The sequence below is a fragment of the Pangasianodon hypophthalmus genome, chromosome 27, assembly GCF_027358585.1.
Source record: "Pangasianodon hypophthalmus isolate fPanHyp1 chromosome 27, fPanHyp1.pri, whole genome shotgun sequence".
NCBI classification, from domain to species: domain Eukaryota; kingdom Metazoa; phylum Chordata; class Actinopteri; order Siluriformes; family Pangasiidae; genus Pangasianodon; species Pangasianodon hypophthalmus.
Window position 1 is genome coordinate 7,010,198 of NC_069736.1, and position 288,358 is coordinate 7,298,555.

General features: G+C 38.7%; 6 protein-coding genes across 14 annotated transcripts in view; 4 read left to right on the top strand and 2 right to left on the bottom strand.

Moving 5' to 3' along the window:
- Window positions 1–8,767: 8,767 nt before the first annotated feature.
- Window positions 8,768–13,601, bottom strand: supt4h1 (SPT4 homolog, DSIF elongation factor subunit). Its single transcript, XM_026922273.3, has 5 exons — window positions 13,410–13,601; window positions 10,702–10,808; window positions 10,540–10,595; window positions 10,402–10,455; window positions 8,768–9,242 (listed from the first exon to the last, which is right to left on the bottom strand). The coding sequence occupies exons 1-5, from the start codon at window positions 13,476–13,478 to the stop codon at window positions 9,175–9,177; spliced, it is 354 nt and encodes a 117-aa protein (XP_026778074.1). The 5' UTR covers window positions 13,479–13,601; the 3' UTR covers window positions 8,768–9,174.
- Window positions 13,602–20,896: 7,295 nt separating this feature from the next.
- LOC113531592 (E3 ubiquitin-protein ligase RNF43) lies at window positions 20,897–117,187 on the top strand. 3 transcript variants are annotated; one of them, XR_004577432.2, is made up of 10 exons: window positions 20,898–22,321; window positions 80,627–80,749; window positions 109,238–109,312; window positions 109,412–109,543; window positions 109,657–109,758; window positions 111,088–111,261; window positions 111,527–111,629; window positions 112,109–113,575; window positions 114,193–114,790; window positions 115,170–117,187. XR_004577432.2 is itself a non-coding variant. In XM_026922414.3 (9 exons), the coding sequence occupies exons 1-9, from the start codon at window positions 22,106–22,108 to the stop codon at window positions 114,216–114,218; spliced, it is 2,415 nt and encodes an 804-aa protein (XP_026778215.1). In that variant the 5' UTR covers window positions 20,897–22,105; the 3' UTR covers window positions 114,219–117,187. The 3 variants fall into 3 exon arrangements, 2 of the variants coding, with proteins under 2 accessions (XP_026778215.1, XP_026778214.1); XM_026922414.3 differs by having other exon boundaries at window positions 20,897–22,321; window positions 112,112–113,575; window positions 114,193–117,187; XM_026922413.3 differs by having other exon boundaries at window positions 114,193–117,187.
- A 2,019-nt stretch (window positions 117,188–119,206) lies between these two features.
- Window positions 119,207–129,755, bottom strand: hpda (4-hydroxyphenylpyruvate dioxygenase a). The gene is made up of 14 exons (XM_026921506.3): window positions 129,564–129,755; window positions 129,291–129,317; window positions 129,058–129,120; window positions 126,243–126,347; window positions 125,971–126,013; window positions 125,755–125,837; window positions 124,815–124,904; window positions 124,633–124,739; window positions 124,384–124,461; window positions 123,890–124,052; window positions 123,070–123,141; window positions 122,646–122,768; window positions 121,890–122,006; window positions 119,207–119,942 (listed from the first exon to the last, which is right to left on the bottom strand). The coding sequence occupies exons 1-14, from the start codon at window positions 129,564–129,566 to the stop codon at window positions 119,829–119,831; spliced, it is 1,188 nt and encodes a 395-aa protein (XP_026777307.3). The 5' UTR covers window positions 129,567–129,755; the 3' UTR covers window positions 119,207–119,828.
- An 11,104-nt stretch (window positions 129,756–140,859) lies between these two features.
- Window positions 140,860–210,768, top strand: mtmr4 (myotubularin related protein 4). 6 transcript variants are annotated; one of them, XM_053230482.1, is made up of 20 exons: window positions 140,860–140,989; window positions 152,765–152,850; window positions 179,167–179,256; window positions 188,194–188,310; window positions 191,781–191,810; window positions 193,327–193,409; window positions 195,090–195,256; window positions 195,769–195,865; window positions 197,728–197,841; window positions 198,115–198,299; window positions 199,918–200,046; window positions 200,885–200,996; window positions 202,492–202,687; window positions 203,814–203,999; window positions 204,512–204,682; window positions 205,052–205,206; window positions 205,618–206,728; window positions 206,829–206,939; window positions 207,683–207,771; window positions 208,542–210,768. In XM_053230482.1, exons 2-20 carry the CDS (start codon window positions 152,848–152,850, stop codon window positions 208,717–208,719), a joined length of 3,324 nt encoding a protein of 1,107 aa, XP_053086457.1. In that variant the 5' UTR covers window positions 140,860–140,989; window positions 152,765–152,847; the 3' UTR covers window positions 208,720–210,768. The 6 variants fall into 6 exon arrangements, with proteins under 6 accessions (XP_053086457.1, XP_053086459.1, XP_053086458.1 ...); XM_053230484.1 differs by lacking the exon at window positions 140,860–140,989 and adding an exon at window positions 141,014–141,126; XM_053230483.1 differs by lacking the exon at window positions 140,860–140,989 and adding an exon at window positions 148,504–148,658.
- A 13,377-nt stretch (window positions 210,769–224,145) lies between these two features.
- Window positions 224,146–240,747, top strand: ca4a (carbonic anhydrase IV a). 2 transcript variants are annotated; one of them, XM_026921688.3, is made up of 8 exons: window positions 224,148–224,475; window positions 232,605–232,652; window positions 232,803–232,967; window positions 235,575–235,720; window positions 236,436–236,528; window positions 237,012–237,078; window positions 237,966–238,129; window positions 238,241–240,747. In XM_026921688.3, exons 1-8 carry the CDS (start codon window positions 224,412–224,414, stop codon window positions 238,418–238,420), a joined length of 927 nt encoding a protein of 308 aa, XP_026777489.2. In that variant the 5' UTR covers window positions 224,148–224,411; the 3' UTR covers window positions 238,421–240,747. The 2 variants fall into 2 exon arrangements, with proteins under 2 accessions (XP_034156463.2, XP_026777489.2); XM_034300572.2 differs by lacking the exon at window positions 232,605–232,652 and having other exon boundaries at window positions 224,146–224,475.
- A 44,669-nt stretch (window positions 240,748–285,416) lies between these two features.
- gusb (glucuronidase, beta) overlaps window positions 285,417–288,358 on the top strand; it is a 12,540-nt gene continuing 9,598 nt past the window's right edge. The window contains exons 1-3 of the mRNA XM_034300571.2: window positions 285,417–285,726; window positions 286,921–287,106; window positions 287,637–287,818. Coding sequence (XP_034156462.1) covers window positions 285,529–285,726; window positions 286,921–287,106; window positions 287,637–287,818 — 566 coding nt within the window. The 5' untranslated portion in view covers window positions 285,417–285,528. The remainder of the gene's footprint in view (window positions 285,727–286,920; window positions 287,107–287,636; window positions 287,819–288,358) is intronic.

Sequence of the window (288,358 nt, forward strand, 5' to 3'; positions counted from 1 at the left end):
CTAGCCATGGAGCTGAAATGACTTGTATGCTAACTTGTTTAAATGAATCATTTTTCCAGTAAACTGATGTTGACTAAACTGATGACTCAGGACATAAACATGTAACATAGCTGAAATATTACACTCTTAGTAAAAGAGGTTCCTCGAAGGTCAGTGTTTTAACGGTTGCTTTCTACTTTAGATCGATAGATGAATTGGTAGAGTAAATTGGCAAAATTTGTAAAAATTTTTTGGTTTCAGTTAAATAACTCAATGATGATTTTTACAGACTTTATACTTCCTACATAACATCATGCACATGTTTGTTTCTTTTATCATGTGCCAGTTTCCCCATATCATCAGCAAATACCGTATATTATCACTGAAACCAAAAGGAGTCCTGTGTTACCGTTGTGCGTCAAAGTGTCATGATTATAACATTACGTGAATCACATTACCTTTAAAGACAGCTTGGAAAATATTGAGTAATTACAGTAGATCATTGGATATCCATTACGCACACACAGAGCAATCACACTTTTAAACATGCATCGTAATTGATTGATAATGCAGAGCTTGTAAAGACATTATCCTTTTTATGTTTGTTTGTTTTCTTGTTTTCCATTTCATTTTTGTTATATCATAGTATCGTGATGACTATGGAATGGTATGTGGTTACTATGGTTTAACTATAATTCTATGATTTTAAAAAGAATAATGTCTGTATGCACTCATTTGCAATTCATTAACAGTCTGAGAGCCTCTGAAGCAGAATTCTGTATAATTATTAATTAATAATAATATGTAATAATTAGGTTTCATCCATGATTTCTCACAATTTTACAAACAGATTATGTGTATAATATTAAAAACATAGACCAATCAGCCATAACATTAAAACCACCTGCTTAATATTGTGTAGGTCCCCCTTGTGCCACCAAAACAGCTCTGACCCATTACAGCATGGACTCCACAAGACCTCTGAAGGTGTGCTGTGGTATCTGGCACCAAGCTGTTAGCGGCAGATCCTTTAAGTCATGTAAGTTGTGAGGTGGGGCCTCCATGGATCAGACTTGTTTGTCCGGCACATTACACAGATGCTCAGTCGGATTAAGATCTGGGGAATGTGGAGGCCAATTCAACACCTTGTACTTTTTGTCATGGTCCTCAAACATTCCTGAACAATTTTTGCAGTGTGGCAGGGCGCATTATCCTGCTGAAAGAGGCCACTGCCATTTGGTGAATACCACTGCCATGAAGACATGTACTTGGTCTGCAACAATGTTTAGGTAGGTAGTACCTGTCAAATTAACATCCACATGAATACCAGGACCCAAGATTTCCCAATGTTGCCCAGAGCATCACACTGCCTCCACCGGCTTGCCTACGTCCCATAGTGCATCCCGGTGCCATCTCTTCACCAGGTAAGGTATTGTAGGCACTTTCGGCAGTGGACAGGGGGTCAGCATGGACACTCTGACCGGTCTGCAAATACACAGCCCCATATGCAGCAAGCTGTGATGCACTGACACCTTTCTGTCATAGGCAGCATTAACTTTTCTTTTAGCAATTTGTACTATAGAAGATCTTCTGTGGAATCGGACGAGACGGGCTAACCTTCACTCCCCACGTGCATCAATGAGCCTTGGGCGCCCATGACCCTATAGCAGGTTTGCCAGTTGTCCTTCCTTAGACCAATTTTGGTAGGTACTAACCACTGCATACCAGGAACACCACACAAGACCTGCTGTTTTGGAGATGCTCTGGTCCAGTCGTCTAGCTGTCACAATTTGGCCCTTGTCAAAGTCGCTCAAATCCTTATGCTTGCCATTGTTTCCTGCTTCCAACACATCAACTTCAACAACTTACTGTTCACTTGCTGCCTGATATATCCCACCCCTTGACAGGTGCCATTGTAACGAGATAATCAATGTTATTCATGTCACCTGTCAGTGGTTTTAATGTTGTGGATGATTAGTGTACTTCTGAATTCATTTTTTACCTATATGCCACAAAATGGGTTTTTCATAATTATCTCCATCATGAGTGGACAAATTTTTTTTTCAAACACGGAGAAGGGACACACTGGCCACACTGGCAGTCACTGTTGGATGATCCCTGAAGAAATATCAGCAGAATAAGGCACATCAAATTACAAGGATATACAAGGATATTACAGGATGCTTTAAAACACAAACTCTTTCAAATATCCAGAGTAAATAAATGAGTAATAGGTAAAGAAACATTAGCAGTGTGAAGGTGAGGAGTTTCAAGAAGGTGTTGTCTGTAACAGCAGTAAAACAACAGTGTTTGCTAAAACAGTGTATGAAAATAACTCATTGAATAACTATATACAGTGCAGATGAATGTAAAAGTGTAACAGCTTACACAGCACAGGATGGATGAAGGATCATAAAGTCTGATGGCAGCCATTATGAAGGACCATCTGTACGCTCTTTGCATGCACCCTTGATGAATCTATCTGGAGCTAAAAGTCTTGGAGAGATTTATCCTTGATAGGTGCAGCCACCAACATTTCTACCTGATTGCTGTGGTCTCTTTCAGGAAATGGCCACATGGCTCACTGAATGGTTTGATGAGGATGAAAATGATACAAATCATATCTTATATATGATCTTCATAGTCACCAGATCTCAACCGAGTTGAACACCAGTGGAGATTCTGGAGCGATGTGTTAGACCACCACCATCATCAGAACACCGACAGAAAGAATATCTTTTAGAAGAATGGTACACCAATGAAAGCCCCTTTTTGCTTTCAGAAGAACAGCGATGTGTTTCTTGACCTTTATCCCTTCATCTGTAGTGTACTGTTGTCTCCTACAAGTAAATTATGTTGAAGCAACCAGTGCACTCCTAGAAACAGGATCCTCAAGAAGTCTTTGGGTCACTGGGGGTTCTAGTACGGAGGTCTACTACTTGGAACCCTCTCTCCAAGGGAAATGGTACCCTGCTGTGGACGGGTGTCTCATTAATGTCAGGGGGGATGAAGAAATATACGAAATATTATTACCATGTGATCTGTACATTTTGAGTGGATGCCAGACAGTATTTGGAGTGGTGGTGCTATTTGTCATTTAATTATTTAAACCACTATCTACCATCATCCTATCTATATTAATAGCATTAATAAAATATATTTGACAGTTCCAGTGAAAATGACCAAAATAGCATGCAAATAATATGGGGAAGCTGACATTTTATCTTATAAAACCAGATCTATCCTTCTTTTTCTTCTGCAGTAAAACCTCCAGCACTTCGCCTGTTATCACTTTGATATCCCTGAGCTCAGAGAGCGATGTTAATGCTTTAACATCGTTTTATTTTTTTGCCATGGTGCTGTGCAGTTTATGCTTAATTCTTTCAAGTCTTGAAAAACGTGGATATGGGAAATGATGCAAGAAGTTTGAAACTGTTCCAGTAGACAGGTCACCAAGTTTGTTTTATTACTTTTAATGCAGCTAGCTTGCTAGTACAGAAATAGGCAAAATACATGATCCTGATCGGGTAATCCTGTTTCAGGCCATAGCAATTATGGGAAACTAAGCTATGTGTTTGTAATGAAGGCATGGTTGACCTTTTATGATAATCCTTACAGCGCAATTACTGCAGCAACAATTTTTATTTGACGTACACTTTATGGCCAAAGGTAACACTTGTGCTTATTGAACAACCCATTCCAGATTTAGTCCCCCTTTGCTGTTATAATTACCTTCCTTGAAGATTTTGGAGTGTGGTTGTGGGGATCTAATGCCATCTAATGTTGTGGGGAGTACATTAGTGAGGTCAGGCACAGATGCTGGGCAAGAAGATCTGGTGTGCGATATGCATTCCATCGCAAAGGTGTTCAGTGGGGTTGAGGTCCGGGCTCTGTGCAGGATACTCTGTGCAGTTCTTCCACACCACCTATGTCAAACTATGTCTTCATGGACTTTGCATTGTGTACAGTGGAACTGTCATGCTGGAACAGGTTTGGGCCTCTTAGTTCCAGTGAAAAGAAATTGTAATCTTAAACAATTACGTGCTTCCAACTTTGCGGCAAAAGTTTAGGGAAGAACCACATGTGTGTGGTTGATTAGGTATCCACATACTTTTGGCCATATAGTTATTATAATCACGAGCAGTTAAAATATTAAAAGTATGGGCAAGGGGGTGGGTTTAGGGGGCTATGGGGGTGGTGGTTCAAAGCTGAAATCCACCATTTTATCTATACCTCCACTATTGAGGACCCTTAAGGACTTATGAACCAAAAGCCTTTGCTAGACGGAGCCTTGTTTTTAATAGTGTGATGATCTATTGTAACCTCATTGGTTAGAACCTTAAACGTTTGACACTGTGCCATCTTCAATAAATAATACAGCTGATAATCTCACTATTTTGCTATTGCACAACCTGACACATGGTGTTGGACCAAAAAAGACCAGCCAAGAAGTTTTACTTTAAAGCCTTTCAAAAGAAAACAGAAATCTATAAGGGATTCCCCCAAGGGACAAAATGAGGAAACTTTTGCACACAAAGGTATCAAACTGCACATTTTCTTGTCTCTGTTGTCATACCGTTTTTCAGTATGTTCTTCAGTAACTCCAGAATGTATCTTTTATGTGGGAAGGTGCATGTGGTAGCTTCTAGAGTAAAGTTTTATAGGTACCAGTGGTCCTTAAGGTGAAATGATGTACCGTAAATTATTTGTAAAGATAAAAGGTACATATTAAAGGTACAGTCAAGTTTGGTAACGTTATTTCTGAGAGTGTATGGTGGTAGATCTAATCTTCTGCTTCAGAATATTGTATCAAATCACAGTTAGTTTGTTGCATATTCAGATCACATCTTGTGGTAAAAAAAACAAAATCACTAAAAGCACAAAACCCACAAGAAAATGGAAAATCACAGAAACTTGAGTAATATCTCAACAGTAAAATCGTGATAGGTGATGGCTTAGGAAAGTCTGCTTCATTGCCAGGCTAGCTTAGTGTTCGGAGAAATAAAACCATGATGGTTAAGACAGAAACAGGAAGTAGACACCTGATCTGAGCTACAGTCAGGCGCACAGGCTTCGCTCATTTGGTTATCACTGATGCTTAACACATAGCACTGTTTTTTTTCTGTTTTTTCCTTTTTTTTTTTTTTTTTTTTTTTTTTTTTTTTACAGAAATGTCCTCAGTTGGCTTGTAATGCTTCAGATCATCCAAATTCACCAACAGCAGGTGGGCTGATGGCTGTGTAACAACCAGAGATTACTGGCTTGGAGTGAAGCAAGAGTTAGTCAGATAAAGAGTGAGTTAATGCAACAAAAAGTGCAAAAATACTTTTCCTCACAATTCAACCGGGCGTGTGAAATACAGGCGGCCTTTCAGAGTTCATGAGTGACTCCATAGAGGTGTGTGAGCTTCAGCGTGGGTTGCTGTATGTTTTGCAGGTCTGGGTGCAAAACAGACACACTTTGAAGTGCATGACTAGCTTTTGAGCGCCAAGAATCTATTATGTATTTGTGGTTAAGTGCAGCAAAGCCTAAGGCAAACAAACTCACGACCCCACTTTCCCGCCAGATTACCTTGTAGCCCACAAGCACAGCCATGCACAAATGCCTTCTTTTCTTTTTTTCTTCTTTTTAGCCTTCACACAAAAGCTAATATTGTTAAAAAAAAAAAAAAAAGAAAAAAAGATATACACATCATTTTCTAAAGACACAATAACTCATGGGAATTAACAAAATGAGAAGTTGAAAAATCTAAAGCCAAAAATCTAATTTCTGCTAAATTCAGCACTCGTTTCTTTTCTGTTGGGATTACTAATTATGGATATGAAAGTTTCATCATTTATTGAATTAAAAGATCAGTTGGATGTTGCAAGATAGATGACTCTGAGTTGCTTAATGTCTTTAATAAGGCAAGGCTAAGCATAAAAAATATTTTTCTGAATATGACACTAAGGTGAGTTCCTTAGATGGAACAGCAAAACACATTTTATGAAGATGATATCAAAGATCTTTGCATAATCAAAGATGATAGTGTGTCAACTATATAATGCAGAGCCACAACATTAAGAGCACTTAATAGACTCTAAAATGATCTGGGAGCCAGTGATTTGGTGGGACAGTGAGGACTGAATGACCTGAATGTATAGTCAGTTGCAATAATCAATATAAGATGAAATGAACTCATTAATAATTTCCTCTAAATCAATTAAAGAGAGTAAAGGTTTGAGTGAAGAATTTGCTCAACCCAGGACTTGCGTTTCAAGTGCAAGACCAGCGTTTCTCTATCCTGGACTTTAAACTGAGAATCTTCATCAACGGTTTTATATAATTTCCATAAACAAACCAGAACTGTCTACAAAACTGTGCCTCAGTGTTAGAGTAGTGTGATCGTGTAGGAAGGAAATGGAACTTTTTTTTTTTTTAAATCAGCCACTGACGTTTCTTTAGAGGACTGTTGGCCTTTTGCACTTATGCCATCCCTGAAAATAGCAACTTCTCTCTTCAGTCATCAATCCTTCTCTTATGAAGGAGGTCCAACTGAGAACTCGAGGCAGGATCATACCAAAAGCTTTGGAATCTTTATGCAAAAGAATGATTACTCATTTAATTGTTCTTATGAGTCAATGTGAAAGTGTTTTGCTGTCATGTGAGGGGGATTGTGGTGGTTTCCCTTGAAACGTGATGGGCGTATATGTGAGGAGAGGTAAAAAAAAAAAAAAAAGCAACCCCCTCTAAAACGAACACCATGCTCTTTTTTTAAAAAAGTTTAAACATAGTGGTTTTGGGTATGAAACTTACTCCTGCACATTTTCTCCTTCCGCCTTTTTTTGTGAATTTGCTTTGTTTTTTTTTTTATAAAATCACAGATGAATGGGTAAAGTGGGTTACGATTGTGAAATAGAGCTGTGTGCCATCATGAGACTGACTGTCTTTTGGATATTGCAGGGTGATGATTGTATGACACAAACTTTTTTTTTTTAACATTTAATGGACCCTAGAGAAACAAGGGCAGTCTTAACCTACATAAATTCCAAATTCTTCTTCCTTTTATTTATTTATTTATTTTAACTCATGGAAGAAGATGAAGGTGTTATAGGTAGCACTGCTGCCCCACAATTCCAGGGTCCCTGGTTCGAGTCGGAGCTCAGGTTACTGTCCTCCAGGTTCCCTGGTTTCCTCCCACCTCCCAAAAACATGCCAGTAGGTGAACTGGCTATGCTAGATGTGATGAGTGTATGAGTGTGTGTATCTCTGAGAAAGGCTGACGTCCCATCCAGGGTGTATTCCCGCCTCATGCCCAGGATAGGCTCTGGATCCAGCACAACCCTGAGCAGGATAAAGTGGTTACTGAAAATGAATAAATGAATGAATGAAAAACCTACCCAAAAAAGGCCATGTACACACTGACACACTTTTGCAAGTTTGTCCTTTTGGACTGGGACAGGCTGCTGCAGCACACGAGAACTAGAACTTGTTTCAACCCTTATATTTCAGTTGTGGCTCTCAGTCCTTTGTACAACTTGCACTTGTATTGATGTCTCCTTTTGGTCTTGTAACCTTTGTAAGCCTGTACAAAGCCTACCTGGTCACTTTAGATTAAAGCATTAAAGCATTGTTTTGCCACATAAAGTATGTGGCAAAACAATAAATGTAAATGTATCTTTACTGTTAGTTAGATGCAATGTTCCATATTTGAAAATACTCCATTTTACATCTAATTGAGTGCAATAGAGCTACAGCTCCCCCTCCTGGTAATCATTAGTCTTAAAAATCACTTAAGCCTATGTGATTTCAGACATCTTTTTACTTCTCACACTGTTACAAGTTGATCCCAATAAAATCTTGGCCAAATTCTCTGAAAGACTGTGCAGCAAGATGTTCTCCATGTCATATTAAATGATAAAGATCCTCTAGTGATAGACCTCCAATTAAAGAAAATGACTACAGTCATCAATTAGCGTGATCTGGACTTGTACAAGTAGGCTGGTAACGTTATATTAATTAATGTGAGCAAGTCAGTGTCTTAAATGGACACGTGGTCAAACATAAATATTTCATTTTGCTTGTCAAATTTCACATAATCCTGTACCTTCTGTTGGTAGCTTAGACCAGTGGTTCTTAAAGTGGAGTCTGGGGACCCCCAGGGGTCTATGATGCATGAAGTAGTAATTATATTATTATAATATTATATTTATTATTGAGATTTTAAAGGTATTACCCTGTTTGACTAGTAACTGGAATTTAATGGGTTTCCCATAAAACAGTTCAGGAATAAAATATAACAAAAATATTATTTTACACCTTTAAATAATGAACAAATAAATAATGTTGGATTATGTTACTTAAAATTCATGTGTACAGAGGGGTTCCATGGAATCCATTGAATATTTTGCATTTGAAGGGGCGGTCGGTTAAAAGTTAAAGAATGTTGTAGAAGTGGTCACACTGAGATCAGGATTTTCTGATACTGCCAGAACTTTGCTGTCGGTTGTCTTTGGTCGCAGTGTCACCACCGATCTCAACTCACGACTGAAGAATTATTTGACTACGACAGCAAAAATTGGGCTGAAAATTGTACCACGTAAACCAGGTTTTAGGCTCTGTTGCTATATTGTTGAGGCTGTAACAAGCCTTCTATAGAAAACCACTATTCAGTGAACATGGAATTCTGTTTTGTAGATAAACTGTCAGATAGAGGTATTCTCTTTTCCATCCACAAACCAAGGAGGATGCAAACTTTTGCACTGAACTATATGTCAGTTTGCAGAACAGACTCATTAATCCAGCAGCATTTTTGTAAAAAGGTTTTATTCAAATGTAATTAGTCAGCATTGTAGAACCAATAAAGTCACTGCTGTGGTGCTCTTGCAATCAAACAAGATAAATATAATGAGAAAATATGACTTCTGAAAGATATTAAAAGAAACACAAGATTCCAGACGTAAATGAAGCAAAAGAATATTACAGCGCTATCCATAAAAGTTCACAAAGTTCACCAGTCCAGTCCTCAAGGGCTTTTAGCTATTTATTCTTACATCAGAGGTGAGATATTACAGGCTGTAGAGTACTGCATGGCTGGGAAGCTGGAATACAATCAAATTAACCGGCTTCTTCAGACAGGTGACAATATCAACAGTGTAGCTTTTAGCTGAGGAACTTTTCTGGGATGCGATGCAAAAGCTGTGCCGTGTCTCACGTTTACGTCTTCACTGCCGTGTCTCTGGACCTGTAGATGACTCCTCTGCTCTTTAGTTCTCGCACCACTCCTAATAAACACATTATAAAAAGCGACACATTATAAAAAGTTTAACATTAAAAGCCCCAAGACATTATAAATTAGTATTAATTAGAGCCCTGATCATTTTAATTACTACTTGATTTACTAGCATTTTCAATAAGTTTGTGTCTAGTACAGAATATATGCCTTTTTTTCTTACACTTTAGTTCTACAAAGTCCACTGAATGCTCTGTGTAAACCAAGCACTTCAAACCCTGTGATATTCTAACAGGAAGTCTATTCTTCTTACAAATATTTTGTACTTGTTTCTAACCTACTGAAAATGAAGTCCACTGGAATGAATGCATCACTGCTAGTGTCTTTATACTATCCTGAATGTCATTTTAAGCTACTAAAAACATGTTGATTAATATGCTTAGTTTCATATATTTTTATGTTTCACCCATACTTCAGTGGATAATCGCACCGGGATACTGTAGACTTGCACCTAAGAACTGCTGCTGTAATCAGAAATACTGCCCTGTGCTCATCCCAGGACTCTGATTAACAATCTGCTCAGACCGAAGATCCTTTCAACACACTTCGTTCTTTTTATCTTTACAATATACAGCTGTAGAAGTGTAATGATTTATAATCCCATTATCTGGCATCACCCATTAGAAGATCGGTTCCCTTTTGGCAGGGAGTTGTCCCTGAAACTGTCAGCCCTGGCTTCCTCATTAGAGATCTAAATCAGATTAGTGAGATGCTTTGTGACAAATTATACTATTAATAGCACTACTCAAATAAAATTGAACTGAATATGCAACCTGGATATGACTTCATTTCCCCTTACCGGCTCGCATTTGTCAGAAGACATTTGTAGTTTTTTTTTTTTTTGCATCATTATCATATTCTTATCTATTGATCTAACTTATATATTAATCTAATAGTTTTAAAGAACTGGCGGGCATTTGTATGACATCTCCAGCCTGCTTTATAGTATTAGTTTATAGTATTAGTTTACTTTTTAGACTGTTAATTTTAAACAGGGCAATATTGAAAGCATCCAGTCAGGATTTTGGCTCTCGTCTGCCCCCTAGTGGACACTGGAGTGATATGTGTGTGTGAACAATGCTGCTTGTATATACTGTAAATAGTTACATATCAAGAATCACACCGGCCTTAAGAATAAATCCTTAACCAACCTGGAGGTAATCTTCCAGTTACAGTTACAGCATAGACGCCTGCCTTGAAATTTCCTGTGAAAGAAAATAACAGATTTATAAATGCAGTAATCATTATATACACAGAAGAGATGGGTATAGGGAATGTATGAATGTTACCTATTCTTTGCCACTTAGCCACCCAGCTGTCTTCAGGACTCATCATTGCAATGACACTGTAAGGAAAATACATCACATAGTAAGCAGCCTTATTTTATTTTATTTTATTTTTTTAAAAAAGGCTTTATTAGAAAAAAAAGAATCAAAAGAAATGCAGCATACCCATCAAAGGAGGAGCTCGTGCATTCATAAACCATCTCCCGGTTCCCCTTCATTTGCAGGTAGGACTCACAGTTATCACAGCCATCATACTCGAACTGGTCAATAGTCTGTAGAAGCAAAGAGAGAAAGTGTAACCATATCATGCTTCACTCCTATGCCCTTTAACTCAGAACTAATAGACTTTAAACTTACACATGCATTCTAAATACAAGAGTTTACCTCAAAGAGTTCATTATTTGAAAAATAACCTATAAATGTGTTATTCTGTATTCACCTGTGTTGCAAATTTGCTTCAGTCTGTACTTGTTTGTTAACTTTTTTTTCATTGCTAAATTAAAAGTACAAAATTTCATGTAATTTTTTACCCCAATGTTGCAAAAAAAAAAAAAAAAAAAGAAATGGTTCCTGGAACACAAAATCTGTGTTTTGTAAAATCTCTGGATTTTAAGACCTGTGGGTTGAAATGTTGAGCAAGGAGGAGTGGACCAGAGCCCTCTGCAAGTGTCGCCTACCTTTTTAGACATTACAAAAGATATTCAGTGCTGTTATTTTCTCCAGGGGAGGCGCCAAGTAACATTGATTGTTGGTATTGTGAAACCATCTTTAGGCAAAGGAAAACTTTATATTTAAAAAGCAACTCGAGTGCCTTTTCCCTGGTCATGCCCCTGTGTTCAAACCCAATCTTCGTCACCACCCTGAATTAATCATCGATGGTGCCACTGGTCCCCCACAGAGAGGAACTCTTATCTTATTAATTTGCCAGTAGAAGCTACATAGAGATGTGTATTCTATAGATAAAATGAGTGAGTCTGGCAAATTCGAAGACTGATGATGCCACAGCAGTGCACAAAACTTGAGAGCCATGCTCTCTGTGTGAGGAATGGCATTACTCTCTCCCCCGTCAGTCACAATGACAGCAGCCAATCGTAGGCATCTGTGAGCTCATGTATGTGGAAGAGGTCAGATAGACCTCTTTCCTCTGTGTATGTCTTACACTGCCATGTGACGCAGCATGAGCAGCAGTTGGAAAAGATGTGATTGGCTGGCATCATGTGTCTCACATGTTAGCCTTCATCCTCCTCAATGAAGCTTTTTAGCCAGTGAAGCTTTAATAAATACATCTTTTAAACCACACGGACAGCAGCTTCACGCACACTGTATGTAAAGGTAAAGCATGTTTATAATTATCTGACAGTCCAATAGCAACAATTTGCATAATATATTTACTCCATCATCATTAGAAAGTATAGAAATAAATGAATGAAGTCATGGCTAGTGTCATGGCTAGTGTGGAGAATTTTTATTGTTCATTTGGTTCATTTTTATTGTTTGGCTCTTGACTTGGGTTGTTGTTAACCGTGTTGAGTTTTACTTGTGCCGAAACATACTACAGGGTGTCTCAGACGTCCAGCATCATAGGCTTAATGTACATTTTGCAGACAATGAAGTATCTGACTCAGAAAGAACAAATCCAAATTCTCCTCATAGGTATTTGTGTATTGAGAAAACTGATGGAAATGCTGAGCAAGTTCTGTAAATAAGACCTTTCTGTTTTTTCTCCCATATGATGATGGAGACCCTGTACTTCTGCTATCTGCACACTGCATTCAGGAAAATAAAACGAGCTTATAGAAAAGTATAAAAGTGTGTAGGATTGATGAGCAGGTTTGTGTCAGGTACACAAGCACAAGGTAGACGACAGTGTGGGAATGAAATAAGTCACACCTCCCGGTACTAACTGACGTCACTGCGGCAGTCGCGTCGTCTAACCAACGCGTCGTCTATAGTTCTTCTATAGTTTTGATAAAAGTTTAAAGAATAAGTATTTTTTGATAAATTTGCTTATTTTTCTAGTTAAGTCTATATATTTGTTTACTTGTATTATTGTTTATTATTCTAGCTAGGTTATATATATATAAAGAGTAAAAAGGGGCTTTATAGACAGAAATTTACACTTGTGTGTGTGTGTAATATATATATATATATATATATATATATATATATATATATATATATATATATATATATATATATATATATTACACACACATGTGTGTAAATTTCTGTCTATAAAGCCCCTTTTTACATCTTTTTTTTGCAAAGACTTAAAATATTATCTGGATACACTTTGTGTCTCCAGCAACTCCTAAGCTTTAAAATCCATCTCATTGTGTAATATACATAATGTTTTTTCATTCTTATAAATTATATTCGAATGATTGTGTACTGTGTATACCCCTGGACTGTTTCTAATAAAATTATTTTAAAAAATTATAATAAAAAAACACCTTTTTTATAAAATATGTAATATAGTGAGTAGAAAACATCAAAATAAAAAATAACACAGCTCAAGATTAGAGACTGTGTGTGTGTGTGTGTGTGTGTGTTTTCATGAAACTCCCTGACGTTCCCATTAACCACACATTTTTCATTTTTTGCTCTTTTCCATGGCGGGTGCCATTAATTTTGGAGTCGCTTGTAAACGTTTACCTGTAATAGCACAATAGCTACCTGGTTAGCTAACTTAATGACAGAAAATGTTGGTATTCTTGGAAAGCTAGTTAACAGACGTCAATATAAATGAATACGATGTTTTAATATATCAAAATAACGCGTTATGCAAAACATATAGCTTTTTAAACCCACATTTCCCACTTAGCCGTTAAGCTAACTGGCTGTAAATAATGCACTAGCTCCAAAAAGCCTACCTTGACCAGAGAACATAGCAGACAAGCCCGCAGATGACGCAGATCCTTTGGTACAGTCTCCAAGGACATTGTGTAACCTAAATTAATACACTTTATTCCACAAAATGTTTTTTTTTTTTAATTTGATAAACTCAATAGAGTAGCTCAATAGTCTACTTGGCGTTTCCGGCGACTGTAATGACGTAATAAACTTGCGTCGGCGGTCTTTAGCCAGTGGTTTTCGGCGGGTTGCAGACCAGCTTAAGGTGCATTACCGCCACCTACTGACCTGGAGTGGAGAATTGAAAAATTAAATTTACCGTATAATATAGAAATGATACCATATTATACAACCTTGAAGATCTTTAAAAATGGAAAAATACCCTTATGGACTATACATATTCCAACAGTATGTGCAAGTAGAGCCTTTAATGTTGCAGTGTGTCTTCATGTCTTTGTCTGGATGTGCTTCACAGTGTAATACAATATGTTCTACTGTCTCCCTACTTTTTAATCCTTTTTAATTATCACTGAGTGATTCAACACTGTATGTCTTATTCTTAGCAGTTTAACTATTATTTCCTGTTTTCTACTCTTCCCCCAACTCTCACATTTTTACTGTATTGTATATGTGTCATCCCTTCATACAAGTGTATACAAGTGTTGTGTACAAGTGTTCATTCTTCCATAACTCTTGCCATAATCATTGTATATAATGTTTAACCATTTTATTGTTCTTGCCTCTGCCTTGCTCATGGGTATTGCAAATCAATCTCTGCTCCTTGAAGACTTTCTTTTGCTACCTTATGCACGGTTCTCTTCCACACCCACTTTAACCAACAAAAATGACACACATCAAAACAGAACCTGATATATTTCCAGGAATATATTTTACCTGTAGTTAGACTGTCCTGACTGTGTCAGGCATGCCTTCTCAGCCCACTACAGAGCAAGTAATATGGAAGTTATTTCTGCTGTAATCATTGATATCTGATAATCATTTTCGGGTGAAGAATTAGAAGCTGGATTTGTAGAAATTGACAATATTGTTGTCTTTTCTGAGATTTTATGGAGATCTCTTTTCATATATTGTAAAAGGAATGGCAGGAAATGGGAGAAACTCTGGTGGTATTATTGTCATAGGTCAATCAGAATAAGTTCATACATTCACACTAAATAGTACGCCAAAACAGTATAGGCTGTCCACATTAACCTACAGTGGAACTGCATTATACTAGCTCTAAAATATTAAAGAAAAGAAATAGTCTGACAAATGGCTTAGGAAAGTGTCATATAAATGCTACTCCACAGAGTAAACAATAATGAGCTATTAAGTTTGGATATATTTGGATATATGGGGGAAAATTGGTAGTATGTAGCCTAATGTTAAAATGTTTCATTTATAATTGTTCATTTGATTTATCCAGCAAACCAGGCCATGCTAAGATTTAAGGTTAATGATGATGCAAGATTTTGTACATTTAGATGTTAGATCATTTCATATTTCAGACATAACGTTTAACATGATTTAAAGAATATCTAAATCAAACAATGCCAAGGAGATTTTGCCTGGCTGGAGTAGAGCAGTTAATGTTGAAAATCCTCAACATTAGACTGCTGATCTTCATCTTTCACTTACTCACACATTTACCACTTAAATATTCCTCATGGACATAGACATTCCTCATGGAAAGCCTTGTTTTAATGTGTTATGTAAAATGTCTGTTTAATATGACTACTACTGGGAATATACACATCGACATGACTTTGGCCCCACAGCATTGGCTTACTGCAATGGGTGCCAGTCCGTCTCACACACATTCACACCTGGGTGCTACTGTAGCTAATACAGTAGTATGGTGCATTATTTTGATGTATACTTTGGTTGCATGCAATTTGGGATGTAGCCCAATCCATTGCTGTTGGCGTTTCACCTCGTGTTTCACATTTTGTCCCAATTACATATTTTTAGGAAATAAAAATTCTGATAACCATTAATTAGTCAATATAACTCTATTATATATTACACACAAATTGTGCTTGCCGGCTTTAAACATCTATCTAACAGCTAATACTTTTATTTGAACATGTCCCATTTCATCATCTCAAACATTTTAGCATAAAAATAGGTGTAGTGTCAGCACAAAGAGTGTAACTTCAACAATATTACAGTCCATTTTCAGAGCATGATTTTGCTTTATGTCTTTAGCTCTATAAGCAGGCACCATAACCAGCAAATCCCTCGCTTTTTAACTAAATATGAGTGATTAGTGCCCTCTTTTTTGTTTGAAATCACATTCATATATGTTTTTTCTTATAGAAAATTTAAAGTGATATTTGTGGTGCTTTACACACATGATTTCTGTTGATACGGATAATTTAATGGAACCTTAACCAACCAGTATATCGGTCAGGCCTTACATTGCATGTGAGCTCTTTCAATATCCATTTAAAGCTTGATATTTCAACATGCCGTTTAGTACAGGCTCTAGGAGCTGTACTGTAATATTGTTCCAGAATAATGTATTAGTGAGAGGTTGTTAACATGTTACCAAATACTGAGTTGTTTGTTAACTTTCATTGTTTTGTGTGTGTTTGTGTGTGTGTGTGTGTGTGTGTGCGTGTTTTGGCAGTGTGTCAGTGCTGTAGCCCAGGCTCCTTGGATTCAAACATGCCATGCTCCCAACGACCAGCTGCCTTCTACGCTCACTGTGTCTATTACCCGTCTATTATTTTAGCCTGTGTAGCTACATTAAGATTTAATGATACACGTCGTGGTGTAATGGGATTGCTGGGATATCAGCAAAAAATAATATCACCTTCATGCATATTGTAACACAGAATTTTACCACTTATTATAATCCAGTACTAATCAGTCCTGAGTCTCAGTCCTGCACTGGTCAGAATCCAAACCGGCGAGTAGGTGATGCTCCAGATCACAGGGAGAGTGACGTGAACCTGAACACTGTATTCAGAGTGGCAGATGAAATGCAGGTCAGATTAGATAGAAAGTGGCAGGTCAGATTAGATGGTCCCCCATCAAGGACACCCTAATAATTTTCTCTGTATAATGTATGCTGTAGTTATATGTACTATAAGGTAGAAAAAGTCTGAATCCAAGTTTACTTACTTGACCCTTATTGTTCAAGAATATGTTGTTTAAAATGAAAAAAAAAATTATTTAGCTGTGTGAGAAATTCTCATATCTGTGCTTCATTCTAAAATTGACACTTAAAACAAAATTGTGATGCCATATTTCATCCAAATGCTAACACGTATGCGCATAACACACACACTCTTAAGTGTCCTTGTCTTTTAATACCCAACAGTAGTGATTCACCTTTGCATAGTTTAGACAGTTTTGATTTTGACTTCCAGTGAAGCTGAATTACAAAACTACAAGGTAATGAAAAACACCGAAATCCTACCGTAACCAGTGTAAATCAGTGTGTGTAGCCACTCAGCTGGTAAAGTGTCGTTAAGCTATACTATTCATTAAGTGACCTCTAAGCTTAATCCTGTTCTTTGCACCTGCTTTAACATGAACTGAGCATGACTGAACACAGCTGAAACTTTGTCGCTTTTTTAGTAACTGGTTTCCTCTTTCAACAAGCAATCAGTCGTGTATAGACTATACACAGCCTATATATCTCACAATAAATAGTTTATTTAATTTTTTAAATCTAGTCTAAGTAGGACAAGTGGTGATGATCAAGAAGAGAACTTCTCTGTAACTAGACAGCCACAGTTAAAGTGGATAGTGTGACCATAGTGTGATACCAAGGAACAAAACAAACAGAGCTGTTTGTGTGGTGATGGGTTTGATTTTATGTTGTGTACTGCTAAGCATTAGTGTGTGTGTGTGTATGTGTGTGTGTGTGTGTTCTCCTTATTTAGGCTGCTGCTTCCTTCAGTCTGCCTGCCACTGAAAAGTCACCTGGGAAGACACTTTGAGTAAACACCTCATTTTTATTCTGAGTGCAATGATTGGAAATGTTGACCGAGTGCCTTTATTCCATTTCCTGACAACGAGTCACTCAGAAGGTAACTTGAGTAGATGATTATCAGTTTCTATTCAAAAAAAAAAAAAAAATCCAGTTAGATTCCTTTCGGAATTAGTCTAGTTTATTACGCAGGGTTTGACATGCAGATAACACCGCTTTTAATTATCAAAGTCAACTTTAGTATTTCCTGAATAATTTCTTTAATAAAAAGATGCCTGTGCACATACTATGAATTGACCTGAATGATAATTTATCAAACAGCTCTTTTATATTGCATCAGAGTTTTATTTTTACCCCAAGGACAATCTTTTATTTTAAATACCATGCAATATTTGTATGAATTTAACATTTGTACCTAAGTCTTTTATTTAAGATAACTTGAAAAAAACATTTTTTGTATTTATAATACTTTTTTAGATTTAAATATAATTTTAGTGGTAGTTTGATTCGGTAACTTGAACAAGTATTAAATAAGTATTTTAATGCAAACTTGCCTTAATAACAAATTCTAACCATATTTTAAAGGTGTGTGTATTAACAGTACACAGGCATGTGAGCACTGAGGCACTTGTGGCATGAAACGTATTCAAGTGATTTATTCAGTGAAGTAATTTCCTTCTTGTAGTTTCTATCCATTCATGTGGTGAGGTATTGGAAATAAGCTATGAGCAACGTTCTAACTTCCAGCAATAAATCTGAACCAAATGAATGCGGTACATTATTGAATATGAGGTTTAAATCACAGAGACTGGTCAGACCTTACAAAGTGCTTTGAACTGACACCATCTGAGATACAGTAGGACATACGAGGTGTAAATAATCATACAGCAGGCCATGCTGTCAACATGGTGAAATGCTGTCGTGCACATTGGTGATGATATTTCAGATATATTTGGATATATTACTGAGTTATAGATGTATTCAACTGTCCAGCTTAGTAAGTAGCGTGCACAAAGATCGGATTTGTACTAGTATTGGGGTGTGATGTAAGGTAGAATGCTGTTTTAGTTGAGAAGGTTAACAGCAAATCAGAAGAAGTATACTCGCTTATTGCTGATAATACACTTATTGCCAAAGCAATTACAGGTTTCTTAGGAATCAAACATGACAAGGCATGCTGTTATAGGAAAATAATTAACAGCAGGGTGGTGTGATGCAGCCTGATGTGAAGCGGAGTTACTGTTACCACCACGTACTTGATTATTTTCCAATATCAGCACATCCTGAGGTGTTTTATTCTTCTTATCCCGAAGCCATTTGCTTTGCTACTACTATTTTTATTATTAATGAACAAAATGTCTTAATTTATATCATTTTGTAGCTACGATTAATGTTGTAGCTATAAATAATAATGTTAATTTTTTTAACCTTGCTTTAAGTTAGCATACCAAAACAAAAAAATCCATGTTTCTTGCCATGCTAGTGAGAAACCAGAAACACAAAATCCTCGGGCCTGAAGACTTTCCCATGGCGGAAAACATACTGACCCTTACAATGCACTGACACTGTTATAGGAAATTAATCAACACCTTCTGACCAATCAGATTTAATTAATATGAATTCATATGGAAATAATATGAAATATATATTACTTAGTAATAATAATAACCCAATAACAACCAAATTCTTAATATATAAATATATTTGGAAAGTTATTAATATATAAATATCAAATCTCCCAGTCATACTTAGCACAGATTATTCTGTTCTGGTCTATAAGAAACAAAAGGAATAATCTGGAACAGCCACTGACGACACACTCTGACAACATTTTCACATTTTATTTTCCTCCAAAGAAGTGGTTTAGATTTACATTTATATACTTGGCAGACACTTTTGTACAAAGTGACCTAGAAATGGAGTGTAATACAATCCAAACACAGAGCTGTTAAAGAAGCCTGTAATGATAAAAAGTGCCAAAAGACAAAGGCCGTGTTCAGATTACAAGCTTTATTGCTCAGTTTAGCAATTTTTTCTGTCTTGGTGGTTCATATTTATGTTTGTAAGGACTCTTTGACATGTACACTTTTCACTCTGAACCGAGTGAACCAAACATGGTGTACTGCATTTCACTCTGATTCGGACAAAGATAACTACTACATAACTACTATTAGGAGTAAAAAGTGTGAATAGACCTTAGTGCACTTGCATTTTAAAAGAAATGACATTACATGCATGATCCACATATCGAACTTAGCAAACAAATTTCAATAATCGAATAAGTTGAAGGCAAAAAAATAAAAATTATGAAAAATAAATAAAATGCCAGAAGCAGCCATATCTGTGCCCAGAGAAGTGTGAGTGTGAGAGAGGATCCAGAAGTGATTTATATACATTATGTCCAATAAAGTGTGATAGAAAAAAGAAAACAAATCAAAAGTGGCTCAAATCTGATTTGAAAAGTCACAATTAGATTCAAATCTGTAATGTGAACGCATTAAGTGAGCTCTTGGTAAGAACGTACAATTAAACTATATTTCTGAAATATTTACTAAGTATCAAATGAAATGTGGACTGACGTGATCATTTCGAATTCAGGACACACAAACACAATTCAGAAGATGGAAACATTTGTTATGCTCTTATCTGATAATGTATTTGAGTAGGCACAGCATTAACACTGGAGGGAACCTTCCCTTAGTTTCTTCCCTGGCCACCAAATTACATCCAAAGGTAACAATTCATCATGTAAGGACTAAAACATACTGGGGCATACTGGGGCATGCTGGGGCATGCTGTTAGGGGCAGTCGTGGCCTAATGGATAGAGAGTCGGACTTGCAACCCAGAGGTGAACCTGGGTTCGAGTCTCAGGCTAGCAGGGATTGTAGGTGGGGGGAGTGAATAACCAGTGCTCTCTCCCACCCTCAATACCACGACTGAGGTGAAACCCTTGAGCAAGGCACCGAACCCCCAAACTGCTCCCCGGGCGCTGTAGCAAAAAAGGTTGCCCACTGCTCCGGGTGTGTGTTCACTACTGTGTGTGTGTGTGTGCACTTGAATGGGTTAAATGCAGAGCACAAATTCCGAGTATGGGTCACCGTACTTGGCCACAAGTCACTTCACTTCACTTCACTTATTGGAAAATAATCAAAGGTGGGACAGTGTGAGATGTTCCCTGACCCGAAGTGGCCCATGAAGTCAATTATTTTCCAATAACAGTGTTTTGTTCCTCTTATTCAACCACAACAATCTTACATCATTTACAATTTATATCTATTAATAAACGTCATCTTTTTTTTTATCCATTTATAGTTACACTTAATGTTTCTGGAATATACACATATATACTGTATATATGTAATATGATCCAGGGCGGTATTCTTTGATTCTTAGCTGTTTGCATTTTTAGATTTGATATTATTCCATTATTCGCAGATATTATTCCCAGTGAATGTGTCAGATGCTGTCTGTGTCTCAGTGTGTCCGCTAAAGGGCGCCGTGCGTCGCCGGAGTGCTGTGGAGTAGGGCTTCTGCTCCACCCTCTCTCTCTCTCCCTCTGTCACACACACACACACACACACACACAGTCAGTGAGCAACAGGTAGACTTGCTCCATGAGCTCCCCACACACACACTTTGTAAACTTCTTTTCACGCACCCCGCAGCCGTGTCCGCACGCCTTCCACGCGCTTTACCACTGAACAGCTTTCCGACCGCGTGTTTACAGAGACTTTCCTCTGCGACACACGGCTTGGAGAAGGAGCTCGGATTTGTGATCAGAACTTCCAACTGGTGGATTTTTGTTTTTTTTGTTTGGTTTTTTCTGGAGGGGGTGTTAACTGTGAACAGGTTTAATATGACGGCCGGAGGAACGTGCGCAGGACCGACTGGTAGGAATCGCACCTGATTACACACAGCGATTCATTCACCTTTTTTTTTTTTTTTTTTAACATCACAACCAGGACTAAACCTTCTCTTCATCAGCGCGAGATCTGCTCCACAGTGTCCACACGAGTGCTCTGCTTCTGCGCTGAGGAACCGGCGGTGTAACGGCGCGCGTGAAGCCCGAGGGGAAGTCACGCGTTCAGGTTCACGTTCTGCGTGTGTTTGCGTGACGCAGCGTGGAGATTTGTCGGCTTCGGATAACCAAGTTATAATCAGGCCACCTGTTGAATTCTAAGGGAATGCATAACCGCTGAAATGTAACACCATCCAATGGAGATCTATGAGTGCATGATTAGGAAGGAGAGATCCAAACCTTTCTGGCTGCCTGAGATCTGGTGCCTGCTTTCCCTGAACTGAGAAGAAGCTTGAAGGCAATTCGGATGACTGGAAAAGCTGCACACGTTCGATGCACACGTTACGAGTCCTGCTTCCAGTCAGTGCCTTCATGCTGTCTTACTCTTACTCTGCAGCTGACACAGGATAGCCAACACTAATTAATTGCCATTTAATTAGCATTCATGTTCCAACATAAAGTGATGTCACATGTTACGCATTTTATTTTCCACCTTAACAATGATCACTGCTTTTCCTGAGCTCTTGCGAGAGCTGTCATTACTTAAGGATTTGCCTTTTCCACGCACATGTCTCCGGTCCGAAGCAGACTTCTAGTGCTGATTGAAATCCTTCAGAAGTTCAAGGAAATAGAGTTGCATCTCAAGTTCGGCCGTGTCGACGCACCCAGACGGACCCTGGAAATTTTCTCAGTGTGCCAGTGGTTCTGAACAGTGCATTATGCGTGCCTGGGCCCCGAAGCTGCAGCTGGGTCAATGAGGCTCGCCGCACAGCGCCTGGCCGGGCTCTGGCCGTGGCTGTTCACGGCCGCCCTGCAGGTGGCGCTGGGCCATGCGGGCCTGGAGGTGGCAGCGACCCGCGCCCTCATCAAGGTCACGCTGCTCAACCCCAAAGCCACGGTCAGGCCCATCACCCTGGAAGGGGTGTTTGCTGGAAGCAGCAGCGGATTCGCTGAGGGTAAACTCATGCAGGTAGGTGGAGAAGAGATGAAGATGTCCGAATTTTTTGTTTCACACTTTGCTGCAAACTTAAGTCATTGTCATGCATCATATTGCTTCTGGAACTCTCCCTCAAACTCGGTGCGTGTGATGTATTAAAAAAGGGCCTCATGCTGATGTTGCAGCTCTGATAGAGAGCAATAAGATCAGCCAATCGCAGGCATCAGCCTGCCTGACATGTTGTGCTGCAGCATCACTCAGAGTGATCTTGTTTGGACAAGATTGCTGTCTAAGCCACGTTCGGTGCTCCATGTGTTGGCAGAAAAATCACGAGCAGGTGAACAATCATACCCCACATGCCATTCAGTCTTGGGTGAGCTCTCTTAATTATGACTGTCAATTTCCTCGTTAACCATGAGCATGATAGAGATGTTGAATCCATCATGCCAAAGAGCTGATGACATATGTATTGCAACAGGATCCGCTTTTTTTTTTTTATCTTATAAGAGATCTTCTGGCTGTCTTGTTGACAAGAGCTCTGGTGTGAAGGCTGACTGTGTCTTCATGTATGTGTGCCAGCTGCTCCATCCAGGTTTTGGTGGAGGTGAGAGATTTGTAGGCTTTTAAATGCTTGGGCCTGTGCTCTTAGGCTACGCTTTCCCACCACTTCTCAGTGTGTAAACAAATGTTTGAGCTATGAAAATAGGAATTTTGAAATGCCGATGCAGTAACTAATCATTTCTCCCATCCTTTAGGAAATTGCATTCAATCTGTGAATAGAGTGAATAACTTTTGTGAGGTAGCAGGCTGGTGTCTTTTTGCTTACTAGGCACAGCAACAACTTAGCAAACCAGACACCGGGGTTGTAACTGACAGGGAATCTTTTACCTGTGACAAACCTGCTGCAAGTTATTGAACAAAAAAATTTGGCTTGTGTACAAATGGGAATATATGTAAGGATAACCCAGTTATAAGTAAGATACTCTCTCACTACACAAAGAGTGTGTTGTACTGCGTGAGATTCTCTTTGTTGCTGCGCCGGCCTGTCGCAACAGGTCCGTGTTGCAGGGGCGCTCCGGCTTTATGTTGCTTTCCTCGAGGGGATGGAGGCAGGGAGAAGAAAGGAATACATCATCCCTACTCTTCCACATGGCCTCCACAGCCCTGCAACTTTACTACAACGAATGTGATACAGTTGTCATGTTGTGGTGTTATTTTGTCTTCAAATCTAGCAAGGTGTAAATCTGTAGCTGACTTATTTCAACTTATATATCACATATCATCATATTTCATGATATCAAGAAGGAAAGGCCAAGAAAGACAAATCACTTTTTCCGAGCATCGGGGTCTTTGTCTGTCTTTCTCTCTCGCACACTCTTTTTATCTCTGTTTTTCTTGCTCACTTGTTCAAAGTTTTTTAGGCGTGTCTGCTGCCTTACTGTCCTCGGGCTACTCTGAATTCTACATGCTCATCCGTAGCAGAAGATGACAGCCAGTTTTCATAACCACCAGTAATTACACATCTAAGTCCGGCTTTGATCTCCTTAAGCGCGATTCCATCACGATCACCCCTTAAGATGTTATTCTAGGCTTTAGTTCGTCTCTTAGGGACACAGATTCCCCTCCGTTTAGCCAGTGGATAATAGTGTGAATGAGGGAGGGGAAAAAAAAGATTGGACACGATGATAATGGAAGCGTTTCATTTAGTTGGGGGTGGTGCAGCTCTGGACAGCTTCTGGTCTTGAATGGAATTAGATCATGTATGTATTGTATACTTTGCTTTGTGAAAGCGGGATATTAACAGTCGGGAGTTGTTTTTTTATTGTTGTGAAGATTGAAAAACATGCTCGGGTTACAAGTAAGACATGAAGCTACTGTCAGCTTATTCCTCCAGGACGTTTCTCCATTCTGTTCATTTTAAAGTTTGGCTTTCCACACATAAATTCAGGCTAGTCTTTCATTAGTAACTGTGCTGTACTTGCAGAACATCCTTTAGTCTAATGGTCCTCAAAGTGGGGGCCCGGGACCCCCAGAGGTCTGTGAAGCATAGCCAGTGGGTCCATGAATTTTTCTTTTTCTCTTTTTTCTCTCTCTCTCTCTTTTTTTTTTTTTTTTTTTTTTTTACTCTGGTGGAAATCACAAGCCACTGTTTATCACCCTGTTTTAATACACATTTTCAATTTGTGTGAAATGAGTCTGAGTGAAATGATCAGCAAGTCAAAAATATGTCTAAATAGTGCAATAAAAATTGTACACTTGGCTAAGAAAGAAAAGAAGATGCTGATTAAAACAGATTTGTCAAACTAATGATAACATAGCAAGACACTGTATGACGTTATGCGTCTGGCTGGTCCCCTTTTAATTATGTCGTCCTGTTGTGCACTTTTCAGAACCTTTTCAGGGCGTACAAAGATTTGCATATTGTCGTGCCAACTTTTCAGAAATTTGCTCATCATTTGGATCAAAACATGCAAAAAAAACTTCTTAGTACTCTTGGACTAGGCTTAATTGCAAATCGTGTCAAAGTTAACCCACCAGCGATAACACACATTGTAATTTTATAGCAATTATTTTGTGCTCATAGCAAAATTTTCTAGAAAGTGTTGATTCCAAACTCAGTCTCACAAGTAAAGAAGAGATCTTTTTTAATCGGTTTTAAGGAATGGTATATATAGAGAGAGTTTTAAACAATAGAAACAGGGAAGATCAGGTGGGTGGGATATTATTTAAACAGTTACAGTGTGAGATTTCTGTGCCTGTTATGGAATTTGTTCAAGGGTAAAAGGACCATTTTTTGATCTCTGAATCATTTTATATCACAGTAAGTATATTCCAATGAATTCTTTGATGATCCATCCTTTTACAATTTTGGCTATTGAGAGCATCACAAGGGCAAAACTACAAAGAACCTACCACAACAACAACCACCAGATAAAAAAAGTGGTTAAAACCTAGACTTTCAAACATCCATGATATAGATGTACTGGCAATATGAGCCTGAGTATTGTAGAGTCAACAATAACTTCTTTATGCCATAACTCATGCTCCAGTCATTCCTTCCATGCACTACGTTAAGGTCATTTTCGAGATATCAGCCACTCTGCCAAGTGCTTTGCTGAGGGATTATGGCTCTCGCCGTGCCCCCTCTCCTCGTCCAATATCAGTATCTCGGGCTCTTTGGTCCTGCGCCCATACCTTTGAAAAGGCCAGATGCCTTGGCAGGCTCCACATCCGTCCCACTATAGTGAAGCAGGACCATCGCAGTGCATTCTGGGATGGCTTTGAACTTGAGGGGAAAGGCAGCTGTTGCTTAAGCATGGGCAATGGAAGGGGGGTTGATAAGAGGGCAAATTTGAGGTTTTGGTCACCGCACCTTTTGAAGTTAATCCCACTCTTGGCCCAATTAAAAGAAGCCAAGTCATTCAAAAAAGGCTCACTTTCTCATCTGAGTTTCTTTTGGATTATTTTTTAACCCTCCTTTTACTGTTGGGGATCTTTTTTGTAAAAGACAGAGGTCACGCAGTCTTTTGTAATGGGGATAATTAGGTCTGCTCATGTGGACTAGGACCAGTTCTTCTTCAGCAATAGTGATGGTTAGATTTGTTAAAAGCCGGAGAACTATTCTCAGATACTTTAATTTGCACTGTAAATCTTGGCGACTTAGCCAACCCTTTCAACACTGTGGCTGCCCAAAGTTTAGTTTGATTGTCTGATTATAGTTTCCATTTCTCTCTCTCTCTCTCTGTCTCTGGAGGAGGACATACCACTGTCTCTCCACTCGGGGGAGGTTGAGATATTGGATGCGTCAGGGCAAAGGCGAGATGAAAGCATCTCAAGTTAAAAACCGTGAGTCTGGATGATTAAAAAGGAGAGCTGTGTTTACTCGACACTTCCGATAGTGCTCCCCTCCCTTGATTCAGATGAGCTTCCTGTCTGTATTTCCCCCCTTGGAAACTGATAACAAGCATAACAGCCTCTCTGCCCCTCCCTGTCGCTCAGGGCCTGCTGAGGTTTTATGTTGAATGCTTTTCTGTTATCAAACACACCAGCATAAGCAGTAATCTTAAATTAAAAAGTCTCAAGACCTTGGAAGTCTTATTTGTCTCACATCTGGTGCTTGGACCTCTCATAGTGATGCATTTGGATCTTTGTACAACTGAAGCATGGACTGGCCCAAATTTCTATAAGACACTAGAGTTAGCAGGTAAAAATTACCCTCCATAAGTTACCCCACTAACCCCATATAAATTTTTTCAAAACATGTCCCAGACTGCAGGATGTCAAACAGTCGCTCTCTGAAATCGCTCATTGGCAGTACCCATAAGTCCAAGAGAGCTGTTTATCAAGCTTCCAACCAGTCAAATACCTTAAACGGACGTGTCGCATACTGCAGATTCCTGCATCTGTCCTGCTTCCGTCCTGTGTGCTCGTCTTGGGGTTTTGAGTATGGTTACACACACCGAGGGACCCTCGGCATCACAGGAATGAGTATGCGAAAGCTATCTGAGTTTGAGTGACGGAAAAGGGGTCTTATGTGTTGCAGTATGGACAGGGGAAACATGGCAAAGCTTTTAAGGTAGCCTCTTGTCTCTTGTTTAGTCATTAGAGAGACAGAGAGATACCTCGCCTGTCAGTGGAGATGTTACGCAACACGTTCTGCTGCAGATTTTAAGAAAACGGCCTCCAAGAAGGCTTCCATCAACTGTTTCACTCAGTGATATAAACAGCAAACATGCTCACATTGTGAGTCTGTACTCTTGAAAAGCAGATATACAAAATACTGGACCTACGTCCAGACTCATAAATAGCAAGCACTTCATGCACATCTTCATACAAGCCAAAGATCTCTCTCTCTCACACACACACACACACATTTGTTGATGTCAGGTTCCTTCCTGTCAGACCTGTAGTCCCTAGTGAAGGCTGTTAGTACTTTGGTATGGGAAAAGCATTATTGCTGGCCTTCTCCTTGAACCATACTTGTTTGTGTGTGCTTGAATGTGTGTGTATTTGAGCTGGAAGATATGAGAAGATAGCAATATCGTTTGCAATATCAATATCATTTTATAATTTGTGAGATATTACAGGTGTAGTGATAAGTTTTTCTAACTTTAACAAAATAAATAAATAAATAACAGTTCCCAACTCTGATTGGTGTCTGATTTTATGTTAAAATTTTGTATTGAATCTTTTGTATTAAAAATTTATATTGAAAATCTTTGTAATTTAAAAATTTTCTCCTTTTCAGATTAAAGTAATTAATTTGGGTAGATAGTAAATAAAAGTATCATCTAACTCTTGGCCCAATTAAAAGTTTTTCATATTTAAAAATCATGATTAGGGGTGTTACATTTTAAAATGTTAAAATACACACAAGCCAGTGGTGAAAATTATTTTATGGAATTTTGTGCAGAAGTCTCTTTGTATATGTAACAAAAATTAAAAGGAAACAAAAGATGAAATTGTTCTTGTTTTTGTATTCTTGAGAACAATGTTTCAGTAAAAATTTCTTTTACTGTCAGGATTTATCACATTGTTGTTAAGCTGAAAGAGAGAGTGATTGTGAGGAAGGACGGTGCTTTGAGCACGACAGTTCGCAGTGCTGCTTAGCCACGAACAGATGTTGTTTCGGTTAATTCTGGTCAGCAATACCATGTTCTTCTGTGCATTTAATAGCCACAGTGTATGGTAAAGTTAGGAACATACTAGGAGAGGCAGCAAGAGTAGCAATATAACTAGATGGTAATAGAGAGAAATGCATTTTAATCAATATTCTGAAAAAGTCAACAGTGATCCAATCATACACCATAACTAACCGTGACACCGTAACAACCCTAATCATGATAGGTATTATGTGTTGTATAGTGATAAGGATATTTCTGTTATATCTCCCACCCAACATGTCATTTAGTCTGTTTGGTTAGAGCAAATATTCCCGCCCAAACCACCCAACAACAGTTTTCCCCTGATTTCCATTTCTCATTAATTTTTGTCAGACTGCTTGTTTTTAAAAATGGCTGCACTGCAAATTATAGTGCCACGTATTTCAATTTCGATATGCCTTCCAATTTATTAAAAACCCTTTCCTGAAGCCTTTGGTTTAGGATGTTATGCTATGGTTAAAGATTGGCCTTCATTATTTCTGACCAAAATGATTACGTATGTAGGATCATGTGAATGCCGTGGTTAATCAAAACAGCCACAGAAGCTCATCTGGGATGTCTGAGATTGTTTCAGTACGCTATAAATCATATGACCTGTATAATTTGTCAGATCTGATTTTGTTAAACGTTTCACACTGCAGCTTTGTTTAATATCAAACAGCAAAGGCTAATACTGAAATAATGGTTAACGTACAATACATTGTACAGAACAGAGGGGCAGATCCACACCTGTTTCCATAGGGATGATGGGAAGCAGACCATCTGTTACCTGCCTATCAGTGTCACCCTGCCCAGGTGGAGCAAGCACAGACCTCAAAACAAACAAGCACTAAATGCTAACCTGGCTTCCCACAACAAGCACTGACTAGTCATTAGCATGGGCTTGGCATTGAAGCTAGTAATAATCAGAGCTCGCCTGTGGGTCAGTGGGACGTTTTATTTTGAGAACGAGTCCCACTAGTGTAATTTTATCCAGAAAACTGTCCAGACACAAACGCACCAACAGAATCAGTGCATATGTTTTGTTTTATTATTTTGGAAGCCAGCTTAGCAACAGGTTAGCATGGTGTTTATGCCTAAATATCATACTAGCAACTCTGATACATATGCTGCGTTCATGACTTGGAACTAGCATTTTGTTTGGCTTCTGTGTGGATTTTAAAAGCTCTGTAATATTGTCCAAGAAGAGTTGTTCGGATAGTGCTTCATTTGTTTTACATGTGAACGTAGGCTATGGTTACTGAAAAAACACGAAAGTGTGAAGTTTGAACAAAATTCTTGTGCAAAATGAATCAACCTTTCAACTATCCATTTATATTTAGCATAGCATACATAAAGGCTTAAAAGATGCTCGTGTTTCTTGTTCCTATATTTTGCTATTATTGCTGCCTTGTTGAAACTTTGGAGCGATTGAGACATACAAAGGATCTATGAAGGATTTTAGAGAGCTGTTGGACTTTTCTGGCTTCTGAAAGTCTGAAACTTCGCAGTTCCCACTTTGTCATCAATGCAGCACAAGAATCGGTAGCTAATCTTTGCTAATGTTAGCTAAATCTCATTAAGCTGCTGTACTCTGTAACATGATCAAGAAGCAGTAATGTTGACCATTGCATTTAGAAGGTCGTATTATGGAAGAAAACAGATTCAAACAATAAAACATTAGCAAGCTATTAAGCACCAAGAAAGGTAGCTTAGCCAATGGACTAGGATACTGTTGCATTGATATTAGGAATAAAACACTCCAGGTCATGCGGTCATAGGAAAATAATCAGTGATGGGGTGGTGTGCTGCCTTCACCACCCTGAAGTTGATTATTTTTCTGTACATCATGTCTCAGCATGTTTTATCCCTCTGATACCATCGCTGTTTCCCAATGGGGCTTTTTTCCCCATTAATTAAAGAAAAATACATCACACTTTTCATCAGTATTTAGTTACATTTAATGTTGTAGAACATCTGCAAAACAACTTAGTTCCTATTAGCACTTACAATATAGCAGATATAAACTGTCGTTCCTTCACCAGCCTCTCTTTTTTTCTCTGTCTTGAAGTTTAAAAAAATGCAGGAAAATTATTTACTGTTACAAAGTGCTGATACTGGAGACTCCTTCCATAGATTTTACATCAAAGTCTTCATACAGAAAACTTCACTAAATTAATGATTGTATGTTTTTATTATATATTTGTTAAATAACAACACATCTTTAAAATTTGTTTATTATTAATCCATTGTATTATCATTATTAGTCCACTATATATAATTCCTGTGCATTTGCTGTTACTATAGAAATGATAACATATTAGAATAAGTGAATTAATGTAAACCTGTGATCTGAATTACAGCCAGCACTTTTGTCAGAGCTGCTGCTAAATATACTACTTCATATTTCTTTAGACCTAAATGACATCATGTAGCTAGATCATCACACCCTGGTCTCAGTGTGGTTATTTTCAGCACCACATAATATACCAAAACCAAATTTCATATTCCTCCCTTAATAAACACCACAGTTTATTTGTGAAGACCTATTACCATGTGATTAATAGTTTTGCTCTTCTTTTTTTTTTTGAGGTAACATGCTCATTATTCAAATAAATTTCTCATACTTGTGTGTTTATAGGATTCTGAATGCTTGTACTGTTAGATGTTCGATATGAATAATCACAGTTAACTCCACTTAAAAGCTGTCTGGCATTATAGGGGAATTACATGTTCCTGCCTGAAGCGAGGAAGTGGAGGGCAGAGGCGTCAAAGTGTTTGGCTCCACATAAAACGTAAAGTGGAACACTAAGATGCATGACACAACAAGAAAGCAAAATAAGAACAGAATATTTATAGGACACTGTATGAGTAATGTTCATGGTTAAAGAAGGATTTTGTCAAAGTCTTGGCTGCTGAAGTAACTATGAACTCAGTGACACCAGTTTAGGTGTGAAATGAAAAATAATGTATCAAAAGTAAAAGTGACAAAGTATAAACTAATCTTGAAAATATAATATATATAAAAAAATGTAATAAAAAACTGGAAAACATTGAAAAAACCCAGAGGTAGAAATGCCAGCATTGCCAGCATGATCTAAGAATTCAAGCTCTGATAGTACCTCAACCTCATCTACATCACTCGAGTAGATAACTGGTCTCATCTTGACATGTGTACGGGACTGTTTCTAATCGCCCACGCTATTGTTATTATTTGTTTGTACCTGTCCATTGAATTTTCTAACAAATTTTGTTAGTTCTATTTCCCAAAATATAAACCAACTAGTAGCCTAACTTGAACCACAGCATTTCAAAGAACATGGTCTTTATGTGAGCTTCGTATCCAACTGCTTGGTTTTGCCTACATGAAAGTTAAAAACCTCCCTTGTTCTTTTGTTTCATCGTGAGGGATTCCAGTCCTGATGCACACGTCTAATCTCAACCAAACTCCATTTTATGCTTTATTAACAGAAAAGAGAACAGAAAAAAACAGAATTTTTTAAAAATCCAAATAATGTATTCGTATTTGGTTACATCCTTAAAACTGAAAAGTGAAAGGTGGGTAAGTGCTATGGTTACCACTACCAATTTTTTTTTTTTTTTAAAGATCTTTGAATCGTACGCAGGATAGCTATAGAGCTCTAGGGTCCAGGTGTAATGTATTTGAGTGGTATACAGTATAAATGAGACACCAATACAAATTCCAACAGGTTTTTTTTCCAGAATCTATTCACTCAAACATGTTGGAGCAAATGGTTATCAAAAAGTGAAAAAGCCTCAGTTCACATCAGCTATGATTACGTCACTTTGAACATGTAGTTCTGAACACCAGGGTGGATCCATCAATCATAAATCACACATCCCCTTCAGACACCACACAGTAAAACAGGGCGGCAGTAGGTCTCAGATCCATATGATAACCAAAATAAAGATGAGGCACTAGGTAAAAGGTGATTCCTTGTTGATGTGGTGGTTTGGTGTGATTTATATGGGTCCTTTATTAGGATATCAAGAACATTAGATATTTGTTTGGATTTTTTTTTCGATTTTCTTCCCAATTTTTGGTCTCCTGCCAGTTGCCACGCACCATCCAGCTCTCCACCAGCTACCAACAGGGGAGGGTGAAGGCTGACATGTGCTTCCTCCAACATACATGAACTGCATCTGCTGCTTATGCTGCGTCACAGGGCTGTGCAGCACACTCAGTGGAAAGTGCTATCTGCCCTCTTCCGCATATACGAGCTCACAGACATCTGTGATTGGCTAGTGGCGGATAATTTTGCTCCCTTGGCTCCCGGCACAGATGGCTGTGGCATTGTCAGGATTCAAACTCGTGATCTCCTGATGATAGGGTAAATGATTGGACTCCATTAATGCAATATTATTATTAATGACCAATATATATATTTTTTTTCAAAATTCAAAATATTTGGTTTTAACACTATATTACCCACCTGTAATGTGTCCATTTTTTTGGGCAGTCACTCTGTTTCTGTGTAATTTTAACCAGTGAAATATCATGACATCAGAGTGGGCTGTGAAACCACAGCTCTGAAACACTTGCATTTCTGCTAAACTGCTTGGCTGGCACGCACGGATGTCTTCTGTCTTGTGATTCTACCATCTCATGACTTCTTCTGTCACATGATTCACTGAATGAATCCCTGACGTTAGCAATTTTATGGTAATGTAAATATCTCCATGTAGTCACTTTTCTGGCAAGCCATCAGACTTTACAGTATATGCAGCTGTTTTTAAGGCTGTAATGAGCATGGGAAAAACCTTACATGTTATGTATAAAACTATATGCCTAAATGGACAAATCGTAGAGCTGTGCATGCAACATACAAAGTCCACTTCTCTTCCTCATACATATGCATTTGAAGGAGAATCTCGGTGAGACGTCAGCATGGAAACGGAAAGTGTAGCTGATTACGTATTCCTTTTGATGTCCTACAATTTGGGCCAAACATGTACATTACATTAATGTCAACATGTACATTAATGTCATGCACGTTCCTCAGAGCTTTATAGGGAGTGTTGCCAAGTATATCCTTTTCCCACAGAATTCACGGAACCATATATATCGTAATGCTCCTTGTCAATTGGTATTCTTTTATCATATAGATCTGACGACTCCAGCAACATACATCAGAAACATGCGTCCATATTCTCTCATCTAACAAACAACACATGGAACACATTAAACAACACATGGCTAATTTTCCAGATGTTGTATTAACCGCAAGTAGCCACAATACACTTAATACACACTTTAACTGTATACTTTTAGGCTATACGAAGTAGTTATCTTAATCTGTACATAGTCTTTTTTTTTTTCATTAAAACAAATTAGTAATCAAATAGCATATTATCCATATTAATGTCCTCCCGATGATTTACTTGTTCTGATAAGAGAATCTTTATTTAATAAGAACTTCATTTATTAACACATTATCTTCATTACTGAACTTGCATTTCCTCTTGTTGACAGATGTGTAATTGAAAATTTCCAACACTTCACGGCAGCTATTAAACTGTAATTTGTGCTTCATGTTCATTTCAGATGCAGTGCAAGCTCATTTTGTATCTGGTATCTTTGTAGCTGTGTATCTGGCCATGTAAATTCATAATAGACAAGTGCTATTATTATTATTATTATTATTATTATTATTATTATTATTATTATTTCTTTTATTTATTTATCTGTTTGTTTATTTTTTTATTTATTTATTATGATTTATTATTTTTTCACATAAAGTCTCGGAGTGATCAAAGAACATTTTCTTTTAATTTCACTGTAATTACTAAATAATTCATAGTAGTTCTGCATAACAACCTCAAACGAACATATAAATTTAAAACAGACGGTTAAAAGTCAAACGAAAAATTGGTTTCTAAAGGTAGGATGAATAAAGTGTATGAAATGCAACACTTCCATCCAGCACATATATAAGCCACATCATTTCTACTGGGAAAAATAATATAATAATATGTGTGTAATAAAAGGATTTATACAGCAATGCTGTTGAGTCTTCAGAACAGAGGATTATTTTTCAGTAAATATTTTATTCTTTACATATTGTATAAATGATTATTGGCACAGTCTGTCTAATCTGCAGTGGAGTAGTGTTTACAGATTGTGTTTCCGCTGCAGTACTTTCAGTCTGGTGTATGGATGTGGGAATTATGGTTAGCATGACTGTAAGTTTATTTGTTTAATCTAATTGTGTGTGTCTTTGGAAGGAGGACTGCATTTATGGCTAGTTTCCTGAGTTGTAAGCTCACATAAATTGATCCTGCCATCCCAAATCCTTCATGTCAATGAGTAGCATTGAGTTGCGCAAAGTCCCGTCATAACCTCATTTCAACCTCGGTTTAACACAGGTCAGCTGAGGAACACCACGTTTACCCGGATTTTTCTTTTTGTGTGTAGGTATGTGCATGTGTGAGTACACGCACGCTCCCTTGTTTATGCGTGAGGGCGTGTGAGTGAGGTTGGACGTCGCTGTGATCATTACTAAACTCCATTAAGCGAGATCAAAGCGGCTCAGATGTTCCGTAACAAAAGCCATATTGTAAACTGAGACAGCCAGGGCGACAGAACATGCTTTATGTCTCTGCAGTCACATGGTTTCTCCCTCACACTCTCACACACACACACCCACACACACACATAGCAGGGCCAACAGTGCACACACACTGTCCTGCTCCTGACCTGTCTGCTTCAGCGTTCCTTTCCCTCCGTCTCAGCCTCTCTTCATGCCAGGCTCTTTCTTTGCAAGTTCAGAGATATCAGACGCCTGTGAAAAAGAGAGGATAAAAAAGGCAGCGTTTGTCCAAACAGTTTTCTTTGCTGCAGATTAGTAACCATGGCAGTTCCTTTGCTTACATTTAAACAAACGGCTTTGCTTTCAACCACACAGTTTTCGTGAGCCTCATGGCAAACTCCAAACTTTTTTTTTTTTTTTTTTTTTTTGCAAGCTGAAATAGGCTTTCTCTGGTTTTCTTCTCTACGCCGTGTTAGAGCTCACCATTCCACATTTCACCTGGAGAACCTTTCTCAGACACTTCCTCTGCTGTTCCATGTGGCAAGGACAGTCTTTTTCGTCAAGGCTGCGAAAATATGTGCAGATTATATTTGTTTCCCGTTACCGACTTTGCAAGTTCAGTGACTAAGTGGCGTGTTATTTTACTCAATGGGTTGAGAGAACTTCCAAACTTTCTTTCAGACAAGTTAACACATTTAAGTAGTTTCCTTAGTTTGCCTTCCTGTTTAAGCCTGGGGCAGTGGGATTTTTAGATTTAGTTGATTTTATCCCTGATTTGCAAAAATGGAAGTGGATTTCCACATTGAAATCGTATTGTCAGTAGGTAAATAAGTCAGTCGTAGTCTCTTTGTGGTCTTTTAAATTTGTATGCTTTAATTTTTAAGGCTGAAAACAAGTGGTAGTGTGAGATACAGGCATTAACCTACAACGGCACTACTAGGAAACAAGATCATTCCTGTACAAGATTGTGGAGTGGACTGCAGATATAGAGGATGAGCTTGTACATTTTTGCTTCTTCTGCTTCTTGTCAGTGCATAAAAATAAAATAAAATGAAATAAAATTAAGTTCTGCAAGACACAATATATCCAGCTCCATAATTTCTTGTATCATGTGATAAAGATTGAGGATTGTGCTTGTTCCTTACAGATTTAGGATTTTGATGGGGTGTGTAATCATGTAATATGCACAAAAAATAAAGTGAATGAAAAAAAAAGTGGTTTTAGGAGTGAGAACTAAATCTAATGTACTAAGTAGGGATGTGCTGCTAATTGATTATACACTGTTCCTAAATAATTGGAATTTGCATAACATGCGTTATGTGTAAGGAATAAAACACTATGGGGCATGCTGTAATAGGAAAATTATCCACGACAGGATGGCATGATGTGATCTGATGTAAAGCAGAGTTTCCATTACCGCCCCCGAGTTGACTATTTCCTATAACATGCTATATGTCCCTAAGTGTTTTATTCCTCTTCTTCCACGGCAGTTTGCCAATGATTACAATTATTTATCTATTTATTTATTTACTATTTAGTTTATAGTTACGTTTAATGTTGTGGAACGTCTACAAAACAAGTTCAGTCCTGTTAAAACTTATGTTGTAATGGATATAAACAGTCGTTCCCTCACCAGCCTTTCTTTTCTTCTCTCTCTTGAAGATAATAAAACCAAAACTTGGTAAGATTGTCGTTTTACCAAGAAGCTGTAACGTGCAGATGCCTCAGTCCTGAAGACTTTCCTGTAGAGGAAAACGTACTGACAGTTACAAAGCACTGAGACTGGAGACTCCTTTTATCAATGTTAAATAAAATCTCCTTACAGAAAGCTTCACCAGATCAATGATTATACCTTTTTCTTTGTTAAATAACACAGTTAAGCATTAGCTCCAGATAATCTAAGCATTAGTCTGGGGCGTCTGCCAAACAAGTCCCTGTGAATTAGTTGATACTACAGAAACAATAACGTATTTTAAAGAGCACATTAATATAAACCTGCGATTTAAATTACAGCCTGTGCTATTGTCAGAGCTGGTGATATAGAAAACTAATCAAAACCTTCTGACCAATCAGAATTGAGAATTCAACAGCGCTGTTGTATAAAATGTTATGATTGATACTTATAAAAACCTTCACTACTCCTTCACTACTCCTTCCTTCTACTCAAATGGACGCTACATAGGTAAGCAGAAATTTTGGACAGGGTTTGTCTTCCTGAGATAAAACTGTCAGAGGTGGTGTAAGGAACGTTGAAGGCAACGTTCACAGGATAGGATTCTGTTCACAGGATAGGATTAAATTCACAGGAATTCTGTTCACAGGATAGGATTAAAACATGGCAGACAGAACTGTCACTGTAACTAAGGGATATGTATCATCATCATTCCGAATAACAGAAAACCAAGTAATAATAAAAGTACGAACTACAATCTCTGTGGCATATTTGTAAGAATATAGTTTTTTTGCTATTTATTCATTCATTCATTCATTCTGTCTCGAAAGCCATTTTCATCTTAGGACTTTTGTGCGTATTTTTTATTTATGATAAGAAAATGTAATAGCACTATATTACTAACATGCCTATTACTGTAATTATGCATTTCTGGTTTTCTCCATATATACAGTATAATGGGTGGAGGGGGGAGGAAAAGTTAAAGGTTTATAGTCTTACTCTTGAACTTTGCTGTCACATTTAAGACCTTCACTCAGTCTTTCTAAGTCTTTTCTTCACTCAACTCCAGAGAGAGAGAGAGAGAGAGAGAGAGAGAGTGCTGAGCTACTGCTGCATTAACTCACCAACCTTTTCATTCAGCCTTGAGCAGAGGACAGATATCTCTCTTACACACACACACACACACACACACATACACACACAACCCAAAGTGCTTTTTATTGGGCAGCATTAGGGGCGGGTTTGTAATGGCTGCATGTTCCCAAACAGAGTCAATGAAGTTAGTGTAAACTTATTACTGCAACGAGTAGAGTGTCTGAAAGAATCTCGAGTGACCAACAGAGAAAAAAAAAAAAACACATCTTTTGCTAAGGAATATGTTGCGTGAAAATGGTGCATTATTAAAAGAGTTCAGTATTTTAAGCCTAATTTTAACTCACACATCTATAACTTTGTTAGATTTTCCTGTACTAAGAAAACAATAGTAACCGATTTGCTTCAAATTCACTTATAATGGAAGTCTGTTAAATTCCTACAACTGTTACACTCTAGCATTGTCTTAGGCTTAGACAGATATTTGGAGTTTTAGACAACTTTCCAATACTTGAGCAATTAATAGTTCCAGTTACTTAGGTTTATTTAGTTTGTAACATGCAAATTCATCCCATTTCTGAAAGAATGCATTATACAGATTTAGATCTTAATTAGCAAATACTTCTTACTGAACAATATGACAAAAATACATGTTTCAGATAAACTCTTGACGGAATTATAAAGCTGCCCTTTAGACTTGAATTAGTGCGTTTCTAGTACACTGTTGTCTGTTCTTTTCTCAGTCCAGAGAAATGTGTCGAAATTCTTGTCTGTGGTAATCACACGTATACAATGGACTACGCAGAGCGTCGCCAAAGCCGTATGTGTGTGTCCTGCGCTGTAGGTGCAGGTGCACGGCTGCTATTATGAGCTCTGGAGCTCAAATCACTATCGTCCCCCATCGCTTACATAATCTATGCCCCTTATTTACATTTTTCATAATACTGCTTCTTCCTGTATCTCTCTCTCTCTCTCTGTCTCTCTCTCTCTCTCTCTCTCTCTCTCTGTGCATTCCAAAGTCCACTGCACAACACCTGACCCAACACGAATCACCATGCCCTTTGTGTCAGTCTGAATGTGTGTGTGTATGTGTGCATGTGCATGTATGTGTAGTCTCTAGAATCAGATAATGAATGCAAACACACTTCCTAATCCTTCTTACATGTCTGTAAATATTCTTCAAAACATTTGCTCCTTTTGGGTGTCTTGTTCTAGTTTGACACGTTAAGGCCCAAGTGGGCTTCATTCACCACTGTACTTTGAAACCACACGCATGTGTATACACACACGGTCCGAACAGAGAGCAGAGGGCTTAGGTATGATAAGCATGGCTATTTTAAGCCTTTGTTCTCTCTAGCCCCCTGTTCTTCTGCCCAAATCATTGACAATCCTCCCACCCTGGAGTTTGCCACGTCCTTTCCTGTCCGAGTTGTGTGAGGTCGGCTTCCCTTCAGATAATCGCATAATTCAGATGTCTGGAACTGCACACAGCAACAGGAGCTTCTCTGAGGCCAGAGTGCCTACTCACACACGCACACACACACACACACACATACTGCATATACAGTATATTAGTATTTAAGGTTACTTTTCTCAATATTAAAATCATAATCACTATTATTCAGAGAAATCCAGAAATCATTATAATGCACTTTATCATTTTATAATTTTAAATGATATTTTAAAAGACATTTTTTTCTCTTAAGCAGTTTTATTCCTACAAATGCTTTTAAATGCTGAATAAACTGCAAAACTAGACTCTACATAAATAAAGACTTTCACAACCACAGTATGCAACATATGAATGGGGAGCTTGTGAATTAATACTTCAGAGTCAATAAACACAGATATTAACCAATTAGTTCATGTTATCTAAGCTCTTCAGTTTTACAATTGATTATGTAAGGAATAAAACATAACAGGGTGTTGCAGGAAATTAATGATATGATGTTGTGATATGGCCCAAATATTGCTTTTATTATTTTTTTTCTACCAAAAAAAATCAAGCACCAAAGTGTTTTGTTCTTCTTGTACCGTAGCAATTTTCCAACAATTTTTATTTTATTAATAAATGACACATACTTGTTATCTGCTTGTAGTTATGTTTTTTGTTGTGGAACATCCAGGAAGCAAGTTAGATACATTATAACAGCTTCTAAACAGTCGTTCCCTGTCCAGCTGCTCTGTTTTTCTCACTTGAAGTTAATTTTAAATAAAAAAATACGAAAAATTACAAATTGTCATGTTACATCTTTCCCTCTGACACTGGAGACTCCTTCCAAAATGTGAAATACACTAAAACCTCATGACTGTTACACACTTTTTTGTGTACATTTTTACTATAGAAGTGTAATAAAACAAGTTTTGTAATATTAACCTGTGATTTGCCTTTCAGCCAGAACTACTGTCAGAGCTGCCACTGTAGAAAATTAATCAACACCTTCTGACCAATCGGATTTGAGAATTCAACAGCACTGGGAAATAATAAAAATCATTTTAGAATTACAACCTCATCGGGAAATTACATGGTGTAGCTTGCTCCTTGCATTTGATCTATCCATGCTGGGTGTCTGTGTCAGTTCCTGTTTGAATTTATTTTTGTAACGCATAGAAAGAAAGAATAGAATAATGATTATGATTAAACCAAAAGTAGCTTATAGTTATGCCAAATTAATCAGTAATATCTGGCATTGACTGTAGACATTATTCAACTCACTTCCAGAAAAGAATTTCTTTTTAAATTTATATATTTATAAAGAACATCTATAGGCCTACAGTGTGACAGAATGGTAAAATCATCCGCCACCACCCTGAGATGCCGGGAGTGAGAGCGAGGAAGGTGGAGGAAGGAAAAGGCGGTGATAGTAATGATGCTAATGAAGCTCAGATCCTTTGAGTGCTGACTTTTAATCTATTAATGCAGAGGCTCAATTAGCGTTGCGCATTCCTTCTGCTCGACACACACTCGCAGATGTGCATGTGTGTTCAGACATGCTTGGAATGTTCCCTCTGAGCGAGTTTCTTAATGTGGATGTCTGTGTGTGTGTATGTGTGTGTGTGTTCGCATAGTTCTGACAGTGCCGGCTCTTTTGTAATGCCATGAGTTATTGTAGTCCTCATACCACACACCACTGCTTGAAAGATGAGTCACACAGAGTCTTAATGAATATGAGAGCTTAACCTTCGACCCTGTTTGCATGGTGTATCGCTGGTATGCCCCGGTGTGTACATCTAGGGTGAGTAATATTCATACTCATCTAATTCACAAGTCAATTATGCAATATAGAGCAGTTAAAAGTGCAAATTGATGTTTTTATTCTCTCTTAAAAAAATACTGCTTCTCCAGATGCGATGTGTTTCATCACGTGTGGTCAAGGATTAAAAGATGGAGGTTTGGATGGAGGGATGATTTAAAAAAAAGGGGGGACTGATGCATGTAAGGATGCATCGTAAAAACGTGTGGTGTGTAAAACGTAGTACCATGTTCCCGCTTTGTGCTGTTTCTCTCTGTGTATTTGCAGACTCTGTTAACTATTACCGAGAGATGTGTACTTTGGCTACAGCCCAAAACTGTTACACATAGGCGGGCCAATATCAAAAGAGAACTTGCACTTCTGGCTGGAGTCCCTCCAAAAACATTCTGCCGCTGCACCTCGAGCATGATATCCCTCCCGTCTTGCTTTTTGACTCACGTACTCATAGTTTGTCACTTGTTGATTGTGTCTTTATGTGGTGTTGAGAGCACACACACACGCGCACACACAAACACACATGCACTCCCACACACTCCCTCCTAGCTTACCTGGGTTAAGCCTGAAAGGCTGATTGATCAAAGGCAGCGGGAGCTGCCATCGCTGTTGACTTGGCCTGATAGTTTTGCCGTTACCCGGCCAAAACGGTTATTCATTAATTTCTCCCTTTCCCTCCTTTTATCTCCTGGCCTGCTCTGGCCGCCGTGTGTTTGCTCTCGCTGTGTGTTTGCTGTGCGGTGCCGCTGGGTCTGAATAGAGCGCTGCCTGCTCTGGCACATTCAGAATAAGAGGCTTGATCAGCACTTTTGCAAAGTTTTCTAGTGGAATTAACATAATTTAACACAATATTGATAAGTTACCATCATATCACCCATCTCTAGCCTGATATTCTCTAAGAAGCTCCAAAATCTTTCCATTTAGTTATTTGGCATCAAGAACTCTATGAGGCTCAGTGATTACTACCAATAATAAAGCCTGGCCTATTGACTATGAATTGTCAGGAATAGACACTCAAGTATTACTCAAGTATTTGTTGAGTTGATGTAAAGGAAAGGAGTAAAATAGGTCCGAGGTCATGTATACAAAGTCATGTGCATGTGCAATCTTTGGATGTCACGCTATTTATCAATACCCATAAAGTAAGGGAGGGTTTTATAATCAGTATGGATTAACTTATAACTGGAGACAGCTGTGGATCCATTTACTCATTCAGTGGAAGCTGGCACTGCCAATGAATGAGTAAACAGATGAGCGGGAGACCAAATTTTGGCAACAGAGATCAGGACTAGTGTATTGATCTGAACTGTCCACTGAACTGATTTAGCCATCCATTGATCCATTGTACTTTTTTGAAATATTATGTATTTATCTTTTTTGCGGTTTTGACTTTGACCATATGGCAAAGGCAAAAGTGTTTTCAAAAAATTTTTTTTGTGTCACCAAATTACTAATTTGCCAATTCCCACCCACTAGCTACATGATAAGGCCAAAAGATTGTGGACACCCGACCATCACACCCATAGGTAGTTCCCCAGAGCTTCTCCAAACTGTTGTCACAAAGTTGGAAGCACACAATTGTATATGTCTTTGTATGCTGTAGCATTACAGTTTCCCTTCACTGGAACTAAGAGGCCCAAACCTGTTCCTACATGACAATGCCCCTGTACACAAGGTGAGCTTCATGAAGACATGGTTTAACAAAGTTGGTGTGGAAGAACTCGAGTGACCTGCACAGAGCCCTGACCTCAAACCCACTGAACACTTTTGCGATGAACTGGAACACTGACTGTGCACCAGGGTTCCTCACCCACCATCAGTGCCTGATCTCACTAATGCTCTTGTAGATGAATGAGCACAAATCCCCACAGCCATGCTTCAAAATCTAGTAGAAAGCCTTCCCAGCAGTGTGGAGGATATTATAACAGCAAAGGGGAACTGGAAATGGAATAGGATGTTCAAAAAGCACATACTGCATGCATTTGATGGGCAGGTGTCCACAAATCTTTGGCCGTATAGTGTAACTCTCACCTATCACACAGCAACTACCAACTGGGATTTTTTTATTTTTAGGGTTCATTCAGAAATCATAGCCAGTATAAATGCAGACTATGAGGCCTAAACCTTTTCTGTAGTCCAATAACATTGTTATCTCCTCTCTATTTATGTAGTTATCGATATTTCAGTCAGACAAATTTGCTCACTCTCTTAGCGTGCATGTTTTTTACCCTCCATAATGCACATATCACATGTCAATTCCTTTTACTATTATAAAGACGTCTCAAGGGGGAAAAACCTTTCCTGGAACCTTCATACTGGCTCCACCAAAAAAAAAAAAAAAAAAAAACCAAGCACCTATTTAATATCAAAGCCTGACTGGCCAGACACCACGGCTTATCTTCTCTTCATCTGTATTAATTTCCTGTTGCTGTTTTATTGCCACCTTTTATGCAAAAGAAATTGTCCTGAAAAAAAACAAAAAACAAAAGAAAACATACAATAGTAAGGTTTGTGTGTCTTATCAGTGATCTGAATAAACAGTTCAGTAATAAGTGAATTAACCTTGTAGCCTTGTTGATTGGCAAAAAGTCATAGATGGAGAGCCTAGCTGTTGGTTGAAGCTATCCTTGGCACTGATACAAGATCCGATTTCTTCTTTAGTCAGCCTAGTTAGAAAAAAGATGAAATCCTGCAAAATGAGAAACTAAGGAGTAACTGTTGTTGCCTATTATGGCTTTGTTCACATTACAAGCTTCATTCCGATTTTTTTTTTTTTTTTTTTTTTACCTTGTGTCTGTCTGCCTTGGCGGTTCCTATTCATATCTGTAAATGACCCTTAATGTGAACGCGCCAATCCTAAAGCAATAAGTGAATGGACTAGTAGCCCAGGCCTGCACCGCAAATTGCCCTTGAGGTCAGCAACTTGTCGGCTGCGCAAGATCAGGTTGAGAAGGCAAAAGAAAATGGCACAGAGTATTTCTATGGGAGAGTGTTTCTTTGGCATTGTGGGTGACCTTTTGTGACAGTTGATTCGGAAACTACTCAGTTGATGTCCCTAAATATTAAGTAAATCACCAATTTCCCATCCTTCCACTGAATGGAGTCAATGCTTTTGCTGTCCTCTATTGGTGTCAATAGTCGACAGTGCATTTGGAAAAAAGCCATATGAATTTTGATCTGACCATAGTCATCCCTACTGTATGGCCATTTATCAGGTATGTATTCCATCTTGGACCACATATGAATGTGGCTCAGGTCTGACTTGAAAAAGATCAGGATGAAGACTTTTGTGTCCACATAGTCCTGAGAAAATCAGATCTGAGTAATTTCAGCCTGGTAATGTGAATGCAAACTAAGTCTATTAAGGTTAAACATGCACTGGTTACCCCATGATCGCTATATGAATTGATAGTCCGAAGCACTGAGCACACAGTATCATGACTCTGCTGTGGTCCCTGCTTCATCTATAAAAAGCTGCGGGGTTCTTACATCGCCCTTAGTCTGATTTTCCACCAAAGATACCAAAAGTGGTTTTTGGAGACCTCATTCACCCTTAGAAGCTGAGGCCTCAAAACACAGACTGCAGGAATCTGAAGCCAGCTTTAGTAGGCTTGCGAAAAGAAGGTGAGCAGCGCCTTTGTTTTGCCACCATAATAATTTCCTTTCGGGGCGCGTCCTATGGCTTTCAGGGCAGGGAAAATGGAGCCCTGCCAATGGCTTCTTATTACACCAAGCATCTGATAGAGGCCGAGCAAGAGAAAGGGACAGAATTCTCCACCTGCAACATGATAGGAGGCTCTTCAAAGGTGAGGCAGCCATTCTGTCGAGCATGGGTGCCTAAAATGGACCCCTGCCATGTGTGGAGAACGAAGATGATCAGGTCTTCTGTGGCTGCACACGAGTGAAATAGCAATATGGTCGTGGATGGTGGGGGTTAAAGGTTAACATGGCTTTGCTTACTCATCCTCTTCAACCTTTCAGGAAGCCTTGTGGAGTCAATTGTAAAGCAGTTCACACAAGCGCTGTGTTGTGTGAACATACCATACCATAGGTTCCCCTCCTTCAGTGAAAGTTAGTGAGCAGTTAGTGGCCCCAGGTTCCGAATTCAGCTCCTGGCCTCAATGGGAGACACCTTTACGAATTTAACAAAGGTTTAATAATGCTGTTCTTAGGGGAAGGAGAGATGGTGCTGGTTGAAGCTTAGAAAAAATCAGCAAAGGGAGTGAGGAGAGGCTAGGCATGCCCATTTGGCACAGCTAAAATTACATTGGCTCCCTCCCGAATACCACTGTAGATGCGAAGGAAAGATCCTTGGTTTCCACTTGTGGTTGATCCCATGGTATATAGTTTTGCATGTTTGTGTGTGTGTGTCTATGCATGAGTGAAATAGTGAGAACATTTGAGTCTTTCATTATACAAGACTGGATTATTGTCATTCCAACAATCAAGCCTTTTTGAAAATGATCTGTCATGCACTTCTGAGACACCTGCAAAGAGGACACCATATACTACTCTAAATAAAACTTTCAAAATAGTGCTCATGGCATGGACTACAACTCTGCTGTTCTTGTGCCTATCATATCCTCTCTCTTTTTGTTGTTGTCATTTGAAACATTAAGTGAAGCCTGTCCTTGCTATGACAGGCCCTGTACTCCAAAAGGAGGTCAGACATGTTTTTCAGTGACACCTTGTTCACTTTTCATTGGGTTTTATTCATTTACCACTGCGTTTTATTACCGCCCCTGCCCTCCGATTAGCTGGAAGAATTGGATTTGGTCCAGACTCACCATGTTTTTCATCTTGCTCTGTTTCATGTGCATCTAGCGTGCATAGGGATGAGGACATCGCCCAATAGACACTGCTCTAATTTCCATAGACGGCCCACACACTGGCTTTATCAGCTCATATGTCCATGGGCAAGTGTCATATAGGAAACGTTTGAACAGCTTTGTTCATTGTTGAGCCCTGATCTTGGCGGCTGATCGAATGGAAGTGGAAGGAGTGTGAGTTTTGTGTTTGAGATGGTTATTTTAAGAACAAAAAACCTCTCCTCTGCCTCCTTGGAAATATATGCACTTTAACCTGGAAATGATCAACTCGAGCTGTCTTATTTGACGTATTTCAATTGTCTGTGCTGGAGGTCACTTTTAGTGCAGTTTTTGTAACACTTGGTTGAATCGGGAAAAAATAATAAACCAACAGGTTTTGCTTATGCATGAATAAATAAATTAGGAAATAAAAATGAATCAATATATCCTGCTTTAGGCTTCACAGGCACATTATACAATTAGGTACTCATTTGTTTTGGGCTTTCACTAACAGCTGCTTCTATGCTGTTCTGAAGTAGGTTTTGGACGGTACGCAAATGCAGTTGCGATCAGATTACGGACACATATTCCGTTGTGTTTACAGTATAAAGCAATAATGAACGTCAAGGTTGAGTTGAGGTCGGCCTGCTGTTTGATGTCTACGTTTGTAGCCGACAGGTATGTAAAGTGATTTCCTCCCTCCCTCTGTGTGTGTGTGTTTCCTTTTGTGTACAAACGCAGTCACTGTAACCTGATCGCTGAGCGCTTTAGATCTCATCTTGCTTTTACTCACTTACTGTATTTTTGTGTCTCTTATCTGATATGGCTATGGCAGTGCACCATAAACACCCAAACTTTTTATACTGATCTTTCTTTCTTCCTTTCTTTGCGCTCTTTAATGGACATTTTATTGATTTGAGGTGCTATTTTTGAGCAGAGTAGGCATGGTGGCTTGGTGGTTGGCACGTTTGCCTCACATCTCCATGGTTGGGGGTTCAAATCCTGCCTCTGCCCTGTGTGTGCAGAGTGTGCATGCTCTCCCCATGCTTCAGGGTTTCCTCTGGGTAATCTGGTTTCCTCCCTAGTCCAAAGACACTTATTGTAGGCTGATTGGCATTTCTAAAATTGTCTGTAGTGTGTGAATGTGTGTGTGATTGTGCCCTGTGATGGGTTGACACCCCCTTCAGGGTGCCTTGTGCCCCGAGTTCCCTGTTTCCTTCCCTACCTCCTCCTCCATGTTTCTCTGTTATATTATGGTGTAATCCAGGACATTTATTCTATAAGAACCAAAAGAACAGGCTACCAGCTAAACTCCTCCTCCTCCACTTTATAAAGCTGATCATCAAGCTGATTATCATTCATTCCTTGAATTACTCATTCATAATGATTCACTTACTGATTCATCTTCAGTAAGTCAAGTCAAGTCAAGCTTTATTTCTATAGCACATTTAAAAGACAGCAAGCGTCAACCAAGGTGCTGCACAGTAAAGATAAATCAGTATAAGATTAAGACAGAATAAAATTTAAAAAAAAAAACACAATTAGGAAATCAAATTAAATAAAAAGACAATAGAGAGACAGCAAAAATAAAGACTATAATAACAAGACAAAAACAAACAGATAGCCGGATGACGGAGCCCTTACAATGACTCAGATGCCTTGGAGAATATTTGTATAATCCAATTTTGTATATGTTTTCAAATTGGATTTTAAAATGTCTGATGTGGGGGACGACTTTATAAACAATGGTAAAATATTCCACAATCTTGGAGCAGCAACAGAAAAGTCCCAGTCACCTTTGAACTTCCTGTGTGAGCATGGAATGGTTAAAAGCTACTGATTAGAAGATCTTAAGGTTCTGGCGGTAGAAAGGGGTAAAGAAAATCAGAGATGTAGCTTGTTGCAGTACTATCTACAACTCTAAAAACAAACAATAAAACCTTAAATTCAATTTCTGTATTAACTGGTAGCCAATGGAGGGAGTCCAGGATGGGGGAGATGCTTTCCCTAAGCACTTTATATTGGTATATAGGAATACACCCTGAATCAGATGCCAGTCCATTGCAGGGCACCAGGCACACAGATTCATTCACACATTCACACCTAGGGGTTATTAAGAGTCACCAAACCACCTACAGGCATGTTTTTGGGAGGTTGGAAGAAACTGGAGAACGTGAAGGAAACCCACATGGGCAGGGGGAGAACAGACATCGATACCAGTGGCTATCCAATTGCAAAGTGTAGATCCTGCGAAAGGAGTAGTGCACTTCTCAGTGCTCAGTGCTCGCGGAACTGAAACGTTCTCACATGCTTGCTTTACTGCTCCACACTTGTGAATTTCTTTGCGTGTGCGCATTTCACTGCACCTTAGGCTCATTTCGATTGACCACACTCGATCATACTGCTTGGTGCACTCAGGTCAGCCACTTTTGCTTTCTCTCTATTAAAGATACTGTTTAAATGCCATAAAGATGTTTTATCAGGTTACTTGTATTGTAGGAAGATGCTAGAGTATTGTAAGATTTTGTAGAGTTTACAGTCTGCTTTGCTTTGATCATTAATCGTGTAAATATGGCCACATTGCTGTCATTCCGTGTCATCGGTTTATTAGCGTGGCAGTGTGCACTAGGCTTATGACACATAGTATCACATGTTTTAGGAGTGAATGTGCACGCTATCAGACCTACATCCAATATCAGTACTGGTATCAACGTACAGTATCTCAAATTTTAATTTGTTTAAAGATTTAGCATTCAAATTCTATAATGTCTTCCTATTCACTGTGCTGTATATGCTCACTAGAAAAGTGATTAACACAGTGCCATCATAGCACTTGCATAGTGCGCAATATGCCCAATAGAACACCACTTGAGGTTTAGCCGTAGAAAAAGAGTGATTCTAATAAATGCCTCCTGGGCATCTTATCTACTTACAGGTACTAGTACTCTCAGGACTTAAACTAGACAACTGCGTAGTTTTAGGGGATGCGTAGTTTTTAAAAATATGTAAAATAAATAAATAAATAAATAAATAAAGTATTGAATATATTAGTGACAAGTCTCACAAGTCTCATTCATCTAAAAAGTTTAGGAACTGCATGATTTGATAGACTTCAACAATAAAGACTTTTTTGCCTTCGAATACATATGGAAAATTTCTTTCTCAGCTCTCACAGATGGACTTTGGCTCCACATAGTTGGCCCTTTCCTGGAGCCACACCAGTGGGAAGTTTTGTTTTTGTGTTCAGCCAGACACAACGTATACACACTCACACACACACACACACACACACACTTATACACATTGTTTATCTCTCTCTTTTGGACTGAACATTTTTGACTTAACTGCTAGCATTCACAGCATGTCAGTGAAAGGCCACCTGTTCCTCACGTACACACACTCATGCACACACACACACACACACACACACACACATGTGCACACAGTCCATTAAGTTTCAAAATCCTCTAACCCCCCTCCTCCCCATTGGACTTGCCGCCAAAACCAGCAATAACTGCCCCTCTTCTTCTTCTGTACCCAGTCCAGAGCCCCCATCCCGCCCTGGTCCTCTCACAAGCTTAAGCCTTCTAGAGCATGCGTGTGTGTGTGTGTTTGAGAAAGTGTGTGAGAGTGTGTGTCCGGTCTTGGGTTACAATGCTGCTGCCCTAGTATATCCAGGCACATTTAAAAGGATGTGGTATGTGCTAGCACTTGGATCTCTTGCCAGCATGGCTCCATTCATTCTTTGAGCACCAACGCGCTCATGTAAACCTTAACCGTACCACCCAGAAAGAGGCAGAAGGACCAGAGCATAACATTAAAGCATGCCCCGGTATTTCTGTCTTTTTTTAACATAATTTATAGTTTGTGTAGACCATCCATACTGTATGTTTATGTCCCGACTGAAAGGCGGCGTAGAAAGAACGACGGTGAGCTTCTCTTTCATTCCGAGTTCACTCGAGCCGGCCGTTCTAACTTTGCCCATAACAGTCTGAAGGATTTATTGATATCTGCATGGAAAGGTAGTTATTTGGAGAGAAAAATACTTTTAAAATGTGTGTTGTGGTATGACAAGTGTTTCCAATGGATTTTGCATATGTATATGTATCGTATTGCATGTTTTTAAAACCAAAATAGCCATTTTACATATGAACTAAACACCAGGATTGGTTTGGAAAAACACCGGAGAACCTAGGACAGCCTTCAATAAGTCATGTTCTCATTTCTTTATGTCAGTCTTTATTACTATATACCATAGGCCCCCAAAGTTCCCGTTACTGTGTCTGAGTAGAAGACCTGATCTAGAATAGGTCAAAATTTGGCTCAATGTGAGGGGTCTAGAACTGATCTATAACTGATAGACAATTAAAGGCATAGATAGCCATTTTGACAGAAATTGGCTGAAGCTAGCTGTTTTGAAACCAAAGCAAAGAAATATAGCTCCTCCGTTTTATCGCTGTAGTAAAGACCACCACTGTCAAGTCCAAGACCAGGACTAGCCAAGATCTAGTCATGACGGAGTCTTAAGGTGGTCGAGGCCAAGTCAAGTCCAAATGAAAACAAAACCCAGGCAAGGTCAAATAATTTTTGAGATTCCCCAGAGGCTCAAACTGAAGAAGGTCCTAAATTTAACCTGTGCAAGAGAAGGAGCTTTCTGAATTTATTAGCTTGACTGACATTCAAGCAGTGATGCATTCTTGTCCTAATTTTTTGGAGGTAGATGACAGGAATGCGGCTAGAAATCATGGACGACCTAAAAGGTTATTGCTCTGCAACCCACACTACCTTTTCATATTGTATTTTGGAAAGATGAAATATTTTCAGACACAGCGGGTAGTGTTGCTGCCTCATAGCTTCATCCCTGGATTCCTGGTTTGATCCTGAGCTTGGGTCTCTCATGTAATGACTTTTGTGGCTTCTTCCTATGTCTGTGTAGGGTTCCACCAGTTTCTCTGGTTTCCTAAACACATGCTGCTAGGTGGATTGTTGACTTTAAGTTGCTCCTGGGAGTGGCATCCCATACTGGGTGTATTCTCGCCTTGTGCCCAGTGTAACTTAGATAGACACTGGATTCACCCCAACCCTGACCAGGATAAACTGGTTACTGGATATGAATGAATGAATATACTCAGGCATCCTACTGGAATGTTTGTGGGCCCCATTCCAGCTGTCTGTACCCTAGACATGTCACCACATTTCAGCTCACTAGCGATGGCCCTGGTTGGTGGTCTCTATCATTTACAGACTATGGGGCACCACAGAGAGCAGTGTTTCAATGTTACATTGAAGCTGCAATAAATATTAGAAAGTGTACTGACTTAAAAATTACTTACCCGCTTTTAACTTCCATGCACATCTTCAGTGGCCGCCATACCTTCTCTTGTCACATGATAGTCCTTGTTCTCCATCTTCATGAAGACAAGAAGTGCAGCCAGCTTTTCCTGTTATTTTCCTGTTCCGGTATTTGATTAGCTGCAATCAATGTCCAGTTGTGATAAGAAATGGAAGGGAAAGGCCTGAGCACTTGACATCTGTGGTATGCAGCTTTAGTGCTGCTTTTAACTTATGCTGTTTTCAAGCCTCAATGGCCCTCGTACGTCATTACGGGCCTCACGCTTGCTAAGAGCTAGCTCCAAATCTCGTTCCCAGGCGTTTATTACTAATTCACCAAAGGCATGCGCTCATTGTGTTGATGGCTACGTTTATAGGTTCAACTCTCCACCATAATTAACTGATTATGCATGTAGTGTGCCAAAATATATTACTCTGTCATCGCTAGTTTGACGTGTTGTTTTTTTTTTTCACTTGGTCCTTTTGACTCCTACTGTCCACGCAAAGAATGTGAAGGAAAAAAAAAACAAAGAAAGGGGAAAGTCACAGAGTGTGTGACTAATGGATTCTAACAGATAATGAGAAAGTATGATCATAACTGTAACCACCATGCAATAAATGTGTGGGTCTGCCAGCGTTTTTGAGCTTGTGTGTGAAAGTGCAGGGCCAAAGCATCTCTCAGCAGCCAGCTCCAAACCGGTTTCTTTCGTTCATTCTTTTTTCTTGTTTCCCACCGGCTGTGTTTCTGCCGCACTTTGAGAGAGAGAGAGAGAGAGAGAGAAAGAGAGACAGCAGGGGGGGTCGGGGTGCGCTTTGATAAGAGAGATCCACTGTTTGGAGTCCACGCCGTCTGTTAGCAGCTGTGCAGAAAGCTATCCGACATATTTGGCAAAATTCCCCCCACTCACAGTACAGCTTCAAACCACGGAGGGAGGGGGAGAGTGAGGGTGCTGGGGAAAAACAGATGAGTTGTAGGGGGATGATTGAATGCATTTAAAGGCTCGAAGGGCAAAATGTGGTTTCTTGTAATGATTTGTAAACAAGCTACTGTTTTCCACTAAAACCCACAAAATGAAGTACTAATCAAAGATCAGATCATGAACTGGTACTACTGATGGAAATTTGGCTAACAGTTAAATTAGACCTGTGTAGATATCGATGCACAGACTCATGTTCCATCTGTATTGTGTAATTGTGTCCTAAAGATCATGCATCTTTACTGAAAAGCTGAAACGCACACAAAAAACACACACTCGGCCCTGGCCCACCCAGCAGCTGGATAGTTATAATTTAAAATTGGTGGGTTTTTTCCACAACTCATGGATATCAGAATTGGGTCATTGTTATCATGATTACGAAAAGATTGCACAGGAATTGCTCACTTTTACTATTCACTACTTCGGAAGGCAAATTTTTCTGATAACCCTGAGTTAACAAATTGTGGCGCAATGTTGACATTTCTCAATATAGTGGAATACATGGAAGTCCAGTTAGCAGTCAATGCTAAGTGTAAATATACACGATTTCTTTAGTCATTTACCAACACATTTGTGATATGTGTATTGATATGTGCGATGGTTCTATCTTGTTTCTACTGTCACTATACCTCGACCTTGTTTATTTAAAAGACTTCTAGCTAACTTGAGGTTAAATTGATCTCAGTCATTAGCTGTCCTATGTTCACTGTCAGTATTTCCCAGCTGCCTAACAAACATGTTCTCAATGCTTTAACTACATGAATGGTATCAGTTTTTCTATTCTGTATGTCAAAAGCACAAATTCATAAGCTTTCCATAAGATTCACCTCAGTGCTTTTGAATTCTCAAATCAGAAGGTGTTGATTAATTTTCTATAACGGCAGCTCTGATAGTAGTTGTAACTGTAATATAAACGACAGGTTTATGTTAGTGCCTGCTTTCTTATACCTTATCATTTGTATAGTAACAGCTGATTCACAGGGACTCGTGGGAGGATGCTTTACATAAACTGTATAAAAAGCAAATAAATAAACAGATAATATGTGCTGTTGTCTAACAACAATATAATTGTACATATAATTGTTTATATGATGAAGCTTTATGTTAGGAGACATTTATGTAACATTTACGGAAGGAGTCTCCAGTGTCAGTGCTTTGTCTTCAAGACAGAAGAGTTTGCACCTTGTGGTTTCTCGGTAACCTGACAAGCTACAAAGTTTTATTAACTTCAAAAGAGTGAAAACACAAGGCTGGTAAGAGAACATCTATTTCACTGCTGTTCCATAACATTACACGTAACTCTAAATGGTTAAAAAAAAAAACAAGGTGTTGTTCATTAATAAATTAAACATTGTAATCCTTGACAAATTGCTGTAGTATAAGAGGAATAACAAGTCTGGCCTTACTGATTCTCCTTGCTAGGAGAATCATCCACGTAGTATCACACCACCCCTGCATCATAATAGCTATGAATGATGCCTATTAGGTGCCATTTTCAAGATAGTATTCACGCTTTGGGTTCTGATTTAGGATTCACACGCTATAACCATCACATAACCTTCAACATAACAGGAGAAAACACAGGAGAAACAAAGGAATCTCTTTACGCACATCCAAAAAAATCTACAAGTGTGATAATCCTGATTCGCAATAGCATTTATTCACTGTTAGCCAAGTTTTTTTTTTAAAAAAGCAAACCAAAAATGCTTACAGTTTATCAGAAATGCCGCACTTCTTCAAGAGCTCTTTCACGCAACGTCCCTAACAAGGGCCTAAGTGCCACCACTGCAGAACACACCCCGATCCGATTTCACTAATGAAGCCTGTTGCTTAGAAACTCCCCCTAAAAAGAACCATATTACGTGATGTAAATCTTGTGTTGTACATAGTTTCATAATCTCTAAAGCTATTGTCTCTCGACAGAGTCATTTGAGCAGCGGCGCCTTTAAAAAACTAGCCAGACACAGCAGAACTGTTCTCAAATCGCCATGAACGACCATCTCTGATAGCACCCTTTTGCTTGGCAGTCCCAGGCGAAGGCGTTTGTTGAACTTGTGCAGTAGAATGGAAAGAGCTGAATGGAGGTAGATTACATATTCATACGCAGGCATTGAGAGGAAACTGTGCCTGCCAGCCGCTGCCGGCAACACGCCGAAGTGACAAAGGCTTCGTTCACAGGTGCAAGGATGCCTTTTTTCCCCCTCTTTATCTTCTCCCCGTTTCATCTGTTTTTTTTTTTTAAATCGACGCTTCCATCTCACGGTGTCTTTTAACATGGTCGCGCTTTCTCTCTGTTACTTTTGTGGCCCGTCTCCTATCTCTCCCATCTTGGCGCGTTTCTGCATGTACAACCCTTTGTGTCTTATCAGCAATCCACATCTCTTATCATCTCTTTTTTTATGTAGGGGCCTTTTCTCTCTTTTCTTTTTCCTTCTCTCTCTCTCTCTGTCTCTCTCTCTCTCTTTCTGTCTCTCGGGAAACTTTTATTCTTTCCCGAGATCACACAATAAAGCTGCCATCAAGGCTGTGGCCCAAAAGCGAGTGAAATCTCCTTACAGCTCAGGAATGTTAACTTCCTGACCCTGAGGTGTTTGCTGACAGTACTGGGGTTATAAAAAAAAAAAAAGGAGGCGCGGCTTATTTCTCAGCCAGGCTTCCAATAAAGACCTAATATGTAACCAACCTTTGTTCTTAATGGATGGGAAGAATTGGAATGACTGAGACATTGAGAGGTCTAAGTGATCTGTAGTTGTTGATGTTGTTGTTGTTACAACTAGATTTCTAGAACTTACACAACATGTCTAACACAATATTCAACACATTTATTCAAAAGGTTTTAGAAATGAAGCAGTACAAGCGTACCTGAAGGTTAAGTAGCTTCGGAAGTCCCAGCAGCGGCTTTTCAGTGTGGTGACCGAGATTGCACCCGTCTTTACAAAAGTATCCTTGAAGACCCAATCCAAGTTCCACTACAGTGCTTGCTACAGTATTACCTCGTTATCAAGGTTGAGTAATGAGTTACCTCATTATGTAGGTAATGTTTAGCTTCTGCAGTGACGGCCTCTCAGTGTAACAGCAGCTTAAATATCTTATTTTCCTTTAATACCTAAGTGAGTGTTCAGATAGATTGATAATCTGTTGTATAGATTGCCCAAGTGTGCAGCGCAATCATGCTGCCTTCAAAGACAAGGCAAAAAAAAAGAAGCTAATAATTGTTGCCATTTTGTATGTCTGTGTTTAGAAAAAGATTACTTTTTTTTTTGAATGAGGGAAGAGCGAATCTTGGTCATGACCAAAATTATTCAGTGAATCAAAGGACATGGATAAGGTTCAAGGTAAAAATGTTTTTGTTTTACAAATGTTTTAAAAAAAACACTAAGAGATAAAACACATAATGTAAAAAAAAAAAAAAAAGATTAGTTGAGGGGAGTCATTTGGTCATGAGCAAAAGCATTTACTGATTCAAGGGGCATGGACCAGGTTCGAACATAGCGTAAACCTATGTCAAGTCTATTTTCTAATCATGAAGTTGCTTATGGATATGCATGGAAAAGTAGTGCTCTGGTTTACACAATTGAATTTATTTGCTATTTACAAATGCGAAGCCCATCAGCAACAACTGAAAAAAACATGGCATGGCAGTGATTGACACTGAATCGTTCACTTTATTGACTCGTTTAAAAAGACAGATTCATTTGTATTTCAAATATTTCTAGCTAGCTATTTATAGCTACATATTACTATAGCTAAATAGCTATTACCTATTACTATTTTATCTCGAATCGTTAACAAACACCATTAACACACCCTAATTAATTGCTTAGCTAATTTCAGCTAAGAGTTGCACAGTTTTAAATACTTTTTCTACTTGTTTCAATCTGGAACATAAGTAAAATGGCTGTATGGCACCATGTGACCTTTGTGTAAGCAACCTAGTGATATCCTCTATTCCAGTGAACAGTATCCATGACAACAGGGGAAAGGGGGATTGGTGGGGGGTTGAGTTCTTACCACTGTCACCACATTAGAAGTCCTGGGATTAACCTTCTGGTCACAAGCACACAAACTTAACTGCTAAACTATCACTGCACTTTCCATGTCATCAAAGAAATTCCCACTTTGAGGGTGTGGCAACTGAATGTCAGTGTTTTTTTAATTGGGTTGTTGTTTATGACTGGTTTAAAAGGACCCGCTGACAGGTTGTGAATCCCAAAAGGAAGAAGTGTGTGTAAAGTGGTGAGATAACGCAGTTTAGAGAGGGGGATTCTTGTTGGACTTGATCAAAGTGAGGTTAGAATATGCTGTCATTTATATTGGTGTTTTATGGACCTCTTTGAGCAGATAACACTCATGATTTAGCATTTTAAGCCCATCATTTACAGCACTATTGTGCCACACACACACACGCACACACACACACACACAAACACACAGTGATTTACTGCAGGTGTGTGAGCAGCATGCAGACTAACAGCTCTCACTTTTTTCCCTGAGAGGAGAAACTGCCCGAGTCGTTTGTACTTTGATGTTTATATCGGGGGTCATATGATTATATGGTGGTGCAGCGGGCAGCGTTACCACCTCACAGCTCGAGGGTTCCCCATTGGATCCTGAGTTTGAGTTACTCTTTGTATGGAGTTTTTGGACATGTTCTGCATGAGTTAATATGGGTTTCCTCTAGGTTCTCCAGTTTTCACCCACTTCCCAAAAACATGTAGGTTAATTGGCTGCTCTGAATCAGTCCTAGGTATGAATGAGTGTGTGAATGAACGTGTGGAGGGTGCCCTGCAGTGAATTGGCGTCCCATTCGTGGTGTATTCCCGCCTCACTCCCAGGAATAGGCTCTGGATCCACTGCAACCCTAACGAGGCGAAAGTGGTTGCTGAAGATAAATAAATTTTAAAAATGTTAATAGGATGTTAATTGAAATATACATTCTACACAGTTTAACCCTATAATGTCCCAGGGCCCTTTGACTCCTCATCCAGACTTTTGTATGTGCAGTCCTTTCCTGTGAGGTTCACTTGTTTTCACCATGTTAGCCTCAAGACCGACAACTGAGGTGTTTAAGGGGAATGGGATACTATGTGACCCCATAAAAAAAAGTTGCAGGAGAGGGCAAGTGGTCATATATAAAGCTCATTGGACAAAGAAAGGTCAAGCTGATTAACATGGGAGAGTATTGGGCTTCATTCATTCATTCATTCATTCCTTCATTCATTCATTCATTCATTCATATACAGTAACTGCTTTATCCTTTAAGTTTCAAATTCTCACACCATGTCACACGTACTCATAATTGTAAAATGCTAATATGACGTAAATTGTGAAAAAATAATCTAATTTCAAATGAACTGAAATGAATAAATAGAAAAGAAGAAGAAAAAGCAAGAAAGCAAAAAGAAAAGATGATTCGTTTTTCTTATAATACCTCAAAGCTGTAGTTTGACCTGTTCTGTTTAATGGCACCTCCGGAGGTGTAGTGCCTGAGGAAGCTGAGAGCGAGTGTGTGGCTCACACCTGCCTGATGAAAGTCAGAGATCTGAGCGTCTTCTCCGTGGCTGTAGGCCTCTCAGCTCTACTTGTGTGTGTCTGTGCCTCTTGCCTCAGGTAGCAGTTTTATAGGTAGGTGTGTGAATATCCTCTCCTTGTAGTTGTCTTTCTCTCTCTTTCTCTTTCTCTCTCTCTGCCTGCAGCAAGCCCATAGCGTGCACTCCCGAGTCTGTAATTAAAGGCTCGGAGGAGGCAGAGCTCAGTTTTATTAAGACTGCCATTCTCATAGATCCTTCCCTCCCCTACACTGACCTCACTATTCCAGCACATGATGTGAACATTACACTGTGATCAACTCATGGCAATGTTAAAGGAATACTTCGGAAATGTTTCAGTCTATTGACTATCCACAGCATCTGTAGCGTATGTGTGATTACCCCAAACACGTTTCCCTGTACTGAGAAAAGAATAGAAAATCTGGTTACTTTAAACTCACTTATAATAGAGAAATATATGCAACTATACAACACAAATTCATTACAGTCTAACACTCCAACACAAGGTTTTAGGATGACACAAAGCTGCTCTTGGAATTTTAATCAACTTGAAAAAGTTTTCTGTTCTCTGAAAAAAATGAATCACACAGATTTATAAAAATCATATCAAAACATTTATTGACAGAGTTCAACATCTGCCTCTAGACTTCCATTATAAGTACACTTTTAAATAATTTGGTTTTCTGTTCTTTTTTAGTGCAGGGACTCGTGTTGAAATTTTGATTCATGACAATCGCACGTATTCTGCAGACGCAAAGATAGAAATTATTTTGAGTTTTCTTTTAATTATTCTTGGCAAAAAATATAAAAAGGCTTGTTAACAGGATCATGCAGAGTCTTCAGTCAGTTTGAAAGGCAATGAAGAAATACTGTGTGTAATGTTTACTCTGAATTTATTTAAGCTATTCTGTTCTAAAAAATATTAATCATACATGATGGGAGGTGATAAAATGTTTAAGAGACTTTACTATCTATATCAATATAGCATAAAGTTAACAATATGACTAATTCACAATTATGAGTCATATTGATTGAGTGTTATTGGAGTCTGGACATGCATTTTTCGAGTCTTTAATTTGTAATTTGTATGCACGTGTGTTTGTGTATTCACGTTTTGCATGTGTGAGCTAGCACATGCGCTATGCTGCACTGTAGATTTTGAGGAAGAAGGGTTTGGCGTGTGTGTTACGATTGGCTGAGAAGGAGATGGATCTTACAGATGATGCTGCAGGAGCCATGTCTGCTCTGAGGCAGCTGGGATTGCTATCTTCTTTGATATTGCATTTTGTGTGTGTGTGTATGTGTGTGTGTGTGTGTGTGTGTGTGTGGAGACCAATCTGGTCCACTTCCACTTCCTCCTCAAATGATGGGGCTTGCATGCCACTTGCCTTTCTAATCCCAGAGAGATGCATAGTGTATTCCACACAATTCCACCTGAACTATGCGAACTATCTGTTTTTCATACACACACTCTCTCCCTTTCTGTTGATGGGTTATTATTATTATCAAGCAACAGGTGTTTTATCTTTAAATGATTTTTTAAATGAATTTAAACATGAATGATTGTCTTTATAGCCATCTTTCTAAAAAAAAAAGTCTTCATATACTGTATTTATCAGATTAATGTGTTTTTACTTTGTTTTTATAGACATATAATACACAATATACTGTATAGTATAATTGCAAATACTGTCAAAACTGTAATGGATTTGGTTACTTGCTTCATTTCAAGCCTCTGTTCATATTTCTCCAGGTCTCCCATTAGCTCCACCAGTTAGTCAATTAGTTAGACACAGATACAAAGAAAGTTAGCATCTAAAACTATTTTGTACAGCTAAGCATACCTCTTGAATAAGTTTATAAGAGGTTGAGCCATAGATTATATAGATGTTCCTTTCATAGGTTACTTAATTTTGATTGGTTGTAAAAAGTATTAATCACCAACAGAAGGCGTTGTATGATTTCAAACTCTTTTTTTTGGCCTTTTGTTCTTTTTGGTTATTTTTTTCCCTTATCTAGTCTGTCTTTTATCCTGCTCCCCTTTCCACACCCTCCCTTTTCGTCTCCTAGTCATTATTTTTTCCTCCTACCTCTCCCTTGTTAGGTGAGACTTGCCAAGTCGCCCTCCACTGGCCATCTCCTTCTTGCACCACACTCAGTAGTCCCTTACATTAGTGTAGCACACAAATAAATGGAGTAGAATTTATTCATTCAAGGAAATTTTTTTGATGTTGTAGGGTCTCACAGAGAGACAAACTGAAGGATCATTTACTGTTCTTTTACTGTTGGTTCAGTACAAACACATATTCAACTCAACATTTTCAGACATGACTACAAAATGGTGGACTCACAAAACATAAGGATGAAGTTTGGAAAGAGACGAGTCACTGGTTCGGATCAAGACTGCACACGCACTGGAGTTAATGGCTCCAGTCAGGTGTGTCACAAAGCCTCAAGAACCCCTCAGGACTGAGAGAGAGAGAGAAAGAGAGAGAGACATGGAGGAGATGGTGAGACAGGGAGCAGAGAATGAATAGATGAATGAGCGATTGCAGTCTCTCCTGAGGGTCTTAAATGAGTCAGTGTCAGGCTGAGTCAGAGATTCTGCTGAAAGCTGAATGGATCAGTTAATCTGGGCTGTGGGAGAATTGAACCACATTAAAGCTGGCTGTAATCTGGGTCCTGAATAATACACTCACACAGGCACCAACGCACCAACCCCTCAATGCTCTCATGATGTGTAATTCTTGGAGTGGAAAGAGAACATCACCATTTTGTTTCTTCCTTGCTCTCTTTTCACTCTCTGTCTTTGGTATTGGACTTTATAGATTATGGTGACACCCAAAAAAGATGCAATTGCACGTACGTAAATGTTTTTTTTTTTTTTTTTTTTGGAAATATTACTGCTGTATGTTTTTGGAACCTTTGTTGGCACGCATAGTTTTTAAACTGTCATAGTACCAAAAACCACACATGCAAACAAGCATATGCACCAGTCATCCTCATTGCAATGCATCTGGAAGTCATGGAAACAAAAAACCCCAGTGTTGATGGAGCATACTAGGTGTTTTTCAAGAAAACTCACTGTGTGTGTCTCTGCTTGCATGGAAAAGACTGAGCGAAAGAAAAACTTCACTATGTGTAAAGCTGTGTTCTCTGCACAGGCTTCGTGTAAAAGGCTGATGCGTGTCTACTAAACCAAAAATGGAGCCTTCGCCACTCGATGGCCGTGGTCAAGTCCGAGCCATATCTTAAAGCTGTAAGTACGGCTAGGCTTGACCCACAACCTTCAAAAATGAACTTACTTTGCCTGGTCAAACAGCTAAGCCACTTTGCTGATTTTGAAAGCTGACACTTGAACAAACAATAATGAACTCACTTATTATTTACTTACTTATTACTGTATTATCTTATGTATCAGCCCTGACTTAGCACCTTTGTATCTTTATGCTGTTTTAGAATAACCAGATACAAATCACTTCTGTCAGTTCCTCTCAAAAAGAGTGGCAAACGATGTCCATGTAAATGTAAATATAGTGGTGGCAGAACTTCACTTGATCTCTAATCAAGAACAGTTCCTGTGGCAATTCGTTAGTGATTAACCGATAACAAATCTGTTATTTCCTCTGCAGTGATTACTGTTCGAGCTGTTTACCTGCAGCAGTGTGGATGAATTATGGCATAGCGGTAAGAACACAAGCTTTGTAGCTAAAGGAAAGGTTGTAAGGTCTGCTCCTATGGGGAAATGTGGGTTTAACCCTAGCGAGGCACTTAACCCTCAGCTGACCTCACCAATAAATCTCCTCTCTTCTCACAGAACTGCTGACCCCCGCTGTGCACTTCCTAGAACCAGGGGTTGCCAGATTGGTGTTGTCAAATTGAATAATGATGAGTTTATGTACAGTTGGGTCCAAAAGTCTGAGAGCACTAGTGAAATTGCTTCTGTTTTGCGTTCTTTTCCTATTTAATACAACAATTTTCATTACAATTCGATATTATTGACAACAACTTGAGTGAAAAGTAGAATCTATGAAATATTTACATGAATTTCAGAGTTTTTTAGTATTTGCTGTGTCCCCTTTTTGCTTTAATTAAAGTGTGCACTCAAGCTGGCATGGACTCCACAAGTTTGTGCAAAACCTCATGATTCATTTTAGATCAAATCCATCAGAGTGTCTTCTGAACACACGCTTCAATAGAAGAGATTAGGCATGACGAAAATCTGACCTTTTGTACAAAGCAGTTGACATGCTCAATATAACAAATTTGCTTACATTCAAACAGGGACCTAGAAATAGTACAGAATCTCGAATATTAAATATTCAAGATATTGAACATGTTATCTTTGTTTTAAATATTTAAAAATGCTAAAACCTTTGTTTATTTCCAATTGTAAATGAAAAAAAAATTATAGATTTTTAATGTGGTCTCAGACTTTTGGACCCCACTGTATATAGCAAAACACATGATAGGTAGAACAAGTACAGAAGTAAAATTAACCAATAGAAGCATTTAAGATAAATTAAACGTGTAGGTATAAATATATATACAAACATTCCCAAATGGTTCTGTTAGTAAGAGCTAAAGTCCTGTAGTGAGGTTAAATTTAAACCTGGCCTTGTGCAATGTTATTATTATTCCCAGCAGACATCCTTGAGTTGAACCAAACTGCAGAGAATTTTTTTTAATGGGTTATTTTTATATTTAATATATCAATATATTCATGTCACAATAACTCATCCATTCTTTCAGCTTACAGTAACCGCATTGTCCTGGTCAGGGTTGTAGTGTATCACGCTGACCTATCACAGTTCACAATGTTACAGTATTATATTCATATATTATATTACACCAGTATACTGTATTTAAAAAATACTGTGTATATTCATACAGTGAGCACTTATAGTAGTGTTCACTTAGAGTAGTGAGAGATAAGGAGGAGTGTCAGTCAGACTGAAGATTGAAGGTCTTGTATTTGAAACTGTATTTAACTTCAGCGATACAATGCATAAAAATAAGGCTTAGACATTTTGTGAGCTAGAGTTCAGTAAAGATTATGACCATTTATGACTATGAATTCAAAACTCTCTTAGAAATCCTGGAAGTTAGCTTGTTTTAGCTACATGGCGAATGTCTGAAGTTACCCTTTTATGTATATGAATTTAAACTCGTGTTAGCTCATGTTAGCAATAAAATCTATGAAAATACATGTGCATCTATGAATGTCCCTAACTTTCCTCTGTTTATCTAACCTTTCTCAAACACACCTTCTGTGGTCTGTAATTATAACGCACAGTCCTTTTCTCTCAGGTTAGCTTGTGCTAGCTAGCTAGCTAGTGTTAGCAGTGAACATTTATGAATATGACTTGAAGATTCACTCATAAATCCTGTCAGATTTGCTTGTGTTAGCTATCTATCTATTTTTAGCAGTGATGATTATGAACATTTATGAATATGACTTGAACAATGCCCTATAAATCCTGTCAGATTAGCTTGTGTTATCTATGGCTAGTTTTAGCAGTGAAGGTTGTATGAATATAGCTAGAAATTTCTCTCAGAAGTTCTGTCAGATTAACCTATATAAGCTATCTGGCTAGTGTTAGAAGTGAATTATGAACAGTTATGAGTGTGACTTTCTATCAGGTTAGTTTTTATTAGCTATCTGGGTAGTGTTAGCAGTGAATATTATGAATGTGTAAGAATATGACTTTAAAATTATGTTGGAAGTCTGGTCAGTTTAGCTTGTTTGGCTGTCTGGCTAGTGTTAAAAGTTAAGAATATGAATATTCAAGAAAAAAATTCTCAGAAATTCTGTCAGATTAGCTTGTGCTGGCTATTAAAGGCTAGCTCATGTTAGCAACCTATCTTGTGTTAGCAAAAATCTGTAAAAATACACTTATATATCAATGCCACTGACTTTCCTCTTTCTATTTGATATACATAAGTTAAAGACATGCATTCTGTGGTCTGTGAATATATGTGACAGTCCTGGTATAGCTTTCTGAATTAAATGCAGGAGTAGGGTCGATATTTTGAGGTCTATGATCAGTACTTGTCATGTTAAATGTCACCGTAATATAACTGATAAGCAATATATTCCTATAGTCCATGGGGAATTTGCAGTTCATGCATTTAGGAATTAGTTAGGAATTACTTCTTGAGTGTCTATTTTTTGACCTGACCTTAATACAGACGTTCACACAGACCTGACAAGGCATGTATTTAAGCAACGTGACTCATGTGCTTTAACAGTAATCTGCTGAATATCCCTCTTGCTCAAATGAAACAAAAAGCAAAGCAAATACAGCCATAATTCACAGAACTTGTCTCTGTCACTCATTATGGCAGGCTTCCCTAACTTTGCCTTTGGAATACTCAATTGAAATATCCCTTCTTCTCCTCCAACCCTCCCTTCTTTTGTTCGTTGGCTTCGTTAATCAGTTGAGCCATGCACTTGGGGATTTTGGAGCTTTTTTTTTTTTTTTTGGTTCCGCCCTTTTTCTATTCGACCATGGGAGATGGGTTTGTTGCATTTGTTTACTTTTATAGGCTTTGTAAACAGTCGTGTCAAAAGCCGTTTTGTTTTTGGCTCACAGTGTGATGTGACAGTTTACCTGGCAGCTAAAGCACCTCAAAGATTTTACATTTATGAACTGCAGGATTTAGGAATGGAATTGTAAGCAAGAATGTTTTCATGATTTGGTGTTTAAAAGTGTATTGTTTTTCCTGGGACCAAAACCAACAGCTATTCTCACCTAGTATAAGCTCTTCAGACGTGTTTCCATGAGGTTTCCAGGCATGCATCTTTAGTTTCGCAGTGACCGAGTATCCACTCGACAAGTGTGCTAATAGGAAGTCACACTTTCCTTTCTTTTTTAGTTTAAGCTTCCTCTTTTATTCTTCCTGAACAATTTCCATGGAAGAGTACATCCCATTGATATGGTTCCACCTTCAACCTTCCAGAATGTGCATGATGCTGTTAACACTGATATATTTCTTTGTTTTTTAAGCTATATGAGTATATGATGATGCTATATGAGTATGCAAATTTTACTCCTTAGATGGCTCTATAGCCCAAACTGTATGCCTTTTCTAAAACATTCATCAGTTCATCAGTTAGAGCCAATGGTTAAAAATGTTTAAAACATATTTACAATATCTTCAGTGAAGTAAAAATACAAATAAAAACCTTCGTATTTACATTCAATTTTTAATATAACAATATTTATCCCAGAAGTCACAGTTGTGGCTGTACACGTTTCCATCTCCTTTGAAAATGATATAAATGTGGCAGCACAATCTTTTTAAAATATCAAAAGTAGACCCTTTAAAGACTATACGTGCCAAATATGATTGTCGTATCTTTATTATAACATGTGTTATTTGCTTGCTTTCATACTGTTTTTTTTTACATGTAACCAACTACACCACCCACATAAAATGTTCATATGAATTGAAAACAACCTATAATTACATTTATAGCTGGTCTTTCACTAAAAAACATAACAGCTCTTTTAAAGCTTGACAAAGTCAAAAGTAAATTTCAACCACAATTGTGGCTCTCTCATAAGAGTGAGAAAGAGAGAGAGTGTGTGTGTGTGCATGCATGTGTGCAATAAAGCTGAATGGGATTTTGCAGCCCACCCACATGGCGGTACTGGTGTGAGAGAAAAAAAGAGCGAAGAGAAACAAAAGACTGCAGCATTTTCTCCAAAACCCTTTCTAGCACTTTCATTCCTGTGGGTATTAACCATGGTAGGCCATGATGCCAAATGATGATGGGAGAGATTTTACATTCTCTTTTTCGTTCTCACCTCTCACTGTTTTTTCTTCTCTTCCTAAATCGTTCCCCCCCCACTCTCTCCTTCTTTCTCTCACTTCAGTACGCAGGTGTGCATGAATTGGGGATAGGTTCTGTCCTGGCATGCCTACAAAAAATCTGTCATTAAAAATGAAGGTGAATTTTTCTAGCACATCCCTTTTGTCTTAGCAAGGTATTTTTATTCCATCCATTTTCCTCCTCCGTTTACATTTATGGCATTCGGCAGACGCACTTATCCAGAGCGACTTACATTTATCTCATTTATACAACTGAGCAGTTGAGGGTTAAGGGCCTTGCTCAAGGGACCAGCAGTGGCAGCTTGGTGGTGCCAGGGATTGAACTTATGACCTTCCGATCAGTAGTCCTACGTCTTAACCACTGGGCTACCACTGCCCTGGAATGAACCAGAACCTTCGAGGTCCAGAATAGAGTTAAAACAAATCAATCAGTTGTTCTGCCATTGAGGTGTCTATCATGCATACAGACTCTCAGCCATCCCGGCTCCCTACTTGAGGCCTGAGGGCTCGGGGCATTAGGTGATACTGTGGTAGTAACTGTCGCCTCTAGATGAACACACTCCTCACCCTTCATTTGTCTGATTCCTGAATGGTGCACCCTGAGACAGGGTCAAGGGTCAAGCACCGTTTTGGCAAAATGCCCTTTGCATGTTGCCCCAGGCTGACACTTCTTCCTCCTGTCTGTCTTTCTGTCATTCTCTACTTTTCTCTCAGCACTATTTGCTGTCATAAAGTGACTGATTAGTACAGCAAAATTTTCGCTGTAGGCCAGGACTTCTTCTGAACTTGTGACCCAGCATTACCTGTATTCACGGACAGCTGGATCATATCTGCCAGATAATGACTATAATTAATAATGCAATGTTTATTTTCTGTCTGAGTCATTCGGATACCAGGTGTGTGTATTGGCTTTATGTGTGTGTTGTTGCTCTTTATTTGGCTCTAGAAAGACGTAAGAAAGCAGCAGCCTAGTTCCAGTTTACAGCAAAAAATGATTGTATGAAAAAAGCATTACACACGATAATTAAAATTTTCCACTCAAACAATAGTAGGAACTATTAATTTCTGTTTGAACAAAAAATCATTCTCATTAGAACAATTTTTTGTATAATAATATTTTGTGTGTGTTTGAGCTTAAAATATCACATACTGCATGTTATTCTTTTTTATTCATTTTCTCTCAGTCAAATGAAGTGTGACAATTATTCTGGAGGCCACTATATAGGACATGGATGGAAGACAGATGAATGTAAATACTTTGGTTGTACAGGTTTTTTATCAACCTCTCTCTGAGAGATATTACTTACATCCCTGCCTTGACTAACACTGGTACCTTTGATCCACTTTTAACCACAGAATGGAAGAAGAAACAACATCAAGGGTCTGGAACAGGAGCTATGATTATGCAGAATTCCTTAAACTCCTACCAGCAGCTCAGTGTGGTTGCCCAACTGACGTTTCCATGGGCACCAAGTGTCAGAAGTACCGCTCCTGCTGTGTTGTGGTCTATTCTTACATGGTTGCCCTGAGAACAAGTACAGACAGCTTGTGTAGAATCCTGAAATGAGCTACTTTCTATAGATTTGGCCTTGATAGTCCATCAGTATTATTGAACAGAGCACCAAACTAGCATCATCCCTCCCTTTCAGGGCAGGCCAGATAATATTCTCAGTATAAGTCTGTTTGCATTACGATGAGCTTATTTTTGACAGATAATTGGCTCTTAGCTGTTTTTGTGGTGTTGAATTTAGCGATCAGCCAATTCTCTTGCACTGTTCCAAAGAGGAATGGCATTGAAGCCAGATGTCACTGCAGTCAAGCTGCTAGACAGAGAATTCCAGGAACTGCTGATCTCCAAACAACCTTGCATATCTGCGCAAGTAATCTGCACAAAAATGGAGACCTCTCGACCTTCCAATGGCTTGCGATCATTGAATCAAATAACCTGGAACAATTTCCCAACAGCTCATGGGAAGGCCATTTGAGAGCACATATTGACTTCCTAACAATTTCTGATGAGATGGACACATTGTTTGTTGATTCTGTAGATTCTGAAAAAAAAAAGTTTCCTGAACCCACCTTGGTGTTCAGACAGCTCTGATCTTTGAGCCACCAATTGATGGTGTACGGTAGAGAGGAGGCCTTTGAAGAAGAGGAGATTGAAATAAATTTGCCTGCAGGAAATATGTTAAGGAGCCCCATGAAACTCTCACTGGACTTTTTTCGCTTTCTCTTTCTCTCTCTCTCTCTCTCTTCTCCATATGTCATGAAGGAGGAGAATGATTTCCAATCCGTTCCGGGAGCAACGTGCCAATAAAACGGTGCTCAAAACACGAGGCCTGTGTCTGCTTCTGCTACTGTGCCAGGAATCTCATCTCCGGAAAAACACATGTCTCAGCCCAGCGACGGAGCGCCGAGGTTTATACCGAGTCTTTTATCAGCGGGGACGCCAGGCCATTTTGGGGGGTTCCACGTTCTGGCATTGTCCACAAGATAAACCAGTCTGTCCCTGGAGGATTTAGGCTGGGATCCAGCTTCTGTTTATATATAAAGCGCGCCACAATTATATATAAAGCGAGCCGGAATGCTGAAGAGCAGACCTGTTTGTTGCTTCTGCTGTTGCTTGTGGCCCAAACGCCCAAGGAGAAAACAGGAGGGAGGGGTGAAAAAAAGCAAGAGATTCGGGAGAAAAGTGGCACAGAAAGGCAGCCCTTGTGGTAGAAGCAGGGAGGCTTGTGTGTGTGTGTGTGTGTGTGTGTGTGTGTGTGTGTGTAGTGTAGGCCTTGAGGATGACTCAAGACGTTTTGTGCTCTTCTGTAATTATGTCAAAAATATACTTTAAAGAGGAGCAATGGGGGAAACGAGCGGCGTGCACTTGCACGCAGGGTTTTTAGGGGTTTTTTTTCGGGACGATGGCTTTCCCGTTTGCTCTGATGGGGTTTAAGAAATGAGGCCAAAGAAGCCAGCAGGACAAACGGAGATTGAGAGCATTCTCTTTACTCTTTTCTTCTTTCATTTGCTTGTACTCCTAACCCCCCAACCCCTCCACCCTGGCTGGCGCCTAAGCCTCTGATTCAACAGAGGTGGCACCAGGCCGTGAAAATAGAAGCCCTCTTGTAATTGGTGTGCGTCCAGTATTTCTGCAGCTGTCCTCATCTGTGTCCATGTAGGACCATTACCTGAACAGAGCATGTGCACGTGAGATATCTTATATCTTACAACATATAGTCCGCAGTACGTATAGTTGTCTATGTGTATTACCTGTCTAGAGGCAGTCATATAGAAGTGTACAGAGACTAGGATTTAAATGGCTTTGGTAATTGCATGTAATGAGTGTTTTAGTCTCAGTTTAGCAGGTGGAGCTGACTCAGTCCCTTAATCTTAAGACCAATTAAGCAGTCTGTCAGACAGGTCTGAGTTGAGACACTTCCTGATGGCCTCGGTGAGCTTTGTGTGGACAGGTGTGGACGCGGAGACATATTGATTGGGGTGGGAAGAGGGCAAATACACAGTCAGCAGATATCACCTACCTGCCTCAAAGGATACAGCAAAGCGCTAAAACAGTGGTGGACTAATCATAAATTCATTAGCCAGCCCACCAGGGAAGGGAACGGTCCAAGGTGCTTGCCCTGTCCCATGTTATGGCCCAGTTACATAGGCTAAAATGTGGCAGCTAACATAAATTAATTCAAAAGTATAACAGTTATATGCAATCTGCCTCCAAGAAATATATGAACCAATCAGAGAGTGTTAAATTTTAAACAGACATATCAAAGCAAAAGATGATTTCTGCAAAAGTCAATAGGGAGGAGAGGTTTTTCCTTCTCTAGTTGTTGGATGAGTAAAGTAAAAACGCAGGTGACTGTTATATCAACAGCCTATTGAACCTTCTTTTCCACCAGGCAGCTATGAATGTAAAATTGATAGCCTGCATAATTAATATCTGCTTGTTCCAGACACCTGGGGTAGTGATTTGTCCACCCCTGTAACACTCTGCACTTATAGAGCTCTAGGCAGCCAGCCAGCTTGTATTAAGGTTATTGACTTACATTACCATTACTAAAAGTGTCAAAAGCTGTAAAAAATCAGTAACTTTGCTTGTGTTGTCAAAATGAAAGAAACTGGTTGGTCAGAAGAGACATGACTAGCTGAATGAAATGCACTTGTCATCCATATCACCTTGTCTAGCTAGCATAAATTTTTCAGACAAATTAATGTTGCAAGCTATTTTAAGTAACAGAATCTTAGAGCAAATGGTATACTAGGTGCAACACATTTTCTTTTTGGTATAAGAAAATCAATAAGACTCTGCTATAAGACTCAATCAATTACATCAGAAAAGAGCTAACATGCAGAAACATTAGCCTGCAGGTAGCTAGCCAATAAATATAACTCTATACATGTTTACATCATTTAAATAAAAAAAAAAAAAGCTAAACGTATCAGCATATCCTGAGCATGAAGTCACAAACTATATAGACGACGTGTGAAAATAAGGTGAATAGAAGCCCTGTTACTCTACAGTGTTTGCCTGTACTGTGTTACAGAATCTAATGTTGTTGTGTGTTGACATTGAAGTGATATCCACCAGTGTACAGAGGGATGTCTCATATCAGGTAGAAAAAGACGGAGAGAGAGAGAGAGAGAGAGAGAGAGAGTTTGATTGCATTTGTCTAGTCACTGTAAACTCCTGCCCTCACTAAACACAGATTCTAACTGTGCATGAAAAACAAGTACAAGTGTATTCATTCGTGTGTGCGTGCATGCGTGCGTGTCTGTATGTGTGTGTGGGGGTGTGTGTGTGTGTGTGTGTATAACTCAGATACTCTTATGCAATCTTTCTAAAGCCCCAGCTGTGTGACACTAATACAGAGTGGATTCTTTTCTCTCGTTATCATTTCTGAAGATCAATGTGGCAAAATGAACAGATTAAGAAACAAGGAAACGGGGGAGAGATAGATGGAGAGGAAGAGAGAGAGAGAGAGAGAGAGAGAGAGAGAAAGGGAATGAGCGAAAGATATAGAGGCGGATCAGTAACTTCAAAGCAGAGCGGCAGCATTCTGCAGGCTGGCGATGTTTATACTGCTGAGAGGAGTCAACATTCCTGCCTCTCGTTTTTCCATGGCATTCCAGGAGGATCTCTCTCTCTCTCTCTCTCTCTCTCTCTTTCTCTCTCTCTCTCTGGCTGTATGCCATGGACCCTGCAACTGCTACCCTTCCATTCCATCCTCCCCTCCTCTCCTCTCTTCATTTAACACACTCTCTCTCTCTCTCTTTCTCTCTCTCTCCCTTCCTCCCTTGTGACCAACAGGGTTAAAGGACTTTTGGATCACTCTGGGTGATAACCCTGTATACTCCAAACCCCACTGCAGCAAGGGTTAGCATAGGGTTACAAGGGCAATCCAGTTCATAATTTCATTGGAATTCATCAGCTTCTTTCTTGGATTCATTCAATTAACCTGAGACGCTGAACTGTCCTTTCCCTAATTTGATTTATAAAGGGAAGTAGCATGAACAATTGATGGTATTATAGCTGTACAACCCAATATTATGTTTTACAGTTGATCATGAGATCTACTTTGCATTTCTAAAGAGGGCTAAAGTACATGTCATAGAACAGTACATGTAATAAATGAGCTTGGTTAGCCTCTGAATTTTTTGGCTGGTAGGTTTCTGATCCCTGGGTCTGTGTGGGTTTCTTCTGGGTTCTCTGGTTTCCTCTTACCTCCCAAAAACATTGGATGGGCTAACATAAATTGTCCCTAGGTGTGAATGAGTGTGTCAGTGTGTGTGTGTGTGTGTGTGTGTGTGTGTGTGTGTGTACATGATGCCCTGCGATGAACTGGTGGCAGCGTTCCCAAGATAAGCTCTGGAGCCACAGCGACCCTGATCAGGATAAAGCGGTTACCGAAAGTGAGTGAGAGAGTGAGGTTTCTGGAACTAAGACCTGGTAAAGTCAGGTGATTGGAGGCAGTGAAATTTTAAATTTATATAACATTTTTAAATTTATATTAAATTAAGAATTGGCAATTGCAAGGAACTACATGGAGCTTCCTTTCAGCATCTTCTAACTGAAAATAAAGAGCTAAAAGCAATAAAACATTTACCTTTATTTTTCATAAAACATTTATCTTTGTTTATTGTAAAACATTTATCGATGATGTCTATGATGATATCTTTGTGCTGAAGGATTCTACTTTGGAAGATCAAATTTGTTCTCAATCAGAAGTAAAACTTATTAAAAAAAAACCTTTCATGTTGTTTCATGTAAAGTCTTAATGGAATAATAGGGATTATTTTTTTCTGATGTCATTATTGATACTGGTAAAGCATAAGAGTGTAACTATTTGTGGTATACCATCATACCGCTATATGAACACACCCTTAAATGGAAGCACCCAAGAACTCCACAGCCTCCATAACCCTCTTAAAGAGTATCTGGTGCCACATGGAGCTTTTACTAGACTCACTTGTACTCTGTTTGTTTATTGGCTTCTGATGCCGTGGCCTTTCATTGACGTCTGCGATCTTATGGAAGGAACTTTTTTAAGCGCTGCGGCCTCCGCTGGTAATCCGATGCGACTGGCTGTATTTTGTTTGGCCTCGTGTGTATGTTTACAATCCCAAAAATAAGAAGTTTAGAAAGATAATGCTGTTGGTAAATGCGCTAAGATGTAAGGTTTGTTTTTGCAACTCCGCTTGTGGGAAGTTTAGGTTTTAATTGGCTGCTTGTTTAGCTTTCCCTGTAATTGATTGGTGCGTAGGGATCATGTGGTGTGTGTTGTCATGGCACCGGTTTGTATGAACCGGTAATGTTTACGCTCGGAAAAGAAACAACAATAAAACGTCCTTCCTTGATGTGGCCTTTTAGATGTGTATGTTTATATGCGTGTGTCCGCATGTGTCCTCTCCCTTGATTAGTTTTAGCAACAGGACACAGAGAAATAACAACAGGAAGTGAGAGAAATAAAGGACAGAACATTCCTTCATTCACAAAAAAAAGGTTGTTGATATAGTTCTGGCGTTGCACGTCTGTTTCCCACTGCAAAACGCTACCTTGTTTAATTTTTCCGAAGCTATCGTCATGGAGAATTCCATCACAACTAACCTGCTAAAGCTGCATTATGCATTAGATCACATGAAGAAGTATCATCAGTGTACAGATTGTTACAACTGCGTAAATCAGTCCTGATTGCTGCAGTTACATCTGTAGCTGAACTTCATACATCATACCAGGCCACAGCTGTCAGCGTTGATTTTTGTGATATTCATTTGGAATTGCAAGCTCAGGAAGATAGTGGGATCTCCCTAACATGAAAGCTGATCGTTTTCCTTAGTGCCCATTTTCCAAACATTAGCGTTAGCGCTCAGCGTTCACTCGCTGGATGGTGTTCTCAAATAACCCCATTTGCAGCTGAAACAACATAGTTTTCATCAATGAAGTTCCCCCAGAGGCTTGACACTATGCAAAACTCATTATTCTAGCCCCTGATGGAATGTCAACATGAGCCTGAATTGGAATAAGCGTGTGTGTGTGTGTGAGTGAGTTAGTGCTGGTGGACCGGGTGTCTCTTTCATAGAAGAAATGAAAAACGCGTGATGTGGGGGGAGCGGGTGCATCGCAATGTGGGTACGGGTCAGTGTGGCGCCAACACGGGGGTGTAGGGGCTGGTGTGTATGTGTGATTGTGTGTGTGTGTGTGTGTGTGTGTGTGTCTGGGTGGCGAGAGAAAGACAGAGATTGCTCCTCTGCAATCTCGAGTGGCAACGCTCCAGTCATCCTACGAGTAGTGAAAGGCAAGGCAATGAGGCGCACATGCAGACTGGAAAACAACAGTGAGACTTACAGCAAGGCGACTGGTGCTCAGCTTCAGCCTGATCCATCCACAAAGCCTAGAAGATAGACAGGAGTTTCCCCTAAACACACACACCCACACACACATTGCTAATGAGAGCAATGAAACCTCTTAAGAGAGGTGATGAGTGATGGGTGTGGTTCACAATGGTTGTTATAGTAACAACGTAGGTGAGAGTTAGCTAGTTAGCTTCCTACCCACTCTGAGAATTCTCCCTGGATTTTATTTTACACAAGCAACAAACCTATCCTATATGTTGTTTCATACACACATGAAATCCAGTTTGACATGTCCATGGACTTTGTTGTATGAGGATATAAGGAATAAAACTCTTCAGGCTGTGCTGTTATAGGAAAATAATCAACGACAGGGTGGTGGGACATGGTCGGACACAAAGCAAAGTAACTGGTACCTCCCTGATGTGAATTATTGTCCTGTAATATCGTGTCACAACATGTTTTATTCCTCTTATACCAAGGCAATCTACCAATATTGACATTTTTTTATTTATTAAAGAATGGCACATCAAAATTTTTATCCATTTGTAGTAATGATTAATGTTGTGGAATATCTGCAAAACAAGATGTTTATTGGCTGTTGTTGTTCTAATTGTCAAGGCAGAAAGGAATAGCCAGTTGTGTTCATTTTGGGTCATTTTTTAGCCATGGCATTGTCAGGCTTCAGAATTTATCCCTCTTATATTATTTTCTCATAGTTCTATCACACAGTGAGAAATGGAGCGACAGATCACAGATAGGAGACCTAAAAATAAACTTTAAAAAATTACACTGTCTAACACATGCTTTAAATGTAAAACAGCTAAAGAGGTAAAGAGAAGCTGGAATTGAGACATGGCTAGCGTAACAGTGAAAATGAGAGGAATCAATAAAAGAGAAACAAACATTGAAGTAAGAAGGCGTGCTCCTGTTAGCACAGAGGAAGCCTCTGTTTATCCTCATCCTCTCCTTTGAAATGGAGATCACTAGCAAAATGTGTGTGTATGCAAATGTGTGTGTGTGTGTGTGTGTGTGTGTGCGCTTACATGAGAGTGAGGTGTACAGGATTTGGCAGCACTGCGAAATAAATGAGACACGGTGAATCACCGTACCTCTTGGACAAACGTTATTGACATCAGGGTTAATTACATTCTACAGTGAGACTGACGACTTCTTCCTGGGTCAGGAGTCAAAGGTCAAACAATATGCTCAACTTTTAGTCTTTAGAGCTTAGTAGAATACCTTACTACTCCTGTTAAAGCTGGAAGAGTAAGAGAGTGGCACTAACAGGATGATCCTCTCAGAGTATTTGGTGTGGTTGTGTGTGTGTGTGTGTGTGTGTGTGTTTATGCTGTTTCACTTTCACATAGGGATTCTGGCAGGTCACTGGTGCAGTAAAGCATGTCTGTGGTCTTTCCCTCTCTGACAAACATGTGTGAGTGTGTATGCCCTAAAGAACATTACCCCCTCTGCTGGGTATGGTGTGTGTAGCAGTTAGACATGGGGTGTACCTGTATGACCGGGCTATTGCAGTGCAGCTTCACTGAAAAATGCTCCTGTTATATAAATGTATAACTTATAATTACATGCACTGCTTTTTTTTTCTTTTTTTTACATTTAAAATAGTTTTGGTGTGAACGAAAAGTGAAACATGTAAACAAATCAATGTCACCCTGTCACCTGACAAAGGTATAAACAATATTTTTTTTCATAAACAATAAAAATTCATTTTTAATAATTTGTTGTATACACAAGATATAAGAATTAAAATCACATTTTTAGTAGAATATGAAAAAGTGTATCCCCTGATTTTGTCAGTGGTGTTACCACTCTAAAAAAAAATAGAGACTGGCCCTTTAAAAAATGCAAGAAATTTTTTTAAAAAAACTTATTATGTGAAAAATATTAAATCAGGAAGAATCAATATTAAGAGGCCACAGTAAGTCAAACAGCCTTATATTTAGTTGTAAAGCTCTTAGTTTAAAATTTCACACTCTATTAGTGTCAGTAGTGTTACTCATTATAAATCTTTTTATTCTCATATAATGGCAATTATATATTATATATTTGTTTTTTTAATGGTCTATGGTCTTTATATGAAAAGGTTAAAGCAAGAAGAACTAATACTGAGAGCCCAGAGTAAGTCCAACTGTCTGATATTTAGTGCTTATAGTTCTTAGTTTAAAATGTCGTGCTGTATTGGTGTCATTGGTGTTACTCATAAAAAAAAACTTGAAAACAAAATGAAAAGTGGATCCATTAAAGTCTATCCAAGCTTTTACCGGTGCTGCATCATAACTGATCCACAACATATCATTAAAAAAAGCAGAGTCTAGCAGTTTCTCTAACCAGACAGTATAATACTTACACATCTGCTCCAGAGATATATATAATTTAATGTCTTAGTTTGTCAAATCATTTGAAAATCTTTGAAAATGAAGTTACCAGATACAGTCACATACCCAAAGAAGATATGAAGTTGGTGATTTAGGGTTGTACAGTAAGCATTCTGGGAATTATTTATACTGCTCCACCTCGGAAGAAGAATTTAATACTCGTAACAAATATTCATAGTATTTATATTTAACTGATACTGATACTCTGGACTGACCCGGGATCAGTTGTATGACCTACTCACTTTAGTAAACATTAGCTTCACCCGCATCTAAAGCAGATCCAGTAATCATTCTAAACAGTAAGATTGAAAAGCAGAATTACAGGCTGAGAGGATTGAGAATAGAAGACCGTTTAAAGCATTATTGGGTTACAGTTGTGCATTTAAAAAGTTCTGTAATTTTTGCAGTTAAGGTTCAGTAATTTGCTGCTAATGGGGTATCCTCTGGCTCTGCATGCAAAGTTATTTAACATGCTTCTCAGTGGGTGAGATTACAGAGGCTTCCTTTCTGTCTGCCCTGATACGCCCCCCTGGCCTGCTGCTTCGCTTCTCGGAAACTGCCACAATACCTCCAAATCCTCCTCATTGACTCCACAGACAATCCGACGTCTCTCTCTCCATTTCTCTCTCTCCATCTCTCTCTCACTCTCTCTCTCTCTCTTTCTCGGGTCGTGCAGTAATTGCTCCGCAGTCATTATAGTATCAATTTCTCGGCAGATTGTGCGTTTTTTCCCCTTCACTTCTCTCTCTCAGTGGATGGGGTACTAAAGGATGGAGGTGAAATGTGACTCCACTGCTGTTTTGACAGCAGCAGTTCTGTAATGTCCTTCATTTCCCTCTGAACACACACACACACACACACTGTATTGGTTTCTTCAAAACACACCTTGTACCAGTTCTCTACCTGAGAGCAGGTTTGAATCCACAGACTTCAGGAGTGCCTCCACTTTGTGATTAAAAAAAAAAGAAATTTAAAAAAGGTTAAAATCAGCAGCAATAATGACTGCAGGACATTTAAATCTAATTATTCTAGCTAGTTTTACAGCATTTTACAGCATTATCTGGACTTAAGACTTTAATAAACGAGCACATTCAGAATGTATGCACGTTTCTATGAGTGAATCTGAGTGGGGTGTCTTTGTGTTCTATGAGTGTAGAGATGGAAAAACACTTAGCATGTCTTATTTTGTCACTGCTGATAACTTGGCAAACATGAGATAATAGCTAAGATTTTGATAGCTATCAAGAAAACAGCAGCTAAGCCAACTGCTAGCAAGGAGGAATTCTGTGCTTTGAAAACTAGGTAATTTGAAATCCACTGTTGAGTGTCTCCTGGAATTACAAATTTTCAGAATTTTCTTTTAAAAGAAAATCTTTTTGAAAATCTCTGAGAAGTGTAAGAACTTAAGCTTTATATTTTATTATCCTAGAAATATTGGCCTAAGGCTGACTTAGCAGAGACGTTCAAGGACATTTTCTATGTCTTTGAAAAGACACACTGGGAACTTTCATTATGGACAAAATCTACCATGCTTTTGCGCTTATGGATGGGCATTGTGGTTAGGGCCTCAGAGATTTTGGTAAATAATAAAGGAAATTTTTTAAGGTGAACTTGGCTGCTCATGTAGCATCACAGAGCAGCTGAATGCACTTGAAGGAAACTCTTTAGCACAGTTTACAGTCGCCCACAATTAGCTACTGTCAACTGACGGGAAAGTAATGCCATGCTTTCCACCCATAGAGCGGGACCAATTCTAATCTCATGCATCGTCAGGATTCAAACCCACAGTCTCCCAATGCCTGTCTTCTGAAATGTTCATATGCAAGAGTTAGCACCTGTCTTACCAAGAAAACAAGCCCAGGATGTGTTTCACACAGACGTGAGTGTTTGTGTGTGAAAGAGAAGCTTGGCAGGATTCTGTAGAGCATAACAGCGCTGTTTGGATTAGACGCGCTGAGCGAAGTCTCACAGACATACACACAGATGCACATACGCACACAGTGAGAGAGACAGTTGTCACGGGAAACTGGGTCGGAACAACACGCCGGCTGCTGGCCAAGTATTTTGGTGCTGTTGGAAAGAGCAGAGAGAGTGAGAGAGGTCTGGGCGCGGGATTTGGGGAACGGAATTCTTTCCTGACACATACTAGACTTGGCTGAGTCTCTGGCCCTCAGGGGGTGAAGCCTTTGAAATGGGGATAAAGGGCCTCCCTGACCCCAGTTTCCTGTCAATCACTCCCTAAACCCCCTCCTCTTGTTAAAATGCTCAAACTGCCTCCACCACCATATATGCTTTCTGCATATAGTTATTCATTTGTCTAAATTAATAAAGCACTAGCCAGTGATATCTGTGTCTGTGTACATGCTGGATTTGGTCAAATCAGTTGTGAAGCATGGAAGTGGCCAATTTGTCACAGAGACAACATTTGTAACCTCAGAAACAGAAGCCTTTGGAGAAGCCCTTTCCATCTGTGAGCTTTGAATGGAAGTAAATTGAAGGGAGGAGGATGATCTAAGGCCTAGGGGATGGAGAAATAGACAGATCAAGGACGACAAAGCGAGTGACTCTTGCATCTTAGCTGAATTGGCAGCACATGAACTGGCCCCACTTCTGGCACAGGACAAAAGGAGACCCGTAGGGCAAAACTGGGAGGGGAAAAAAAATTATTGACTTCTCACCACAGCCACTATTTATTTTTCCCTGCTCTCTGCACTGCTGTTTGTTTTTGAGGCTGTCAAGACTTTTTTTGTTCTATTTTTAGTTGGCCAACTACGGCGGCGGTGGAATGCTTTTAATCGCGAGTACAAAGGCGCAGGATGGGGACATCTCGTCCACTCTCCAGCAGAGACAGACAGCCAGAACTGACTGTCATCATTCAGGCTGTCAGCATTCTGGGTGGTGACTGTATGCACATCTTGCGGTTCGATCTGGGTTCCCTGTTGAAATCAAGGCTGTAATTTTCAGTTCCCAGGCCCCCTGGTTGTGATTCTTTCTCAAACAAACTCTGAGATCATGAAGCTTTTCTCAAGTCCACTTGATGTTACGCAATAAAGATAATGGTGAGCTTTGAAATAGACTCATAACCGAGTCTCCATTTGGATGATTAAGGCCTCTGTCTTTGGGAGAAGTCTGACAAATATCACTCTTTCCACAAGTACTGAATTTGGGCTCCTTGTTAAAATTGAAACTGTAATTTTTGGTTCCCTGACCCCTCTGCTTTGTGGCTTTACGAAAACCCTACAGAAGATGTGTCTCACTGGATCGGAGCACTGTCTCGAAAGGGGCTTTTGGTTCTGGGCTGCTGTCTTCCTCCCATCTAAAAAAGACTCTGAGATCATGGGGTTGTGTTTGAGTCTGTATGACTGTAAGTGAAATTGGAATGTTGTGCAATAAAGAGAATGATTGACTGTGTAATAGTCTTCACTTGAATGTTGAAGGCCCCTGCCTTTGGGAGAAGCTAATGAGAAATGATAAATTCTACAAGTCCTCATGAGAAAATGTAAAGTTATATTTACTTTCTCTGAATTAGTTCCAAATCCAATCTAGCTGAGGAAGGCATTAGATCTTTGTCATTGAAAGGTCACACTCTGTGTGCAAAAAAAAAAAAAGATTGGCAGTTGCTGAAAACTGCAAAATGTCCAGATCTAAGTAATGAGAAGCACTGAAAGCGGATGCTGCTGTAATACCTCTGAAATCCTCCTTAGCCTTCAGAATTACTGCCCAGATATTAAATGTATGCTGTCATCTCCATAAACATACTAAATGGATGATGATGATGATGATGATGATGGTAATATACTCGATGGGATTGGCTACTATCTTTTTTCTTGATTCTTGACCATTCCCACATTCACACATTCTTAGCTCATTTTCCACTGGCTTTTCTGAATACATTATAATCCACATTCAAGTTCATTGCCTCTACTATAAAATCCGTGACAGTTTACATCACTCAGTTTGCTCCTCAGAAGGTCTGTATCATGGTTCCAGACATCCTTCCTTCTACCAGGTTCTGTTTTATTTCACCACTTCCTCCAAATTTTATAACCATTATCTTCCACTGGTTCCATTGACAGCACCAGCTGCATGCTCCAAATAATGTCAGACTTTCTGAGAAGTTTCGCCCACTACTGATGTCATGCTTGGGCATTTTGGTTTTAGGGATTTCTGCCTGAGGTCAGGGGAACTCCCCTTGCTCTGCTCCCCATCCTTTGGCCTACCACAGTAGGCTGAGGGTAGTTAGGTTAAGCCCTGGTGAAGACTCCTTCCTGGAGTTTTTACAAAGGATTTAGAGGAGATTTATGTTGGGTGGAAAGGATTCCATGGTGTTCCTTAAGGTGACTCATGCCAGGGTTAAGAAATATGGCTTTTTGGTGGAGCTTCATGTGATACTTAATAGCATTTTGTGGTCCCGGCCATTTAATCATCTCTCTAGACCATTTAGGTTGATGTACAAGGCGCATCCTTTAGAAGATGGATATGAATTAGCAAACGACCAAAGTTGACCTCAGATTTGCATGAATTAGCAAGCACAAACTGATCTCAGATTAGCATTACTCAGCAAACACAAACTGATCTCAACTTAAGTGAATCAGAAAACACAATCTATCGCAGATTAGCATGAAAAACCAAACACCAAAACTGATCTCAGATTAGCATAAATTAGCAAACACAGTCTGATGTCAAATTAGCATGAAATAGCAAACACAAACTGATTAGCATAAATGAGCACAAACAAACAGATCTCAAATTAGTGTGAATTAGCAGAAACAAACGAATGTCAGATTAATGTTTTCCTCTCACGTGACTGGTGGCCATGGTTTGTGTTCTTAAGGAGGTTAAGGAGCTCTCGACTTCGCTGCTAGCCATTTGTAGAACATTAACATGAATTTATGTCTCATTCTTGATGACCAATTCAGTCCAAATCCTTCCGTTTGCTAGCTACTCAGTTAAATGTTTTTCTTTGCATCTCCGTAAAAACAGAATTTGATTTCTGTGGATGTCCAGTCTGTTAAATAACATGAAAGACATAATGAAAGAATAAATAACTTTCTTCACTGTATCTGTTGCTTGTTTTAATAGCAATTTAGGGATTTTGAGGTTCAATGCTTTTGTGTGTTAGATGTATCACCTGACATCACACACACACACACACACACATTTGTCTTACTATCCTTGTGTGGCCCCTCCATTGACATAATAATTAATGCAGCGAATTTGGTTAATTTTGCTTAAAAAAAAAACATTTCCTAGTTTTTATGGATATGTTGGCAGTCTACACAGAGTTCCTTTTTGTATTTTGCATTTATTTAGTACATAATTAAATACCATCCCTTCTCTCTGTCTCTCTCTCTTTCTGTCTCTCTCTCTCTCTCTCTGCAGTCTCATCCGCTGTCTCTGTGTAACACCAGTGAGGATGAGCGGCAAGAAAGCTTCTTCATCAGCATTGTTAAGCTGGAGAGTCCAGAGAGCAAAGTGCCCCAGTGCCTGCCACTTCTGGAGAAGGTAAGACCACTCATGGAATGCAAACACACCCACCTACCTACCCCTCCACACACACACACACACACACACACACACACACACACACACACACACATGCTCCCACCCGCCTCCAATAGTGGAGACATAGGGAACATTTGTGTTTGCTCACTGATAAAGCACATGGTGGTATCAAGCTTGGCATGGACTGATCGAGGCACCCACAGGGAACAGAAACCAGATCTCTGTGTGTGTGTGTGTGTGTGTGTGTGTGTGTGTGTGCGCGCCTCTGTACAAGCCGATTCCAGAGTGAGGAGAGAGAGACAGAATGAGCAAAGTCTGAACACAAGTACTGTGTTAAATATAACCTTCTGAAGTTACTATTTATTTATTGATTTATTTATCTATTTATTTATTTATTTTTTCAGTTATTTATTTATTTTAATCTTTTTTTATATATTTTTTACACATAAATTCCAAGTGATCAGATGGTCAGTTACGCTTTCCCAAAAAAAAAAAAAAAAGTATGAAGGATGGAAGGAGTGGTGAAGGAAATTTTCTCATAATCATTCGCTTTTATTTGTGTGTGTGTGTGCGCGCATTGGAGAAAGCCAGTGACTGTATGTCAGAATTTTCCATAGTGTATTTCACATATGCAGTTTTACACTGGAATAATTAGTTGAAATGGCCTGGAGTGTGAATGAAAGTCATAATTCCAGGAATGAAACAGCAATTTACTGGGACTAGACTAAGGTTCTTTTCAAACTTGCATTTTTTTCCAGACTCTGGGCCATTTGCCCCAAGAATGTGGTACATTTGGTGAAGTGTGAAAACTGTTTTCGAGCCCTGAGGGGTCCATAGAACCGATCACTGGTCCTCTTGAAACCGATGGTCTAGGGTTCGCTTCAGCTGAACTGCTCAAAGCTCTGCATGAAGAGTAATGTGATTGTTTCAACTTGGCAGGTTACTTGTTGTTTTCAAGTTTCCTGATGGCGGGAAAAGGGTTGCTATGGTCAGCGGAGGAGACGGAACGCCTTATTGATATATATAAAGCCAGACTTTCTTAGGACTGGAGCATTATAATTAGATTGCCTTTGTAGTGCTGAGAGCATCGTGACAAACACACGTCTCATGCTGGCCAACACAGCTAAAAATCGTCTTACACAACAGTTATTTCTGGTCCGCTAATTTGATTGGACCAGCGGCGGTCCAAGATTGCCTATAATTCATATAACCACACTGGGATGTTTCACTGAATCCCACTGAAACTGTTACTACAGTAGAGTTTGTGACATCGTCATTTTTCATGAATATAATTTCGGATGTCAGATGAAGATAATAAGGAAGAAGGGAAGCCAATTTCACCAGAAGCACCTTTAACAGGAATGTACAAATCATTGTGAGCTAGCTAGCCCGCTAACTGATGGACTATCTATAAGTGTGGCTTCTTCGGGATGAATTCTCTTTCGTGGAGCAGAAATAAACAAATTATTTGGCCATATTGTGTCCTCAGTGTCAGTTACTCGACGTTAGTTTCTTATTTATGAAACTGTTTTATAAAAGCAATATTACACTCGCAATGGTTTTGTTATACTGCATAGCAACACAGCTGTGATTACGTGCGGCCGAATCGCAGCCATGCTGATATTCAATAGAACCGCACCCTTGCTAGTGCAGTATTGCTTAATTATATGAGAACGGCTCCTCATTTGTAGGAATTCAAGCACGATGACATGCCATGCAAAAGTGACATATGGAATTATGTAATGGATCAATTATTTGGAAGGAATTCTTCAGGGGTTTTTTTTGTTGTTGTTTTTTTGTTTTTTTAAGCAAACCTGCAATTATGTTCCCTGCACCAAATAAGTGCAGAATTGATCCTGTGCGCTGACTCGAGTATTCAAGCCGAGTGTGAAAACACTTTAATACAAGTGTCTAAAAACCAGGAGTGGGAACAGAAGCAGTATTGGAAATTATAGCAGGAATTTAAAGTTGGACATTTGGGATGAGGACAAACTCTTCTACTTGCCATAGCAAGAACTAACTTTTTAAAAAAATATACATATGTTTCTGGAGAATCACATAATCTTATTTGAGAGCTATATTTTGACAGAAATAGTATTCATTTTTTCTAAATAATGGAATGAAACCATCTTTTGAACTCTGCCACACTTCTCCCAGAAAACAACTAGTCGTTGGACGTAGTCTCGTCCAACAGCGCTGTTCTCGGAATGAGAGAAGCTCCAAATATTTACGCAAAAGAGCTCATCGTCGCTCATGTAATCCAAACATCCCTTTGGGTTCAGTTTTCGGAGATATATCTCTCTTAACGAACATGTAAGATGTTTATACGTCCTGCGGCATTGTAATTATTAGCTCTAGCCTTGAACGAAGAGCGCAGAAATTGTTTTCTTTCTCCTTTTCTTGCCTTGCTCTAGGCCAAAGCTTAATGTGCAAAGCTGTTTTTTTTAATTCAATTCTTTATGAAAGCAAGGAAGGATGAGTGTGTTTGGAGTTTAGCCCCATGTCTGGACTTGCAGGCCCTTGATTCGATGCTTTTGTCTCTTTTAAAGATGCGGCAACGCTTCATTGAGCCATTTCTAATCCTGTTTACTTTTGAGATGGAAATAAGGAACGAAAGGCAAGCCTAAAGTATGCATGTGTGTGTATGAGCATGTGTGTGTGTGTATGTGTGTGTGTGAAAGAGAAAGGGAGTGTTTAAAGTTTGTGTTTGTAAGGGTTGGGAGCTGTGGTTTGATGGAGAGTTTGTGGACGTTTTGTTTGGGGCTATTGTTGGATGTGCTTAGATCATAGTATCTACTATGTGAGAACAATGCAAACATCACTTGTGTATGTGTATATGAGAGACCAGTTGTGTTTTTTGACGTTATTAATTTGTATGTGTATGTATGCAGCTGTAAACGATGTACAGAAGAAGCTTTTCAGCAAAGTATATCCGCCATGGCAGTACACACCTTAGGCTTTTTTGTGATTTTTGCAGATTTTTCTCTGCAGAAAAAGTGTGGATATCGTGCATTAACACACTATATCAATATTTATATTTATATATGGTGTACAAGTTGTGTGTGAGCATCCATCACATGCCAGGCTCCTTTGCAGAGCTCTTAACCCTTCTCTCTTATATTGCTGCACATCAGCACTTTTCAGAGGCTTTGCACTCATTGTAGCGCTGCATCTGTTCGATGTCATGTTTGCAGTCGGATTAAAGAATTAGATTCTATATATATTCTATAACCCTTGATAAAATGTGGAGTAGACGTACACAAAGTCTTGTCACGAAGTTTCCGTGTACACAACCACAACCGGATACACCTCCCCATGTCACCCAATCAGCAGTCGCCAGAAGGCTGGATGACGCACAAAAGAGACTTATGACGCGTTTGGATTTTGGAGGACTGCACATCAACCCATCTCGGTACACCCCACTTACAAACGCGCTCTCTGCGTCATAATGCAAATACACCTAAAAACAGAAGTATAAACCAGCTTTTACTTGCTATATCCTGCTTTTGTTGGTCATTTCTCTCAATGGAGGACTTTTCACCACTCCCATTGCATTCTTTAGCTGTCTGTCTATACTCCCTGATTTAAATTTCACCTTTTTTCACCTTACGTCATGTCGTTAATGAATATGTGGAAATACAGAGATGAACCTCTCAAAAAGCCTCGAAAAGAACACACTCTGTGGATAAATAGATTCGCAGCTTGATACTGGCACAACAGATCACAGTATCTTGAAACTTGGGTTTGCGGTTCTGAGTTTGGGCTACTGTCAGTGCAGGGTTTCGCATGTTCTCACCATGTCCTCATGGGTTTCCTCCAGGTTCTCCGGTTTCCTCCCACTTCCCAAAATCATTTCCCATTGGGTGAATTGGCATCTCTAAATTGCCCCTCTGTATGAATGAGTGTGTAAATGTGTGTGCATGGTGCCTGTGATAGCCTGGCTTCCCATCCAGGGTGTATTCCCACCTCACGCTCAGTGTCCCTGGGATAGGCTCTGGATCCTTTGTGACCCTGAGGACCCTGAGGAAATGCCTTAAAGGAGCATTTCATCATTTTTAGAGCCCTCTGCTGCCTGTGAAGTGAATTACAATTACAATAAAAACATGGGCATGCCTTTCTCTTCCCAACAATTGGCTTCCCAGCTTATTTCTTTCACCCTCCTGCTGCTGAAACACACACAACGGGTACATATAACTTGTCTCTAGGAGAACAAACAGAGCTGGGCTCAGTTCTGCCACTTAACCAAGTTAGCCACCTATCCATTGCATGGCAGTATTGCAAATCAATAGGCATTCTTAAGTATCTTTTAAATGATATGATTATTATAGGTCTAGAAACACTTTTAAAAATGACAGACTGCCCCTTTAAGAAGCCTCTTTATGTAGTTTGCCCCATATAATTCCTGGTCTTTTTGATCCGCCACGGCCAACTTTCAGCCCCATTCATGTCGTCTTTTCTCCAGCGTACCCCCTCCTCCTCCAGAGCCTCTCTGTTTGTTCCTTTTTTGTGGATGAGCGCTTTTTAAAAAACACTTAATGGTTCCTCTTGAAGGCACGTTCTAGACAGAAGAAGGAGGTGTGTTGAAGTGGGGAAGATGTTCCTGTCCATTTGGCACATGCACTGGAGCTGTTTGAGCTCAAAGAAATGGCCAAGATCGTTTCATTTCATATATTCAAATCTCATAAAGGCTTGTGTTAGTGGTGCAGAGTTAAAAAATGACAGTTAAAGGAGCTGACAGTACGACAAATGTTTCCAAATTAGGAATGATACAGTCAAAAAGTAACACTGTTTATAGTAAGGCACTGCTCAGTCATTAATCCATAATGTTGCCAGAGTGTGTTGAAGTCATTCAGTAGATAAGCAAACTATTTCTGTCTCCGCTGTCCCATATGTCCCGATGTACCGAGGTTTCTTCAATCAGATGGTATCATCACGGCGTAGGCCTCTCGATAAAAGGCACAAGAATGGCGGTCTTTATGGAAGGGCCCCTGCATATCCTTTCATCCAAGAAAAAGAGATAGATTTCCTTATGATTGAGGAAAGAATGTAGAGGAAGTGGTCAGCTTTTCGTATGAAGACCAGCAAAAGCATTCTCATGATGTGTGTTTATGCATGTATAGGATTTGTGTGATTGTGGGTGGTATGTGGGTGTATATATTTTTGGATAAGAGACCCAAGCATTAACAGTATGGTTGTAACATGTCTGTGTGTGTGTGTTTGGGAGTGTATATAAAAGAGTGTGTTTCGGGCAGTCTCCAAGCAACAGCAAACACAGTTGTCATGGATTCCAGCGGCGCATCTGCTGTATTTGAAGTCCAAGGCCAGTGTGGCTTGGTTTGATAAGTCTTATGTTGTCATCACTCACTCCCACACACACACACATATAGTGGAGTGGATTCCCGTGTGAATGGGCTACAACTCACACAGACTGGGACATGGAATGGGAAAGCTAACTCGCACGCCCACAAAGATAGGAATATCTGACAGTTTTGTGGGGACATTTGGTTGCAATTTGTTTAAAATTGAAATATATTTGAATGTCATTGCTAGGACATGGGAGATGTTGTATGTTTTCGAGTTGTCCGTCTGTCCATCCGAGATTGTCGTTAACGCGATACCTTAAGAACGAGTGGCTACATGTCTGCAGGATTTATATAGAATTATTATTGTAACCAGCAGATGAACTGATTAGATTTTGGAATTGAGCCAATCAGGGTCAAGGTCACAGCAAGGTCAAATGTTTGAAATAGTTTTCCTTTAATAGCTTCCTTCCTGTCTGAAGTATATTTTGAGGGTAGTTCTGGCATACAAATTAGTAACAAGATATAAGATGTTTATAATTAACTCTGTAACTTGTAATGAAGTTTTGTAAAGGGGGCCGTCACATTAGAAAGTTAGCGACATAAAATAACAATGAGGTTAGTATATTGGTACTGTATATTGCTAAGAAGTGGCCATCTTGTCACAAAGTGTCACGATAACAAAACAACGGACTTCTTCATCTGGGTTGTGTTTGTTGTTTTGTTATGTTAGGACCAGTGAAGGCTGGTTGTGATATGGGATGGTAGAGGTAATACTAACACATGTATAGCTCACAGTTACAATGATATGGGGGCAAACTATTACGCATACACATAAAAACGCACCCGTTTACTGACAGATCGACAGCTGCACTCGTGCTCCCTAATTTTTTCAAGTGTTTCAAGTCTGTATTGCCGTGCTGTCCACATGGGAGAGGTTAATTCTTGGCTACGTTTGCCTTTAGCCAGTGCTTTCATTCAAACCAAAAACCACAAAATGTACAGTTCTTTCATTTTGTCTTTTTTTGTGCAATTTGTACTTTGGACAATATGAGCTTAGTCTAATTACAACCAGGCTTCAAAAAAGACGTTTTGAAAAACGGATGATCGAGTGCGTAATCCACCTTGTTCATATTCATTACACTTGCTTGTATTTCATTTCATATACACTGCCGATGACAAGGTATGGATGTGTCATGGAAACGGGCTTAAAAATAGCCCAAATGCAGACCAGATCTGGGAGGAGTTTCACTCTGTGTGATCACATACCGCAAATCTACAGTCTTTCTACTTAGAACTTAGATGGTTATTACACCTTAAGTAATATAAGTGATATTTCATGACAAATAGCCTACTTTGGTGTGAAGTCTGTTGAATGTATTGTTTGTTCCACGTATCGAACGATACAATAAGATACGATACACTGTACCCTTCCACTCCTAGTAGTTCATTAATCAGTCAGGACCCTACTGTATGTGTTTTCAGTATTGTTTTAGTGTTTTCTCTAGCTTTAGTAGAAGCAGAAGCTGATCCTAGATCAGCGTACATCAAAAAGGCCAACACGCTGCATATTCTCAATGCTCGTTCTATTTAGCCTCTCAGCAGTGGTTCCTGCCACCTTTTCCTTCTGCTCCTTATGTAACTAACACGCCCACACTCTCACCCAACCTCTTTCATTAGTGAAAAAGAATGCGCAGTGCAAGAGGGTGTAACACGACCCGCGGGTGTCTTCCTTTCCGGGTTCACTGACCGGTCATACAGCTGCCTGTGCTTAAGGTCGGCATACACCATTATGTAATTTATTTTTTAACATCACAATAATCGCTTAGAGTTTGAACACGTTTTATGATATTATTACGATATGGCATTTTAAATGGCTACATGATTAAACAAAGAATTGTTTTGCCTAATTTACAGTTGTCACTTATGTTTTTCAAGCTTTTAAGAGAGCAGGATTATGGGAATGCCCTTCCCACTAAAGAAATGCGCTTCAACTTTGTCCAAATTATGAAACATCTTTCTTTATTCTGAAGGGACAGTCTTTACCTTGCAGCTGTAAAGTTGCACAACAGCTCTCTTTAAAGCTGGGGGAAAAAATGATTCCAATTATTTTATGGTTTTCCAAAGGTTTTGTGGCGTCCAGCTTTGATCAGAATACACAACTGTGCGCTATATTAGTTACACATAAACTCAAGGTCTTATCTCTGAAGACATGACTTACACAGTCAAACATTTTTTGAAGAACTCATTTATAAAGAAAAATACTCTTGCTTTAGAAGATTCTGTGAAGTAATGTGTTTCTACATAATAATTTATTGACTGGCCCAATAACTGCCATTAAGTTTCACTTAATATATCATGGGGAATATGGACAAATTGATCTATTTCTTATTATGAGATTATTACATATCAAATATAGTATTATTCAGCCTGTTCTTAGATGCTTTTACATGTTTCAGGCTTAATATTATTTGAGAAATAAATGCTTAAAAGTAGAAAGATGATCTGAACATTAGTAAAATGTCTAGAAATTGTTTTAATAAACATATATTTGGTTTATTGTGATGTCATAATAAGAAATATTACATAATTTTGACTACTTGTCTTTTTTAAGGGTTCCATTGTAAGTGAGTTTGGAGTAAATTGGTTTTCTTTTGTATTTTTCTCAATACATGAAACCGTGTCAGAATGTTTCTTTGTGGCAATCACGCACACTCTACAGGTCTGGTGTTTAGAGTTTAGGTTGAAGTTGAGTTTAGGTTGGAGTATTCCTTTAACTAGTCAGTTTCATTCCTGAATGAAATCCTTTAAGTAGTGCCGTTTCTGCTACTGACTTTCTGGTTGTGGAAAACTCCTACTTGAACCTTTTCAGAAAGGAGAAACCGATTTGTTATAAGGCTCTACATATAGTGAAATCTTTAGGGTTCCCTCAAACAGAAAGAGTGCTAGATGTGATAGATTTCTTTCTAATAGTGTATTGTGTAGCTAAGTAATGTAGCTAGCCTTTTTGAGTTGTATCGTCAAGGAAATTGTTTTTACGAAGATGTTATTTTGTAAAGCTTGTCCGTGCTTGATTATGCTGTGTGCGCCCACCCTTACGACGACAAGACGAAGAAAGAGTGTGGTGTAATGTGAGCAGTACAGCGATTTGAGGGATTTTGAAAGTTGTGTAGAGTGTACTTAGCATTAACGGCACGTTGTGTGTTCCGAGCTGCTCCTTTGTCCGTTGTCGGAGGAATAAAGGCTGCTTTAAACATTGCAGATTGGAGGACAATACAACCCCATGCTTCAAAGTTCCTTTATCCATGGGGACTCCACATTCCTGGCTTTGTGGCCCCACTTGCTTACAAAACGAAGAGGCTGGTATGCGGCATGCCGCTCAGGTGTGGTCTGGGTCCTCTTGCTTTCAGGTTACGAGGGAAAATCAGAAAAGCAAATATTTCCTGTGTGTGCGCATGTGTTTACTGAGATGTTCGGCTTTGCGTGAGGTGAGGAGTGATTGAGTGAACGAAGGGCGATTGATGGAATTAGTGTAGGAATGAAGGCAAAAGGGCAGAAGTGTTGTTACGAAAAGAGTCGAGAAGATGTGTTTTATATGAGTGTGTGTCTGCATGTCTTTTTATCGTCTCTAATCAAAGTTCCCAATTTAAGGCTAACTTAAAATTAATTTCAGCACAATGTAGAGAACAGAGTCATCGTAAACATGACCCCGTGTCAGTGTCCTTGAACTATGACTCTCCTCAGTGCTCTCATTTGCTTGTCTTCCCAATTACAGCTTGTCTGACCTCCCCTTTCCCAAGAAGTCAGCCTTCTTTTATCACCTTTGACTTCCAGCTGACAGAGATCATGGCTAAGTAGAATGACTTTGGTCATTCTTGGTATTCAGGAGAAGTCAGGGAACCAAAGATAACATGCAGACACAGCATTCACACACCCAGACGGTGTTCAAACAAGACAGAGGTGGAGTTTCAATCTGAAAACATCTTCCTTAATTAAATCTGAACCATACCACTATGCCCTCAGAAAAAAAAAAAGAGTGGTAGAAATGCCAGGACTGTAAGCAGGTCATAAATAAACACTGTAAATGCATCAATCAGCATGGTCTTTCTTTTTCCTGCAAACTTCATATCTGAGTGTCTTCTCACCTCCACATGGAAGCAAAAACTTTTTGATCCCAGTCCCTAAGCACACTTCCATTCTCAACCAGATGCCCTGTGAAAAATATGAACAGTGTGCCTCCTGTTCATATCTACATTTGTATCTGTTTATGAATACAGTATATGTTCATTCTGTATTCCTTTAAATCAATAGTTCATAACATAATCAGATCAGCTATTTTCTGAGCATGCTTTGGTGATTCTTATTCTAGTTGCCAGTTTAAGGATCGATCATATGCGTGCATGTGTGTGTGCATATGTGTGTGTGTGTGTGTGCACATAGTAACTGCTCTTTAGAAATCATGTGATGCAAGCACAGATAAACTGTAGACACACACACACCTTGTCAAAAAAGATGACTGGAATACCAACTGGTTGAAGTCTCTATCTTGTTTTTCAATCTTTTTTTTTTTTTTTGCTTCATCTTTATAAGCTGTCAGCATGTTTTAAATTTAATTTCATGCTCTGCACGTTTTAAATCATTAGGCAGTAATAATATGTAGCTGTGACAACTCTTCTCCTCGGGGTTCTCTTCGCTGTTTACCAGGCCCGTCAGAACGAATTTCACTTTCAAACACTGTTCCAATCTTTATAGGTGCGTGTTCAAAGCAAGAAATCCACAATATAATGTTTATATATTGCAGTGTTATCATTTTAGTCATTTAAGGTCTGTTAAAGTGTATATGTCTAGATTATCCAAGTCTATTACTTTATTGTCCCAAATGTTCTTTCTTATACTTTATTGTGTATATATATATATATATATATATATATATATATATATATATATATATATATATATATATAGTGAATAGGAATATTTGGGATTTGGCTTTGCTATGTGTTGAATAAAGATGAATCCTGTGTAAAGAGTTGATGCAGTTATGTAAGAATCCCAGGTCACATAAGATATAGTGTATTATAAGCTTCTATCTCTCATTCGATCTAAAACCAAATAGAACCTTATAGTACTAAGTTCACAAACTGTAAAGCTAAATATCAGCAACAAGTAAATGCTACTATTAGCAAATGAATTCAAATGAGTCAAGTACATTAAAGTTCAGAATAAATTTATGATATTCCTGCCCACTGGCTGACCCTGGTGCCCCCATGGTCGAAAAAAAACCCAAAAAAAGCAGCGAATGTGCCTTCTAGGATGCCGCTATGGTAGATAAAACTTGATAAAGTGCTCTCTAGGGTGCCCTTATAGTGGAGAAAATGTACCACGGTGCCCTATAGGGTGCCTCTGTGTGTGAGGAAACATGATGAAGTGCCCTAATGGGTGCCTTTCCAGTGGAACCCCACAGCAGGTAGGAGGTGCCCTTTTTATTTTTTTCACCCCTCCGCCTCATGATTATTTTTTTATTTAAGAAACCATGAACACAACGTGTCTATGGCAATGTAGCATTACACACACATTAAATTAACTTGAATACAAAATCTTTCAAGTAAATGAAACTCAAATGTATTTTTAGAGAAATTTGACGGTGTATACTGACATTAATGTGTTTACTGTAAGTGAGAACTGTGTGTGTTTTGCTGCAACCATCTCTCTCCACATGTTTTTTTTCTCTCCTTTCCCACTCCTTTCCTCTCTCTCTCTCTCTCTCTCTCTCTCTCTCTGTCTCTCTCTCTAATGTGAAACATATCATTTGTCCTGTCAGCACCACCGCTCTTCTCTTTATTGAAGTTGCTCTTTGCAGCTGACCTGAAATCAGTCTTTTCTGCACGTGTTAAATCACGTGTGACCGAGGAAAGCTGATCCTAGACCAGCACAGTGTGACAAATCTGGAACTCCGGTCACAGCTGGGTGTGTTTCCACACAGCTCAACTATGTCTTCAGTGTCACACAGTCTGAAATAGCAGCGTGTGTGTGTGTGTGTGTGTGTGAGAGTGTATATAAGAGGGAGAGAGTGAGTTGCTTATAATCGGTGAATGACTTTCTCTCGTAACCTGTATGTAACTGTGTGTGCATGACAGAGAAAGTTATCTTGTTAGTTTGAATAAAAATTCTGAGTGCTTCCTATCTGTCTGGTTGACGTAGCTGTGCATATGCTACACGATCGAGGGCCTGCTTTCACTTCAAGCAACAAGTTAACAATGCTACTTCCAGTTTGTCTTTTTTTGTATTTATAGCGACTGCTGCTGTTGTTACTTGTTCAGCTGCTTTTAACCGTGCGTTTACACCAGCAGTGATTTTTTTGCTTTGCATTGCTCAAATCGTACTGCGCTGATCACTATTAGGCGTTCCTATCAATAGCTGGTTTCATTAGCAACACCAGGCTAGTGCAGTATGGTCACACAAATGTCGTGAATGTATACAAAACATCATTTGACCACAAATCAGATATGTCTACCACACAAGGAAATATTCAGGAAGTAAAAAAAAAATCGCAAAAAGATTTTTTTTCCTGAATCGTGTAACCCTAATACCAGACTTTAGTAGCTATTAATAATCAGGAAATATATTAAACCTGCTAACAGCAATGATGCAGATCCAAAGCTAGAACAATACTGAAACTATGACAGCCAAGAACATGACAGGGACAAAAAAAATTGAAAACACGGTATGAAAGTTATGTGACAAAGAAATGACAGCACAATAGCACATGGGCAGGGAAACAAGGTGTTAATACTACTTTAGCTAGCATACATAGCTAGGAAGCAGATAGCACTAACAATACGGTATTGAATACATGTAGCTTGCTAACATACATCTAGGTACATGCAATAGCTAAATACCTAGCTGCCTGTGTAGTTATCTGCTATCCCTTTATCAAGTAAAGTAGTAAATAAAATAAGGTATTAAGACTCCTGTCACACCGACAGTCTGTCACTGCGCTAGCTAAACATTACCTACAGAACCTACGAAGCACGCTAGCTCAATACTGTAACATGGTTGGGATCTTCAACGGTCTTTTTTGTAAGCTTGACTTTCACATACAGAACATCTGCACATTTTTGTACAGAAACAGGAAAGGAAAAAAAGAAAATAGAAATCAGGTGTTGCAGATTTTTTGGCAACAGGTGAACCAGTGATAAAATCATGCAGTGTGCCCTTGGAATTAGTGTAAATTATTTGTGTGTGTGTGTGAGTGCATGCATGTGTGTGTGTATACTCCTGCTCTTTCAGCATTCCGAGCTGGGGCACTTCTGGTATCCCAGAATGCAAAGTGTTTGCATCTAAAGGCATCCATATTCCAGATGCCACATTTCTCGCATGTCACTGGAAAGAGTGCCACGAGAGTGTGTGTGTGTGTGTGTGTGTGTGTGTGTTTGTAAAAGACGAGCTGAGAGGAATGTAGCCCTAAATATAGCCTCACTGTGGGGACAGAGTGACATGTTGCCACTGAATAACTGTTAAATTACTGCTATTAAAATACCTCAGTGCCTCAAACAACCACTCACACTCACTCACTCACTCACTCACTCAGTCTCTCTCTATCTCTTTCTCTCTCTATATATCTATCTCTCTCTCTCTCTCTCTGCATTTGTTCCCTTGTGGCACTCATTAGCATGTTTTTTTCCTTCTTTCATTTTCTCTGTCTGTGGGACTGTGGCGGTTTGGCTGTATGAAGTGACCTCTAGCTGCAGCCCTGCACATAAAGCTTTCTGCTCGGCAAAGCCTTATGTTGGGCAGAAGCCTGTGGTCGTGTGAGCAAATGCAAGAAAATTGAAGTTTTAACACAGATGAAAGGGGATTTATGAAAATTATTTAATGATAGTCAACATTTCAATTAGCATTTTCAATTTAAACCTTCACAGTGAGATTTGGTCAATGAGATAAATCACATATCTTTAATATAAGGAATGCTGTAGGCCCATAATTTCCTACATAATTATGGTTAGTTAGCTAACATTAGCTAAGCTGGAAGCTAGTATTAGTTAGCTAGATTTAGATTCATGGCTTGACACACTGTCATTCACCAAGTAAGGGGAGAATTAACACTAGCAGGAGACTAGATTAATTTCCTGCTAATCAAATGTGTGTGTGATAAGGTGTAGTCTGTTAATTATCTAACGAATTCTAGCTAACTAAGCTAGTTAGATGTTAACATTAGTTAGACAGATATTAGCTAGGTTAGTTCACAAGTAGAGATTGGTGACATAGCTAGTTAATGAAATGTTAATAGTTAATAGTTAATGTTAGTTAATGAAAATAAATGATGTTTTATAATAGGGGGGCTGTTATTTATTTTGTTTCAAGTTAAATAAAATTCACATAAATCTTAAAATTGTTTTTGTTAGCTAGCTAGTGTACTCTTAGTTCCACAATTACCACACATTTCTTTCTAAAGAGCTATTTACTTTCCACTCAAGCAGGAGCCTAGGTTCCATTCTACTAGCCTGAGGAGATTCGAGCTGATTTACTGACAAGATCTACGAAGGATTGCAATAACGTAATACATGTTGTCAGTTTTATTTGTTAAGATTAATGAAGGCTATGCAGTTAATGGTTTTTCTACTTAAAAGTGGGAATTACAGGGCCATGTCAATGCAAAACAAAAGCAATGTAGCATCTGCAGTATGATTTACCACAGTGTGTAAATTAATACGGCCAATGGGCAGGTATTAAATTTGTGAGCAAATTTATACCATTTACTAAAAAAATCTCAGCATCTCAAAATATTCAGTTACATTGCCAGAACGTTGCCAGTGTGTTACATGTCTCAAATTAATGACTTATTATTGCTACAATAATGTTTGTTTTATATTTGAGATTTTCAACACATTTACACTAAAATGACAAAAGTGTTTAAATATAAAGTGTGAAAATGTTTTAACTGACATTTACCTCATGAACAGAACACACCATTTTGTTTACACTCTTTTACATGCATTAGTAGAACACACTCTTATGTTGCAGCAGATATTGAGAGCAGTTAGCGCACTCAAACCTTTTTCACCAACTACATGTCATGTAATTCATACAGTTATTCTTAGTGAATCAACCGCAAAACACACCCACTAACTGCGCTTGCAATTTTTCTGACTGCACACGCAAATTAGTACCTGTTATTTGGGACCTTAATAGATCAGAGCCTCATTGTTCTCACTGTAAAGAATGCTTTTTTAATGAAATGGGTTAGTATGGATTAGTTTGATTTCTTGATTGTCTAGTGAGTCGCACTTGATACTGGATACTAATATTATGATATGAAAGCATGCGATAAATCACTATTCCTTTCGGTGTGCAAAAGGAAATAAATTACATACTATATGGAAATTGCTCTCTCCTTCTTTTTCCCTGAATTTAGAAACTCCAGATTTCTTCAGACATACACATTCATACGCATGTACGCGTACGCATACGCACAAAAACACATACACACACACACACACACACACACACACACACAGGATGTAAAATATCTATTAGCTCAACTCTTTATATTGAGCCCTGGAGCGTTCAGCAAGAACTTTTACTATCGCCCTTATTATCTCTTTGATCGTGCAGCAGGGCGCGTTTGAAGATCAACCTGCCTTTTTAGTTGGCTGTGAAAATGCCTGCACTGCTCAGGTTGGGGCTTGCTTGAGCTATTGGAGTGAGGGGTGGAGATATAGGGATTGGGGGCAGGGTGGATGACATGGGTTCATGGTGGGGTTGGGGGGGGGAATCAGATAACTCAATAGTTGTTGAAGAGAAAGTTGTGCCATTTCTAATAAATAATGATTAAGTGGCCAGTGTGGCAACGTGATCACTGAGCCTCAGAAGGAAGTCTTGTTAAATTTCCAAATCAGTTTAAAGACATTTGAATGCAGCAAACATTCAAAAAATGTTAGAGTTTTGGATTTGTTGTTGAAACAGGTAGTGAGGTAAACTTTTATTTCCATGGAATCTTTCACACACCTAAGGGAAACAAGAAAATGAAATAATATATATAATAATACAGACCGTCGCTAAAGGCAAAATATCAATCAGGTAGAAAGTGAAGACAAAATTACGTTTCTGCAATATGAAATTACTACACCATAAATAGATGAAAGATTCGGTGAAACAATGCACAGTAGCTGATTGATGATGACAGCGATAAGTGGAGGGAGCGGCAGGCTGGAATGAGAGGCACACGTGTGTGTGAGTGTGTGTGTGTGTGTGTGTGTGTGTTTGTGTGTGTGTGTGAAACTCACAGGGTGGCATTTATTTAACTTGCTTTGCTCAACACTTTTTGTATTTCAGACGCTTAAGATCTCAAGGAAATGGATAGTTTGGTGCTAGATTTACACTTGATCAGGTTATTGACTGTCATGGAATATCACAACAATATACTGTATTAATTCTCAAATCACAAGCTGTGGATTAATTTTCTATAACAGCAGCTCTGGCAGGAGATCCAGCTGTAATATAAATGATTTGATTTATATTTCTTCACCTTTAATACATTATGGTTGTTATATTAACAGCTACACAGGGGCGTCTATGGTGGATGTGGCACATAAACAGAATTCTAAAAAAAACTATTAGAAAAACATCTAATTGTTGATTAGATAAAGGTTTCTGTTAAGAGATATTTACTGTATGTTACATGTGTGGAAGGAGTCTCCAGTGTCAGTAAGTTTTCTGCCATGGGAAAGTCTTCAGGACAGAAGAGTGTGCTTTCTGGTTTCTTGGTAACGTGACAATTTAAGAGAGAGAGAAGAAAGAGAAACTGGTGATGTGACGACTGTTTATAGCTGCTATATCGTAAGTGAAAAGCATGATGTGTCATTTACTAATAATTTTTTTAAAGAATGTACTTATTGACAAATTAATTATTGGTATAAGAGGAATAAAATACTTTTGGGAGTGTTCTGTTTGTGGAAAATATTCGCTTCCGAGTGGTAACATGTAACTTCAGTTTACGTCAGGCCCCATCACACCACCCCGTCGTTGATTATTTTCCCATAACAGCGTGTTCTGTTGTGTTTTATTCCTTGCTTAAGTATTCAGAAGCACTTTTAAGCATGCTGAGTTTCTAATATTATCTGAAGCACAGGATGTTCTTTTGAGGGAACCCTTGAAGGTATTACCACACCACAGAAGGTTTTCCTTTTACAAAGGTGGATATTTAGAAAGCTAAATCCATCCAAAGAAAAAGGCCTAACCCTCAAGGATCCCTTTTTGCTAAGACTATGACAACGGGTGTTGTGTATCTAGCTCAGTTACAGAGTTACAAGAGAGTAAGGAGCGACAGTTTGGTGGAAAATGAAACGTACACAGTTACTGAAAATTAAATAGATCAACATTGCTTCATTAGTGTTATACTGGAGCTATACACACCTCAAGCTGCATGGCGAAATTGTTCAAACGGACCAGCTGTGTGTGTTTTTGGCACTGTATGACTATATAATATATTTCCAATTTAATTTTATTTTGTAGACTTTTTTCACTAACTGTTTATGTCTTTTGAGATGTGTGTGATGGTGAGGATGTGTTTGTATGATGCTAAACTGCTATGTATATATTCCTTAACTCTCAGCCTTGTAGTTCCAGTGGAAAACTGAAAGGAAAGGAAATTTTGGACACTAAACATGTCTTGACAGATGGACTACACTGGCGTTAAAGGGGAAATTTAATCTCAGGTCAAATTATTTCTTTAGGGCAGTTCGGCGACGTGATGTGCTAAACTGAAATTGCGATAAGCTTTAGCAATACCCTGAGCGAGTCACATGGCCAGAGATTTTACACGATTTTTTTATTGGTTCCTCTGGAACATTCGCTGTGTTACTCCTAAGGATTAAACAACATTTTATATGTTTGCGAGATGGTAAAGGAGGTTAAACGATGGACTTCCTTTTTCCGGAAGATCAGCAGACTGTATATGCGCGTACACAATTGTGGACACAAGCTGCAGCTGTTTACTACTTGTTAGAGAATTTGGGACTAATAAAAGTGTGTTTAAAATTGTAAAAAAAAAAAAAAAACATGGTTCAAAGGAAGAAGGGATAGCCAAGGACTGGCTTGTTTAGATTCCTCTATAAGGTGTATACTCTCTCTCTCACACACACTCTCTCTCTCACACACGCACACACACACACACACGAATATGCGCACAGAGCCTTTTTCGGAATGCTGGAGTGAACTGATTTGGTTAGCGGTGTTTGATGGGTTCCAGCCACATCAAAGTTTTCGATTCCCGTTCTTCATTCCTGCGCTGCTTATTACACCATTTCACACACACAGCACAAAATCCTCAATCTGAACTATGCAGAAGGCAAGCTCTCAAAGGGAAACAGACAGAAAGAACTAGTCAGAGGAAGAACAGAGGAGTGTGGGCACAGATGATGGATAAAGAACTGGGGAATGTGTGCCACTACGAGACGCTGAACATTGCCAGTGTGTGACAGAGACATAATCCTTCAGGCAATGTTTTCTTCAAGCCCTTGTCAGGATGGTTTCTTAATTATATGTGCTTGACCAATGTCAATATTCCGAATCTATTTCTACAATAATACTACAGTCGTGCCTGGCAACCTGATGAATGATGAGAAACGGGATAACTGCACAGTCTATAAATCATCAAATAATTTCAAACCTCCAATCGTGATATTATGCTTGACATTTAATTTAATTTAACAAGGAAATATGACTCTTTTTTGACCTCTAGTGGTGCAGCTCTGTCATGATGTTATCTTTTCTTTTCTTTTTGGTCCTTTTTTAAATTAGAGCCCTTTAACACTGATCTGAGACCAGTTTTGCCATTTTTGTTGTTATGGTTAGGGATTAGAGTTTGGGTAAAATTAGTTGATCCATACAGTCAGACTTCTCTTGTCTTTGATTTTTCTTCTGTAGGTAGCAAGCAGAGGCATGCAGAGTGGTTTCTGAAGTGGAGCTCCCACACACACACACACACACACACACACACACACACATACACATATATATAAATATACACACTGAGAAAGAGGGGTTTAGGCTGCTTTTACAGGAGATTAAGTCAAACCCTATAAAATAGACATTTTCCCCTTTCCTTTTTCTCTTCCCAGGACTTGGTTGTCCCTTTCAAGTCTAGACAACTTCTCCCACAATCCTTCTTTAAACTTCCTCAGTCTGCCACTTTGTGGTGGTGCCGAAGTAGCTCCACAGTGTGTGTGAGTTATTGCTGTGGACTAGGCTCACATGGCATAAGTAATCTTAGGTCAATGCAGTAAGTCAGGGTGGTCTCCAGAGAGTAAATGCTGACCTTGCATTATGCCTATAGACTAAAATATAGAGTAAAACCTTGTATTATATTCCTTACTGTAGATTTTGACTTGTGTAAACTGTTTTAGATGGATCTAAGAACCAGAGGAGCATGCAAGAGTAAGAAACATAGGAGAGCTTCTGCTAAAACAGAGGTCAGGAGGTGAAATTTGGACTCTTGGGTAAGATCAGCATGTCAGGAGAAAAAACAGGATGCCCAATCAGACATTATCTACTACAGCAAAACCCAGGAAGCCAAGCCAATTAACTTCCACAGCAGGGAGAAAGAATGTGTGTTTGTATGGATACACATTTGTGTACTGCTCCTGTTAATACTTCTTCTTCTTCTACTACTACTACTACTACTTCTACAGCTAATGATAATACTAATAAATGTTGTTTATATAACTTGGTTTGAGCAAGAAAGTGTAAAAAAAATCTTAGAAATCATTTAGATTTAAGGACTAAGATTAGATATGATAAGATAGCATTTTAAATCTGGATTCATAAAACAGCTCTTAAAAGAGCATCCTTAACTGTAAAGGCTAGAACCGTAAAGGTTTCTTTGGTTTGTCCCACTGGTGAACCATTAAAAGCCCTGGCAATATGATGTTTATTTGAATATTGCATATCCCAAACTCCAATTTAATTATAAGCTATAATTAAAAGCTGTTTTCTTCTGCCTGATCAGAACTGTGTGGCTAGTTGACAGTGCCTATTTAGACTTGTGAATCTTGCCTGTGAAGCTCAGCGAGATCAGATCAACTTTGTCATATTTTTCCAGTTATAAAGACTTGAGTAAAGACAGATGGAACCATTTCTGTGGTCGCTATTGGAGAAACTTTCAGAAGCCCTCTCCTGATAGTGTATTGCTTGTGTTTCTGATGCCCTCTGGAACAACACTCCAGTTTATGAGCGATCCTAAGGAAAAAAATAACAGTAGACCTGCTTCAGCTGAGCAAATTGCTCTGGGTGGTCTATAATGCTTCAGGAGATCACCAAGATACACCAGGGATAAACCATTCAGTGCTTTAAATGCCATGAGTGGAACTTAATAGGTAGACAATGTGATGTAATAAAACTTAGCTAAGATGATTCAAGTCTTGTATTAGCTTCTCAACATCATTTTGGATTAGCATGCGTCTTGTTTTGAATATTTCTCTAAGGATAAAATGCAGTTTTCAAGATGACATTCACATGGGCATCAAACATTAGGCAGGAATAAGATTCATCAAGCTCTAGGATAAAATCAGCAACCTTATTACCATTTGTAGTCCAGTGTCAGCATTTTTGGAAAGCTGATATTCATCCAAGCTTTTTTTTTTTGTCTGTTTGACACAGTCTTCCATTTTGTGTAGCTGTAGTCTTCAACCTGGCCAAACTGATACGTGTAATTGTGTATCATCAGTGTAGAAGTGAAAGCCAACATTATGTTTGAAAATTACATGGCTTTGGCGTATACATGGGCTGACTATAAAGGGAGAACAGGAAAGGGCCTAGAGCAGTAGCTCATGGGATATCATGTCTCATTTTTAAACCTCAGAAGGACGCTAACAAGGTCTGTCACCTTACAGGAACTTTGACTACCTACATCTACGGTTTCCATTAAAATGCTGCATTTAGGTCCAACAATGTGGAATCATACTCACAAACGCAGGCAAGAAGCAGGTTATTGACCACTTTCTGGATTATACCAGAATGATGCATGTTAATGCATGTTATTCCTAGTAGATAATCGGTGGGTTTGTGTGGAGACTGAGATCCTTGTGTGCATTTTGGTATTCTCTGGGATACAGTTTTTCCAGAACTGATATCAGGTCAGTACAGAAAGGCATTGTGACCTGTGGAAAGTGGAAAGCCAGGATGTGGTATGTGGCTTTGCTGTGGTCTGTTTTCTTGAGTGGATGAAGAATGGGCCGAGTAGCCTCTGTCCTTCTGTGCATTAAGGAGTTGATAAGAGACAAGAGCTTAATGAGAGCTCTAAGACAATGGGAGGCTACTAACTGAATCATTTTCTTTTCTGTAGATCAGCGTGAAGGGGATTTTGGAGAGAAGCTTTAGAAAATTAGAAGAAGCAAAGCTGTGGCTGTTGAATTGTCATCATGCCATCAAGTCAACATATCCACAGTCCTAGAATTACTACTTGGGAAACTGAGAGTGAAGAATACTCGCTTTGCAGAGCAGCCAGCGGTGGAAAAAGTATTGGAAACTATACTCTACAAGTGAAACTTAATAGGTAGACAATGTGAATGTAATAAAACTTAGCTAAGATGCTTCAAGCTTCTCAGCATCATTTTGGATTAGCATATGTCTTATTTTGAGTATCTCTCTAAGGATAAAATGCAGTTTTCGAGATGATTTGGTATTGATTGTTAAACAGTCAAGGTGGAACAGTTGTGTGACTTTGGCTGTGCTTCTGTTACGGATCTAACATCAACTGATACAGTATTCTTCTATGCAACATATACAACAATATGAAGTGCTGTTCTATATAGCAATATGATATCAGCTAACCTTGCTCTAGGCCTGAATTCACACAGGACATCCTGACTCTGTTGGTTGCCAAAGTTTCTTGGTTTTGTTTTTCCTTTGTCCTGATTAGAGTTTGCTAGTGGTTTGGCATTTCTTGTTTTAACTTACGCCATTGTTAGCCATGACTGCCTGTGGCGTGGAAGGGTTAGACTAAGATTCCTGGAAAAGCCCAAATAAAAAGATTTATTTAACATTCAGTAGAATAGCGCATAAGTATATGATTTGAAACACAGCATTATCATTAGCATTTCAGTTATGTGATTTTTCTGTTGCGGTCACCAAATTGGGGACGGAATTTCTGGCTTCGCTGCATAATGGGAAGGTAACTAGTTTATCAATGCTAAAAAATAGACGATGAAAAATATCAGCTATGTTGATAAAAATAGACTGTGATCCTTATGATCTGTATGTTCAGTGCTAAAGGCCCACCTTTTCTTCACGTTTGGGTGGGTAAAGGATCCCAGGGTGTTTCAGCAGGAGGAGAAAAACTTCTTTGCCATTATAGGGAGGGCAAGTTGATATAAACTAACTAATGTTTGCTAAATTTGCACCAGTTCCTGCTGAGATAAAAGTTCCAGTTGTCTAGCTAACGTAGCTAAAAAGCAGCATCACAGGGAGGATCTGCTGCACTGCTGCTTGTTGCAGATGTATGTTATGTAGTGAAGTGTATTAGGGCAATCGCTTATCAGTATAAATGAAAATAATCCTTCTTAATGAAGCATAGACACAATATTATTGACGCAGTCATCTGCTATTCGACAGCTTATTTTATTTATCCACAATTATATAGTGAGGAATTTTATTGTGGCGAGTCTTCAGACTCAGAGAAAGAAAAGATGGCAGATCCAAAGAGAGTGTCTCTAGTTTAAATGATTTCATTGCAAATATCCTATGTTCCACAGGTTTATTTAAGATTTTAAGGTAATAAGCCAGTGAATTCTCACGGCACATATAACTGGATGCCAATCTTTCAGTAAACGTACAAAGAAAGTACAAAGAAATCTTGAAAATTGCTCAGGGGGAGCTACAAGACACACAAAATTCTCTATACAGGATACACATGATTTCGCTGTATAAGCCACATTAAAGGCTCAATCACACAGGACCTGATTTAACAATGCTTTTGTTTCCTTATTTTCACAACAGTATCATTCGCCATAGCTAGAATGCACAGCTGAACTGCACAAAAATGGATGTTTTCTCATTGCCAGTCTCACCTTGGTCACAAAGAGATACAAACTGCAAATTTCTAGAATTGCTAGTGTGCATTATAAATTGCAGTACATGCTAGTAAATTACTATGTGTGTAGATGTAGGTAAGTGTGAGCTTCTCTGCAGTTTAAGAAGTCACCTGTAGAACAGTACTGGTGGTGTATTGTGTGTGTATGAGGGAGGAAGGTCTCAGCGCTCCCTGGTTTTATCTGCCCTGTCACCAACGGCAACCCTTTGATGTCTGCTAAAGCACCGATAGCCTATCAGATGGCTGTGGCCTTTTTCTGTCGCCTTGCACTTTGCATTTCAAATCTGTGTCAGAGTGGAGGCCGAGAGAGCACGAACAGGTGTGGGAAGAGAGAGAGCGAGAGAGAGAGAGAGAGACGCAAAGAAAGGAAAAGAAAGGTGTGTACAATAGTGAAAGGGAATAATTATAAACATTAAAGGGTTTGTCTGTATGTCTGTCATTCGAACTCTCACTCTCGCTTGAATAAACACACACACACATAGGCGAACACTGTCTGGTCTTTCCTGTCTATGCATGCACGTATGTATGTGTATGCTTGTTTGTGTATACACACACACTGGCCACTTTAATAGGAACACCTGTACACCTGTTTATTCATGCAATTATGCAATCAGCCAATCATGTGGCAGCAACGCAATGCATAAAATCATAGATACAGGACAGGAGCTTCAGTTAATGTTCACATCAAACAACACATTGGGGAAAAATGTGATCTCAGTGACAATGACCGTGACGTGGTTGTGGGTGCCAGATGGGCCGGTTTGAGTATTTCAGAAACTGCTGATCTCCTGGGATTTTTTTAAACAAGAAGAGTTTACACAGAATGGTGCAAAAAAACAAAAAAAAAACATCTAGTGAGTGGCAGTTGTGCAGGTGGAAACAGCTTGCTGATGAGAGAGATCAGAGGAGAATAAGCAACCTGACAGGAAGGCTACAGTAACTCAAATAACCACTCTTTACAACTGTGGTGATCAGAAAAGCAACTCAGAACACAAAATATGTGCAACTTTGAAGTGGACGGACTACAAAAGCAGAAGACCACATTGGGCTACAATCCTGTCAGAGAAGAACAGGAATCTGAGGCTAGAGTGAGCACAGGCTCAATGAAACTGTACAGGTGAAGATGAAAAAGGTCGCCTGTTTTTTTTTTTTGCTCAATCTTCAACTGCCCAGTTTTGGTGAGCCTCACTGTAGCCTCAACGCAATCAACCTGGCCGAAATCTCTTTTCCAGTGGACAGTATGATCTCCAGTAGTGTCTAATAATGTGTGTGTGCGTGTGTGTGTATAAAACAGCACACTGGGACTATTAGGGAAATAACAGGCCTGTAGGAATGTTTCCTGCTTCTGGAGGGGCCTAGTCGCCCAGCAGCCCTGTTATTACCCTCTTTAACACACCCTCCATCCAGTTCTCCCTCCTGCTGTCCCAGCCAAAGCGACGTCGGGCTCCAAAACCAAGCTGTGCACACCCTGAGAGAGCAGAGAGCAGGAAAACACACACCAGTTCACACACATTATTCTTCTTGTTTAGGTAGGAGAGAGTGACCGTGTGTGAGAGATTTAGACATTACCTTTACACACAGCAAGGATCTTAACTGGGCAGTTTGCTTTCGATTGCCCAGAAATAACTATAGACAATAGACAAGCCACAGAAATTTCCAGAGACTGCTAATCAATCACTCACACACACACACACACACACACACACACACACATACTGTTCAGACCTGAAATAATATTTTATTATACTAATCTGTCTATTGTTATACTAAAATGTTGTATAGCAGAGTGCTGCTGAATTCTTGAATCAGATTGGTCAGAAGGTGTTGATTCATTTTCTATAACAGCAGCTCTGACAGTAGTGCCGGCTGCGAGGTTTATATTAATGTACTTGTTCTAATACGTGACCGACTTGTATGGTGGACACTCCACGTAATTTAAGGCTGATAATAAAAACCAGATATAATTGTTCATATGGTGACGTTTCTGTAAGGAGGCATTTATTTGAACATTTGTGGAAGAATTCTCAGGTGTCAACAGTTTTCTGAAATGCAGCAGTCTGCAGGACAGAGGAGGTTACGCTTTATGGTTACACTTTATTTTTAACTATTAATTTACAAAACAGTCATTCGCAAATTGCTGTGGAATAAAACACTTCAGAATGTGCTGCTGTAGGAAATAATCAACTTCAGAGCGTTAATATTAACTTCAGTTCATCTTGGCCCACATCGCATTCCTTAATACACACGCACACACGTGTATGTGTGTATATATATATATATATATATATATATATATATATATATATATATATATATACTGCATGACATCATGCCCCTCTTTGGAATATACCTAAAATTTTCAACCTAATATTTATCCTCCATAATTGTAGAGTATGTGTGATTACCCCAGACAAGAATTTTGACACGTTTCCCTGTATTGAGAAAAACATGAAACCTGTTTACTCTAAGCTCCCTTATAATAGGAATCTAAGGGCACCTGTTGAAATAAATGAACTCTAAATCTGTATAATAAGAATTTGTGGTTATCTGTTTTAGCTGGTGTAGTCAGTTTCAGTGTGAAGGTGTATGAAGACCACTAAAGTGGAAGTAATCTGGGTGGTTGAAATGATACCATGTTGGACATTTGGATGAAATTTTATAAGAGCAGCTTTGTCTCATCCTTTGAATTTGCATTACACAGACACATATCTATTGACAAAATTCAGCAACTGCGCATATACATCCATTATAAATGATATATTTTATAATAAAATAAAGTATGTGAAAGTATTGTTGTTCCTGTGTGTGTGTGTGTGTGTGTGTGTGTGTGTGTGTGTGTGTGTGTGTAAGCTTCTGTGATCGCCCGCACCCTCAGGGCTCCCGCAGCTGTTTCAGCATGGTGGCTTTGTGTGTGTGTGTGTGTGTGTGTGTGTGTGTGTGGTGTGTAAGCAGGAGCCCTGAGGGGACAGTTAAGCTTTTCCAACCTCTACTACTGAACTCTTTAATAATTCCATATTAATCGTCCTGATTCCTGAATTGGGGTTTTGTTTTCCACTCCATTAGCCTGTTAGTGTCTCCATTTTTTTTTTTTTCAGGTATCCCTGAAAATAATTGAACATAAAAATAAATATAATAAACTGTTTAATGTTAGTTCTATTATGAGAAACTACTCTCAGGCAGAATTTATACATATGCGTAAGCGCGACTGCTAGATTGTCTCCATGTTACACTAATAGAAATAAATGAATGCTGTTCCAGCAAACTAATCATCCCTCTGCTCCATTCATCCTCTTTCATGTCAATATTATATACCACTGCTGTGATTTTAACAGTATTTGAGGGGAAACAAAACTTTATAGCATTGGAGGGGTTTATGTGGTGAGCAGAAATAGGGGCAGCAGGGACTCAGTGGTGAAGGTTCTTTGCTAGTTTAAATCGCAGTACCGCCTTGAGCAAGTCCTTTAACGCTCAAAAGTTCAGCTGGATTCTGGACTTGATTCTGCCTCACCTGGAGATCGCTTTAGATAGAAGTGTCTGCCAATGAATAAATGTAATGTCATGTAAGGATAATGTTAGTTTTGCTTGGAGTCAGTCCTAGCTCTGAAATGTGCTTGATTAATAGCACCAAGTAATGAGGTGAATCATTGGGTTTGATCTTTAAATGGTTTGTGCTGCTCCATCAGTAGGACATAAAACTGTGGTTGGAATCCTGAACGTTCCTCCTGTTCTGTGCGTATGCGTGTGTGTGGTCACCATTACTCATTTTGTGGGGATCAAATGTTCCCATGATGGGAAGAAAACAAGTAAATTCTGACATTGTGGCCATTTAGCCGACCCCCTTGTTGCTCAAAATGCAAGTTTCATTTGGAACAAAACAAACTGAGCCAAAATAAAGGCTGAAAATAGCAAAATGGTTAAACCACAAAAGAAAGTGACCAAATGCCAGAGGTCTCATCTTAAGATCAACATTATACATGGAGAAAGAACAACATTTTATATTCAGACCATTTCAAAGGTCTGCTTAATGTGATTATGAATTACACTCCATATAATCCAAGACTAATAATAAATGGATTTTTAAAGTGTTGTTTAACAAATAAAAACTTAGAATTGTTGATGTGGAGAGTTTTTTTTTAGATGACATTTGTTTAACATTTATAGAAGGACTCTTGGGTGTCAGTGCTTTGTAACAGTTATGGTGCTTTGCAAAGTTTCTCAGCATGATAAAGTCTTCAGGACAGAGGAGTTTATGCTAAGTTGTTTCTCTGTAAAATGATAAGCTGCATTTTTTTTTGAGAGAGAGAGAGAGAGAGAGTGGATGCTGGTGAGGGAATGACTGTTTATCGTCGCTTTAACGTAAGTGATAACTAAAACTAACTTGTCTCACAGACATTCCACAACATTACATTTACATATAAACGGTTATAAGTATAAATTGTACATATAAATTGTCGGTCATTTGCGGTGATATTCAATTAATTTTTACAGATGTATTTATATCAGATCTAAAGAGAAGGTCTTGGTGAGTATCATCATTTACTTGGCAGTGAATAATTTGAAACGAATGAATAATTTACCAGTAGTCTCATCCAAAGTTAAGGTCCACTCCACTTAATAGACCTTAAATGCAGTTATAAAGGCAAAAGGTGGCCATACAATTCATCAGCGCGTATTTGTAACACACTCATAGGGAAGGAAACACAAATATTTGAATTGGTATCATTTTGATTGTTTTCACACATATTCGGAATTAGTGACTAAGTCCAGAAGTTGCTTCAAGAATTATCCAGGGAAATTTACAGGGTTCAGTTTCTGGGCGCTCTATTCAGGTTATGCAAATCGCCTGCATGTAGTTCACACCTCCGAGGTTGCCAGATTTTTCTTGAGTAGAAGTGTCTCATACTGGGTTTTTCAATAGTGCCTAGACTGCTGCCTTTAAACACAAACACTTGTTTTTAAATTAAAAAAAAAATTAGGGATAGAAAATGTGGACTGAAGAAGGACATGGCTTTTTTCTTGCTGTCAAATGTAATACGCTGCAAAACTAAAGGCAAGCTCCACCATCTGTGCGCAGTTCATACGTAACTTCTGAATAGCATTTAACTCTGTACTTATTGCTGAGGTCTAAACAGTGTTTTGTGCAAACTTTAAATCCTCATTACACACGTATCACTGAACTCGAAGTAATTAAAATGCACTGTCTGACAGGGGAGTATTTGTTAGCTATTAATTCAATTTCTTTGGCTTCTTCATTTTATTCTCAGGGTTTGCACACTCCATATTCCTTTAACTAAAGGTACAAAAGCATCCTGACAAACAACCAAGCTCCAGTGCCAGTTTTCTGAGTGTGTAGTGTCCCTGAAAGAGCTTTTTAGACTTTTTCAGATATACTCACCTGACTCACGTAGATTCCTGTGCTGTTTGTGATAGAGTTCAGAGCTATGAATCAGATCCTCTCACAGAGAATAGAGAACAGAAGCAGACAGGATGGGGAGAGTGGGATATGGGGTGTGACAGTTGGTGTCTACTGTGGGAGGAAGTGAGTGACTGTGTGCTTGTTAGTCATGAATTAACACTCTCTCTCCCTTTCTCTCTCTTTCTCTCTCTCTCTCTCTCTCTCTCTTTCTCTCTCTCCCTTGGATGGGCTCAGGCCTTGAAGGAAGCATGTTCATTAACCAATGATTAATGTATTCGCTGAGTGAGCATTTCACCTACATCATGTTTGTGTGTTTTTACATTTCTGTTGACCTGAAAGCAGGTGTGTGTTTGTGTTGGCTGGCTTTTTCCTCCTGTCCTTGATACACGTGCAAAATTTCACACTTTTCATGTTTTGTTTGAGGGTGTAGCTCATTTTTTTCTTAAGTGGAGGGTGAGGATATCTAGAATAACAAGGTTGAACACTTCAACACACACACCAATACACACACAGACAGTATATCACACACAAGGTCACTTGTGGTGGAGGGGTATGAGATTGCGTAATGACCAGACTTTAACAGTGCTGCGATATTGTGTGTTTACACTACCATCTAGTGGCAAGTTTGATATTTAAACTCCATATTAAGTGATATTTTCTGTCTCTCTTTCTTTTTCTTTCAGGCTCGGCTGGCTCTAAACAGGGGAGCTCAGGCTGTCATTTTTGACATCACTGATGATGTTAACGCTGCTATTGAGGTAACTGTGTGTTTGTATGTGTGTGATGAAATCAGAGTAGCTAGATTGAATGGATAGTGTGAAAGAATAAGTTGTGACCTCACACACTCTCGCACACAGTTGAATTCTGGCTTCCTGAAGAAGCCCGTGGTGATGGTGAAGGCAGCGGACGCTGAGGAGCTGATGGGACTGGTCAATAAGAACGAGGAGGCCAAGGTTGAGATCAACATCATGATGGAGACACCCAAATGGGTGAGCGCACACACACACACATGCACACACACGCATATACACACATGCATACACACCCAGAATGGACACAAAGAATGTTCATTTTGACACACTTGCTTTCTCTCCCACTCTAGCCTCATTATGAAGTGGGAATCCTCTTGACAGTCGTCTTGGTTGTGCTGGCAATCATTATGATCTTTGCCTTTCGTTCTCGCTGCAGGTCCAACAGAACTTGGGTAAGCATGTCACATTTCAGCCTTTTACACACATGATTTGTCTACACACCAGTGTTGTGGAGTCATGTACCCCCAAGTCCAAGTTTAGTATAAGTCATTTCTCCCTCACATCTAAGTCAAATGCAAAGTTCTAGTGAAATCCAAAGTCTTATCCAAGTCAAATCCAAAGTCTTACCCAAGTCAAATTCAGCCATATGCAGGTCAAATCCAAAATCCAATGAAATTCTAAAGTCATATCTAAGTCAAATCCAAAGTCCAAGTAAATTCCAGCGTAATAGCCAAATCAAATCCATGTCAAGTCTAAAGTCATAATCATGTCAAGTCCAAAGTCATATCCAAGTCAAATCCAAAGACCAAGTCAAATCCAAAGTCCAAGTTAAATCCATGTAAAATCCTACATAATTTCTGAAGCAATTCCAAAGTCCAAGTCAAATACATGTTAATGTATTTGTTAATAAGTCCTGAATAGGGTCCCTGAGAATGCTGCGGTGTTGCTATTTTGGTTGGGCACAAGCAACTAGTCCCGCTAGTTGGAGAAGTTCCAAAATAAAACCTATTGCGTTCTCTTAGCACACGCTATTGTGGACAAATTGAGGTTCACATTGTGTTCTCTTCACCAGAGAGCTCTGCTATATCCACCAGCGCATGATGTAACAGAATCTGGTTTCACTGTTTGATCAAGCTTTATGGAAACACGTCCATCTTCCCCACTGTGTTTAGCCATCTGGCGACGGTAGACTGGTATTTGCTGTAACCAAATATATGTAAATGTTATAAAAACACCCACCATTGGCAAGCAGAAAGTGGTGAAGTGCCAGCATCCAGCTACAAAATTTGCAAGTGGACATGCACCATAACACCTTTGGTATTTTCACTAGACTAGTGCTTCTCACTGATATTTTTAAGTCACTTTGGAGTGAGGCAGAATACAATCTAAGCATATAACTAAGAATTTGAGGCTTAAGCAACTCACAAATTTTAATGACTTGTATGTCTGAAAACCATTAACAAGAATTGTAGTAATTATAGTCAGAATTATAGTGACCCTTCTTCGTACTGTAAATATGAAGTAAAATTATTTAGTACAGGTATACCTCCCAGTAGAAGAGTCTCCAAACACATGAAGAGTTTTTTTGAACAATTTCAATGCATTTGTTTATACTGCTAGCAAGATCTATTCCACAACTGCATTGCTGTAATAACTAAAGAGATGGCCTGAATCAGTGTGTCTCTTGTTATTTTGTAAATAGAACATGTGAGTTAAACCATTTTGTAAACTAATATGACACCACAGATCGAATCCTTGTTGCTTTCTTACCTGGTTCCCAGGACTCGGTGCATCAGCAGACCATGCGGGCCATTAGCAGGCTGGAGACGCGTACCTACAGCTCTCAGGGCTGCTCAGGAGGATCCCATCATCCACGTGGTGGCCGAGGGTCAAACAGCAGCTCCAGCTCTGGCCCTATGTGTGCCATCTGTCTTGAGGAGTTCCTGGATGGACAGGTGAGGGGAGAAATGAAGAAAGAGAGAAAGAAGAGGAAGAGGGACGAAAATTAAAAATGGATGTAGATATGTAGAAATGGAGCAAGCATACATTCCCAATGACAGGTGTATGGAGTATGGAATGCAACCCATGAGAAGTTAGTTAGAGTAATGCAAAAATTTGTTCTAAATAATTGGATAACCATTTCTGATAAGTAGACAGGTGCAGCCATATTGTTGTGTCCATGGACAGGCTTTCTGATGTTTCTTTTCTCCTCCTTTTAAGGACCTGAGGATCATCTCATGTGCACATGAGTTCCATAAGGAGTGTGTGGACCCTTGGCTGCTTCAACACCGGACCTGTCCGCTCTGCATGCACAACATAATGGGTAAACAGCACCAGAGTACCCCACAAAGAAATAAGAAGCTTTATTCAGCAACCATGAATATACCAGTATTTTAAGACACATTTGCCCTCTTTATGCCAAAATACAATTTCTTTCAAAGTTTAGCAAAACTGAACACTTACGGGAGATTTTAGAGGGACATATTAGACAGCACTCTATATCACCATTGTCAAAACACCAATTGAGGGAACATCTTTTGGAAAAATGGTGTTCATTCCTCCAGTACAGTTCCATATATTTGTAGATTTTGTGCCCTGGTGTACTTAAGATGACCTGTGGTGGCCCAACATCTTACTAAGACACTTTTTGTTGTTTTTCCTTTACTTTGTCACCCATCTGTAATAGAGCAAAACTAGAACCCAGTAGCTAATCTAGTGTTTTTTTGAAGAACAGTGATAGAAAAGTGCTTCACACTTTGCTATACTACTGCTTTTCTTCCTAATCAAAGACTTGGTTTCTAGCAGGTGCAGAGCCGAGTGGCCGTCAGCCTCAGCGAGTTCGTGGACATCCACCGCCAGAGCACAGCCAAGCTTTTCTGCACCCCCACCCACAGCATTACACAGCTTCTCACTCTTTCCCCCAGCACCCCATTCCCTTCTCCCTACGACCCCATTACCCCCGCACCCTCTCGGGACCCTATCCCCAGCTGGGAGCCTATGGCGGCTCCCCTCCCTACCACACTCGCTTATTGAGCACCAGCTGCAGCTATCATCTGGCCCCTGATGGGCACCGTGCCCGACCTCGCCACAGCTGCCGCAACGTTGGGCACCACTACACATCACCGCGTCGTCCGTGCCACCACTGCCATCCCAACCGGATGCGGCATCAAAACCACCACCAAAACCAGCGCCACGGAGGTTCTCAGGGGCGCCAGGATGAGGGTAGCTGCTCAGGGGCCAGCTATGGCACGGAACGCAGTGGCTACTTCCCTGATGGACCTGGCAGTGACTCAAGCTCGGGCCCATGCCACGGCTCATCCAGTGACTCAGTGCTCAACTGCACTGATGTAAGCCTGCAGGGTGTCTACGGCAGCTGCTCCACCTTTCGTAGTTCGCTCAGCAGCGAGTACGACCCATTTGTCTACCACAATGCAGGTTCTGAAGGTCCGACAGGTAGTACCAGGCCCCGATCTCTAGATTCAGGAGTAAATCAGACTAGTGAAGGGCTTGGGTTTGAAGAACCACAGCAGCAACAGGCTGTATTCAGCCATGTGCACTACCATAGACACAGACACCACTATTACGAAGAGGGCGAGCCCAGCCAAGGACCAGGAAGAGGCTCTGATGAAGAGCAAGGGACTTCAGTAGTAGCAGCAGGTAATTCACCCATGAGTAAAGACTCAACTTTGTGTCAGGGGGCACATGTTGCCTGCCATTGCCCCAAAACGGACCCTATAGACAGGTGTATAGACAGGTGTGGACCTCCTGGTGGAGTGGAGGATCGGGACGCAGCTCCTTCATCCCCCACTTCCTCCTTGCCTGGCACCTCAGTGCTGATCCCTACACCAGCCTGCTGCCACCCAGGGCACACGCACTGCCAAAAAACCACCAGCTGCAGTCTGGAATCTTCTGCCCCACCCATGCCAGCTGTGCACTTCCATCAGAGAGTGGACCTACAGGACGATTGCAGCATCCACATCCACTATGGGCAAAGTCCCGCAGGTTACTGCTGCCCCCCTCCTCTGGGTGCAGCATCCACACTGCTGCCCGTACCTGTAATCCTGGACTCAGGTGGGCTGGCAGAATGGCCCTGCTGCAGGGGTGCACGAAGGGGGTGGCAAAAGCAGGTGCAACAGGCTCATTCTGAGCCACAGCTAATGGGGACAGGCACTCTATTGGACACACCTCTGTGCAGAGGACATCACAGTGCCGGGCATGAGCTGCCCACAGAAATCTGTCTCTACTGCCAAAGTGTACACAATAATCAGGGTGAGTTCAATGTGTCAAACATCAGAAACATTTTATATGTTGTAATTCACATATACCAAGCTCTCATGTAGCATAGTAAAAGTGGATGTTTATATATATATATATATATATATATATATAGTACATTGCTGTTAAATTGGGCTACATTTGTTAACACTGTAAAAATGTCACATTTTTTCATTTAAAAGTTTCTCAGTACTTCAAAAACTGCACTAAAGCTGCAGCCTAGAATTCACAGTTCATGTCTCCTTGGAAGATCGGTGACGAAAAAGTCTAGCATTTTGGTGCTGTAGCCGTGATTTTGCATTTTAGCTATAGTTAGGGAAATTGTGGTAAGAATGACAAGACATCAGAGAAGAGTACTATAAAGACATACTAAAAAGTATACACACATAACTTGTATTCCAACCATTTCAGCCTGCTCTATTGTTATTAATTTTGCTTGTGAAATTTCAGTGGCAATAATTTACTGGGACTGAATTTTGGTGGCTATCCCAAAATTGTCTATTGTCTGAAAGCGCATGTAGCACTGTAGAATCATCTGAGTATAAACATATCATATCTGTGAGTGGTTTTATTCTGAGACGTGTGCTTGTGTCTTGTTTTACTTTGTGTAGGATCAGAGGAAGAGTCTGGTGTTTGAAAACTCTCTCCATCCCCAAACCTCACGCTGCTACACAAGAGCCGAAATGGACAAACGAATCGGCCGTCTCTCCCACTCTCTGTCTCTCGCTCACTCACTTTTTTTCACAGTCTTCCAAATAATTCCATATCTCAAGACAGGCATCATTTTTCAGCATCACTCAGTTCCCACAATTGTTCTGTAACTAAAGTCTGATGCTCTTAGAAAAAAAAGGGTTCCTCATGGGTTCTTTGGATGGTTAAAGGTTTAGTTTTTGAAAGGGATTTTATTTTGGATATTTTTTCTTCTGTAAGTTTTTCTTTTATTGGAACCTTTACACAGAGATTTCTCCAAGAGGCAAATCAAAAAACCCTTTAGGGCACTAGAAGGAACTTTTTTCTAAGAGTATAAGGGTATGTCAGTTCAGACTCAATTCCAGCAGGTGATAATTGATGGTTAATGGTACTATTGATGTATTATGTACTTGTAACCCAAGGTTCTGAATCTATTATTTTCTGTTTTTATCATGCATCACAGGTTTACCATGCATCACTCGGTGAACTGAGAGATGTTGGCTAGACCTTTACAAAAGGGTGAAAATGATTTATCTCACATTATTTTTTTTCCTTTTGGAAACCGTTCAATATGTTCATTAAAAAAAACAAGTCCCAGAATTCCTTAGTTACCTCCATGCATCACCGCAAGCTGGGGTAGCAGAAGCAGGCCCCTGTCTTTATCTTCAAAATTTCCCCTTTTGGGGAGTTCGCGCTTCACAATACACTGTAATGATCCATTTTGGTCATGACAATATTTCATGTTAGTGAAGAAAAAGAATACCCATGTTGATTTTGTATAGCCATTACTGGTAAAATAATACTCTTAACCCCCATATGACTTAATATCCTGTCTGCTACTAGAACTACAAATTAGACCCAGCGGCTCCCTTTTACTCATCTGATCTTATCTTTGCAGAGCACTGAACACACCCCAACGTATGATATCATCAATCAGAGTGGAAGGTGTGCATGGTTGCGGTTAGGATGTCGTCCGAAGTGATGATGTCACTCAGTGTTCGTGCTGCACATGAAATAAGTGCCTGCCTGTCTCTCTCTCTCTCTCTCTCTCTCTCTCTCTCTCTCTCTTTCTCTCTCTCTGTCTCTCTCTCTCTCTTTCTCCAGCCTACCTCAGATAACCAATCAGAAAAGTCCTGTTCACATCACGGTACTTCAAAAGTAAAGCTCTTGCCTGGCACCCTCTCTGTTTACTTCTGATAAGTGAGAGATAGGGTGCTTTACATAATCTGTCCTCGAAAAAAAAAGATCACTGACTGTTTGGAGGTCATTTAGGTTTCGGGTCTTGTGCTCGTTAATTTGAGAAAGGCAGCTGTCATTTGTGTCACGGTTTTTTGTTTGTCTTTTATGTCCTTTTTTTGTTTTCTCGGTTAAAACGAAGCAAACTGACTGAAAATGTTAGGGTTGGCAAGGATTTCAGAACCTACTTTTGGTCATTTTTCAGATTCTTGTCATTTAGCTTGAGCTGAGGAAGCACTAAATTACCCACGAGTACATGCTTTTACCTCTGACCCTTTACCTCGTGTATGACTCGCATATATCCATACGGATATGGATCATTTCAGAAATGGTCGCCAGCCTGCAAGCTTGCCAAAGGTGCCTCTTTTTTAAACTTGCTGCAAGATTTTCAATGTTTTCATTACTTCAAAATGCTGTAATCAGTGTTCCTTCAGAAGTTGGTATGCTTTATCCTTGGAAATATATTACAGTATATTCTATTTAGAATATATGAACAGCACACTGCAGTCATTTTGCATTTTCATAACCAGCAGGTAACGTCTATTGTTTAAAGACAGCAAAGAAAACAGCCCTTTAATAATTATAGAATAAAATACCAACAACTGTCACAAAATCAATTTATATAATATGGATTTGCTCTCATAATTTAGCCAAAATTGTTATTATGATTCTAATTTGGCATGATCTAATTGGCATGATTCTAATTTTAGCATCATGTCTTTACTTTTGTTGCTTCTGTAGTTGTGGACCTGTACGTTTTCACATGCGAAGTTTTTAATTTCCTCTTTCAAGGTCAGACTGTTTTAATTTCCTCTTTCAAGGTCCTCTTTCAAGGTCAGACTGGCTAGAAGGAAAAAAATGTCATGTTGTTGGTCACCTTTCTAAAAGGTAGTAAATTCACACAAATCAAAGCAAAGGTCAGGTCATCAGAGTAAAATGTTCTATATAGATAAACCATGGAATTAAACCTTAAGGGTTGGTTTTTTTTTTAAATAAATAAATTAATTAAACCACTATTGATCCTATACATTTCAACTGGTGATACTCATAAAGTGACTTATTTAAACCAAAGTTAATAATTAAATGGAAAATAATAAAAAGGATATGAGATACCCATCTTTTCAAATGTTAGACAGTCGTTTGATTGTCTCATGCAGTCATGTTGTCAATAAATCTTTGTTTGTGCCTTGAATTACCATGAACCTGCCTTACAGGAAACCTGCTTTGCACTTCTGCGTTGCCTTTATATTCATGTAATGTTGGCCTGAACGTTCTTTCATTACAGGCTTTGTCTTAAATTTACAATTTCACATGCAGCACTTTGGAAAAATGTTTAAAAAAAATGTAAGAGTGAAACCTGAAGCAAAACAAGCTAAGCATTATGTAGCTACTAGTACTGGGAAACATCATAGAAATCAATGAAATGTCAATGAACACTAAGGGTGAATTTATCTCCTTTGTTTATTTTTTTACTTTCATTTATTTGCTCTCTTTTCTGATGGCGAATGAGCTGAAACTGCCTTTTGAATAGAGCAAACTCCCTCCAGAATACCGAAGGGATATGCCAGTATATTTTCAATATTTTGTGTAAAAAAAAGAGAAAGAAAAAAACATTAATGAGATAAAGTGTTGTATTTTATATATAATAGACATTTTTTATATAATAAAAAAAAAATTCAATATGGTAATGTCACTAATATATTTATTTACTAATATATTTATCCAGTTTGTCCAGGTTTAAGAAAATGAAAAATGTCATTTTTCCCTTTTTTTGGAATTTTATCTTTATGAAACTTACGACTGCCATCATAGATGTATCAACTTAGCATCATTCCAATTATATGCAAATAAATTATTTTTAAATAAAAAGATGCAACATGTGCTATTGATAATTTATTTTTCAGATGTTTGTGCTTTGGCAGATGCATGCTGTACTGAGGTGTAAGTAAAGAAATGTTACTATACATAATATTTACATCTCTTTTACTAAACAGGTGCTTAAACTTTACGATTCATATACATATATACATGTATTATCCATTTGTAGAATCACTATCTTGTATCAAGATCCTAAATCAAATTTAACCAAATTTTTCACTAAAAGTCAGTAAATGGGTAAAGAGAGGACTGGTCAGAAAAGCAACCAGGAAGCAAGCGGTAACTGGCAACATGATGCTACCACCACCATGTTTCACTTTGCGGATTGTATTCTCGGGGTAATGGGGAGTTTTACATTTTTTGTTCCATGGCCAAAAAGTTCAGTTTTGGTCTCATTAGACCAGATAACTAGTGGAATCCGTTATAACGTAGTGATTTTACACCAAAGGGGGGTGAATACTTATGCAATCACAACTTTTACATTTTTATTTGGTATTTTTTTTGCAGACAATATTAGTCTACCTCTCCACTTCAATATCATGGGATATTTTGTGCAGATTAATGACCTGTAATCCCAGTTAAGCCCATTTCACTTCTATGTTATAACAATAAAAATGTAGAAAAGTTCCAGACACTTTACATATAATCTGTAAGGCTTTCCTTAGAGGGGCAAACTGAAGACCCAATAATGATGCTGGATAGAACATGAAGGTTCAAACAAATATAATGTAAACAGTGTTACAATAACACTAATGTTGCAGTTGTGTTGCTGCAGCCTGTAAGATCTGCTTTATATTGTGTTTGTAAGTACTATATCTTTAATTGATTAACATAAATCACATAAATAAGTCACATAAAAGAGTCTTCCAGAGTTCATGCTGGAAATTATTAAAATAAAAAATTACAGGCAGCCTCTCTTTGTATTAAATGTCCTTGTCACAAGTTAATTGAATAACTTTATGGAGTTTCTGAGCATACCCTATGTAATTACCCAACTCCTATTCACACTAACACATCAAACTCTGGTACATAAGTGTCCTACTGCTGTGAAGTGCTATCATTATAATTGGTCACTTTTGATGTAGTGCTTTGTTAAGTGCACAGGATTGATTGCACAGCAGTTGGAAGTTGTACACTGTAGTGACCTCCAGGGACATGGCCACATGGCAAGTAGAAGGAAATAGCTACCACCTATGAAATAATTCTGATTCTAAAGTAACTGAAAAAACGATTTATCTATTTATCATGACAAACTCATGTAAATGATGCTTTGTATGTAATAAATAAAAGTGCTTACATCACTGGATGGATTAAGTAAGGAATTAAACACAACGGGGCTTGCTGTTATAGGAAAATAAACAACGTTGGAGTTGTGTGATGGACATGAAGTGGAGTTTCTGTTACTACCATGAAGTTAATTATTTTCTGGATATAACAGCACGTTCTGAAGTGTTATACTCTTATACTACAGCAATTTGCCAACACTGATTTTTTTTATTTACTAAAGAATGACATGTCATACATTTTATCCATTTATAGGTACATTTAATGTACATCCATGAAACAAGTTCGTTCCTGTTATCACTTACATTATAACAGCTATAAACAGCTCATTCCCTCATCAGCCTCCCTTTTTTCTTTCTTTTTATGTTAATAAGACAAAAAAACAGCTTGTCTTGTTACAGAGAAGCCAGAGAGCACAAAGTTGTCTATTGTATTTCTTAACCTGTGGTTTGCTAGGATTCAAACTGTCTGAGCCGTACTGTTATAGAAAATAAATCAACTCCTTCTGACCAATCAGATTTGAGAATTCAACAGCGCTGTGATATAAATTTTATTTGCCAAAGCATTATTTCTTGATAAATACATTAAGCTCTGTATAGAATACATGTTTGTACATACATAAAAATTACATTGTAGTAAAGGTCTCAGCTAACTAATTGTGTATTTAGTGCTTATGGATATTAATTATAAAGTACAGCCACCTATAGTATGTTTTCTTCAGTTGCTGCCAGAGATCTAGAGTAACTAAACTGTTCAGAACACAGTATTTCTCAAACTGACCCACCTGAGTAAACATTAGGTGCAAATCTGGACTTTCAGCATTTCTTTCAGCTAAAGTACACTTTCCGAACATTGCCAAATACTGAATGGCTGTGTTAAAGAAAACCAAAATGCTCAAGAACACAACTTTAGTCTCTACATCTGTAAAATGCCATGCAATAAATGATGCCAATACATTTTTTTTACTATCACAATGGTTTTATTGATGAGATCTTACAGTTGCTCTTATGTGACTGCAAGTGCAAAAATTTTGTGAGGTTAGTGTGTGTGTGAACTGGCGGCTATCTCAGATTCTATTCTATGCATTTCTGCAATATTAGTCATGTGCTAATCTATACATGACTCATTTACATCAGTTGCAGACACCTGCATGAATTTGTTATTTAAAAATCTTGGGATTGCCATCAGCAGTGAGGACAGTGAGGTTTCCTCTGGCATCCTGGTCTTTCTCAATGGCCTCGAACAGGGATTTGAAGTTGCCAGCCCCAAAACCCTGAAAAATATCGAATCAAAACACACTGACACAATGACAGGAATTTAAGCCTCTTGAGTAAAATGCTAAATATTCATTCATGCCTTGGTATTTCCATTACTGATCAAATAATTCATTGAATCATTGACTCTTTTCTCCATTTCTGAACAGGGCATGTGATAAATGAATGGGATAACTGTCTAGGTATTGGGGGTTGTTTTGGAAATTCTCCCCTTCAAAGGAATTGCAATGAATGTTTTGTATGTCAAAGAGCCTGTTTTAAGTCTCAGCACCTCTTTGGTGTGGTTGGGACAGAAATGTCCTGTCTTCGGGCATTTCCTCTACTTCATACGGCTGAAAATGCCCCTAGTTAATCACTGGGCCTGTCCAAACAGAGCCAACTACTCAATCTATACCAGTCCTGAGGACCTTCATGCTCTGCATAGTTTCGCTCCAACACTTCTTTAACTCATTGTCAGTGCTGAGCAACAGCTTCGCTATTAATACTGAAGATAGTTAAAATACTAATAATTTTTTAGAAGTGAGATGGACGTATTGTTGCATTTTAAATCCAATATCCTTTAAATCCAATATACTTAAATCCTTGTAAGTATTAGTAAATATTATAATAGCAGAGTGGAGTACCGATCCATCATTATTACATCATTTCCCTTTCCTAACAAACACTTTCTTATATTTATTATTTTTTTACCTATCAGTTCATGTGTTTATTGTTGGTTTGTTTTCTCTAGAGTAATTCGCAGCTTAGGGAACTTAATAGTTAAAATATAATGCCCCACATTGCTATTTGTGCAGTTAAAATGCAATTAGCAAGTCATTTGCAAACAATGTAAATATAGAAAAACGATTGCAGTGATTGGAATTTGGAATTGTGAACCAACACAATTGAAATATGAATATGAAAAACATATATCTCATTTCTCTTTCCTGTTTATTTTTGGGATATTTATGCGAGAAGTGTTTGTTGTTTTCAGTGTTCACAGGTATTGCAGCTCTTCTAGACTGTTAAAGAGTGGGTTCTTTAAGGTTTCTTTAGTACAGATGGTTATATATACACAGTTGTATGCAAAATATGGGCACCCATGGCCAAATTAAATATGTATTTTTTGTGATTCCTGAAGTGAAAAGACGTCAACACAACTATTTTAAAAACTATTTTTTTCTGCAAATGTTAATGCACATTTACTTTATATTTATTTAACTTAAAAATCTAGAAAAAAAAGTAAGTGGCATGTGCATAATTTGGACACCCCTCAAGTTGTAAAGTCTCAGAACTTAATTAATTTGCTAGGTCTGAAGCTAACTGATGCCTAGGAAAGGAAAGACTATAAAAAATATCAAAGCACTTCCAGCTCACAATTTCCACTGTCCCAACACAGTGCCATTTTCATTAAGAAATGGCAGTTAAGTGGAACTGGGGAAGTCAAGGCAAGATCTGCATGGAAGAGTCATCAGAAGGAAACCTTATCTGCGACCTCATCATAAAAGTGAGCAAGAAAATATATAATTTGTCCTTGTGTACCCAAACTTTTGCATACAACTGAACACAACCATAAATTCAAAGAAGCATTTTTCTGAGATTTTATGTTTTTATGCATGCCATTCACATTATTTCTCTTGTGTTTTATTGTTTGTGTGTTTGGTGGGTTTTTTTTGTGTGTGTGTTTTTTTTTGGTGTTTTGTTTTTTGCTTATTGCAAAAGCTGGTGAAAGGTTCGAGTCATCACCCGGGTAATGAATATGACACGAGCAAGAAAAAGGAAATATATATTTGGACCAAGCAAAATTGAGAACATTTTGCAGAACCCAGGTTCTATAGAATACCCGTTGTATGCAGTTCTTTAAAGAACATGACACCAGAAAGGGATCTGCTGTTTTTATAAGACACAGAACCATTTTGGCACACACACACACACACGCATACATGTATGTTGCTACAAATACTCACAGAGTGGTTATATCTCTGGATGACCTCTAGGAACAGAGTGGGTCTGTCCTGCACAGGTTTGGTGAAGATCTGGAGCAGGTAGCCCTTATCGTCAAAATCTACTAAGATTTTAAGCTCCTATACAAGGAACAAAAGAGAAGGGAAAAAAGATAAATGATTAATCAAACATTGTAAAACAATGGAGAAAATAAAGAGGAACCGATGTAATTTAAAATTATAGATCTACCTCTGACTGTTACAAAGTGCTGACACTGGAGACTTCTTCCAAAATGCTAAATAAGCGTCTCCTCACAGAAAATTTCATCATGTCAATGTGGAACGTCTACCATACAAGTTCTTATTATAGAATATTTGTCTTTCAGCCGGCATGACTGTCAGAGCTCCTGTTATGGAAAATTAATCAACACCTTCTGACCAATCAGAATTGAGAATACAGTAGGGCTGTGGTACAATAAACTTTAACGTACAATTTTTTAATGTACAATCCAGTAGAGGTTCTATGGAGCAATAAAAGCTAAAAAGATTCTTTAAAATTTTTTTTACAGTGTTTCCACCATGAATGTTTAAATTCTGATTAAAATATAATGAGGAAGTTATTTTTCTGAGAACGATTCATTATGTTACAGAATCAAACGTGGATCTTTTACGGCACGTTTTCTCCATATTATACAATTGTCAAGTCTCCTTCATGTGTCTAGACCAGATCTAGGTCTAAACTATCCCGACTAGATGTGACTTGTATCTCTGTAGATTCACCTGCAGGGTCTTCAGGTCCTCCTTCACTTTGATCTTGGCCGTCTTGAGTTTCTCACGCAGGGTGTCGTAATAGGTGTCTGGAGTGGACAGGAACTCCATGCCCCGGGCTTTCAGGTTCACTATCTGATTCCGAGTGAAAATAGAGACCACATTTATTATGAATACATGACATAATGCGAATAGAGTCGTCCGCTGATATTCTTTGATATCACAAAAGAATACACAAGTGTGTTTATCGGCTGTCTGCTAACTGTTTATACTGAAATATTATTTACACTATTACAGGTGTAGCTGAAAAACAAACCACACCCTGCTAGTATTTGGGAATTTGTTTGATTTGACTGTATTGTATTTGTGCATATGGTGGATATGATGTGTTATTAGGAAACAGCTAATCTAAAAAAAAAATCTCAACAGGACTCACTGCTTGGATGATGTTTGACGTGTTCAGGGCAATATGCTGAACTCCAGGTCCTCCATTATAGTCAACATATTCCTGAGCACACACACACACACACACACACACACACACACACACACACACACAGAAAGAACAAACCCCAGTGAAATAGGTCATATGTTTGTTGTGTGTTCTACTACTTGCTTATTACTTGTTTTGTGTTGGTTGCTACGTGTGTGTGTGTGTGTGTGTGTGTGTGTGTGTGTGTGTGGGTGGGTGGGTGGGTGTGAGGTGCTCTTCATTAGTGTGTTGTGCTGTGTTAGTGGAAAGTGCCTTTTATGAGATTTCTCTGCCATCTGCCAGCCTGTTTGTCTGTCTGCACATTTGTCCTTCTGTCTCTCTGCCTGGCTGTCTGTCTGTCTGTGTCTCTGGCTGTCTGTCTGCTTGTCTGTCTGTTAGTTTATCTGTTTGTCTATTGGCCTATCTGTCTGTCTATCTGCCCATCTGTCTATCTGTCTACCAGCGCATCTGTCTGTTTGTTTGTTTATCTGTCTGTCTGACTGTCTGTCTGCCCATCTGTCTGTCTATCTGCCTGTCCGTCTGCCTGTCTGTCTATCTTTCTGTTTGTCTGCTTATCATATCTGTTTGTTTGTATGTCTGCTCATCTGTCTGTATGTCTGTCTGTTTATCTGCCCATCTATCTATCTTTCTGCCTGCCTGTCTGTCTGTCTGTCTGTCTGTCTGTTTATCTGCCCATCTGTCTATCTCTCTTGCAAAGTGCATATTTAAGCCAGTAAACAGGCATGTTGATTGACTTTTGATGTAAGCGTTTCCTTTTTCAAACCTGGATCTGTGATTTCTTTTTCCCAGGCGCCGGCTCGTTGATGGGCATTTTGATGGTCTCCTCATAGTTGGTGACCACGATAGACCTGAGAGAGCTGTACTGTGTGTGAATCTGTTTATCATCTATGGACCAGAACCGGTGGAACATCAGACACTTCTGGTACCTGAGAGAGAGAAAAAGAGACACAAATGTAACAGAAACAGGAGAATTTTAATAAAAAGCAATTGCAAGATTGCTTCATAGTGCTTCATAGAGTCATCATGTCATCATGTACTGCAGTAAGAGAGAAAAGGAGGAATTATAGAAGGTTATAATTATAGAGGTGAAAAAACTGTATGTGGGCTGGTCTGATTTCAAGTGCAACCTGACAGAACTTTGCCTTCACTTGAACATGACATTGCCTTTGCTACCAAGTAATTTCTATGAAATAGTTATTATTGATTGCTTATTCTGGGATTTTGCCAGCAGTATGTGAGCTGCGTGCAGACTCGCACCAGTCTGATATTGGCACCATTTGATCATCTGGCTGGTTTCCAACAATGTGGTCGATAAAGCTCAGGCAGCCTGAAGGCCTAAAAGTGAAAAAAAAAGTACATAAATGTCAGTATGATGATGCATCTCTGTGTTTAAGCACTTTATATGACTAGCAGACTTGTTATTATAAAAAAAAAAGTCACTCAGTATAAATTTAGTCTAAATAAAATTATTATTACACTTCATTCCTGATCTACATTCACACTTACAGTTTAGGGAGCAGTGGGTCCCTAAAGAGAGGTTCATGATAGCCAGGCAGAAACAGGCCTTTGTAAGGAGTCAGGTACTCCACAAGGGTGTGGGTCGTATCTCCGTACTGAGAAGAAAAAAAGTCAGAGATCTTAGTGTGTTACTATTAAAGCACATTCCTGGGTTTGTGTTTGTGGCTTACCGTTTGTATCACGGCATATTTTACTTTGCCATAGTTGTCCTGTTCTATCCACGGGTCTTTAACAATCACTGCTCCTCTCTCTCTGGCTTTCTGTTAACACACACAAAACACCCATGTTCAGTAAAACTCATCTTTTAAGTTCTTTCCTTGGACTTAAGCACATTTTTCTTTCTCAGCTCCAGCGAGGATCCATATTCAAGTCCAGTACCTCTGACAGTTTGTTGCAACCACAATATTTCATGCTGATGGCATTCAAGGCAAATATTAAGCACATAAACATTCACTAATTAATAGTAGCATCCCTTTAAAGTCCACAGAATGTTTTTTTCACATGGAGGACATCAGAAGAGACAGTATCTTAATCTGAGACATTGCTTATCTCAACACCCGAATGCTTACATACATATTTTTTTTATTTGAATGCTTGCCATCTTTTCAGTCATATATCATTATATTATTCTTTTTTTTTCATTTTTAAATTCTCTTGATTTTATATTACATCATATTACATTTGTCTGGATAGAAAAAACAAAAATTATCTTCATCTTTTGAGTTTTTTGGGGGGGTTTGGGGGGAGGGGTGGGGGATGTTGTCGAAACACAGAGGCAGTGGTCTAAATACTATTTAAAAAAAAAAAACTGTCTCAGGGTTTGCAAGAAAAATCTGATGTGAACTACATGCAGGTAATTATAATAAACTGAATAGGCTGCTTAACTACCTGCATAAACTCTGAATACAAGGAACTTTCCCCATGTAAGTATTGACGCAACTTTTTAACAAGTCACCAACTCTGAATAAGACTTACAGTGACGTTCTGCTCAATCTATGATTTTACAGGATTTTCGAGACACATCCTAATATTATCATCAACACCGATGTGGCCCCGAGTCAAATATATCTATTGACATCTTGACACCTTAGGATATTTTATACCATTTACCTGGACTAAAAAGTCACAGTCTTCTACTTGGAAGGCGATGTCCTTAACAGCGTCCCCATGTTTGATGAAGTGCTCCCCCATCTCTGTGAAAAGAGAGAAAAACTTCAGAATTTCAGGACAAGTTCATTAATTATGCATAGTAATGATTAAGTATATTACACAGAAGCACGCAGATTTTATAGAGGATATATGACAATCAAGAATGAGAGGATATACCTTCATTTCCAGGATTTAGAGGAGACGCAAATTCAAATATAATCTGTGGAAAAGGTTATGAGTAAATATGCATTTGATACTGAATTATCCATATCTTTTCATAAGTTACTCACCTCTACAGCTTACCTTGTTAGTTATAGTTTGAGTTTTTTTGATAGTGACTGATGCTTTTAAGCGTCAGCTTTATAAGGAACATCTCTCTTTCATTCTTATATTGAGTCAAACTCTGTGCATTATGTGAATGGTGTTTGTGTCTTTGTCCATACACACACCTTGTCCTGTCTGATGACGTGGGACACCAGCTCTCTGCTACCTGTCTCCAAGCCTTTATAGGCCAGAGGCTCAAAGCCCATCTTATCACAGTAGAAGACTGCCGCCTAGAGGAGCACACAGGTAAACCTGGAAGTTTCAGCAGTTGTCATTTTCGTTCATTTTCTGTTCTATGAGTCTCTGATGGGACATGGTGGTTATTTTTTACTCAGGCATGGCCACAAATTAAAATACTGAAGCCACAACTTAATATTTTGAGGCCACATACTAAGTATCTCATGGCCACAAATGATTGTGTTATGGTTAAAAACATACCAGAGGCATAGCCACGAATTGTGTAGCTTGAGCTCATAATTTAATGTGTTGTGGAAAGTTATACTTGTCAATTATTTGTGTTGACTTTGAGAATTGAATGTTATACCAATGTATCAACACCCATGGCTCCACTATGTCTTTATGTATCATTCTAAGATTGAAGTGTAATATTATTAGTTATTGCCATGCTTATGGTCATGTGGCCACAATGGTCTGATTCAATTGATTTCTTTGAGTTTCACTTAATTTTAAAATACAAGAGATGAGTTTAGTATTTCATGGCCACAAAATAGATCTTGACAAGCTATATTAATTTGTGGCCACAAAAAAAAAATAACATGTGGCTTTAATATGTTAATTCATGGTCACATCTTATTAACCCGGGTGTCACCTCAACAGCTTTGTAAATTTTTATTTATTTATTTATTTTTTTGCTATTGTATCCTTATTTGGATAAAAATGATAAAAAAAATAGCATATAGAAAACCTGACATGGTAAGTACATAGTATTTTTAATTACAAGTAATTTCTGGTACTACTTTATTTGGCATTTTTGGAAGGAGTCTCCACTGTCAACATTCTGTAACAGACAGAGCTGTAACTTTAACGTTTTCTGATAAGTGAAAAATGCTATTGCTATTTCTTCATATCATGACAAAGCTGCATTTTTTGTCTTAATGACTTTTCGAAGGTGGTGACAGAACGTCTGTTTATAGCTGCTATAACATAGGTGATGACAGGAACTAACTTTTGCAGACATTCCACAACATTAATCACGATTGTAAACATCCATGAAACGTGTTAGTTCCTGTTACTATTTACGTCATACCAAACTGCTGTGGTGTGAGAGGAAATAAAACACTTTCAGATGTGCTGTTATTGGAAAATAATCACCTTCAAGGTGGTAACGACCTTCTGTAAACAACCCATCACTGCTTATTTTCCTATAACAGCATGCCCCATTGTGTTTTATTCCTTATATAAAGTAGTACTTAGATGTAACACTTGGTACATAATTTGCATGTTGTAAATGAGTGTACGTCAAATCCTCGTCAGTAAATACATGCATTACATTATTTCTTAGCATCAAGTACGGACATGCAAAAGTCTTAGGCACATGCAAAGAAATACTGTAGAGCAAAGATGCCTTCAAAAATAATGAAATTAAATGTTTCTACATTTTAAAAAAATACTATAAAGAGCAGTAAACAGGAATAAATGAAACAAAGTCAATATTTGGTTTGACGATCATACGCTTTAAAAAAAAATAGTAGTCTCAGGTACAGTGTGTGCAGTTTTATAAGGAAATGAGCTGTAAGTGTTACTGAGCATCTTGCAGAAGCAGCCACAGTTCTTCTGGAGACTTTGACTGTCACACTTACTTCTTATTTTTGCAGCAAAACCCAGCAGCCTTCATTATGTTTTTTTGTCTGAAAAGTGTCTCTTATATAATATGCTGCTTTCTTTACTGACATACAAACATTTTTCTGTAACATTTAATTTTGTGCTGGAAAACTAAATGTTTTTGTACTGAATCAATAATGTAGAAGTTATAAAATAATAATCTGTAACAAAGTTTGTACTAAAAACATAAGGTGCCTAAGACTTTTGCACAGTACTGTATACCTGGTATACAATTACGTATCATTACAGTTTGCAAATTATATACCAGGTACTACTTGGTAATTATTTAAGAGGTAAATAATCATTACTCTGTAGCACCATGTACTCCTGTTCAAACCTAGTAGTTTTCATCAGTTACTATGTGCCTGAACATCCAACATGCATGCTATTCACCAGAAATTACTTGTAATTACTGTGTGTTTATTTTAAATACTTGCTACTGGATACTTACCCTGCTGTAAATTAAAGTTGTATCAAACTAAAATTACGTGGGTAAGACGTGGGTTTGTGGCACATTTAAGTTACAATTAAGCGGCATAGCAGCTTGTGCACAAGCAGGTCAAAACCTGTCCCGCTTTCAGCTTGTCACCCAGCAACTGTGCAATTACAATGATTATTTCATGCCATGAACATTTTTTCAGAATCAAATCTGTCAAAATTGGCATGTTGTAAGTTCAACCTAAATAAAACAATGTAGCAGAGCAACTGAGCATAGAAATTCATAATAGTTTCTTTGTTTGCTGTTTATCTATTTGCTGCAAAGCCATGTTAGTTTTTAACAGAAATGGAAAATACAGCTAAGGTCGTATTTAGCTTACTGTGGTCAGTGTACTTAGAAATCGATTACTGTGTAAATACATGCAAAAACAACTTATCCTGACATTTAATGGGCACCATGGCTTACCGCACTTTATGACAAAAACTTTTATATTTTATTGGTTTATGATTCTGGATATAATATATGGATATGAAGTATGTACTTTTTTAATTACAGATGGTAGAATCTGTAGAAATATTCCAAAACTGTAGAATAGTTAGTTCTCAAAGTGCTTAAATATATGATATTGAAAACTTTATATACAGTGTAGTGAGACTTACCTGTTTAGCATTGCCCACCCAGAACGTCAAATGGTGGAACCGAACAAATTTGCCTCTTTCTGGCTGTAACACAAAAAAACATCCAGACATTTCTGATAATATTTTGTGCAGCATAAGTTTCGGTCTTTTCATTGTTACAACAGCTACTTCAGTGTCCTCCTGCAATGCTGTTTTAATCCAAAGTGTATATTTGATAAAGGATGCGTATGAGACTGTAAAACTGATTGAGTTACCTTTTCCCCTTTGTCAGTGTAGCTTGTCTAGAAACAAACACACAATGATGTTATCTTCATCTGATATTTTAAGTTAACACATCAGAATGCTTTTCTTCATATTTCATTCTTAGTTCAATTTGACTCCTATCATATGATCTGGCACAAGTCTGATGATATGTTTTTCTCATTTCATTTTGACTAAACTGGACTTTTTACGTCTATCCATAATGAAAAATCAAAGAAGTTGTGTATATATCATCAGATGATCTGTGGATTTGACTTCACACTCACCATGTTGCTGCTCTCGATGGGCGCTGCTCACCAGGACGGACAATCAGAAGCGATCATCGCACGATTCCATCTACAGATAAGTACCTCAGATGTCACGGTGATTGGCCTTCAGTTCAACACCCCTTCAACCTCCCCTCTTTCCAGTCATGGCTCACACGTACGTAATCTTTTATGCTGACCTGGAACCAGGTCTTTTCACAAAAATACAAATTATTTATCGCTGAACCCAACAGAAAGCAGCACTGGTCTCAGGGCCACTCGAACTGTTTTCCTAAACAAGCTCAAGGGTTGATTTCTTTCCTCTTGTGCTGTTTGCTATGTGCTATCAACTTTCCAAGTCCATATTGATCCTCTGTCTTCGCTCGGCTGTTTTTCTTTTGAACGGCTGCTGATTATTCAGACTATTTTGTCTGTCCAAGGACAAACTGGTGAAGGCTTTACTATACATGGTGAAGAAGAGGCCTGATGTGAATATAATGTGAGGCCTTATGTGAATATAAATTAATTATATGAAAAAATCACATGTGAATATAAATGAATCACATGAAAAAGATCACATATGAAAATAAATAAATCACATTAAAAGTCACGTGAATATAAACGAATGATGTGGAAAAAAATCATATGTGAATATAAATGAATCACATTAAAATCACATGTGAGTATAAATGAATCACATGGAAAAAAAATTCATGTGAATATAAATGAATATAAATATAAATCACGTGAGGGGAAAATCACATGTAATTGTAAATGAATCATGTGTAAATTTCACAATTGAATCATGAAAAAACTCCCATGAAGAAATGTGAAATTTATGTATATGTGGTTACGTATTCTCTTTATTATAATACATTTTCAGGTAAGCAAACAAAGGTTTTTAATGGCATCAGTTAAAATCTCTGCTGTAGGCTTTGGTGAAAGACATTATTATTATTTCCTAAAGGTTTAATGTAACGTGAAACACCCTGAATCTTATAAACATTCAAACAATTCATCAGTGAACTGTTTTCTGCTGGCTAGCTTGTTATAGTGTATATTACAATAAAGCTCAAAACTTCAAAATCTCTTTTGAGATATTAAAAGAAAAGATAGGCCCTGTCCAGAAACACAAGAGGTGGTGGTAGGAGATACAATCAGCCAGACTTACTACTGCTACTACTACTAAATAATAATTCATTTGTACTCATTTAATAGACACTTTTATCTGAAGAAAACTAAAAGTGAGGCAGAATTTAGTCCAAGATAGCGTTATGCACGCAGCATTGGCTTTCTGGCAATAGTCAGATGCAATATCACAACATTCTGGTCAATTTCACACTTATCTAAATTTTAACTTCAGCAGAGCAACACTGCCTCCACTCGAGCCTCGATTTCATACAAATGGATCTGTAGTAGGAGAATAAATATTCCTTACTGTTTTACCCTTCAAAGACTTTACGTATACAGTAGGGTCCAAAAGTCTGAGACCACATTGAAAATCAGGGATTTTTTTTCATTCAAACTGTAAATAAACAGAAGGTTTTAGAATCTTGAAATATTTAAAACAAAGAAAGTAAATGTTCAATATCTTGAATATTTAATATTTGTGATTCTTCACTATTTCTAGGTCCATATTTAAATGTAAGGAAATTCGTGATATTCACTATGTTAACTGCTTTGTAATAAAATGACAGATTTTCCTCGTGCCTAATCTCTTCGGCTCTCTGGACCTGCCTGAGCCATCCTGATGCCCTACATCAGGTTAGAGTTCTCATCATTTGGAAACCACTCACTGCTGCTGAGGATGGCCCCATGTGGACAGCCTAGAGATACACTTAGAAACCGTGAAGATGGCTTTGGACTGCAATTGATATGAACAGTTTTCCTGCAATGGCTTAGGACTGCAATTGCCATGATAGCTTTAGGACTGCAATTGCCATGAACATTTTTGCTCTCAAGTCTCCATCAGTGAACAGTTGATAACCTCAGCAAAATAGACTTCATGTTAAAAACTATAATAAAATCCCTGGTTACACAACTGCACTTTTTGACTATATAGCACTCAGATATAGATGGGAATTATTTATAGTTGCACTATCCGGTGTCACCCAGATGAGGATGGGTTCCCTTTCGAGTCTGGTTCCTCTCAAGGTTTCTTCCTCATATTGTCTCAGGGGGTTTTTCCTCACCACCGTCGCCTCTGGCTTGCTCTTTAGGGATAAATTTATAAATTTAAAATTTATATCCAGAATTTGTATATTTCTGTGAAAGTTGCTTTGTGACAATGTCCACTGTTAAAAGAGCTATACAAATAAAATTGAAATGAATTGAATTCTATTGAAGCGTGTGTTCTGATGACACTCTGATGGATTTGAGCTAAAGTGGATCATAAGGTTTGGCACAAACTCATGGAGTCGATGCCAGCTCGAGTGCACACTGTCATTAAAGCAAAACAGGGGACACAGCAAATACTAAGAAACTCTGACATTCATGTAAATATTTCATAGATTCTACTTTTCACTCATGTTGTTGTGAATAATATAATTTGTAATAAAATTTTTGTATTAAATTAGAAAAGAAAGTAAAATAGGAGCATTTTCACTAGTGCTCTCAGACTCTTGGACCCCACTGTAATTCCTGATAAACTTGCAGTCCATTAATACACAGTCCAGACAGTGTGTTATGCTGCTTGAACAGCAGAGGGAGCAATGTCACTAACATGCATTTAGTACAGCAGTGCTATGTTTCTGGAGGCTTCTCTCTCTCTCTCTCTCTCTCCTCACTAATCCGAGAGAAGTTTTTCTTATAATGTAAGATTTGTATAGCAGTAAAAAGATAGCAGTAAATCATTGCCACTGTTAAATCCAATGGCCTGTGAAAGCATTTTATTTCTTTTTCTTGCTGAAAAAATAGTATCAGCAGAAGTGAGAAAGGTTTTGTTGGCCCCATTCTATTGTTTCCTGCTCAACTTCTTCTTTCCAACTAATCTGTCCTCAGTGAGCCATATTAAAGCTTGGTGTGGCCACCGTTTTGGAAAGAAAACAGGTTCAGCTGGAGGATTAGCTGAGAGCCGTGTCAACAGGTCCCACACAGTAATACACCTGTCCTTAAAGAAAAATTTGGACATAGGTCCTGGTATGAGCTAATGTGGCTGTAAAGACCCTTGTCAAAAAATCCTAATCCTATCCTATCCTAATTTCAGTTTGTCTTGTAGGATCTCATTTGATTCTTAGAATTGTGATTGTGATTTTTTTAAATGGAATTTCAGTTTGTCCTGTAGGATCTAATAGAATCTTATTGGAACTCTACTTGTATTTCATTGGAAATAATGTCTTGTTATTGCCCTACATCAGGTTAGAGTTCTTGTCACTTGGAAACTACTCACTGCTGCTGAGGATGGCCCCATGTGGACAGCCTAAAGATACATTTAGAAACCATGAAGATGGCTTTGGACTGCAATTGATACGAACAGTTTTGCTGCAAAGGCTTAGGACTGCAATTGCCATGATAGCTTTAGGACTACAATTGCCATGATAGCTTTAGGACTGCAGTTGCCATGATAGCTTTAGGACAACAATTGCCACAAACATTTTTGCACTCAAGTCTCCAACAGTGAACAGTTGATAACCTCAACAAACTAGACTTCATGTTTTGTCTATATAGCACACAGATATACATGGGAATTATTTATCGTTGTACTATCCAGTGTCCTTGTTATAGCAAAGTTATTGGAAACTACAGAGGGTGCTTATGTACAGTCAGGTCCATAAATATTGGGACAGTGACACAGTTTTGGTAATTTTGCCTCTGTACACCACCACAGTGGATTTGAAATGAAGCAGTCAAGATGTGACTGAAGCGTAGACTTTCAGCTTTAATTCAAGGGGTTCAACAAAAATATTGCATTAACCGTTTAGGAATTACAGCCATTTTTTACAGAGTTCCTCCATTTTCTCAGGCTCAAAAGTAATGGGACAAACTAATATAATCATAAATATTAGGATTATTTTTATTACTTGGAGGTAAATCCTTTACAGTCAATGACTACCTGAAGTCTGGACCCCATGGACATCACCAAATGCTGAGTTTCCTCCCTTGAGATGATTTGCCAGGTCTTTACTGCAGCCATCTTCAGTTGCTGCTTGTTTGTGGGTCTTTCTGCCTTCAGATTTGTCTTCAGTAAGTGAAAAGCAGCTCAGTTGGGTTGAGGTCAGGTGACTGACTCGACCATTTAAGAACATTTATTTTTCAAGCTCTTGGGCTGCTTTCACAGTATGTTTTGGGTTGTTATCCATCCATCTGTCCTATCAGTTTTGCAGCATTTGACTGAATCTGAGCAGAAAGTATAGCTCTGTACACTTCCGAATTCATCCTGCTACTTCTATCAACAGTCACATTATCAATAAACCCCAGTGACCCAGTTCCATTGGCAGTCAAACATGCCCATGCCATAACACTGCTTCCACATGTTTGACGGATGATGTGGTATGCTTTGGATCATGAGCCCTTCCTTTCCTTCTCCATACTTTTCTCTTCCCATCATTCTGGTACAAGTTAATCTTGCATCAGAACTGGTCAGGCTTTTTTTAGAGGTTTTTTAGCAAAGTCTAATCTGGCCTTTGTGTTCTTGAGTGTTACCAGCGGTTTGCATCTTGAGGTAAACCGTCTGTATTTACATTCATGAAGGTGGCTCTTGCTTGTAGACTTTGAAAATGATAGGCCTACCTCCTCCAGAGTGTTCCTGACTTGGCTAGATGTTGTGAAGGGGTTGTTCTTCAATAAGAAAAGAATTCTGCAATCATCCACTTTAGTTGTTTTCTGTGGTCTCCCAGGTCTTTTGGTGTTGCTGAGCTCGCCAGTGCATCCCTTCTTTTTAAGAATATACCAAATTGTTGATTTGGCCCTCCTAAAGTTTCTGCTATCTCTCTGATAGGTCTGTTTTGGTTTTTCAGCCTAATGATGGCCTCCTTCACTTGCATCAACACCTCTTTGGACGGCATATTGAGAGTTCCCATGAACAGCTACCAAATGCAAATTCAACACTTGGAATCAGCTCCAGACCTTTTATCTCCTTAATTTATCATGATATAAGGAGGAAACAGGCCACAGCTGGCCATGAAACTGCTTATCAGTCAATTGTCCCATTACTTTTGAGCCTGTGAAAATGGAGGAACTCTGTAAAAAATGGCTGTAATTCCTAAATGGTTAATGCAATATTTTTGTTAAACCCCTTGAATTAAAGCTGAAAGTCTACGCTTCAGTCACATCTTGACTGCTTCATTTCAAATCCACTGTGGTGGTGTACAGAGGCAAAATTACCAAAACTGTGTCACTGTCCCAATATTTATGGACCTGACTGTATATCCTGGTCAAAAAATCCCAAAGGAATCCAATAAGAAACAGGATTCTAACTAGAATTTCTTTGATATTTTGGAACCATTCCTATAACATTCCTTTAGGAATTGTCTAATAGGACAAGACATAAATATCCTGTAGAACCACTTGTACACCCAACACCCAAATAACCCCCAAAACAATTGCACTACCCTCTCTGCTGTGGAACAGTGGAAGAATGCACCTTTAGGATTCTTAAAAAATCACATTGAATGAATTCCATATGGACCTGAATAGGAATTAAAATGGATCCTATTTAAAAATCCTGTAGAAGTGGTCCTATGGGATATTTATGTCTTGTCCTATAAGGCAATTCCTATAGGAATCTTATAGGACTGCTTCTAAAATATGATATACAGGATTCTAATTAGACTTTCTAAGTTTCTTATGGGAATATTTTAGATAGATTTAGATTTTTTTTGACAAGTGGGGACAATTGCATGCAAGGACAATGCAGCCAGGCGACGAAGAAAGCCACACATGACCCTAAATCGCCTAAGTGATGAATTTGTTTTAGACCTCTTTGTTTCTAAAGCCTCAAATTTGATTATATATATTCTTAGAATAAATCAACCAGATTAAGTTTGTTTCATTTCAAATTCCACTAATGAAAAACAGTGCAGTTTACATACTGTATTTCATGTTTTTTTTTCACTGGTGTGATTGCTTTTTGCTCTGGCACAGAATCTTCTCCATAATAGAGGGTAATAAATAGTAAAAACTAAATCAAGTCAATATTTGGTGTGGCCAGTCATTGCCCATAAAACTAGCTCTGGTACACTATTGTGCAGTTTTAATAAGAAATCAGTAGGTTGTTCCAGGCATCCTGAAGAACTTGCAGTGGTTGTTTTGCAGACTTTCTGTCTCTCCAAGTAAAACACCAGAATGGCCTTCGTGATATTTTTTTTTATTTGAAAAGTGCTTTATTACTTTATATGGCACTTTCATAAATTTCAAACTCTCAAAATATTTTTTGAAAAAATAAATGAATGTTTCAACATCAAAAGTATAATCTTTCCTAATGAGATCTATCTATCTATCTGTCTTTCTTTATTTCTTTCTTTCTTTCTTTCTATCTATCTATCTATGAATTCATACCCTGTGTGCATACAAGTCATACAAACCTTATACATTAAATCTTAAAGCTTCATAATTTCAGTTGAAATTATTCTCTTTTACCTCATTTACCTATTTGAGTATGTTTAGGTTTGGGCATATCATAACTTTCAATCAAATATAACTGTGACCTCATTCCACTTTTCCCTGAGTAAGAGTCTGACACTATACCCTATACTTAAGTGTAATTTCTCTGTACTTTTTTCATCCCTGTATGTTAGTCACCATGTATAATGACTACTTATATATTATAATGTATTATACCATTGTGCACCATAGTGTCAGAGTTTCCATAACAGCAGCTCTAACAGCAGTGCCACCTGTAGTTAAAAATCACAGGTTTCTATTAATGAGCTCATTCTAGTACATTATTTTTTCCATAGTAAGAATTTACACAAAGACTTGTATAGCAGATGAGAATATGTTGGTGAAGGAATGACTTTTAGAGTTGTGTATAGCTGCTGTAATGTAAGTGATAACAGGAACTAATTTGTTTCATGGACTTTCCCCCACATTCAGCTTAACTGTAAACTGATGAAACGCATGCTGTTGTTCTTTAATTAATAAAACAATGTAATTGTTGGCAAACTGCTGTGGTATAAAAGGAATAAAACACTTTGGGGTGTGCTGTTATAGGAAAGTAATCAACTTCAGGATGGCAGTAGTAATTCCGCTTTACGTCAGGCCACATCACACCAGCAGCATTGATTATTTTCCTACAACTGGACACCCTTAAATGTTTTACACCTCACATAATAGACAATATAAATGTGTATTCTTATGTTTGAAATAGTCATTTTGGTTACTGATTATCTTTTGTTTTACTTGGAGGTTTCCTGAAATATCATTATTTATGAACTTAGGTTTGAAATAGTCCTTTTGCTTCCACCTAACCCACTCCAGAACTCTCACTAGGTACTTTGTATTGTTGTGCCTTCAGCTGTTTGCTACTCACTTTGGATAAGTGCATCTGCTGAACAACTACTTGTAAATGTAGAGTGAAGAAGTTTCTATAGAAATTCTTCAGCATGATTTTCACGGTGACCCTCACATTAGAAATGCCGTCATTTTAAACACTGTTTGACTGTTCAGTTGGGAAATACGAAAGAAATTCTGTTGAAAAAGTACCTCTTCCAGTTAACTCGGCTGGACATTTAAAAAAAAGGAACTCTGTGTGTGTGTGTGTGTGTGTGTGTGTGTGTGTGATTATTACCATTGGGTATGTGAGTGACTGCAATTAAAGATGAAGGCCAGAAAGCAAAAATAGCAACAAGCTATGCTTAAGTGCTGCAGACACACACACACACACACACACAAACAGACACTTTGTGCTTACCATGGCTTGTTTTAATGGACCACTAAGAAATATCTAGTTTGTCTGTTGAGTCGACACACTGGTTAATATTAAAATATGTAGATCTGAGCAACAATCGTTGAACACCAAACAGTCTTTGCCTGAAAATGCATGTGTGTGTGAGAGAACTAAGTGTAGTAATCTGCTATGTGGAGCCAACACCCACTAACAACACATACGCACCACTTAATAACCTCTGTCTAAGAGCGTTTCTGTTTGTCTTACGTTAATAATTGCCTTGGATACAGTTGTGTGGCAATCATGGTACCTCAGGGTCTGATTAAATGGCGCAGGCCTACATGTACAATAAAATGCTTAAATATTCCTCGGCTGCTGCTTTGCTCTAATGAAGGACAATACAATGCAGGTTACCTGATAATTAACATCTAATTTCGTTAGATGGAGAGGCTTTTGAAGTGTTGATTCTTGACAAAAGATGAGGAATTAGCTGCTTTTTGAATTAATAGTATGTTTGTGGACCAGGAGTGGATAGATTAATATAAATGCCACCAGAACCATGCTGAGTCATGATGGATATTAATTGTTCACGAATACAACGCCTATTTTTCTCATACATGTTTTTCATTCATAACCCTGAAAAGATTAGAAAAAGGCCTGTTGTATGAAAAGTGGCCAAAATAATCACGTGATGAGGTTATCAGTGACTTGATCCCTAAGGCACGACCTTCTAAACTCCAAAAAATCTTGAATGGTTTGACATTTCCGCTCGCCAGTTTTAAACTAATATTAGTTTAATATTAATAAAACTTTGGGTTGAAGTGCATTTCAATCATCCATTACTGAACCAGACAGGAATTCATAATCTTTCTACTGGAGGTTGTAAATATGTTTTTAAACTTTGTGCATGATCTAAATGACCTTGTAGCCTGCTAAATCACAAAGAACATTACTATCTTTCATGCGCTTTTCTATCATTGACATTAAGAGATTAGGAAAGAGGAAGAGGCACTTTCCATGAGATAAGATAATTGGTTTGTCAAAGGTTATGAGGTAAAAGTTGATCTTGTCTAGTTGATGAGCTTACTAGAGGATCCTTTTTTTTTTTTTTTTTTTTTAATATCAGTTAATTTTTTAAATAGGAAACTTTGGGTTGAAATGATGTTGACGTAATAACTGACAAAAGCGGAAAAATGATCTGTCTCATTTTTATTTTCTATTTGTCACATTTGAATGTCACATTTTATTGCTTAATTATTATGAAAATTATATATTGTGTACACTAATGTGTTATCCACAGTATAAATGTAATAACCAATCAAATCGAGCCTTTATAACACAGGTACTGTAACTGAAGGCAATAAGCTAGACAAAATTTGGCCTAAGCCTTTTGGACTTGGAAAGTTTATTATTAGCAGACAGAATCCTAAATCTGACATAATATATGCAAGTGTCACGTCCTGTAAATGTAAATGTAAGCAGGTTTTCGGTTATTGGTACACTTTGTAGATGATTTATGTTGATGTGAGATGAGGGAAGCCATCAGTAAAGAATTAACTATGTTCCTATCGATGTTCTGATGCATAAAGAAGCTACTATATTAATAGTATGCAAATTCATTCTTTTCTTACCACTAGCACTAAAAGAGAAGGAAAGAGGAAGTGGCACTTTCCATGACAATAAATAATTACAATAAAAAGAGATGATCTTGTCTTTCTAGGGGCTTTTCAATGATTCATTCAGTGATCATTTTTCGAATTTTCCACAAATGTTTTTGTACTCGTTTGAATACTTCACACTAAACCTCACATCTCACATCCCACACACTGAATGTGAAGATTTCAGTCAGTGTTGTGATTGATGCTGTGATTCTGCACCTGTGTTTCTTTCTATCTACAGTGGGTATAAAAATACACATCCTTGTTAAAATCGCAGTTTTTTTATGTAAAAAACTGAAACCAAGATAAATCATGTCAGCTCTTTTGATATAGCGACCAACAAAATACAAGCTAAAAACAAAGAGAAAACAGATTAAGAAAAGAAAAAGAAAAACATATAATAACCTGGTTGCATAAATAGTAATAGAGCACTCAGTCTTTTTGGAGAAGAGTCTGCGAACTACACTGTTGTGCTGGAAGGTGAAATTTTCTTTTATCTTCAGCTGTCTAGCAGAGGAAGGTTTTGTGCCAAAGGTAATGCATTTGGAGCTATCCATAATTCCCTTTATCTTCACTAGAGCCCCAGTCCCAGGTGAAGAGAAGCAGCCCCATAGCGTGATGCTGCCACCACCATGCTTCACCATGGGTATGGTGTTTTTTGGGTGATATACTGTCTTGTTTCTGCACCAAACATATCTTTTAGAACTAAGCCAAAAAGTTCTACCTTGGGCTCATCAGACCACAATACATTTTGCCACATGGTTTGGGGTGATTTAGGGCTTGTATGGATTGTATGGTTTGTATGGTTTGTGCCAAAGGCTCATATAGTTTGTATGGTTTGTGCAAAGATACTGTATTTGGAGCTATCCATGATTCCTTTTATCTTCACTAGAGCCCCAGTGCCAGGTGAAGAGAAGCAGCCCCATAACATGATGCTGCCACCACCATGCTTCACCATGGGTATGGTGTTCTTTGGGTGATATACTGTCTATTTTCTGCACCAAACATATCTTTTGGAATTAAGCCCCAAAAGTTCTACCTTGGTCTCATCAGACCATAACACATTTTGCCACATGGTTTGGGGTTATTTAGACAGGCTTGTATGTTTTTTTTTTGTTGTCTGTTTGTTTTTTGAGAAAGGGCTTCTGTCTAGCCACCCTGTTGTCACATGCAGAGAGTAATCAATACTTGTCAATTACTTCTGAACATGGGTATGAATGTGATTGGTTCATTCTGAGCACAGTCACATGCTCCATTATAAAAGGATGTGCACACTTAAGCAGCTATATTGGAAGTTTTTCTTTTCTCCCCTAAAACATGAATTCTCTTGGTTTTTATATCACGTTAAAGGTGGAAAACCATTACATAACAAAAACATGCAATTTTAATGGGGTGGTCTATCTATCTATCTGCCTATCTATCTATCTATCTATCTGTCTGTCTGTCTGTCTGTCTGTCTATGAACAACATAGCAGCAATTAACTCATTAATTCTATCTATCTATCTATTTGTCTCTCTGTCTAATATGAATAACACAGCAACAATTAACTCATTAATTCTATCTATCTATCTATTTTAATTCCTCCACAGTCACTAATACTCCGACCTGCTCCGTGCCATCCCTTTAAATAAACACGCACCGGGACACGTGACCCGATAGTGCCGCGCTGTGATTTTCTATTGGTCGGTTTTGTGCCCAGGCTCTTCGGCGCGATTGGCGGGTGTGTGGGTGTGTTCGCGCCTCGAGCTCCGGCATCAAAGCGACGGCTTCGCCCCCAGTCGTAAAAGCTGATTGGTTATGCGGCTCGAGCGAATTACGTCATGTGAGTAAGTCTCGCTTCGCCATTGGTGGACCGAGAACGTTAAGTCAGTGGAGATTGGCTGACGCATGAGGTCATCGCGAGTGAATGCGGAAGTCGTGTGGGCCCTACTGAGTCACCGTTGGGTCAGCTGATTCTTTCTGAGTGAGTAACTCGTCTCGACTAAATCTTATTTTTTAATGCACGTTTCACCTGTAACGTTTAGCGCATGTTTATGTCGAATGGTCTTCTTCTTGGGTGGAACTTTATCTGGAGCTTTTGGGTTTCCGGTTTCTCCGAGTGTACGTTTGTGTTTGAATCTGACGGCTGTGTCTAAAAAATCGCATGCTATCATAGCCTAGTGAAAAGACTTCGCTATCCTCGGTGTGCTGTGCTGGGGGAAGCCCAAGCCTGGCTTGCATGTTAGACTAGAGCTCAGGTGACTGAAGTTTATCTTGCATCACATGAACCGGCTTGTGTTTGTCAGACGAGTGCAGCTGATTTGGTCACTCCATCACGATACGATGCTCGATTGTGCCCAGGGGCGTGGCTTCAGGGGTTACACAGGGTGGCCAACAGACAGCTGGCGCCCTTAACTGACCTCTGACCTCTGATCTCTGACCGGATCACACCTCTGAAAGGTCTAGTCTTATCTGGCTCATGTTTGAAACCATCACTGTAGAGTTGTAGGTATTTACAACAAGCCAATACACTGATGTCATCATGTCATCATTCATTTTTCACCAAGCAGCAGATAATCTGCTAATGCAAGCTTGTTCTGTATATCAATAAGTATTGGCACCCCTTGTGCTTTTGTTTTTTCTCGGCTGTGCCCCAAACCTTGAACACAGTCCTGATTTTTTTCAACGTTTCCACATTTTTTTGTAAAATTGCTTTTGATCATCTTGATGAAGTGATCAGGATTTCATTTTAATGTCTGTTTCATTTAAGGGTTGTACCTCAGGTAGTGCTGTCGTCTCACGGCTCCGTGTTCCCCGGTTCAATCCCGAGCTCAGGTTATTTTTCTGCATGGGTTTCCTCTGCGTTGTCTGGTTTCATCCCACCTCCCAAAAACATGCCAGTAGGTGAACTGGCAAGTCTAAATTGCCTATAGGTGTGAATGTGTGTGTGTGTGGTTTGCTGGCGATAGGCAGGCGTCCTTCTTCATGCCCAGGATAAAGCGGTTATAGACGATAAATGAATGAATGTTTCGATTAACTTGTATAGATTGTTTAACAGAAATCCCAAACTAGACTCTTTAATGAGTAATGCTTTTTTTTTACTCCATAAACTTCCCCAGCTATGAAATAGATTTTTCTACATGCATTAAGATCTGAAATTTGAGGAATATAGTGAAAACCCGACATGTTTAACTATTCTTTTGGTATTTAGACTCTCCCTTTAAAATTAAAGGTTTGGGATTTCATGGGAAAGGCTGAGATTTTGTTTTTTTTGGCTACTCTTATGTGGTTTGTTGATGGTGGCGTTATTGATTATAACCTTCCAATCAACCAGCGAGTAGGATTAAGGAAATTGAAGCTGTACAAGAATTTAAAAAAATAAATAAATGGGTTTAGTGATGAGCTGTAAGAGAACAAACCATCAAAGTCTAAGAAGTTGTTTTGCCAAATTTGGTATCTACATTGTGCGTAAAACGTGTCTTCCATTTGTTAATGCTATACATTTTAAGTTGGGCCTATTGGTGCACTGTTGCTGGTTGTATTGGTTACCTTTATTTTCTTTTTTTTTTCTCTTCTTGCACCCAATTCATTCCCCCTGTTTACTCTGCCAAAGCTGCAGAACCCGCCAAGCTCCACTGCCTGTGCTGAAATATCTAATTGATGTGCCACGATCATGTTACAGGTCAGGGCTCCACTTTAAATAGCCACATGACTCGCTCTGAATTTGGGCCTGCATGCTCTCTGAGGGGTATGTTTGTATCTCTCCATAGTAATAACATAGCTGTGTGCTGCTGTTCTCGTCCCCTGCGTGTGAGACTGATGGTTACGGGGCTGCGATCAGAAGTGACCTCTTGTTCGAAGCTTTGGTTTGTTGCTCTTAGCACCCTGTTGAAGAGAATAGTGCTTGTGAGGCAACAAAGTTAAGACGCTGTCTGGTTTATGAAACGCAAAAGAAATCCATTAGAAAGTCAGAAGATGTTTACTAAGCAGCTTTAGTTTGACCCGTGGTGTGTGTGTGTTAGTGTGTCTGCACTCGGAGAGCAAAAGGTGTCAGAAACTGGGCAACGTGTTTCCAGAAGTAGTCAGCATAAGCAGTTGCATTTGAGAGTTAAAGCGGAACTTGTGTGTTATTTTGCGTATTAGGTTGCGTTAACGGTGTTGTCCTTCCAGCAGTGAAACACACACAGCGTCATTTGAGACCTTCTAAAATCCAGAGACTGTTATCGTTTGTGTAGCCCACACCATCCTGAACGATCATGTCAACGAAGTGATTTGAGCGGAGATCTTGTATCAGTCGTGCCTATCTTCGACAGAAACATCTTTTGGGATGTAGCAACATACGTCCTAGTGAATACATTTATAAGAACCTGTAATAGATATACTTTTTTTTTTTTTTTTTTAACCTGGGCAAATATCTTTTGACCCCTTTTCAGGGACAGAACACACAATAATGTGATGTCATGGTCATGGTGAGGGTATGTATCAATCCTCACAAGAAATGTTTAGAATTTAGAAAAACAAAAAAACACATCTGTGCAAAACTATGCGAAACTAGAAATACATTTCACCCAAATGATGGACAACTGATTTTATTGACCTTTTAATCTTGCTGATGCTATCTTCCTGCAAAGATCATGTTGTGTAAGGAGCCAGATTGACAAACACAGCAGTAAAAACAGTCAGTCTGCATAAAGATGTCTGAAACCTTGCTAGCGGAGTGTGATTTGCTCACACAGCGAACGTCATGCTTTGGTCGTGTTGATGGATCGTTACGTGCGAAACAGACATAAGCCTAATCGATTCGGTTTGTAATCAGATACCGACTGTCAAAAGGTCTCCGATACTCCTGCGCTGTAGTCAGAATGAAATCTTTAAATGCTTTTTGTTTGTTTTTTTACTTTTTGAGGGTAACTAGACTTTAAAATGCTAGAACTTTATTTGCAGTTGATATGGGAAACAACAAATCATTGGTCAGAAAATGAGCAAGAATGAAACAAATGCTCTACTGAGAGCCCCAGTGCCACCATTTACTATTGCTGCAGTGAACTGTTTGGGGGAAAAACTAGAAACAGAAATTCACTTATATAGTCTTCTTGAACGCAAAGATAAAATCATGATAATTATTAAAATGTTTGATGTAAAATTCAAATTTGGTTATCTACCACACCTGATTCAGCCCACAAAGCTTAAACATTTAAAGAAATCAAAGGGAAATGCTATTCCATACTAAGTTCCTTTATCTGTTTGTTTAATTCTTGCTAATTTCCTGACCAATGATTTGTTGTTATTTTTAAAAGCTGCTTCTTCTTCTTCTTCTTCTTCTTCTTCTTATTATTATTAAAAGCTTAATATTTTGCCGTTTTAGGCTTGGCCCGTAGGGTTTTTTTTTTTTTTTTTTTTTTTTTTTTTTTTTTTTTTGCGCCCAGGAGTATTGTATCTAAGATCAACTTTCTTAACACTTTTTTTTTTCTAAAATGTTCTATTAATTCCCCTTTATAAAATTTCTTTTTTCCCCTTCCCAATTTTCTACTTGTGAAGTGAGGTGAATCATGCTGCATTACAGGCCAGTGTGGCACGCTCTGACAAAAGCGATATCTGCCCTCTTCCACATACTGTACATGAGCTCACAGACGCTCACGATTGGCTAGTGTCTCTGTGACTGACAGGGGAGAGAACGTACGCCATCCCTCCCACCCAGAGAGCACGGCCAATTTTCCTCCTTTGGCTCCCAGGAACGGATGGCCGTGGCATCGCTGAGATTCAAACTCATGATTTTTTTTAAAACAAAACCTATATCTGCATTTTTTTTTTGTTGGTTTATTGTTTTGTTTTGTTTTTTATGTACCTTATCAAGTGAAAAGTAGTAAATATAAGTTTCGCATGAACTGGCTTGTATCATGATACGGAATAAAGTAACAGATACTGAAAGTTGTTTATCATGCGTTATTTTTATCAAGTTTCTAACATTTATAACATTACTACATTACCATTAGCATGTGGTGGCACTGTTTTCAAGAATAGTGTTCGATTTGTGCAGAAAGGCTCTCTGGCTTTGCTTAAATTTTGGTAGAGAATTGTCTTCTGAGGAAAGAGAAACGAGTTGGAGCAAGCAGATTTCCTGTTGCCTCAAAAAGCCTGCCAACTTTCCTTGGAACTGCTATCCTACACACATCCACAAAGAAAGTGCATGCCAACTTCTACCACCTGATGTCAGAACTCTCTCAAACTGTAATCATGCACGGATGCACAAATGCATGCAGCGTCTAGTCAAATGCAGTCACTCCTGCTGCGAATGTAACCACAATTTTGCTGTCAAACTCCATTGGGTGGTGGCATTGTTTTATAACGGTGTTAGCACTGCATAGTTTGAATACCTCAGTCCAGTGCGCTGGAGTAAAAGTGTTTAGAAAGTGAATATCTCTCGCATGATAAGCCACACCACTGCTTATGTAATAGATGCACTTTGGCATTTTATTGTGGCTCGAACTTTGAAACCTAACCTGTTCTATGTGGAGGAGAATTCGGGAGTGGTTTACAGTTAAATAGTAAAAGTAGCTATTTAACATCGTTGTGTAGTTTCAAGAAATCAGAATTGAAACTTGCTCTTTTTTATTTTTTTTCCTGGAGGGAAGTGAAACAAGTGACCCAGTCACCATGTTCGCATTTCTTAATCCGTTTCTGCAGTTCCTAAAGTTCACGTTCATAATAAAAACTATAGCTTAGAGATCATTTAACGAGGAGGATGAGGAAAGGGTTTAAGCATGCGAACTGTTTCTGTTTACACTAAGAACAAACGCTCATGTAACCGTGTGCTAGTGGTGAAACAGCTGGATCTTGTATTTGGCGTACAGACTAGATAAAACTAGTTGTATTGTTTGATCGCTCTTATGTACGTTATGTAAATCAGGACAGTATCTGATTTAGGTCTTAAATAGACAGAGTGTACACTTTTGCCAATTAGTGAGTAAATCTGATTTGTTTGTTTAGACTATAGGATGTAATATACTGTTATGTAAATATAGTCTATATAACTTTGTACTATAGTAACGGGTGGGTGTGTATATGTTCAGTAGGGTGGGGCCATATGACTTCATAGTATCGATATTGTAACAAATTGTCACAGTACACTTTTTTTTTTTTTTTTTGTCTGTATTGCAATATCTTTTTTTTTCCACATTCTTTTTTCAAAAATAACAATTACAAACTTTGTAAACGGCTGATTTGATGTTAGTTTTGTACTGTTTTGAATTTTTAAAATGTAAAATTTCTTTAGTTTCTCCAAAAATAAATTAAGACAATAACATTTACATTACATTTACATTTACGGCATTTGGCAGACGCCCTTATCCAGAGCGACTTACAATAGTATATAAGGACTTTATGTATATACAATAACGACTTTAAAAAGTTTTATTTTTTGAATTCCCAATGTTTATCAGGATTCAGACCTAATCAAAATTAGAGGTAAGTTTCAGTTCATGTTTTGGTTACTTGGAGCTAAGGGTGTGGTTTGGTGGTGTGTGTGTGTGTGTGTGTGTGTGTGTGTGTGTGTGTGTGTGTGTGTGTGTGTGTGTGTGTGTGTGGATACTTGAGTCAGAAAATGGTGCTTTCCTTTCGGGATTCTGTGCGTATAGAACTTGCACTCCGATCAAGACTCTGTTTGCTCTGTAGATTCTAGCTGAAAGCTGACCGGAGAGGTTGCGTGAAATGTTCACGGATTCGTAATTTGAGAGACTGTGCACTTCACAGTCTCTCAAATGAGTAACAGGTGGAGGAAACTAAGCCTCAGCAAGAGTCTATGCATCATCAGTGCATGTGGTCAATTTATTGTCAGTACAATACAGGGTGCAGTCTGTTAGGGACGTGCATGCACAAACCTGCTTTGCACTGTAGAGGGTGTGACTGAGGGAATGTGAACCTGAGAACCTGAGAACACAACCTATAGAAAAACTCTTCGTAAGACTGCAGCGTGCAAGCATATAGCAAATACGTCATGGTGGTGTTGGTCCGGGCTTCTGCAATTCCCTTGGCTCAATCGAGAGAAAATCCATGATATGTTAAGCTCCACCCACTTGGTTTTCGCCAAAAAAAGGACACAATTTTGCAGAGCTTTCAGAATAAAAGTTGTATAAATGAAGCAGAGATGTCCCAGCATTTGCAACTGAAGCTGGATGTGGCTCATGTTAACTAACTCAATTGGTTGTATCTTGTACAAACAATGTACAAATTTGATATATCTTGGCACACTTAATCATTTGACCATTTTTAAGATTTGCACCAATTTGCATGCAAATATTTCACAAGGGGGTGCTATAGCGTCCAAGTAACTTAATCACTGGGGTGCACAAATTAGTAACCCTGGATCCCCGGAAAAGAAGATTGTGTCTGGGCTATTAATTTTTTGTTTGTTTGTTTGTTTGTTTTAATTAATAGTTGTCTGGTGGCATAGTAGGCTATAGACTACTTGCTGTAGACCTTGGCAAAACAAAAGCTTTTATTTGGTATATATGTTTTACAATAATGTGCTTTACACACTTTAAGGTGAGCACCACATGTATCCGCTTTTGAGAATCAGGAACATGCAGGTATTTGGAAAAAACTGACAATGCTGAGGAATATAAAGTGCAGCACTAAGCTGTCGTATAGCTCTCATGGTAGCACAACCTTGAATTGAAGAGAAACCTTCACAGTTCATAACCAAACACTGGCCAATGACGTGCTAACTTTTTGTTGAAAGTGCAAAAATGATATGCTGAGACACTTTCTTGCCTGAAGGGTTAGCTAAGGGATTTATGATTTCTCCATTCCTGATCATGTGGTTTGATCATGTGGTTGTGACCATTGGCCATGGCTAGCTTTAACGTATTTTTATGAAAATTGTTCAAAGAAAAATAGTGATGGTATCAGAAAAAGACCTATCTTGGAAGGCTGCTTAGCTTTCTTAATGGGTGGGTTTTTTTTGGTTCTGGGGGAGAGCTGGTATTTTGATTTGTATGACTTCATTCAGTTGAGTTCCTGGTGACCAAAATTGAAATTTATTTTGAGGGGTTGAAAGAGTCTACTGAGACTGGTGGACACGCATCAATAGGTGGTGCTGTGGCAGTAATTTCAGTGTTAAGTCTACTTATGAACTAGTGCTTGGACCCGGAAGATTGTTGTGGGTTTTTCTTTCTTTTTTTTTTTTTAATTATTTTTTTTTATTATTTTCCTACCTTATGTGAATGAGCTCTTCCCTCAGCATTTTACACTGTGTGTCTGCAGTGGAGGGTGGGCACAGGGTACAGTCATTGTTATTGTAAGCTTGAAAAAGTCTAGACTTGTTTAAAGCATTTGAAGCATGTTCCATACTTCTGTCAAACAGTAGTGAGAGCAGTGCAGACATGGTGAGAGGCTGGTGGTGAGGAGCCGAGGGTGGAAAAAGAAATAAACAAAGAACAAGCTTTAGAGAGAGAGAGAGAGAGAGAGAGAGAGAGAGAGTAGGGGTGTGTGTGTGATTGTCAGTGGGAGTGGACAGGGGAGGAGTGAGTTCATTGGCGCTTTGGAAGCGGAATACTAGAGCAAGTGTGTACAGTTTGCTTCAGCTTTTCCTTTGGTGAACTCTTCTGTCGAAATTGAAATTGAACTACATTGCTGACCCATCACTTTTTGCCCAGGTAGGAATTTCCTCTCTAAGAAGGTACTGAAATTGTTATTGTTTTGTTGGTTGGTCGAAATGAGTGTGTGCGTACAATATGAAACGGAGTAGAAGACGGAGTGTGGTTGAAGGGGGTGTGTCAGTCAGGGAAGTGTGTGTGTGTGTGTGTGTGTGTGTGTGTGTGTGTGTGTGTGTGTGTGTGTCTTGAGCTCTACTGCAGAAGCCAAGAAAATAACACTTAGACACCTAGGCTCCCTCTACAGTTTATTATTGTGTATTAATGTATGTTTTATCATTTGACTTCCTGTCAGGCCTGTGTAATTTTATATTCAAATATTATGTTTGCCACTTGGCTTTTGGAGTTTGATCGTGGTAGACCATGTTTGTATTGGGTGTAGGGTGATTACAGACATTTATCTACCTGAGGAATCTGTAATGCATGACCGATAAAATGAATGACAAGAGCTTTCAAATGTCAAAATTTTCCTAAGACAATTACAAATACTCCATCCTTTATTTGTGAAGGTTATGTGAAATATTATCTTGTATGACCTGGTCTATAGCTGTTTGTTGGCTTATTTGGGTGGTTAAATATTAAAAATCCTGCACTGTATTCCTTTGGTTTACTTGTGAGATTTTTAAACTGACCATCTGAGTATTGGGACATGTGACAGTTTGGAATTTGGCCCATGTAGTGCACTACCTAAGGAGTTGAACAGCATATTTCACACCCTGTGGCAGGGGTTATCAACTGGGGGTCATCTTGCAGACCCAGCAAAATATTTAGCGGACCAAACAAAGTACTTTGTGGGGGAAAAAAATACCTTTGCAGAGTGGATCAATATGATGGAGTAGCTTTTTACTGGGTGATGAAGGCATTACGGTTTCTGGTTGTCCGTGCGTCTGCGCATCTATCCACGTGTCCATCCAAGATTCTTATTTGCACGATATCTCAGGAACAACTGGTTGAATGTTTGTAGGATTAATATGGAATTATCATTGTAACCAGCCAATAAACTGGTTAGATTTTGGAATTGATCCAAAAGCAGTCAAGGTCATCGCAAGGTCAAATGTCTGAAATAATAAGTTTTCTATAAGAGCCTCCTGCCTGTTTGAAGTATATTTTAAGGGTATTTGAGATATACAAATTAATAACAAGAAGGACTAGACTTGGTGGATTAATAACTAGACTTGGAAATTAATAACAAGAAGGACTAGACTTGGTGGTGGTGGAGGCGTCGAGTTCTACGTTTTTCCAATCTGTTTTTCTGTCGCGTGGTTTGTTTTAAAAAAAAAAAAAAAAAAAAAAATTGTTGATCAAAATTAAAACCTGTTCGGTCCCTGTGCCGCTAGTCAAAAGTATTAACATTAAGAATTGAAAGGTAACTGTTTGTTTGTAACCTTTACTTAACCAGGATAAAAGACTCATTGAGATAAAATCAATTAGAGGGGAAGAGAGAGAGGAAAATAAGCGAAAATAAATGAATTGAACAGGAATAGAAGCAAATACATATCAAACAATCACAGAAGCAACTTCCAGTATGGCTTTACTCAAAGTTGTTTACAAGTGCCGTAAATTCAGGCGGTGCAGGGAGCACAGTAAGTTTTCAGGGTTCCTGTAGGGTTTTTGTCTGCTGTCACCATTCATTTGTTAGTTGATTATCAAGACTTCTGTACAGAAGGAAATTTGTTAAATTTTTCGTGTATATGGTTAGGGATACTGTTATGGTCAGGAAATGTGTTTTCATTTCCTTTTACATTGTTTATATGGCTACTAGCTTTGCCACAGCTGCTGAAAAGTTCACAACTCCCTTTTTTCCCTTAAATGTTACTTCATTCCAGTGTAAACAGTCGACCTGGTGAACCTATTGATTGGCACCTGAAGTAATCTGCTTGGTCATGAATGAGCTGATCATTGAGCACCGTGTCTCCCCTGTCCTGACTGCAGCTTTGTGAAATGTTGAGCCTGTAAAGTAATCTCTGGGGGGGGGGGGGGGGGGGGATGCGGGAACCCCATTGTTTCCTCTGAAGACCTCCTGTGTTGATATGAGGATAGAGAGCTGCTCCCTGAGGCAGTACAGCGCGCGCGCGCGGGGGCGGGGGCGGAGGCGGGGGGAGGGGGGAACGTCACGTCACGTCACGTACTCCACGCAGCCCAACCCCCCTACACCCCCCCCCCCCTCCTCCTCCTCCCCCTCCCCCTCCCCCTCTCTTCTGGAAAGCCAAAACCGTAGTAGTGCTCGCGCGGCTTTTAGAGAGCGTCTGTGTGGAGGAAATCATTCACGCGCTCCAAACACTCATCGAAGCCCGGTGTTTATGATATGGCTGGGCGTTTGACGTGTACTTAACCACGCTATTATATTTATTTCTACAACGCGTATGGACCTTGTGGCTTTCCGTAGCAGATGAGGCGCGCACGTGCTCGGTGTACACATACATCCTTACGTACGCACAGAGACGCCGAGGCGCGCGCGCGCGCTGAGGGAACGCTCGAGGGATTTAAGTCGATGTTTCTGGAAACAGGTATTCCATGTTTGTATTCAATTCCGTTAATGTTTTATACATTTGTTTTTTTTTCTTCTTTTTGGCTTTATGCGTATTTATTAGCTTGACTAACTTGGTGTAGACCCTTGGTGTTTGTTTGGTGACGTTAGCTAGCCGTGTTAAACCTGCTACACATTAGCTTAAAAGTATTTGAACTCAGTTTAAGTAAAATTTAAATTTCTGGATTTTAAGTAGTTTTTTTCAGACTTGACGTGTTTAAAATGCCTTCATTTGAAGGTTGTGTGTGTTTGAGGAAGAGAGTATCTCTCTGGGGAAGTCCTCAAATTTCTGTGCAATGTTTTGGTCTTACTCTGAGCTGGAATGGCCTCATGAGCTGATTCCAGATCAGTTTTCTTCTCCTTAAATCACTATGCAGCAGTGTACAGCTTGCTTCAGATCAGCAAAGTCTAAAAAAAAAATGCGGGGAGCTCTTAACAAGGCCTGTAATTGTGCAGTGTTGTTTGTAGCTGTCTCATGAGGCCTGGGCTCTTGTGGAGTTTTCAGTTTCCCTTTCTTGTAAATCAGAGCTCATCCCATTAAAGCTGTTTAGATCAAGGTGGAGTTGGCAGTGTGGAGCAGCAGGTATCGCCAAGTGCATGTCTGATCCCATGACACACTCACACACGCTGACAAGCAGCCAGCGTGCTCTAAATAGATCATACAGTAGAGAGAATTGCACAACTTCAATCCTCTACACCTGCTCAGGTGTGTCTAGTTGGCCAAAATTATGCGCTAGTCATTTTCTGACCTGGTAGGTCACAATTCTGACACAATTCCTGCTTCATTTAACAAGAAAGTTCATCTGTAAAGCAGAAAACATTCAAAATGCCGCACACGAGAGCAGTGGAGATGCAAGGCCGTCGTATAGTAAAGTCAAAGAAATCAAACATCTGTCCAGAGGAGCATTTCTAGACAGGGACTTCTTTCAGTGTCCCAGGATTGAGAGCTTTTTTTTTTTTTTTAATAAGTTCATGAACAGCAATACATCCACAGAACCCAAACCACTTATACGGCTTTTAAAAACGTAGTTTCAAAATGTTTTGTATAATTTGAACTCGTTTTCCTAGTTCTAAAAATAATTACAGTTGGATTCAAGATGGCATCTTACTTCATAATACTTTGTAATTCATTTACACTGAACATCTCTTCAAATGCAAGGTCAATTTTTATAACAGGACAAGACAACCAATTTTTTTTTATATAAAATAAAAGAATAATAAAATCACATCTCTTTTGAGAACTGCGGTCCCTAGATGACGTTCATCAATCTGACAAAAACGGAGTGTGTTGGTAGAAGTGACGTTTGCCAAAGTTGCTGAATGTAGTTTGTTCATTCATTAGTTCGTGGCTTGGAGATGCTCAGGTCCCTGTCGCATTTGCATTTACTCATCACATTCTTGGATTTGAAATTTCCAAAAGAAACAATCACATGATACTAAAGTGCATTTGTTTTATTCATCAACCCTAATCCGGTTGTTTGTTCTACTGTTTTATGCAAGCAAAACCATCTTAACGAACAAAGCTGCTCAGGTGTGTGTGTGTGTGTTGTCTGTGACTGACTTGTGTTTGCTGTTTCAACAGGAGCCGCGTAGAACCACAGGAGGAGAAAGCAGGAGCACTGGAGGAGCCAGAGTCGAGACCCGCTTAACACATCTGTCGAAAACATGGTAGGAGTGTGTTTATGTTTACGTGTAGTGTGTGTGTCTGTATGTGTGTGGGTTCCAGGAAGACCTGCATCCAGTATCTCATGTGCATGGCGAAAGTGTGCTGATGGAGATTGTTATTGTTTTGGTTTGCAATGAGAGCGTCCCTGTACGAACATGTTCTCGTGCGTGCACTCATGCATACAAGTAGAGTATACATTTATAGTAAATCATACGGTGTGTTAATACGTTAGAGGCTGATTATAGCTAAAACGAAGCCAGTTCTTTCAGACTATTCACACTTTTATCTTAACTGTCACAAAATGTGACCTTGTCCATAATGTAGTGGGGGTTTTTTTTGTCTGTTTTTCTTTCCTGCTTGTGTGCAGGAAGCGTAAAAGCTGTAGATATCCATGTAAGTCACTCGCTCATTCTCTGTGTGCTGCTTTAGATTATATTCTTGTAGTTTATACTTTTTATCAATGATAAGTTGTGATGTGTCCCTTACCTGTCGTGTCTAAATTTAGTGTCACTTTAATGCAAGTTTAAATCTAAACTTTAAACTAAGGCGTACTTTAGTGTGTCTCTGTGTGTACTGCACACTGTGTCCAGCTTCGGCCTAAAGAAAACATCCTGCTCTAGCCTGAGCAGGTCTGTGTGTCAGTTTTGGAGAAAAGCATGTTTGACTGTCTGTCTTGAATGTAGATTTTAGGTATACACATTCCCCTTCAAAACGGAGACTGTACTTTACTTGCTCGTAGAGTATCTGTGTAAATCTGTGTGAAGAGAATGCAGAAAGTAGTGATTTGAATGCTTGGTCTATCATGTGACATGAGATCAGATTATCTCACTTGAATTACACGAGTAAACAAGCCTGTAATTTTCTTTTTTCGCGTTAAGAGATTTCTGCCCCCTGTTTCCTGGTCAAAGCGCAAGTGAAACTGCAGTGTCTCAGTTGCGTTTGAGATCATGTGAGAGAGTGTGTAATAGGTAGATTCCAGTATATTTTGATTCTTACTTCCTGCCATGTGACAGTCAGTTTTCGTCATGTTTTCATACATGGTGAGGTGTAGGAGCCCAGGTTTCAATGCAGAACCTCTTTAAGACGATGAGAAGTGGAATTCTGTGTAGTACAGGAAAACAGCCCAAACACCTCTGGCTATATGGCTGTCACTAGAGTTAACTGTGTACTGAATTTCCTGTGCATTTACTGCATACATCCTGTTATGTACATCTTAGTAATTTTTCACAGCTTTTATCATGACTATAACTACGATTAAGAGCTGCACTTTGACCTGGCCTTACTTCCAGTCACCTCTCATGTTTCTCATGGCTCTCTTTCTTTTGGATAGATGCGAGGGGCTCATAAAATCAGCCGTAGGGTAGGTAGCAGATGTTTGTTTAGGAAGTTTTTTTTTTTTTTTTTTTTTGAAATGTCCATGAGTGTGTACAATGAGAGGAAAGGCAATCAAGCAACGCCTCCTCCTTCTCATCCCGCTACTGTGAAAAATGTAGATAAGGCTTTGTACTTTCATTTTCACTTGCATGATGTGTAATAAATATGATCATACTTTACTAGTAATGCTTATTACGACTTTTTCTAATCTCTAATAGTCCTTTAGTAACATACACAAATTTCCTTCTTTTATTGCAGGTTTGAAACTTGTAACGTCCATGTCTCTGTTCTTGATGAGTGACTTTGTTTATAATGTGACATGACAGTGCAACCTGCACAGGAAGAAGTGGGTGGTAGGGAAGTCAGTTTGGTCATAAAAGGAAAAGAAAATTTTTCTTCAGTGTATATACTGTTACTATGTCATTATGTCATTATTATGCTTTATAGTCTAGGTAATTGTTTTATAGGGCTTTACTTTAACTGTTAATGAATATTTAAGATATAAATATGAACAGGTCGGATAGAGCAGTATTGCCTCATGCCATTTTCATCAGTACTAACGCTTGCAGTCATTTTAAAGTCATTAAACTATTAATTATAATCTCTCTTCTAAACAGAACAGCTGTTTACAAAGCTGTTACCAAATTACAACCTATTATAATCCTGTAGTTCATGGACTTTACCTATAACATCAAATCTGTATACAAAGTTTAACGCCCTCTTGTGGTCTTCAGAAAAATCTCTTTTTGACTACTTGAACAGAGTACACACACTTAGAAAGAAGTGTGTAGTACCAAAGTACCAGAGCAGCTGCTGGTCAGGGTTTTTATTTTACAATTCTTGTATGAATAAATATTGTATTGTTTATACAGCCGGCAGAATGATCATTAAACACTTGGCACGTACAGTAAACAAAGCAGCCACTGCGGCTCTCCTGCAGATCAGCGGCTGCTGCTTTAGATCTAAAATGAAGTCAAAACCTATGGTGAAACCTGACAGAAAATAAAGGTGCAAGCCAGACTGAATAATCTTTTTTTCTTCTGTGTGATGCAAGGACAAAAAACCACAAATCAAGGCCAAAACATAAGCGAACGACTTGGTCATGTTTTGTCAAACACAGTGTGCTATATTAGAAACTTTAGAAGAGGGAAATAATTATAAACTCATTCATTTCCATTTGTCTGTATTAAGGTACGTAATTAGCACACTAGCTAATCATATGTTATTACATTATGTAAGCTATCACATGTTAGCCTAATCAGTTAGGTTTCTTGGAAACCAAAAACAATAACATGACACTGGGGGCTTTGACATGCTTAGTGGGCTAATAAATTTATGATTTGTCCACTCGTGTGTAACATAATTTTGGCAATTTAAAAGCGATCGATGTACAATAATTTATTGTGTAAGTGTTCATTTTTTTAAAGAACTAAATAAGACCGAATGACATTTCTAAACTTTTCCCATTATAAAATGCAAGGATGAAATACTAGTTAGTCTTTTTGGTACGAGTCTTGATTTGCGTCTTCATATTAGCTATGCTATATTTTGAAAGGTTGGGCTGCTGTAAAAAAAAAAAAAAAAAAAAATCGCTATCAAGATTCTCCATCTCTTATTATTTATTCCCCCCCCCTTCTCCACTAGAAGTCTGAGCTTACATTTCTTGCTTGCCTGAAGTTTAAGTATTACCTCTTCTTTTTACCTACTGGTGAATGAGAAGACCATAAACATAGTATTGTGTGTGGTTCGTTCTGGTCGGCTTGGCATGGTGAATGCGGATCTGATGAGACCTTGGCGAGGGTGGCTGTGGCAATACAGCGTGCCCAAAGAGTAGGACTTTAACCACGGAATGAAGTAATTGCAGATGAGTGCTATTCCAGTTGAATAATGAGTGGGTGTAGAATATATGGGCCAAGCCAAAATACGAAAAGCTAGTACAGGTATCAGGTAACTGTAATACAGGTTGCTGGTAAAGTGAGTCTTTTTCCACCATTTTATGAAAGCAGAGACGTGAGAGATTACATGAGAATGTTACACAAGCTCACATTTGCTGAATCTCAGTCATAGACATAGACATATTAAGTGATTTGAATGCTGCACGGTGATGGTAAGGTTGAATGAGTGAGAATGGGATATTTGGCATCGTTTATGTCCAGTCTATATTTTCTGATTTGATGGTATATTTGATACCGGGCATGGGAAAAATAATTCATTCTGATTCATTCTCTCTTGAAAGATCAATGCCCAAACCAGACTTAAATGTAAACAGTATGAAATACTTCATAATCTTCATAAATTTTATTCACACATTAATTGCTTTACTGTGTCTTTGCCCCAGATTAAATCTGATTAATGACTCCAGAACTGTGAGCTCTAAACATTTCCACCCCTAACAGAGATAGCAATTATAATTGTAATTATTATTGTTAAAGGTGCATTTGGTAAGATTAGTCCTCAAGATTAGGTCTCTATCTGTTATGTCGATTGAGTTTGACATTTGAATGATTTTTCTTTTCTTCTTGAGGCTACCTCCTGTCCATGTTCACAAGTCCCTGCCCCTAGGGTTTTCTCAGCCATTTAGTTAATTGTGCATTTTTCCAGACTGGAGTTGGGGCAAATGATTATGGGAAAGCTATGCACATTGAGTGGCTTTGATGGATGATTCTTGAAGAATTGAATGCAGCTATTTGGACTGGATGTCTTCCTGTGTACTCTGTATTCGAGCTTTAATACTGTGTTTCTTTTGCTTCTCTTTCTTTTTTTTTTTTCCCCATTCTCTGTAGGTTTGTTTCCACCCAAATCTTAAGCAAACTTGTGCAGTGTTGGGTGAAGAAAATATGAATCAGCAGCATGATGATGTAATCAGAAGAGCACCAGTCAGAAAGAGACTGGAGCACACATCCCTCCTTCCGTTATGTCTTCCCGTTTTTCAAACCTCTGTTGCTGTCTTATTATTTTATAATGTTATCTCTCTGCCACGCCAACTTGTTCCCTTCGGCCAATGGCACCGTGTGCTCCAGACGCCACTACAAACATGCTTCTGACTTGTAATCTCAACATTCTTACTTGACTAAGCTGCTGTTGTTTTGCACCGAGGAATGAAGAAATGTTAAACCGGCTCAAGAATGAGCTGAGCACTCCGACCCTAAGCTGATGTTTATTCTCTTCCAGCACAACTTTCACGAGGAATAACACGCTGTTGAGTGGACAGTTAAGTCGATATGTTAAATATACATCGCCTAGTCAATGCTCTCTGAATACAGACAGGAAACTTTATAGTGCTGCTTATTAAATAGTCCATCGCCAATACGTGTCTGGTGATACAAAGTTCGTTTCGATTGATTCCTCTTGATTTTGCGTTTAAGAAATGTAAATGTACCTGCCAGCAAGCATACATTTTTTGATGATTTACTGTTGCGGTGATGTGATTTAGCACTGAATAATCAATAATGCGAGTTAAGAAAATTATTAGTGAGAGTTTTTATATTTGACTAGTCATTTACTTAGCCTACGACACTGTATGAACAAAAGTTTGTGGACACCTGACCATCACACCCATATGTACTTGTTGAACAGCCCATTCCAAGTTTAGTCCCCCTTTGCTGTAATAATAACCTCCACTCTTCTGGGAAGGCTTTCCAATAGATTTTGGAGTGTGACTGTGGGGATTTGTGTTCATTCAGCCATAAGAGCATTAGTGAGGTCATGCACTGATGTCAGGCAAGGAGCCCTGGTGCACAGTCAGCATTTCAGTTCATCCCAAAGGTGTTGAGTGGGGTTGAGGTCATGGCTCTGTGCACGCCACTCCAGTTCTTCCACTCCGAACTTGGAAAACCATGTCTTCATGGAGGTAGCTTTGTGCACTTGAGGATTGTCATGCTGGAACAGATTTGGGCCTCTTAGTACCAGTGAAGGGAATCTGTAGTGCTACAGCATATAAGGACATTCTGTACAGTTGTGTGCTTCCAACGTTGTGGCAACAGTTTGGGGAAGAACCACACATGGGTGTGACGCTCAGGTGTTAACAAACCTTTGGCCATATAGTGTATAACAGAAATGTAAAAGCATGCAAGCTCCTGTTGCTGTATGGAATGGAATACCACAGTGAAGCCACTGGGGGCAGCAGCAGCACTGACACTACTGCACAACACAGTGCTGTGCGCAAAGCTGTTTTCAGGCACAACACTGAGGCAATTTTAAAGAACGCACAAAAAATACAGACTTCTTGCTGGACAGAGGCATCAGACAGAATACAGGAAACAAAATTAATAAAGAAGTATAGAGAGAAATCCTTGGATTAATTAATCTTGTTTGTTTAAAACAAATTCCTCATCAAATTCCCTGTTTGTAATTTTAAAAATTGGGAACAGGGAATAAACATTAGATTAGATTAGTCATTGAGGAGAAAGCCGGCAAAGCAACAAAAACGTTATGTTTTATATGAAATTATTGCAACAATAGGAAACAAGAATTCCAAATGATATTTCAGGAATTCTTAATAAGCTGCTTAATCAATTGTCAATTAATTGACTATTAAAATATTAATTTTTTTGCAGCCGTTGTTGTGACATGTTTCAGACGTGGTGTTACTGAGCTGTGTTGTGTCTCATGTCATGTGAAGAAACATGTTTGTGTTCAGTGGAGTAGAATTCAGGGTGTCCTCCTTTCCTAAAATAACCACAAACAGGGGGGGACATATCAGGAGTAGCTCAGTGACTGTGTGTGTGAGAGAGAGACAGAGAGAGAGGCAAAGAAAGAAAGTAAGAAACATAACGTTCCCTCACTCACATCTCTGATCGTTTACGATTAGTGATTAGAAGTGATGCACTGAAATAAAAATTCCTGACTGGGACTGAAATTCAGGACACATTTGGCTGGAAAAAAAAGTTTCATTTTTAATGTGACCTGCAATCATGTTGTACGTTTTTAGTAGACATACAGTATATCTGAAAAAAGGCATCTATTAAACACTGTGTAATGAAGCTCAGTGTGCTATTATTAGCCTACGAAATCCAGCATCCTCGACAACCGAGAGAACAGTCGCTCATCCAAATCAATGAATTCTTCTTGATTAATTTAAATGAATTTTTTTTTTAGTTATACTTTGCAATTTGGCACCATTGCTTGTGCTTTTTTTTCCATCTTAGCAGCAGATGGTGTTGGTGTGCTAACTGGGACTTTTTGCTTCTGATGTTTTGCTATATACCGCATATTGAACCGGACTCTGTGTTTTCAAGAAGTGGATTAAACCCATAGTGGGGAAATCCTTGGGTGTAATGTCCCTTGTAGAACCTGTGAAATGTTCCCACATATCCGGTATAATGGAGAGCAAAGGAAACAAAAGCTTTCAAATCATGTTCATTATTGTTTAAAATGTTGTTGATGCTAAAATTAATGCTTTTGTCACCTTTTTAGCCCTTTTTTCTGCTTCAAGAGCCAAGATTGTGCTAGAGATTTCTTTTTTTATTATTATTTTATTTATTTATTTATTTATTTATTTTAATTTCTAACCTTTCTAAACAATATCCTGGTCCTGGTGTTTCCCCTTGCCCTGAATATTATCCTGAATATTATATTTGCCTGCATTAACACGCCTGAGCCTACACTAACCCTAACTAATCAGCAAATTGCCAGTCCCTTAGTTACTGTGTGTGTGCGCGTGCATGTGTGTAATCCTCCCATTCGGTAACAATCACTCCAACACTGCTAACAGTGGAGCTAGAAATCAATAAGAGAGGCGTTTTGGCGTTCAGACTAAAACCTGAATATCTAAATGTACTCAAAAATTTATTTACAGACTGATTCAAGCCAAAGATTTTACATGCCCTCTGCTGCTCGTGAGGCAAGTTGCAGTTGAACAGTGAAATTTGTCCTGCTAGAGTTTTTTCATCCGGTTCATGATGCATATGAATCAATTTGGAAATGGCAATCAGAATTGAGATCTCATTGAATCACGACCCAATTTTCCAGATGTAGGAGACAGAGACGTGACCCCGGTTGATTTCACAAGGATGCATAGAGGGAGGTGTGTGTTTGTGATTATTACATCACTGCAGAGGATGACGGCTGAGGCACAGATACAGCACAGCAGGTCACGATCAGCACGGGCAGATGCTTAGGGGTTATAAGGGGCATTCGACTGGTACAGTGTGTTCTCGGAGTGGAACGTGAGTAAAAGCGCATTCTAGTGCCGTAAACACTGCAGAGTGCTTCTGAGAGAGAGAGGTAGAGAGAGAGATGGGGGGGTGGTGCTGTTAAAGATTGCTGTGTCATTGATGCACTCTGCATGCTCACTGGCGCCCTCTTTCACTTCCGCTCTCTCTCTTCCTGCTTTCCCCTTGTTTCTCTACCTCTCTCGACCGTCGTGACTGTATGCTGATGCATTGCCCCTCCTCTTCCTTCAGCCTTGCAGCACGGAGGAGAGTGCATCTCTCCGCCACTACAACGTGTGTGTTTCTGAAGGGTAATTATGAAAGAGGATGCTTAGTTGTCATTGTTGAAAGTGAGCATCACACATTTGAGCTCAGATTCGAGCTCAGATAAGGATCGTCCTTAAGATAAGTGGTGTGTGTGCACCTTGTCTGCGTGTGTGTGTGTGTGTGTGTGTGTGTGTGTGTGTGTGTGTGTGTGTGTGTGTGTGTGTGCGCGCGGATGCTGGCTGCTGTTGCTGAGGTAGCAGGCTAGTGCAGATGAAATCTCGGTGAAGGGTGAACGGAGAAGGGGGGAGGGAGGAGCGGGAGATGCACGTGAGAGAAGGGGATGCGATTGTCAGGGGGCGGAGCTTAGCATCAGGCAATACCCTGTTTCTTTCGCTTGCTGCCTCTCTGTCGCTCTCCATCTTCATCCACCTGCCGCCACTTCTCTTCTCTCCTCTTTTGCTCTTGTACTGCTCTCATCCTTCACCACAGACTGTATTGTCATATTTCTTAGCAACAGGTTCAACAGGATTAAGACGCGCATGTGTGTGTATGTATGTATGTGCGCATTTTTTTTTTTCCCTCTTTAATGGCACTTTGCCTGCTCTCCTGAACCAGCAGTGTGTGTGTGTTTGTGGAGAGAAAGCAAAGGGCGGCTGGGGTGTGTCTGCACCTCTTGTGTATGAGAGAGCAAGGAGAAAGGCGCCAGAGCAGCCGGAGAAGGAAGGATGGTTTTGCCGATAGCGCTGCTCCTGCGAGTGTGTGTCTCCGGGGCGACCAAGCCCTGCCCCCTCTCGCCATGAGCCGGGTCAGCCGCGTCTCCTGCTCCATGCTCAACTGCTTCGTAAGTGGTGTGTGTTTGTGTGAGAGAGAGAGAGAGAGAGAGAGCTGGAGATGTGAACGAGTGTTGATGGTATGGTGTAGTGTGAGTGTGTGTGTTAGTGGTGTCCACTAATAAAGACGGCACGCCACATGAGCTCACCATGCTGACTGGAGTGACGGAGCATCCTGTGCTGAGAGAGCGAGAGAGAGAGCATGCTGTTTTCATTCTTTTGATTTTATTATGACTGTGTTTGTGTAAGCAGCAGTGAGCAGTGTTGTCTGAGGGACGTGGACATGCTCTCTGTGCTTTAGTCTGCAACAACTAATGTGAAGTTACAGAAAGAGGAAAGTTCTGAGATTTTTTTTTTTTTTTTTTTGGCCTTTTAGTAAATGGACACAAAGTTCTCCATCATATTCCACTACATCCTGTCAAAACTTTCACTTACCTTTTGTTAATTTCCTTTTCTTTTTTTCCTTTCCTTTCCTTTTCTTTCTTTCTTTCTTTGCCTCATTCCCTCTGTCTGTCTCTTTCTAATCTTCTCTGTCTTTCTTCTGTTGTTTAATTCATTTAATTTCAGTAAGCTTTATGGGCATGACTGTATGCACTTACAGTATTTTCTCTCTCTCTTTCTGTCTGTTTCTCTGTTTTTGTCTCTATTTCTGTCTCTGTTTATCTCTTGCTGTCTGCTTCTCTCCTTTTCTCTCTGTTTATCTGCCTCTTTCTCTGTTTCTCCTTTTCTGTCTGTTTCTCTCTGTCTCTCTTTGTCTGTTTGTTTTTCCTTTTCTCTGTCTCTTGTTCTCTCGTCTCTCTGTCCCTTTGTTTGTCTCCTTATCTCGTTCTGTCTGTTTCTTTTCCTTTCTTTTTCTATGCTCTTTTCATCTCTAGTTTTGTCCCTGGGGCCTCAGTCCTGTTCCACCACATCATCTTGTTCTTTCTTTCTGTCCTTTCTCTCAATCTACTAAGATGATGTTTAAATTTTTTAGCTGTCTCAAACAGTTGTCAGTCCTCCGTCTCATCTCCGCATCACACTGTCCCTGTCCGTATGAGCGAAGTTACTCTGCACCTCGTAATTCCATGCTCTTGTGTTGCTGGAGGATGAAATGATGAGTTGGGGCTGGTAGCTGGAGGAGACAGCGTCAGTGGCTACAGGTGACCTCTTGACCTCTCGACACCACTCCATGCCCTGCACGCTGACTCTGATTGGCTCATCGGGTCTCAGGGGGGTGGGACAGAGGCCATTCAGTTAGCAGTAGGGACACGAGACATTGCACACTGATTGACTGACTCTGAGAAGTGAATGTGAGCGGAGAAGAAATGCAGTAAAAATGCAGCGAGAGCAGGATGAACTGTGATTAACTCTATCAGTGGATGTGTGTAGATTATAAATTGATGCAACCTGAATGAAATCTGTAATACTTAGAAGATACTTGCAGCAGTCGCCATGTTGGTAAAGAGATTGAAATAACCGCATTGAATAACGAGTGATATGACAGACCTTTGGAAGAGTGACTGAAATTTGCGAACTGTTGGTTGGAACTGTGCGTACGCGTAGACGTCTTGTACAGCAAGGTGTGTTTTTATTGCTGTTTGGAAGGAGATCAGGCTGCGCCTTTTAGACTCCCTTGAGACGGCTGTGAGTTTAGATTTATGCATGCGGAGTATTTTAATCCAGTTTCTGTCTTTGGATGGTTTGGGATGGATTTCTGAAATGTGTTTCAACATGATCCAGATCAGAACAGCAATCAGATTTCCTGAACAGAGAAAAAACTGTCTAACCTCGGTGAAGTGGCAGAAAAAAAAATAGAAGGAAAAAAACTCCACAAAGTGCTTTCGCTCTCTCTCACTCCCTCACTCTCTCTCTCTCACACACACACACACACACACACACACACACACACACACCTACACCTAAAATGTTAAATATGTAATAAACTGAGATGCGTTTGCTTCCTGAGTTCTGCACCTGAGCTGTAAGATGTAAAAAAAAGAGTTTTTCAGCCAGAAGTGTCTGTAAATGCTTTAAATGAACGAGTTGCTAAAATGCTACATTTCTCCTGCAGACTTTGGGATATTGGGCTGGCAATACGACAGTGTAATATTGATATCCATAATAATGACATGTCACAATACAATATATTTACATATGGCAGATATTTTCTACATAATTTCACTTTTTTCTCTTTCTTTTCAGTGAAAACAGGAACGTGTTATTTAGCATCAAAAATAAATTATTATTTATTATTATATTTTATTTATTTTTTATTTTTTTCCCAGTCTGGTTTCTTTCTTTTGTTCTTTCTTTCTTATTCTTTTTTCTCTTTTTTCTTCTTTTCCATCTGTGATTCTTTGTGGTTCTGTTTTTCTTTCTTCATTCCTTATTTTTTTTTTTCTTTATTAGTTTTCTTTTTTTCTGTCGTCTTCTTTTTGTCTGGCTTTCTTTCTTCTTCTTTTTTTTTTTTTTTTTTTTTTTGACTGTTAATGTTTAGACTCGCAGATCCTGTTGATTTTATTTCTCCACTATTCTTTTAATGTCTGCGTTAAACCTCAACTCAAAAAAGAAAACACCTTAAAGCAGTATAAGCATCTAATGATCATGCGTAGAGTAAGCTTGTGTGTGTGTGTATAGTAATAAAACTGTGTGTGTGTCTGTTATGGAAATAGTCTGATGTTTTGAGCATGAGGGCCTGTAGCTCCAGGTTGCTGAGACGGAGACGAGTTGCTGTTTTTAGATGATAAATAATGAGTGTTGGATTCAGAGGGAGCACTAAATGGCTCTGATTGAACAGCGAAAGCTTTTTTCCATCTCTGATGCTCTTACACTGTTTAGCTAAACCAATCAGACCAGCAACACGAGCTGTGTGTGTGTGTGTGTGTGTGTGTGTGTGTGTGTGTGTGTGTGTGTGTGTGGGGCTTCCTTATCAAATATCTGCTTTCTTCCACATGCATGATTATGAGCTCGCTATGTGTATGTGTGTGTGTATGTGTGTGTGTATGTGTGTGTGTATGTGTGTGTATGTGTGTGTGTATGTGTGTGTGTATGTGTGTGTGTATGTGTGTGTGTGTGTGTTTGTGTGTGTGTGGGGCTTCCTTATCAAATATCTGCTTTCTTCCACATGCATGATTATGAGCTCGCTATGTATGTGTGTGTATGTGTGTGTATGTGTGTGTGTGTGTGTGTATGTGTGTGTGTGTTTGTGTGTGTGTGGGGCTTCCTTATCAAATATCTGCTTTCTTCCACATGCATGATTATGAGCTCGCTATGTGTGTGTGTGTGTGTGTGTGTGTGTGTGTGTGTGTGTGTGTGTGTGTGTGTGTGTGTGTGTGTGTGTGTGTGTGTGTGTGTGTGTGTGTGTGTATGTGTGTGTGTATGTGTGTGTGTATGTGTGTGTGTATGTGTGTGTGTATGTGTGTGTGTATGTGTATGTGTGTGTGTTATAACTCCTATGGCGGCTCATATGAGCTGGCACGGTGTCCAGCGCTGCCCGGTGAGTGAGAAGCACTAAACTGTGCCAGCAGATGGGACTCTGTGACACTGTGGCACTGACTTGCATCACGTCGACACTACTGGACATAACTCCAGTGTTTAGACCTGAAATTCTTCTCAAAAAGCATTTCCTTCATCCTCCCCCCCCCCACACAAAGTAGATTTGTTTGATGTATTGTCTGTGTATTTTTTTTTTTTTCTTCTTCTTCTTTTTTCTCTCTCTTCAAGCATTAATGTCTTATATTAAATAAAAATGACTGGATTTTGTTTTAATCTTGAAAGCATTTTGAAATTTACCCAAAGGGCTTCATCAGTTCTCCTTGATACAGGGAAGTTCTGGTTTATCTGAACATTGAGTATGATTCACACCCCTTATGTTACGAGCGTGACATGACATTGGCGAGCAGAGGTGTGAATTGGCGTAAAACTGCAGAGGCAAAGATGATGTGAGGGTGTTGCAAGTCAGCAATGTGTGTGTTTTATTTTATTTATTTATTTTTTTAACACTGCGTATTTAAATTCCAGCCCAAATAAGAAATACCAGAATTCACTCCGGTCCATTACTGGAGGAAACCCACACAGGCACAGAGAGAACATGTGAATCTCTGCACAGACAGTAACCCGAGCTCAGGATCAAACCCGGGACCCTGGAGCTGTGAGGTGGCAGCACTACACACTGCAGCACCACACCGCCCGAGAACTTAAGTGTTAGATACATTTTCTGATTGTGCTGTTCCTGTATGTGGTTTAGCATGTTGTCAACACAGGGCGTGTAGCAGCAAGAAGCAGTGCTGCTGGGCCCTCTCATTCGTTCTTGAGCAGGAACCTGGAGCCTTTTGTAAAGGTTTTCCAATGGCTGCTGCTCCACATGTCAAGAGCCACAGTTCCTGTATTCTGGTACTTTCTAGAGGTAGTTTTGCATTGACCCAGACCTTCTGCTCTACTCTTTTGTACTAGTTGCCGTCCAATTGCATCTTTTCTGCTGCTCACAGATCATGATAACGCTCTCAGAGAAAGTGCTTTCTGCCCTCTTCCTCGTACACGACCTCACAGACACCCATGATTGGCTAGTGTTGCTGTGATTGACACGGGAGAGAGAAACACCATCCCTCCCATCCAGAGAACATGTCCAATGTTGCTTCCCTAGCTTTCACCACAGAAGGCTGTAGCATCATTGAGCATCGCTCTCTGAACGATGGGGCGAGCGCTTTTCTTTTGCACCACTTGGGAGCCCCTTCAAGATTGTGTTTTGTATAAAAATGTGCTTTCCAGTCCCGAGTGGCGCAACAGAAATACATTTGCTCTGTCGTCTGGAGATCGCCAGTTTGAATCCTGATAGAGCTTTCTTTCGAGTGTGTTACTCTGCCCTGTGATGAAAAGGTGCACTTGGGTGGCTTCACGTGACATGGAGGAAGCACGTGATGGCCTTCTCCCTCCTGTGTTGGTAGCTGTCGTATCATAGGGGAGAGCTGGCCAAGACTAAATTAGGGAGAAAATTGGGAGTGCTTTTCAAGATTGAGTTGATTTTATAATTAAATTCTCATAAAATAGTGTAACTTCCCAGGTGTGTACATGTAAACGAATTATGTGAACACCTTTTTATGGGTCTTTGCCATTTTTTTATTATTATTATTTTTTTTAAATAATTAATCTTTCATTTTGTTTTATGTAAAAGTCAATACGTGTCTTCAATCTTGCAATGGCCTCATTTCACTGTCTGGCTGTGGAGGTCATAAGGCCTTTAAGTGCATTTGCACTGCAATCTACATTAGCACTGGTCTCTAGCTTTTAAAACAAAGATGTCATTTTATCCTCGTGTGTGTCTACGAGATCAATTACATCTGCATGATCATATTTAGGTCAGAAGCTGAGCTGATGCCTTTTGACGATCTTCTAAAAAGAGCACATTCTCTTCGTTTCTCATTTAAAGGCTAATGGAACTTTAATATACCGAAAGGAAGAACCACAGCACAAACCTGTGAAGATCTGTTACTCAGACCGAGCAAAGGAAATGCTTCTAAACTGTTTTCTCATGGTGGGAATTGATCAAGAAATGTGATAGGTGATGGTGTGATTGACTCGAGCACTTGGAGTGAAGGGTGTTATGTGTTGTTCACTTGGTTAGGACAGATCAATAAATCAGTGATGGCCAGCAGGAACATGGCGTCTTTCAGAAGGACAGCGATCAGGTGTGTTAATTTCTTCTTGAGCTCAGGCAGGATCTCATCTGTGTCTTCCTGTTCTTAACAATCTCAGAAAAATAGCTCAGAGAAATATTAATTAGCATTCAAAAAATAAAGAAAAGGAGAGATGACAAGGAGTGAATAAACACCAGTTTGTCCCCGTTTTGCTCTCTCACACATCACTCTCTTCTCACTGCTCTGACTAAAAGGGCTTTCCCCTAAAAAAAAAAACTAGAAAGTGTGGACAGAAATGATGTGGTGTTTAAAATGTAGATTTCTGTTTGCTCATTTTTTTTTTACAGTATCCTCCAGATATCTGACTATTCTAGTCTGTGTGTCTTATAGGCAAGTGTGTGGTGTCTTACATTGAAGTGTTAATAATCATCTGTAACAATTGATGAATAATTTTGATTATTTAATTAAAATCAGTTTTTGTGATCCTATTTCTAAACCCTGTGTATCAGGATGAAATACGGAGCATCTGGAACATGATGCAGCAAGATAATGCTGTGTGGTATTGTACAATCATTTTTGGTGTGTGTGTGTGAGGGAGAGAGAGAGAGATGGGCTGACAGTGATGTCCTAATCCATAAAAGATAATCTAATCCAGAAAGCAAAGCCCCTGATCAGATTAGGTTCCTCAGGCAGCTCCACGTGGCAGCGCGATGTTTATAGAGAAGGAAGCGACAGCAGACTGCAGGATGTGTGAGGAGACCGAGACGAGTGTGAATTCCAGTTCTGAAAGAGAAAGGGTCCCAGAAAACATGGGCCGTTGCCATGGAAACAGGACTGCAATCTGTGTGTGTGTATGTGTGTGTGCGTGTGTGCGCGTGCATGTCTGGTAGTCTGAACTCTCTCTACATTCCATATTTATTCATCCTTTATCACCTTGGTCATTCATTTTCTCTATTTTAATCTGGCTCTCTCCCTGTCTCTCTGGCGTGCACTCTCTATCTCTGTCACTTTCTGTCTCTCTCCTCTGCTTTCTCTCTTTGTCGTTCACTTTGTCTCAGTTGCTTTCTCTCTTTCTCTGCCGCTTTGTCTCTGTCAATTTCTCTCTTTCCCTCTCTGTCTCTGTTGCCTCATTGTCATTGTCTCTCTCTCTCTTTCCCTCTCTTCCCTCTTTTTTTTTCTCTCTGTTTCTCTGTCTGTCTTTCTGTTGCTGTCTGTCGTTCTGTCACTCTTGCACTCTCTCTGTATCTCTCTCTAAATAGTAATCTGTGAAAGTGGTCATGTCTCTTTTGTTCTAGGATGATTAAAATGAGCTCTTTTGGGTTTTAATGAATTAAACCAGTTTTCTTGTTGCAAGTCCAGTTTTATATATTTACCCATGAGCCATGTGAAGTATGCACAATCTTGCATATGTCTGTAGTGCACTATATGCTGTAGTAGAACAGCATGTGAGATTCAGCCTTTGTCATGTTAACAGCGTTGAAAGTGTGGAAAATGAAAGTTTTGGTTACACTTGGCTTGGTTTAAGTTGCGTTCAGGGATGGAGACAGAGACTGTTTTCCATAGGCGTAGAGCAGCAACGTGAAAGAGCGATGCGTTTCTGTACCATCTGGCAGTAAAGCACACTGAGCAGTGATTGCTTCATAGCTTTCTTTAAGACAGGACCTACTCGAGGGAGGGCTCTTTCAGAAACAGCAAAGGGAGGATGGAGAGGAGGAGAGTGACTGTGCAAAACAGCGTGTCCTCCATCTTTGTGTCGTGAGAGCAGCGTCTCCTCGGGAGCGAATGGAAAGAATAGAGGAGAGAGAGTGAAACTGTATGCAGAGTGAGGAAGCAGGAGAAATGTTTCAGTCTCTATGAAGTGTAGAACTCTTCATTTCTGTTAGTCGGTAGGTGCTGATTAAACAGCGAGGAATTACGGCTTCCGGCCGAAGCTATTAAGTGCTCATTCATGTCTCACTGTAGTAAAAACTGAAAATGTTTTAACAGCTCTTAACAGAATTTGATGAATCATATTGATTTGTTTTAATTTCAATTTTCTCAGCACAGAAACATTAACATAAAAGTGAACATTGGGCAAAAAACTGCAACTAAACTGCAGCACACAGTTAAAATAAGGTTTCCTTCCATGTTTAGGATTTCAATTTTGCAGCCTGCTTTCACACGCACTTTCACACGTTCAACAGAGGAAAACCCGTGAAACATCCAGCATGTGGAAAAACAGCCTGCGAAGTATAAGAAGAAAACGAGCACGTATTTATTTGTCTCGGCTTTGTTTATGCAGTGAAAAATCCCCTTAAAGCTAAGATTACTCCAAACTAGCTGCGTTTATGCTTCGCTCATGCTGTCAAAAGAAATCTGAACCACAAACACGATATAAGCAAAGTGTGTTCTGGGAATCGACGTGGCGACTAGTAGTATCATGGGTAAGCCTCCATTTCACAAAAAAGGATATTTATAGTGCGAACAAGTAGAAACACTTTTGGTTTCTGATTGTTATTGCCTTTGACACAAGCCATGTTGTTTTCAGTTCGAATTATTTTCTCACTGCAGATTTTTCAAATCTCATGCCTGGAAATATAAAAACCCTCCTTAGTGAGAAGCTTGCCCCTCCCAATAATATCATGACTAGACACTGGGTTTAGATTCAGTTAATAGAGTTATTTTGGATGCAGGTTTGAGAGCTTTCTGTCTGTGAAATAATGAAATAATGTGTGTAGTTTAAAGCTGATCAAGACAGCCGATGCAGCACTTTGAGTACAGCTGTGTGAATATGCTTGCAGTGTGGATGTGACCATTCATTACACTAAATATCAAGACTCCTTCTCATTGTGTGTACTTTGAGTCTATCGTCTGGTAGGGTATAGCAGGACATCACAGCCCTGAGTTGGTTATAGAAAAAAAAAATTAAGAAAAATTCTTAAAGGAAAACTCCATCCTGAAACACATGAAATAATGTTTATATTGGAATATTTGTGGCGTCCTTAGTGGTTGTGGTGGTTGCTGCTGTATTTTCGGTATTCTTGTGAGACAGTAGCGGTTCTCTAGCGTGGTGACGTCACAGAGGGACATTGTTTGAACACAACTGTAACTGTGCTAGCAATAGCAGTGAGCTATCACAGGTTTTCCAGTGATGTTCAGTGTCATATTCATGAGAAATGCAGCGTAGAAATAGTGGAGACAGCAAACACTGAACTCAAAGGTCCAGAATGCATTGCTGCTATATGGTTGACTATATAACTATAATTATATAGCAGGTATATAGTTGATGGTGGTATCAGCATGAGAATTGAAGCTTTGGAAGCTGATCTGGAGGTGAGAGAGATGGATCAAGCGAGCTGGATCAAGCAACGGCTAAATACAACTGGCGCTACTATCAGCAGGTAGTTGAACGGCATTGTGGGTCATGTAGGAAAGCATTGTGAGCAAGTTCGATGAAAGACATTTGAATTAAATGTGTAAACTTTAATAAGATGTAGATGTACAATTTAGTTTTTAAGAAAACCTTAATTTTTATTAATGACACTCACTCTGGCGTGGCCAATCTTTTTTTTTTTTTTTTTTCTTTTCTTTTTCCCTCTCTCTTCTTCTCCATTACACACACACACTTCTTATTAGGGCTGTCACTATCAATTGGATTAGTAATCGAGTCATCTGACAATTATTTTTGATTTATTATTTTGACAAATAATCGAATAATCGTGTTGTTTTTTTTTTTTATTCACAATAAACATAGACAAGAAGTTGAACAATAAGTTCACTTAACATAATTTAATCTCGCCAATCTATATGTAATTCGAAAGGTTCTATCACTCGATATTTGATATTTGACCACTGTTTTACGATAGGAATGCCACCGTGATTATAATTCCTATAACGGGCGTTTAAGTCGTGAAAAACTTTCATATTGCGACACGACTCTATCATGCACATAACACACATCATTTGCCGAATACTCAAAATGAGTAATCGAGGATTTTTTTTTTAAAAAAAAATCAGGTACTTGAATTTAATCAAGTAATCATGACAGCCCTTCTTATCTCCTTTAGCTTTTATATTTCTCTCACTTCTTGTTTTCTTACAATTACCTCCTTGTCATGTTTGTCTCCAAATCTCCTGCAGGATTTTTTTTTTCTCTCTTTCATCATCGTCGTATATCTGGGGCAATGTAAGAGAGTGTGTCTGGACGAGTCTTAGACTTTAATACTCTCTATTTCTCCCTGGGCATAATTTAGTCTTTTCTTGTTTGAAGTGAAAAATCTCCTCTCATTTTGCTCTCACAGCCCCTCTCGGAGCTCATGCATAATCACACACCCATGCGGAGTGGTTATAAATGAGACTTCAGTAATACGACACTCGCGCTTTCCCGAAACACGACATGACTCGCCACGTCGTCATCGGTACAGCGAGAACCTGTACAGAAGGAAAGATGGATGCATAGCAGGAGGAGAAAGATGGTGATGGATAGCTCATTGGATGGAGTAACATGCTGCATATCCATGGTGGACTTCTGAGATGCTGGTATTAAATCTCACGCTCTCAAACTTTTCAGTCACTTTGGAAATTTATTGCTTCTGTCTGGAGCGAGAGAGTCTTCCAGAATACCAGATGACAACTGCAGGTCTTCTAGCATCTCTTTCTTGTCTTTCCTTTATTCACTTCATCAATATGTAGACACATACTGCTTTCCACTATAATGCCAGCACATGATTTGTTAAACATGTTGTATTTTAAGATTGCTCCATTTCCTAGTTTAAGGTAATTGGTTGCAGTGGATTTATTCCTCTAGCTTCACTACTTGTTTGTTTTCTGTTACGTAATTTGGTGCTCATGTCAGATAAGCCCGTGTTTGTCTCTCACCTTTGAGCATCCTCTGTAAATTTGAGCAATGCTCTTGACGTAAACACACTCGTATCTAGAAGCCCTGGATGTCAAACTAATGAGCCACATTCAACATAGTCCAATGTCAAGTGGGCCAGACCAAAAATATCTATTTAATAGACCAATAACACATCAGGAACTCTTCTTAATTGATCTGAAAAGTACAAATTGGACTGAACATATCACCTATAAAACAGATGAATAGACTGCAGTTTAAATCTCTCGTTTAAAGTGTTCCATCCTGGCACTGAAATGACCTTAATTGGGATTATACATCAAATCTTTAGCTTGCTAATTAATTAAATACCAGGATATTAGTTTTCATCAGTAGCTGAGTCGATTGATCTATTTTGCCGCTTAGCGAAATAACAAACCAGCTCTTTGTTAAATCTTTCGGTTCAGTCATGTTCTACAAGACAGTTTTAATTTACAACACAGATTCTACATTCATTTGGTGGGCTTGATGAGAAGCTTGAGAACGTGTGTGTGTGTGTGTGTGTGTGTGTGACACCCATGCTGTACATGACCATTTTAATTGCGGTTTAATAGCTTAATACTGGGCTGCTCAATTCCAGGCCTGCAGACTAGACTTTACAGATTTGTGTGTTTCTAACACTCCTAATAAATTTGGTTAATTAAGTGTTGAGTGAATCTGGTGTCCTGGAGCACAGTACCAGACTGGCCTGGATTTTGGAGTTTCGTATTTTGGAGTTCAACCTAATCTCTATCTGCTGCGTGTGTAGTTTATGTGTAATTACTACATACATGAATTTTGACACATTTAACTACTGGGAGGAAAACTTAAAACAAAATTGCTGCTTACTTGAATCTTGCTCAGACGAAAGTGTAACAGTAGATGCTGAATTCTGTCAGTAAACATTTATGAAGAACATGTTCATGAAACCTACAGGCAAAAGTGGTTTAAATGCATATTATAATAATGTACAGTTTGGTCATTTCAGAGATGGGACCTTTCTTCTTGTTTTTTTTTTTTTTTTTTTTCCAAAAAAAAAAAACAAAAATTTGTGGTTTTCAATTTAATCAGCATAACATAAAGTAAACACAGAAGTGCCTTATTTTCTGCCTAGAAAGTGTACAGTAATGATTTTATTTTTAGCATATTGTGTCAGTGTTGGAAAGTTGGATAAAACTCCTACGTAATAAGGGCTTTTGTAATACAATGCATCTTTTATACTAACACCTTTAGTGTTAAGCCGGGTTTACACGCTATCATTTTCGGCCTGGTTTTGCTCACAGACAAAAATGATGCATCGTAAAAGAGTCCTTTGGTTGCAAGTTGAGACTGGTGGTGTTGGAATACATAATGTGATGGTTGATTTAGAGACTGCTGACATCAAAGTTCTGGCAGTGTCAGAAAAGTTTGATTAAAATTTCATCTAAAAGCTAAAAGGACGGCATAGAATTCCGCAAAAACTCACAGTAAAATGGTGAAATGTAAAGGAAGCATGCTAACAGTCAGAAAAATCAGATATTTCTTATGCTTCAAAAGTGTTTCTGTTTATGCGTCCACATTTTCTGCCCATGTTAATTGCTGACGTAAGCAGAGCATAATTTTGTTTAGTCTCAGATCTTCCTCGTCTAATTTGACACTGAGAACACATGTTGTGACACAGTCTGTAGTCAGCTTCAGCCAAGAGTTTATTGGGATCGTCTTGTATGGCGTAACAAGTAATAATCTTAAACGACTCCTCAAGTGTTCATTTAACACAACTGCAAGCTGATCAGGCTTTTGTAGGGAGTACGCTGTTTTAAAAGAAATGTTTCCATACACTGGAACAATCCATTTGCTAATCGAACACTTGAGCTTCTGCCATGTCTCCCCTCACGGCCTCATGCCAAGTGTAAATGGAAAGATTGGAATTCCATTCATCAGTTTAATGGATCCTTTGGAAAGAAGTGGAGTGTTTATCAGAGAGAAAAAAGAGAAGAAATGGAGAGAGTGCAAGTTATGTTAGTAATGAAAGAAATGGGGGAAATGTCTGCCAAAAAGGCTTTACAGCAGGCGGAGTGAACCATCACTGTCCCTCAGGTGTCGTCTGACTAATTGAGCCAGTTTGGCATTTACGGGAATGAACATCTAACAGAGGTATTAGCACTGGGCGATTTAGCATGTCCAGTAATTTTTCCGGGGTGCTTCCGTTCTGTTAGTGGCTGTGTCGAGTGTGTTTGGCAGGTCTAATTGGTCCTTCACTCTTTATTCGATTTTCTTTTCTTCTCCATTTAACACAGTGTCTCCCCTCGCTTTGTGTCGGAGTCGTCTTTCGAGCACCAGACTAATGAGGATTTATAGTGTAGAATTAACACACCAATGGGCTCGTGTGTAGCGGCTAATCACATTAGCAGCACACGCTAACTTAGAGTGCTTATTGGTGCTCCTACATGGCTTCAGTGGCATCGTGTGGTTTGGTGAATCTGAACTGAAGCTTGTCTTTATCATGCAGTTGTCTCATGGTGGCTTTTTCTTTTCTTATCCTTATCCACAAGCTAATTTACTTGCATAAAGTGCAACCCTTGTAAACGAATGCTAAGATGGATTGGTCAGTCTACCTCCCACTTTCCCCACCCTCCTCTTCTCTTCATTTCACTTCAGACAGCATTTTCTAAACCTATATCTTTCATAGCTTTTACTTTTTGTATAAAGTATGCTTTATAGAAGCCTGGCAACTTTTGTGCTTCACCTCATCCTCACCTCTCATTCCTCCCCCTTCTTTGACCCTTCTGTCACTCTCATATCTTCCTTTGATATCATACTGACAGATGCTGGCGTCCGCATGTCACCCGGTTTGTCTAGCACAGACATACATGTCAAACATTCAGAAAGAAGCGTTCCACTTTGGTGGCAATGTACTTCTGTATAAATAAAAAAACAGGCTTTCGAGTCGACACCTTCAGATGGGGCGGATCACGGCAGTTTGGAAGTTAGTAATCAAAGCATTTGATGGACAGGTAAGATCCTCCCACTAATCTGAGAGACTATGGATATGAAGGGCTTTCTATTCACTTCGGTTGTTTTTCTGAATCAGTTCTTTATATTTTATTTCACATAGATGAAGCTGTTTTTTTTTTTTCTCCTTCATTGCTTCACAGTGTAGCACAGATAACCTGTGGAAAATCACTCTAATATGGCCACTTATGCATTGATCAACTTTAAACATTACGCTTTGATGGCTTCCGTACTCATATTGTTGTGCTGAAAGGTCAGTATTGGTCTTGACTTTTAGTCTGACCGCTGCACATTCTGTGACCCTCACAAGTAATGTCTGTCTGACTCTACCATGAGCTCAGCAGGTAACGTCTGGCATGTCTGGCTAAACAGAGGGCTGGGTGTTGCCATGCCGTCTCCAGCCAGTCGGCACACTGGCACTGATGGATGATGGGAGCTCAGTACCTTCCTTGGAGACAGAGCTAATGTAGGTTGAGTTTTGTGGGGGAATAAGTGAAGGAGACAATTCTGCAAGTGGGTTAACTTGTAGCTGGGCAATATCAATATTATTTCTGGAAATGTGATGATGTTCATAGCCAATCAAAGCCTGGGGCAGAAACGTTTGCTGCTGGTTAAGTACAATGCTGTTCTTACAATGTTTAATGTGATATGTAAGCACTCGTGATTAAAGATGGCTCTTAGGTATACACAAACGTGGATAATAAAGCAAACAATTTTTTTTTTTATTTAAACTAATCATTACTTAGTCATTATCTAGGTACTGATGTGTGTGTAGTGGTCTAGGAAAACCTGTAACAAATCATTGTGGCTGAACTCTGGAAAACAGCTAATAATCATTACATGTGTTTTTGACCTAAATCAAGTTTTCTGCCAATAATATACTTTCACATGAACAAAACATAAAGCCTACTTTCTAATCTTGCCTTGACGTCTGCCAGCAAAGATCATGTTAGGTAATGAGCCAGTTTAACAAATACAACAGGAAAACAGTCTTATCTGCGTCATGGTTCAGCATATTTTGCTTTCTGAAATGTTTTCCTGCTCACCACCTCTTTCATAAAGAAGGTGTTTCCACCTGCAGAACTGCGTCTCACTGGATGTTTTTTGTATTTTTGCACCCTTCTGTGTAAACTCTATAGTCTGCTGTGTGTCAAAGTCCCAGAAGATCAGCATTTTCTGAATTACTCAAGCCAGCCATCTGGAACAAACCATGCCACAGTCAAAGTCACGAGGATCATTTTTTTTGTCCATTCAGGTGTTTGATGTGAACATTAACTGAAGCTCTTGACCTGTATCTGCATGATTTTAAACGTTGTGCTGCTGTGTATAGTAGATATAGTCAGAATTTGACCATGTGAAGGGGTTTCCCCCACTGCCACACATTCATTGCAACATTCCTGGCCTCTAGGTTAACTCAGGCCACTGATAAGGCGAGGACCCGTGTTGGATATTGCAGGAAATGTTGAGTCATTGTCCTCATTTGTAGCGGCAGAGTGGCTTCTTGGTCATTCTGTGGTATTACCCTCTAAAGCAGAAAACTGAAGGGCAGTTTAATATTCTGTAATCTTTAAAGAATGATACCACAATGTTGATGCTCCATCATCTCATTTGCATTGTAGCTAGAACTTAATGAAATGACTAGACGGACTGGGAGAATAAATATAGAGCTCTAGAGACTGGGTTTAATTAGAGTTGAAGTTGCAGAGGTTATTAGAGGCCTTTGGAAGGTCACACTTTCCTCTACTCTCCCCTCCCTTCAGTTTGTCCTCTGTCCTGCCATCTGGTTTGCTCTGTCTGTCTGTCTGTCTGTCACTCTCACATCTGTTGTTTGGGTGAGCTTGATTAAGAAGGATATGGATTATGCTAGCTGTGTATGCGTCTTTAAGAGGGTTTTTAATGCTGTGGGATGGTTCATTCCCTGCCAGATGTGGAGTGAATTAGATCACAGGATGTTTTTGGGAAGTCCTCTTGATTTGTCTCACCTTTCCTTGCACTAATGAAGGGAAATGCACAAGCTGGCTCAAAGTCAGCAAGCCAGGCTCTAGACATTATTATATCATATAGGCATTTGCACTTACCGACCTTAAGTTGACTGCAGCGTAAGATAATGTGCAGAATTTTGGGCTTCTTTTGAAGCTTAGTGCACACTAAGATTTTAGCCCAGGTTTCCTGGTCATGGAATGATTTCAACCACTCGAGTCTTAATATTTCAAGCAAGTTTGGTATTTAAAGCTATGAATCACATAGTGTGATCTCCTCTGAGGCTAGTTGCAAGAACTGCGATGAGCAACAGCCAGTGAGAGTCAGAGAGGAAATCAGATTCATCTGCTCTCATGTGCAGCAGATCCCTGAATCCAGTTCTATCATCTGTCTATTTGTGTGGGAGGATGAGGTCAAAATGTAAACACAATAATATTGCTTTTATACGAAATTATTTGGCATGTTATACCCATATGGTTGTTAGGAACAGCAAAAATAAAACAAACATGACATTGTTCTGGCTGGCGCACAATAATTTTTTATTCTATTCTATTTATTTATTTATTTTAGTCTGTACCTGTGGTTCTCTTTGCAGAACAGACAATCCTTGCTGCCTGCATCAAACAACTGTTTGCAAGTAATTAAAGCCATGCAGTGTGAGCAGATCAGTGACATTTTGAAAGTTGTTTCTTAAGTCTGCTTAAGCTGTTCAACAATTTCAAACTGCTTTACATACAGTACGTTTCCTTGTTTGTTCGTACCAGGTTGAGTGTGTCTGTGTTTCTGTTCCCAAAATGACCCATGCATCATGGCTCCTGCATATTAGCATTAAAGAACCTGCTGGGGTTCAGTCTGACCTTTAACCTTTAAGGCTGGCATACCTGAGTGTGAGGTGGACTCGGATCAGGTGCATATTCCGGGCACGTCTCACCAGCGAGTCCAGATTGATGTGTTATGTCTGTGTCTGGCTGCCTCATTAAGTTACTTTTGCAATGTGGAGACACTTCATCACACCAGTATGTAGAGCTTTGGCATACGTTCCAATTTATACTTAGAACAGATAGATCAGCAGGTTGCATGGGAATACATGCATGTCTGCACGTAGCAAACTAGCACAAACAGGTGTTTAACAGCATCTCACTATAACTGTTTATTTTTATAGACTGAAATCATAAAGAAACTGAAGAAGTTTTGTGCGTCTGTAAAGTTGTAGCAGTGGGCCGTATGTGCAGTTTATATTGGACAACTGCAACTTTAGTCACTAGGCTGTATTGCTGATGCTAGACATCTGGCACATCTTTCAGCTGCTCCTCAGTGCAGAGAACACAGGTTTCAGTGCCTGGATCGTTTCACTTTTTTATACCAGTACTTTAAACAAGCACGCCACTTGTTCTTGTAGAGAGTACATTTATGTCTTTCAACTTTAAAGCACTGTCTGGGTTTATAGCAGAGTCATTTCCAGTGGCAAGTTGAGGGCTTTCACCTCCCCCTGTGATTGCTCAAGGTCCTTCTCAGTCAATGTTTAATCTGCTACGTGATGGTTGGGACCTTGTTGGTTGCAATCACAGACTAAGACTTGGCTTGAAATGCCATTTTACATTAGACCAGAAAGAAGCCTTCTAGGAATCTGTATTGGCAAACTCCTGATTTTTTTTTTAATGTGTGTGCATGTACACACACGTACCCCGCTTCCAGAAAGTTGCCTTGCCATGGTAAATAATTCTCTCATGTTAGCACTTGTGTTATGTCAACCTTCAGTGCAGTAGTGATCTTGCTTAGTAGCTACTGAAGTTTTAGTTTAAAAGTGAGAGTGCATGATATGGACGAGAATATTAGCAAAAAATTTAGCAAAATCAGACTCAGGATTTTGCACTTCATGCAAATGTAGCCGATCAAGAGAAGTTTGGTGTCTCAAGTCTGCTGCTTAATACTGCACTGGTGGTACAATGCTAATGTGCTCAGCAAGTAATGGGAAGGCTAGTTCACCCAGAAATGACTTGTTAGCAACATTAGGCTCGTAGCTCTGGGGAAGAAATTAAAGCTATTATCCAACAGTAAACACATCTTGCCTGATCAGCTACATTTGCAAAAAAAGGGGGAAATTATGTAAATTTTATTTTTAGCTGAATTAAAGCTTTGAAATATTTGTCTCCATGAGTTTGAGCAGAACACAGAAATGTTGTTCCTTTGCATATTACAGGGTTTTACTCATGTATAGAGTATGTCTGTAATACAGTGTGTGCTTACTGTTGTGTTGCAGGGTGAGGAGGGGCCTCCCAGTCTGGAGTACATCCAGGCCAAGGACCTGTTCCCCCAGAAAGAGCTGGTCAAAGAAGACGACAGTCTACAGGTCAGCTGTTCTCCTTCTTTTCACGTGGCGCACCAAAATGAAAATTCCTGGCCAGAACCGAAATTCAGGACACACTGGGCCGAAAAACTGAACCCAGAAGCCTGACAGACGTGCTGTCTGTGCTAGCAGGGACTTCGCTTTTTGCTTCTGGATTTTCTTCATATCGAGTCTGTGGCCATGTTTTCAAGTGGTCCATCATACCCTTAGTGGAGAGGTCCTTGGGCGTTGTACCACCTCTTGATACTTGGCATGAACAGTGATTACAAATCACTTGTCTAATGTCCCTCGTAGAAAGCGTGAACTGTTTCCATCTGCTGCTGCTCAAACTGTTTGACAGCAAAGGAAACAGTTTTATTACTTTCTAATTTTCATTAACATTTGTTACAAATTATTTGCAAAGTGTTAGATTTTACACCTATATAATCTTTTATTTCTGTCAGAATTTTCACCCTTTATTAGGGGACCAAGCACCAAGCAAGAGTTTTCCTTACTAGGGGGCCAAGCACATAGTGCATTGAGTTATGATCACAAAACTTGATGAATATGCTCATCTATGGACAGTTTATTGTTCCATGTAACGTGGGAAGGACTGGCCACTGGGGACGCTATTTATGAAGCATCCTTGGACACCACAGATCACTGCTTGCTCTATATTTCTCTTTTCTCCTATCATTTCAGAAAACTCTTGCACTATGATTTAGGTATTTTGGGGGTATGGCTTCAGAGGGAACACTAAACTAGGGGCTGTATTTAGTATCCATTTACTTCCACCTAAATTGCTGACTATACCTTTAATAGCACAGAAGGAACCATTTAGTTTATTCGTCTAAACACAGAACCCAGCATTCATGAACACACATTTCTGTGACTGCCATTTCTCTATTAGCCCTCAGCCCACACTGCTGAAGGCTTACAGCTACAGCTCAAGCAATTACATGGGCTGGATTAGACAGCCAGACAGAGTGAAAGAGAAAGAGAGAGTGAGCTGGAGAATGGAGGTGGGAGATTGGACTGGAGCTAAAAAGGGAAAATGTGTGTGTGTGTGTGTGTGTGTGTCGATGTTAAGTAACAAAAAAAGAGAGAGAAGATGGTCATTAGGAAGAGAAGTGCTGGATTTCATCCAAATGGTGATCTCATGGCTTAGCAGGGGAGCTGCAGGACTTTGCATTCCACAGCAGCTCCATGGAGAACAGCTCACACTTTTCATCTAATGACTTGCACTGATTTAACGCTGTGTAGTCAACAACATGGCGGGAAATTGCTACCACCGGTTCTCAGCATCAGAAGGACTCGCAAACAAAAAGTATAATGTGCACCCCACGCATTGGCTGCGTTATGTAATTGTGTTACCTTGTAATTAGTTGCATTCAAAGTAAAGAATGATGGATGGAGGTTTTCTGGGTTTTTTTTATTTTTTGAACCCAAATTCGTTTGCAACAAGAGTTTGTTACATTTAGTCGACTGTGAAAATTGTTTTTGAGCCCAGTTTTTGGGAAATGGACCTCTGCGCCACCTGAACTGCAATTTGAGGTTCTAGGGTAAAAAAAAAAAAACACTCTACTTACAGGACTGATTATATGAAGCAAAGAAAGCATTTAAAGAAGAGTGATTACAACTCAGAAATGCTGGGCATTTTTGTATACAAGTGACTAGAAAGGCTTCACTTGAGCTATTGATCCATGATCAGCAAAAGTAATCAATAGATTATAACAATAAAGGGCTGTACCTATTATGCCTTGCAAAGATTTATAAAATTAGTCTTTCTCTAAAACGTGCAGTGGTGACACTCCTCCCGTCAAACCAGCCCAGAATGAATCAATGTTTCTGCCTCAAGTATTTGGGTCACATGTGAAAGCATGCATGCTGAAGTATCAGTACTATTAGATTCACTCATTTCACTGTGTTGGTGATGAAAACTGTGAAGCTTTGAGCAATGGATTTCTGGATCAGCTAAATAACTAGCTTAAAACTTTTTGTGCATCACATCCAGTGTTTTATATGTTGGTACAAGTACGCAGAACACATCGTGTTTCTGCAGCTCTACGGCTCTGTCCTTTGGTTCAGATTGTGCCTCACGGCTCAGTTTAGAAGCTTGCATCTATGAAACTTGTTGCTCAAAACTCAAAATACATAGTATGTTTGATTCCTGCAGTTGGTTCGTTTCAGAGTCAAATCACTTTATTACTGCAATCGAACAGCGCTAGTGTTCACTTAGAACTGGACCTAGACCGCCTCGCTCATTCACTGTCAGACCGCTTGTTTTGATCAGCACCCGAGTGCAACCACACCGGGATTCGGTTCAAACGGGCAAAACACTAGGCTTGAGACAATCTTTAAACTTTAATTATACATATCTATCCCAGACACTATGTTTGGCATTCGTGGGTAGAATTAGGAATGCAGTTTGAAAGGAGATGTCATTGCAAACACGGTTTTAGTTTGGTCGAGGAAGTGATTGTGTGTGTGTGTGTGTGGCAGACTTTATTTTTGACATTTCTTTTTACTAAATAGCATTATCTCTGCCACACTGCCAGCGTCAAGAGCAGTGGGAACTTTCTTACTCTTATCCAAGCTTCCCTGCCCAGTTTTACTCAGCAGTAGCTGTCTGTCTGTCAGGCTTACTGTCTCTCCTGCTGTCTAATTAGACACTACTAGGCTTTAATGCTTGCAGGAGCCAGTAGGAGGAGGAGCCAGTAGCTACAGGAAAACCTGAATGAAAGCGTGAGCAGAACTGTTTTTGAAATAAATTATGTTCTATGTCTTTATAGGCGTTTCTTTGGCACTTGCTTGATTCAGAATGTCAAACAGAACATGAAATAGTACTTTATGAAAATGATTTTTTCCCCCCTGATTTTCTGAAATTCAGCCAGATGTTTTGAGCGCTTGGATGGAAACATGCATACCCTCTTTTTCAGCATGTGTCTCTGTCGCTCAACTCTTTCTTGTGTCCTTTCCATAGCCATATTTCTGCCTCTTGGCCTCACCTGATCCCTTTGAAGCTTTTCGGCTTTCAAGGCTGCTCCTGCTCGGCTGCAGCTCCATGAAAAATGAATGCTCTTTTCCGCAGATTGCTTTGGCCGTCAGGGACGCTGCAGCAGCTCCATAAACATGACAGCAGAAGAGACGTGAACATCATCTCCATTTTCAGTTTGCTTTATAAGATGAAAGTCCTTGAGAACATTTTCCTCATACTTCCTCATTATTCTTATTTTTTAGTGGAACAAGGTTGTGGCAGTCTTTGTTTTAGAGTGCACCCGTGTGCCTATTAGATTTTTTTATGTGCACTAACAATCTGTGGTGTAAAACGGGCCATGAACGTCGTCTTCTGAGCATAAATCTCAGCAGTTCAGTGCTCACTGTTCCACTCGCGAGCCACAGCAGTCAGTCATGACTGACGTGAGACTTCTATTTTCCCATCACACTTTGTGTAAGGCTCAATTTTTAGTTTACATTCTTCTGATAAATTGGCCAATAATTGCAGTTTATGTATTATGATCATCACTCTGGTCTATTTAAGAAAATAGAACAACATTATACTTCCAATTTGATGGGAAGGAAAAGATTTAAAAAATATGAATCATAAAGAGTTTCACTTACTAGCTGATTATTTTGCTCATATTTTGAGAATGAGGTTTATGTGAATGTCCAAGATTTCTGTAGCTGTGTGAGCGTTGTTCAAGGCAGAAGTCTGTGTGTGTTTCTGTCTGTGTGTGTCCTCCTTTGAATGTGTGCCTCTTCCTCTTTCTGTGTGTGTGTCTTGAGTATGTGAGTCTGTTTGCGTGTGTCTGCCCTTGACTTGGTGTGTGTCTTTGTCTTTGTTTCTGTATGTGTGTCTCATTGTGTCTGTCCTTGTGTGTCTCTTATTTGGTCCGTCCTTGCGTCTATCTATCTTTGTGTGCACCTGTGTGTGTCTGTGTGTGTCTGTGTGAGAGACCTTATCAGCTTGATGAATATGCTGAAACTTTATGGCGATTAGTCATCGTTTGTTCCTCTAGAATATTGAGGTCTTGCTCATCCAGTGCCCTCTGTTTTGGCACCTTTGCATCCATCTGTCTCTGATACGTGTATATATACACACACACACACGCACGCACTCTTACTTCAGGGCAGGTGTTTAGGGAGAGAGTTGAACATGGAGGAGCTGATGAATAACAGATGGGGGAGATGAGCTGCTTTTGGCTGAGTGTGGCACTAAAGCCTGAGTCACTAAGTGGAAATTTTTCTGTTTTCATATCCACGGAGGATATTGAGCTTAAATATAACCTCCAGCATTTTCACCAGTCTCTATTCACGGTACCTGTAACATGTGGACAAAGCTCACAGACAATAGTCATGATTATCCAATGATTACTGACTTCACCATCACCTGCCCCATTAGACTAACATATAATCTTTCCACATACAGTCTATCAGCTTGTTTTGAGTGACTTTAGACGTACCTTTCTTCAGCTGTGTTTGATACAGCAGGTGTGTTTCTCACTGCCAGTTAGGCGCACGTAGAAGAGCTAAAATCATTAACCAGGGTTGCCAGATTTCACACGTTTCTGATGTACAGGCAATATCCACTCCATAATCCCCCTTTCCCTTTGCAATGTATCTTGCATCAGAAATGATTCTGTACATCATACACATTGTCAGCACTTATACTTTGCCTTTGCTTGCAGATTATTTTCTAAACAAGATTTTGGTGTCTGCGGTGTATTTTTAAATGAGCCTAATTTGGAGTAAAAAATGTGATCTTGCAACCCTGTCATTAACAGCCTTGTCCGCTGCTCCTCCGCCACTGAAAATGTTTATAGAGTGAGAACGGGGCAGCGTCGTACCTACCCCAATGTGCCTCTATTAGTGCTTGTTGCAGGTCTCATTTTTTTGATCATTGGGTGCAGTAGTAACTACGTGCAGTGCAACATCCAGAAGTGCAACCAAATCACTGGAACCATTGCCTCCTGCTTGCTCATTAGGGAAAAAATCATTAATTTAAAATTTATATCCTGAATTTGTTTATTTCTGTAAAGCTGCTTTATGACAATGTCCATTGTTAAAAGTGCTATACAAATAAAATTGAATTGAATATATATATATATAAGCATATAAGCTTCCCACCTGCCTCTGTGGATGAGCTGCTGCTGTACTTAATTGAAAACTGAGCTAGAGAAGAGTGGGTAGATAGCTGGAGAACTTGTAAGGGTTTTGTGGATTATTAGACATTTTATCCTCTAAACACTGACTCATCTTAAACCTATTTTGGCTTTAAAGTAACTAAGAAGAGCTAAATCTTTTTTTAAGCCATCCTTGTTTTCTCTCCATTTAAATGGCTTCTGCTTCTGCTTGCCATCTATGTGTGTGTGTGTGTGTGTGTGTGTGTGTGTGTGTGTGTGTGTGTATTTTAGTCATTCTCTTGTCTGAATGTTCCATCATGAGTTGTATTTCTGTCCTCTTATCAGTGGATGAAAGGGAACCATCACTGAAGCATATGTCTGCTAAAGGAAAACACCCAGCAGACAATCACTTAAACTCTGGCACATTCACAGTTTGGCCTTTTGTTAGCACAATAATTTCCTGTGCATTTTAAATGCTGCATTATTAGGAGGCTAATACGGTGAATGTCAGAAACACCCAACAGTAATACATCAATAGCACACATTCTCTCCCAACGTAACTGAAAAGCGATTTCATACAACAAAATTAAAAACTCAAAAATGTGGCATGTCCAATACTCTGTCTGAGCAAAACTAACCCCACCCCCCACCCCCATTTTCAACAGTGAAATTGTACCTCACTGACTCATACACTGACTGAAACATAAATACACTTGAGAGGCAGGAAGACATTTTGTAAATGATGAGATGAAGCAGGTTCTGTGATACTGTAGCACCATAGGGGTAGAGATGGAAATAATGTTATTGATTGGTTAAACACAAACTTTTCTATCAGACCATACTGCACGGTTGTGTTTGATAACATTCCCACCAAGTACAGCGGAAAAACCCGGAAAGTTCTCTTAGGTCAGCTGCCGCACATAAACCAAATGCCAAATAAAAGGTACATTGAAACTTAAAGCTCATTCATTGTTGCTACAGTTAAACTAGCAGTAACAGGATGCAGGAAAAGATGGTGTGGCCTCACAACCTTTATAGAACTTCATCTACTTTAATGGGTACCACCATGTGTACTTGACCTGGGTACAGAGTACATGTTTTTTGGTACTACTCAATACCAGTACTGAAACGAATAACCTACTGGTTAACTAATCCGAAGCATGATGGACCGTTTTATTCAGCTCTTTTTATGCTGGTTGCTGCCATGTGCTGCTATGACTTCCTTCGCTCTTAACCATATAAACCTGAATGCTAACTGAATGCTAATTATTTTCAGGTGAAGTTTAATTGTTTAATGAGGGAGGGTGTGGCTTAAAGTGATTAACACCCTATACAAGTTGTGCATAATTGTTAGGCAGCTTCTCTACCTCAGGAAAATGGGCCAAAAAAGAGTTTTAACTGAGACTGAAGAGTCAAAAATTGTAAAATGCCTATCAGAGGGATGCAGCAGACTGCAGATTGCAAAACTGTTGAGGCGTGACCACCGGACAATCAAATGCTTTATGAATACTCAACAGGGTCGCAAAAAACGTGTGGAGAAGAAAAGGGGCAAGTTGACTGCAAATGACTTAAGAAGAATAAAACATGAGATTACCCGGAACGCTTTAGTCTCCAGTGCCACCATACTTCAAAACTGCAAGAGACATGGCTAAGTTAAGGAAGGCTGAAACACAACCACCACTGAATGAGACTCATAAGCTGAAGAAATACCTGAAGACTGATTTCTCAAAGGTTTTACGGACAGATAAAATGAGAGTGACTTTAGATGGACCACATGGGTGGGCGCATGGATGGATCACTAATGGGCACAGAGTACCAGTTCGAGCGAGGCACCAGCAAAAGTGGAGGAGGGGTCCTGCTATGGGCTGGTATCATTTAATGATGAGTTAGTTGGATCTCTTCAGGTCAAAGATGGACTGAAAATCAATTCCCAAACTACTGCCAGTTTCTAGAAGACATTTTCTTGAAGCACTGGTACAGGAAGTAGTCAGCAACATTATGAAGGCAAAGATCTTTATGCAGGACAATGCTCCATCGCATACATCAAGGTACACCACTGCTTGGCTAGCCAATAAAGGCACCAAACAATAATGACCTGCCCACCTTCCTCATCTGACTTAAATCCTACTGAGAACTTCTGGACAGCATTTGGGAAGCTGTGGTGGGTGCCTCAGCTAAAATTGATCATGAACAGATCAAGAAACTGACCGATTCAATGGATAGAAGGCTCATGGCAGATATTGAAGAGAAGGGAGGCGATATTCATCACTGAATATGTTAACTATGTTGACTATGTTAAGTGTTACGTTAGTTATTTGTTAAATAATACTTTACGACTGAACAATAAACAAGTGAAAAAATCGTTTGATATTTAGTTGCCTGATAATTGTGCACACTAAAATAAAGTTATTGCCTAATACCTTCTAATGCTAATAATTTCCCATGAGACAAATCTCAATTTTTTTTTCTTTGTTAAACATTCTATTTTGATGTGAAATAAACATTTAGGATCAGCAGACACCATTGTATTTGTTCATCAATAAAATTAAACGGAGAAATACCATTTGCTTAATAATAGTGCACGCAGTGTAGTATCGGTATTGATGCGTCCCTAGTCATGTGCAATGGAAAACTAAAAGGTTGTGTACATTTTTCAGCACTTTCCACTGATGCTACATGTTTCCACTGTTGTGCAGTTTCACATTAAATCTGGCTAGAGGTGGTCGAAATAAATTCATTTGAACCAATTCCTACCAAATGTTTCACAGACTCTGTCGCAAATGTTCAGAAGCCCCTGTGTACAGAGCCAGCCGCTCGACACAAGCGCGTCTTTGTTTAGTCTGCCTTCTGCTTCTGAGGTAACCCGTTCTGCACTCACAGTGCTGAAGTACTCCACTGTTCAGGGGGTTTTAAAAGCAGGCCTGGTTTCTTAACACCATGCCAACAGGACCCCATGGGCATAGCCTTCAGATCCTGTTTACTCACACTCTGTGGATGGACGATACCATCGGGGCACCAGCCTCACAAACTGCTGACACTGATGGCATCAAATAAGGGGTGAAGTAGAACCAGATCTACTAGACTCACAGGGAAAGTATTAAAATTGCAGGGAGGTATAAGTTTGCTTTGTAGTCCTAGTGTGTAGTGTGGAATGTGTTGTAATGAAATCTTCATTTCCACAACTTGATGGCTATTAAACGTGATTGTCTTTCCTTTGAAACAGGTTGTAGAGAATCCTTGGCTTTTTTATGATTCATAAAGTGTCAGACTTTGTTTGTATTTGTATGTGGGTTTGTTGTTTGAAACACTGCACTTAGTTAGGAGGATAACTGTGGGAATGCAGTAGGCGTTCTTTCCAAGCCGTTGCTGAAATACACCCCGTTGTGGTATTCTGACCTTTTCTTTTCTCTGTGATTTATAATGGTGAAGATTGGCTTGGTCCTGCATGGTGTAAAAGAGTGACTTAGTACTTTCTGTATCTTGTGTAAGCTTTTCAGTTTTAAGGTTAAAGGTTTGGTTTGTCATATGTAAGTGTTATAACCGCGTCATTTTAAAGATACCTTAGAAAAACGGGTTTGCAATATTTCCTTGCAGTGAGTACGAATCTAGTTCCTTATATGACACTCAGGTTTACATTTTCTTGCTCTGCACCCAGTTGAAGCAGCTGCTCAGCTGTGCCTCTTTTCTTTAAAAGGAAACTCAAAAGGCGTGTGTGATTTAAACAGAAGGGGCCGGGGTTAGACATCGGAATGGAGTTGCAGTTAAAAGTGAAATATTACAGACTGCCACTTTAATCTGTATTTGTGTGTGTGTGTGTGTGTGTGTGTGTGTTTTGCAGGTGCCTTTCCCAGCCCTTCAAGGCGAAGGGGTGGAGTTTCTGGGCCGCGCCGATGATGCCATCATCGCCATCTCTAACTACAGACTGCATATTAAGTTCAAAGACTCCATTATCAATGTAAGAGACAAACACACACAATCATCAATGTAAGAGACTCAATTATCAATGTAAGAGACAAACACACACACAATTGCACACATCACACTAATAGATCAATCTTCTGGTGTGTTTGCTGCATGTGGAGCTGATCTGATCTTTTCTTCTAAGAAAAGAAAAAAGCGAGATTTCCTTCATTTTGACGCGGCACACACTGGAATATGAACACGCACATTTTCATATCACTTTGAAATGAAATTTCAATTTAGCCCTAAAGGGGAAATAAAATTGCAAGCATAATATAATTTTGCTCACCATAAGGTCCACTTCTTCTGTATAGCGAGAGCAGTTAAAGCAGTATCTCAGCTAAAGTTTACCTTCTCTACATATTATACAAGTTTAGATGTGTTTATTTATTAGCAAACTTGAGCTCTACCCCTACCGTTGCCAGAATCTGCTAAAATGGCCTAGGGATGGCTCTACTCCTTTAGCCTCATTAAAAATGACAGGATTTACTAGTATGCATTTGGAATTTGGAAAAAGTCCCATCTCAAATAGGTAGGTGGCTAGTTAACTGCTGGCAAACTAGCTGGCGTTCGTCACAGGATTTCAGTATCAGAGTCACGGTTTGCATCATATTTTCAACCTATAAAATACACCATAACAACCAAATCTGCTGTGTTTTCCACTAATTATGAATGTGCTGTTATGTCACAGTTTAGTTAGCTAGCTAGCTTTGCAAGCAGGTTCTATAGATAAAAAAAAAAATGGAAGATTCCGTTTTGAAAATGTTTCCCATCACCCACATGGGATAGTCCATGGTCACTAGCGTGAAGCAGAAGTTGAATTAAGATTAACGTTTTCTACTGCACACAAACTCGTTAAAATGGGGACATTTACGTTTAATCAAGATGTAGTTACTGTATGTATTTAATGAACCATTTTTCTTTTGTGTGTTATTTTGAAGAGTGTTTTTATAGTTCACATTTGTGGTACTGAAAGTCTTAAAAAAAAAAAAAAAAAAAAAAAAAAAAAAAAAAAAAAAAATATATTACACATAACTTGAGGATACCTGTAGACACTCTGCCTGAAACCAGTCACGGGAAGCCTTTTCTCGGCTTTGCCTAGCCTCTGATCTAAAAGAACTTTCATGGCACTCCAGAGGGTAAATGAGGTCATGTTGAGCTCACAAGCTCTGGAACAAATGAACAGTCTATGTTTGCCGATAACCAGCTTTGGGAAATTATGCAGACTTTCCTGTTTCCTATAAAGATTACCTGTGAATCTAAGTTCCACTGCATTCAGTTTAAGACAAGACTTGTGTGTCCACTTGTGATATGATTCCTGCTGTTGTGCCTAACTGTCATATACTGATTGTACTAGCTATTAAGACAGTAATAGTTGCTTCTCATGACATGTTTGACATGACAACGACGTAACAGCATATTCATCATTTTTATGTGTGACGTAATACCTTTTGACATCACCCATGTTATTTCTGACATAACAGGCAGTCGAGCTCCTCAGTGTACTTGAAAAAAGTTTTTTCCTGCTCATCGCTGTGATCCCCGTAGGCCACCAGTCAGTTCGATAATCATTAAGTGGCACCAGACTAGTCTGTTCAGTGTCAACCTCGACAGCACAGCCCCATATTTTTTTTTTAAAGCCATTTTAAATACCAGAGTCAGCTCAGCCCAAAATTACCCTGCAGGCAGGTGATTGGCAGCATCCTGTTGCCGGTTGGCTGCACTGAACTCGATATATGTGTGTATTTGGTGGGGTATGAGAGCATGTGTTGTACTGGACACACTGAGTGCTAGGCTTGTGAGATCGTGTGTAATATCCCATCGACCTATCATGTCCCCTAACTATCGCTGATTGACGGTAGTATCGCCTGTGGCGCTGAGGAGAATAAAGAAGAGGGTGTGGCCAGAGGTACACAATGCATGTCACATACAGATCATGCCATTACAGTGAAACAATACCAGAAGCTTCTTAAGAGTCAGCTGTACCTGCTAATCGCTAGCACTTAGTCTGGTTTTTTTCTGTTTGTTTGTCTGTTTTAAAATTAATTAGCCGTGAACAAAGTCAGGAATGCTGAAAAACTGAGGTCAGGACAAGTTATTAGCTGTAACTAAGCTTATTATAAAATTTAAATAAAATTGTAAACTGTGCACGTATTCTGTGTTGAACAGCAGCGGTGATGCTTATTGAATTCTTGTACAGTGAAGCAGCCCTGATAAACAACACGCTGTCTCATTTTCTTACGTTAAATCTCCGTTCATGTTTTGAGAGCGACAACGTTCATGGCTTTATCTGTTTAGCAGAGCAACAAGGGAAGGACAAGGGAAGTTGAGATGCATCAGAGAAAGATGCATTTATAAATTTATTTTTATCAATCTTAAAGATGCAGACACCACATTTTCTGACAGACATTTAAATCATCTAATTTGATAGATTCCCGCTATAGTGATGGCTATCTGTGATTCCCAATATTATCGTCAATCATGCAAAGTCTACTGGGTGCACAATTTAATCACAGAATGATAACCATCACAAATCAGTTCTTACCTAGGTAATTAGTGAATTATTTAACTAAACAAGACAGGATGTGCTGTTATAGGAAAATAAGCAATGACAGGGTGGTGTGACTCGAAGCGGAGTCACTGTTACCACCACAAAGTTGATCATTTTCTTAGAGTACTTATTAGCACTTACCGCGTTCTAATCCTCTTAAGCCACAGCAATCTTCCAATGATTCAATGATTTATTAATACTTTTTATTTGTTTATAGTTACCTTTCTAGTTAGTGCCTGTTATGACCAATAGCTGTAACGGCTATAAACAATTGCTCTCTTTCCAGCATCTCTATTTTTTAAACTTCTTGAAGTTAATAAGACAAAAGATGCAGCTTGTCATGTTCCTGAGAAATCCTCTGTCCTGGAAAACTTAAAAGACTCCTTCCGAAACAATGCTAAATAAAATCTCAGAAATGCCTCCTTCACTCTATCAACAATTGCAAATTTTAGTAACATACTTATGTGGAGCGTCTGCTAAACAAATCCCTGTTGTTACTATAGAATGAGCTTCTAATATAAACCTTCCTGCCAGCATTACTGTCAGACCTGCTGTTATAGAAAATTTATCAACATCTCCTGAGCTATCTGAATCAGGAATTCAACAACGATGTGACATAAGACGTACTGTTGAGCCATATTAGTGTGAATTTATACACTGGTATGCACGATACCCCACCATTTACCCACTTTAACCAAGTGCATTCTTCTCACTCTTATTTCATGGTGTGTTTACACTCGTTCCCACTGTTGCATGGGTCTTTCCATTTAGTTTTTGGCTTACTCATTTCTTCATTTCTCCCTCTTTTTTAATCCACTCTTGTCTTCCATTTTTTATTTTCTCACCTGCCTTCTTTCTTTTTCTTCCTCCCTTTCTCCCTCCCTCTCTCTATCTGTGTCCTGCTGGTGTGGTAGATGTACCCCGGTGTGGACACTGAGATCTCTGTGAGTACTTTGCACTCATCAGCCCCTTTTCATTTATCCTTTCATTCCAGTTCTCTCCATCCTCTTTCCCACTTTTTTTTTTAATGCAGAGGCTGTAAGAAATAAGAGCCAACATCTAGGATCATAAGATCTAGAATTCTCTACTTTCCATAGCCATGTTTACTGGTGTAGAAAGTAAAGCCAAAAATCATCCTAGATGAGCATTTTGTTCTGTTCACCTCAGTTGTTTTTTTTTTTTTTTTTTTTTAAATAAATTCTAATCCTAGAAAATGGAACTGTGCTTTTAACGTTGGCCAGAGTACCACCACTTAAGGTTCCAGCTGCATGTTTTATGCTGCCTAATCAAGATTGCACTAGTAGGACCATGATGGTACTTGAGTTTGGTGCTTGCAGCCTCATGTATTCATATAAACAGAGTTTTAAAAAATTAGAATGGAAAAATTAATCTGGACAAGTGAAAATGACAGTGTTTACAGCACAAACACAGCAAGTACATCAGCTAGAGTTTTGTTGGTGTAAAATCGACTGGATCTCCAAGTCCTGTTGGTGTTAAATCAGCTAGAACCCCAAGTCCTGTTGGTGTTAAATCAGCTAGAACCCCAAGTCCTGTTGGTGTTAAATCAGCTAGAACCCCAAGTCCTGTTGGTGTTAAATCAGCTAGAACCCCAAGTCCTGTTGGTGTAAAATCAGCTAGAACCCCAAGTCTTGTTGGTGTTAAATGAGCTAGAACCCTCAAGTTTTTTTTAGCATGAAATTGTCTTGAACCCCGAGTTCTTTTGGTGTAAATCGACTGTAACTCCAAATTCCGTTGGGATACTGTCAACTAGAATGCCAAGTCCTGTTGTAAAACTCCAAGTCCTTTTGGTTCCTGTTAGAAGCAGTTTGTGTTTTCACACCTTCATTTTTGTAGCACATTTAAAGAAAACAGGTATAAGCCAAAATGCTATACAATAAAATCAAGTCATTAAAAAACAACAATGAAATAAATTACAGATAAAATGAAATAAATCCATAAATGAATAAAACAAAAGTCTGCATGTCCTGTTTGTGTGTAAATGGAGCTCCCGGTTTTGTTTTGTTTTTTGGTTTGTTTTTTTCTTACATTGCTATTAGTAGCCCCAGCTCTGGTAATGAATTCCACAGTAATGTCTGGATCCAGTGTAATTTTAGCAGGAAGCTGAGTGCACTGAGTCTGATTGGTGCCATTCAGGAAAAAGGCTTGAGTGACCACAGGAAATGCCAGCTCATAACTCATCTGCCCACTTAGAGTTTGAAATGTGCTTGAAAACAACCAAAACAGAAGACTTTTAGTAGTTCAGTGGAGCAGCTTTTCCAGCTGATACCTGGAAATCAAGGCCAGGAGTCAGGATACAGGGCAGGATTTGCTCAGCACAAAACATGCTCTTTCAGTCAGAAGCAGCCTCTGCATATTTCCTCAGTAGTTCCTGTTATAGCAAGTTGGTTTTTCCTGTTTACTCGTTTCATTAACATGCTCCTCGGCTGTGTTTTGTTGTAGGTGCCTCTCAGGCTGATTGAAAGTGTGGAGAGCAGAGATATGTTCCAGCTGCACATCATCTGTAAAGACTCCAAAGTAGTGAGGTACACACACATACACAGTGTTTTGGGTTCGGGATTTACTTTACGCAGAATTCTGCTTGTGAACACATGCTAAAAAATATATACGCAAAAGTCACAAAGCTTCCAGCTTCAGATGTACTAAAACCATGTCAATTATAGGTTTTAAAGTTTGTAATATATATAGACATTTTGGCCTGTGAAAACACTTCCCTCAGCATGCTGCATTTACTGCACACTCTAATTCTTGTGTATGAATTAGAAATCACTGGATCAGAGACAGATGTGACGGCGATCCTTGACTGCACCTTTGCAACATACACTCAGTGTTATCCTTAAAACATAATGTGCACACACAAGCAGAATATTGCATATATAACTCTTGTGTACCTTTTGTATATCTGGACAATTAAAATTCTATTCACTGTTTAGCTATAAAATGTAAAAATTTGCAAAACTATTCGTAAATGGCTTCTCCCTGTAGGCAGCTCTCTGGTCTTCATATTGGTTTATCCTTTTTAACAACAAATGTAGTCTTTACTGGCAAAACCCAGGCTCAAACCAACAGTAGACATTCAGAGCTATTATTTATTTAAACAATTGATCTGTCAGAGGAAACACCTGTCAGTCACATGTTCCAATATTTTTGATCCCTTGAAAAATGGGTGGGTTTAAACAAAAGGTGCCATGTTACAAGTTATTTAACACATCTAGACAGAAATATCAGGAAATGTAAACTGAAATTCATTCATCATTTGGTCTCAAACCCAGATGTCTTCATTGTATAGCAAAACAAAAGAATTGACTGTGCTTTTGCGATACTTCTGGAGGAGACTGTTTGCTGTGGAGTGGCGTGGCTACATTATACAGATGCTCACAACCTGTGTTAGCTTTTCTCCAAAACTTTCTCTCATAGTCATGGTTGTCTCAAATCAGACTATGACCTTATTATTTTAAAAAGTAGCTACTTTCAATTGGGTCTCTACATCTATATAATTTACTAAACCTACCATTGGTGTGTTCTTCTTTCTTTATGCCAATTATCATTACTCCCATCATAATACTTTTTCCCCCAATAATCATAAATAATTAGGATTTAAAATGAAGTTAAAGATTAACATTCTATAACATATGGAGAGGCTGAGGCACAATTTTTTGACCTGTTGTACACATTGATAGTTGTGTAGTGGATTAAAGGGAACAGAAAAAAAAAAAAAACAACCTCTAATCAACCCTAGTGTTTCCAGCGCTGAAGCAGAGCTAAGCCTCAATCCAAATCCAAACCCATTTTCTGGATTAGAGCACTGTATCCTCTGCTGAGCTGTTCAGCCTTTGCATATCACTTCATCATTTTATCTCCCAAGAGGAATGACACAATAAGTGTTACATATCAGTATTGCTTCATTTTCATAACAAAACAGACCAGCAAGATCTGACCAGCTGCATGCACACAGCAAATGAGAAGAAACCTGAATAAAACAGAACACACAACCAATATGCAGTAAATTCCTACAAACTAAACTAAATATATAGATAATAAAATATGGACGAGGGATGACAGGAGTAATTGTTACACTTTAGGCAATGATCTTCTGTACTGGCTGGGTTCTTTTTATGTTTCTACTGAATGACAATTAGCCATGTGATTTTTAAAATGCGCAATGTATCTAGTTTTTGTTGTTGATGATGTTTGTGTCCTGTCAGGTGTCACTTCTCCACGTTTAAGCAGTGTCAGGAGTGGCTGAAGAGGCTGAATCGAGCTATAGCTCACCCCTCCCGTCTGGAGGACCTGTTCGCTCTGGCCTACCACGCATGGAGCCTCGGGGGCTGCGCTGACGATGAAGACCAGCACCTACATCTCTGCAGACCAGGTACACACACACACACACATCTCTAAATGCTACATGTGCTTGGACTGTAGACAGATTCATTGTTTAATTATTTTATTCAAAGCAACTTGATTTTAAAAACATGTCAAAATTGTACTGTTTACATTTCTTTCTTTTTTTACTTTTTTCTTTCATTTTGTCTATTTCTTATTCTGTCCTATTTTTTGTTTTATTTCTTTATTTTTCTTTCTTCTTTCTTTTGTTCTTTGTCTTTTTCTTACTGCTTCACTTGCTTGTTCTTTCCTTGCTTCTTTCTTACTATATTTGTTTATTCCCTTCCTTCCTTTTCTTTCTTTCTTCCTTATTTTTTTTTTCCATTTCTCCTTCTTTCCTTGCTTTTTTTTTTTTTTTTTTTTTTTTTTTTTTTTTTTTTTACTATTTGTCTTTTCTTCCTTCATCTTTCTTTCTTACTCACTTCCTTGTGTTTCTTTCCTTTGTTCCATCCATCTTTGCTTTTGTCTTTCTTTCCTTTTTTTTTTTTTTTTTTGTCTCAGGTGATCATGTTCGTCACAGGATGGAGATGGAGGCGAGGAGAATGGGCTTTGACATGCAAAACGCCTGGAGAGTGTCCGACATCAACAGCAACTACAAGTACGACCCACAAACTTCATTACCTATAAGTAGGGCTGTGCAGTATGATATAATATCGATATTGTGATTAAAAAATGTCACAATTTATAATGGTTTTTTTTTTTTGTTTTTTTTTTTTTTTACAAACTTAGTGGAAGTAGCTGATTTGATGTTAGTTTTTTACTTAATCTTTGAATTTTTTTTTTTATTTATTACAAACATTTTTTTAAATATATAAAATAAAAATCTATTTATTTGTGTAGACATTATATAAACCATTAAACAATATTTTTTAAGCAACAGTTTTATATATCTGTCAATTAGTGAACAAACCTATATATCGTGAAACTCATTGTGTATCGTAGAAATGCCTTTGTGAATCGTGATATGATATTTTTGTCATATTGCACACTCCTGTCCATGAGGCAGTGTTTCTGTTTTCCGTGTTTGTCAGTGTCTGTGAACATGTTTATGCTGCTACGGTTGGCTTTCAGACAAGAGTAAATAGCAGTGTGTGGATGACAGAGTAAGATGATTGTGCTTGTGCTTGGAATGAAATTGTCTGGCTGTGTTAGGCATTTGAAGGCCACTCTCCCATTATGCAACAGTATACACAAACACTTACACACAAACAGTAAGGAGGAAGGACACAATCAGCCTAGACTTACAACAGCTCACATCAGCTGGAGGTACTGCCACAGAGACCCAGAGGCGATGGCGTGAAATGGAGATAATCATTTTGAAGGGAATGAACAGTAGGGGTGGGTGTGTGTGTGTGTGTGTGTGTGTGTGTGAGTGTGTGAGTGTGATTTCTGTGGAGACGCACCATAGCGGTGGATAATTAAAGCAGGCCAGGACCTGCTGAGATCAGTGAGTCAGCAGCACACCACAGCCAGAGGAGACTGTGTGTGGGAGTGTGTGTGGTGTTGCTTGTTGTTTTCTCACATGTTAACCTGTGTCATGTCTGCAAGATGTGTGTGTGCGCGTTTCTATGTGTCTGCACACCCTTGAGGGAGCTAACTAATCAACGTGATCATAAATACATTACAATTTGTCTTGGAGAGAGAAGAAAATGCAGTTATCAATCTGAGTAAGTTGAAATGGTGCTGATCATGTTGAGGTTAATCCAACTTTCCAGCACTTTCCACCACAGCACAGAGTAATTCAGCTTACTCGAGCCTTCCAAAAGGTAACACATAACCACATGTTCCTAACTCTGAAAAGGAAGTCCAGCCTCATTAATTTTTATTGACAGAATTCAATATTTTCCCAGAGATTTTGTATTTAACTGGTTTTAAAGGGAAATGTCCAAGTCTGTGCCTGTGGCAACTGCAAATAAGATACAGGTAAAGGAGTTAGAAATTGGGCTGGAAAATGCTGGAATACTTGGAATAATTATAAAAATCAGAATTACCATGTTTTTTGGGGCTCTTGAGTGGCGTAGCAGAGAAGTGTTCACCCTATCTTTGGGCTATCACAAGTTCAAACCCCAAAGATGCCACCACATTTGTACCTGGGAGCCAAGTGAGCAAAATTGGCCGTGCTTTCTGGGTGGGATACTCTCTCTCCCCTGTCAATCACAATGACACTAGCCAATCATGGGTGTCTGTGAACTCATGTATGCGGAAGAGGGCAGATAGCGTGATGCAGCAGCTATAAATGATGTGGAGGATGGCGTCACGTGTCTTGGAGGAGGTACGTCTTTGCCTCGCCCTCCCACGTTGGTAGCTGTCGTGTGAAGGGGGAGAGTTAGAATTGGTTAGACCAAATTGGGGAAAAAATGGGGAGAATTACCATGTTTCCACGGTTTTAATAATATGTGTGTACGTATTAATTCTCAAATATCTCTCTCCCTCTCTCTCTCTTTTTCTTGCTCTATTCAGACTGTGCTCCAGTTATCCTCAGAAGCTACTGGTGCCTGTGTGGATCACAGATAAAGAACTGGAAAGTGTGGCCTCTTTCAGGTCCTGGAAGAGAATCCCAGTAGTGGTCTACAGGTAAGGCACACGCGTAACTGGTGAGGCATAGGGTATGCATGGATGTAGAATACACTGTGCCCTTCATCCTTCATGAAAACAAGTATTTTCTTCTCCCCCAAATACAAAGTTTGTAAAGATTTTCTACAAAGCAAAGGTTTCAAAATTATAAGCACCCTTAATATTTTGTGACACCTGCCCTGGAGAGAATAACAACACTTAGTCTCTACCTGAGCTTGTTTCCAAGCTTTTGGCCTGTAGTGTGACTTCTCATCCTCTCTGTCGCCGTCTCAGGCACCAGAGGAATGGCGCAGTGATAGCACGCTGCAGTCAGCCTGAGATCAGCTGGTGGGGATGGAGGAACACTGAAGACGAGTACCTGGTCACATCCATCGCCAAAGCCTGCGTGCTGGATCCGGGACCCCGGGCTTCCTGCAGGACACGAGGGGACGGGGCCGACTCTTCTGACTGCGACTTCGGTAACACATTCCTCTACTCACCCCAGGAATAATCTCATACACACGTGTGCACACACACACACACCCCTATACTGGCTAAGCAGGGGGCAGCTCCCCTGCATGGAGACGTGTTGGCATGCCACTGTGTCGGGATTCATTAGAACAAGCATGACGTGGTTTCTCTTTAGTGTTTCTGATTTTAGCACAGGCAGAACATTTGAGTGACTTTAGGCAGTTTTAGTTCAGTTTTAGTTTTGGTTGGCTGGTTTGAGAAATGTTTTGTTTTGTTTTTTCAATGTGTTTCCATTTGGCTATGTAACAAGCCTAGTGATTTTCATGATGGAGGAAAATAATATTGTGATATTGTCTGAAGCACCAAGTGGTCATCACTCAAATCATAATGTAGGCCAAAAAAAAAATCTAGATGCATAAAGGATTGATTTATAGTCACATTGTGGCACCCTGAATTGAAATTGAACTAAATTGATTCTCTGGAGGTCTCTGGAGATTCCTACCCATAAAGTACCATGCAAAACGTTCCTGGGTATAGCCATTATCCTCGCCCCAAAAATAACAGGCTGTTCTATTTCAGCAAGATTTACAGTGAGAGGTGAAAATATCAGTATTTCTTATGCTATGGACCTTTTGTGATGATTTTAAGGACTAAAATAACTAAAGAAAACAATCATGTTAATAATATACAGTTACTAACTTATTTCTTCCCGTTTTCAGATGGAAATTTCCCACAGTTAGATAAATGTGCTCTGTCCTATTTTTTGTTCATTGTTCTTTCACTGATAGTAAATTAATGGGATTTGATGGTGATGAAAGCCAAGGACCATACTCCTCTTTTAAAGTGCAACCGAATCTGCACTTGAACTGCAATTAAACTGCAGTGTCCATGCCAATTAATTTGCTAATGGTTCCAGTTCCCTCAGATAATGATGGCATATAGATTATTCAGGCAGAAATAGCTATTTGGTGGGGAGCCATTTGTAATTAGTTACACAAACTTGCACACAAACATTTTTTGGGGGACTGAAGACAAATGGGTTCCAGTGTGTAGCGGATGCTAGTGAGCGAGTTGGAAATGGCTCTTTTGTTTCTAACCCTGTTGACAAAGTGGTGGCCAAGAAATTTGGGGTGTCTTGTTAGAAAGGTCACCTTTCTAGTTTGTGACACACACTACACAGTCTCTTTCCTGTTAAACACTCAGACTCCCATAAGGAAAGAAGCTTCCTTCCGAATTAGTTTTGAATATTAAGCATTTTTAATATCCAGCTACTCCTTAAGGTTATGTAATTCTTTAATCATCCCTTGGTACATGCCTATTAAATAAAATATTTAGTTTGTTATACCTTAATAATTTTCCTCAGTGCTCATCGGCTAAGCTGATCGTTTTCAGCTTTTCTCAGATATCCAATTATTTATGCAGATTAGCTGTAGACTGTTTTGCTGGTTAATGTGGTTTCTGTTTGAGGGAAAAGGTTAAGGATTTTACGGAGCCTGTAAAATGTGTTTTTTCACTCAGTGATTAAACTTCACTGTAGGTGTTTGGTCACAGCACAGAGCAGCACTTTTTCAGTGGCTCACCTATTTCCTAACGGGCCTCCTGTCTCTCTGTCCCTCTGTCCCTCAGACTCCTCCCTGGCGGTGGGCTCAGGTCCTGATGCCAGCACTGCACCACAGAAGCTGCTGATCCTGGATGCGCGATCCTACACTGCCGCAGTGGCCAACCGCGCCAAGGGGGGTGGCTGTGAGTGTGAAGGTAAGCAGCAGTCTTCATCCCCACACACACACGGGAGTTCACACAGGGGACACTTCTCCTGGGTGGAGACATGTTGGTGCACAGCTGTGTCGTGAGTCATTATCTGCCATGCTGCAAAGACAAGGCATATGACAAGCAAATGCTGTGGTTTCTCTTTAGCTGGTCTAATTTTAGTACAAGAAGAACATGTCAGGCAGGTCGCTTTGAAGGTTTAGTCGGGTCTAAAGGGCTTTTTACATGCGAGGCTACAAATGAGTCAAATGATTGTGTCTCTCTGCATCTCCGAATCATTCTTCCTGGCTGCATTTTCATGTCGGGTATATGCGATGGTTTGCTGGATTAAACTCGCTGTTTCACTCGTGCCCCGTGTTGCTTCACCTGCCCATCTGCCTCTCACTGAAAATAAATGGAGGACTCTAATTATTGCATCTCATATAAGAAGCCCTAAATTGAAGGCTAAGCCCCTCTGCTGAGTGGGAGAACGTCATAGATTGTAACACCAGCCCAGTTGCCTTAAACTTCTATTACTGATGCACCAGTTACATTATTATTGGAAATTATCCATCAACCAAATACGATCTGATTCCGATCTAGCCTTTCGGGTCAGTATTTGTTCAATACTGACACTGGGTTTTGGGTTTTTTCGTCTCTGGATACTGCAACAACCAGATCATTTATAATGACGACTTCTGCATGAGGTGTAAGGTTATAAATCACCACTTTTTGCAGAAAGGTGTTCAATTGTATTTCTTTTCCCTCATTCAATCTCTGATTTCACCAGTTTCTTTCTTGCCAGTTTGATCAGTGAGTGTATGTGTGTGTCTACTTGTGTCTGCAGAGTACTACCCAAACTGTGAGGTGATGTTCATGGGCATGGCTAATATCCACTCCATCAGGAACAGTTTCCAGTCTCTGAGAGCTGTGTGCAGTCAAATCCCTGATCCTGGCAAGTGAGTACACAGTGCTGACCTTTAACCTTCTCATTCAACCTTATCATACTTCCTTTCCTTTCACCAATTTATAGTAGATCTGTATCACACTTTCCGTCACGGCCAATACATTTTTTTTCTTGTATCCTTCTAATTTGGGTTGGGCAATTTGGCAGAAATATAATGGAATGAAACCTGAAGCCATTTGTACAGTCAACAATAAGTATCTCAATATTATGGTTTTCTAACAAAGTGTCAACAAGAACAATAGTGCCATATTTAAAAAGCTAAAACGTTTAGGAGCAAATATATTTTGACATCCTTTCTGTGACTTTTTTGTGTGGACGTTTTATGAAATTAAAATATCCATGACAATGTAAGAACAGAGTATTTTTATGTAATTTATCACAGTATCAATAAAATAGTAAGTCTGTTTGCTTAGAGATAGAATATTGGCTTATTTCAAATTCTTATGTTTAGCTCTTTATAAGTAGATTTTGACACATCTTGACACACAAAAACTACATTTTATCTGTGGTTCAGAGCTAGTAATAAGACATCATATTCTCAGCACTAAGCTATTTTTAGAGTTGATCCCATGTACAGCTCTTGTTCAGTGTTGCTTTCTCTGTGCATTGGTTCAGATTAACTGGGTCAGGCCTAAATTGGGCTCAGAGATGCCGATGTACTCCTTCGCACTTTAAAGGCTATCATTATATGGAACCTTTACCATAAGGTCTTGTTTAGACAGATTGCAGGGATAGTGATCTTTAATACTAGATGGCAGACTCGTGTAGCACAGGGACCAAAGTTCTGCAGCTAGTACTGTAGAGTAAAAACTGTTATTTAAAATGATACAGATCTGTTATATTGTTTTCCATGACGAGATACAAGATTATATCATTCTTTACTTACAAAAGTCTCACCATTAGCAAGTATAATGTATAACGCATACAGACTACTGTAATAATTTATTTTAGTATCAGATGGTGGCCATTCAGAGATGACCGCAATTAACCTTGTATAAGGAACACACATGAGTTACCATTATAATAAAAATATAAAATTTAATATCTTGTATATCTTGTACACACTGACTGGCCTTGAATTAATTTTGCATTGACAACAGCAGATTGTGTGTGAATTCTGAAAGAATATAATAAACATATCTAGAAAGAATATAAGATATGAGAGATGAAGAGATTAAGTAATATTGTTGAAAAAGTGGCTCAAAAGTAAGCCAAATTCACATTTGGTCCAAGATTTTGGCTTATAATCAAGAGTAGATTATATTTTGGGGATATTCAAATATTTCAGTTTCATCTGAGAACTTCTGTAATAGGAAATTTGGTCTTGGTTGTACTTAATGTTTAATAATTTAATTCTGTTATTATTTATTATTAACTATTTGGTAGCTGGTGAAACATAAACAGTTCTTGCAGATGCACTCAGACTTTTGACCCCTGTAGTAATCTGAATGAATGCTAATGCTCTGTGTGCTACTTCCTGTCCCCAGCTGGCTGTCTGCACTAGAGAGCACGCGCTGGTTGCAGCACCTGTCTGTCATGCTGAAGGCGGCGACTCTGGTGAGTTCTGCCGTGGAGAGGGAGGGACGTCCAGTGCTGGTACACTGCTCTGACGGCTGGGACCGCACGCCTCAGATTGTGGCTCTTGCCAAGGTCCTGCTCGACCCCTACTACAGAACCATCGAGGTAAAATCAAATCTATAAAAACGTCTGTAAATACATGCACAAAGGGGTGAAATACTGAGTGCAGGATCCAGGGTTTCTCATGCACATAAATTGCAAATACTACAAGAGTATTGAACAGAGAAGTGCAGCACAATACAATAAACACAGGCGATATTGGTACACACTAAGTACACAGTACATGAGGATAAACTAAATGACTTGCTGGTGCACAGATAAGCAAACTGACTTAAACCACCTCAGAGAGAAAGCAGTTATTTTCTCTGCTCTTTCACTGACTGGAGACAGTTTGTAATAGACCAGAATTATGGGATTGCCTTTTCTAAAAAGAATATATGCAATGTTGCCCTTAAATTTGGCCAAAATGAGGCACCACAGAAGATGTCTTCCTCTCTTTTGTTGCCTTCCAGTGGTTAGTGACAATATCTTGTATTGTCCATGATAGAGGTCAGAACAAATTTCTCTATTCATATATTCATGTTTTTATGATTTTATATACTGTATACAAAGGCACCAATCCACATTCAACTATATAAGATCCAATGTTCTACATGTATTCTATAACATCTCTAAAAAGGAATAGGAAATGCATTTAAAAACATGCCTGCATGTAGAGTTGATGCAAAATAAAGTTAATATGTAATTAAGTGGCACAGTTTTCACCTTTCATAGTTTGTGATATAACACAATGTATATGGATGGTCCTGTTTGGAAAAAAAAAACTAACCAAGTCTAACCATTGCTTCAGTCGATAATTTCGACAAGATACTGTAGATTTGTACCAAGAGCTACTGCTGTAATCATAAATACTGTACTGTGCTCATCCCAGGACTCTTGTATACAATATACTCATACTGAACATCCTTTAAATACACTTAATACTGTCTTCTACACTTGTATAATGTAATGATTTATAATCACACTGTCCGGTGTCAGCCAAAAGAGGATCGGTTCCCTTTATTCTTTTTTTTTTTTTTTTTTTCCCCTTATAGAATGTAAATGCAATTTTGATTCTCACTGTGTTTCTGTTCTTGGTCCTTTTTGCTGCAGGATTCAATAACGGTAGTGCTATTAGAAAGCAAATTCTGTTATTGCCTGACTTTGAACCGTGTGTGTTTAATCTCGGCAGGGTTTCCAGGTGCTGGTGGAAACTGAGTGGCTGGATTTTGGTCATAAGTTTGCGGACCGCTGCGGTCATGGCGAGAACGCTGAGGACGTGAACGAGCAGTGCCCGGTCTTCCTGCAGTGGCTTGACTGTGTCCATCAGCTCTTAAAACAGTTTCCCTGCCTGTTCGAGTTCACTGAGGCCTTTCTGGTAAGTGTCCTGTGCATTGGGCCATTTATTTTATCCATTTTGGAATACAGAATACAGTAATTCAGTTCAATTTGTTTTCGGTTCAGACAATTAAGATGCAATTATAAATACATTGTTTATTCATTCATTATATCATTTATATTTTCATTTATAGTTAAAATATTTTTCATCAGAAATGATTGCTACTGTTTATATTTTTTAATGAAATTTACACAGAAGGCTGTAAAGGTACTTGCCATGCATTAAAGTGTTGATTATTTTTTTCTATCCCTAATCCATTTGTTACTTATTATTCATCTATTTTTTTATCTTTATTTTTTTCTATCTTCTTCTTTTTTTTTTTCTTCCATCCACTAATGTTAATAATAAGATAATATAAAGATCACTACATTCACCAAATGATCTCTTAAGCTATTGATATATCTTCAGATGAAAGATGTTTTGATGCAAAAAAGTGAAAAAACACTTAACCAGGAACAATGTAAATGTGTTTGTGTGTGTCTGTGTTGCAGGTGAAGCTGGTGCAGCACACATACTCATGTCTGTATGGAACATTCCTGTGTAATAATGCCAGAGAGCGAGAATCTCGAAACGTCTACAAGCGGACATGCTCTGTCTGGTCACTGCTACGTGCCGGCAACAAGAACTTTCAAAACTTTCTCTACATCCCCTGCCATGATATGGTAATCCTACAAGAAGTATTTAACAAGCTGTTTAACAAGAATAATCAGTGTTGTGCTGATTTATTGCATACTTTCTTTCTGATTAATGGCTTTGCTGCAGAGAACTATTGACCATTGCTCTTTTGCAGTATAATTACAGATAATTTGAAGAGTGGTAATGTATTCCAAACAGTGTTGTTAATGCAATGTTAATGAAAACATGTGGGGGCTGACTGAAAAAAAATACCCAGAAGTAGAGACACTATTAATAATCTTCTTAAATCTTTTAACAATTAGACTTTGACTGGTCATGACTGCAAAAATGTATTTGGACTATAGAAAGAGTGACACATGTCATGACCTTTGTGTAACCTCTAACCCCTGTAACAGGTCTTGCAGCCGGTGTGTCACACGCGAGCATTGCAGTTGTGGACGGCTGTGTACCTGCCCACCTCGTCCCCATGCACCGCAGCCGAGGACACTATGGAAATCTACCTGAGCCCCTCGTCCCAGGGAGAGGAGCTCACCTCACGCTCACTCGACAGGTCAGTACAGCAGTCACTCTTGGTGTTTATGCTGATTGAAGAGCTGAAACAGGATACAGATTGTGAGCAGAATCTGCCCTCTTCTGGACAGCTATGGGAGCAGAACAAAATTTGACACAAGCTGAGAAAGTAAAACAGAATGCTCCTTATTATTATAAAATTACTTAATAAGACCTTAGTTATTACATTGCCTTAAATTCACATGATCATAGATGAAAGATGCTAAAATCTGTTTTTCTTGCTGTATAAATATAGACTAAACATAGACAACGTTTTTGTATTTGTTACATCACCACTACACATAGTATTAAAATGGTATTTAAAAAACATACAGTTTTAAACACATTTTATTTGAAAATACCTGCATATACCTTGTAAAGGAAATTACAGGGCTATTATATTTTAATACAGGCTACCCAAGACGCGTTCGATGGACAACTTGGTGTGCGCTTTTGAAAATGGCGTAGCTCTCACGCGCACCTCCAGTGATCCCAACCTCAACAAGCACTGCCAAGAGGGACGGCCCCCTCTGGAGCCAATGATGGGCCAGGGTGGCAGTTTCACAGACAACCTAGAGTTTACCTCTGACACCAAATTGGGTAGTGAGGACCAGGAAGTGGGTGCAGAGTGTGAGGAGATGCCACCCTCACCCTCTCCAAAGTCTGATCAGGACAGCTGTGTGGATAACAGGCCAGAACTGTGTCTCACCACACAGCCTTTGCCATCCTTGCCTCATCCCTTAACGTTAGACCCGGTTTCTCCCCTGTCACAAGCCCCGCCCATTTTACACCAAACTTTGCTTCAAATCACCAGCCCTACCCTCCCACCATTACCACAGGAAGTGCAGGCTAGGACTGTTAATTCCACTTGCACGTTCACTACTACTGAGGATCCACCTAATACTCCGATGTCAAATGGCATAGAGAAGGAAAAGAGCACCACTGAGACACTTGGCTTCCCTTCACCTGCTGCTGCGGAGCTTTTAGAGATCAAAAAACTCACTACTCTTGTCCAGTTGGAGGATTCCACTGAAACCATAAAGGATGAGTATGGCACCATGGCAGAGCTGCATTCTGTTCAGAAGGTCAACACTGGAAAGACTCCGGTCTCAGCCCTGGCTACAAATGATGAAAAGTGGACTCAGAGTGTTAAGAAACTCCTCCGTGCCCAGTCTGGTAGTAGCAACGGAGGGTATAGAGAGGCTCAGCGAAATCTGAGCAGTCCCGTCCAGCCTGGTTGGATGTCAGCGGTGAAAAACGCTGCACTCTGCACTTCTTCGTCCTTTTCCTCAGCCCTGGGACCATCGTTCCGGCAAATTCCGTCGGTGGCTCACTGTGTGGACGACGACGGCCTGCCGGTGCCGCTGGACGCCGTGCAGCAACGCCTACGCCAGATTGAGGCGAGCTACAAGCAGGAGGTGGAGGTGCTGCGGCGGCAGGTCAAGCAGCTGCAGATGAAACTGGAGAGCAGGCAGCACAGCTCACCACCATCTGAGCCAGATATCTACTACGAGGACGACATTGTGAGTGCCGCCCCAGTTACCGGAGAGCACAAGGAGTATTGATGGTATTGTTTTCAATCATTGATGTGCTAACCTCGCCTATCTCCTTGTTTCATTACAGACATGCCTCCGAGAGTCAGATGATGGCGACGAAGAGGACTCTCTGTCAGCCCACAGTGAGGACCGCCTCAGCGAGGGCAGCTGGGATCGAGTAGAGAGAAAAGATACCGAGGTGAGGCTCTTTTAAAAGCACTGATTATATGACCAGCTCCCATTTTCCTAATGCCAGTTTATCCTATGGATTGCAGAAGTCAGCAGCTCATCTCTGTCTAGCCAAATCGTTCATGGTTGCATTGAACCACAATTTCATTGTGGCAGCAGTGCAGTGTATAAAATCGTGCAGATACAGGTCAAGAGCTTCGGTTAAAGTTCACATCAAACACTAGAAGGGAGGGGAAAAAATAATTACAGGGACAACAAGGCCATTTCCTCCACAGAACTGATGCTCACTGGATTTTTTTTTGTTTTGCACCATTCTGTGTAAAGTCTACAGATTTGTCTGTGAAAATCCTATATCAGCTGTGTGTTTGTGTGTGTGTTTTCTATCATCCTACCATCAGTGACGAGAGAGGAAAAAAAAAAAAAAAGATTCTAATGTGCAGTGAGAGTTTTCACTTTTAAAACCATAGCATATGTCTGCCTAAAGGCCCCAAATTTCTGAAATTTAGTAGGAGTGGAAGTGAGAGAAAAAAAATATTATGATTAACTGTAAAGCAGTAGTGAGGTCAAGAAAGAGTATGATGTTAAGAGGGTATTCATGAAAATCAACGATAATTTCTGTGCTACAGGAGCATAAGTCCGACTCGGAGGACTTGTTTTAGTCATTCTTTTTTAGCCATATGGACTTGTATTGAGTAAGATAAATGCTTCTATTGCTATATTAGGATGTCAAATCTCTTTCTGACCCTCATACAGGTTACCAGATGGGTTCCAGACCATATGGCCTCGCATTGCTTCAACTGTGACAGTGAGTTCTGGATTGCTAAGAGACGCCATCACTGCAGGTAAGAACTGCTAAACTAAAATCACAACACTGTGTTTTGAATTGATGTGTGATGGTGGACTAGTATGGTGATAGAGTGATAATCACGTCTTAAACACACTACCAGTCAAAAGTTTGGGCACACCTAAATAAACCCTGGACTGGAGACTGGTGTAAAAGCAGCCAACAGGCTCTCTGTATACATGACAACTCTTGTGATGAGCTTATGAAGCCGGTTAAGAGAACAGCCAAGAGGCACAAGCTGGCTGTTTTGTAAAAATCTAAAATAGGTTTTGATTTGGGTTACGGCATAATTTCATGATTTAGTTCATAGTTTTGATGTCTTACCTATTCTATTCTAAAACATACCAAATAATGAGAATACATATGGGACTATGATTTGACTTTTGACTAGTAGTGTAGTTATAGATATAACGATGTCAAGATGTCTCACAAAAACATTTGTAGGTGCAGCACATGTAGTGAAAGATGCTACAAGATATTTAAAACAGTAATCTACTTTTTAAAGAACAGACCCAGCAAAAATAAGTGAAAACTGTTAATTTCACTGCAGTGTTCAGTGTTATTTAATGTCCATTTCTTTTCAAATAGACATTGTCAGCATTATGATGCACTGAAAATTGTGATCGTGTTATGCCTTGATTTTTTTTTTTCCTGACATTTCCTGCTGATGGACATTTATTTAAAAGTATTATAATGGTAAACGTTTCATAAAAACTGTGGTATTCAAGTATTCAGGTATTAACTATAACAGTGTGACTGTCTCTACAGGAACTGTGGAAACGTGTTCTGTAAAGACTGCTGCCACCTGAAGCTGCCCATCCCCGATCAGCAGCTTTACGATCCAGTGCTAGTGTGTAACTCATGCTACGACCTGCTGCTGGAGAGCCGAACGAGGGAACTTCGCTCGCAGCAGCTCAAAAAGCCCATCGCCACAGCCTCGAGCTGAGCACGCTAATCAGATTCCCACCCTGTGGGCTTCCCAGGCCCCCTTACGTAGGTGCCATGAGAGTCACCTGCTGTTTTTGCAGAGAAGCAACGCCCACGCTGGTTAGTGAGGATTCATGGGTCGTTTCATGAGCTGAAGCACTGCGAGGAAGTGGGCAAGCAAAAACTGGACTCAGTCAGGGAATGGATTTATGACTGAATGGAGTCTGAAAAGAGAGAAAGAGGTGAAGATTTTTTTTTAATCACATAGAGGAGCTGAACTAATTAATCTCCTCTCTCGTTGAGGGAGAAAGCCTAATGGAGAAAAGTCCACCAGGGGGCGCTGTGGCTAAAGTGACCCTGATGTGAAAAGCTGTTTCATCTCAAAAAGAAGTCACATTATATCCATAACTGTTGAAATCTGTGCGTCATGGTATGAACACACAGATTTAGCCCTCTCGAACTTATATTAAATACAGCCACAAATATAAACGTACCTTAAAGGACAATCTCTCGTCTGCCCTGAAGCCAGTGACTCCAAGGTCTCGTGCTCCACCCAGAGGCTCGCCGTATAAAAGATGATGCTGCTGCTACAGTATTTAAAAGAAATCTAATTTTGTATCATTATTTTGTGCACTCTAAGCTGTTGTAAATTTGAGGGAAATCTGAGACCAAACCGAGGGTGAAAGGGAGAAAACATGCGGTTTGTTTACTCTGTGGTCTGAACTTGAATGTAGTGTTTGTCTTTTTTTTGTATGTCTGAGGGGAGTCACTGAAGAGCTGTTGCTGGATGTTGCCATTTGAAACTGATCTGAGGCCAGTTTTAATGGGAAAAACCTTTGCATGTGTAGTAGGAGCTTGTCACTGTGTAAAGAGCTTCTGTACAAAAGGGGGAGACAAATGAACAACAACAAAAGATGGGTAGTGTGCTTGTTTCTTTCTGCCTTTAATGGAGAAAAAAGTGTACTAAAGGATGCCGTAGCAATGTTGCACTGTTCCTCCTTGTTGCAGTACTGTTCTTAACATGCTCTTGTCATTTAGGGGAATCCTAATTACCACCACTAATGATTTGAGATAACTACAGTTTAACATGCAGGAGAATAAAATATTTTGAAGGAGCACTTTGTAATCTGTAAAGCCCCCTGCTGCCTGTGAGGTGAATTACAATTCTACTGAAACTACCTGTGCCTCATGGGGTAACTGGGTCAACTGAGGAAAAGGGGCAACTGGTGGTGCCAGAAAAATGTAAACATTAAATAAGTAAAATGGCCAGATCCATTACATGGCAATATCAGTTGTTTTCTGTTATATGTAAAATTATATAATTATATCTTTAAACATCACAAACGGCACCTTTAATAACTGCTGAAATAACATGTTAGCAAGTTAGCTGATGAGCATGCTAGTTTGCTAAAACCCTGTGTGCCGTTACAAGGAAATAGGCTGTACAAAAATTACTACAGAAATCGCAAAACTAGATTTTTATGGCATGTTAAAAACAGCGTTGAAACACGGGGAGAGAATGATTTGGGATATTAAGAAAGTTCAGGGTTAAAATCAGAGCCAGTGAATTGTTCAGACCCGAGTAAAGTTTCATTTTATGTGTTTCTGGATTGGAACATGCAGAATAGCATTATGTTAACCCTCAAAAAAAAAAAAAAAAAAAAAACCTTTTTCATTTTTCTATCAGACATGGTTCCTAGCTGTACATGTATTGTTTTATTGTGTTCCTTGAAATACTAGTGCCATTTATTTTAATTTTGTTTTTTTCTTTCTCTTGTGGAATGCACCATGTCACTTATCAGTAACGACTAAACATGTATAATGGTACGAATACTTAGCAAGTGAGTATTTTCTGAGGTTCTGCGATGCCTAATGATGTAGGTCTTTTTTTTTTCAAATGGTGAATTGATGAAGGAACACCTTTGATTTAGAAAAAAAAAAAACCAAACCCACTGTAATATATATAGTTATCTGTACTAGTGGCTGGAATTTGTCACTTAGTAAATGTTGTAAAGAATTGCACTGTTCAAGTCAAGTCCCATGGGGCAAATAAAAAATGTCTGTGGGATCTGTCTACTCTCTTCTTTTTTTTACTAGGGGGAAAAAAATACAAAAATCTCCATTATAACATATCTTACACAAAGCTTGAATTTCACTATGTAGCTATGAAGTGTTTCATTTCTCATAGACCACAGCAATTTGTATCACATTAACAATTCTTATTTATTAAAAAACAAAATGTCATACTTTTAATCTGCTTAGCTACGTTCAATGTCGCAAATCATCCATGAAACAAGTTCCTATTATCACTTATGTTATAGCAGCTGTAAACAGTCATTCCATCTCCAGAAAATACAGCTTGTATGGTGACTGTAAACCACAAAGCTCTCCATCACACAAGCTGGAGGCACAAGCTGGAGGACACCCTGGAAAGGGTGCCTACCCATTGCAGGGCGCAATCACACACACACGCACACAAACTCATTCACACACTACGGACAAATTAGAGATGCCAATCGGCCTACAATGCTTGGACTGGAGGAGGAAACCCCTGAAGCACAGGGAGAACATGCAAACTCACAGGGCAGCGGCGGGAATCGAATCCCCAACCCTGTAGGTGTGAGGCAAACGTGCTAACCACAAAGCCACCCTGCCCCCCAACAACTCCTAATATAACCAAAAATGTAAAATACTAGTAAATGAGCTTAAATAAAACAACTCATTTCCAAATACATTATTATAAATACAAATGCTGTTATAATAATCTGGAATTACAATATTCATTTAACTCTAAGTGCAGATCTTCTCAGGTAACATATGCAAACTTCAAGTAAAATATGCAATAAACCACGTTCCTCTCAACTCTAACTTGGTACCAGAGTTATAACATAATACATATATGTAAGGAACAAAACATGAAGAGGTATACTGATACAGGAAAATACTCAACAACAGGGTGGTGTGATGCTGCCTGACACAAAGAGGAGTCACTGTTACCATGCAAAAGTTGATTATTTTCCTATAACTTCACACCCCACTATGTCATATATTTTATCAGTTTTTAGTAACATTTAATGTTGTGGAATGTCCATGATACAAGTTAGTTCCTGTTAGCGCTTACGTTATTTTGTTATCATCAGCACAAAAATGGAGAGGAAGAAACTGAATTCATAGCAAAAAGAAATTTAGCTTCATTACTACAAGTAACAATATTGCACGTTGGGAAGTTAGAGTAAAAAAAAAGATCAGTTAAAATGTTTGTATCTCACTCTTAAAGTGATATAAGAAACATGACAAGCTGAGGTTTTTTTGTCTTAATAACTTCACAAAAGAAAAAATAGAGGCTGGTGAGGAAATGACTGTAATAATGAACCACCCTGTTATTGATTATTTTCCAATGACAGCATGTCAGCAATTTGCCAATGATTACAATTTTATATTTATTAAAAAATGATGCATCTCTTTTCATCTGTTCATAGTTGTGTTTAACGTTGTGAAACGTCCGTGAAACAAGTAAGCTCCCGTTTTCCCTTACGCAGCTATAAACAGCTGTTCACTCACACAGCCTCTTTTTCCTCTCACCTGAAGTTAAGGAGACAAAAAAATGCAGCTTATCAGACTACAAAGAAACCACAAACTACTTCATCTCCTTCCAAAAATGGTAAATAAATATCTTCTTACAGAAAACTTCACCATATCAACAATTACACACATTTATTAGGAGTGTCTGCCATTCAAGTCCCTGTGTAAGATGTTACTATAAAAAACGACAACAGAACGAGTGCATTAATATAAACCAACATCCCTAAAGTAACCCCTAAAAATATTATCTGTTTATCTAGAATTTCCTCTGACCCTAGAAAGGAAATGTAATTCTGGGTAAAACTGAGCAAAGTGACAGCCATGATGCAAAATATAACATCAAACACATAACAATAACCATATGCTGTGGACTGGGCTCAGGATATTGTCGAGGGAGGGTAATGGGTGGGGACAACCGTCCTCTGGTCAGTGTCCTGTCCCTGTGTCTCAAAGGTTGTATTACCCAGTCCCTTAGTAAGTTTACTCAACGGATTTAATGTACAAGGTCTTGTGACAACTGCTGATGAAAAAACAAATAAGCAGAAGTACGAGCAGTTAATGAATCACTAAAATCAACTACGATGGACTCAATCTCAGAATTATTGTAACCCCTCAAAGAATTGGCAAAAGGGACTGTATCAAAATTACGCAACGTGACTCAAGTTTCCCTTCAGACAATAGAACAAATTACTCACACTATATCTAATGATTTTATTAATAATAGTATTTTCTCTCAAAAAATATAACTCCAAATTATTGACAAGGATAAAATAAAAAGAAAGGTCAGGAAAAAAATGCAAAAAAATGCAAAAAAAAAAAAAAAAAAGTCAGCTTTGAAAGAAATTGATTGATTGATTAGAATTTCTCTTAGGCACCAAAAGATATACACAATATAGCCAAAAGTTTGTGGACACCTGACCATCCCACCCATATGTACTTGTTGAACATCCCATTCCAGGTTTAGTCCCCCTTTGCTGTTATAATAACCTCCACTCTTGGCAAAAATGGCACTGATGTTGTTTGAGGAGGCCTGCGGTGCAGTCGGTGTTCCAGTTCAGGGCTTTGTGCAGGCAACTTGGGTTCTTTCACTCCGACCTTGGCAAACCATGTCTTCATGGAGCTCACTTTGTGCACAGGGGCAGTGTCATGCTGGATCAGGTTTGGGCGTCTTAGTTCCAATAAAGGGAAATTGTAATGATACAGCATACGAAGACATCCAATACAACTGTGTGCTTCCAACAGATGGCAACAGATTGGGGAATATAGGTCTGATGGTCAGGTGTCATCATACTTTTGGCCATATAGTGTATTTCTGCCTCCTCATTCAAATATAAAAGATGGAGAGGAAAGCAAAGGAAACACCAAATATTGCACACTCTAAGATTTTTGAGCTTGTTGAGTTTTAAAATCAGCTATTACACACCACCTTTTTAATATCAAGCTGTGTGGATTTGCAGTAAAAGAGGTCCTTTCTGAGAGAACTCCGCAAAATGCAGTGCCAAGCATCACTGCAATTACAGTTAGGCTCATGTCATGGTCAGACGTGACCAAAATCAGACCTTTTGACCCTACAAACCATCAGCGTTTATGTATATTACAGAAGGGATTACAATACTTAAGAAAACGAGAAAAAAAGAGGAAAAAAACTTAAAATTAATTCATATGTTTCAGCTCAAAAATATCGCACTTTGCTTGTGTTATTTATTTGATATATTATTTTTTAAGGTAGCGGGTGACTGTGTACAGTTACAAAACTGTAAAATTAAGCATAATAGATAAAAATCAGCAAGAATGTTATGGGTACAAAAACTGCACAACATTTTTAAAACAAAAGAACAGGCCAAAATGCTGTAGTCAATTACTTAAAATTAGAATACTGAGGGGAAAAATAAACTAATAGTATAGTATGAGGTTAAACACAAAGATTGAGTACAATATAAATATGCCCTAAAATAAAATGAATTAAAAAAAAAAGCAGGAACACAAAGCTGATGAACAGCTAACAGTCTGTGAAGCAGTGATGAGGACTCCGAGTCTTTTCAGTGAGTCAGATCATTTGGTTCAGCTCACCAATAAAAGCCGACTCTTTCGGCTCCCAAACGGCTCATTTCCATTTTAACTCTAAACCGTATAAAGTTTGTTACATTTTCCACCAGTGATTGCTCTTCTTTGTATAACTATGGCTCATAAAAAAAACTCTACCTCTACGTTCCAATTAATAAAAACATTAATATGCATTACATTTTATGTACTCTATTGAAATCATTGTTAAATCAGCAAGGCAGAAGATTAGAGCTTCAAACCCACATTCAAACTCACACCCCATTCACACTAACGACCAGCACACATGCTGAACAGAGGCTTCAGTCAAACATTTGTGATTAAATTATACTACAAGAGTAATGATACTGGCTACATCTAAACAAAAAGAAAAGAAAGAAAGAAGAAGAAACCCACAAACGACTCATTCGCAAATGACAGTGAAGAGTCACTTTAAAACACTGATCGCTGGTTGAGACACCTGTGTTAGCTGCATGGTGGAAATTTCTGGAAGTTATTCAACATGAGGCATCTGCCTTTGTATTTTCTTCTAACTTTAGTTTTTAGTGATAGCTCAACTGCATTCTTCTCTTGACTAGCTTAGCTACTTATCCAAGGTAGCTAGTATTAGCTAGCTGTAAATGTTCAAAACAGCTAAAATGCACCACAGTAAATGTTCATTTAAATGTCGCCTTAAATATATAGATATGCCAAGGTTTTGTTTTGTTTTTTTCTTCAGTTTTTTCTCACTACAGTGACTCTGTTTACGCTAATGTATTTAGCGAGTGCAACCTAGCATAGGTAATTTACCTCAGGCTCGGGGTTCAAACGCCGAGTATGATTAGAAGCTAGCTAGCTCGCTCTGTTAGTGCCTATAATTATTTTCTCTTAGTTTAAACTTGCCGTGTAAATGACTCGTGTTTTTAAGTTTCAGTTTGAATAGAGCAGATAGCTATAGTTCAATGAGTCAGATCATTTGGCTCAGCTCAGTAATAAGAATCGACTCTTCAAAAGTCGCTTGCAAACGCTGTGAACCAGACATTTTTGGACAAACAAAAGTGATATTTTCACCAGTAAATGTTTCCCCTTTGCCTGACTATGGCTGATAGACTGATAAAATCACATTACCTTTTAAATAACAAAATAATATTACTATGTGTTACATTTTATAAAGTCTGTTTAAATAATTTTTTTGAAGCCTTTATTTGTCACATATACATTCCAGCACAATGAAATACTTTTCTTCACATATCCCAGCTTGTTAGGAAGTTGGGGTCAGAGCACAGGGTCAGCCATGATACAGCACCCCTGGAGAAGAGAGAGTTAAGGGCCTTGTTCAAGGGCTCATAAATGGCAGCTTAACGCAGAGCCTTAACCACTGAGCCACCACTACCCTTGTAATTGTAAAATCAGCAAGGCACTACAAATGTGTAAGCATCCCTGCATTATTATTATTATTATTATTATTATTATCATTATTATTATTATCATCATCATCATTGTACCTGCTGTGCTGTGTCTCATTAAGAAGATTCATTCTCATCTATCTTGATAACTGATCACCTTCCCTAATACCTGACTACATCCTGTACATCTTTATCAAGCAGCAGCGCAGCAGATGCTCCCTGTGATCCTGCCTCATTCACACACCTGAGAGTCAAACACATGGCTCACCGTCCAGGTCCAGATGTTGAAAAGCATTTCACTGTAAGAGTAATGGCACTGCTTACATCTACAAAAAAAAAAGAAAAGAGAAAAGAAAATATCAAAGAAAAAAAAAAACATACATACACCTTAGTGAATTGGCTCTCAGACGCTTGCAAATGACACATCACTAGTTTGAGCCATCTGTCTTCAGCTCTTGTGTGGAGAGGAATGGGCCAGAAATAGGATTTTAACGACGTCTACAAACAGTCTGGCGACAGAACTGTTTATATTTCCCAGAAAAATGGCAGGCCAACATCCAGACACAAAGTAATAAAGTGATTTTATTAGATGCACCATACTGAAGGTTCATTCTGCTGCGTAAACGGGCAATTCCTGTTTTCTGCAACTGGCAGAAATTGAGCGACCCTGCACATTCAATAAAACTCTGAAAAGAAAAGATAGGAATCACATCCATTTTTTAAAAATCGTTTCAATTATTATATTTCAGTGTAAGCAAACAGGTAACCAACGTGCAACCAGATCCAACACTTTAGCTGAATGAAACTGGAAAGCACTAATTGGCTTTAGGACAAAAGTAGATTCAGATTTTTATAGTGTATTCAGATCTTACTGCCTGATTAAACTTGAATTCACAGTTTGTGTAATGTACGTTAGAGATGAAGGGGAAGAAAACTCATTTTTGTGCCCTTCAAAAGTTCAAAGCAAGATTGATGTATAAACAGCCAATATGAGATGTGGACTGTGGACCAATGAACAAACTGTCATTGTAGTTAATGATATGCCAACTTATATCACCCATCAGGGACGACATGGTTCACAGCACAGGGGCGTATGTTCCAAATGAGCGTCCTTTATGTACTAAAAGGCCTCCGGATATTGCAGTATATCTTTCAAGTGCCATTATAAACTGTTTCATTGCCATTATGGCCACAAAGAACATTTTGTAAACAAACAACTAAGATGGCTTACCAGAGTTCAGCAAGAGAGTTTGATTAAACAGAACAGAGGAAGGGTTAAAGAAGGGGTAGCAGTGTTAGAAAATCAGCACAAAATGCACTTGTGCCAAAAGAAGTACACTTTTACCAAATTTCTCTGACTTGCCCAGTGTCTAGTGCCCAGTTCTAATATTGTTTTTTTTTTTCAACATGATTATCATAACATTTACATGTGTCTTACAGTTGACCTAATCACTTGAGAGCCTTCGCTCACATAAATGTACCATTGTACCACCTCTGCACTTATATATATATATATATATATATATATATATATATATATATATATATATATGCTATTGATATGTAAATATATAAATATTTAATTTCCAAAATGATAGTAAGATACCTGTCTCAAACATGTATACATGGATACATGCACCTCCATGGTTAAATAAAGAAAATAAAATGTGACCCGTGATGGGTCAGGAGATTAGCAGCTCTGTAAATGTTCCCAGGTTGTTAAAGTACACATGCGGAGCAGTTTAAAACCAATGGCAAGTCAAATGTGAGAATAATAGTTAATGCTGCAACAGCTTGTTTGAAATGTGTTGGCAAATCATAACCTGTCCCAGATGTGCTGTGATCAGCCATGCAAAGGCAATAACAGAAAGTAATCATGGCGGTATAATGGTTTTTATGTCCAGTAGATTCATACAACTTTTACCAGCTACAATCTTATCTAATCCTGTTAAATCTCTCTGTTGTGTGCAGGGCCAGCCGCTTGGAATGAGGTGAATGGTGTATGTGGTGGTAACAGGCAACACAGTGACCAAGTAAACTAAGAAGGAGTCCAGTCTCACCACATTCAAATTCACTGGCTATGACAAGATCTTTACCAGCATGGTGAAGAATAACGGGCAAACTGCACCTTTCTATACACTTCATGTACTTTAGTGTGATAAGAGTGGAAATGGCAAACATATGGAAAGCAAGTGTTCTCTCCTGTGATTGACAGGTGTGTAGGAAGGCCAGTCCAGGAAGTGACTGCAGCGCCTTCAGTAAAGGTAGTTGATGTCGTGAAAATTAAGCATAGTATGCAAAGTTTCCAGAGAAACAGGACGTTTAATCAGCAGTCCTCCATCAGCTGTGTGAGCAAAGTGCTTGCAGGGATTTTATGGCATTGCACTTTTTTAGGGCACATACAGCTGCCTAGGAGTCTAAAATGTGTCCTCATAACATTCAGTAAGGGAGCTGTGTCTTGTGGTAGTACATGACATCAGCAGAATGCCTTGTAAACCAGCTGGCCGCTGGGCACCAAGGCGTTTTTCTCAGGAGTAAGATACAGATAAGCAATCCATCGACAATACTATGCTTGTCTAGTCTTGTTCATGTTGTTCTCTGTAAAACATTTAAACTTCTGAATATTCAAAGGAATATTAAAATAAGGTATTTGTATTGACCAGTCCAAAATCTGATTATCTCTTCTTTCATCTCTTCATCTCTTGGGCGATTACGTATTTGTAATTAATTGAAATTAAGATTTTTCAAGGCTTTTGAAAATATTTTGAGAATAAATCCTTCCTGTATGACTTTCAGCACATTGCAGGCGCAACATTTCCTTCAGGGAAATGTATGTCTATTTTTAACACCTTACTTGTTTCCTCGCAGCTTTACTGTACATAACTCTTGGGGCCACAGTGAGTGGGGGAAATGTCACACACACCTATAATGCTGTCCACCTGCATTTCCACTGTGGCAATAGTGGCAGCCCTGGGTCTGAACACACCCCTGATAGAGAACAGTATCCCATGGAGGTACAGTCATGATTCCCTTTAGCACACTGATTACCAAGCTCATGGTTTTTCCAAATAGGGCTTTATTGAGCAAGAGGAATGCTATATGTAATACGTGTAATGTTAAATATCTTTTTTGACATGGTATTACACCATACATGTGACAAATACATAAGACCAACACTGTATTAAATGTGATGTTTTGGGAGGAAAAAAAAACACTGTTATAGGAAAATAATCAAAGAACTGGTGGTCCATTACTACCCTGAGGTTGATTATTTTCCAATAAGATCATGCCCTGAGGTTTTATTCCTCTTATACCAGAGAAACGTGCCAATGATTATAATTAGTAATTTATTCATAAATGCCACGTCATACATTTGACAATGGGGAAAAATGTGATCTCAGTGACTGGTTGTTGGTGTCATACAGGCTGGTTGGAGTATTTCAGAAACTGCTGATCTCCTGGAATTTTCACATAAGAATTTACCCAGAATGGTGTGGGGGAAAACATCCAGTGAGTGGCAGTTCTCGGGGTAGAAATGTCTTGTTAATAAGAGAGATCAGAGGAGAATGGACAGACTGGTTTGAGCTGACAGGAAGGCCATGGTAACTCAAATAACTGTCACTGCTATAGCAGTCAGCTTCACTCTCGTCCTGCTCTGTGTGAGTACATTAACACACTGAATTCTCATTTAATTAAAAAGTCAACAAAACAGCCTATGTGTCAAAATATCAGAGAACCACAGAGATTGAACATAAATGAATGTTCTTTTATGAGAGTTTTTTTTTTTTATGTTTTTGTTCTTATGAGTGCAGGAAAGGAGACAGAAATGAAAACAGTTGATCTGTGCTTTTTCACTTTTTCATTTTGTTCATCTGTTGATTTTGCGGAGATTGCTTAGGATTGAAGCTTCCTGGAAATCAAATACATAAAGATATTTTCAAATACTACCAGATTAATAAACAACTGAACCTACTTTTATAAGTACTTAATAACATTATATTTTATTCCTTCATAGAAGTGTGCAGTTCTTCAGTGGTATGGGTGATTTAGAAAAAAAAAACATGAAAAGTCTTGAAAGAACATGAAAAGTCACGACATTGTAGACTTCAGCTTGGTGCGTAGTGGCTAAATAGTGCTATTGTTTGCCAATATATACATATATATATGTATATATGTATATATGTATGTGTATGTGTGTGTGTATATGTATGTGTATATATATATATATATATATATATATATATATATATATATATACATACACACACACACCCTACTGAATAAGTGTTTTACAGATGCAAAAATAAAAATGGCCATTTATTAATAAAAACTAAGTATTTATGAATTTAAAAACCTGCTTTAGTGTAAGAGAAACTCATATGCACTTGTGTTGAAGTTCTCTCAGTGACAGTGGTGAAATGGCCATTAGTTGAACCAGGGGTTGACAAATCAGGGCTATTAGTTTCTTCATAGTTGCTTTTTATTTGTAGTTTCTGTAACTGTAGCACAAGCTATACAGATGATGTTATCAGGATCAGGAACAAGCGGGAATGTGGAAACACTTATTAAACTGAACAAAAAAAAAGCAGTGCAAACTCGAAAGTCTTTTAAGTGTTATGTTCTCATCTAATCAGAGTTATGAGAAACAAAACATGGGACTGGGCAGCACATAAGAGTTTACACTTGCCTGATAGGCTAGCTGAATGAATTTATTTCTCTACCCTGTATAACTGATACACAGGTTAGTCGCTGGTGTTTATCAGCTAGTGGCTAAACCAGGGCTGACAAGACCCAGTCCTACAGGGATCTGTGTTTTCCTTCTTCTAACACATCAAACTCTGCCAGTGTAATGTTTGCTAATTACATAATAAATGATGTCGAATTCTAAACCGAGTCTGATATCCTGATGTAGTTCTGCCAGTTTGCCAGCAGATGTCAGTTAAAGATTGTACTGCACTCTCCTGAGCTATGAATTGCAGGCTGCTAGGTGACAGTTCCCACAGGATCACAACCACTTTTAACCTTTCAAACCATCTTTACTAGACACTTATAATGTTACTTGCTGCAGTAGATAGGAACCCTAGACACACAACCACAGTCTCGTGAGACTCTATGCTAATGAACCTTTTAATGTAACATTACAGCAGCAGTGCAAATAAAGTATTTAGCTAGGGCTCCAGATAAGGGCATAAATGTTAGAAATGCTAGAAATGGACTAAAGAGGTTCAGTTTACCCGTATTAATTTATTAATCATGCGTTCCACCTGATTCCCCCTAAGCCTTGCAGCATACTTAAAAAAAAAGATTGCGATGGACTTTATCAGGAAACATGGTATGCACGTCACACACGACACTGCTGCCAAACTTTTAACAAATTCAAAAAGACTGGAAGTGTTGTGGACCAGCCGAGAAGTGGACGTCCACGAACATCCACTGATGAAGGCACAACTGACGTGAAGCTGGCTTACATTGTCCCCTATGTATAGAGACTTTTGGGACACCCTGTGGAATGATGATTTTTGTGACTTTAATACAGCTAAACATTTTGTAACTTTGTACCCTATTAACGTAGTATGCGAGAACAAATACACACAATCAATTTAGTACAAAATGTACTTAACTACCTGTTAGGGTGCTAACACTGGGGTGGTTCACTCATTTGAGTGAGTGAAACAGTGAAATTAAATTATGTATGTTTTTTCCTACTTATTAATTAAAAAATTAATTAATTAATACAAAACAATCTACGAGCATGAGCTATTTTGGGAAAATCAACACTATATACTTTATTGGACGTATCCTCTAGTTCATTAATTGTTTATTTTAAACAGAGAGCATTAAGGACAGCCACCTGATAGTCAGCACTAAAATCCATACTGACTATAAAACGACACTAATGATAAATTGAGATAAATTAGACAGATAATTAAAGATACCAGACTCAGTAAGCAGTTGTGTGCTGAGAGGATGACAGTAATGGCAGTGAATGTGCTCAATACACCCAGTAATATAGACTAAATAAATCACAGCATTTTATTTCTTTTTGCAAAGCCCAAAACATTTCCCATTGCCTTATTGTCATCAAGAACTAATCATGTCAACATTTCACAGTTTAACCAGCGATTCATGAAGCAGGTAAGGCTGAATACACACTACAGTGCACAGTATTTACAGAGTATTTACAGCAGCTTTTGCAGTCTGAGGCATAGTAAATGTCACTGCTTCACAGCTAACAGCATTGCCATGAATTGTGATTGATTGGCACATATGAAACCCCACCTCGGTTTAGACGATGTGCTGATTGCGGTGAGCGGCACGGGGTTTCCTTTTTTCAAAGATTGACTCTTTTCTTTTGCTAACATTTAGAGATAACCAGGTCTCTGTGCACTTTATAATCACTGGTCGTGATGAGTGCTGTCATTTTATATTGACATGATAGTATTGGGCCTCTGAAGACACCGCAGTCAGTAGTGGGACTACACAGGTATCATATTACACCAAAAATCTGAAATGGTTAAAGAAAAAAAAAGAAAGAAAGAAAGAAAAGAAAAATCTAAATATATATCATATATACTATATATACTCATGGAGTTATGGGAATTGGTATTCTGAAATGTGGTTGTGTACAGTTTTTGAAGCTTAAAACTAGCTAAAAGCTTTTGTCTTACATGCATTTTGTTTTGTTATCTTACCAAACTAACAATTTCCCCAAAAATGTTTTACTGAAAGCTGTGTGCAGTGAGCCTGAGAAATACAGCTATAAGGAACAGTATCTAAGTTATTTTTGGATAAACAGTAGCTGAGGGAATCAGACAGGCGGAAGTTACATTGCCTGTTAATTTCCTTATGGGTCATTCAGGTTTAATAGGGTTTAATAGGGTTTTTAGGGTGTCCCAAAAGTCTCCATACACAGGGGAAATTAATGTTTTTTAACAAAATGTCTCATACAAAATTTTTCATACTTAGTTTATATTGTATATTTTTTTATTTAGATAGCCTTTAAGAATGCCTTGGACTACAGAAGAATGTATTGAAATTATTCTCATGGCTGGATCAGGAAGCTGCCGCAAGGTTGTAATGGACTTTAACAGGAAACATAGCAAGCATATCACACACGTATGACACTGCTGCCAAACGTACAGTATTAACAAATTCAGAAAGTCTGGAAGTGTTGTGGAGACCGAGAAGTGGACATCCACAAACATCCACTGGCGAAGGTAAAACCGTGGATGTGGCACTGGCTTACATTGTCCCCTCTGTATGGAGACTTTTGGGACACCCTTTATTATTTGATATGAGAGAGACACAGAGAGAGAAATTAAAATGAATTACGCTTTATTCCAGGTTATTATAGTATATAACTCTATAGTATATGTGTGCCTTACTCTCTATTCCCTACAACCAGTATGCTCACTAACCTAACCTGGTGTATTGTGGGATATCGTGAGCACACTGGATATCCTCCACTGTGCATTCAAACATGACTACAGAAAGGCAACACTCCAGAAGTTAGTGCACTATAAAGTGAAAAGCATGCAGGTTGGAGAATTGTTCATCATCAGGTATCTGATAAATGAACAGAATACAGTTCTAACACTTTTTTTATTTTTGCATTGCCACAGGTGGAAAACATTAAACATTTCTTATATCTGTGTGCCTACAGAATCAGGATTATTGTCAGAAGTTCCACATGTTCTACAGTTTCACCAGTCATCAAAAGCTCACTACCTGGAAAAAGCAAAAAATAAATAAATCAGTGTACGTCTTCCTGGACGTCTTCATGCTTTTCACTTTGTTTTCTGGGTTAACAGCTTAGCATTAATGCACATGTCGGACACAAATAATAGTTTCTGTTAGCAAGACACAAGTTTCTTCCTGAGTGACAGGATAAAGTGGTAGTTTGGGTAGTTACTGCTCTGTATCATGTGCGCAGATGAGTGTGAGTTTAGCTAAACCTTCATACTGTTTTATTAAATCTTAATTGCATCAGTTGCATTTTAGCCATTTGAGGCATGCATTAGAATAAAAAACACTGCGTGCCACAGAGCTCCACGCGCAGCGCTTCAAGGCGGGGTGCAACACGCAATTGGAAATTAATAGATTTTTGACGTGCCTTAACGCAATAATGCCGTGTAATCAGAGCCTACGAGAAAGGTGTGTGTGTGTGTGTGTGTGTGTGTGTGGGTACGCGCGTGCATCCTTTGACGCGCTCCACTGAAGCGTCACGCTGTGCAGGTGCACATTCCCACACAGGTCGCGCGCGCGTCTCCGGTGACCCTCACCTACCTGTAGGGGTCCGTTAACCGAAACCACCTTCATTTTATTCTTCACCTTCATTCCACCCTCTCCATCACAGAGCGCACACACACACATAGACACACATACACACCCGCACGCAGGCACGCACACACACACACACACCCGCACGCAGGCACGCACACACACACACACACACAGGAGAATGTGAGGAAGGTGCGTGATATGAGCGCATCGATCAGCAGCCATGCTCTCCGCCTGCGTGTTTATTGGAGGGAGGTGCCACCGGAAACGCACTAACGGCTAATAAATAAGCGCGACACTCCTGAAAGCCGATCAGCATCAAAACGAAAAGAGAAAACAACAACAACAACAAAAAAACATCAAGGGTCCCATTGTGTGTTGGTGCAGCTGCTGAAGCTCCACAATGCGCGCGCACATTCCGCGTCTTCTCCTCCTCGCGTCGGTCTGGAGCGTGTGCACCGGTTCAGGTGAGTCTGTTCATCATCCAGCGTAAAGTCAGTCTTTCAGCATTTTTAGAGCAGATCACGGTTTGCTTTTAATTCAAGTTGCACTTTAAACCGTTAAAAACTAACCGCTTTCGTGTCAGTCAATTGAACTGGCGACTCGTGTTTCTTAAATTATTATTATTATTATTATTATTATTATTATTATTATTACTATTATTATTATTATATTAAATATTTTCCTGACAGATGTAGCTTAGGTAATTGCTGCCTCTCATTGATCTCTCTGTTATGCAGATAACCTGGAAAGACACTTATGGTTATGAACTCTAACTGTAGTGTATTGAGGCGCTCATGTTCTCACAGCAGGCTACAAAAGCGCATGTGTGAAAACACTAACATTTCCACGAGATCACTGCTATCCATGGCTTTAGAATATGCTCACACTTTATAATATTATAATGTTCTTATGAGCGCGTAAAAGGTCAGACACACCTGCCACTGTCTATCAGGAAACATCCCGTTCTTTCTTCCATCATATTCTCTCATCAGTCATCCATCACACACTCTTCAGCTGACTACACGGATATAAGCGGGTGATGGTGGGAGAGAAAGTCTTCCTGAGTTAGAAAGTGTAGCAGAAGAAGCAGGACGCGTCGCCGCATTGGGCAGGAACATCGCTGCATCTGCGCGCACTCCTTCACCGCAAGCTGTGTGGAAAGCCAAACGGCCCATAAACTCGAATTTAACAAGCTCATTTAAAATATTTAATAACAATGAAATACCTGTAGGTGCTTTCGGTATGAGCGACATGGACAGGGATTTAAAGTTCATTCTGTGTGGATTAGATGAAATACCTAACCGCAGAGGTGAAGTGGGTATGTTAGAGAAGGAAAACACTAAAATATACAACACGAAAGCGACTCCAGGTCCAGGGCAGGGAACCTGTGGTGGAAGACAAAGTAATATCATAACTACATATCTATTAAGGTTCTCAGTCATGCAGTCTCTTTATGACCTTATTTTAAAAACAAACTATACAACTATTAAACCAGCTTTAGCTTCTATGAGACACAAATTTAATGTCACTTTATATTTATTCACATCACCTATTTTTATTAAAACTGTAATTAAATTCAAGTGGACTTTTTTTTAATAAGGTTTGTATTGAATCCATTCTATTCTGTGATCAGTCAATTAAGGTCATAACTATAATAATAATTTAGTTAAAAATGTATTACAGCTTTATTAGTGGCTGATTGTGATCTTTACTACAGAAATGTCATTAAAAAATCTGACACGCCTACACTCTCAGAAAGAAAGGTGCCAAACTGTCATTTTCTTTTAGTATTTAAAGTAATTTCCCAGGTAAAAGATAGACTATATGGCCAAAAGTTTGTGGACGCCTGACTATGTGCTTTTTGAACATTTCATTCCAGATGTAGTCCTCTTTGCTGTTATTATAACTGCTACTATTCTGGGAAGGCTTTTTACTAGATTTTGGAGCATGGCTTTGGGGCTTTGTGTTCATTCAGCCACAAGAGCATTAGCGAGGTCAGATACTGATGTCGGCCGAGGTGCAGGCCACTTAAGTTCTTCCACTTCATGCTTAGCAAACCACGTCTTCATGGATCTCTCATTGTGCACAGGGGCAGTGTCATGCTGGAACAGGTTTGAGCCTCTTAGTTCCAGTGAAGGAAATTGTAATGCTACAGCATATAAAGAATATAATATATAGAATGAGAGTTACAGTAATGAAGCTTTTCAGATCATTGAAGATTATTGGTCGCATAAATTCATCTCGACTTTAGATGCTCTAAGTGCATGTTTAAGTATTACTTTGCTGTATAATGCCTTTAGGATGACTTTTTGGTCATGTCAGACGTGCCGGATGCGCAATTTGCACCCCTGCTTGAGGCATATAAATCAAGCAGCGTGTCATCTTCCGTGTTTTATGGACCATTTGGCTTTCTATAAAGTGAGCACTGGGCTTCACGCAGAGTGAACAGTGCGGCTTGCTTGGCCCGGACCCGTGCAATCTGCACATCCGCGAACTGCTCATCCAATTTTCATAGCGCTGTGACCACGCGTTTCCGAAGTGTAACGAACACCGGCCGAGCGCCCAGACACCGTGGCTGTGCGTCAGGTGAATCAGGGATGATCTGCCTCCTTAGCAAGCCAGCAAAGTGCTGAGCTCGTTTCTGTGCCACTCTGTGGTGATGTGTTACAGAAGCAGGTGCGGTAACACGCTATAGTTGCGTGGTGTTCGCGAGGTGTGATCAGGTGACATGGTGATGTGGCACAAGAACCGACCGGCGTTCCTTCTCCTTTCTTTCTTCATAGATCATTACTTTACAACAAACTACAGCTATAAAACGATCAACCCTGAGTCACTGAAGGTTCTTCTAATGTCCTTTAATGTGATGTTATCTGATCTTACATGAATTAAGGTACACTGCTTCCTCTATGTCCTGTAGAGACAAAAACTGTACTTTTGCTTGGCAACTGTGTTGTGCAATTGTGCAAGCTTAACATGAGTACCTCTTTGTCATGATCACCAAATGGGTTTTCAGTAATGTACCGAGAAAGCAGCTTGAGCAAGAACCCAAAGAGGAACGTAATATTCTGGCAATACATGATAATTTTCGCAATAGAGTTGAGTAATTCAAGTTCAGGTTTATCTTACTTATAATCATATGAAAGTGTCTAATGGAGGAACCTGAAGAGGATGATAAGAACATTTGTGCAATACAGTACCGCAGTTGTGCAAGCTTAGAATGGGCAAGCATAATTGTAACTGATGAAATAAAACATGTAGAAAACATTTTCGAATGACTAGTGTGAAAACCAGGTTCTGCAAGCAAGTAGACATTATTGTCAATGAAGGACTATATCTCACCATTTGGTTGTACCGTAAGGGCCGCTGATGTACAGAACCTTTAAAGCTTTACTCTAAAAGCTGATTAAAGGTACACCATGTACACCTTCCCGGGTTTAAAAAGTACAGATGATGATACCTTCATTTCTGAGAGTTTATAGTTGAAATTTTCCAGTATCCTCTACTTTATATCCTCTAAATGTGGATATAATGTGCCTTTAAAATTATTTAATGTACATAAATGGACCTTAATCAGTTTTGAGAATAATGCTAGAAAAAGGAAAAGGAAAGGTACAGTTTCATACACTTTTTCTGAGAGTGTAGTGCACTACCTGATATACAGCTCATATATGCCTATTATAGCAGCCAAATCTATTGTTTCTGCACTACTAAAATTTTTAAAGTCATACACAAACCGGAATATAAATCCATGGTTCAGATGTGTTAACGAATTAGGATTAGGATGTTAATACGTTTGATTTTCATCAGGGGAATGCTCAGGCTGTTTGTATTGTAACCCGAAGAGTGTTAGAAATTCCTAAAGAGCTCCGCACGGACAGCATGACCTGTCGACGTGCAGAACATCGCCTGTTTTCAGATCCCTGGAATTTGGTTTATTTTTCTGGGCAGCAGGGACCGAGTGAGAGGTCTGCTGTATTGTTGGCCTTTCTTTTGTTCCGCAATGCTCAAAAGATCAAAATGAGCACAGATGAGATTTGTGGCTTTACAGAGGCTCAGTACCGAGTGTCTGTTTATTGAATGTTCATTCCAGACACAAGGGGAACATCAGTGCACTGTATGGAACTGAATTTGGAAAGAAGTATAATAGGCTATGAACTTCCACAGTCACAACACATTAGGTCCAAACTGACATTATTTATAGGCTGACTTGTTTTTGAGTTATTGAGATTTGGATTAAACCTATTCATAAACGATAACAATTCAATAATAAAGTGATAATGGTGGGTTGTGATTTCCACCGTTTTAACTAAATTATAAAACCAGAGATCCCCTGCCTCTGCTGGGATCCAGAGTCCCCAGACCCCACTTTAAAAACCATTGATTTCAATAACGGGTCAAAATAATAGTTTATATTAATAATTAGGTCCTAGTGATGAAACCCATCCATGGTGTATTCCTGCCTCGCACCCAGTGTTCCTGGGCTAGACTCCAGATCCACTGTGACCGTGACCAGCGTAAAGCGCCTACTGAAGATGAATGAATGCATTATTTTGTCTCGTCTCAGAACAGTTTGACTTTCACAAGGTTCTAGTTTCTGGGACTGAATAATGTTACCTTCTATATAAAATGACTGAATATATAGTTTATCATGTTCATTGGAGTTATTTTTCAGCCCAATTACAGGTTAGAATTACAGGTCAGTCTCCCATGATGATACATAATATAACACAGGCAGGTGCGTCAGTCAATTTAAATGACAAGGCTGAGCTAGTTCGGTAATAAAAAAAAAAAAAAACAGTTTTGACTACATTTTCGCTTAACAAAAAACGCACGAGAAATGAGGAAATCCATCTTAAGGCACATTATATCCACATTTAGAGGATGTAAAGTAGAGGATACTGGAAAATTTCAACTATAAACTCTCAGAAATGAAGGTATCATCATCTGTACTTTTTAAACCCGGGAAGGTGTACATGGTGTACCTTTAATCAGCTTTTAGAGTAAAGCTTTAAAGGTTCTGTACATCAGCGGCCCTTACGGTACAACCAAATGGTGAGATATAGTCCTTCATTGACAATAATGTCTACTTGCTTGCAGAACCTGGTTTTCACACTAGTCATTCGAAAATGTTTTCTACATGTTTTATTTCATCAGTTACAATTATGCTTGCCCATTCTAAGCTTGCACAACTGCGGTACTGTATTACACAGGCAGGTGCGTCAGTCAATTTAAATGACAAGGCTGAGCTAGTTCGGTAATTAAAAAAAAATAAAACAGTTTTGACTACATTTTCCCTTAACAAAAAACGCACGAGAAATGAGGAAATCCATCTTAAGGTATTTTCAACATCAGTTAAGAATGACATGGTTTGAAGAATGAAATGTGTGATTTGTGTTTGCCTTGCTCACAGAGCGGAAAAAAAACATTTTAATATGGAAAAATATATTTTAGTGTAAATCTACATGTAGCTTTAAGACTCACACAACAAGTCTTTCAAGAATGAGGTAAAATACAATCCAAGCATCTAGCTGTTAATGAAGCTGACTGTTGTAACACGTGCACAAGACTTTTTACAAATTGATCAGAAATGAGTGCACAGGAAACAGATCACGAGTTTGAATCCTGACGAAGCCACAGCCATCCGCTTTCCTTCAAGTTTGTTACGCTGCCCTTTGATGTAGCAGCATTTTGAAAAGATCCAGTGACTGGCTTTATGTGTTTTAGAGGAAGCATGTGTTAGCCTTCACCCTCCCTGGGTGTTAGCTGTCATATTATAGGGGAGACCTAACTGGTGGGTGGGAATAGGCTAAGAATAAATTAGGGAGAAAATCAGGGAAAGTGGTTTAAAAAGTTAGTAAGTGGTAGTAGTGTTGAACTAGTCACAGCCAGATTATATTTCCCAGTGCTTTATCAGTGCTGATCCTTCCCTATATACAGTCAGGTCCATAAATATTGGGACAGTGACACCGTTTTGGTAATTTTGCCTCTGTACACCACCACAGTGGATTTGAAATGAAGCAGTCAAGATGTGACTGAAGCGTAGACTTTCAGCTTTAATTCAAGGGGTTTAACAAAAAAATTGCATTAACCGTTTAGGAATTACAGCCATTTTTTACAGAGTTCCTCCATTTTCACAGGCTCAAAAGTAATGGGACAATTGACTGATAAGCAGATTCATGGCCAGCTGTGGCTTGTTTCCTCCTTATATCATGATAAATTAAGGAGATAAAAGGTCTGGAGCTGATTCCAAGTGTTGAATTTGCATTTGGTAGCTGTTCATGGGAACTCTCAATATGCCGTCCAAAGAGGTGTTGATGCAAGTGAAGGAGGCCATCATTAGGCTCAAAAACCAAAACAGACCTATCAGAGAGATAGCAGAAACTTTAGGAGGGCCAAATCAACAATTTGGTACATTCTTAAAAAGAAGGAATGCACTGGCGAGCTCAGCAACACCAAAAGGCCTGGGAGACCACAGAAAACAACTAAAGTGGATGATTGCAGAATTCTTTTCTTATTGAAGAACAACCCCTTCACAACATCTAGCCAAGTCAGGAACACTCTGGAGGAGGTAGGCCTATTATTGTCAAAGTCTACAATCAAGAGCCACCTTCATGAATGTAAATACAGACGGTTTACCTCAAGATGCAAACCGCTGGTAACACTCAAGAACACAAAAGCCAGATTAGTCTTTGCTAAAAAAACTCTAAAAAAAAAAGCCTGACCAGTTCTGATGCAAGATTAACTTGTACCAGAATGATGGGAAGAGAAAAGTATGGAGAAGGAAAGGAAGGGCTCATGATCCAAAGCATACCACATCATCCGTCAAACATGTGGAGGCAGTGTTATGGCATGGGCATGTTTGGCTGCCAATGGAACTGGGTCACTGGGGTTTATTGATAATGTGACTGTTGATAGAAGTAGCAGGATGAATTCTGAAGTGTACAGAGCTATACTTTCTGCTCAGATTCAGTCAAATGCTGCAAAACTGATAGGACAGCGCTTCACAGTACAGATGGATAACAACCCAAAACATACTGTGAAAGCAGCCCAAGAACTTGGAAATTAAATGCTCTTAAATGGCCGAGTCAGTCACCTGACCTCAACCCAACTGAGCTGCTTTTCACTTACTGAAGACAAATCTGAAGGCAGAAAGACCCACAAACAAGCAGCAACTGAAGATGGCTGCAGTAAAGACCTGGCAAATCATCTCAAGGGAGGAAACTCAGCATTTGGTGATGTCCATGGGGTCCAGACTTCAGGTAGTCATTGACTGCAAAGGATTTACCTCCAAGTAATAAAAATAATCCTAATATTTATGATTATATTAGTTTGTCCCATTACTTTTGAGCCTGTGAAAATGGAGGAACTCTGTAAAAAATGGCTGTAATTCCTAAACGGTTAATGCAATATTTTTGTTAAACCCCTTGAATTAAAGCTGAAAGTCTACGCTTCAGTCACATCTTGACTGCTTCATTTCAAATCCACTGTGGTGGTGTACAGAGGCAAAATTACCAAAACTGTGTCACTGTCCCAATATTTATGGACCTGACTGTATATCCTACACAAGTTCAGCCCCATCATAAATTGTAAAGCTATTTATATAATATAGAACTAATAAATTTCTGAAGAGTGTGACAGACAGGCAATATGATGATCAAGCCCAGTTAAAACCTGACAGCTAGACAGAAAAACAGAATAGCTACTTAACAGCACTACCCGTCACGTATGTTAAAGTTTCGGTGAGTGTCTCAAAAACGTTCGAAAGCATTCTGGCTCACTTTCTGGTTGCTGTTTAGTTTAGTTGTACTGACTGTACTTCAGTATTGCAATGGAGATTAGAAGCTAGGATTAACTCATTCGTCAGCCAAGTAAGCAAAGAATGCTAGCTAGCTTAACATACTTGCAAGGATATGATTGTGAGATAAAGTGATCTTAGCTAGCTTAGCAGGATTGTGCATAGGACCCTGGGACTGGCCCACTGCATGTCTAAATATATTAATATCACACACAAACAGGATCAGTAACACTGCTGGTGTGCAGTGCATAGAGAAGGCGCACGTCTGCATGAACACTGACAATGACAGATGTGTGACATTAGAGACATTTGTATAACTGAGAAGAGAAATGATGAATATGTGAGAACATTTAGTCATTCATGTAGTATTAAAACTTTACAGTACAGCAATCTATGAGGTCATCTTTATGAACTTTATAGATATGACTTATAGTTCTTATAGTTATAAAGAAGTCTCATTTGACAAAATCTTTTACATTGTTGTAGGCTTTTAGTGCTCTGGTTTTATTTAGTTTAAGTCATAAAAGACTAATGCTAAAGAAATTCTTTTATTACCCAGTATACTGTATAGTCTATATTGTGTGCATGAATGATAGATCTACAGTATAAATAATTAATATCATGAGAATTGTGTATTAAAAAAAACAAAAAACAAAACAAAAAAAAACCTAGGACAGTTAGATAACTCGTATCAGATAGATAACATACATTTATACATACATATGGTACTGAGTTTCAAATTGCTTTCATTACACCTCAATTGTACACGCTATTATAAGTCATATGTCTCTCTATCAGGAAAATGGTGCTATCAGTCCCAGGTGACCTGTGATACACCCTGCAAAGGTAAGGTCATCATCTCTGTGCTGCATAACTGAGCAATTTTGCTTGCAGAGCTCAGAGAGAAATAATAGATGAATTTATACAAGTTGTTATCATAGAGGCAACACTAGTGCACACACAAAGGTCATTATGTTTCCATCATGTTCTCCACAGGACCAGATTCTTGGCATGAGGTGCATGAAGACTGCGGGAAATTCAAACAGTCACCCATTAATATAGTGACCAAGAAAACCGAACTGGACCACAATCTGACACCACTTATATTTAGCGGCTACCAACAGGCCTTCAGTGGCATCCTGAAAAACAACGGTCACTCTGGTAAGAGGTTACTCAAGCACATAAACCTGGCTAAAATCTGTCGAAATTCAGAGAAAGGATTTTGAGAAATAGTACAGCAGAGAGAGATAGCTGGTATAAATGGGCTAGCAGGGCTAAGCCTCTGTCTCTTTTTCCTCAAAAATGCTTTTGGATGGGAAGCTAAAAGAAGATTAGCTAAAACAAGACTAAGCACACACTGTCAAATCAGCCCTTAAATGAAAGGTTACAACTTTTTTTTTGTTTACCATATTTGCAAAGATTGCATAAACCCAGTAGGACATTACACCGACACGTAACACAAAAGGATTGCAGATCATGAATGGAGATGCTTATCTACCTTTTCGTCTGTGTGTGTCTGTAATTTGCCCCACAACACTTTTATTATACCATCATTGAGGCTTTATGATAATACATTTCTCAACTGTAATAGTTTTATTGGGACTTATATTACTGTACTGCAGTAATATAAGAATACTAATGTTGCAATGAGGAAATAAGCCTACACACAAGTGTAATTCTGATATTCTGTAACCATATTATTTATGTACAAATGTTTGGCAAGCACAAAAAGTGCAGTTTATTGAATAAGTTGTACAAACTTTCCTAATGTTATCAGGCCTTCTTGGCTGCCCTTGATAACTTCACCTCACACTGTTCATATCAGCACACTTGTAGGGTGATGTCTGATTTGTGCAAATTGTCACAAATTACATGGTAAGACCATGTTCATTAGAATATGATTATATGTGACTCCCAGTTTGCCCTCCTGCATTCATTTAGCACATAATAATTGGAAGGATTCTTGCAGATTTAAAACGGCCTCATCAGATTTATTAAAAAGTTTTCTGATGAATAAATAGTGTGGAGGTAAAATAAAAAAAAAAGGAAATGGAAATGAAATAATGATAGATAAGTGGAATAAATGTCACAAATGATTGATCCTCATGGTGTGCTCTGTTAAAAGGCTCTACAGCAGTGAATGAGAAAGTGTCCTTGTACATCTGTTCAAAAGATGATGCACTGGCAGCTCTCCAGAAAAAAAGGTCAAACCGCGTGCAGAGTGACACCAAGTTGAGATTGCTGCTGTGCTGTGTGTTATGATCTTTCTTCCTGACACTCTACCCCCCTCTTCTCCACCGCACTATCAGTCCAGGAATAAAAACACTTCTGTGCTGATGTCTGGTGGCCTTCAGACCAGCGAGCATACCATGGTCCCTATTTTCTCTCCTTCTTATCCCATTGGCTCAAAACAGAGCAAGCCAGTTGTGTTTCATTTGAAGTCTGACAAGATGAGTCAAGATCATGTTTTCTGGCCTTGGCTGTAATCAATTTTATAACCATACATCAAGGCTAAGACACAGAGATGCCTCTGTGAGATTATTAGAAATGCTCCTGATAGATGAAAGTCCTTACAGAAATCTCAATAAATAAAGCACACCGTGGTTAATATCAATTAAATCATTCAACTCAATTTTTTCTTCTTAAAACATGTTATTCAGTAACTACTATGGATCATTCAGTAACTGCAGTAAAACTAATAGGTCCAAAGTTACATAGTTGACGAATGTAAGTCTTGACCCGCAGACTGATCCTTTGAATTTAAACGATTAACCCAGTCACAAGGAGTACTGATTAATAACCGCAAAAATGATCTATATAGTCATTCATCAAGTAACACTCAAAAGAATAATCAGGATCCCTGTTTCAGGTGTGTTTGATTAAGGATGGGTCTACATTCCACAGGAGGGTTGAGTACCAGGAGCGTGCAGGACACCTCAGTCTTAAAAAAGGAATGTCATGCACTCTATTTAAAAATAATAAACACCAGCCAATGCCTAAAACAGCAAGTTTAAGTAGCTATTTCATGCATTTAGTCAATACAGCTCTGAACAGATCTGAATTAATAATCAATATACTGTAACTGCAAGTAGGGGTCCAAGCACTGTACGATGTAAAGATCTTCATGAAAGTGTATATGAAATCAAGTTTCACAGACAAATGTTTTAGTATATCATTGATAACGTATTAGAACGAGCGCATTGCCTTGCAGCCAGCACTAATGTCCTAGACACTGTTATAGAAAATGAAGTAAAACCTTCTCACCAATCAGAATTAAGCTGTGGTATAAGGAGCTATGACCTGGATAAAAGACAGTTAAAATGTAGTGTGTACGTAAAAGAAAAAGTCAGGTAAATGTAAGACACAGAAGATTTAAAAATAACATTGAAATTAAAAACAGGCAATGTTACAATGTTCAGTAAGGATGCACCTGATCTTAAAACTTGATCTGAACCTGCAAACATTGAAAGACATATTAAGGTCTGATCCAAAGTTATTATCTCCTCAGGTAAGGGAATAAATTGCCTTAGCATTTAATCTGTAGGCCACAGCACACAGCAGGCTCTATAGGGGGTCTAGCTTTAGCACGCTTGAGGACAATATGTCCTCTGACTATGCTGACTACTGCTGCTGATGCATAATTTGATTCCAAAAAGCTTCAGTGAATTTATTCAACATCCCCCACATGAGCTGCATACAATCTCTGACTCAAAGACAGAAGAGACACTGCTCAGAGACGGCTGTTGTTTCTACCCTTTTCTTCTGTAGTGAGGGTATCTGTGCCCGAGCTGGCCAATGTGAGCGGAGGGAACCTCAAAGCCACTTACAAAGCCGTGCAGTTTCACTTCCACTGGGGAGAAAATGGAGGCCCCGGGTCTGAACACACTATCGATGGAGAGCAGTACCCCATGGAGGTATGATCCCCTTATACACACATTTATAAGGAGACATATCGACATCACAGATCATTCAGATTCTGTCCAAAATCTCAGTTTACATGTGTATGTAATTTGAAACAGAATCTATGTGCATACAACGGGTGTAATAACAACCAGAAGTTTATGAGTCCTGTCAGTGTAACAAGCAGCCAGTGTTAGCTCAGGATGTTAGCAAATCCAAGAATGTCAATCTTAGCTAAATGTTGCCTAATCTTACCTAAATAAAATTGAGAAAATGGGGTTTAAAAAAATAAAATACAATACAAATGGGAAGGAACATTTGTATTCTCCATGACAAAATATTAATTTTAAATATACAGCTTTCTCACGTGTTTCAATTATGCATTGAATGCGCACCCACATCCACTTGTACAAGTAATGGGATTCAGATTATTTTTTACTTTTTAAACATTTTTAAAGCAGATTATCATTGGATAATAATTTCATTCAGATTGTCATCAATCAATTCATACTAATTTAAGAGTGTACCTGAAGGTTTTTTTAATTCTGATTGTGCTATCGGTCTGATTATTAGGCTACATTAGTTAATGTAATTTTTAAGATATATTTACTCTACATAATATTACTACAATGTTAAAAATTTAAAAAAGCTTTGTCAATAATAATGGTCCTCATTCTGTCTCTCTCTCATTCTCTCTCTCTCTCTCTCTCTCTCTCTCTCGATCATTAGATGCATATTGTTCACATGAGGCAGGATTTTAAATCTTTGGAAGAAGCACTGAAGGACCCAACTGGAGTTGCGGTGCTGGGATTCTTTTATGAGGTACCATTGTTAAAAAAATTTTCTAGCAGTCAGAATATCATATAATCTTAGCAGTCTTAAGGGCTTTGCACAACAAAATGTCGGTATGGAATGCACCTGATTTTTGACCACTGGAAAAAAAAAGTGGGGTGAATTTTATATATTTAATTGCTTAAACTTGACCTGTTGCAGACATTATTTCCATCAGTACAAGTCGCTGTTGGTGCCTGACATTAGAATACAATGCACAAACTACAAGGAAATTTTAGACCACTATCATTAACCTATTTGTTCAGTCAGTTTTCAATTTTTAATTTTAGTTTGAATTTTTTTAGAAAAAGAAAAAAGGGACTGTCACAGAACAACATTTTTGAACAGTATTTTGCTGTGCAAGTCGCCCTAAAATAATTATTTGTAGTCAGTCATAGTATAATTATTTCTTCAATTGCAAAGCCTGGGTGCAAAGATTAAAGTATTCAATACTGTATTTTTTTTTCATGACAGGAATCAAAGAGTGCAAACAAAAAGTATGATGGACTAATACAAGCTTTGAAAAAAGTGGAACATTATAGTGAGTAATATTTATATATTCTGAAAAAATGTATGTCAATGCGAGTCATTTTTTTGCATGTAAAATGATTTTCTACAATTAATTATACATATCATATCTCGCTTGTGTAGTCTTATAACTGTTAATAAAAAATACAGATTAAAAAATTGTGTTTTAGAATGCACACTGTTATTCTGAATGACAATTTTTAATCTGTATTTTTTATTAACAGGGTTTATTATATGCCATACATTTTTTATTTGTTTGCTATAAGGTCCACAGTTTGAAAAAAAAAATGTAAAAAGTGATGTATGAATAGTCATTAATAATGTTAATAGTTAAGTATTAATATCTCATTAATTAATATCTTGAATTATGCAGTAAAGTAATAAAAACATTTACATTGCATTTTGTACACAATTCAGGTTAGCCCAAAGACTGGAAATGCTCATTATTAATACTGCAAATCATGATATCAATTACCAGAAAGTATTAACAAGATTTTAATACTTAACTTTGACATTTATTAAAGACCATTTATATGTTTATATATTTATATGACTCAAAGGCTGTTAATGTACTGTATATGCTTGATTATTTCCTGTGCTAAGGATGGTTAGTCTGGACACTAGTTTGGCATGTTTGAGCTGCAAGGGGGGAAAAAACATCAACATCTCCATGAAAGCATGTGTTTTGCGAGCAAGAACCTAGCCAGCTAACAATATTGATCATGAGTTTATGATGTGTTTATTTTCTCGAAACAGTGAACTGTATGTTCAGTTTTATAGATAAAACCAACCAATGTCAACCAAAAAATGTACTTCATCACTGTCATAGAATGAAATTCCTGTATTTTCTATGAATATAAGAGCTGACACAAATTGTTTTTTGTTTTTTTTTTGCCCTAGATACAAACACAACGCTCAGTGATATCTCCCTGAGCAATCTCATATCCAGTGAGGAGAACATGACCAAGTATTATCGTTATGAAGGCTCTCTGACCACCCCTTACTGCACTGAGGCAGTGATATGGACTGTGTTTGAAATCCCCATCCCACTGAGCAAAGATCAGGTGAGATGCTTATATTAAAGGTACTAATACACACTAGTATATTAGTAACAGTAATGAGATATAACTGCATAGTGTTTTTAACATGCTGTGTATGTATTTCCCACTGCACAGCTCTCAGCATTCTCCTCCTTGAAGTTCGAGGGTGATAAGCCCATGATAAAAACCTTCAGACCAGTGCAGCCACACAAGAGCCGTACGGTGTACCACTCCGGCAGCACTGTAGTCATGCTCAGCTTCACTCTCCTCCTGGTGTGTGTGTGTTCAGCTCTGGGCCTTTCCCAGCTCTACTAGAGGATAAGCCAAGCCCCCGTCCATCCACGCACAGAACTGAAAAGCCAAACAGATTGACAGCCACTTCTGTATGTGCATATCACAGTGAATGCACTTTGGTTTTGGCCTCCATCTTGGAGGTGTGACTTCATTTCCATGTAGGCACATGACATGCCGGTGTTTTGGAGGGCTTATCTGGAAAACAGAACTGTGTTCATCGCTATCAATAGAAACCCAGCTAAGTCCTCAGGAGAGAGCCAGAGAGGTTATAAATGCCTGTCCTTTATCTATCTGAGGCACAGCCAAACTGGGGCCTCATGCACATACATATACACATAACACGCACACACACATGTATGAGCAGTCAGCATGTGGCCATTCATCTGTCAACATAGTGTAATGATATTATTTATAGGTTAGATTTTTACGCAAAGACACAAACACACACACACACACACACACACAAACACAGCTAAAGAATGATGAACACCTCACAGTGATGTTCTGAATTTTAGTGTCATTTCTGAAGCGAGCAACTTCATGAATTACAGGTCACTGGTCAAATCTAAGGTCATTCTCCACATCCCCTCTCTTCTGAGATCAAATTATGGCAGTGACACAGGCCGTAAAGGTGAACCCTATTACAGTCACGTACACGTGATATAAATAGACAGGAGTTATAATATACAGTGAGCTGTTGCTTATTTTAAACTGCATATATAAGTAACTTTCTTTTAATGTACAAGGCCTCCATCCCATTCGTTACCTGTCTTAGATAGTGGAAGCAGGAAACCTGTTTCCTTTTCAAAATTCAAAGCATTTCCTGACAAGCTGAAATTATTACAAGCAACATTTGAATCTCTGTGTTTTTTTTTTAATTACAGTAATTCTTTTAGTGATCACTTATCTTGGGGTTGCACATAAGTCTTAAAAAAAAAAAAGCTGTTTCCTCAGTGTCATGGCAGAAGGTGATGCCATTAGCATGTCACATTTTAACATTTTTAGCATGGTGAACAACAGCAATTTCCTTAGTATGTAAGCCCTTAGAAACTGTAGATACCAACACCCAAGACATTTACTTCCTCATAGACAGTGCACCAGTAAGCAAAGGAACTCTGGACTCGACAGTTTTTATAATACCTCTATTTGTTGTAGCATTTAGGTATTGATTCATTGAAGCAGCACAGTCCAAATCTCCCACAGGTTTTCTATCTCCAGTCTGGCATACAGTCGCTTTGGAGGCTTTTTACATTGAAGAGATTCTACTTTTTAGATGGTGGATGTAGATCATAGGGCACCTCAACAGTTTTTTGTCAGTGTGTAAATAACTTTCAGTGCTATCAAAAATGCCACAGTGTGGAGTTGTTAGCTTCTTAGATGAAAGCAGGTCAGCTAAAAATAACCAAAAGTGGAAGAAGTCTTACACAAAATATCACAAACTGAGCCATCTGGTGTGCTGAAACATATAAAGATCATATGGAGAGAGACTTGAAAATATAATAATAATTATATTAAAATATAGTAAAATATATTTATATTCAAATGGAATCATACAAATAGCCACAATAACTAGGTTTATTATCTTATTGTCTCTCATGGGTGGCCCTCATGCTTCTCAGTAACATCGGCATAAACTGAGCTTATTTCTAATCATTCTTAACAAGTACAAATGTTTCAAGTATTACTCAGAATCATCACCCATTGAGCCAGGTAAAGATTACTTTTTAGGAATGGTCCAATCCTAACTCCAATTTTCTGCATCAAATCTGTGAAAATTTCCCCACACAGCTGATGCATTTTAATCTTGAACCTGTTTTGATACTGATCGCCAAAGCTTCATCAGACCTACTACTACAATACACTTTCCCCTCATTGGAAAGTTTCCCCACATGACCACATGATAGGATCACATGACCAGTGTTCATGTTCAGTTTTCTGTGGGTCTCAGAAGCCCTGAATGTGATTGTACTGTGAATCTTTTCAAAAGAATATAACTGCTAGGATTTGCGGGGAAAAGGGCACAGAAGACCAAAGCAGCAATATGATATAAAGATGCGCTTTTTTTTTTAAACAGAAAACTATATTTATTTTGGTGTATGTTAATATTCAGACCACTGTTCTAATCGGTGATGCAATTTGTGATGTAAAAATATCCTATGGAAATAGAAGAAAACTGAAAATGTGATTGCTGTTTTGTGATTTGGTTCATACAAGATATTGATAATATTTTCTGTAAACATGTATTTAAATATATAATGTGATTATATATGATGCTGATCATTAAGGAGATAAATATAAAAATGATTGCAAATGATACAGAGTTCCTAATTAAATAATGAACTACTGAATTGCCTTTCATGCATTTTTTTTTTTAAAAAAACATCCAGATTCTTTAGATGGTTTTTATTACTTCAAATTGCATGACTTTTTCTAAATATCACTTACACTAAAAAGTAAATGGATCGTCCAAGTGTAAAAAAAAAAAAAAAAAAAAAAAAAAAAAAAAAAAAGATAAAACATCATACCTGGGAAAAATAAATAAATAAATAAATCCAGAGATATGCTGCACTGAAAATGGCAAATAGTCTAGAGAGCAACAGAAATCAGGATCCTGGTTTATGTTAAATTACAGTTTAACAAATAATTTAATATTTAATAAATTACAGGCTCCAAGTGATTTTGAGGTATTACATCATTTATTTTCTTAAAGATAGCTTTAAAATGACTATCCGTTAATGTGGACACTATGCATGAAAGGGTTAAATGGCCATATGCTTAAATATACAACAAATTAGTTATATTAGAACAATGAAGGCACATATATAGCTATTTCAATACAATTTCATGAAAACACATATCTAGTTTATTAGTAGTAAATTGTTTTATGCTTTGTAGAAATAGGAATTCCTTTATTTCTGAAGTTACTTAAAACTTTTCATCCTACTATTTTTCCTTAACCATATTTCCTCAGAGCTAACATTCTCACAAGGATCGAATCCATTTTTCTGCCTGATCGCTGTTTTATCAGGTGCCTTGGGGAGAAATTGCACACATGCCAGGTGTCACATTCCCATCTAAACAGCAGCTGAATGGCAGAAGAATGGTAATGCAGTGATAACAGAATGTCATTAAACCGAGGACAAGCAAATAAATTTCTTCTTATTTGTACTGGAAACAGTGTTGCTATATAATCACCATATTATTATCATTGTTATCATTCAGTTATTTTATATTTATACAATTCATTGCATCCCTTATTCCTCTTTTGAGATTTCTGTGCAACACAGTATCCTCCTGTGGTACTTTGCACTGTGCTTGTCTTTTTTATGGTAAGCAAACTGAAGGCTCTGACCTTTCCAGATCCCTATCTGATGCATCTAGAACCTTCTTCCACTTTGGGATTACTTTGTAAGAAACAGGCCACAGTCTCACCAGGGAACAATCTATCTATCATCTTCCTGCCTCAAGCAGAAGTCATGCAGGTCTCTAAAGCCTTTTTGTGATTGGAAGAGCAGCAAAAGCAGGTGGTGAATGTGAGATCTCTCTTTACCCTTCCACTCTCTCTCCGCTTCTCAGCTGCAGTCCGTATCTAAGCGATTCTCATTCTACTCCATTCACCTAGCCACATGAGTAAAGAGGGCAATTTTATTGCATTCCCAAAGCATACCAATCAGATAACAGATGTGGGGGAGACTATGGAAAAGTCCAAGGGCATTATCTAAAACATTTCCTCTTAACGACTCCAAGAGTCTTCTCTGGTACTTCATCCACAGTAATAGAAGAAGTATGGGTGGTTTATGCCAGGTTTAAGAAGGTCAGACTAATAAATGGAATACAGAGTACTATTATCACAACTATTACGGCATATCAGTATGGGTCTGTGAACACAAACAGCAGGTGTATTGTTACAGCAATGCAGATTGTGTGTGCAGAGATCAGGGTATTGACTTATAACCTTTGACCTGTAACTGAAACTCTACAAGGGTCTGATCTTTTCCTGGTTCCTTATAGATACTTCCCAACAATCACACAAACACTTTCAGAGAAACACACTCCCATGATATTATCACCATTATCAAAAATATATTTGCAGATGCAGGCATTAAATTCTTAAACTTACAAGGCCAGTGCTATAAGACATGGTTATGTAGTTAAAATTTAAAATTCATTCGTAAATTCAAAAAGTCTTTTATGTTTTCCATCAGAATTTAATGCTGTATAGATGACAATAATAGCCGTCACTACAAAATGAGCTTACTGACTGAGGGCAAAACATGTAGTGGCTTAGAGGAAATGCCTGTAATGAAGCATTTAACTGGGGAGAATAATATGATAGTCAAAGCGATAGCATGGATGGATTGCAGGACATCATTATCTATTAACTATTACTACTGCTACTGCTACTGCTGCTGCTATTACTACTACTGCTCCTCCTCCTACTACTACAATTAAGTACTGCTAGTATGAACTTTCCTGCCAAATAAAACAGAGCAGTAAGCGATGAGACATTAAAATTAGAGATGAACTAACTAACATAGTAAAAGTATTTGTACATGTGTACTAACTGTTTTACTATCATTCATCTCTGTTTCTTTAATTCTGTCTGTCTATAGCAGTAATCCACAATTACGGGTTTAGAGAGAAACATTTCCTGATTTTCATTTATTAGTTCTTGATCTGACTTGTCATCATGTAATGTTTCAAGAGCTGTCTTGTGTACATAATTATGGCTTTCCTGCACTTTAGCCCTCTTTCACAGCAGATCAGAGACTAATTACAGAACATGGTATTGTCTTGACTTAGCAGTAATTAAAGCATTAATAAACAGATAATTAATTAATTCAGATTAATAAACAGTTTTAGGTTAAATTATTTGGATCAGACGCTGTGTTCAGTTTTGTGAGACATCTCAGATCCGTCGAGACTGCATTAGAGGAGACCTGGTTTAGTTCCTCATCCACAGGGAGAGAAATCTGAGCTGGAGAAAGAAAATAATCTAGCGCATGTTCCTAGGAAGACAATTGTTTCAGATAAGAGCAGTGTACTTGTGAATATGTGAGGAAAAGAGCATCTGTCAGATCTATAAGATATGGAAGGAGAACAATGAAAAACAAGCAGTAAGCAGTAAGCAGTAAGGGGAGAGAATAAGATGGAATGCCAGCAGGGGTCAGGGAGGAAGTAGACTGAAGCGCCAAGAGAGTCATAGCTAGGTCACCACTCCGAAACAATTCACACTATTTCCCACCCTGCTCATATCTCATGTATCACCTCTGCAAAGTACTCACTGACAGCACCTCACTGGTATGCACACACCAGCTACCCTGAAGGTGACCTGAAACACGGCTAATGTCTACTATGACCAAGCAAAACTTATTAAAAAAAAAAAACGTATGCAGCAGAAAGCAGACACTTCTCTTAGACCAGATGCTGACTTTGTACCATAACGGCTCTGGATCGAGTCTAGGTAAAGAGAAAATGGTCCAAAGTTGGCGAGGATTGTGAATTGGAAGCCACTTAAGGAACCCCGGCTCCACAAATGACATAACAAGCACAACAGGATGCTGCCAGTCTCTAGGGCCTGAAAGATGGAGACAAACAAGCCCTCAGCATTCTTGTGCTATTTTGGACAACATGGCTATTGTTTAGGAGACACAGAGGGTGGTCTGTTTTCATTGGTGCTGAAATATAGATAAGTAATACGTGATACTGGATCTAAGTGCAGCATCTGTAGTCATCTTTGTTAGCATAGTTAAGAAAGAAAAAGGAACGACCCCAGGAGAACTTTCAGCTGTGCAGTGTAATATCACAATCCGGTGGAAGTCGTTCAATTGGGCTCTCAGAAGTTCAGGAGTTCAAATGGATTGGACAATGCAGAAAAGTACCAGTTAATATTTTAATTGTCATGTTATGCTGTGTCACGTAGGACAATATTGAAACTCATGTATTCCTGTCTCTCGCCCAGTGTTCATCGATCTACCACAACCCTGACCATGATAAAGCATTCACAGAAGATCAATGAATGAATGAGGAGTATTGTACTTTATTAGACTCCGATGTTTGGCAGAATTTCGCAGAGTTCAGTCACACAGCATGTATTACACAAATATATAATACAATCATTGTGAATCCTCATTTAATGGTATAGCACTTGTGCTTATGAGTAAGAACTGCTAACGAGTAGATATGCATCAAGTCTTGTGGAAAAATACAGGTGAAGAATGATTCAGTTATTGAACACACAGAGTAGCTGATGTGGTAAATACAAAAAAGGTGAAAACTAAAGTTTTTTTTTTTACACTTTCACAGAAAAAAATATCCCTGAAAATACGAGCTTTTGAACGAATATCATTTTTGCATTTTAACTATTAATATCTTAACATACACTATATTTGTGGTTCTCAAAGTTGGGTCCGTGAGTCATAGCCAGGGACTCTGTGATTTTTTTAAATTTAATTACAGCAGTGGAAATTACAATCTACCATCCAATACAAAGTACATATATTTATTAGTATATTAATATACTGTATTACATATATTTATGAGTTGTTATAGTTATTAGTATATTTGGTCACTTGAATTGACTGGGTTTAATCTGATCCTCAGTAACTTAAAAACAATTAGGCCTCGAAACCAATGTTGGTGGACAGTTCATGAATAAAAAGCTCTATGGCTGTAATAAATAGCCAGAATATTAGTGTACACTCTTAGGGGATTGGTGAATTTATTGTATAGGTAAAGGGGTCCCTGGCTACAAAAAGTGCCCTGCATTATATGACCATTTTTGTTACTTGTCACAATGAGTATCTGTGAAACTTAACATACTTGTATAAATTCAACTGTCTTCTACATTTTGTCCTAAGGGTATGTAAACTTTTGCACTATACTGTATTTATAAGAGTGCAGCCAGCACATTCATATTGGAAGTCTCTAAGAGAAATCTGTATCTTTAAACACAAAGCATTATGAAGAAAATTAAAATTTGGTCTCCATTCCACACAAATTTGACACAGAGTGAAGCTCCTTGCCCTTTCAGCCTAAGTAGCCAGAATGAAATAAAGTTGTTAGCTAACTTTATCTTTTGTCATTTGACAGCCATCGGAGAGACTTACAAAACATGCAAAGTGTTGAAGATGCAGTTATACAAAACACCTAGCACATCTGCAAGGATACAAATGTTAGTCAAACTCTAGCTTGTTATAGTGCTAGAGTGGTCTAGGTGGTTGCAAAAGGCATAAACAAAAATACAAATAAATGAAAACCGAAGAAGTAACACAAAATGTGATTGATGCAAAGTGGAGAGAACACTGAAGTGGTATCCTAGATACAAGAGGAAAGTCTATGTAGGTGGAAGCTTATTACACCCCTGCAGAACCAGGGCACTGAAGCCGAATCTTACACTATGAGCACTATAACATTATTATGATTATTATTAGCCTGCATGCTTTCCTGCTTTTCAGGTCCTTTTTTTATAGTCTGAAATGGTTTGAATTTAAACTCTCCTCATGCAGCTGGATATTGGTGTTCAATAGTAGTAATGCTAATGAGAGGAAAGCAGAATGTGATAACATCATTAATCTTTTCCCTTCCTAGTAAATTAGCTATTGTGACATAGAGAGATTAAAAAATAGCCTGTATGTACAGTATATTTATCACTAAAGTGTTAGCATTTTTCATTTCATTTTCAGTAACTGCATTATGATGTTCAAGTCACTTTGGATCAGGAGTCTATGCCAGGAACACTGGATGTGAAACGAGAATACACCCTGGTTGGAACGCGAGTCCATCGCAGGCCATCATACACACAGATTCACAAACTCTTTCACACCTAGGGGCAATTTATTATAATGTGATTTACTGTGAGGACAACCTGGAGGAAACCCATGCGAACACGTGTAAAACTCCACAGAGACAGTAACCTGAGTTCAGGATCAAACTGGGGACCCTGGAGCTGTGAGGCAGCAATACTACCGGCTGTTCCACTGTGTTGCCTCAAAAGTAATTTAATCTTTCAAAGTTTATTTCCACCTCCAACAGGTGTCATCAGAGGGAGATACTCCAGCATACTCCAATTCAAATTCAAACTGGGAAATCTTGCCTGTTTACAACAGTACAGATGGATAGATTTTTCTCTTTTTGGCTTGAGTGTCACATTTTCTTCTCAAGTAATTGGATTACGCTGTAGTCTGATCCTGGAAGACCTTAAGTCATATTAACAGTGTCTAAACAGTGTGAAAGCATTTATGTTGTTTTGGCATTTATGTTGTTTTGTAAGTATTCCCATATGTTCATTTGCCCACAAGCAGAACTCAGATTACTCAGATTACTATTTATTAACTCACTGGTTACTAATTACTGACTACTTCAGATTAAAGACCAGTCCTTGAAAAGACTTCACAACCAGTAGACCTCATCAACCAGCTAAAAGCATTAACACAGACATTTGTCAAGTGAGGAATAAAACACGACAGGATGGTGTTACCAACTTGAAGTTGATATTTTCCAATAACAGCATGTCCCAAAGTGTTTTATTCTTCTTATACCACAGCAATTTAACAACAATTACATTTTGTGATTAATTAAAGAATGGCACATACTTTTTAAAATCAATTTATGGTTATGTTTAGTGTGGACCTTATGTTATAAGAGCTACAAACATATGTTCTCTCACCACACAGTTTTCACTGAAGAAAACTTCACCACTTTAATGCTTACGCATGTGCAGTGTCTGTCATGCAAGTTATGGTGTAAGTCGTTAATATAGAAATGTATTAGAACAGGCACATTATATATGTACCTTGTATCCAGAACTACTATCTAAGCTGCTGTTATAGAAAATGTATCAATACCTTACAATGCAGTGGTGTAAAGATATACTTTAGGGTCAAAAGTTTGTTGACACCTGACCATCACACCCATATGTGCTTCTTGAACATCCCTTTCAAGGATTTTAGTCCCTCTTTTGCTGATATAATAACCTCCACCCTTCTGGGAAGGCTTTCCACTAGATTTTGGAATGTGGCTGTGGGGATTTGTGCTCACTCAGCCACAAGAGCATTAGTGAGGTCTGGCACTGACATCAGGCGAGGAGGCCTTCGGTGCAGTCGGCGTTCCAATTGTTCAGTGGGGCTGAGGGCTGGGATCTGTGCAGGTCACTTGAGTTCTTCCACTCCAACTTTGGCAAACCATGTCTTCATGGAGGTAGCTTTGTGCACAGGGGCAGTGTCATGTTGGAACAGGTTTGAGCCTCTTAGTTCCAGTGAAGGGAAATTGTAATGCTACAGCATACAAAGACATCCTATACAACTGCGTGCTTCAAATTTTGTGGCAACAGTTTGGGAAGAACCATATATGGGTGTGATGTTCTGGTGTCCTCAAACATTTGGCATATAGTGTAAGGATTCTAGCTTTTTATAATATTCAAAGTGTCTTAATGGCATTCAGCCATGATCACCTGCTCAGGAAGGCAGCAATTTCTCAAGTGTGGACATGCTGGTGGACACTCAAGCTTCCTACCCTGAGATGACTGAGTGACTCTGGGAACCACATGCACTGTGTTCCTTATCTGCCTCTTACCATTCTCAGTCTGACAAGATCCTAATCTTACAATCTTATCCTGTCCCATAGTGTAGGATTTTGTTGCAGTGCATTAAGGAGAAGGCAGTACTTTTTATCCATTCTGTACTAACCTAATTACTAAAGACAATACAGACATGAAAATAACCATGTGATGTTCGTATAGTATAGTTTGGCCAAATATTTGCATACACATGCATGCTTACTTATGCATGCATGGACATACACACTAAAACACACCGGGGTTGGGGCGCGGGCGGGGCAGGGCGTGTTTTTTTTACAAATTAACATTTGGCAGGAAAGTTGCTCCTGAACCATGTCATGATAACATGGGAAGAGTAATCAGAGATTGTTCCCACTTAGCAGTTACATTTATATCTCAAGAGGAATTGGCTTCTGCCAAATATCTTATGATTCTTAAGAATATGGAAATGGTAGTTTAACGGTACTCAGGCAAGTGCTGAGGAATGATGTATTTATATTTCATAGATTATTTATGAAGTCTTAAAAAGGACCAAGTAGAGGACATTGTGTTGAGAAATATTCTAGGGAACTTTGCACGCATGTTTTAGAATCACTTAGAAAAAATGTCATGATTAAACATATTGTATTTATCATAAACTCTTCACTGCATGGGAATTTTTTTTTTTTCCTAATTAAAGAAAAATATGCTTTTTAATCACAGGGCAATCATCAGGTCTTCTGGTCAGGTGTAATTTACTGTATATGTTCTGATGCTTTCACATTGTAAAGGTTACACTGTAACTCAAAACAGCCCAGTGAAGTGTACAGCCAACAGGAGCATACAATATCCTATAGAAGCACGAAAGAGCAAAACAAAGAGCTTATAGTGGGTCGAGAGAAAAGAGAGGCCTCTACAGATTGTTTAAATTATTCAGGTTGTGGAGTCAAGTGCGCATCAGCCACATTCAATAGAATGTTATTGTTCTGTTTTCTTAAAGTACAAACAGGGTCAACTGTGTGCTAAATAAGGTCAAGAGTACAATTTCTGTAAATAGTCTAACTAACAACATAAGGTGCGTGGGTAGGGCCAGCAGGGCCACCAGGGTCGCAGCTTTTACAGCACATGAAACTAGTTTTCGAAGAAGGTGGAAAAAATAAGTCTGTGCATTTTTTTGTGGGGCAATGGGGTTTCCATGACCACCAAGATCTTATTTTAAAGCAAATAATCGAAAATTAAATCTAATCAATTTGAGTAAATATAGGCTAATGGAAACAAAGGGAAATTGCAAGTGCTAATAGTGTATCTATGATATACAAAACCATGTCTGTTGTAGTGGGAATTATACAGATATTATAGTGATTGAGGTTGGAACACTTTTTTAATGTCAATGTGATTATTCTAATCTGTTCTAATCTGAGTTAGAATCAAAAGACTGTACATAGTTCTGTTAAGTGGTTTTTTTTTTTTTCAGAACTTAAACTATATTGTCACTGTTCTGTCATATATTGCAGTTTTTGAAATGGAAATTTTTCTGAGACTTGGAAACACTGCTCTTTTCCATATAATAACAATGGAAACTAAGTGGAAAGTCTAAACATTTTGCCATTTCCCGGCAGTACAATGTAACATCATATATAAGTCATTATAATTGCAATGTACATTACACAGTATAACAAATAGGTTGTATTTTTAATATAGTTTTGCAGTGCAGTATAAACTTTCATGGTTCATATTTGTACAACCAAATATCATGTTTACTCGATTCAATTTTATTTGTATAGTATTTTTAACAATGGACACTGTCACAAAGCAGCTTTACAGAAATACACATGTAATTTAGATCCCTAATGAGCAAGGCAGACGTGACAGTGGCAAGGAAAAACTCCCTGAGATTATTTTAAGAGGAACCAGACTCAAAATGCATCCTCTTCTGGGTGATATTAGATAGTAGAATCATAAATAAAAAAAACTCTTCTACGTCTGTCTATTGTAAAGTCAAACAATACCAAGTGTTTTGGAAGGATGCTCAGTATAAACAAATTGTGAATAAGACCACAAATAAATAAGAACCCAAGTAGTTTAAATATGGGTGTTTCCTGCGACAAGACAACAAACCGAAAGATAAGGCAAAATCAACAGAAATATACCGATCAGTCATAACATTAAAACCACTGACAGCTGAAGTGAATAACATTGATCTCGTTACAGTGGCAAAGGGGTGGGATACATTAGGCAGCAAGTAAACTCAGTTCTCGAAGTTGGATGCAATAAAAATGGGCAAGCATAAGGATCTGAGCGACTTTGACAAGGGCCAAATTGTGATGGCTAGATGACTGGGGCAGAGCATCTCCAATAACAGCAGGTCTTGTGGGGTGTTCCCGGTATGCAGTGGTTAGTACCTACCAAAGGTGGCCCAAGGAAGGACAATCGGTGAACCGGTGACCGGATCATGGGCGCCCAAGGAATGCACATGGGGAGTGAAGACTAGCCCATCTCTTCCAATACCACAGAAGAGCTACTGTAGCACAAACTGCTAAAAAAAGTTAATGCTGGCTATGATATGATAGGTGTCAGAAAACACAGTGCAACACAGCTTGCTGCGTATGGGGCTGTGTAGCTGCAAACCAGTCAGAGTGCCCATGCTGACCTCTGTCCACTGCCGAAAGTGTCTACAATGGGAACGTGAGCATCAGAAATGGACCATGGAGCAATGGAAGAAGGTGGCCTTGTCTGATGAATTACGTTTTCTTTTACATCATGTGGATGGCTGGGTGCATGTGCGTTGCTTACCTGGTTAAGAGATGGCACCAGGATGCAGTATGGGAAGAAGGCAAGCTGGCGGAGGAAGTGTGATGCTCTGGGTAACGTTGGGAAACCTTGGGTCCTGGTATTCGTGTGGATGTTACTTTGACATGTACTACCTTGCAGACCAAGCACACCCCTGCATGGCAACGGTATTCCCTAGTGGCAGTAGCCTCTTTCAGCAGGATAATGCGCCCTGCCACACTGCAAAAATTGTTCAGGAATGATTTGAGGAATATGACAAGATTTCAAGGTGTTGAATTGGCCTCCAAATTCCCCAGACCTCAATCCGATCTAGCATCTGTGGGATGTTCTGGACAAACAAGTCCGATCCATGGAGGCCCCACCTCACAACTTACAGGACTTAAATGATGTGCTGCTAATGTCTTGATGCCAGATACCACAGCACACCTTCAGAGGTCTTGTGGAGTCCATGCCTCAACAGGTCAGAGCTGTTTTGGTGGCACAAGAGGGACCTACACAATATTAGGCAGGTGGTTTTAATGTTATGGCTGATCGGTGTAGTTTCAAAAGATGTTTTGCCAGGCTCATGCTTTGAAGAAGGCAGTGTGCGATAACAGGTGTAACTGATATGTTGAGAATTATGTATGGGTGTGTGGATTTAGGAGATCTAATAATTCGACCATTGAGATTCCAAAAGCTGTAGAGTATATACTGGAAGCTGTTAAAGGCTAAGAGTGAGATGACAAGTTACATGTTAAATAATTTTTCAACCTCCTTGAACTCTTCCACATTTTGTAGTGTTACAACTTCGAAATGAAATGGACCTAATTGGGATTATACATCATGGACCTTCACAAAATCCCATAATATTGAAATATTGAGGGAAACATCAATATAGTTTTATTTATTTACTGAAAAATGGTAAAAGTTGTGATTGCATAAATATTCACCCGTGTTGCTGTAAAGCCCCTATATTAATTCTGGTGCAACCAGTTCCCACCAGAAGTCACATAATTAGTTGAACAGAGCCCACCCATGTGCAAATAATGTGTCACCTAATCTCAGTAAATATTATTTTTGTTTTGTACATTTAGTACATACCTAAACGAACAGCATCATCAAGACCAAGGAGCTATCAAAACAATTCCAGGACAAAGTCCTGGAAAACTATAAAAGAGGGTTTGGATATAAAAATATCCCAAATTTTTAACATCCCACCGAGCACCATTAAATCCATTACTTAAAAAATGGAAAATACACAGCACAGAATCTGCCTAGAGGTGGTCGTCCACTAAATGTCAGTGATTAGTCAGAGAAGCCAGGGATTAGTCAGAGAAGCCACCAAGAGGCCCAATTAAGTCCATTTCAGTTCCAGGTTGTAATACTACAAAATGTGGAAAAGTTGAAACAAAGCAATGAATATTACAATTAGAAACAGAAGAACTTATATTCTTTTGTTTTTTTTAACTATTCATCTTAACATACATAATTTGACAATTTTTGTTACTCATGATGAAAGATTATCTGTTAAACCTTACACACTAAACACTCACGTCTTTCTCTTCTCGCTTTTATCCTAAGCTTTTACTCTTGTATTTCCAACTGCATGTATATTTGCTGTAGTTTTATAAACATTCTGATTTAACTCTGGGAAGCTAGTTTCCACCCAGTGTAACAGGGCACCTTAAACCCAGATTATCTTTTTTATTCAGACGAAGCTCTGACCTTTTTCACAACGAGGGCAAATATTTGTCCACAGTTTCACGTGTTCTTCTAGTAACCCCTCTCCTCAGAGACATCGTGCTATAGAGTTTATCCAGATGACATACAGAGCACGCTGGGAAAGGGAGGGAAATGACTTGACATGTTATGGTAACAGGAAATAGCAAGGGGATGAAATAAAGTACCATGAAATGAAAGTGAATCAGTGCACAGGGTTGTAATCAAGCTAGTTTTGATCTGGATCAGAATTCAGGAAGATTTTATCTAGCTAATAAACATCCACTTTTTTGCATCCAGAGAGGAAAAAAAAAATGTAAGGGGCGCTGTTAAATTTCCTCCCATATATGTTGTTGTTGTTTTTTTTCTTTTTTTAGCTTGAGCTGTGTACCTTGTGTTAATCATATGCTGTGTCGATGGAGACGCTATATCCTCCTCCCTAGTGATTAGATCTTAGATCCTTATATTCAGCACTGAAATGGAGCAGCTCTCCAAACACTAATCAACTAGGGCTGCGGAAAAAATAAAATACACACCTAAACACGCACGTATCTCTACTGAGCACCACACACCCTCCTACAGACATCCGCACATGTAAGGTTCAGTAAGGTTAAATTTAATGGCCACTTGCACACATTTAAGAGCATTCAAAACTCCATATACAGTGGCTTTGAAAAACAGTCAGACCCCCTTCATTTTTTGCACACTTTATTGTGCTATAGTTTTTGTTTAAAATGGGTTAAAATTACTTTTTGGCCATTAATCTACAACCAATAACCCATAATGACAAAGTGAAAGCATGTTTTTAGAAATTTTTACAAACGTATTAAAAATCAAAAACTTAATTATGCCATTTAGATAATTATTCAAATTTGCACATATGGCACTCCAAAGGGTATAAAACCATTTCTAATGCTTTGAAGCAGCACAGTGGACTCCATCATTGTGAAATGGATATTTGGAACTACCAGTACTCTTCACAGAGCTGGCCATCTGCCCAACCTCAGTAACCTGACTAGAAGGGCCTCTGTCAGGGAGGTGACCAAGAACCCAGTGGCCACTCTAACAAAGCTTCTGTGATGTGAGTACCTCATGGAAGGACAGCTGTCTCAGAAATATTCCATCCATCAGGCCTTTATGGAACAGTGGCTAGACAGAAGCCACTCCAAAGTAAAAAGCATATGGTAGGCCCTCAAAGGACTTTGAGAGCATGATTCTCTGGTCCGATGTTAAAGATGTAACTTTTTGGGCTGCACCTTAATTCGTATGTCTGGCAGAAAACAGCTACTGCTCATCAACTGGTTAATACCATCCCTATGGTGAAGCATGGTGGTGGCAGCATCATGATATGGGGTGCTTCTCAGAGGCAGAGTGGTCAGAATTGATAAAAAAATAAATGCGACCAAATACAGAGAGGTCCTTGATGAAAACCTGCTCCAGAGCACACATAACCTTAGACTGGGACCACAGATGCTCCCAATGCAATCTGAAAGTGCTTGAGAGGATCTGCCAAGAAGAAACTGCACAAATCCAAGTGTGCAAAGCTTGTAGAACCTGCTTCTACAAAGTACTGAATAAGGGTCTAATTACTTATCTAAATGAGAGATTTCAGTTTTTGATTTTTATTAAATTAGCAACAACAACAAAAAAAAATTTTTAATTTTTTTTTTATTTTGTCATTGTGTGTAAATTGATGGCCAAAAAAAAGTAAGTTTCATACATTTTAAATGAAATCTGTAACACAATAAAGTGTGCAAGAACTGAAGGGGCCTGAATATTTTCTGTACCTATAATTACACTGTCACAAGGTAAAATGCTGTGTCTCTTTGGACAAACTACATCAGCTATCTGAACTGCAGTCACACATTCTTTTAAGCACAGTAATCCAATCTGCTCATGATTTATTCAATATCCGCATCTAAGCTCATCCAAAGGGTGAGATCTCCTGTCTTTGTTTGTTACCCAAGTTTGGATTTGGCAGCGGTGCATGTTGGCATGTCATTAGTGTGGCACACAAACCCTTACAATGACCAGTGACTGAAACAGCGCCAAACTCGTTTCTTATCAGACCAGTCAGTGTTACACAGCATATTCCTTATGGTAGCTCTGGGCATTTATACAGATTCAGTCAAGCACATGAACTTTGTATTATAATGACTTGATTGGAAATCAGTAGGTCCTCTAAGAGCTAAGATAACACAAGACAAGACAAACTTTTATTAATCCCTCATGGGGAAATTTTACAGCAGCATGATAGTAAGAATATAATGTGTGAAAAGGTAGGTAAATAATTATCAATATGACAGTAATAGTGTCAATATGACAATAATAGTGTCAATATGTCAATAATACAAAAAGAATGGTAGAAACATGATATGCAATGTAGTAAATAGATACATAAGAAAATGTGCAAAATACAGAAGTACTAGTGTGACATACAGAGGCTTGCCCATGTGCAAAAATACAAATAAGGGACAATTTTGTAAGGCAATTTTGTATTTGAGTTACAAATTCTTTTTCTTCTTCTATTTTGCGTCCTTCTCCATTTTTATTTTTTGAAATCTTTGAGATGCAGTTCTACCTTTCTCACTTTGTATTCCTTATTTTCTCTTTTTTGTTTCTCTCTCTCTCTCTCTCTCTCTCATTCTTCCTCTTTCTCTATTACGTGCACTTTTTCTCTTTTTCTGTCTTTGTCTCACTTCTTAGTTTTTCTTAGCTTAATTCTTTCTTTTTTTTCCTTTCTCCCTTCCTTATACATTTCTTTCTTTCTTTCTTTCTTTCTTTCTTTCTTGAATGAATGAATGAATGAATGAAAGAAATGTAAATCTATAGCTATTATTGACTATTTCTTTTTATCCCTATACACATCTATAGCTCCAGCCCACTGACTGGCCTACTTCCTTCTTCTTCCTCTTTCTCAACACTCACAAACTGGGTGACCTTGCATCCTATTTAGAAGGGGGATGTAGGAGAGGAAAAGGGAGAAAGCCTTGTTCTATTTTCTTTTTCTTTATTTTTCTTTTTGCTTCTTTGTTCTTGCATGTTGACAGCTGCAACCTGGAATACCTAAAACTTAGAGAGAGGGTGCATTACCTAGCATTCACTTTAATCACTAGCCAAGATTTTCATTAAGGTTGGGTGTAGCTTTTGTCACTGTCTGAAATGTAAAAAAAAAAAAAAAAAAAAAAAAAAAAAAAAAAAAAAAAACACATGCCAAATGATATATGTATATTTAAAAATGCCTAGTGGAAGTCATTATACTTCGAATATCTCTAGGTCATTACGCAAGTCCCTTCTAATTGGCGTAAGAAAGAAATATTAACATCAGTGTCAGATACTTACATCTTATGGACAATAATATTGTTTTTTAATAAAAATGTAGATTGAACATAGAGAGTGTCACAGCTTTGCATATCAGTTTATAGAGCGAGAAAAGCAGATGACAGTATAGTGACAGATAGATCATGGAGATCAGTTTATCATGCTATTTATACGATAAAATACATCTAACTACATTACTGCACTACAAATTTAGGAGAGTAATCTAATGCTAGCAGGTCATCTTTATATCCTGATATTCAAAAAATGATAATAAACATAAACCTTCATAATATGCCTACAATATGGACAGTAACTAAAAGTTTCAGGTCTTTACCACAATTACCAACTAGCCTTCACACACACCACTGACAGACCTTAATACAAAGTTCAGTGTGAAGTTTACTCAGAGTGCACTTTTACAATTACTTTTGATCACTTTTGTGCATGTGTGGTTTAAATATCAGATACTGCATCGCTTTTGGCTTCTTGAACTTTTCTAAACTCTGCTCAGGCGATTTAAAGCAGTCCGGGAGTGAACACAACCTTGACAAAGGAGAGAGGCACTTTTTTTCCACAGAATGTTTTATTTAGGTTAGGGAACTTTTAAAAGGGAGCCACTGTGTCTGGTGGACTGAGAGAAGTAGGCTGATGGAGTACTTTGTCAATAAAGCCCAAAAAAAAAAAAAAAAAAAAAAAAAAAAAAAGGTTGGTGCACGCCATATTAAAAATAAATACAAGGAATTAGACATAACAACCAATTTTGTATTTTAACAAAATTAGGAAACAAGGCAAATGTAGATGTCACATTGTCAACCCTGTTATCTTTATTTTTTAACACAGGAACTTAAATGTGCAACAGCTGATAACACTGAACTAAACATCAGCGCCAATGTGTTCAGCGATCTTCACTTCCTAGCAATTTCATCAGCAAAATCAGAGCACTTAGTGTGCTATTCAAACATTTGTTAAGAAACAGATCTAATGATTAAACTCATTAGCGTTTAAACTTTGCACATCCAAGTGGAAAACTGGTGGGTTATAAATTATAGAGCTACACAACCATGCTGTTAAGAACTGATAGCAGCTGTTTTTACCCAGTAGTCCATACATGCCCTGTGATGGACTGGTGTCCCATCTAGGTCGTATGCCCTGCCTTGTGCCCAGTATTTCCAGTATGGGCTCCAGATCCAAATTTGCCTCATCTACTATTTTTGATATCAAGGCTCTAATTTGGGCATTATTTCTGATACAGTACATCACCAAGCTAGTATGAGAAAAGCATGTGGTTGAGACAGCAGAAGGACATGGGAGTGTTTCAAATTTGCATATTCATGCATTCTTTATAAGGGTAAATGTGTGTTCTGAAGTCACTATTTCATTTTAGTAGTTCCAGTAGTTAAAGATAATAATTAATGGTACACCTATAAGGTAATTTAACATTAGATAAAAGAATGCAAAATGAAAACACCATTCATCCACCATTTGAAATGATAACATTTGACTGCTAGTAGGTCAAATTCCAAACCTGATGACTTGATCAGAGGAATGTGCTGAAGACTGTTTTATATACAGCAAAGACAAACGATCTGTTGGTGGAAAGCTGCAGCACAGATCAGTGCTTATTTGGACTATGCTTCATTTGGACAAGGCATTTTGGATTAAAGCGCCTGCCAAATGAATAAATGTAAATATATCATTTAACCCATAAGAGACATTAATAAGTTATGTATGTGAACCTTGTATGATTTAAAAATAGATCCAGTAAGTGAGCTCTGTTAAACCAACATGAGAACCGTTAATGCCGCAGCGGTATTTTCTCAGTTGAGTTGCTCTTCTAACCTCAAGCCGTCAGGCTATTAATAGTTATGAGCTTCACTTCCACACACTCTCTATAGAACTGACTGTAAGTGTGATTATTATAAGCCCATTGAACATATGAATATAAATCTCTTCCATTGTAAAAATCAGTATGACATCAGCATGGAGCGCACAATAATAAGAGAACTAATAACAGATCTACTACACTATGTTGTGCTTATAAAAGCACATCGTAGAGTGTAGTAGATCTGTTATTAGATCTACTACACTACATCCATTGCCTATAAAAGCACAACGAAGAGCTTAGTAGATCTAATAACAGATCTACTACACCCTACTTTGTGCTTTTATAGGCAATGGATGGAGACCAGAGGTGGTAAAAGTGCTTATTATCCTAAATAAAATCTCTGGTAAAAGTTCACATACAACTTCATATTAATCATTCAAGTTAAAATATAAAACTTATAACCCCTAAATTTACTAAAGTTATAAAAGTACAAGAAAGATTCACAAAAGAAAATGACATTGGCCTCAAATCACATACTGTGCCTCTTACACCAAGGAACTAAGAAACATGGGAAAACTAACAGTAGCTTTATTCCTGATCTCTCAAATGTTACCTGGAACTTGACATCATCTCAAGACACAAAAAGATGGGTGGTGGGTGCAAAAACACAAAACATAGAATCCACTGAAGGATGATTTGAATTTCAGCCTGTTTACTGAACAAAAAATTGGAAAAAAGATTGGAAAAATATACGTTTTTTTTTTTGTTGCTGTTGTTGTCTAGATCTCCACTGGGTGTCCTGACAGCATGCCATCAAGCTGAAGGAAGCTTTACAGATGCATCAGCACACTTCAATGTCAAACTTTTGGCCAGTATATGTGCTTATACATTGATACAGGACCGGCCTCCGTCTTCCAAAACCACACTTCAAGCATTATACGATACGGCTTGGAATGTTATTAGCTTAATTCTGCACTTTTTCACACTGTACTGTTGTGTTTATTCACTCGACAAGAACTTATTTTGGAAGTGTATACTGCTGTGTTCAATACTGTTATAGATGTAAAAAATAATATTAGTATTAATAATTCTTCATTAATAATGTAAAATAACCCTTTGCATATTTACATGCATGTGTACACTCAACAGTCACTTTAATAAGAACACCTGTACACCTGCTCATTCATGCAATTATGCAACCAGCCAATCATTTGGCAGCAGCACAATGCATAAAATCATGCCGGCCAAGAGCTTTAGTTAACATTTAGTTAACATTCACATCAAATATCAGAATGGGGGGAAATGTGCTCTCAGTGACTTAATCCATAGCATGGTTGTTGGTGCCAGACAGGCTGGTTTAAGAATTTCAGAAACTGCTGATCTGCTGGGATTTTCACACACAACAGTCTCTGGAGTTTGCACAGAATGGTGGAAAAAACAGCCAGTGAGTGGCAGTTATGTGGGTGGAAACATCTTGTTGATGAGAGAGGTCAGAATAGAATGGCCAGACTGGTTCGAGCAGACAGGAATGCTACAGTGACTCAAATACCTAGTCTTTACAACCATGGCGACCAGAAAAGCATTTCGGAAATCACAGCACCTCAAACTCTGGGGACAGATGGGCTTTAACAGAAAAAGACCACATCAGGTTCCTGTCATTCAAGAACAGGAATCTGAGACTATAGTGGGCTTAGACTAACCAAAACAGGTCAGTTGAAGATTGGAAAAATGTCACCTGGTCTTTTTCCAATATTCAACTGTCCAGTTTCACTACAAATTACAATTGAAACCATTTACGGGATCAGGGGTTGATATCTGCTGTTATAGTTAATCATTGTAGTTTCTACCTGCTGTATTGTTATTAGATAAACAGTGTCACAGCAAGCATGTGGCATTAACAAAATTGTGAAACAGAAAGACAGAGAACAGAGCATACATACATTAGCATATATTTTGTCTATCTTTGCCAGCTGGCCCAAAGACAAGATGTTATTATGGGTCCAGATCAAAGCATTTTGATGTGACTTAGACAGACTGGGAGATTCAGTGTTAGATGTTGATGTTTATTTGTCTTAGACGGTGGGGAAAACGCCTTCAACAAAAGGGTGAATTGTAGCAATCAACAGCTGTGAGGCCACCCTATTCAGATACATCCTGGATATTAAACATCCTGCTTCAAAATACTAGGATGACATTAGAATCTAACAGTCTCTGCTGATGGATTCAAATAACAAAGTGCTTTGTTGGTTTGTTACTGTACTAAGGTCGATTTGAGTATGTTTATTTTACTTTAGTTTTTCTTTCACCTACTACTTTATATACTATCAGATAATAGATCATATATTGGTATATCATTTAATGCCATAAACTGCCTTTTTAGCATCAGGCAGCTTCAAGTTCTTGATCTAAATTTTAACAAATCTAAACTATAGTACTATGTACTCTGTTACTATGTACACTTTGTATTTATCAAGACAGTTTGATTTATGACAGCTAGCAATTAGTAGATACTAGATAGTATCCTCAGCTAGCTGACCTTTGAGGGATTGTAGCTTCAACTGTAAATTGAACATGGGCATTGATAGACTTTAATGTGTTTATATACTCCAATGAATAGGCAGACACACCAGATTTGTATTAATTCATGCTCAACAAGATTCAATTTAACCATATAGTCTTTTGGGGCATCCCTCTGGTTGTATCATAATACAACCCATTTTCCTTTGAGTCGTAGTAGATTTATAAGATATGGCAGTAATTCAAACTGGACTTAAGAATTAAATCTGTATTCATGTCTAGCCAATATATTTGGATGGTATATTTAATATAATTTTACAATGTGGTGTTTCAGTAATATTTAATTAGTTCGGAAAATAGCATTTACAGAATATCATTCTACTGTATGTGACACCAACACACACAGCCACAGCCATCTGGTCTGCCCAAAAGTCAACTTCTGATCAACTGATAGTCCTCATCACACCTTCTTGAATTCCTCTCAAGGTCCTCTAACAAGCAAATATAAAGGTTAAATATAAATATAAAGTAATTTGGACTTGCCAATTACCAACCACTAACTGACTCTCCCCATCACATGACAACTACCAACCGAGGAAAGCGGGACAAACAAGTGCTTCTTCCGAGACACACAAAGCCAACCTATGTATCTTTTTCAACCTGCTGCTAATTGTGTGTCACAGGGCAGCGTAAAACACTTGGAGGAAAGCGCTATCTGCCCTGTACTTCACACCTAAGCTCACAGTTGCCCACGATTTGGAAGTGTTGCAGTGATTGACAGAGAAGAGAGAGTATGCTATCCCTTCCATCCTGAGAGAACTCACAATCTCTCGAAGATAGAGCGAACGCTTTGCTGTTGCACCAGTCAGGAGCCACAGCTTGCAAGGTTAAAGTAAACCGCTGAACTAGCAGAGTAACTTTTTCGGTACTTTGAATGGTGAGCTTCTGAGACAGTTAAGTCCTTTGTATATAAGACTGGGCATGTATTAGTAATCAAACGCCAAGAGGGAAATTACCTTTCCAACATTTTAACTAAAGGTTTATTATTTGGAATCAGTTCCATTAACACTGTAAATTAGAATCAGATAATTCAGTTGCATAATTACAAATTGGAGTCATTTCCACTGTTGGTTCTAGGCTGCAGAGTATTCAGTCCTACAAGTCAGAAAAATGAACACAGTAAATTAACAATCTCTTTAAGATCTTGTAGTGTGTGTGTGAATGTATTTGGAGCATGTCATCAAAGACCTAACTCTATCAAAATGTTGGAATGATCCTATGCTGCAGAGAGATATGATGCTGATTCCCAAGCCCTATAAGACTTGTTCTCAAGAATGACAAGATAAAAACAGATCAAACCACCACCACAAACCACTGGGCAACCACTAAACCATAACACAAGGTTATAAAAACCTCAGTAGGGATGAAACTGTATCTGAAGCAAGGACTGAACATAGATGACTAGACAAATATCTGTTGGTTTCATGTTTTATTGCAGAAAGATCATCTCCACTGATGGTTTTCCTTCCCATTTACACTATATGGCCAAAAGTATGTTGACACTGACCATCACACCCATATGTGGTTTTGGAATGGTATGATCTTGATGATATATATACATATATGTAAAGCAGGATCCATATCTTCAGCTTTTCCTTTCTCTTAACACTTTCTCCACAGTTTGACATGTTTTCAAAGAAAAACAATTTGATGATTTATCTGGCTTGTTTCCTTTTTGTCTGAGGCACTACAGGTGTCCTTTTGTCTCTCTGGATGAAGGCACAAGTGTCAACTTAGTTGCCATAGAAATGGATAAAAAAAAATAGTTCTCACCTTTTTGTCTTAGACAAATGGTTGTCTTTTTAGAGTTCACTCCACAAGCTTCACATTAGCTCCTAGCTTCACAAATGTGCTAACTGTGGTCAGGGTGGAGAGGTTTCGGTAAGCTCCACAAAATGTGACCTAAAATCTGAGTTATGTAGACACCATTGTCTATAATCCTCTCAGCAGGTTGTGTTTCTCTGCCTTCATAGATCTTCCTTCTCTTCAGCCAACTAAATTTCTACTGCTTTTTCAGAAAGAATAAGGCCATTTGGAGGAATATGTGGAACGCTCATCTTCCCATGTGCACCTGCTGTTCGATTTTATTGCAATCTATAATATTTAACTATACTATGATAGTAAACCCCCCCCAACACACACACACACGCAGATGCCCATTTAAAAACATCCCGCCACTGCAGGGGACTAATGGTAGACGCCTTGTCTCCTCCACAACAATAAGACACTGCGTTCCAGGAACACTTTATCATGCTCAAGGAAGTGATGGAGAACCTGGTGGAAAATCTTAAACAAATGATTAAAAAGATCAGTCTAAAGTGACAACATAAATAATACAGTTTGACTCTAAGCCAGTTAGCAGATTATGGTTGAATCAACAAACCATATGTGTTTTCAGCCATTAAAGCTAAGGTCAGGGCTGACGTGCAGAGACGGTGTGATAAGACACCCCCTGAATCTCTTATTGTGTACTGTTCCCTGTGGAGTTCAAAAGTTACTGTTGTTCTAATGGACCTCCTGTTTGGCCTCTCATTGACCCAGGCATTGTAGCAAAATGAATCCAACAGGTAATCAGATCTTTTGTTTTACTTGATGACTAAGAATTGAAGGGAAAAACAAGTTCAGTTAAAAGCTGAAAACCATTCAATATATGTCACCCCTGCCAAAATATCCAGCTTGGTCTGCTACCAGCTGCCAAAACACAGGCTGAGCTGGTCAGACTAGTATACCATCTTTACCAGCTGGTCATTTATTTTCCAGCTGCATTACTGCTTGACTAATTTGATCAATCAATATTAGTGTTTTCCTAATTGGCTTACTGTTATAGTTAAAAATAATTTGTCTAATGTAGCATTTGGTAGCAGTTACAAGCTGGCACAAATACTTTACCAGTCTGACCAGCTCAGCCTATGTTTTGGTAGCTGGTAGCTAGTCAGACCAAGCTGGAGATGGGAAAAAAAATCATGACTGCTTTTCTATCCTTTTATCATCCTGGATGCTGTTGGTGTTATTGGACTACTCTAGCCAACTGATCCATAATTTGGACACTTCAACAGTTTGGACAGGGCTCATCAAAGACGATTAAGGGTTAAGAGTCTTTAAAAACGTCCAGTGCTGGCATTTCTACCTTTATGTCCTATCTAGTGTATTCCAGTGGGAGCAAAGTAGTATGGGTCATATTTTAAAATAAATAAATAAATGCAATTTTTAATAATAATAATAGTAATAATAATAATAATAATAGGCCATGCCCTCTTCAGGTTTAAATCCGAATACAGATACAGATTGTGGTTTTGTGTTACACCCCTATCCTCAGAGACAATGTTTTTATGCTGCTATGGGACACTTTTGTCAATTTCTCCCACCTTGTGCTACTGGGACGGTTTTTCCAGCCTAAATTGCTTGATAGTGGAAAGTCTACAATTTAAAGACAGTTGTTTGGACTGGATTCTAGTCATATGCTGCTGTGAATACACAACTGCACAGCTTTGTTCAATACTGTTCTGTTGTTGTGGCTAGTTGGCATGCATTGTCCTATGTATTTAATGCCCTGTTTAATTTAGAAAAAACATGTCCTGGTGCTAAAGCCTTGAAGGAAATGCTCCCTTTGATTCAGCCCGAAGTTCATGTAATGAATATATCACTTCAGTCACATGCTATTGTTTTCTCGAGCGTAACAGCAATCTCGTGTTCACCTCTTGGTCTTGCCTGACATGCATTAAACATGAACACCACCGAAACCAGTAACCTAACAATAGCCTTCTAGCCTTCCTCTAGATGCTTGGCTCCATTACAAACAAGACGAGATATAATCTTCAGAGTAAATTCCAATGAATAACAATGTCCGCAAATTAATATTATTGTACAAGACTTGATGTGCAATATCCTGTGTGTATGATGATATTTTCCCTTGCTTTGTTTTGTCAATACACCCTTGCTTTCTAGTATCTAGGACCTTTATTTACAAATTAGGAATTAAATACGTCACATCTGGCATCACAATGGCCATTAGGCTGTTTTGTTTTTGTCTGATGTTTAGACGCTGGTATTTTTGCATAACATTAATGCTTATAATATAGATCTGTGTTTATATCTGGTGTCAGAGCGTGTCCTCTGATCACTGTTAAGTGGCTATTGTGAGTAAAAAAGAAATAGATTAATGGAGAAAATCCATACACTAAAATAATCTAATTAGGAGCATTATGTTATAGGAATTACATCTGTAAGGTAGAGAAACAATACAATTTCTGATATTAATCAAATGTTATTGGTGTTATTATTAGTAGTAGTAGTAGAATAAAAGTAAAAGTAGAACTGTTCTAGAAATCAGTGTATTTAGAGCTTTACTCCAACACTTGTGTTGCATGGAGGGAATCAGCACCATGGACAGAGACCCTGGAAAATTTTATTTTCATATTTTTTGTTTATATTAAGTCCTTGCGATGTCTGATAGGAATTTATACAGCAGTTCCAAACTAAACTTTCAGTTTCAGGCTACACAACTTCAGATACGTTCTCAAAACAAAAGCTATCAAACTGTAATTTCCTTGTTGCTGGGGTGGTACCACCAAAAAGGTGCATTTAGAGTCACTTTGTTTAGACTTTCGAGTAAAAAATTTAAAAGTACATCTGTGATCCTTAAGGTCTAATTATGTACCTTAAATTATTTTTACAGGTAAAATTTACATACTAAAGGTAAAGAACATGTAATGGTACCGGCCCAGCCACAATTTATTTCTGAGTGTGCATATTTCACCATTTCTCATGTGACAAAGACCTCATTTTATGAACGATAAGGACAGAGAATCTGCGATGTGATCCAGTTCATCTGATAAGGATCTTAATGCCAGTGCTATTGGATCTGGATAGTACAGCTCTGTACATCAATCTTGCTTTACCCAAGACAGGTTTTACTTTAATTGAATGGATATAAAATTAAGCTGGCAATAAAATATAGAGCATCAGATGAGGCAGATTGGCCAGTTTTATTAAAATCCTTGTGTACTGGTGCATTAATGGTAGTTGTGGTGCTTTTATGTGTTTCCATTCTTTCTTCTGTACAAGAAAAATGTGCTTATGTCACTGCCAAGCCTCATGTGAACTAAGTGAGTACTTTTTGAGAAAAAAAGTATTTCATTTAACCATCACATTAACAACAAGCACTCATGCTAGCGCAAATACTTCAGGGTCTTAGACTACTATCAAGATAAAACCCTGTTAGAGTGGACTAAAATTTGAGGGCTTTTTAGCTTCAAAGTGGTAAAATAGAAAGAAGACATGAACCGTCGTCTCATTTTATATAATATAACTGTGCGTGCAAACATCTAGCAATAAATTTATCCCAGATTAACAATAGTCTTGCTTACTAGCAACTAATCATTAGTATAGAAGTTAGCAATCCAACTAGCAGAATTTATCCACAGTGTTTATTCCCTCCAAGCACTGTGTGTTCTAACAGCAGGAATGCCTGCTGCCTCATACTGATCCTGAGCAAGCAAAATCTGTAAGCATAAAAATTTTATGTAATTATAACATGGTGGCTAATTTTAGCAGCAGCAGCAGTAACAGTGACTCTAGGCACACAAAAAACCTAACAAGCTAAAATGCCAAGTATGTACCGGTGTAAAAACCCTGAACTTTTTCCTTTCCACTTTCTACTATGTGATAAAGATCAGTCTGGGCTTTATTGTCCTATTGTTTGAGAATATGGTTATCTAAACTTTGCTCTGTTTTTAATCAGTGATAAATATGGAAACCCTGGATACAATAGAAGACATTTACTATAAGTGTCTACATAAGAGCTACACAGAACATGGATGGATATTGTTTGCAGTTAAATATCAAATCCTGTCTTTCTTTTTCTTAATAATGGCCATAATCATGATCAGTACCTTAGTAAACATTATTCTGGTATTTTTGGTTAATGAAAATACTCCTCAGCTCCTCCTGTTGGCAAATACACACACAAATCCCACTCTATATCCAATCTACCACCCACCCACACTCATCCCACATTTCATTACAGCAAGAGGAAGTCCAGAGGGCAGTAAGGTGAGGAAACAGACATGTTGTTCAGGGTCCAGGAAGTGAAAGGTGTTTTGTGGCCTTTTTTTTTTTAATGTGAGAGAATTCTGTGGATCTGGAATTAATTCCAAGTGTTTCATCAGATTTTACAAAACAAAACTCCAAAAATCCAGAATTGGTGATTATTCATTCGTTATTCCCAGAATTGGTGAGTATCTAGCAAATTAGCTTCTTAAGACTCTACCCTTTCACTACATGTGTATGCAGTGTTATGTATAATTAAACATATTTGTCTATAATCTTTTTACACTTAAAGAAAAATAAATGATCTCTTCATACTTTGGCCTCTGCATTAGACTGTACAAAAGATTTACTGTGCAGGTAGATTTTTGGGTTCCTGAGGTGCAATCAATGGATAAAAGTTGTCCATAAGGTCATATTATGCATCCTGAATGAGTTCTAAAGTCTCATTACATTCAATTTCCCATTTAACTAAATGTCTCATTCCAGTGACAAACATTTAACAGTGAAAGATAGTTTAGCTCCTTTTGTTAAAAAACTACTGGTTTGAAGAGCTATCATATAAAGCCTAATGGCCCTATTACTTTATGCCCTGGCTCTCAAAGTGGGGTCCAGGGATCGGGACGTATAGCCAAGGGGTCCATAATATTTACATTTTTGTTACAGTTGTGTAAAAATCACAACCCGCTATTATAATTTTTTTTTTTTTTTTTTGTTACGGTTAAAGAAGTCCCCTGCGTTAATATATTAGTAGTTTAGTTTGCCAAAAACTGATATGTGTCCGAACTATTCATGATTCCTGAATTTTTTTTTTTCTCTCTTTTGCCAATTCGTTGAGACAAGCATGTAAATACTGTGCTCACTGCATAAGTCTGTGGTGAGTACTCCCAGTTCACTGAAAAAGATTCATTAGTTTGGCCTTCTTCCATTATTATTAGAAACTGCTGTATAGTACTCTATAGCTCCACTAGCAAACCGGTAAACTAATCCAAATTTGCATGTGATTATCACAGCTAGGGATATTCATAGAATTCAGCCTCAGTATACAGTATTCTCAATATATAAACTAAGCTACCATTACGTATTGATTTGAAACATTACTTTTTGCTCTTAGTATATTCTATTATTGTGGACCATTTTTAAATTCACATGCTTTTATGCTATATCCTACTACTACTATGCTATATCCTACTTTATGCTTTATCCTATATCCTACTATGTCATCTGTAACAGTGCACATTTTCAGTCAGTGTCTTTTCTGGTTTAAGAGAGAGGGCACTACTGGCTTGAGAGTGCAAGAAAAATGCAAGTATTTTCAATAACCCTGAACAGCCACCCAGAAAAATCAGTCAGACCCCTACGTAAGCTGATACTGTTTAAGGAGAGAGCTCCCAGTATAACTACTGACATAATTTAAGTTGCTGACTTTGACTTTAGCCTTCAGTCCTTATATAACTTGCAAACACACAGACAGGAAAAACTGTTGATTGTTGCTGATGTTGAAAAATATCTTTTAAATGTATTTAATGTAACTACAGTGAAACTAATAGAAAATATATGTAAATATGAGAATGAGGAATGTAAATTTGGACATGCCAGTAGCTCTTAGGAGTGCAAGGGGTAATTTGAATTTGACCACTGAACTGAAAACTGCAGTTCAATTTCCAATTTACTGGTGAAAGAGTCACATCTACCTTCTTTTAAAAACTAGGCTTACAGTAAGTCTTCGAATAACAGGATTTGAAGAAATTGCAAAAAGAGAAATGACTAATTGCAAAAAAGAGAAGGATGAAGAAGGATTCAGAGAAATAAATACAGAGAAATACAGAGAAATAAAAAGAATGGCTAGACAAAGAAAAGAGCAAAAGTGTTTCCTCATAACTTCCTTAGGCAGACAGATAATCAAACAAATGACTTAACCTTAATAATTGATTCGATTATGCACATTCCTAACACGCGCTGCACTAAAAAGGGAAGCGCGGGAGCTATAGGGTTTGAAAGGAGAATGTCAGTATGCTGCACAGCCGGAATCTGAGGCCCTGGGAATGGAAGTGTGGGGTGTTTGTGCAGCTGATCAGGCCTGTGGAGTTTGGATCAAAAGAGCAGGACTCCCCATGTCTGTACAACATGAAAGAAAGCACTCAGATAAAGTGGCCTTTGAACACACCATCTCATCTATTTAGAGAAAAGCACTTCAGCTTCCCCAACAGACTAAAGAAGGAAGAGAGATTTCTCCAAAATGAAGACTCTGTTGCAACAGCAAATTATTTGGTTTTGCACTGAAAACACTCGGTGAAACACTTTTCCTGAAGCTACTTTTCTGACTCACAAGTGTTTTGCTCAGTCTTGCCATACAAAATTGCATGAGTGCATGAATGTATGTGTGCATGGTGCCCTGGCATCCCATCCAGGGTGTATTCTCATCTCACATCCAGTGTTTCTGGGATAGGCTCTTGATCAACCGCAAACCTGACCAAGAAAATGCGGTTACTGAAGAGGAATGAATGAATGAATGAATGAATGATCAAAGTCTAGAAAAAGACTCCATTATTTTTAAGAAACTAGTCCTGATTTTGCATCAAGTATAAACGTATTTACATTTACATTTATCTTCATTTAGCACGTGCTTTTAGTGACTTAAGTCAACTTCATAGAAAAGCAGAAGAACTATTAACTATCCAAAGATACCTTCAGGAACCTGTTTTCTAGGAGTGAATCCAATCAAAAGATCTAGCTGAGCAGTTGGTGGTTAAGAGTCTGGCTAAAAGGCCCAGCATACGGCTCTCTGTAAGTCCTTAAGTTTGAACTCACAGCTTTCTGGTCAGTGATGCAGAAGGATATTTGAGAAAAGGATTGATGTTGCAGATTTTGAACTCTTTAATACATACTTTAAGCACAGACATGCTTTATATACTGTATATTTATTCAGTGTATAGAAATAGACATCAATGTTTCTGTTACTTGGAGCTATTGTAAAATGCAATCCATGTTAATCTGCGAACTAATGTGTTTGAAGTTAAGAGTCAGTATTAGAAGTTGCACACAGATTTGTGCAAAAGGGCGAATGCTATCAGCATGTGCTGATGCTCTCTGATGCTCCTCCAGGCTTTCTATTTTCTCCATACACTTCTTTAAAGGTCACATTCCCAGCCCCACAAATACAAATAACACACAAGCAAAACACACACCCTATGTATAAAGAATTAAAAAGTAGGGGATTTACATTAGGTGTAAATGTGTGTTAAGTAAATGCACACATGAGAGGGTTATTGTACTGTCTAAGAGAGAGGGGATTAAAACATGCAGCAATGTTGGATGTAAAGAACATCACTGATGGATTGTAGGAATGAAGCAAGTTCATGCTACAAGGGCTGGAAATTATGAGGTCCTGACAAATTGATTTACTTCAGCTGAATTAAAATTTTAAAAAAATTAATTCATTAAAACAATTCTGTCTAAACCTTAATGCATTTGAACTTCTTCTACTTCTATAGCCGACATTATGGTCTTTCTCTAGTATAAGCACTTGCTGCTTTAAAACATTTCCTTTGTAGGTTCTTCAGGGATTCCTTGGATAGTTAACGATTCTTTGCTTCCGGAAAGACTTGGAAAACACTTAGGTATAAGGTTCTACACATAAAACTTTGAAAATATTACACACTTAAGAGTGTAATATTTCCATCCATCATGAAAACACTGCATTAAAAAAAATTCCTCAAGGATTTTCTAACAGGGTTCTACGTGGAACCATTTCTGAAAGGCAAACCATCTGTATGGTTCTGTTTAAGGTTCTAGTTTAGGTTTTTAGTGCATGCCTAATCTATTTCCATTAGAATACACCTTTCACAACATTGGTTTTCTTTCTAGGCGAACCCTTAACAGCTCTATGTAGAACGTTACAGCAGAGTGTTCCCCTAACAGCAAAGGTATAATAATCCTCCAAATTCTTAAAGAACCCTTGAAGAACCCTTTTTTCCCCCTAAGAGTGTACCAAGTAACCATTTAGCTAAAATTTAAATGCCTGCTCTCCCTCTCTCTCTCTCTCTCTCTCTCCCACCTTATCATCTCATGTTACACCCTACACACACACTGCAGTTCACTACTGATTGCTTGTTTTTCCGGCTTTCTTTATTTCATCATGCTGTTGTTTGTGTTCCAATGGACTGCTGATTAGCATTATCACACTTCTCCTACACAACCTTGATTTGTTGAAGGGTTTTCTTGTCAGCTTGTGGAGGAAGAATCTCTTCACACACATTCACACCAACATTCACACACAATCAGCACCATGTCAACACACAGAAACATCAACGCACTATTCACTACAGCCTGCACAGTATGGTGTGGTGATTTTCCTCTTGATCACAAACACTGCAAAAATAGTATCTAGCCATGGATGTAGGCAATATATGTTTATATTAAGTATATATTAAGTAGTGAATAAAACACAATGGGGTGTGTTGTTATAGGAAAATCATCAATGATGGGGTGGTGTATACAGCCCATTGCAAAGCAGAGTTACTGTTACCATGCCAAAGTTGATTATTTTCCAATAATGGCATGCTCCAAAGTGTGTTATTCTCATATACACAGCAATTTTTATTTATTAATGAATGAACCATTTATAATTACATTTAACATGAAATATCTGCAAGATAAATGAGTTTTTTGTTAAAGCAGCTATAATAGTCATTCCTTCACCAACCTCTCTTTTTTCTCTCTCTTGAAGTTAATAAGACAAAAAAAGCTTGTCATGATACTGAGAAACTGTAAAGCGTAACCTCCTCTGTCCTGAAGACTTCCCCACATTAGAAATGTACTGTTACTGTCAAGGTTATGCTGAAATTGGCGCTGCACTACACTTCCCAGCAGCCCCAGAATGTCATATGTCTCATTCAGCCTCACCTCTGTCCCGTTTCACTGTAATTATAAGTTCCTGTTTTTCTACGTCTTATTGTCGAGCTTTTGTTGTCATCTTTTTTATGTTTTGTTAAGTTTGGTTTGGTTGTGTTTGTTTTTTTTTTTTCAATAAAAATCTGCACTTGTATCCGTCTTTGCCTCTGTTACATGACAATTAAAAAACACTGACACTGAAGACTCCTTCCATAAACATTAAACAAACGTCACCTTACAGAAACCTTCCCAATTATATTAACAATTATAAGTTTTCCTTTCTTAAATAAGAATACGGTTTTAAAACTTTGGTTATTATTAACAGTAGAATATTTATATTAATATAAACCTGTGATTTGTGTTACAGCCAGCACTATTGTCAGAGCTGCTGCTATAGAGAATTAATCAACACTTTCTGACCAATCAGATTCAAGAATTCAGCATGTGGTATATGCAGTATTACGAAGTGACACTGTCTTATTTCATTAGCAGTTAATTTTTTATTTGTTCTTTATTTGTATTTTTCTTTCAAAAAATAAAGTAAATTAAAAGAAATCTGCCAATAAGCCTGAGATCATTGTACCCCCCCCCCCCCCCCCCCAAAAAAAAAAAAAAAATTCTACAGTAGTTTTATAATAAAATTATAAGCATAAAATTTTACTATTAAATATTTTTACCTCAATTCTAAATGTATTTATCTGACCACTATACACTCTCCTTACACACACATACACACTCCCCCATTCGCTGCTGCAGCTTTTTGCATAACACATCCTGCCTGAGCACTAAGCAGGAAGGGGATACGACACTAAGGAAGACAATATCGCAATTTCAGTTGCCAATGTGAAACTCAGCAGAATGTTGTATGCTCAGGGTTTCCTTCAGGCCTTGCACAGATGGCCTTTTTATCAAGAGAAAATGTGTTAAATAATGACATGATCAGTGTTAAGAACAATATGACACATATTGTCACTGTGCACTGTGTATGATAAGGATAGAGATGTGTGTCCTCTATTTCTCCTTTCCAGAGATTTTTTTTTTTTTTTAAAAACTTGCAGATGAAGGCTCCCTAAGATGCACACATTTGGACACAAATCCAAATACTAATTAGCATCATTCCTAATCACACTCACTTATTCATTATTCATCACCATGGCATCATGAATTATTCATCATCTGCTGTTCCATATGGGAAGAGAGGAAGAGTGCGAGGGACGTGTTTTCTTTTTTTGTTTCCTTCATCTCTTTCTCAAAGAATCACAAGGATAAAATACCGAAAGGAGAGCATGAGGCATCTCCCTCTCTCATTCATACAGAGGCGATGCTGTGCTATGAGGGCTTCCCCCGCTCAGATTTTTTTCCTTTTGATCAACTAAGCCATCTGTGTAGAAACATTTGCATAATCCGCCCAACAGTCTCTTTGATAGCCCAAAACCGTGACATGTGAAGTGGTGGAGGAGGGAGGTTCAGTCACATAGAGGAAAACACTGCGACTTTAACCAACTACATCTTCTTCATCTGTCATTAGAGCACAGCACAAATTACAACAGAACGAGTATCTGAGTCATCTCTGTAGGTATAAATATAATATTCAGGATTTGACTCCTTGGACTCCTGAATGAGCCAAGGCAATAAGTTTGCCCTTTAAAAAATAATTCAAGACATTTCTTCTGGCAGAACCTCAAAAGGTTCTATGCAAAACCATACAACAGAGTGTTTCTCTATCAGAAAGGGTTCCTTAGTTATCCAATTAACACTTAAAGACCCCTTCAAGAAGTCAATAAAGTGTCTAAGAAAGGTAATGAATTACCACACTGAGCCAAGTGACTGACTCACAGAGATGGGGAATTAGCTGATATACATAATGTCCTAAAGGTCACACATGAACAAAAACACAAGAAAAAAATTAAATTAGAATTAAATTAAAATACCAAGACTATAGAATACTGTGGCCTTATACCTTATTAGGATTTTTGTAATTACCTGATGAATCGACTCATGTATGCTACACAGGCTCAATAAAAAAACTTATTACATAAACCTTTAAACCTTGATTTAAAAAAAAATTAAACCCTGATATTTAAAAAACAGGTTGGTCACATTGCCTGTATCTGCAGCTGTTACATGTATCTTTTTACATTTGCTTTTACTGAAGCAGGTTCAATTATTAATTAATCCTCACGGCACAGTTTATAGTTTAGTGTGTAACGCAATAATTAATGAGTATTAATAATTGAAGCACATAAATCATTCAAGTAGCTAAATTTAAGCCTTTACGGTGACATTATGAGAAATCATTCTGAGGAACATTGTCCCAATGTATAAAACAGCCTGCTTGAGCAGAACCTCTGTCATCTGCATTTCAGAGATTTAATAGTGGGAAATCTCCCGCGGTGTACAGAAATGATAATACCGTCTAGCTAATGAAGTGAGGAATGAATAGTAATGGTGCTCGAGTTAAGGGAAATGAAGAGAGAAATATAGCATAATGATCCCGTCTTCTCTCTCTCTCTCTCTCTCTCTCTCACACACACACACATCTCTCAGAGCCAAATTTCTCCTTTGGGGAAATCAAAGCAAGATACACATTGCTCTGGATTGAAGTGAAATGATTTTCATGTTGACCTTTCTGCATCTTTTCTGACACCAGCTGCAGCTGGTATTGATCTAATCTTTATCTAACTCTGCATCGGGCAATTAAGAGGCTTTAATTAGTTCCTGAAGTCTCAGAAGAAAAGACAGGTGGCTCATGTGGTGTATTAATGTGCTTGTGTTTGTGAGTGTGCTTCATCTTCCTACTCTAAATGCCTTCGCTGCTCCTCTGCGTTTTTCTCAAGCAGAGGGAAGGCTATACATCTCCTCCTCCCACTAACTGGGTACAGAGCTCATGAGTGAAGACAGAAATCAATCTGCTGTCTCTGCACAGCAGCTGGACACCTACAGGGCATCACAGTGCATACCAAACATCTGATGGTTGAAATGGAAGAGGTAGAGAGATGACATTTATAGGCAGTAATGGAGAGAGTGAAAATTGGAAATGAGAGAAAAACAAAGTCATACGGGATTGAGTTTAGATATTTCAATGTGTTCAGGTTACTTGAACAGCTGTGTGCCATGATGTGATGAAATATGATGTAATCTCTGCAAGACTAAAACCAGAAATACAAAACATGGGTTTGCAAAAAAAAAAAAAAAAAAAAAAAAAAAAAAAAGCATAATTACATATTTTGGATTTTGTATCTTTAGTAACTGCTTGGTGGACCCGGAGCCTATCCCAGGAACACAGGCAGGAATTCTGTATTTCCTAAATACAGACAGCACATCACATGCCCCACCAGGGACAGCAATATACTGGACCATTGCTACACTGTTTTAAAGGATGCATACCACTCTGTCCCCCGAGCAGCTCTGGGACTCTCTGATCACTGTTTGGTTCATCTTCTACCGGCTTACAAGCAGAAACTTAAATCTGCTAAGCCCGTAGTAAAAACTGTAAAGAGATGGACTACTGAAGCAGAGCGGGACCTACAAGCCTGCTTCGACTGCACTGATTGGAGTGTTTTTGAGGCTGCAGCTACTGATCTGGATGAGCTCACCGGCACCGTGACGTCCTACATCAGTTTCTGTGAGGACATGTGTGTTCCTACCAGGATTTACTTAACATTTAACAACGACAAACCTTGGTTCAGTGCAAAACTCAAACAGCTTCGCCAGGCCAAAGAGGACGCCTACAGAAGTGGGGACAAAGCCTTGTACAAACAGGCCAAATACACACTGAATAGGGAGATAAGAGTGGCAAAGCAAAACTACTCTGAAAAACTGGAAAAACAGCTTTCAAGTAATGACTCTACATCAGTGTGGAAAGGCCTGAAAGCCATCACCAGCTACAAGACCCCATACCCCACCACTGAGGCCAATCAACAACTGGCTGAAGACCTGAACGAGTTCTACAGTAGGTTTGAAAAGCCTGGTCTGACACCTCACACCCGCTCTGACCGTCATACAACACAGCCATCAACACCCTCCCCGTCGCTCCCCCCTACTGTTTCTCAGCCTGTACTTAAGATCTGTGAAGATGATGTATGCAAAGTCTTCAGGAAACAGAAGATAAGGAAAGCCAAAGGCCCAGACGGTGTCTCTCCAGCCTGCCTCAAAGCCTGTGCTGTCCAGCTATCATCCATCTTCACACTGATCTTCAACAGATCACTGGAGCTGACCATCATCGCTGTACCCAAGAAACCAAAAATCACAGGACTAAATGACTACAGACCTGTTGCTTTAATGTCTGTGGTCATGAAGTCATTTGAGAGGCTGGTGTTGGCCTACTTGAAGGACATTACTGGAACCTTGCTGGACCCCCTGCAGTTTGCTTACCGAGCAAACAGGTCTGTGGATGATGCAGTCAATATGGGATTGCACTACATCCTCCAACATCTGGACAAAACAGGGACTTATGCAAGGATCCTGTTTGTGGACTTCAGCTCCGCTTTCAACACCATCATTCCAGATACCCTTCTAAATAAACTGACACAGCTCTCTGTACCCACCTCCATCTGTCAGTGGATCACCAGCTTCCTGACAGACAGGCAGCAGCTAGTGAGGCTGGGAAAATTCACATCCAACACCCGCACCATCTGCACTGGAGCTCCTCAGGGGTTCTGTGCTCTTCTATATCTATATCTGGTTTGGGTCAGCCAGCAAATCAGATATAAGAAGACTGCAACGGACTGTTAGGACAGCAGAACGGATCATTGGTGTGCACCTGCCGAATCTTCAGGACTTGTACAACTCCAGAGTGAAGAAACGGGCAGCTAACATCATCACAGTCCCCTCTCACCCCGGCCACAACCTGTTTGCACTCCTCCCTTCAGGCAGACGTTACAGATCTCTGTGCACTAGGACATCTAGGCATAAAAACAGTTTTTTCCCCCATGCCATCTCCAGCTTAAACAGCTAAGACAGGAATCATTACCTGTGTTTTTTTATTCTATAATTCATTTCTGTAATTCATCCTCCATCTCTAATTACTACCTCTTTCACAAGTATTATGTAATACATATGCATATCTCTTTATTTATACAGCTGTATATAGAGTAAATAATGCACAAATCTGTACATAAATCTTCTGTTCCAGATTCATACACATTATTATTTTTTATTTTTATTTTTTTATTGTTAAGTCTTATTATTTAAATGTTTTTTTTGTTCTCATGTAAGATATGTATGTATGTACCAAGAGCACCTTAAAGAAAACCACAACAAATTCCTTGTGCGTCTGCGTGCACACTTGGCGAATAAAGCTGATTCTGATTCTGATTCTGAATACCCCCTAGATGGGAAGCCAATCCATCACAGGGCTCCATACACACATATTCACACACATTCACACCTAGGGGTAATTAAGCATAGCCAAACCTATCACGCAGCAGTGTCTGAGACAGTGGAGACAGATGAGAATCCCTGGCCCAATTATTCCAGTACCTTCAGTTTAAATGCTTCAGAAACAACATGATAATGATCTTCAAAATTATCTGAACCAAGTCGTTAACTATGTCTTGTTTTATCTATGCAGCTAGAATCATGTATGAATTAACATGAGCTAGCTAGCTAGCCCATGAACCTAGCAAGCTACTGAAACCCCAACGGCTAGCTAGCTTACAGTACATTTCGTTATATACTGTTGATAATGGAGGTGGTGTTCACTTCAGCATAGCTTACTTGGTTAAACATATTTATTTAAAAATGCATTCCTCATACCAGAACATTTTTGGATTAGTTCTGTCAAATGGAGACATGTAAAAAAAAAAAAAAATAAATTTAAAAAAGTAATTTCTTGAGTAATGTCTTGATCGCTTTTAAGTGAATTATTATTATTACAGTAGCAACACTTTTATTCAAGTGAATGTGTTTTATACTTTTTCCACCACTGACACTAACATTATCCAGTTCAAATACACATGTTGAATCACAGTGATTTTCATTCACTCTTTTTTCCTTGTTTCCAAAAATCAGTCTGCTTCCCAAAAACAAATTTAACCATTAACTATTTCTCTAAACAGAGTATGTTTCCTTGTTTGTACTGAGCTGTTAAAGCTGAACAAACTCAGTGACTTTGCGTGTTTGCATGGAAATGCCAAAGCCTATATGACTGACACACAGGAAACAGTGTTAACGTTATCGCTACAAGACATTTCGCTACAACACAGTGCTTGCTTTTGTTGTGTGAGCATTTCCTCTCAACATTCTTTCTCTGATTTCAAGAAGGGCACCCTTAAGGATTGTGGGTCGTGGGTTTAATAATTCATATACTTTTTTTTTTTTTTTTTTTTTTTTTTTACTATCAGCAGAAAATTCATGAATTTCAGTTATACAACATTAAAGATATAGTTTATAGTATCTTCCAATATGCTCTGCTACATTCAGGTGACAGTTGTGCTGAACTGATTTTTTTGAAAGGCACTTAAAAATTACTCATTTTCAAACTCATGTCTGTTTCAAAAGAGTTCTGTTTTGTCTAATTGCTTGTGGGAAAATTTTATATGTTAAAACCAGCTGCCAATATTTTTCTCTCACTCATTGAAACCTCCACTCTATCTCCCCTTCCTTCGTAGCTTCCTGCACCCTATCATCCCTTCCAGACCCTGACTTGTTTTCCTCCCTACCATTGGAGTTAGCCACAGACACTTTCCCTCACTTTCCTCATCCTTGACCCTCCTCTGCCCTCTATCTTCTAAATCCAGGAAGATTTCTTACTCTGTTCCTTGGCTATTGGATGTGTTACGCAGCAATCTGAGAGAATTAAGAACAGCAGAGAGACCCTCATGAGTCTTGGAATTTGTGGCGCAGCATGGCAATGGTTTGCTTCCTACCTGGAAGGTCAGGCATATCAGGTGACATGGAGGGGATCCACATCTGCTCCACGCAGACTCTCCACTGGTGTCCCACAAGGCTCAGTACTTGGTCCTCTTCTGTTCTCCCTCTATACTTGATCTCTTGATGAGGTCATATCCTCACATGGGTTTTCATACCGTTATGCAGATGACACCCAACTCATCCTTTCCTTCCCTCCCTTAGACACTCATGCTTCCGCTCAGATCTCAGCAAGTCTGGCAGACATGTCATCGTGAATGGCAGCTCATCGGCTGAAATTTAACTGCAGCAAAACTGAACTGCTGTTCATCCCAGGTGATTCATCCCCATGTCAGGATCTTGCGATCTCCCCGGACAACTCTCTGATCTCACCTTCGGTCACTGCACGCAACCTTGGGGTAACCATGGACAATCAACTGCCCTTTTCATTTCACTGCTAATCTGACATGCTCATGTCAATATCTCCTTTACATCAGAAGGATCTGTCCATTTCTAGTCACACAGGCCACTCAGGTGTTTGTTAAGTCCCTTGTCATTTCAAGACTGGACTACTGCAACTAGCTCCTGGCAGTTTTGCCTCTGAGCGCCATTCGACCTCTACAACTGATACAACCTCTACTCCGCACTAAACCACGCTCCCTCCGATCCTCTAGCACTGCTTAATTGGTCCTCTCATCTGGACCATCTCACAGGATACAAGGAAGGCATGCATCAAACCTCTTCTCTGTTCTGGCGCCTAGGTGGTGGAATGAACTTCCCCTAGATGTCTGAACAGCTGAGTCACTGGCAGGCTTCAGATGACATCTAAAGACCTACTTTTTCCTGAAGTACTTAAATTAGCACTTAAAAAATTATTTGTCTTGTCCGTATGCTTCTCTTTTCTTACAATATTACCTCCCCAACAGAGTTTTTAGACTTGTATTCTTAGACCGTGAGCTAGTGAGCCAATATCAGGATGAATTTATTGATAGAGACTTCAAAGCACTTCTGTACGTGACATAAATTTTAATTATTTTTAATTTTAAGTCATTTTTAAAGGTACACTAAAAAGTTACATACTTTTTACAGTTACAGAAGATTTACTCTTTAAGGTACCACCCCAGGAACAAGGCAAGGTACAGTACTTTCTGAGAGTGGTACCAGGGTAATTTGCATTACCATCAACTTACATTATGCTACAAGAAGCAATCGTTAGAGAACTTTTTCATATGTGAGATATATCAGGCCTAGTTAATATTAAACTGTGACACTAGTCCTAGATTCCTAATACTATAATTCTGTATTTGGATTCACTAAAAAAAGGCCTGAATGGTGGTTCTGTCTATCCTCATGGTGTCATTTAGCCAGGTGCTCAAAGTTATGCAATACAGTACAGTGAGGAAATCCAACCCACTCACTATCTACGTGCCAGCTTAGGTGGTGACGCCATGCTGGGAAAGCTAGTGTGCTCTGGCATGGTCATGTCTACACCCACACAAACAATCTGGCACCAGCTGGAGCCCCACTTGGCAGCCTTACGTGATGAGCTTTCTCATATGCTTGGATGATTTGGGCCTCTAGGTGCAATTACTCTGCTAGAGGTTACCCTGTAACCCTTTGGCTAGAAATCAGCGTGGTGGATAGGAAAAGTTTGGTATCTTTACTTCTGAGAGTGTGTGTTCCTTTCCCAGTGCAACACTATGCATGTAACAGTAGAAGGAGTGGTGGAGGATGTACTGAAGGGTGAGTAGGCAATTAATCGAGAACTCACTATGTAAACACCTACTGGTTAGTACAAGGCTGCTTGAAATTCACAAATGAGGGACTTCTCACTTTTCCTACTGACCCAAGGTCATCTTCCTGATATTGTGATAATTACAAACATTTGAAATTCTTTAGAACACCACATCAAGATTCTAAGCGTAAAGAAAAAATGTATAAGAATGGTTAAAATAAATATTTATAACTCGAATGAGGTGTCAGTGCTTCCTGTGTATTTCTGACAATAATAAATCAGTTGCCTGAGGGATCAAGGAGAAATAAAACCAAAAGCTGTGCGTGGGTTCCGTGGATGTCAATAAAATTAAGACCTGGTCATCTCCTAGCCCCCATAAATCCAGGATGGTAAAGATATTATCTTCGTATTTTAGAGGATGGTTAATGCTGGAGGCTAAGAATCTAACTCTCTCCCTCCTTCTATCTTTTCAATAATGCATGAATAGACTGAATGAATGTTTTATGCAGTGGTCTCTGGGGCCCTTGCTTTTTATTATACATAAGTATTCCACTGAAGTATGTTACAGGGTGAAACAACAAAAGGGTTTGATTGGACTGAACAGTGTTTACAAGAACCTAAAAAACCTTCAGTTTGTTTAAAGAGGTGAGTTAGAATAAGGAAGGAATAAAGCAAGATGAGGTATGCTGTTATTGGAAAATAATTAACAACAGGTTGGTGTGATGCATCCTGACATAAGTTACTCTTATCACCCTTAAGTTGATTATTTTCCAACGTTTTAATTTGCCAATGATTACTTGGCATGCTTTTTAACCATTAATAGTTACATTTAATGTTGTCAAATGTCCACGAGACAAGTTAGATCCTGCTGTCCCTTATATTATAACAGTCGTTCCCTCACCAGCCTCTTATTTTCTCTCTTGAAGTTCATGAGACAAAAAAAACATCGTCATTTTCCCAAGAAATGAGGAAGCACAAAGTCCTTAAGACTGTGTCATGCTGAAAAAACTACTGACTGTTATAATGCACTGATACTCGAGACTCCTTCCATAAATGTTAAATAAATGTCTCCTTACAGAAAACGTCACCATATCAACAAGTAGGCTCTTCTCTTTGCTAATTAACAATTTTTTAATGTTTTTTTAATATAAACCAGTTACTAGAATTCCTTGAGAATTTAAGATTTGAAAATTTAACAACATTGTGATATAAAGACGTATAATAGTGAAATCACTCAAGGCCATATGTCCAAAGAAGAAATGCTCCTACTGATAAATAGTGAGCAGTGATCTGACATCCTACTGATAAGGATGGATCTACAGTATGCATGTGGTTTTAATAAGGCTCATTAATTCACTAAGACTGCATGCGCAATGTCTAAATAGCATCCTGCATTACACACGTCACTCTGAGGTCAACGAACAAAAGGTCACCCTTTCTGTCTGCCTGTCTTCTGGGGCTTTCCTAACTCCAGTCATCTATTGCCCTAATCACATTATTGCTTTTACTTTGGAGCTGTGTCAGATATCTTTATTAATTGGCACTTATTAAATATTTAGAGCCACCGATGACTTCATGTGACCTCATAGATGACCTCAGGAGAGTGTGATGTGGTTGACTGGTTTACATTAAGAAAGAAGGAAAACAAAGAATTTTTTAACCTTAAAATACAAAGAACACACATTCAACTGGTGAAAACACAAGCAGTTTCCACTCATTCACACAGAAAGTGGGTCAAAAAGTCCATTTTTGTTAAGCCCAAGGCTACTGCTGCTTCCTATTTTCAATAACAGTTGAATAAATTCATAAAGTCATTCTTAGCATTATGCCTAATATGTATTTCTAATGAAAGTTTGCTCCTGCCCTGAAAGTAAGCCACACATATAAGATGATCAGTGCATTTTGCATCAGACTGCGTAATAAAAATGAAACTTCATACGTGCTCTTTATGTAATTTAAGTGCGCTGAACCTTGTGTGTAGAACCATGAGTACACTACACGCGCTTGATCATTTTATTATTCATGTGCTGCAATGATGCACCATAACATTCGTCTCAAGGAGTCTCCCTAGCACGCAAAAAATATGGGAGAAACTAGGAACATAACCCAGAGCTAAACAAAAGGACCAGGAACGTGATCACTGTTGAATTAAATTTAATGCGTATACGATATTCAGTAGCTCACAAGAGAGACAATGTGATCTGAACTTTCTCCAGAGGCTACGTAATCAAGATGTTTTGAATTAGTGCTCAACTTTCATTTGATGGATGAGTCCTTATTAGTATTTCTTCTAGAAAATAACTGAGACAACTGTAAATATTTTGTAATTTCTTAATGCCATTTCATTTGGGACAGTGTGTATACACACTGCATTAGAAGAAGTCAGAGGAGAACTTTGACTTTGCCTGTTAAACCACTATCTAATAGTCTATGGGACAAATAAGTAGTATTTTGAATGACACAACACTAATACAAAACATAAAGATGAGATAAAACACATTTTATCAGAGAAAATTCAGAGAATTTTCAGAGAAAAAACACAGTTTGTCATGTTATGGAGAAACCAGAAATCTCAAAGTCTTCTGTCCTGAAGACTTTTACGTCCTGACTTTTACAAAGAGCTGATGCTAGAGACTCCTTCCATAAATGTTAAACAAGACCCTTCTTACAGAAAACTTATTTAACTATCAAGTTTATCTTTTTAAATAACAACATGTTGTTAAATCTGTTTATTAGACTTAGATTATGTGGTGTGTCCATCCCCATGAATGAGCTGTTACCATACGAATGAAAACGTAGAGAACAAGTGCATTAATATGTGATGTGAATGGTTTATACAAAGTTTTAACCATTAATATAAACCAGTCATTCACCTTACAGCCGGCACTATGTCAGAGCTAATGTTATGAAAGTTAATCAACAACTGCTGACCAATTAGATAAAAGAAATCAGCAATGCTGTGATATAATGTGTGAAAAAGGTCACACATCATTTCACATGTGAAAATCCGAAAAAAAAAAATCTCTGAGGACAAGCCCTAGCTATATGTGGTAGATAACACAGCTAACGTTACACTTTTATTTAATCATACATTAATTTGTTACATTTGTAAACCAACTCGCTTTCTGCAATAATTCCTCAGTTTAAAAAAATGCATTGTGGGTTAGAACCTAAATGCAAAAAAAAAAGCAAGATTATTATTTTTTGAAGAGGGTGTCTGTGTGTGTTATGTTTTTACAGCTGACACTAACAGGAAATTAAATTAGTTTGGCCTGAGGGCGAATTCTGGTTTTAATTATTTATTTAGTATTGCATAACTTATAGCCAAGTACCATTATCGGTTTTTCGTCACCCCACTTGGGATTTGAATGGATTTCCAGCATCCCAGGCAGAACACAAGGTCTACAGCTTTCCCAAGTTGTCTGCTCTAAAGTGTATTATCCAAAGTGCATGATTCGAGATCTAAAAATATTTTAATAGCAGAAAACAGTTGGCTCACACAGCATAAATGGGTGACATGCCAAACATGCCATCATGTGTATCATGATGCCAGAGAAATAGAATGAAAAAGACCTAAGCCAAGTCTCATCATGCTACTATAATTGTTAGTGCATTCACACTAAGAAATACAGATAAAAATGGACAATGAACTACACTTGCTAAACAAATAAAGTGTAAATCAATGACTTTTTGCACTAACCTATCCCATCATGCACCACAGAATGGCAGGGACTGGGCCTGTAGCAGAAATGAGATAACGCAAATGGCTGCAGATGGGAGTAGAGTATGTTTGCATTTAAAAAAAAAAAAAACACGTTACAACTAAAACTATTCAGAGCACAGCAAACAATGTCAGTGAAATTAGCATGGTAGCAATACACCCAGTATTTCCCACCTATAGTCTATGAGTCTTGCACATTTCGGGGGTTTATAAGGATCTGTTAATTAGCTGATTAGTTGGATCACTTGCGTTATAGCAGGAAAAACATCAGGATCCTGTTTAAGTAATAAAAGTTAGTTTTCACATGAAAACTTGGCAATAACTTAATTTCATCAGTTAAAACATTTATTTTTTGCTTTTTAATATTTATTTAAAAAGGAGCAACTTTTTTTTTTTAATTTCTCTTGAGTAGATTTTGACACATCATCTATACATTCACTTAATTATAATTTCTCAGTACTTTTTCCTCCCCAAGTATTTTGAGTATTATTTGTCTGTACAGAGCTTGTTACCATAAATTGTGACTTGTTCTTCCTCCAAGGACTGGACAGACTTGATTTGATTTTTCCACACACCAAACACACCAAATTCACCACAAGGTTAAGAGGTTAAGAAACACTGGTTTTGAGTTAAAAGGAACATTGCAATAAGCTAATTAGATCTTTCATGATGTAAACAGATGAAATAAAGACTGGGTTACTGATGAGAACAAATCAAAAATACAGTGTTTGTCGGCCCCTTGTGGCCATCTGTCCTTCACTCACCCAAACATTCACTGATCCATGCATTCATCTTCAATAACCGCTTTTTCCTGGTCAGGGCTGTGGTGAATCCGAAGCCTATTCTGGGAAGCTTGACACGAGGTAGGAATACAGTCTGGGTGGGATGCCTGTCCATCACAGGGCTCACCCAAACATGCTACAACCAAAATTATAAATATAAACAAAAAGTCTAAGGACCAAAAAAGATTATGGTAACAAAATAGGGAAAACCCATTTGAAACTCCCAAAAAAAAAAAAAGAAAGAAAGAAAAAAAGAATCCCAAGTGTTAACCAGGTGGATATGTAGTGAATTCCATACACAAACCATCATTTCACAATTAATGTAGTGTAATAACTCTTTTAGTCAGTGGGGAAAATATGAATTTTAATTACTGATAGTGATATGAAGGATAAATGTGCTTTTGGACAGAAATTAAAATAAACCAGCCAGTCCTGAGCAAATTACACTGCTGGCCTAATAAAAGTTAATAAAAGAATATTTGACTAATTTCACACACTTCCACAAAATATTTGACTAATCCCACTTACTCCCACAGAATATTTGACTAATCCCACTTACTCCCATAGAAAATTTGACTAATTTCACACACTCCCACAGAAAATTTGACTAATCCCACTTACTCCCACAGAATATTTGACTAATTTCACACACTCCCACAGAATATTTGACTAATCCCACCTACTCCCACAGAAAATTTGACTAACTTCACACACTCCCACAGAAAACTGCACTAATTTCACACACTCCCACAGATAATTGGACTAATTTCACACACACAGTTCTAATTTTGTTTCTACCTCCCCGCAATATTTTCTAACAAACTTAGTTGTTTCTATTACAGCCTAATTAGCAACTTTTCTCACAGTTACCAGGATAAAGCAGTTACTGAAGATGAATAAATGAACCACTTTGTTGCCATTTTTGGAGAAAATCGTATTGAATGTAATTCAGTTCATGTCATCATGTTTAATGGATATTCAGTGTTGTACTGTGTGTATTTTGTATATTCTCTGCCTTATGTTGCGTGTAAGCAATTTAGCTAAGCCTTGCCATAAACATTTCAATGTACACATGTCTTGAAGTACTGTAAATATTACAGTAAATACTTACAAATGGGATAAATAAACTTGACTTGACCAAATTCAAGTCAAAGTAAGGCGCTCAAACTGGAAAGTAGGCCCCTTCAAGATGGCGGCGCCGTTGCCGTTACCACTGCTAGGCAGACTCGAGTACGGAAGGTGGTCATGTGATGCGCGTTATGTGAAAAGTAGCGGAAGTAAAGGGGAAAACGCACAGCTAAGCAGGCGAAGCACTGCTCGGAGCTTCTGTGCATCACTACAGGCACGAAGTGTTGACAATGTGGTTGGTAAATTGTGTGTGTCTTGCTGCTGTGTGGAGACTGTGTGAGTCAGTGGACAGGGGCATGCTTTTCCCTCAGGAGTCTCTGTCGCGGGAGGTGAAGGAGCTGAACGGGCTGTGGACATTCAGAGCTGATTTCTCTCCCAACAGGAACCAGGGTTTCGACCAGATGTGGTTTAAACGACCGTTAGCAGAGGTACACACAACACTGACACACAACACTGACACACCTGTTTATTGCTCATACAGAGGAGCCAGTGCAGTGCAGTGCAGTGAAGTGCAGTGCAGTGGATTGGACAATATGACAAAATATTATATCGCGATACTTCACGATATCACGATATGTCTTAGTGGAATGGAGTGATATTATAAATACTAATAATAATAAATCTAGAGATGTAAGTTGAATTTTAGGTCAGGGCCAAAAGTTTGCCTCCATCCTTGTGTTTGGAAATTTTTTTTGCATTTTATTGTTATGAAATGTTAAAACTGAAATGTAGGTTCATCCTGCAACAAGACAACTCCCCAAAACCAAGGTAAACTAAACAGAAAAAAGTTTTGCCCTAAACTTCCTGTTTCCAGCCGTTATATGTGAAGAAGAATGAGTACTTGCGAATCTTGCGAATCTGGCAGAGTGAGAATAGAAAAGTCAGGAAAATAATCAACAACAGGGTGATGGGGCTTGTTCCAAAGACTGAAGTTGATTATTTTCCCATAACTGTGTTTTATTTCGTTACAGCACTTTGCCAATTATCAAATTTTTTTTATTTCCACATTTTTATTTTTAGGACCACATGTCGTGCTTTTTATCCATTTATAGTTACAGTTAATGTTGTGGAACATCCATCAGCTAAGTTTGCTCCTGTTATCACTTGTGTTATAGCAGCTATAACACAATTGTTCCGTTGACAGCCTCTCTCTCTCTCTCTCTCTCTCTCTCTCTCACTCACACACATTGTAAGTTAAGGAGATAAGAAAAGCACAAATTTCTCTGTTCTGAAGACTCTCATGTGGAGGAAAACTTACTGACTGTTACAAAGCACTGACACTGGAGACTTCTTCCATAAATATTATTAATAAAATTTGTTACAGAAAACTTTCCCATATCAGTGATTACAAATTTCTCTTTGTTAAACAACAACTGTTGTTTAATCTGTTAATTTTTAGTCTTAGATTCTGTGGCCTGTTCTCTAAACAAGTCCCCGTGAATGAGCTGTTACTATAGAAATGATATGAACCATGTATATAAACCAATGTATGACCTAATGTTACTGCATATCATCCCAGAATTCATTGCAAAGGTGTTAATCCAGCAAAATGTTTAACTTGAGCCCAGACTTTCACAACTCGTTCTCACCATGTCTGTGTCTGTGCTTGTTTCAAACTCCAGACCGGTCCTGTCATTGACATGCCAGTACCCTCCAGCTTTAATGATATAACTCAGAACCCTAAACTGAGAGATTTCATCGGCTGGGTGTGGTACGAGAAGGAGGCGTGGATCCCTCAGCGCTGGCTTCAGAACAAGGACACAAGGATTATGCTCAGAGTTGGAAGTGCTCACTACTATGCAGTGGTTGTAAGTTCAGAGAGTTTTTGAGCAGCTTTTTAAATCAGTTCTAGGATATAAGCCTCTGTGATTTGCTTGTTGTTACACTTCATTCACACAGCCATTTTATTTGCAGGACATGCATATATAATCATTTCCAGAATTAACTGCATCCTCTGTTTAAAAAAAAATGATTACACATAGTTATTTGATTAATTTTTCTTTGAATTCGAGAGTATGGTGATTGAAGAAAAAGGGATTTTTACATGTGCAACTTCATAATTATTCCCCATGGGAACAGCAGATAGTCAAGGGAGTTCCTGGAGACTGAGTAGAAGAAATATTCTTTAAAGGTGCCAACAATTTGTGCCACATATCTTTTGTGAGAAAGTACCACAATTCTAAAAAAAAATAAATAAATAAAAAAATACTCCAATTGTGTGAGTATTAATTAATTAAAAAAATTTAAAAATGAGAATGTTCCTGTGGTCTGATTTATGGGATCCTCACTTTAAATGTGCGATAAATAACAGGTTGGTTAATTTCCTTTATGTTACCAGTGGGTGAACGGGTTCCAGGTGATGGAGCATGAGGGCGGCCATCTTCCCTTTGAAGCGAATATTAGTGATGTGCTCCGGATGGATACAAGTATGCCATGTCGTATCACCATCGCTGTTAATAACACCCTGAACCTGCACACTCTTCCACCGGGAACCATCCAGTACATGAACGATCCTACCAAGTAAGAGCTGTTTCAGAGCCTTGAGTGCGTGGACATTAACAGCTGGTGCACATTAAACCCTTAATACACAGACCTTTATAAATATGTGACAAAAATCCTATTTTAGAACGATTGCCTGTTGGCAAGCACAAAGTCCTCTGTCCTGACGACTTTTCTGTCTCCATAAACCTGACAATGAAGTTTAAATAAACATCTCATTACAAAAAGCATCACCTTATCAATGATTATACATATATAACAAGTTTCTTAACCCATTTATTATTAGTCTGCCTTAATACCAAATACCATAGTCTGCCTTACAAGTGCATGTGAATGGCAGTAACTATAGAAACCACATATTAGAATACGTGCATTAATATAAACCTGTGATTTAAATTAGAACAGTCAGAGCTGCTGTTATAGAAAATTAATTAACACTTTCTGATCAGTCAGATTTGTGAAGTCTACAGTGCTGTGGTAAACAACATTTAAATGTAGCCCTCTCTGTTGGCTCCGCCCCTTCTGTAAAAAGTGGCCAAAGTTCCACACTTCATTTTTTTG

Coding starts and splice junctions, on each gene's coding strand:
- supt4h1 (XM_026922273.3), bottom strand. CDS start 13,478: ATGTCCTTGGAGACTGTACCAAAGGATCTGCGTCATCTGCGGGCTTGT. Junction 10,809..13,409: donor TGCTATGTTCTCTGGTCAAG/GTAGGCTTTTTG, acceptor TTGCTTCTACAG/ACTATTGACCAGTTCGAGTA. Junction 9,243..10,401: donor AACTGGAAGATTACCTCCAG/GTTGGTTAAGGA, acceptor TGTGTTTATTAG/GAGTGGTGCGAGAACTAAAG.
- LOC113531592 (XM_026922413.3), top strand. CDS start 22,106: ATGAGGCTCGCCGCACAGCGCCTGGCCGGGCTCTGGCCGTGGCTGTTC. Junction 109,759..111,087: donor GCAGGTCCAACAGAACTTGG/GTAAGCATGTCA, acceptor CCTGGTTCCCAG/GACTCGGTGCATCAGCAGAC. Junction 111,262..111,526: donor AGGAGTTCCTGGATGGACAG/GTGAGGGGAGAA, acceptor CCTCCTTTTAAG/GACCTGAGGATCATCTCATG.
- hpda (XM_026921506.3), bottom strand. Junction 122,769..123,069: donor CGTCAAACATCATCCAAGCA/GTGAGTCCTGTT, acceptor ACTCGGAATCAG/ATAGTGAACCTGAAAGCCCG. Junction 122,007..122,645: donor AGGACCTGAAGACCCTGCAG/GTGAATCTACAG, acceptor TTCCTTGTATAG/GAGCTTAAAATCTTAGTAGA.
- mtmr4 (XM_053230480.1), top strand. CDS start 161,321: ATGAGAGAGCAAGGAGAAAGGCGCCAGAGCAGCCGGAGAAGGAAGGAT. Junction 188,311..191,780: donor TCAAAGACTCCATTATCAAT/GTAAGAGACAAA, acceptor CTGGTGTGGTAG/ATGTACCCCGGTGTGGACAC. Junction 206,940..207,682: donor TAGAGAGAAAAGATACCGAG/GTGAGGCTCTTT, acceptor ACCCTCATACAG/GTTACCAGATGGGTTCCAGA.
- ca4a (XM_026921688.3), top strand. CDS start 224,412: ATGCGCGCGCACATTCCGCGTCTTCTCCTCCTCGCGTCGGTCTGGAGC. Junction 232,968..235,574: donor GAAAAACAACGGTCACTCTG/GTAAGAGGTTAC, acceptor TTTCTTCTGTAG/TGAGGGTATCTGTGCCCGAG. Junction 235,721..236,435: donor GAGAGCAGTACCCCATGGAG/GTATGATCCCCT, acceptor CTCGATCATTAG/ATGCATATTGTTCACATGAG.